The sequence below is a fragment of the Miniopterus schreibersii genome, assembly GCF_964146895.1.
Source record: "Miniopterus schreibersii genome assembly, chromosome: 1".
Classification (NCBI taxonomy): Eukaryota; Metazoa; Chordata; class Mammalia; order Chiroptera; family Miniopteridae; genus Miniopterus; species Miniopterus schreibersii.
The window spans coordinates 100148788-100437145 of NC_138101.1; the positions used below are offsets into that span (position 1 = coordinate 100148788).

General features: G+C 39.1%; 10 protein-coding genes and 3 pseudogenes across 20 annotated transcripts; 6 read left to right on the top strand and 7 right to left on the bottom strand.

The window, feature by feature from the left end:
* Positions 1–9342: 9342 nt before the first annotated feature.
* RPS29 (ribosomal protein S29) lies at positions 9343–11167 on the bottom strand. The gene is made up of 3 exons (XM_081134737.1): positions 11009–11167; positions 10681–10780; positions 9343–9442 (listed from the first exon to the last, which is right to left on the bottom strand). Exons 1-3 carry the CDS (start codon positions 11068–11070, stop codon positions 9434–9436), a joined length of 171 nt encoding a protein of 56 aa, XP_080990863.1. The 5' UTR covers positions 11071–11167; the 3' UTR covers positions 9343–9433.
* Positions 11168–20864: 9697 nt separating this feature from the next.
* On the top strand, positions 20865–35112 carry LRR1 (leucine rich repeat protein 1). Of its 3 annotated transcripts, none has more exons than XM_081134769.1 (4): positions 20865–21171; positions 25588–25689; positions 28195–28916; positions 33182–35112. In XM_081134769.1, the coding sequence occupies exons 1-4, from the start codon at positions 20959–20961 to the stop codon at positions 33420–33422; spliced, it is 1278 nt and encodes a 425-aa protein (XP_080990895.1). In that variant the 5' UTR covers positions 20865–20958; the 3' UTR covers positions 33423–35112. The 3 variants fall into 3 exon arrangements, with proteins under 3 accessions (XP_080990895.1, XP_080990894.1, XP_080990896.1); XM_081134768.1 differs by having other exon boundaries at positions 20876–21171; positions 25591–25689; XM_081134770.1 differs by lacking the exon at positions 28195–28916 and having other exon boundaries at positions 20885–21171; positions 25591–25689.
* A 2028-nt stretch (positions 35113–37140) lies between these two features.
* RPL36AL (ribosomal protein L36a like) lies at positions 37141–38357 on the bottom strand. The gene is made up of 2 exons (XM_081134793.1): positions 38278–38357; positions 37141–37563 (listed from the first exon to the last, which is right to left on the bottom strand). The coding sequence occupies exon 2, from the start codon at positions 37548–37550 to the stop codon at positions 37230–37232; it is 321 nt and encodes a 106-aa protein (XP_080990919.1). The 5' UTR covers positions 37551–37563; positions 38278–38357; the 3' UTR covers positions 37141–37229.
* Positions 38358–38443: 86 nt separating this feature from the next.
* On the top strand, positions 38444–42338 carry MGAT2 (alpha-1,6-mannosyl-glycoprotein 2-beta-N-acetylglucosaminyltransferase). Its single transcript, XM_081134752.1, has 2 exons — positions 38444–38625; positions 38916–42338. The coding sequence occupies exon 2, from the start codon at positions 38969–38971 to the stop codon at positions 40307–40309; it is 1341 nt and encodes a 446-aa protein (XP_080990878.1). The 5' UTR covers positions 38444–38625; positions 38916–38968; the 3' UTR covers positions 40310–42338.
* Positions 42339–42687: 349 nt separating this feature from the next.
* Positions 42688–51279, bottom strand: DNAAF2 (dynein axonemal assembly factor 2). Its single transcript, XM_081134813.1, has 3 exons — positions 48497–51279; positions 44301–44444; positions 42688–43552 (listed from the first exon to the last, which is right to left on the bottom strand). The coding sequence occupies exons 1-3, from the start codon at positions 50330–50332 to the stop codon at positions 43082–43084; spliced, it is 2451 nt and encodes an 816-aa protein (XP_080990939.1). The 5' UTR covers positions 50333–51279; the 3' UTR covers positions 42688–43081.
* A 1085-nt stretch (positions 51280–52364) lies between these two features.
* On the bottom strand, positions 52365–85225 carry POLE2 (DNA polymerase epsilon 2, accessory subunit). Of its 3 annotated transcripts, none has more exons than XM_081134842.1 (19): positions 85144–85225; positions 78676–78776; positions 76177–76252; positions 74127–74204; positions 73897–73990; positions 70680–70754; positions 68597–68680; positions 67941–67997; positions 67463–67511; positions 66753–66825; positions 64052–64224; positions 59952–60041; positions 59749–59803; positions 59111–59167; positions 58947–59024; positions 57380–57488; positions 56386–56562; positions 54642–54709; positions 52365–52485 (listed from the first exon to the last, which is right to left on the bottom strand). In XM_081134842.1, the coding sequence occupies exons 1-19, from the start codon at positions 85209–85211 to the stop codon at positions 52467–52469; spliced, it is 1581 nt and encodes a 526-aa protein (XP_080990968.1). In that variant the 5' UTR covers positions 85212–85225; the 3' UTR covers positions 52365–52466. The 3 variants fall into 3 exon arrangements, with proteins under 3 accessions (XP_080990968.1, XP_080990967.1, XP_080990969.1); XM_081134841.1 differs by having other exon boundaries at positions 59111–59170; XM_081134843.1 differs by lacking the exon at positions 85144–85225 and adding an exon at positions 77328–77458 and having other exon boundaries at positions 59111–59170; positions 78676–78758.
* Positions 85226–90299: 5074 nt separating this feature from the next.
* On the top strand, positions 90300–145099 carry KLHDC1 (kelch domain containing 1). 2 transcript variants are annotated; one of them, XM_081158925.1, is made up of 13 exons: positions 90300–90605; positions 99016–99086; positions 99622–99739; positions 100166–100284; positions 112467–112545; positions 114519–114602; positions 120911–120994; positions 121887–121945; positions 124693–124805; positions 126661–126733; positions 131425–131509; positions 133165–133217; positions 143006–145099. In XM_081158925.1, the coding sequence occupies exons 1-13, from the start codon at positions 90510–90512 to the stop codon at positions 143190–143192; spliced, it is 1221 nt and encodes a 406-aa protein (XP_081015051.1). In that variant the 5' UTR covers positions 90300–90509; the 3' UTR covers positions 143193–145099. The 2 variants fall into 2 exon arrangements, with proteins under 2 accessions (XP_081015051.1, XP_081015050.1); XM_081158924.1 differs by lacking the exons at positions 90300–90605; positions 99016–99086 and adding an exon at positions 99922–99984 and having other exon boundaries at positions 99672–99739.
* A 2459-nt stretch (positions 145100–147558) lies between these two features.
* KLHDC2 (kelch domain containing 2) lies at positions 147559–159207 on the top strand. Of its 3 annotated transcripts, none has more exons than XM_081128204.1 (13): positions 147559–147995; positions 150914–150993; positions 152541–152658; positions 154479–154594; positions 155120–155201; positions 155382–155465; positions 156152–156232; positions 156303–156361; positions 156748–156857; positions 157260–157332; positions 158413–158500; positions 158600–158652; positions 158900–159207. In XM_081128204.1, exons 1-13 carry the CDS (start codon positions 147843–147845, stop codon positions 159021–159023), a joined length of 1221 nt encoding a protein of 406 aa, XP_080984330.1. In that variant the 5' UTR covers positions 147559–147842; the 3' UTR covers positions 159024–159207. The 3 variants fall into 3 exon arrangements, with proteins under 3 accessions (XP_080984330.1, XP_080984329.1, XP_080984328.1); XM_081128203.1 differs by having other exon boundaries at positions 147584–147995; positions 152585–152658; XM_081128202.1 differs by lacking the exon at positions 155382–155465 and having other exon boundaries at positions 147590–147995.
* A 163-nt stretch (positions 159208–159370) lies between these two features.
* On the bottom strand, positions 159371–218583 carry NEMF (nuclear export mediator factor). Its single transcript, XM_081128190.1, has 33 exons — positions 218205–218583; positions 217239–217307; positions 217006–217108; positions 213947–214072; positions 204007–204155; positions 202820–202887; positions 201743–201829; positions 200647–200720; positions 198934–199004; positions 198778–198853; positions 198372–198434; positions 196726–196803; positions 196430–196638; positions 192980–193171; positions 192525–192588; positions 190523–190611; positions 182926–183029; positions 181500–181562; positions 176673–176785; positions 175312–175369; positions 174788–174846; positions 174584–174704; positions 173156–173435; positions 172164–172206; positions 171968–172017; positions 169765–169918; positions 164802–164879; positions 164450–164644; positions 162313–162345; positions 161166–161266; positions 161024–161067; positions 160862–160941; positions 159371–160591 (listed from the first exon to the last, which is right to left on the bottom strand). The coding sequence occupies exons 1-33, from the start codon at positions 218261–218263 to the stop codon at positions 160514–160516; spliced, it is 3231 nt and encodes a 1076-aa protein (XP_080984316.1). The 5' UTR covers positions 218264–218583; the 3' UTR covers positions 159371–160513.
* LOC308552836 (large ribosomal subunit protein uL22 pseudogene) lies at positions 169140–169684 on the top strand (annotated as a pseudogene). Its single transcript has one exon. The product of its transcript is annotated as a large ribosomal subunit protein uL22 pseudogene (transcript).
* Positions 218584–241356: 22773 nt separating the features above from the next.
* LOC308561128 (endogenous retrovirus group K member 13-1 Env polyprotein-like) lies at positions 241357–248091 on the bottom strand. The gene is made up of 2 exons (XM_081145704.1): positions 247876–248091; positions 241357–244485 (listed from the first exon to the last, which is right to left on the bottom strand). Exon 2 carries the CDS (start codon positions 244482–244484, stop codon positions 242616–242618), a length of 1869 nt encoding a protein of 622 aa, XP_081001830.1. The 5' UTR covers position 244485; positions 247876–248091; the 3' UTR covers positions 241357–242615.
* Positions 241823–248692, top strand: LOC308561135 (large ribosomal subunit protein eL21-like; annotated as a pseudogene). The gene is made up of 2 exons: positions 241823–242072; positions 248448–248692. The product of its transcript is annotated as a large ribosomal subunit protein eL21-like (transcript).
* Positions 248693–270154: 21462 nt separating this feature from the next.
* LOC308561013 (small ribosomal subunit protein eS8 pseudogene) lies at positions 270155–270784 on the bottom strand (annotated as a pseudogene). The gene has a single exon. The product of its transcript is annotated as a small ribosomal subunit protein eS8 pseudogene (transcript).
* Positions 270785–288358: the final 17574 nt, after the last annotated feature.

Here is a 288358-nt window from a genome sequence, read left to right on the forward strand (position 1 = left end):
CTACAAAATAAGCAGAAGCAATTAAGATAGCATTAGTAAGTCCTTACTTAGTAATAAGTACTCCAAATGTAAATGAATTAAATTCTCCTATCAAAAGGTAAAGAGTGGCTAAATGGATTTAAAAAGTAAGACCCAACTATATGCTGCCTACAAGAGACTCACTTCATCTTTAAGCACATGCATAGGCTCAAAGTGAAGAAATGGAAAAAAATAGTCCATGCAAGCAGAAACCAAAAGAGAGCAGGGGTAGCTATATGTATATCAGACAAAACTGACTTTAAGCCAAAAATGGTAACAAGAGACAATGAAGGTTTGGATTGTGGAGAGCTCTATCAGTCCCCAGGTTCCCATAGGAGCATTCTCTCAGGGACATGAAGGTGAACCAGCTTTTTCTCTTCAGCTCTTGTTTTCCTAGGCACCCTGCCATTGTGACAATATGGTTGGACCTTGAGGGCATTATGTTAAGTGAGATAAGTCAAACAGAGAAAGACAAATACTGTATGATATCACCTATATGTGGAAATTGAGGGAAAGCAAAGTTTTGTTACCCCAAAATATGCCCTTTGGAGGATATTGATTATTTTAAGCTAGTCATTTACAAGAAACTAAAGACTCAGGAAAAGACTTTGAACTGCTCCTTAACTGCCTAAAGGAGTTTAAATAGAGGACCTGCTCCAGAAAGAGGGGTATCATCATAGATAACAGTTTAATATAAACTAGTGTATATAGACAGAGAGGAAGCTAGCAAAGACCTCCCTGTCTTCCATTGTTAAAAATGGTTCATAAAGCCCTAGCAGGTTCTGCTCAGTGGTTAGAGCTTTGGGCTGCAGACTGAAGGGTCCCGGGTTTGATTCCAGCCAAGGGCACATACCTCGGTTGTAGACTTGATCCCTGGCCCTGGTCAGGGCTCGTGTGCAGGAGGCAACTAATCAGTGTGTCTCTCCCACATCAATGTTTCTCTGTTTCTGTTTCCATCTCCCCCCCCCCCCCCCCCGCTGTCTCTGAAAAGCAATGGAAAAAATATCCTCGGGTGAGAATTAAAAAAAAAAAATAATGGCTCATCAAACATTTATTTACCATAATACTTGCTTTCCATCTCCATGTGAATTGCCTTCCTCCCCTTTGAAGTCTCAAACCAAAACCCAACCCTCTTCTCCTTAGCTCCTTGGGCCCCATATTCTTAAAGAACCCCCATATGTACATACATAATAAATTTGGTCATTTTCTCGTGTTAATCTGTTTCATGTTAATTTAATTATTAGATCAGCCAGATGAACTTAGAAGGGTAGAAGAAAATTTATTTTCCTCTCATAAAACTAAAAAAGCTAAACTCATAGAAATAGAAAGTAGAATGGTGTTTACCAGGGGTTGGGGGCTGGAGGAATTGAGAAGATTTTGGTCAGAAGGTATTATTAGTGGAAGTGTGCCACGAGTAAAAAAATTTCCTGAGGCCCCCACAGGAGTATGGGGTTTCATGGAAAGCTTCATTGACAATGTAAAATTAAGGCAGTTACCCTCCAAGGTCTCATCTCTGTCTGTCTCACCATGAAAGAAGTCCAATCTTGTCTTCAGCAGGGCCAGAATTAAGGCCACTGTTCATAGTTTCTGCTCCATATTATTAAAGTACAGTTCAGTCCAGCATCTTGCTAGCTTAGCTTGTGTTCCCAGCTGTGGTCCACTGTGTGTAGGGTCCACACAGCCACAAGCCATGCAGCTGCTTAAGGCCACCTGGCTATGGAGAGAGAACAGGTGAGTGCACGGGCAAGTATGAGTCACAGAGTAAGAGAGAACAAGCACACAAGAGTGAACGAGAAGAGAGGGAACTCTTTGTGTGGGGATTTTAACTTTCCAAGATTTCATGCGCTTCTGATGGGGTCCACCCCCTAGCCAATCCATTGTTCCCCAGGCTTGACTGAAAGGCAAGCACCTTCCCTAGGACACCCCAATTTCACTGCATATGCACCTTTCTCCCCCTTTGTTTGATCCCTTCCTCCAGTGATCTCCAGGGAATGGACCAGTGGTTTCCTGGTGAAGCTGCCCAGATGACCATGCTTACAATGTCTAACTCTCCCTTTGCTCTCTCCTTTTATTAATATTAACTAGCTAATTATGACAATAACATTGGTACATACTTGTAGTTAGAAGATGAATAAGTTCTGAGGAGCTAATGCACAGCATTGTAATAATTATCAACAACACTGTATTATATACTTCAAAATTGCTAAGAAGCTAGATAGTAAATGTTCTCACCACAAAATGAAATGATTATGTGAAGTACTAGAGGTGTTAGCTATGATCATAATGCAATATATAAATGTATCAACATGTTGTACACCTTATATTTACATAACATTACATGCTAAATACATCTCAATTTAAAAAAAAAAAAATTTAGAATGGCCCTGGACAGTGTGTTCAGTGGTTAGAATGTTGGCCAATGCACCAAAGGGTTGCGGGTTCAATTCCCAGTCAAGGGCACATACCTGGGTTGCAGGTTTGATCCCCGGCCCCAGTAGGAGTACGTGCAGGAGGCAACCAATCTGTGTGTCTCTCTCACATCGATACTTCTATCTCTCCTCTCTCCCCTCCTTCCCTTCCTCTCTTCCTAAAAATCAATGGAAAAAATATCCTCAGGTGAGGGTTAACAAAACAACAAAAAAAAGAAATAGATTTAGAATGAATTGCAAGGACAAATGTTAATAAAAGGCAATACATGACAAATACACACACAAAAATATATTCTTGTCAACAGTTCTTTCCATAAATGTTTTCATCTACGACCCCTTGACCATTTCATTTTATTCACTTTTGTTTTTCTTCAGTGTGCTGTCCCAAGATTGAGTGGTCAATTATCTCAGTGTTTTAGTCTAAGAAATGTTACATCTCTCTACTTGCAGGCCTAACACTCCTGAGTCAGGAGCCTATATGTTATAAGGACCACTAGAGCAGAAATAGGAGCAGTGAATATAGGACACTGGTCTCCATAAAAAGTGTGACCCTTGGGATGCCCAAGGCACTCATTCCATAGTGCTTTAAGATTGTGCTCCTTGGAGCAGCAGTGCCAGAGAGCAAATGCACTCTTCAAGCGCCTAACGCTATGGTCATTCCAACTCCGGGTGACTATTTGACACATCAACACAAGTGAGATGTGTGCTCCTAGCATGTCCGACCTCATCTTGGATCCTCAGGCACCTGGAGGATGAGTTTTGCTTCAAGTCCCCAGCCTTCACTTCAAAGCTTTACACCATCCATCCAAAATCATACACAGTCACCCATCTGTGCACTTTTAAACATTAGTTCATTTGATACTTACAACACTTCAGAGGTACTATAATCATTATACTTATTTTAACAGATGAGGTTATTGCCTTCTAGAATGACCCACTTTTCATTGATACTTTATTATGAAAACAGCTATCCAATTAGTGTGTTTAAATGTAAGAGATGGAATTTTTCATTAGGACAGTAAGGGTCATTTTGGGTGATTAGATACCAGTGTAAACTAGCTATTCTCCAAGTAAATATAGATCAAAGAAAGAGAAGTTGAACCTCCAATACCAAGCAAGGTGAGATTTTGAAGAACGTTCTTGCCTGGAGGTTGCCACAGCTGGATTAGATGCTGATCTATCCTACTTTACAGACTCTCAAGAAATGAGCCTCACGAATTGTACCTCCTGACTCCTCTCTCCCTCATCTTCTGGGAGGGGTTAGCCTCAGTCTTGCCCAATCAGAGGAATTACACAACCTACTAATTCTGGGCAAGCCTAAGGATTCTCCTCTTGGCTCAAGCATCAACATGGTGAAATTTGGCTTAGGTAAGGCCTCAAAACCTAGTGTCCTATGGGATTATAAAAAGGCAGAGGCTATTCACTTAAGGGCTTATTTCTCTCAAGAAACTTTATAGCCCTGCTCAGTTTGGCACAGTGGTTAGAGTGTCAGCCTATGGACTGAAGGGTCCTGGGTTCAATTCCAGCCAGGGGTGCATACCTTGGTACAGGCTTGATCCCCAGTGTGTGCAGGAGGCAACTAATCAATGTGTCTCTGTCACATTGATGTTTCTCCCTCTCCTTTCCACTCTCTCTGAAAAGCAATGGAAAAGAATATCCTTGGGTGATTAATAAGAAAAATAAATTTTATAGACATACATTTTCCCACAGAGCACTGCATTGAGAGAGGTAGAAAATAAACATTATCCTGAAAGTGGCCTGGACTCCCAAAGCGTGACTAGTATCAGATGTGATGACAGCCTCATGGTGGATCATGCCCTTTAATTTATGGGGCTGTGCTAACTCCAGTAGTTAGTGCCAGAATTGAATTTCAGTACACCAGTTGGTGTCAGAATACTTTCAAATTATTATTACTTTTATAAGCTTTTTTTTCATTGCTTAATTAGTATATTTTTCTATTTGTGAAAATTACTTGACTATCTTGTGTTACAATGTAATACATCGTAATCTAATTCATGGAATTTTTCCTTTCATTTAACAGCTTTTAACTTAGTGGCAGGGCTTTCAGGAAAAAAATTTAAGTCATTAACAAGGGATGAGATTATTTAGAAAGCCTATTATGGAGGACTGAAGTGAGGAGGAGTCATTGTCATGATATGCTCCCTTGGTAACGAAGCTAGAATACTCAAGAATCATATAATGAAGACTCCCAACCATGTAGAAAACTTTAAAAGAAATTATGTTGGAGATTACCTATCAAAAAATCTCCCAAAAAAGTTTCAAGTATGCATTCATTTTCACAAACCCTTTTCTGTTCTGATTGACTAGACTACTGTGCTGTGTCCACACTTAATCTTCATGAATGGTAGCAGGAGTTAATTAGCACTGAAGGACGAACAGATACACAAGTGTCATCATAAAATGGGATTTGTGGGTATGTGAAGGGAATGCAAAGTAAACCAGACTCAGTCTATGAAATTAAACTAAGTAGATTGTCAAGAAAGAGATTCCATTTCTTATTTTGTGCTTTTATTGATTTGTCTGTGCTGCCATGAAATGTTTATCACTGTCAAGTAATCCTTTAATATATTCTTTTTTTTTTTAGGAAATAAAACCTCCTTTAGCATTAATATATTATTCTTTATGGGCAGCTGTTAGTTTTAGTAACCTACATATCCAGTTCCTTGGGTAAAGGCTTATTGATTTTTCTAGCCCCTGCTGTTAATGCTTGATGTTTGGCAACAGAGGCTCAGCAAGTCTACACAGGGGAGCTGTTTACACATTAAGCATAATTATTATTGTGTTTATAATGTGCATGAGGCTACTGGTACTCTCAAAGCTTTCTTAAAGTTGTTGTTTCATTGCTGCAACATCTAAAACCATAAACACACCTACAGTGATCCAGGACTTGTTTACAAATCAAATCATCTGAAGGGAATGGTTACCAGTGACATACATAATAGGCTGAATTTAACAAAAGGATTTTTTTAAACATTTTTTCCTTATTGATTTCAGAGAAAAGGAGAGGGAGAGAAAAAAACATCATTGATGAAAGAATCACAGATTGGCTGCCTCCTGTACACTCCCTACTGGGGATCGAGCCACAACCAGGGCATATGACCTGACCAGGAATTGTACAGTGACCGCCAGGTTCATGGATTGACACTCAACTATTGAGCCACAATGGCCGGGCTTAAAAAGGGAATTTTTAATTTAAAAAGCCAGTCCTGACTTGTAATATCAACAAACTGAACCTTTGATTTTCTAGATTAACCCTTAAGAAACACCTAGTACAGGGGTGGGGAATGTTCATATACGGCCCAAGACATCATTTGGTCTGGCCCTGCCAAGGAAACCGCAAGCAGGACTTGAAATTCAATAAACCTAGCTTTCTTCATAATTTTTAAGTTGATAATTTTGTATGACCCATAATGTTACAAATATCCAAATGGCCCTTGGCAGAAAAAAGGTTCCCTACCCCTGATCTAGTTCAGCCTTCTCTTCCCTTTTTCAACTCTTGTGGATATTGAGGAAATACAAACACCTTGTTACACCCTTCATCATAGCACTAGAAGAGCTTTGCTCTACATATCCCAAAGCCCTAAGACACCAATTATTAAAGATAGTTTTCTACAAGAACTATTTCCTAGGTAGAGGTTATGCAAAGCAGGCAGCTTTAAAACTGTAAAGGGCATTAGCCATGCAGGTAGCTGTGAAAGGCCATGGTCTCTGGTTTTTCTGTAACAGTGAAAGAGGGCCCATAAAAAGTAAAGTACTGATGCCCAACCAAATTAAAATCATTACCAAATCTGCTCACTTATTCATTCAAAAAATTTTACTTCATGCCTGCCCTGTGAAATGCTGTGCCAGGCACTCTCAGGATCCAGGTAGTGGAATTAATTCAGAGATCACCAAAGATGGCTCTAAATCATGTCCCATGAGGAATAGTTGAAATAATCAGGAATGGTTAACCTGAAATAAGATTATGGGAGAACATGAGAGCCCTCATGCCTAAATATTTAACCTTTTCTCTTGCAGAAAAAACATTAGACTTGTTTTGCACAGGATCATGTAGAATATCAACAGGTGGGAATCAGTGGAAGGAAATCATAGCAACACTAAGAACATACTTGCTAATAGAGCAACCTAAGAGCTATTTGGGGAGGAGCAGAAGCCTAATTAGCAATATTGGTACCCCAGACTCTGCGTTTTTATAGCCACCGCATACCATACCCCTAAATAAAACTTACCTGACTACTTCAAGTCATATCACCAGTAATTCTATTGCCTCAAAGCAATCACTGCTAACATACTAAGAGGTTTCCTTTTTCCCCTGTGCATTCTTTTAACAGTGAACTTGTACCCCATACACAATTTTCCATTTTTGAAAATTATCTCTCTAGCTTCTTTGTAGACTACCAGTATTTACCAAAGCTTTCCCTAATTGTCAGACATTTACAGTTTAATGGTAATAGCAGTTCTCAAAGCACACTACCTCATTTGAATCTCTCCGACTGTGCTGTCTGGGAAAGTTACTTATTCTTTGTGCCTCGGGTGTAAAATGAGGTTATACCTCAGAGGTGTATTATTCAAGTAAAGCAGTAACAGTGCCTAGCACAGAGCATGCACTCAAAAAATTTAACCATTATAGGTAAAAGCCTAAAAATCTGGAGAAAAATTGTGAGACTTAGACATAAACCAAGATTATTAGATGTCTTTCATGGATAATAAAGCTTTGTTTAGAACCATCTTGGGGTAGGTGGGAACTCTGAACCTTTGTCTTTGAGCTATTTTACAACTTTAAAAGTTGTACATAAATGATTCTGTCTGGTAGTTAACTTCTCTCCCTTGTAGAAAAAGTCAGTTTTACATGTACTTGTAAATTCATTTCCACATCCTTGATTCACCTATTGTGGTCCTTTGAATTCTCCTTTAAATGAATTGAAACATCTTACTGGTTTCATTAATCAATGAGCTAAATAAAATCTTTGACTGAACAAGTCCTTTAAACAGGTCCCAGTCAGCCCTAATTTAATAATCCAAGGGAACCAAGCCTAGAATATTCTCCAATGCTCTACGTTCCAATCTTTTGCCATGAACATTATCGAACTTTTACTAGGTAACTTAATTCAACTCAACAACTGAGTAACTACTATTAACATACAAGGCATCATGCTGTGTTGTTAAATATGGAAAGAAACCACAGTTCCTGCCTTCATATAATTGATCTTTAGGGATAAGAGATGGTCTTTAAACCTTACAATGTATTATGGGTATTAAGAGCATGAGCATGTCAGACAGATGTCAGATCCAAGTTCCTGTACAGTTTTGATCCCTTTCTAACTTAGGGAGACTTTGGGGAAATAACTTAATTTCTAAGCCTGTTTCCTCACCTACATAAGGTATCTATAGAAATGTATTCTGAAATTTGAAAAAGATAATACACATAAAGCACTTAGGATAATGTGTAGCATAATTAGCAAGTTATTCAACCCCTAGCAGAAAAACCAGACAACCTATCCACACCAGCCTCCCCACCCACTACCACCACATACACACAAGCCCAGGACAGGCTAGGGAGTTTTCCCTTCCACGTGTTCCCTCAGGCAATGCACAATTCTTACAGCATTTATACAGGGCCATTCTAGACCGCTCATCCAAAACTTTCATGCCCAAATCAAACATCTCAGATCCTCATTTACCTAAATCATTAGATGTGTAAATATCTCACAATATTTCACAAACTTTTACATTTGCTCAGCTGGTGAGCTTCTCACCCACCCTATCTGGAAGATCAGCTCCATTTCAATACCAAAAACTTTCCTTCAACCTCTTCTCCCAATATTCTTTCAGTCTCCTTACCCTGACTGAACCCTGGCTCTTCCCTAGACACTTCTCCAGCAATTGCAATTTACCATCACCTATTACTGGGACTCAAGGTAAGGAGCAGATGTGTATTTACTATGAAGCTCTTGAAACTTAAACTTCAGTGTCTCCAACTTCCATGAGCTCCTTCTAAGGCCCTAGAAGGTACACTAGCAATATGTGGTCCGGTTTTCCAAAATTTCGCATTGATTTAACCACAATCAGTTATGATTTTTCTTCCCACTCCATTTTCCTGACTTTCAGATGACATTACAGTAATAAATTGTATCAGAGACACACTTACAACTGATCACTTCCTAGTTTGCTTCTAGTATGCCACTTACTTGGTCCTGCTTTGATATACTTTGCTAAATCCCACCTATTCTTGAAGTAACCCAGAACAATCCTCTTTTCCATATATTTACTCCCTAGGCTTTAGGGCTTAGTTATCACCCATTCACAGGATGAGATCCCAAAATACTAGATACATTGAGGACAACCGAAGTTTTATCTCAGTCCCAAGCTCCCAAGGATTGCAGATGAATTTATACAGAGTTATTTGAGAGTTCCACAGATGTCTAATTAAAGTTTTGAACTTACTTTGTCCCAAACCGAAATATTAATCTTTCCCAAACTGAATTTTGTTCTAGCTCAATAGCAACTCTAGCCTTCCAGATGCTCAGGTGCCAAAACCCTTGAAGCTATCCTTTTTGCTTTGTTTTTCCCACATCCAACCCTTCAACAAATCCTGTTCAAGTCACTGTTTATGACTACCTCAACCACTCTCTTTTATCTCAGTCCAAGACAAGATCACTTGCCTAAACTATTCCAACAGCTTTGTTTCCCTTCCACCCTTGTCACACCAAAATCTATGTTGCCCACAACACATAAATATCTGAGAAATTTACAAGTTTTCCTGTGTGAAGTATCCCAAAAGCTAGGACTGCCACCTCTGGGCAAATGCCCAGAGCAGATTTTAGTGATAGCAGATTTCTATAATCATGTGACTATTCCATTCACACTAAAACACTTATATTTGAAGTTCTTTTTATTTTATGTACAAAGAGACAGCATTCTGCGGTAAGGTAGATGTCTTGAATGACCCATTCATGGAAGTTCACTTAGTCCAACTGAAAAAAAGCAGATAGAAAATAAATTAATTCAAATGCTTTAAATATCCACTTTACTCACACAAAAAATGGCTCATAATAGAATGTGGTTTAAACTGGAAATCTGACCCATCTGAACTAGCTGTCAAGATCTAAATAGTTTAAAATATTTACTGAATGCCTATTACAAGCTGTTCTATAAACCTCAACAATTATACTCTGAATTTCAGTACTGGTATTCTCACTTCTTCCCTCAAAGATATTTCCCACTACAGAAACACTACTATGCAAAATGATCTTCCCCAAAAGCTCAGGATGGTTAAGTAGATAATTACACAGCCATTTTGGCACTCAGTGTGTGCCAGACACTATATTAAGAGCTGTTCATCTTAGCCTCTAGGAGAAACTGAAGACATAAAGCTAGGGAGTGGGCCTGAGTTCACTAACTCTTCAGAGATATTCTACCTCCCACTGAGTTATTTAAACTTCCATATCAACACAAACACCTACTTGTTAAGTACTGGTCAAGGGTAAAAGTCTAAGCTAAGTTACTTTGTCTCTGCCACAGAGATCTCACATTAACAATTTATACTTAGTAGACTACGTCAACACAAAAACATCAATTTTAAACAAGTAGGTTCCACTCAGTATCCTAAACAAGCTACATGAATGCATCTCGGAGCCCATAAGGAATTCGTTTTCACAAAAAATAAAAATAAAAAAATCAACTCCTAGTAACTGATTATTACAAGTTAAGAAACTTCACATACATTATTTTATATATATTCACATATATTAACTAATCTTTTAAAACCTCACCGTTCATTTTTCACAGGCAGAAACATTTAAGTTACTTGACCACTGCCTGAATCTTCACAAGGTCTATCTAGCCCCAAGTCTCAAGCTCATTCCAGTATATGACACTATCGAGCATTTCAGGGCAGCGGTTAACACACATATGTATGTCTAGGCACAATTAAAGATACCTGCAATTCAGTTTCAGTGGTTCTGAAAGTTAATTTTATACAGTATAATACATGGCACCTAATACTGGCAGAGCTGGGTAAAATGGAGTTAGGGCCTTCCCCCTCCCTATTCTATTAACCTGACTGCCAAAACTCTCAAGTGTCACCGGCTGCCCTTCTAACTAAAGCAGAGGAAAACGCTGTTAGCCGACTGCTCACTAAAGAGCGACCGGCGCATTCGCCGCCCACAGAGCAGGAAGAGCACGGCAGGGCAGGGCGCCCGCGCCCGCGTACCTTAATGAAGCCGATATCCTTCGCGTACTGACGGAAACACTGGCGGCACATATTGAGGCCGTATTTCCGGATCAGACCGTGCCGGTTTGAGCAGACGCGGCTGTAAGAAGAGAGACAGCATTACGACAGGTAGCAGAAATGAAAGGATCCCGCACACTCGGGGGGGAGCCACCATCCACACCGCTGGCTTTCAGACCCAACAGAGGCCTGTAATGGCGGCAGTGACGGCTCCGATTCGGTCCCCCCACCTGCGACTTCCTCTTCTTAGATTTCAAGCACCGTCGCGCCCCAGAGCAACCCTTCCCTAAAAGGACATCCTCTCTCTCACCAAGAACGAGAACCCTGGCCGAATTTTCTCGGATGGCTCCAGTAGAGTTGCTGGTGACCCATCTTGCTCTCTCTGAAGCAACGAGGCAAAAGGAGCGAGCTAGCCCACGCATGCGTTCTTGAACTTTTGGGGACAGTTTCCCAAAATGCCGTGCTGACACACGACGCATGCGCGATGTGGCCACGCTATTTCACGTGGGTGAGTAGTCTTGGGAAATGTAGGCCACAGAGCTGATGACGTCACCAGAGCGGAGGCTCTAAGGCGGCGCGGCGCCTCCGCCCAGCGCCGGGCGCGGTGGCGCGCGCCTGTAGTCCCAGCTACTCGGGAGGCTGAGGCTGGAGGATCGCTTGAGCCCAGGAGTTCTGGGCTGTAGTGCGCTATGCCGATCGGGTGTCCGCACTAAGTTCGGCATCAATATGGTGACCTCCCGGGAGCGGGGGACCACCAGGTTGCCTAAGGAGGGGTGAACCGGCCCAGGTCGGAAACGGAGCAGGTCAAAACTCCCGTGCTGATCAGTAGTGGGATCGCGCCTGTGAATAGCCACTGCACTCCAGCCTGGGCAACATAGCGAGACCCCGTCTCTTTTGTAAAAAGTCCTCAAGAAATAATGACGTACAACTGATATTTTTCATCGCCTGAACTTAAATAACTTTTCCAAAAAATTTTTTAGTTAAAATTTTACACTTGGAAAACGAACTTTGCCTCAACTCAGCACTGACACCTACTGGAATAAGTTACAAAATAACTTAAAACCAGCTGTAATGATTACAAGTCAACAGTAGGAGCTTCTGTTTTGTAGAGTGTATTTTCAGTTGTCTTTGTAACTGACACTCCTAGAAATACACCTACACCGTTCCAGAAAAACGATGCAAGACTTAGTGTGTTTGATATTTAAATGGAGTTGGTTGAGTTTAAACAGAAACAAGTAGCCATGCAATGTATGTGGCTTTGACCACATGACTTGGTGACAAAACAACTGGTGAAAACCAAATGCCATCTAATAATCTGATAAATGTCTATATGCACATGGTCATTTAAAATATCTCTAGATAAACTTGAAACTGTATATAGCTCTGGAGTCAAAGCTTTAGATCTATAAAATGTGCAACAGGATGTAACAATCCAGGTGAACTCATATAAGAACTGAAAAACAACTTAAACGTTGCGTTTCTTCAGGATTCTGGTGGTATGCCCCTCCCAATCATTAAATTAGGCACTCATTACATAAAGAAGGAAACAAATCAGAGATTTAAAAACTAGATGTGACTTGATCCCTGCCCTTAAATCTTGCAGATGTGATGGAAACCGGATTGTCTCAAAACCCTTCCTTCCAACTTCAATTTTTGTGACTCAATGAAGTGTATACAGCTAAGTACGCAGAATATTCTGTATTCAATAATGGATGTGCTCATGGAATACAAGAGGAGCAAAGGAGAGAGAAATTACTTCTAGCTTGGTGCTTAAGGGGCCTCTGAGGTAAACCTTGAAGAGTGGGATTTCTATAGGCAGGACTTGAAGGGAATGCCTAGTGAGAGGAAGTTTGAGCCAAAGAATGGAGCTGGAAAAGACTTGGGGAAAGTAAACAACTTTGTGTAACTAACTAGAGTGGATGATAAACAAGCCTAGTGGTAGATAAGATTGAAAGGGTATTTTATTTTAAAGCCTGATGGTGGAGAGTCCAGTGTCAAGCTTCTATAGTTTTCCTGGACTTTATATCAGTCGTTGATGTTTAGTTCACAAAATCAATGTGCCTCTCAAAAGCTGATCTAACATTTGCCCATCTACACAGTACTGTATACCCTTCTCAGGCTTTACTTAGTTGGCCTCAATAAAAGATAACAATGGCTCTGAGATCAATTCCATAAATATTTTCAACACTCACATATAATCATTTGGGCCCAGAGATGTGAACTCATTTAAAAGGAAAAAAAAAAAAAAAAAAAGACAAGAATCCATTAGTTACACTTGAACAATCTCAACTATCTTAATATTCAAGTAGTTTTTAATGTTTCCTCTGGTCTTGAAAGTTGTTCTTGATGGAGCTATTACGAGACTGCAGTTGAGAAGCTGTATTTCCTCTAATTTTTAGGATAATGTAGCACCATCAAAACCAATGGAATGATTGATTTTTTTTTCAATAAGAAAGCTGAGAGTACAGCTTCAAAAGTCCATTTCAACCCAATGTTTATAAAGAGTTTATAGCTTAATCCCATAGTCTTCTTACAGGTTCCTAGTACTCTTTTGTATTTGGCTTTTAAATACTTTTTAGATACATTTTTTTCCTAATACAATACTTAATGGATTTGGTTCTTTTTTTTAACACAATGAAATGCAAAGAAAAAACAAAACAAATGTGTCATAATCTCCTTGTTCAGATAATTCCTATTGATGTTTTCTTTTTGAAAAAATAAAATACTCATAAGACTGAAACACTAGAACAGTACAGAGTATAGACATTATTTTTTAATCTAAACAAATTGGAATGATCTGCATATTAAGACAATATTATGCAAGATAACTCCTGTTTTCATTCTCAAATTATTTTCACAATCATTTGGTATTATACATGCAAAATTTCATAGCTTAAAGGCCTGCATCTCTCTTGAATTATCTTCCATTTCAGAGCCTTTAGGAATACAATCATACCTTTTCTCTAAACTTGTAAAAATCTATTTTACCATAAACAAGGTCTAAGATATATATTTTGCATGTTTGGCTATTACAATAATAATGAACACTTCAGCTTCATCAGCCAGTTCTTTCCAGCTGGTCAGAATTAAGCTGTTAATGACTTAATCATTTTTAAAGTCTAACATTTAATAGTTTGTACAGCTATACATTTCAGCAAATATTAATATTTTAATTAACTATATGCTCTAAAGTAATACATACAAACATACAAAAATACATTTTTAAAACTAAGTCTCCAGCCCAGACCTCTGTTTTCTTCAGTCTTCCTGTCCAGAACAACATGTTTGAAAGGGAATCCCTTAAAAAATATCTACCTTTCTATATACACTTACACACGAATATGTACATTTATAAGCATAAATGTGTCCAAATACATACGCATGTATTTATAATTATATATATTTATACCTTTCATTTACACAGAGGCATGCCATATCCAATGTTTTCACAAATAAGTAGATAATAAAGCATCTTAGAATATAAAAGATATAGAGAAATGTATAGCAAAAAGGGAATAAAAGTAAATTGAAACATCCTTTATTTTTGCATACTTATGTTGTATTTATATTTATATAGTATATCAATATAATAAAGTATGTCTATAAAATGAAATTCTGGAAATGATACTGCTAGGCCTAAATATGAGTTTTTACAGTTTTAGATATTACCAATTTCCTCTATACAGAAATTGTAACAATTCAAATTCATACCCATAGAAAAGTATCTTTTCCCACAATCCCCCAACAGCAAGCTTTTTTACATTTGTCCTGAATTTTGAATTTTGAGGAGACAGATCATGTTTTCCTATTGTCAACAAAAGAAATGTCCAAACATATAGAGAGTTATTATGAGTTTATTTGAGCCAAACTGACAACAGTTGTGGGGAAGCAAAATCTCAATGAACTGAGAAAATTCTTTGGAGAATGGCAGTTTTGCAGCTTATTTTATACAATTAGAATCAAATGAGGAGACATAAGGAAGGTTACATGAAATCCACTGATGGTAAATTAAGGGGGCGGGAGAAAACAAAGCAGGGAAATCTCTGGGATTAAAGAAAAACTAAAACGAAGAGACACATACTTCTTTTACATTAGTGGGTACAGGACAGTTAACACTCATAGCACAGAGAGGTGATATCCAGGCAATAAGATAGCAATGAAGGGTTCTGTGGTCTCCTTTGTCAAGGAAGCTATAGGGGTAGGACGTGACTACCCCATGACTTGCTTTGATTTAGGAATGTTTGTGTTCAGACCATCCTATGTGGTTACTTTCAGTCACTGAATTTGTAGGGCCACCATGCTGGCTTCCCCTGAGCTTGTCAGGTTTAGTATATGGAACCTTTTTTGTCTACTCTTTTATAATCCAGCCATGTATTTTTATCTGGGAATTTCTCCTTAAGTGTACAGCCCACTTTCTTAATGTGTTGCTGATCTTTAGTTCATATATTTTTAAATGCTTACCATGCAAGAAAATAAGCCTCTTGACTTTCATATTGGTTACACTGTTAGTTGATTCACCATGTTAGATAGGATAAAGGTCTCAAGGTCTGGCCTATCCTTACTAAATGCTTTTCCTGCTACACGTTAAATTATAGCATGGTATTTTGCAGATAAAGCTGTAAACAGAATGAGCTTGACAGGAACGCAACCTGATTTAAGTGTAGCCAACTGCAAAGAAGTCAATGGCTAAGCCTCCCTTCTAGGAGACAGAGCTTTGGATGTGAATCCCTTGTTTCCTTTACTTGCTGCAAATAAATAAAACTACCTAAGGATAACCACCTCTCATTCTTAAAGAGAACACCCCAAGAGTGAATCCCTTGGGTTTGGTAACAAGGGCAATCCCAGATTCTTGTTTGTTTCTGGTATATTCGTCCATAAAAAATGTTTAAATTTTAGATATTCAAATTTATCTACTTGTTACATCTTTTAGGTTTTGTGTCAAAATTCTTTAAAATTTGTTTCTTATAGTACTTTTACATTTTCAATCTTTTTTTTTATTGATTTGAGAGAGAGAGAGAGAGAGAGAGAGAGAGAGAGAGAGAAAACACACACTGATTTGTTGTTCCACTTATTTATCCATTCATTGGTTGCTTCTTGTATGTGCCCTGGCAGGAGACTGAACCCAAACCTTGGCATACTGGGAAGATGGTCTAACCAACTTACCTACCTGGCCGGGGCTTTAAATCTTGAATCCATCTAAAATTTATTTCACTGTCCCCAGGAGTAAGGGAGAAATCTAGCTTTCCTCCCTTCCAAATGGCTAGCTACTTGTTCCAACACAAGCAGTATTAATCGACTATGCACTAGTCTTTTTTTTTTTTTTTGGTAAGCGAAAGCAAAAATTTATTGAAGGAGAGACAAAAGCTCCTGCCACAGCGAGAGGGGTCTCAACTGAGCAGCCCTACACACTAGTCTTTAAGCTTGCTCTATTCTAGCACATTGCAGGCTCTCACAAATATTTGTTAAATGAATAGCATGTATTCATTCTACTTATTCTTTCTACAAATATCCATTGAGTACCTACTAAATGTGAACTCTACACTAGGTCTTGAATATAACAGTAGTGACTCAGAACTTGTCCCAGGAAGCTTGTAGTTTAGAAGAGAAGACAAGCATTAAATAGGTAGTCATATGGCACTATTTTGGGCAAGGTAATGTAAGATTCTTCTTGCCATTAACACCCAAAAGTACTAGATGAAATATCATATGTTTTAAAATTCAGAGTTGAGCTCCAGGGAATCCTAAAGAGCAGGTGCTAAGCAGGAACTGAAAACCACAGAGACTGAACTGGGGAGATTTGTCCAGCTCCGTAATAGGACCTGGATTCCAAAGGAATAAGAGAGAAGCCTTTGGGCATCCATATTTAATTAAATTGCAAAGAGTGGAAATCCATGAAAACTTTTGGGAAGAATTAAGTACAGTATATAAGACTTGAGTTCTAGTACTATTTGTTCTAACACCATCTATGAAGTCATAGGCAAATCCCTTTACTCTTTTTGGCCTCTATTCCCCTTGTGTAAACTGAGAGAATTCAATTAGAATATCTGTAAACTATGTTTCAGCTCTAAAAGTTTAGGATTCTATCATAGAAGACCTCTTTAGAAATTTATTTTGGCAGCAGTGTAGATGGTTTGTTGCATTAGCTACTGATAACTGCCCCTGGGCTTGCTCTACCTCCAAAGTAATCTCTTTACTGACCACAGTAACCTTTCTTAAACAGATCTGAATTTTATCCCCCACTTGAAAATTTTGCTTTCAATGGTTTTCAAAGGCCTAGGTTTAGCAAACAAATTGTTTTCATCATCTGGCTACTTTATACTACTCTAATGTCCTCATCTAACATTTATCCATTGTAGTATAATTGTTGATTTACTTATCTTGCCTAAACACTGTCAACTCATCTTTGCAATCTAAACATCTAGCATAGGTACTGTCACTTAGCAAGAACACCATAAATACTAAATGAATGAATAAATGCAATGAAGAAGACCTGGTAAGCTGAGGAATAGTTCTGAAGGTAAGTAATGCAGCTCTAAAGTGACATGGCACTACTAATAAACACAAGTATTAATTAGGAAATCATTGTGGAAACACAACCTATAAAACATGATCAAAGAGTGTCAACAGGCACAAGGCAGTACTATAGAATTCTAATGCTTAGATACATATTTGTTACCTATTTTAGCTTTATTTTAGATGAAGCTTACCATTGAAAAAAAAAACAAAAACCAACTCCAAGATCTGGTCTCAACATGCTAGGGCAGACAAGTCAACCACAGATTGTGTCCATTGACTGTAACCTCACTCTTTAAGAACATGATGTGACCGTGGTTTGTTTTTTTTTAATCTTCATCAGAGGATATTTTTCCATTGCTTTTCAGAGAGAGTGGAAGAGAGAGAGAACATCGATGAGAGAGAGACACATCGACTGGTTGCTTCCCACATGCACCCTAACCAGGCCAAGCCTGCAACTGAGGTACATGCCCTTGGCTGCAATTGCACCCAGGACCCTTCAGTCAGGGGCTGACGCTCTAACCACTGAGCCAAACTGGTTAGGGTGTGACTGTGATTTTACTAGCATAAACCCAAGTGAGCCACAAACCTAAGTAGGAGAAGAGTATCCTATGGGCACAAATAAAGGGAAAAGTCAGAATCAATTAATTATCTGTTGAATGCCTGGTATTCGCCACTAAGGAAAAGGTAGTTTTAAGTGCAACTGGATTTCCCCACTCCAAAAAGGAAGATCAACATGTTACAGAAAGTTTAGTGGAAACCGAAGTGGGTTTTGAAAGATTAATAGGATTAATTAGTATGAGGAAAACAGACAAAAGGGAATTAGGGTAGTATGTAGGCCCGGAAAAATAGGAAGTAAAACAAATCTAGATGTTATTTCTTTGGTTCCTTTTGTCAAAACCTATAGCCCAATAAAACATTCCTTGTGTATTTCCACATCCAGTCAGTCCACAATGCATGCTAGTGTCAACTGACGGTCCTTGGCTTCAACACTATCAGGGATCCCAAGTTTTGGAGTGGTGAAAAAGAAAATTTTATTCAGTGCAAACAGCTCAATTGTGATACAGGAGGGCTGTGAAACAGCACAGCCATTAGAAATCCCTGAGATGAGGCCCTAGGGTGAGGCAGCCCTGGAGCCAGGTCCCTCTCAGAATAGACAGTTCTGCTCTTTGCTCCACTCTAGGGCGACATATTCATTGTTTTTCAGCTCCAGCAGGAGACACTCACTCTTTAGTTGGAAGGGGAAGTGTGCACTCCCCCAATCAGAGGGGAGCTGGCTTATATAGACAGAAGTCCCTATCCCTGATCCATAATTGGTCCATCCTCATGCAAATGAGGGCTCTAATCCTCACAGCTTGATTGGTCCAAAAGATAATCTGTCCTGATTGGTCAAATGGAGCCACTCTGATTGACTGATCATGATGATGGGGATATAGCAGCTATGATTGGACAGGGAAAGTCTCAGTCCTATTGGTTAAAATGGGATTCCAGGAATTCTTTTATAAGGCCTACTTCAGGTGGTTGAAACATAGTGCAGGAAAGCAGTTCAGTATAGGAGGCAGGCAGCTTAGTTCAGGCTTCTCCCTGAAGTGGGATTTGTGAGAGGCCCCTGTGTAGAAATGGCTGCTAGGCTCTCTGTTTTTAAGTTTGAGCCAACTTAGCCACCAGAAGTGCTTCTTAGTAGGAATCATCTTTTTTCAGGGTCCACAGGATAAATTATATTGCCATAGTTGAATTGAAAATCAGTATTTCTGGATGTCATTTACATGCAATATTTAATATGAGGACATGGCTAGGGTGTGGAGAGGGAGGCACCTAGGGTGCACACTTAAGGAGTAAAGACTATGACCCTGAGAGCATCTTCTTAAAATGTGCACCCCAGGTGCCTCTCTTGTCCCATCTAGGTAGGGCCTAGTCCTTTTTTTTTGTTTTTGTTTTGTTAATCCTCACCAGAGGATATTTTTTCCATTGATTTTTAGAGAGAGTGGAAAGGAGGGTGGGGGAGAGAGCAAGAGAGAGAAAGAGAGACATCGATGGGAGAGAGAAACATTGACTGGTTGCCTTCCGCACTCGCCCTGACCAAAGTGGAGTTCGAACTTGCAACCCAGGTACATGCCCTTTACCAGGAATTGAACCCTGGAACCCTCCGTTCGCAGGCCAATGCTCTAACCACTAAGCCCACCAGCCAGGGGCTGGTTCTTCTTTAATATATGGAATTGAGGTAGGTAGTAAGAAGCTAAAAAAATTTCCTGGCAAGTAGAATGAGGAAAATGGAGACAAAATAGGCAAATGAACTGCTGAGCAATTAACAGCTAATAAATTATAAGACTCTATCCTCTTTACCAGACACAAGTAGATGGTTTACATCTCTCCTCCCCAACCAGAGTGAGTAGCTTAAATCACCCTAGCCAGGGAGATAGATAACAGAGACCCAATTAGTGCCATTAGTGGGAGCCAAACCCCAAACTGGATGAAGTCGGGGGGGAAAAATAAAAAAAAACCCAAGTAGAGCCAGACAAATCCAAGATATAGATGAAGCTGACCAGAAAATGATCCCAAACCCCACTGTACGCTCATTTTGATGCACCAGCATATTAAAAAACACACCTGAAAAGCTGATGAATTTCCCCTAAAATTCCTGCCTGCAGAAAACAGATAAAAACCCTCAAGACAAGGGACTCAGCTTGTGCTCTCCTTTGAGCATGCCCAGGCCTCCCTTTCCTCAGGTTTTAATTTTAGTCTCTTCCTCCTAAACTCTGAGGGCCCTCCCTCCTCTGCCTAACTCTTTAGAGAGCCCAAAGCAGCCCGGCCTTGGCTCACTTGTTACTGTGATCTTGCTTCTTCTATCTTAAGCCCTTCCTTTGTTTCACTGCCCCCAACTATAAAAAACACACTCTCAAAATCACCTGGACTGTCTTGAATTCCTTCCCACAAGTAGTCAAGAACTCACACATCCCAGAGGTGCTAGGGCAGATCCGCCTAGGCCAGGTCCAGTCCCTTTCCCGTGACAGAATAAGGGCTCCCAAGGGCCTCTGGGGTCTTGACTGTGAGTCTTTGCAAGTCTCACAGGCATTTAAACCAGTCATTCCATACAAACCCTGCGCAGTTGTAAAGTGGAAATTTGTTCAAGAGGTTGCAGAGTCAAGTACTGTCATAACAAGTTCGTTGTGATGTGACCGGTATTGCCTCCGGTATTGCCACCAAAACCAAAACACTGGCCCAATACGTCCAGGAAACGCCACACCCTAGCTGGCACTGGGCAACTGGTAACGTCCCAAGTGCCAAAGATAGGTAAGCAGAGATTTTCCCTTTAACAGAGGGGTACCTGCCTTCCCTCGGAAAACTCAGCGGCCCAAAGTGTGCAAGTAACGCGTTGGGTGTGCAACCGGGGAAAGGAAAGCGCCGCCTCAAACAACAAGCACAGCCACAGGTCAGCGGCAAGGACTTCGCGCCCTCCCGAATCGCGGGTTCCGGGAGGCGCCAGGTGGGTCCTCAGGCTGTCGGTGTCCGCGCTCTGCCGGCCCTCAGCCACGGTGAAAACTCGAGCCTGCGAGGGAGGGGACGCCGCTGGCCCTCGCAGGACTCAGAGAGCCGCTGTGCTGAGAAAGCCCGAGGTGTTGGCACACAGCAGACAGGCAGCTCCGCGGGCAGCCCGCTCGTCCGAGGACCCCGGCGGCGGCGCGGCCGGGCGGGAACCGGGGAGTTTCAAAGTGGAGCCGTGGAGCCCTTTGCCGCCGCTCGGGCGAGATGAGGCTGCACTGCGACGTCGAGGTGGTCAGTCGGCACTTGCCGGCCTTGGGGCTGAGGAACCGGGGCAAGGGCGTCCGCGCGGTGTTGAGCCTCTGCCAGCAGGCCCCCCAGAGTCACCCGCGGCCTCTGGCCCGGGGCGAGCGGGGCGGCCCGCAGCCCGCCTGCCTGCTGGTTTCTACCCTGAAGGACAAGCGCGGGACCCGCTATGAGGTGCGTGGAGCCAGCAGGCAGTTCCAGGGAGTCAGCACGGGCCACTTCCCCGGCCGAGAGGCGGGCCGCCCTGGGGCCTGGCGCACCCCGCCGTTCCCGAGGCTGGAGTTGGTCTTGGGGTTCGTGAGCGCCGGTGCCCGAACCCTACCCCCACTCCCGTTTCCGGGGCTCTTCCCCAGGGCCCGAAGGAGGCGAGCTTTTGAGAATAACTTTCTGGTTATTCTCTTGTTCATTTCTGCGACTTCGAATTGAGAGTAGTAATCCAGTTTGGGGGAACAGTAACATAACTGCATTTTCGTTCAATAAATTCTGTTTCTTCCACAGAATTTTCCGTAGCTTTTTTTTTTTTTTTTTTTAAGGCTTTAAGCGCCTGTCCCGCTGGCTAAGCGGTTGAGCGTGGACCTATGATCCAGGAGGTCGGTCTGAGTACATGCCGGGTTGCAGGCTCCATCCCCAGCAGGTGTCCAGGAGGCAGCCAATCAATGACTCTTTCATCATTGATGTTCTTTCTCTCTCTCCCTTCCTCTCTCTGAAATCAATAAAGGCATTTAAAAAAAATATATTATTAAACAAAAAAGGATTTAAGGGATGATGAATCGTAGCTAAGGTCTCTAGACCAGATCAGGACAGTAGTAAAGCAGTAACACTTTGCGTTGCATCTTGATATTTTTCTATTACAGTTGTTGGTTACAACATCTATCTCTTTTTTTGCTCCTTAAATGTGTAATTTCCTAAGACCTGGTTTCTTAGGACCAGGGCTTTTTCATCTGCATGGCAGTGGTAAACTCTTTAGAAGCAGCTGGAAGTTGAAATAGAATTTTTAAAGCACAGGTTTTATAAAATCTTTTCCCCTTCATTACCAGACACTGTTACTTTGACAAAATGACTGGACTACCCTGTGTCTATAAATAAACTTGAGGAGACAATTTATTGCCCACCCTTGTATCTGACTCTTTGATTGGATTTTATACAATTTCTGGGATTATTTTCCTTACAGTGTTGTACTCCACTGAATATTTAGTTGAGGAAGGGGGTATTACAGTCTCATTCAGAGACACCTAGTGTTTGGTGTAAGTAGTTAAAAGTCTAATTTCCCCCTGTTGATGTAATCATCTCATATAATTTTTCAAATCGAAAGGATTTTAGAAATCACCCAACATTTTAAAGGTTACAAAACTGTTAGGTGACAAAAGCAAACTCATAACTAGAATTGGATCTCCCCCAGACCTCTCTTTCATGCCTAGCTCAGGTACTCCCTATTTAAAAAGCATGTGATGATGTCTCTTAAAACTCCTATTGTGCCCCAGCTGGTGTGGCTCAGCTGGTTGAGCATCATCCTATACACCAAAAGGTTGCTGGTTTGATTCCTGGTCAGGACACATGCCCAGGTTGTGGGTTTGGTCCCCATTTGGGGTATGTAGATGTTTCTCCTCCCTTCCTCTCTAAAATCAATAAAACATTTAAAAAAAAAAACCTCCTATTGCACTAATAGTCAATTGCAGGTGGTAATCCTAATCAAAATTTTATTGTGAACCACTAAATGAAGACTTACTCTGCACAGGGTGCAGTGCTAGAAACTGGGAGATAAACTTGATTTAGTCACTGTCCTGAGACTAGAAAGGGAGAAACAGAAACCACTACTTACAATACAAGATGGGCTATGATAAGTGCTATAAGAAAAGTGGAAGCAACAGCATGAATTCTGGTTACTGGGGCTTGAGAATATTTTGTAGAAGAGGTACCAAAGGGCTTGGAAAATCGTGGTGCTCAGTATACATTTTATGGATGAATTAAGGTGGTTCTGGTGTTGGTCCTGGGCCTTGAAGAGTAAGTATTTGTGCTAAGTATGGGAAGTACCGTGGGCCTCTTTCTGATACCTACTTTCTGTCGCCTGACTTCAGCTACCATCTGACTGATTTCCAAATCTGTATCTATAGCTGGCCTTCTCCCTTAATTTCTTTTTTGAAATTATTGTTCTATTTTATTATTAGTTATTGTTACTCTCACTGTTCCAAATAGAGAACTTAAACTTTATCATAGGTATGCATGTATGGGAAAAAACATAGTATATATAGAGTTTGCCACTCTCTGTGGTTCCAGTTATCCACTGGGCACCTTGGAATGTATCTCCCCCTTGGGTAAGGGGGGACAGCTGTATCTTAGAATTGTATGTGTGTGTCTGTGTGTGAGATGTTTCATGCCACTGTGGCACACTTTTTTCATATCACTTCTTTTTTCACTTTAAAAAATGCTGAACAACATACAGCTTTTTTTCACAGAAATAGTCATGACTCATCTAACTTTCTAAATATGCATGATATATTGGTGGAGGGCAGCAAATTGGTGGTCATCAGAGGGAACAGATCTTAGAAGAGCAGTGAGAAACACATTTTTCATCTTATCCAGATAAATGTATAAATCTTTTAACTTCTCACTTGAATCTGCTATCTACTGGAAATCTTCACTTGGATGTGTTGCAACATTTCATCCTCAAAATACCTAAACATTAATTGTCCTTTTCACCCATAAACCTGCTTTTGTGACAGTGTTCTGCAACTCAATAAGTAGTGTTCTGCTCCATCCAGAAAACTTAAAGCCTTTGCCTCTCCACATCTAATATATTATTGAATCTTTCAATTCTACCTCCTAGATATTTTTCAAATTTTCATCCATCCCAGTTGTAGTCTAAATCATCATTATTCCTTGCCTGGCTAGTCTCTTAAAGGACCTCTCTACCTCTACTGTTGTCCTTCCCTCAGCCCCTCCCCCTGCCAAAGTTCATTCTTTGTGGTTAAAGGCAACTTTTTAAAGTGAGAGAGAGAATGATTTGTTATTCCACTTATCTGCATTCATTGGTTGATTCTTATATTTTCCCTCACTGGAGATTGATCTCACAACCTGGTGTATCAGGATGATGCTCTAACCAACTGAGCTACTGGCTAGGACCAAAATCCAAAATTCTTGCTCTGGCTGGTGTCACTCAGTGGTTAGACCTTCAACCCGAGCACCAAAGGGTCTCGGGTTTGATTCCCAGTCAAGGGCACATACCTGGGTTGCAGGTTCGATCCCAGCCCCAGTCGGGGCACATGCAGGAGGCAGCCAATTGATGTGCCTATCTCACATCAATGTTTTTCTTTCTCTCTCTCCTCTCCCTCCCTCCTTCCTACTCTCTAAAAATCAATGGAAAAAAATCCTCGAGTGAGAATTAACAAAAACGAACAACAAAAAATTCGTAACATGATTTAAAAATTTTTCAACATCTAATCTCTACCTCTTTAGGCTCACTTAGCTTTTTTCACAGGATCCTTCAGCCATACTGAACTACTTTCAGCTCTTCACAGCTGCCAAGCTCCCTTTATTTCAAGGCTTTGCACATTGCTCCCTCTTATTGGTATGCTATCTTCTCTCTCTTCTAGACATGTCCTAATCTTTTTTTTTTAATATGTTTTTATTGATTTCAGAGAGAGGAAGGGAGAGGGAGAGAGATAGAAACATCAGTGATGAGAGAGTCATTGATAGACTGCCTCCTGCACACCCTCCACTGGGGATGGAGCCGGCAACCTGGGCACGTGCCTGGCCAGGAATCAAACCACGATCTCCTGGATCGCAGGTCGATGCTCAACCGCTGAGCCTCACCAGGCAATATGTCCTAATCTTTAGTTCTGACCTTCAAGGTAACCTTCATATCCCAAGACCAGGTAAGATTTCTTTGCTATACAAGGTTTTATAGCAGCCTGTACTTCCTTTTCTTAATAGTTGTTATGCTTATAATTACTTTAATAACTGTCAGATTGGCAACTGTTTAAGTGTGATTACCATGCTGGTCTTATTCACCACTATTGTCCCAAGTGCCCTGTCATAGTTAACCTGGTACATAATGGCTTGATAAACTGTTGTTGAATTCTAAAGCAGAAGCAACTTCAGCCATTAAAATTTTTGAGCACCTATTATGTGTCAGTCATTGGCTCTGGGGATACAAGAATGAACAAAGGAGACAAGATTCATTTCTGTTTTCATGGAGTTTGTAATCTTGTAGGAGGCATACCCACCCCAGACTAATGGACTGAAATTTAAAAGGCAAGTAACTACTATCAGCAACTCACTACAGCCACATAGTTGGAATGGGAGAAGGGGAACATTCTCCCAAAACACGGGATTCTGTTCTCAGAGGAGGAAAGACTTAACTGGACAGATAGAACAATAATATCTACCTTCTGGTAGATAAGAAATGTAGCTACCCAAGTACTAAAAACGAACCCAACCAAAAAAAAAACTTTAAAACCTAAAACTGCAAAACACCCAGACTTAAGGACTGAAAGACAAACCAGAGCCTGGCAAAGTGATTGGCACATTCTACTTGTAATAACTATTAAGTAACAATACTTGATTTTATTCTTTTTTTCCATTGGTTTTAAGCAGCTGAAGGGGAACATTGAGCAATTCTTCACCAAATTTGTGGATGAGGGAAAAGCCACAGTTCGGTTAAAGGAGCCTCCTGTGGATATCTGTCTAAGTAAGGTATGATATTAAAAACAATGACTAGGTTGGTTGGCTGTATTTTCTTTAAATAAAAGGCTATTTGCCCTAGCCAATTTGGCTCAGTGGTTAGGGCGTCAGCCCATGGACTGAAGGGTCCCAGGTTCGATTTGGGCCAAGAGCACGTACCTCTGTTGCAGGCTCCATTCCCAGCCCCGGTAGGGGCGCATGCGGGAGGCAGTCAGTCAATGTGTCTCTCTCACTTAAATGTTTCTTTCTCTCCCCCCACCCCCCCACTCTCTCTGAAAAAGCAATGGAAAAAATATCCTCAGATGAGGATTAAAAATAAATAAGAGGCTATTTGAGCATCCTGGTATCTCACATTGCTGAATAGAGATGGACTCTTGCAGATGTGTTTGAAGAAGTGATGGCACTTTCCCAGGAGGGCTTATAGTGGTCTAAACGTGCAGAGTCGACCTTGTAAGGCTGCCCAGAATGGGGAGGAAAACTAAGTTTGCTTCTGTGCCCAAAGTGGAGCCTTAGGGTGTTCTTACACTGGAACTCAGTGGCATGTGGCATAGGTCTACATTTTTCCAGCTGAATTATAGGTTACAAATCTAAGTTTAGTGTAAAAGGGGGATAAAATGCAATTAGAACCTTGTTTGGCATATTTTACTATTATTATTTTTAAAACTACATAAGCCATTAGAATTAAGAAAATTGTTTCTTTGCCCTATCTCCCCTTTATTGTTTCCCCTCTTCCTAGAGGGTAGAAGCAATGTCTTCTTCAACCTTGCATTATCCTTAACCCCAAGCAAAGTGCTTTGCAAACATTAAAAGTTTAATAACTTTTTAAGGTATTTGTATTGAATGGAGTCATTTTGTCTTACTTCCTCCTGTTCTTGTGATTTTTCATTTTCTCTTGATGTTCACCCTATCCTTCCACTACTTTCTTCTACCTAAAAACAAGCTTAGGTCTTAACAATTAAAAAAATAGGATAAACAAATTTCTGGAAAGACAAGGCTAAATCCATTGCCTCCACTTTCTTGTGATCTGTTTTGACCTTTACTTTCTCTGGTGTATTCAAAACATTGCCTTGTTAGGTCATTGATCTCCTTTCTATTTGCCAATCACATTGCCAATTTTTTCTCTTTTTTTTTTTTAACTGAGGAATTTGACACTAATGTCCACTCCCTTAATAAAACTTTCCTTTCTTGGCATCTGTGAAGGGCACTGTCCTGATTTACCTTTGGTTTTTGCAGCCACTTCTTTGTCTCCTATCTCTGGCAACCTTTTTCTATTCCCCCAAATAAAAGCTTTATTCCAGTTTTCTGCCATACCTGCCTTTCATTCCCATAGCCCAACCCGAATTGTATGTAACTCCCAAGTCTGTAAATTTGTACCCTCTACTGGACCTACTTGGCCCAGGTCTCCAGATTTTCCTCACTCCATTTCACTGTGTATACTACTGCCAAAATAATACTTAGCTCTGTGTAATTCTCATGCTCAGAATGCTTCAGTAATTGCCCACGGCCTGATCATTCTGTCCTCCTTACCTTGACATCAGGCTCATCTATAATCTATTCCCATACTGTATTTCTCATCTTTTACTCTTCTACCAAGCTCCCACATTCCAACCAAATAGGATCACATACTCCATTTCCCACAATTCCTGAAAGTTCACTATTCTTCACACATAAACTTTAGGAAACTTCTAAAATATCCTGCCAAGTATTAGTTATTTTTATTGATGACTTAGTTCACATACCACTTGATTAGTGATTTCTCTGTTCAGCTGGAAGCAATTTCACTTGCCTTTGATGTTTTCTTGCACTGTTGATAGTGCCATTTAGCCCTACTTTTGACAGGGCCATGGCTTTTCACAACTCCTAATCTTTATGAATGGAACCCCTGGACATTTTACAGTGCACAGGGCTGTCTGAAGGTTTGGTTGAGTTCATCTTAAACCCAAATCTCAGATGGAATCTTTTCATGCCTTCCTATTTTATTTTATACTCTGGTTCCCCTTTGAACAGTTTTATTTAGAGTGTGTCTCTGAACACTTTAGGAAAAAAACTTTTTTTTTAATCCTCACCTGAGGATATTTTTTTCCCATTGCTTTTCAGAGAGAGTGGAAAGGAGGGAAGGTGTGTGTAGGGGGGGAGAGAGAGAGAGAGTCAGAGTCGATGTGAGAGAGACCCAGTGGTTGCCTCCCACACGTGGCCTGACCAGTGCCCGGGATGGAGCTGCAACCGAGGTACGTACCCTTGGCTGGGATCAAACCCGGGACCCTTCAGTCTGCAGGCCGATGCTCAAACCACTGAGCAAACTGGCTAGGGCTAGAAAAAAACATTTAAAGTTTTTTGTATCTATACTGAAATTTAGTTAACATGGAATACTAAAAAAATTATTTTTACAGCCATTTTCAGTAAATGATTGCATCATTTGTATATATAACTCTACAGAATTTGTTATAGGATGAATTAGCATGCATGCATTATCTAAAATGGAATTTATAATTGTACAACTTATTTTTATTTATTTAGGCCAATTCCAGCAGTTTAAAGAGTTTCCTTTCAGCTGTGAGACTGGCTCATAGAGGCTGTGATATTGAGACACCACTTTCACCCCTCACACCTGTGAAGACTTCAGAATTTGAAAAATTTAAAACTAAAATGGTTATCACATCCAAAAAGGACTATCCTCTAAGCAAGAATTTCCCATATTATCTGGAACATCTTCAGACTTCTTATTGTGGGCTTGTCCGAATTGATATGCGTATGCTTTGCTTAAAAAACCTTAAGAAATTAGACTTGAGTCACAACCACATAAAAAAGCTTCCAGCTACAATTGGAGACCTCATCTACCTTCAAGAACTTAACCTGAATGACAATCACTTGGAGTCATTTAGTGTAGCATTGTGTCAATCTACACTCCAGAAATCACTTCGGAGTTTGGATCTCAGCAAGAACAAAATTAAGGCACTTCCTGTGCAGTTTTGCCAGCTCCGAGAACTTACAGATTTAAAACTTGATGATAATGAATTGATTCGATTTCCTTTCAAGATAGGACAGTTGACAAACCTGCGATCTTTGTCAGCAGCTCGAAATAAGCTTCCATTTTTGCCTAGTGAATTTAAAAATTTATCCCTTGAGTACTTGGATCTTTTTGGAAATATTTTTGAACAGCCAAAAGTCCTTCCAGTTATAATGCTGCAAACACCATTAACTTTATTGGAATCTTCTGCACGAACCATATTATATAATAGGTAAGACTTTAGTATTCATGAAATGTGGTACTTTTGATAGCATCCTAGTGTTCTCATCATCCTTAAACTAATAGTAAGCCTTTAACCATAGCTCTGCATAATCTGACCCCTTGCTATGGTAGCCTTGCTGCTCCTTACCTCTGCTTGGAATGCTTTTCCTCCAGCAAGTTTCATAGCTCACTTTCTCACTTCAGTTGTCTGCCCAAATTGCCCCCCCCCTTTTTTTTTTTTTTTGGTCATAGGATGTATTACCTGGCATTACTTTTTTTTTTTTTTAACATTTGTTTTCTGTCAGTTTTCCCTACTAGACTGTAAGATCTATGAAGGCATGGACTTTGTCTTATTCTCCATTTCCCTAGTGTCTAAAATTTGATATCCCCTGCTGTTGCCATGTGTTAGGCACTTAATAAATACTGGAATGAATGACATTGTTTTTCAAACTATGATTCCCTGACCAGCAGCATCAGTATCAGGTAGGAACTTGTTAGAGATGCAAGTTCTTGAACTCTACTCCAGACTTACTGAATAAGAAACTCTGAAGGGGAGACCAGCTATCTGTCTATTAATAAGTCCTATGGGTAGTTCTGATGTACTCTAAAAGTTTAAGAACTCCAATCTGGCATAGTGGGAAAGTGTGGACTTTGGAGTCAGACTTGGGTTTGATTCCTGGCTTCAGCCCTTAGTATGGCTTTAGCAAATTATTTAAACTCTTTGATTCAATGTTCCCATCTCTGAAACAGGAACAGAGTTGTGAAGATAAATGAGCTAATGTAATGCTAAAGCATTTGTCACAGAGTAGGACTCAACAGCTGTTGGTTCTCTTCCCTTTGTCTTTGTACACTAACTGAAGTTGGTTTTGTGAGACACGAAACACCAGGTATTCATTTTTGTTCATGCTTCTTTCATTATTGAGTGCCTATAAAATAGCAAGACCATATTGCAAAGAAAAGATTCTTAACTTTTTTTTACTGAGGGAGAGGTTTTTAAAAAATAAAAACTGCCCCAGCTGGTGTGGCTCAGTTGGTTGGGCATTGTCCCATGCACTGACGGGTTGCTGGTTTGATTCCGGGTCAGGGCATATGCTGGGGCTGTGTGTTCGATTCCCAGTTGGCTACCCATGTTCCGCTTTCACATCAATGTTTCTCTCCCTCTCCCTTCCTCTCTCTAAAAATCAATTAAAAATATTTAAAAAATAAAAACAACTAATCAAAATTATGATCATACAACTTTCTTTTCCATATTAAATTTCTTTAAAGAAATTGGTGCTTGTTATGATCATACAACTTTGCATACAACTTTAAAATGTTCATGGGCCCTGCTGAAATCCAATCCAACCCTTCCTTCTCACAATCCATACCTTAAGAATTCTTATTTTAAAGTAGTGGTTTTCAAACTTTATTTCACATTTGGAATCACCTGAGGAACTTTTAAAAATTCTGATGATTAATTCCCACCCTAGACTTACTAAATCAGAATGTCTGAGAGTAGGACCCAGTTTTCTCTTAAAACCCCAGGTGATTCTTTGTACAGCTAGCTATGATTAAGAACCAGTACTTCACACCAGTGCTTCTCAAACTTGAATGCTCATTCAAATCATCTGGGAGTCTTGCTAGCCAATTGTTTCTGAGGTCTAGGGTGGAGTTCCTGCATATCATGCAATCTTTCTGGTGAGTCTGAGGCTACTAATCCATGAATCACACTTTGAATACTAAGTCTCTAAAAGTAACTAAGGGCTCACTGTTTTTTTTAAGATTCTTAAATTTTGAGAGTGCATCGGAATCATGCTTATTGAAATAAGTAGTTATTAAAGCTGGATTCTTTTTTTTTTAAGTTTTAAAATTGATTTTTAGAAATAGGAAGGAAAAGGGAGAGAGAGGGAAACATCAATGTGAGAGTGAAACATCTATCTGCTGCCTCTAGCACGCCCCGTACCAGGGATTGAACCCACAACTGGCAACCTTTCCGTGCACAGGAAGACACCTAACTAACTGAGCCACACCTGTCAGGGCAGATTGCTGGATTCTTATTCACTAAATTTGGAGTGGGGCTGAAGAAATTTCATCTCTAACTAGTTCTAAGGAGATGCTGATGCTGCTCGTCAGGGACCACACTTTGAGAACCACTAGTTTAAGGCATTGACCCTTAATTAGGAATTAAAAATTACCTCCTAAGTGACAATACATGTAAGTCCCTAGAACAGTACCTGGCTCATAATAGGACTCAGTAAATATTTAACATTTACATATATTTATTATAATAAATATGTGAAATTTGCCTATCTAGCAATTAAAAATTAATGTTATCATTAGCTGTAGAGGAACTTTTAAATAATAGAGATGAGAAATATAGATGCTTAGATCCTACCTCAGACCAACTAGTTCAGAGTCACCAGAGAAGGACCGCTAGTGTATGTTACATATTTTTTAAATCTCCAGAGGTGATACTGATGATTCAGAGTTAAGACCACTGATTTGAAGGAACTCTAAATGGTGTCTATTGGTAGAGTTGCTCCCCAGCTTGTTCTAGGCTTTCTCTGAGATTGTGTGTGTGTGTATTTTACTCAAATTTGAAAATTATGTCCAAATGAGAAATATTACATATAATTTCCAGTTCTGTTTGAAGATCATAACCAATTGGCTAATTGATTTTAAAAAATGCAGATTGACATCCAACATGGAAAAGTGCAGAGTTGGAAGGGAAAAACAGATGATCAAAATGCCATGTAATAGGTCAGAAAAATAATTTATTAGTGCTGAATAATTTAACATTGTAGTATTTAAATTGTTTTTTAAACTTGACCTCTATTAATATTGATTCTTGTAAAGTGACCCTAACTGTTACTAATAATATTGCATGTTATTAGCCCTTTAATAAGAATATAAACCCAAAGCTATGAGAATAATACCTATTATCTATCTGTTAAGTTGTTCTAACTACTGGGTATAAATATAAACTTAAAATCTATTAGGAAAATACGTGGAAATTTAAATTATATTAGATTGATGACATAGTTTTTAACTGTTATCTCTTTCCTTAGACTGTAACCAATAGCTTGGAAGAGATTAATGTAAATATGTGGTATACACTTCCTGACACAGTTTTTAAAAAATTCTTACTTATACAAGCAATGAATAAGTACATGTGAAAAAATGAAAAATTGCAAACAAGGCCAATTGCAAATCCCTTATGAGAAGTAAACCACTATTTTTTGTTTTATTTGTGTCTTTTTAGGTTTTTCTAAAAGAGTTTTGGTAGTTTTAAAAAATATATATCTTTATTGATTTCAGAGAGAGGAAAGGGAGAGGGAGAAAGAGAGATAGAAACATCAGTGATAAGAGAGTCGTCATTGATCGGCTGCCTCCTGCACACTCCCAACTGGGGATCGAGCCTGCAGTGGGGGCATGTGCCCTGACCAGGAATCGAACCCTGATCCCCTGGATCCTAGGTCAGTGCTCAACTGCTGAGCCATGCCCAGCAGGGCTAAAAAGGGAGTAGGTTTTATTTATTTTTTGAAAAAGATCTGAACACCTAATGTGTGCCAGCATATAGAAACAACAGTGTATAGGAGACTAAATGCCTGGAGCATGGTTGTATTTAGGGGGAAGAAGCTGGGCAGCGGGCAGGCAATCTCAAGAGACTGTCTCTTAGTTTTGTGTAGATGAGGGCAACAACTTGATTTTAATTGCATTGGGTACCACTAAAATTTTAAGCAGGAGAGTGAATAATTTAAGTGAGGTGAGGGCAGCCTTACTTGCTAAGCCAGTAAAGTAAAACTAATGCCCCAAACAACGTGTTTTAAATGTTTCACAGAGTTTAAAATTTCCTTTTGAATATTGATGCCTAGGAGAGTATGTAGTTTTATTTAAATATTTCTTTATTGGTAGAACTCCTTAATTTTCCATTACCATCATGAGAATTGTATGACAGAGCTATATATTTAACTTACCATGTTAAACTGGTCATATATAATTATATAAAGGACAGGTGACTCATTCTATTCGGGGGTTATGCTGTTAAATGGCAATGCTAAAAGATAATTTATGGAGTGGTATAGATCTTTGGTTTACAACATATCATATGCTGTTTTTTGGAATATTTTCCCCATTACCCAGTTTGTAAGAGAAAACAATATACTGTACCATTTAATTAATAGAATTTTATTTTTTCATGGTTATAATTTAATGTTCAATAATTCATATCCTAACATGAAATTCTGAATCTAGTAACATATTTTAAAATGTTTTTAAAACATTTTTTTCCAATAGGATTCCATATGGCTCTCATATCATTCCTTTCCATCTTTGCCAAGATTTGGATACTGCAAAAACCTGTGTTTGTGGAAGATTCTGTCTAAGCTCTTTTATTCAGGGAACAACTACCATGAATCTACACTCTGTTGCTCATACTGTGGTCTTAGTAGATAATATGGGTGGCACTGAAGCACCTGTTATCTCTTATTTCTGTTCTCTATCCTGTTATGTAAATTCCTGTGATATGTTAAAGTAATAGATAATATCACAAAAAGAAATTCTGTTTACTTACAGATCAGTTTGGGATACATTTATGGTTTAACAGTGTTAAATTGGAGAAAGGAAAGCTTTTTTGGTATACCCTTTTTTCAATAATTTGACTGTAAAATCTTAATTTCATTAAAAGCTAATTAATTTTATTGTGGGGTTAACTTTTATGTTTATTGCACTTGTGTTGATTTCATTCTAGTGTTTCCAGACTATACTGTGGGGTTATCTTTTTTTTTTTTTTTTTTTTTAGTAAGTCTTTATTGATTTCAGAGAGTAGGGGAGAGGGAGAGAGAGAAAGAAACATCAGTGATGAGAATCATTGATCGGCTTCCTCCTGCACGCCCCCTACTGGGGATCGAGCCTGCAACCTGGGCATGTGCCCTGACTAGGAATCGAACCTCGATCTTCTGGATCATAGGTCAGTGCTCAACCAGTGAGCCATGCCGGCCAGGCTGTGGGGTTACCTTTTAATGTTAAGCAGGCAGTGATCCCAGTCACTCTGGTCATAGAATTTTATCAACTTTGTTCTTTCATTTCAATGAAAGAAATTGAGTTCTTGTATGCAGAAAGTGTTCCTTAGAGAATTAATATGGTCTAAGTTATAGTGAAACTTATTTGGCATGAATTGCACTTTTTACCTTTTGTGTTTTTAGGTGTATTATTGTACATATGGAATTTTACATTCACTGAGCATAAAGTAGGAGTTGCTTTGGGAAAGTCTTCAGCTTTTGTAAGTTTTATAATGTTACATAATCTTTGTTGTATTTCTAAGTTTTCATTATTTTTAGGGTTTGAACAAGGTTTTGGTTGGGTAAGAGGAGCAGGAAGTGCTACTTTTTACTGACATTCTGTATTATTTGAGGGTTTTCTGTTTTTTTGTTTGTTTTGTTTTTAAATATATCTTTATTGATTTCAGAGAGAGGAAAGGAGAGGGAGAGAGAGATAGAAACATCAATGATAAGAGAGTCATTGATCATCTGCCTCCTGCACCCCGACCGGGGATCGAGCCCGCAACCCGGGCATATGCCCTGACTGGGAATCACACCCCAATCGCCTGGATCCTAGGTCGACGCTCAACTGCTGAGCCACGCCTGGCCGGGCATCTTTTTCTGTTTATTATTTTAGTCACTTAATATGTTTAAGTTTTTAAAATGTAAATAGTGGCAATACAACAGCTGAAGGATAAGAAGGTTTGAACTAGAGCAGAGAGAATAGAAAAGGAACCAACATGAAACAATCTGGAAAATGGTATCAGTAGAACTGTTTGTTCTGTTCATTCCCCTGCCCTTAGATCAGCCTCTTTCCTAGATCATTGTAATAGTCTCATAACTGGTTTCCCGGAACAAAGGAGAGTAAAGAGCAAAAGTTACTGGAGAAAATCCTCTCCAGTGTTTGTATATTATTGCTGCTTTGGGCTTGCAGTTAGAGGTGGAGTCTATATAAGATTATTTCTTTTAACTTACCTAACCTCCTTTGTCTTCCTATTTATTTGGGGTATTTTTTTTTCTGAAAATACAAATATTCTTGAGCAAATACTGTTTTAAATTTTTATTAAAACTTTATGTATATGTACTCAGAGCTGATTCTTTGAGAGACAAGGCATTGGTCCAGTAATTCTTTGGGTGACCTTAAATTTTTATTGCTATTGATTAAATTCTTCCTGCAAAATCTCTATATATTATTTCTGTGTTTTTATTTGTATTTTTATTTTTTTAATTTTTTTAAAAACATATCTTTATTGATTTCAGAGAGAGGAAAGGAGGGGGAGAGGGAGAGATAGAAACATCAATGATGAGAGAATCATTGATCAGCTGCAGCCCGCAATCCGGGCATGTGCCCTGACCGAGAATTGAACCCCCATCTCCTGGATCCTAGGTCGATGCTCAACCGCTGAGCCACGCCCGGCCGGGCTATGTTTTTATTTTTAAAAATTATATATAATGCAAACATGCCTTAAATTTAAAAAGCTGCAATTTATCTGGTACCACTTTGTTCCAGGAGTTTTATATATAGTATTTTATTTAATCCTCACAAAGCACCCTAGGAGGGTACCATGAACCCAGATCAGAGATTTTAGGCCCAAGCTTCATACTGCCTTCTAAAGTTAATTCACTTTAGTCTCTAAAACCAAGAGTTCTGTAATTAAGTATCTTAGGATTTCTCAACTCATAAATTGGTGAGTGATTGCCCATCAATATAAAACCAGATTAAAACATGGTTCTTTAGCCCTAACTGGGTGGCTCAGCTGGAGCATCATCCTGTACACCAAAAGGTGGCAGGTTTGATTCCCAGTCAGGGTACATACCTAGGTTGCTAGTTTGACCTCTGGTCAGGTTGCGTTTGGGAGACAATAGCAATGCTTCTTTCTCACTTCCTCTCTCTAAAATCAATAAAAACATGTCCTCAGGTGAGGATTTTTTAAAAAATGGTTCTTTAAGGTGATGTTTTATGGCATATTTAAAATTTGTGCATATCTGATTTTTATGTTCTTGTAGAAAAAATTTTTTCATTAACAAATGCAGATATAATAGTCAGTGTTGGGAATAAGTGCTAACCATCTGTTACTCCTGCATCTTACCCTTTGCCTGTCTTCCTCATGTACAAACCATCCCATGTAAATACTGTAGCTGACTTAAAATTCTGATACAAAAATAGAATTTCTTGTCCTCTTCTCGTAACCCTTATTCTTTCCGTTTTTCCTTTCATTTGATACTCAACTTGTTTCTAACTTGCCTTTCATAGGTAATGACTAGGCTCACTTTGAGTTTCCACCTTCCATTCTATTTTCAATCATAACTGCTTATCTTCCCAACCTACCCAACGATCAAGAAGTTATAACATTTGAGTACTTCTGAGAGTACATAGTCCGCCCTTATCTGCAGTTTTAGTTACTTGTGGTCAGTAGAGATCTGAAAATATTAAATGGAAAAGTTCCAGAAATCAGTTTTAAAATTGTGCGCCATTCCAAGTAGCATAGCTATTAATTACGAGACCATATTCACATAACTTTTATTATGGTATGCTATAAAAACAAAAGTTCACATTATCATGGACTTACAGCTTTTTTAAAAAATTAACTTCAGAATTTTAGGTAGAAGTCAATTTTCAACTCCTACCTTACATTCAACACCATGTTCTAAAACAGTGCTGTCCAAAAACTGATGGGAAATGTTCCTTATCCATGTTTTCCAGTAGTGTAGCCACTAACCATATATGGTTGAGGACTAAATGTAGCCAGTATAAATGAGGACCTGCCTACCTCTTAAATTTAAGTAACTATATGTGGCTAGTGGTCCTTATTAGTGCATTTGCAAAAACTGCTTTTTATCCCCCAACTTGGATCTTCTGCCCCGCTCAGTCTGCTATACACAGGCTTAGCTTGTCCTCTTTTTCAAAATCTGAGAGCTTTCCCAGAAGCTCACCAATCATGATTGTGAATTTACCCAACATATATTTGAAACTGATCAGGAAAAAAGTAAAGTATCAATATTTTCCCTATGTAATTTATCTGTGAAACCTAGCTGTAAAATTTGAGATGGGACTCTTGTCTTCTTTATATATAAATACAAAATTCCAATTCTTGTGGAACTAAGTTTAATAATTTGAGAAGAGGATTCACTTACAAATAATTTACTTATTTCCTTAATTTACAACCACATTAAGCATGCAGTTCTGTTTGTATTTCAAAAAAACCACAAAAGATATGAGTAAGAATATCACTGCATTTATTTTCATGCAGGTAATTTTTGTACAGCTTCAACATTTTCTTCTCAAAATAAAAGAATCCCAAAGCTTAGAACTGGATCACTTGGCCCTTTCTCTTCTTATCTCCTCCCAGTTCAAAATGCTTGCATCTCTTAATGGCCAGCATCCTCTTGGATCTGCAGTTAGGCTCAACACATTCAAGCCTCAGCACAATCTTCTTTGTGGTTTTAGCCTTCTTTCGGAAAATCGGCTTTGTCTGCCCACCGTAGCCACTCTGCTTCCTATCATAGCGCCTCTTTCCCTGGGCATACAAGGAATCCTTGCCCTTCTTATACTGGGTGACTTTGTGAGGCTGATGCTTTCCACACTTCTTACAGAAAGTCCTCCGGGTTTTAGGCACATTGACCATCTTGGCAGTAGAGCTGCGACACAATGAAAACTGTGTTAAGATATTTAAAATACAATAGATGTTAAACATTTGAAAAGTACTTTATAAGTATTTATAGGAAAATGACATTACATAAATCAGTAATGTATAAATCAGTAATGTACTCATGTAAACGCACATATAAGTGCACACCTTTTTGGAATGCTTAAATCATTGGAGCACTTCTAGAATGAGACTAAAATATAGCGAGAGCAGCAGCACAGGGTTCCGTGTATAAAGTAGGGGCTTAATTTAATGTGGTTGCTCAAAAGAAAAGCGCAATGGTGTTTAATTTCCTTCCGCAGAGAGAACCAAGGCTGGAGTTTCTTTTCGCCTGCTCCTCGCAACCCTCTACCACGTTCTAGCTCCTGGGCATGCCCGGTTCTGTGCGCTCGGGTAGCTACTGCCACGGCTCGCCCCCGTTCCTTCTCCGAAGACCGCAAGAGCCTGGTTTCACTTTTCCCCTCCGAAGTACTGTGCACCGTCACCCAACAGCAGTCCTGAAGGCTGACGTGTCCTTAACAAGTGCTTCCCGGCCCAGTAGCGCCATGCGTTAGTCCCTTTCCTGAAATAGAAGCCCGCTCTTGAACTCTATCGAGCCAAGGCAGCGAGTCTCGCCCCCCCCTTTCCTACCAGGGCCTAGTTCATCCCCCAATTCTGAACACTCGAGGCTCCCATGGGGACTCCTATGGTCCTCATCTAAGCTTACCGGAAAACTCGGCGTCCACGCTCCTCGCCCGGCTCAGCTCTCGTCTAACAGGAAATGGGGGAAAGAAGCGGAAGTAGGAAGCGAGCCTTGAGCTACAGGGCCACGGACCAATAGGCAGCGGGCAGCGACGCCCCGGCACCTCCGCAGGCGTCGTGGAAGCGCCAACCAACGGCTCAAGGGGCGGGTCGGAGGGGTGTGGGCCTGAGGCCCGCGGCGTTCCGCGGGCCAGTCTTCGGTTGTCAGAGCAGTCGCCGCTGGAGTGGGGCGCGGTTTCGTTGCTGGGTCTTGGCTGTCTGGGGCCCGCATAAGGATGAGAGCTCAGAAGACCCAGGGTCGCTGGAGGCTCAGGTAACGAAGCTGGAGTGCGGTGGGGCCGCGGCGGGGCTTTTTCGGGGACTCGTATTGAATGGAGAGGACTGAGGCGACACTGAGCTCCGGCCCCTAGCGGCGGGGTCGCTGCTCGAGCTGCAGCTGCCAGGCGAGGATGTGTGGCGCCCAGGCGGCCCGGGGAAGCTGAGAGCCTTCGGGCCCCAGGACCCCTGGGGCCCGGGATGAGTTAGCGAGGGCAGCGGCGGGGGCCAGTTCCGACTGCTACAGGCCAACGCGACGATCGCCTCCTGCCCGCCCCTTCCGTGCAGAAGCCGCTAGCTCCATTCCGCGCCGCCTGTCCGCTCTCCTGGCCCTGGAGACCATGAGGTTCCGCGTCTACAAGCGGAAGGTGCTGATCCTGACGCTCGTGGTGGCCGCCTGTGGCTTCGTCCTCTGGAGCAGCAATGGGCGACAAAGAAAGAGCGAGGCCCTCGCCCCGCCGCTGCTGGACACCGAGCCCGCTCGGGGTGCGGGTGGCCGAGGCGGGGACCATCCCGCCGTGTCCATGGGCATCCGCCGGGTCTCCAACGAGTCGGCGGCCCCGCTGGTCGCAGCGGCCCCGCAGCCCGAGGCAGACAACCTGACGCTGAGGTACCGGTCCCTGGTATACCAGCTTAACTTTGACCAGACGCTGAGGAATGTTGATAAGGCTGGCTCTTGGGCCCCCCGAGAGTTAGTGCTGGTGGTCCAGGTGCATAACCGGCCCGATTACCTCAAACTGCTGGTGGACTCGCTTCGAAAAGCCCAGGGCATTGACAACGTCCTCGTCATCTTTAGCCATGACTTCTGGTCGACAGAGATCAATCAGCTGATCGCGGGAGTGGATTTCTGCCCTGTTCTGCAGGTGTTCTTTCCTTTCAGCATTCAGTTGTACCCCAACGAGTTTCCGGGCAGTGACCCCAGAGATTGCCCCAGAGATTTGGAGAAGAATGCAGCTTTGAAGATGGGATGCATTAATGCTGAGTATCCTGACTCCTTTGGCCATTATAGGGAGGCCAAGTTCTCCCAAACCAAACACCACTGGTGGTGGAAGCTGCATTTTGTATGGGAAAGGGTCAAAGTTCTTCGAGACTATGCTGGCCTCATACTTTTCCTAGAGGAGGATCACTACTTAGCCCCAGACTTTTACCATGTTTTCAAAAAGATGTGGAAATTAAAGCAGGAAGAGTGTCCCGAGTGTGATGTTCTCTCCCTGGGAACCTATACTGCCAGTAGAAGTTTCTCTGGAATTGCTGACAAGGTAGATGTGAAAACTTGGAAATCCACAGAGCACAATATGGGTCTAGCTTTGACCCGGGATGCATATCAGAAGCTGATCCACTGCACAGATGCTTTCTGTACTTATGATGATTATAACTGGGACTGGACTCTTCAGTATTTGACTGTATCTTGTCTTCCAAAATTCTGGAAAGTGCTGGTTCCTCAGGTACCTAGGATTTTTCATGCTGGAGACTGTGGTATGCACCACAAGAAAACCTGTAAACCATCCATCCAGAGTGCCCAAATTGAGTCACTCTTAAATAGTAACAAACAGTACATGTTTCCAGAAACTCTAACTATCAGTGAGAAGTTTATGGCAGTCCTTTCCCCACCTAGGAAAAATGGAGGGTGGGGAGATATTAGAGACCATGAACTCTGTAAAAGTTATAGAAGACTGCAGTGAAAAATTACAATTACAAAAGTAAAAGTGACAGTCTTCTATTTTGATATTTGTCCCAACAGGACAGACAATTGAATAAAAGAGTTTAGGGACTGGTTTCTGCTTTAATACAAAAAAAATTGTAAAAGGTGTCCAAATATAGTAATCTTTTCCTTTTATGTCTGATTAAGATTTAAAACACAAGTTTTCATTTTGGGAGTTGGGTTTTAAATTTCAGACTGTATCTGCTAAAGGTAATCATTACTGTGAGAGAAGAGGGGAAATTTTATTTAAATTGCATCTATTAATCTTTTTACCTGGAACTTTGTACACTTTTCCACTTTCAAAACTTATTTTAAGTACAGCAAAATTTATTTAAAATTGTCATAGCAGTAAGAAGTATTACAATGAAATTGTTAAGTATTACTAGAACAAGCCCAGTTTCACTCTCCACACAGTTATTAGGAAGAGATTGCTTCACTGGTTTTATAATTCAAAAGTTATGTTGTTAAACACCCTGTCAAAACAGTCAATTTCAGTATTACAGATTCCTGTATTATTGTGTTAAGATTTGCCTGTGCTTTGGAACCTTCATAGAACACATTTTCTTTCGGAATGTATTTGATTAGTAAGAAAATTTTAACACTGATTTCACCTCAATGTAGAAAAACAGTGGTTTTGTTTCCTTTTTTCTTTTAGTGCTGCCAAAATAAAATACTCATTTTTGCATAAAAAAGTTCCTAATCATTTTGCAGAATAAATTTTGCTTACTCTTTACACCAAATTTCAGTAAAGACATTCTAGAAGTTTTAAAGTTAGCATTACATCTTCATATTTACTATTAGTGCATTATATAACTGAGTTTGAAATAAAGAAAACCCAGCTCTTGACAATGCATTCCCTTTGGAAGAAACTAGCCAGGCATAGATAATGAACAATAAAAAGCTGCTGTGCAAGTGAAATACAGTCATGCCAAAGTAAAACATGTTCTAGTGCCAACTTTAACTGAAATCATACTTTTTAAAAGGATAGCTAAAGCCCGGCTGGCGTGGCTCAGTAGTTGAGCATCAACCTATGATCCAGGAGACCGTGGCTTGATTCCTGGGCAAGGCACATGCCTGGGTTTCGGGCTCGATTCCCAGCACCGGGCGTGCAGGAGGCAGCCCATCAATAACTCTCTCATCATTGATGTTTTTGTCTCTCTCCCTCTCCCTTCCTCTCTCTGAAATCAAAGACATGTTTTTTAAAAAATAAAAGGATAAATAATATGAATCAGACTTAAAATTTACTCCATTTAACGTAGAAGTTTCCTTTAACAGTATACAATTCCATTCAACCAAAAATTACTCATAGACTCATTTCTGTGTAGATACTACAATTAGTCATTTCAGTCTAAGAAAACTGTGTATTAAGTGGACAGTTTCAAAATTATTGCATCAAATTAAGATTCATATTATGGTTGAAAAATGCATTTGGTCATCTAAGATGGGGCAAATAGTTCTCTTGTTTTATGAGCTAGCTACATTTATACTGTCCTCAACTCAGTCTGTTTCCAGACTTTATCAGAATTATAAATGTAAATCATGATGAATTGCCAGGCTTTTGATGCCCTGATCTGACCTCCCCAGTTCAAAGGACTAAAGATATTAGGTAATTTCCAGGAGTGGTAAGGCCAGAGGTTTGAATTGGTAGCTGTTTTTGGAACAAATGCATCAGCTCATGGCCTTTGGGGTCAAATATTAGGTCAACAGATATTTTCCTTTCTATTTTTTTTTCATGCTGTCCTAAACATTTTTGTGAAAAAAAATCTATTAGCATTTTCTTCTGACCTCAAATACAAATACTATTCCACAAAATTAATAACTTAGCCACAGATACATTACCTGTGGAAAGGAAATTGATTAGAAAACATTTTTGTTGTCTTCATGTAATATAATGACGATAATTTTCCTGTGGGAGCAAATTCCCAGATTTTTTTGTCCTATTCTAAATTCATAAGTGTACTTTATAAAACCGAGAGGTGTTTTGATATGTAACAGTAACTTCTAAAAAACTCTTTAAAAATATTAAATTTTCAAAGTCATTACTAAATAACCTGCATTTTATATTTATATATATACATAAATATTTTTTCTGTGACAGATGAGAACACTAAAATACAGAGTTGAAGCAAAAATACTAAATTTCATTCCGTGTATTTGTATTATAATTGTTTGAATTGTTAACATTGGTTAGTGAAGTTCTTTCATCTCTAAGAATCTCTATTTCAAGCATAAATAAATCCTACTTAGTGAAACTTCTAAACGCAGTTTTAAGATTCTGCCTTCACCCCAACACACACAACTCATATTTCTAGTTAATTACATTCTTAAGAACTGCTTTTTGTAACAGACACAACTTAGTGAATATTTTGAAATTTTATTATAGTGTAATGGTAAACAAAAGCCAAAAACAACACATAAGTAGATATATACAGGTTATATTAAAACTAAATGTTTAACTCTCAGAAAGGGTCTACATCTATCAGAGGAATCACAAAACTTATCTCCCCAATTAAGGAAACTATAAACTTAAAATGCAAAACATAAATATCTCCAGTTTCCCCATTAGAATCAAAATTGAGAATTTTAATCTCTAATATCTTCAGTTTTAGGAGGGCGAACAGAAAACCTATTTTAAACCCAAAATATACTTTCTTGAATATCTTTGGTTTTATTAAGATAGTAGTTAACAGAAATAGAATTTAAGTCTAAAAATTTTTTTCTCTTTACCTTTAAATTCTAGAATTATATAGAATTAATCCAACTCATATAGCAAAGAATTCTGAAAACTGAATGCACAATGAGTCACATGATCTTTAATAATCTGCACACTACCATCCTGCATATTGGTTTCTTTTATGCTGTCAAAACCAGGTACACTGTGGACTGTCAATTCTTTCTCTTCAGTCATTACTGGTTCTTTTAAATTATCTTTCTCCTCACTTGAGTAAACAGCACCTTTTTCCTTTACAAATTCAGGTTCCATTTTTGACTCAGGTTGCTGAGACTTAACAAATAACATTTGGGACACATCAAGAGACTCTTGTTTCAAGTTTTCAACTGAACCACAATTGTCTATTTCTAGTTCTTTAACTGCTATAGATGAATCAGAATCAGTTGCTGAGGTAGTAGGATGTTCTATATTTTCATTTTCAGTTAGATGACTTCCTTCGTTGACTCTTTCTTCCTTTTCATGAAGCTGCTCAGAGTTACTACATTCTTGCAACTATGTCAAGAGAAACAACAAATTAATAATTCTTTGAAGTAAATAGAAAATTACATTGTAGTACCATCTGGGGGGAAAAATTTTTTTTTAATTGTGAGGGAATAATCCTTGCAGACCTGCAGACAGGCTTCTTCCTCAAAGTCATCACCCAAATGCTGCCGGTCATTTATTGACAATGCAAACAATGCAAGCCTGGCATTAATTCTCTGATTAAATCCTTTCAATGACTCATCTCCCTCAGGATAAAATAATCCTGGCCTACAAACCCTTAGGCAGTTATTCTTACTAGGACATTCTTGAATGTTCTTGAATTTCTGTGATTCTTCAAAGCCACTCTTTCCCCAATTCATAAATACCAATTGTGCTAGTTAACTAAATTATTTCTGCATTTAATACTGAAGACTAAAAATAACCAAAGATTCAACTTGAAAGAATGAACAAACTTAAGACATAGTTACCATGGTTTGAAAGTCAAAAAAACTTATTTGTCCCTGGACTAACTTCCCAAATGTCAGTTTTTCTGTTCCTCATTTGACATTTATTTTGGGATTAAATGAGATAATATATATGGAAATGAATTGCAGAGTGGTTAGGACATAGTAAAATGCATGCAAAAAAGTCTTCATTCTTCTTCCCAGCCATTATGTACATTTAGCTTAAAGTTACATTAGGCTTTAAGAATTAAGCTATTCATTAGGCTTTAGCCTTGTCCTAAATCACTATTCTAATAAAGTACCAAAATCTTTACCTCTGCATGAATTTGAATCTTGCTATCAGTAATCTGAAGAACTTCAATTAATGGTGTGGTTAGGGGCGTTGTCTGCTGCAATGGAGAACTCAGGGTCTCTTCAAGAAATTCATTAACATTTTCTTCATTCACAAACCACCTTTCCTAAAATATAAAGAAAAAATATTCTGCTTTATAGGTCATACCTCACAGTTTTATATAAAAACAGTTCATAAAAGTTCTCACACAAGGATTACACTTTAAAGTGTTTAATGTTATTCCTGTGCTTCCTTGGCAAAAGAAAACAGTTTTGTACACAGCAATAATGATAGCAAGAGTACATACACTATAGAAAAATACCCTAAAAGAAAAAGTTCAATTCATTTTCTAGTTCTTTTATCTCTTCTAGATAATCTTACTTGGGAATGATACTGTCTTTTCCTTTTTTTCTCTTAATATTTTATAGGAATAACATCACCTCTAGAGCTATAAATGCAGTCCCAGGTATATAAGGTAATTCAATTTTAGAACACTTCCTAATGAGTCAGTTAAGAAATACACATGACAGGATCTATTCAAATTTTGTGTGAACAGTTTGCCTTTTAGTTCTTGTTCAGGTAAGAGCCAAGTGTAACATTTTATTTAAAAGAAGTATATTTTATTTTTAAGCAATGAGATAATCCAGCGTGACACCAGCATATAGCTATTTATAAGAATGAGGTAGTTTTCCAAACTATTAGGAAATGCAAAAATCACATTCACAAAAATCCCAAACACAAAACAATGTGTTTATATTCATGTCAAGTGAATACAGATATATAGTTAGGGCATTGAAAGAATAACCATATTCATAAAATAAGTTCATTGTTGCCCAAAATAAAAGTATTTACCTGTATACTCAGAAAGAGACAAATTTAAGGTTTTCTTGTATTAAACAGTGTCTGAAATTGGGAACACCTACCAAACAAGTGAACCTTGGGAACAGAGAAATTCTACTTTTGGAGTAAATTGCCTTGCTATTTTTTTGACGATCCAGAATAACACTGTATTATAAAAGCACCCCCATCAAAAGCATTTCTAGCCCTGGCCAGTTTGGCTCAGTGGTTAGAGCGTGGGCCCACAGACCTCAGTTGCAGACCTGATCCCAGGCCTCCTGTGTGCAGGGGGCAACCAATCAGTGTCTCTCTCTCACATTGATGTCCTCCTCTCCCTCCTTTCCACTCTCTGTAAAGCAGTGGAAAAAATATCTTCAGGTAAAAATTAAAAAAAAAAAAGCACTTCTAAGTTTTCTGTCTCTGGAAAAGACACATTAATTGTAAAAAAATACAGCAAATAGTTTAGTTTTTAGTTAATCCAAGGAAAAATAATATGTATCTATAATGGAAATAGTTATGATTGAAATACAATTTGCATAAAATTGTCTTCACATTCTGATGACTGATTTTACTATAAAAGATAACATATTTTACTATAAAAGGTATTCAGTGGTCCTGAAGCGTTAGGAAAATTCCCACTGAATATTTAAGGCTTTGCCCGGCCCGCGTGGCTCAGTGGTTGAGCATTGACCTATGATCCAGATCTTGGTATGATTCCCAGTCAGGGCACAATGCCTGGGTTGCAGGCTCCATTCCTGGTGGGGGTTGTGCAGGAGGCAGCCCATCAATGACTCTCTCATCATTGATGTTTCTATCTCAATCTCTTCCTCTCCCTTTCTCTGAAATCAATATAAGATATATTTTTAATTTTTATTTTTTATTAAATATATATTTATTTCAGAGAGAGGAAAGGAGAGGGAGAGACAGATAGAAACATCAATGATGAGAGGGTCATTGATTGAGCCCGCAACCCCGGCATGTGCCCTGACCGGGAATAGAACCTTGATAGTCTGGATCCCAGGTCGATGCTCAACCGCTGAGCCACACCCAGCCGGGCTAAGATATATTTTTTAAAAGGCTTATATAAAAGTACTTTGTACTTATTTATGTGGAAAGTAACAATTCTGAACTTGACAGCCACAAGTTCAGTCTCCTTACATTGTAATTATTTTCATACAATGCATATAATATAATCATGATATATCTATCTACCCACCAACTACTCTTGTAATTTTTATTTATTGACTTTCAGAGAAAGAGGAAGGGGGGAAGAGAGAGAGAGGGAGCAACATCTGTGTGAGAGTGAAACATCGATAGGCTGCTTCCTGCATGTCCCCTGCCTGGGATCCAGCTAAAACCTGGGCATGTGCCCTGACCAGGTATCAAACCCAAAACCTTACCATGCACTGGATGACACCCAACTAACTGAACCATACCCACCAGGGCAACTCTTGTGATTTTTTAGAATTTTACTTTAATACATAGAGCCTGGTCCAGTGACAGTGAAATGTAAAGTAAAAAACATCATTATGATTCTGTCAGCCTTAGCAAATGTGATGATTAATGAAGAAATTATAAGTCTATTTCAGGCTTCAAAGATATAATCCCATTTGGGGATTATAACTTTGAATCTAACCCCAGTTGCCATAATCCTATTTTTGTCTAGTTTCTTTGCTAAAATAATGCTGACATACTAGAAAATCAGATTAAAATATATTCTTTAATATTTTCTCAACTGCTTGGTCATATTATGAGTTATTTTCACATTTATTAAGACAATTACAGGAAAATGACTGCCCTTTCCTAAATTTCCTGCTTCTAATGACATAAACAGATAGTCAATTTCCTATTTTATATTATCACAAAGTATTTTACCTGGCCCTGGCTACTTATTTTCCACTGTTGGAGGCTTTCAAATTAACCACTTCTCACAGAAGATGCTCCTCATAAAATATAAATGTAACTTAGCAAGTTTCTAGAAAAAAAACAGTGAAGAAGTGAAAATTTCTGGCAGGTTAAAGCCCACAGTCAAAAACTTATTTAGTATGTAATCTGTGCACTTTGTGTTGTTTCTGGGAATTAAACCCTTAAATATGTTAAAACAGCTTTTAAAATTTACATGTGACACCTCAATTTTGTTTTTTAAATGGCTCCATTGATTTCAGAGCGAGGAAGGGAGAGGGGGAGAGAGAGAGAGAAACATCGGAGAGAATCACTGATCAGCTGCCTCCCGCAAAGCCCCATACTGGGAATGGAGCCCACAACCAAGGCATGCCCCCCAACGGGAAACCTAACCCGGATCTCCTGGATCACAGGTCGGTGCTCAACCCCTGAGCCACCGGGGCAGGGCTGTGACATCTCAATTTACATGATAAAAACTGCAATCAAAACCACTAATTGTTCTTTTATGAGTTTACAAAGTTCTTTAGAACTTCATATTTTAAGTAGTTTTCTTTTTCAATATTTGCCCATAGTACTGGAATATTAAATCTGAAATTCAAGAACCTCAAAAACCTAAAAAAGTATAGTAGCAACTACCACATACTGAATTATCAAAATTATAACCTAAATAAACTAGGTAATAGCCCAGTTCTAGAGTATATGGGTGCCATTCAGTTTAACGTTTATATTACACTTTGTTAAATGCCAGCCATTGTGACAAATACTAGTAGGGACTTAAAGATGATTAAAACAGATGCAAAAAAAGATGTAATTTCAATGTAACAATGCCCACCTGAGGACAACCCCACCAAGATCAGCTAAGCGACTAATATCAAGTAGCGCTCTATGGTCGAAAGGGCAAGGGGTTTACTTAGATTGATACCTCGTTTTGAATTCGTTTCCTACACAAGAAATATGGCTAACCGACTTTTGCATCTCCAGAAGTAAGTTGTTTACTTTCCAAGGTCGGACAATGTTACTTACCAACTTAAAATAGACCCTAACAGAGTACCTCAAACCTATTTGGGTCATCAGCCCCTTTGAGAATATGATAAAGCTATAGCCCATTTCCCCAGAAGAAAGCATCCTCAACTTTCTGCATACAATCGTAGAGACTTGCGGATCCCTTGGAATCCATCTCCTCAATGGACTCCAGGGAAACAAATGCATTAAGGGCAATTTTGAAGATTTGAAACTCATCCATTGGAGAGGATACATGTTTTTGTTTTCTTTTTCAATATGTATTTAATGTGCACTGACAGCTTTCAACACGCCTTACCAATTTTAAATCATTTCGAGAGAAGTTCTAATGTAAAATACTTTAGGATACACTGAGAGGATGTAATTTTAAAAAGTAGGATGAAATATTTTAAATATTAAGACTCAAGAAAGAACCGTTACCTCCAAAGAATCGTCTACACCGTAATACCACTCTCTCCAATGTCCATAGCACTCTGCAGATTTGGCCAGCTCTATTACTGCATTGTTTGAAGAAATGCTAACCACTGGTTCTTTGATACTCAGTTTATTTTCTGGAGCAAACTGCAAAAAGAAGGAATAATAAACTAAGTCTTGGGTGGAGAAGCACAATTTGTATCGGAGAGGGCTCACATCTCCTTGAAGACTTTGCGGCTGGATCCCAGGCACTTGAATCAGCAGAGTCAGGGATTCTTCATCCTGATTACACTGCAAAGGAGGACACCGAGGCCCCCCACTGTCTGTCCCGGGACCATCCATGGCTGGAACGGAAGGCTCCCTGCCCGCGTCTTCTCGGGCCACGCGGGTCTCAGGGCTGAGATCTCCGCACGCACTCCCGCTTCCTGCAGAAGACCCCTTGTCCAGGTCCCCAGACCAAGCACAGGGAGAGCCTTCGCCACCGTCCCCAGGTGCGCTCCCTGTTTCCGGGATCGGTTTCTCTTCGATGCCGGTAGTGGACACCGCTTGCCTGCTGAAGTCCCATTCCTCAGGTTCAAAGACAAGCTCCTCCCGGGCGGCGTCCGGGGCGGGGGTCCCGGCGTCTGCAGCCCCAGCTCGGCAGGGATCCGGGGCCTCGCGCCCCGCGCAAGCCCCAGCTGGACGCGTCTCTCCGTCGCGAGCGGAAGCGCAGGCGGCGCTGTCAGTTCCGGACGCGGCGGCGGGTTCTTCCGGCGCCGCCAAGGGCTCCGGGCGAGCGGCGGGCAGCGCCACGGGCAGCGTGACTACCAGCTGTCGCCGGGCCTTGTTGAACTCCGCCTTGCCTTGGCTGTCGTCCACTGGGTAGGGGAGCGAGAGCCGCAGCTGGTAGTCGGGTTTCCTCGAGTCTAGGCACAGCAGCTTTCCCGTCACCTCCAGCGCTGCCTGCTGGGCTGAGCGCAGCAGCGGCAGCTCGATGGTGACCACCAGCTCCTGGGGCACGGGGCTGGGGGCCGAGTCCCGGGAACAGCGGTAGTCCTGGAGGTCCACATGGTGGCGCTGCACCACACTGTAGCGAGGCTTGGTCGGGGCGCGCTGCGGTGCCGCCTCTGGAGTGGAGGGAACCCGAGGCCCGGGGCCTGCAGAGTTTCCGGCAGCCGAGGGGCACCGGTAGGGGTAGGGAAAATCGGGGAGCGGGCTCTCCGGCTCCCCCTCGGACCGGGCCGGGCCACCCCCGGGTAGGGGTGTGCGCAGCACCGCGGCCTCCGGAGTTCCCTTGTACTTAATCTTAAGGGTCTTTGCATTTCTGTGGTCCAGCTTCACTCCGAACTGCTGCTCCACGGCCTCAAGGGCTGTGGCGTCCAGCATCTGGAGGAAGCGTTCGTGGCGCCGGGCCAGCTCAAGCGCGTCTGGGTGGAACACCACGTCGTAGACCATGTAGCGGGCGCCGCGGGCACCCGCGTACTCGCGGCCGGGAGCCAGGCTGTACGGCAGGGACCACTGGCGACCGGCCCCTGCGCTCCCGGAGCTGGGCCGGCTGGTGGGTGCGCCTACCAGCGCGTTGCTGCACACATTCACGAAACAGCGCTGCGACCCGTCCAGGCTGGTGCGCAGCACGTGGCCAGGCTCCGGGTGCACAAATTGCACCTCCACTCCACGCTCGCGCTCCAGCGTGGTGATCTCCGCCTCGTAGCGCCGCCGGTTCTCGGGGTCCGTGAGCTCCTCTGCATACTCAGAAAACATTCGCCGGAACTCCGGGTCCTGAAAGGCGGAGGTGAGCCGCTGGACCTCCTCTCGGCTAAGGTCCAAGTCCTCCAGCGGCGACGAGGCCGCCGCCTTGGCCATGCTGCCCCTCACCCCCTAGCCCTGAGGCCAAGGGCAGTCAACCCAATACCAGAGCAGGTGGGACGCTCCGTGGAGTCGCCAGCCCAGGGCGAGTGTGGTGGCGCAGATCCGTTACTGCCAGAGAATCGCGCCTTGGACAGCGCGTGCTTGTTGCTATGGCGACACCACCAACACCAGGGAGGAGGGGCAGAAATTGGAGTGGGATGGCGGAAATGCCAGAAATAGCATTAGTTTCCTCAAACCAACTAACTACCCAACAGTCTGTGTTTTACAGATTCCTGTGCCATGGCGAAGTTACTTTTGCACTAGAATAACTATCATAATTGTCTGAATTTTCAGAATTATGGACATACTTCACATCACTTCAGGGTACAACTGATCCTGCACCTTTCTACCCATTAACTGTGTTCCTGAAAAGGTATCAAACAGCTCATCTTTATTTATGGAAGCAATTATTTGCAAATGAATGACTTAATGAATGAGGGAATACCTTGTACCCAATCTCCACCAACAACTTTCTACCCATCGTTCATATTTAGCTCTCTGGTTCTCACAACTGGACCAACCACCTTGCAGTGTCTATTTCACTACTATTTTCAAGGCCCAAATTGTAAATTTCTTCCAAGTAATCTAATAGCTTCTGAACTTATGCCTTGATTTCATCTTTAACTTCAATTTTTCCAGTCTATTTGAAATTAAAGTGAAATTTTTTTCCTCTAATATCAGGCCTCTTCTAACATTCTCCCCGAATTTGCCATGCTCAAACCACATCTCAAATTACCATTTCATCCTTAACCACTGATTCACTTACCACAGTCACATCCAATTTTCTTGTGGAAGTTTCCCTTTAATGTCATTTTTGGTTTTTTATCACTATCTTTTCCCCCAAAAGCTTGTTTTTGTTTTTTTGTTTGTTAATCCTCACCCAAGGATACTTTTTCTTTTTAGAGAGAGTGGGAGGGTGGGAGGGAGATAGAGAGGGGAAGAGAGAAACATTGATGTGAGAGAAACACATCAGTTGGTTGCCTCCCAAATGCACCCTGTCCAGGGCCAGGAATCAAACCTGCAACCCAGATATTGAACCTGCAAGTCAGGTATGTGCCCTTGACTGGGAATTGAACCCCAGACCCCTATAGTGCACTAGCTGATGCTCTAACCACTTAGCAACACTGGCCAGGGCCCAAAAGCTAATTTTCATCAAAAGAAATGTCTTCTGTGCCAAGCTCTTTGTAATATTAGGTTACTCCTAAATTTGAAACACTCTTTGTACCTCTAACAACTTCCTGTCATTGAGATTCATTTCTGGATTATTGTTCCAGCACCATAAACTGAAAGTAAGGGAACAGTGTTGAGTGATTACAGCCAATATGGTAAAACATGCTGCTTCAAAATAAACATGTCTTCTAAATGTAAAAACTATGGGGACTGTTTTTAAATTTCCATTGCCAAAAGATAATTATGTAATGAATATCACAGTAATATCTTGAAACAAAGGTTTTCACTATCATTAGAATAAATTCTGTGACTTGAAATTTACAGTCTGAAAATTGTCAGACATACTGTAAGGACTCTTATGGTAATAAAAACACAAGTTAGACTAAAATAATGATTCAAAATGTTAAATATCTGTTTTTCTTAAGCCCTAGCCGGTTTTGTTCAGTGGTTAGAACATCAGCCCTCAGACTGAAGGGTCTCAGGTTCGATTCCTGGTCAAGGGCACTTACCTCAGTTGTAGGCTCAAACCCTGACCCCGGTCACGGCACACGCGGGAGGCAACCAATCAATGTCTCTCTCTCACATCAATGTTTCTTCTACTCTCTCTGAAAAAAATGAACATTAGCATGGACTAGTATAGAAATAATGAAACTTCAGTTTTTAAGTGCAAATGTATAATTTGATTACATCTTTATATATATTTTCATATTTTTCTTAAAAGATTAGAAAATATTTTTCCTATAAAACTTTGCAAACTATACCATCACGTTAAGTTAATATCAAAATTTCATAAAATATAATTTAAACATTCTAAAGTTGGTAACATAATTTTATTGTAACCAAGTATCAAAATTACATAAAATATATAATTAAGCAGAAAATTGATGAATTTTGTTTCTTTGGATGGTCTTCAAGAATCTCAAAAACCTTGAAGTTTGCTGAAAATAGAAAATAGAAAATGAAACATTCTGAAAATTTAAGTTATTGTACATTTCTTAATATTTAGTTCTAGTTAATTCATTTAAAAAATACATACATATTGTTCCAAAACCAAAAGGTGCAGGAAAAATACATCAGTGTCACACTGTTTCTGCTCCCTAGAAGCAACTGTATATCCTTATAAAGCTGGGGTGGGGAACCTTTATTCTGCCAAGGGCTATTTGGATATTTATAACATCATTTGAGGGACATACAAAATTATCAACTTAAAAATTAGCTATGAAAAAAGCTCCTAGATTTATTGAATTTCAAGTCCCGCCTGCATTTGCCTTGGCAGGGCCAGACCTAATGATTTCGCAGGCCATATAGGGCCCTTGGGCCAGATGTTCCCCACCCCTGTATACCCTTATAAAGATTGTCTAATCATATGTATGCATCGGGGGTGGGGTGGGGGCATATGCTATAAAAACAAATACAAGTGGTAGAATACTATGAACACTAGTCTCTACCTTTTTTCTATTACTAACAAATATATTTATAATTTTTGAAACTAATCCCTTTAATGCTTTAAAATCTAAATAAATTAGAAAACTTCTAAATAAGTATATACATTTAAATGGATATACATTTAAACTGCTTATTTTGCTAGTATAAAAACTATAATAAAAACAGTTGTACTGCCCTAGCCGGTTTGGCTCAGTGGTTAGAGAGTTGGCCCACAGATTCCATTCTGGTCAAGGACACTCGGCCCCTGTAAGAGCCCTTGTGGGAGGCAACTGATCAATGTGTCTCTCTTACATCGATGTTTCTCTTTCTTTCTCTCCCCACTCTCTAAAAATCAATGGAAAAAAATAATCTCATGTGAGGATTAACAAAACAAACAAAAAAATCAAATATATGTCAAATGAGTGAATCCAAGAATAAAACGTAGACTATCTCATAAACTGAATGGACTTCAATCATCCACGAGTAAGGAGCAGAGAGAATAATGCACAGTTTTTTTTCAAGAATTAATGGGTTCAGGGTTGGGAAGCAGAGATATCGCAGGGGTATTTTACACTTTTAAGCATTGTTTGAAATTTTTATCATGATTGTGTTGATTTTAAAAAAAATAAATTTGTTAATTACAAAAATATATTAAAGACAATTTGGCTGTGTGTTCAAGATTATATTCTCTAACAAGAAATTGGAAGGCAGTTACTTGGTTATTTACTTTTTTTTTTTTAAATCCTTACCCGAGGATATGTTTCTCATTGATTTTAGAGTGAGAGGAAGGGAGCGAGGGAGAGAGACAGAAAAAAACATCTATGAGGGAGAAACATCAATCAGCTGCCTCCTGTTCCTGCCCTGACTGGTGGGTGATCGAACCTGCAACATAGGTATGTGCCCTGACCAGGAATCGAACCCACAACCTTTTGGTGTACGGGACAATGCTCCAACCAACTGAGCCACCCAGCCAGGGTTGGTTATTTGCTCTTAACAGGAAATGGGAACTTTTTAAAAATATGTTTGATTAACTGACATGTCAGGATGCCTGAATCCAAGGGATATAGTGTCAAAATGCATATTTATAGGCCGTATAATTATAGAGTGAGCCATTTGCTAAATCTGGGGTGGGATCCCAAACCTTCACATTTTAACAAGGACCCCCAGGACTGATGCAGGTGATACATAGATCGCCCTTTGAAAACTACTACCTCTCAAGTGATTATTCTCTTTTTTACCCCAAGACCTCCTTCCAACCCTAACCCCTCCCCATCACCACACTTGCACCCAGCTCCTTCCAACTTCTTTGCTACCAATTTAAGGCAGATTACCTAGGTTCTGAGAATCAACCATGTGGAGGGTAGGGCTGACCTCTCAGAATAATACAAACATCATTAGACGTCAGCCTGTGAGAAAACTGGCCCACCTCCATAGCTGGTCTGAGATTTCCCTCAGAAAACAGTGCTTGATCTATTTCATCACAAACATGCCATCAAACACATACAATTCTATGTCACACAGCATGACCACAGTAACTTCAGCCTAGAACATTTCCAATGGGTCACTACAGACATTTTTTAAAAACCCAACACACCTACAGAACATCTGATCTTCAGCAATATAACACCAAGAAACAGCTCCTTCTACCTATTTCTGTGGTCATACTTACCTGTCTTCTACTGTCTTGTTGGAAGGATAAAAAACTTTGAATGAAAATCCACTTCTTGGAAAAGAGCCCTTTGGGGAGAAAAATGCCTGTAAATGAATTACTCAACTTTTATAGAAGAATTCCTGTTTTTAAAATTAAATTCCTTGATCGTGACTTTAAAAGTCATGTGACTATAAAGTGATGAGACAGATTTATGCTTGATCTTTACAGAGAGAAGGTATTACTATCAAGTATCTCCACTTGAAACCAAAGTTGGCTAGACCGTCTTATGCTAACAGATGTGACTGGAAATGTAAGTAGGGGTGGCTTTACTTAGTATGCTAAAGATGCATATAAGACACTCAGATATTGTCAAGAAATCTTTCCTTCCCCTCTGCCCAGTGAAAATCTGGGTTTGATGCCTCTCCAATGGGTCCTCAAAGCAACTAAACTCTACTGAACTCTAGGGCAGAGACTGTCCTTTCAGTCTTCATGTCCCTGGCACTAACAATGCCATGCCCATTGCAGGCATTCATTAATGTGAATAAGTATTAAGAAGGGATGAAGCAATGTCAAAGGCAATTCTAATTCTGTTGGGCCCAAAAGGTATAAATAAGGTAAAAAAGATGTAAGTATGGTAGGGAGTGGTTTACTCAACTACAGGATGAAAAGGTGGAACAATTCAGAAATAAGGTGTTTTTCAAATAAAGCATCAAGTATGAGAATACCCAAACTGTTCAATTTAAATAAGGATATAGCCTCACTGTTAAAGAATATTGCAATGTGAATTGTCTACAAAAATCAGACAAATTTCAAACAATAAAAGCAAACCAGTTGACTATGCTTATCCTTAGAGTAGTTCTCAACCAAGGACAATTTTGTCCCCCAGGGCACGTGTCAAATATCCTCAGACATTTTTGATTGTTACAATTGGGGGCTGCTACTCGCATCCAGTGGGTTGAAGCCAGAGATCCTGCTAAACATCCTACAATGCACAGGACAGTGCTCCACAACAAGGATTTGGTCCAAAATGTCAACAGTTCTGTGGCTAAAACACCCTGTCTTGTAGGAAGCTGGGCACAATAAATGTGTGTTTGAGGAAGCAGTAACCAATAGTAAGGCATGATGTTTCTAGAAATGACCTAGATGAAGCAAAAAAGTACTAAGGTCCAAAATTCATAAGAATCAAGGAAGCACAGAGTATAAAACTTCTAGTGGAGACATTCTGATATCAACCACAATGTTTATGCAGTATTTATTTCCTAAATTTAAAGTCAATGATACTTTTGTAGAAGCAACTTTAAGATTCTGAAGCAATTTCAAGGTTCTGCATAAAAATGAAGTAGTACAATATATCCCAATAAGAATTTCCACATTTATCAGTTTTAGATTTTGGGGACTTGGGTAACTTCTAAAAATCAAAATCCTTCTCAAAGGATAAGTACCATTTATATGTTTGAAGAAAATGGATACAGGCTTTGAAAGCAATTCTGAGAAAAGAATCTTAAGGTAAGTTACTTTGAAGGGAAAAATATTTATTTGGATTTATAAGCTGTGGTTTATTTATTTTTTTTAGAAAAAGTCACATTATAGTCACATGCCATACTGAAAGTTTAAAAACTTTCTGTATTACTAAATTAATTCAATGTTTCATTAATAGTATATTTTTATTCCAACAGTAATATTAAATACATATTTTAAATTTAAAGAAGTAACACTCTAATCTTGACAAACTATAACTATATAATGTTAACTACATTCTTACTGGGTTTATGCAGAGGCATTCAGTATTGGTCAAAGTGAAAGGATCATATTTATCTGCGATGACAAGTAGATCAGGCAAAGGGTACACTCTCAGAGCATAGTCATATGCCCAGTACACTGGGCAGACAAAGAGAGGTAGAGGAGTCAGGTGTCCTTGGGATAAGATAGTCTTTACAAACTAAAAGGAAGGATACAAAACAAACTTTAGTTCATTTGAAAAAGTTAAAACAGCTAACAAATAATTTCCAATTAAATATTAATTACCAAAAGGAATTATACAATTTGAGAAACAATTAGGAGAACTTTGAATTACAGAGCTTTGGGAAACATGGATATGAAATGAGATTGACTATCCTGTAGTTTACGAAAAATCCACGAGTTTAAATTTAATATATACTATAAAAGTTACTCTCCCAGTGGTCATATTGGAGCAACTGTACTTATACCTGTATAAGAAACTCATTTACTAATTCTGTTCATCTAAAGATAATTCCATAGCTTGAGCAATGTCAAGAATAGATATTTAGCCTACGTAAGCTTTAACAATTATAAAATAAATACAGAAAATGCTCTGTATGTTCTCTTTTCATACTTCTGAAAAGGGGGTACATGTATCATGTAACCTTGAAGCTACAAGATAAACACTACACATCCTTATGTGGACATATCACAGGAAATATTTAATAAACATGAACATTTTATTAAAACAAATACACATATATTTTGAAGTACAATGTAAGATCAGTTCTAGAGCAAAACATGAAGCTTCAATGAAATTTCCTACTTGTTCTGGGCTTTCCTCCACCCATTAGGGGATACTTCAGTGACAATGTTGAGAAACACTAATTAGTGACAAATATTAACTTACTGACCAAAGTATATTCAACTTCTAACCATAATTAAAGTAAACAAAAGAGGGTAAATTATCAAGTGGCTTAACAAAATTTTATGTAATGCAACATGTAAGATAGTTTCATAAAGAAGACTGAACTTACATGATTAGGAATATCCAAACTGCTATTAGGAAAACGGACACAGTTTCTGCACATTTTATTCACTAAGTCTTCACGGAAGACAATAATTTCTTGTGTACAATACTGAATTCTGAAATAAAAATAGTAGTTGAATTTGACTTCATCAGAAAAAAATATGAGGTAATTTAAAAGGCAAATTATATTATAGTACAAAACCATTCCCACTTTCCATTGTTTACCAGAGCAAAAATTCAACCAGAATTTGTCTATTCGTCCATTCATTAGACAATAAGTTGTTGAGCTCTTAATATATGTACAGCACTATTCTAGGAATGAGTGAAAAAAACAAAATGGTCCCAGCCCTCATGCAATTTATGTTCTAATGAGAGGAGGGTGGTCAGAGAAAATAAACACGATAATTATACGGTATGATTACGTGTATGGAAAAAAAAAGGTTAACTGGGATCATTTGTGGGGAGAGAAGGCATAGAAGACTGGAGTATGAAAGAGGATGATCAGAACAAGTGTGCTCATAATGCAATTTAATTTGAGCACAGAGTTGAAGGAGGTGAGAGAGGCAGATAGAGGAAGAACACTGCAGGCAGAGGGAACAGCTAGAGCAGAGGTTCTAAGATGGAGCAGAAAAAAAGCGCTAGTGACTGAAATAAACAAGGCGAAAAAGTAGGAGAGGAAATCAGAGAGGAAATAGGAAGCATATCATGCAGGGCCCTGACTACCATTGCAAGGATATTGGGTGTTACTGAATGACATAAGGGGCTTTACACTTTAAAGGAACACTGTGACACAGTATTAAGAATAGACTACAGAAGGGCAGGGGTAGAACCTAGAGGCCAACCAGGAGGCTATTACAGTAACCCAGGCTAGAAGATGATAGAGGGACACAGACATGGAAGAGTAGACAGGCAGCCAGATTCTGGATATATTTTGAAGTCTTCCTTAAAATGTTTGAAAGATTTCCTGAAAAACTGCATGTGAGAGAAACCCCAAAGTTTTGGGCCTGAGCGACTGAAAGGATAAAGGTCCCATGAACTCTGATGAGGAAGGCCACAGAACAGGTTGGGGGCTGAGAGGGGAGGAGGAAGATCAGAGGTTCAGTTTAGAGTTGTCTATTAGGCTGGAGTTTAGGAGAAAGTTTAAGCTGGATATACAAATGTAGGAGTTGTTAAAAAAGATGTTATTTAAATCCATGGGGATGGATGAGGTCAGAGCAGGAGTGAATGTGGGCAGAAGAAGGAGAACCAAGGTCTGAGGGTATGCCCTCAGAAGAGCCTATGATCACAGTAAGTGGCACACATGGTAAACGTGTCATCTTTTCATTCTTCCACTGTCGCTTCTCTTAAAGGATGTGCATGTAATGAGAATATCTATTTTAAAATCTCCGTTAATCAAGCTTCTAAATTCATTATTACTGAATTATTTAAATATAGTTAAAATATTTTTAAAGTTTTGAGAAACTTAAACAGAAATTTTATATTTATCTCATAAGTCACACTTCAAAGACAAATTATAAGGATTAATTTTTAAATGAAAGGAAAAAATAAAAACCCAACAAAATTCTAATATTTACCTGCAAGGATTAGTAGTAAACACAGAAAATGGCACTCTTTGCCTGAATTCATTAGTAATGCTTTCAGCAAGTGGTGGCCTATGAAAACAATTTATGTGATACAATGTATATTTTAAAATTTTATAAAATTTACTTCACAGTTATAAAATCTGAATAAAACTTACCTTGGTAAGATGGAACCAAATCCAGGATCCTCTGGACCAGGTACAAACACAAAACGACTACTGTAGCAAAATTCGACATGATTCATTTAAATAAAATATTGCAACCCAATCCTATTTTCTAAAAGCAAGTTATTATCTTTGATTAAGTGCTACATTTAAGACATTTAAAAATCTCATGCATTTTAATAAGTGAACTACTAAAAGTCTCCAGACCAACACTACCCAGTAGACCTTTTGCAATGACGGCAATGTTCTGTATCTGCACTGTCCACTTACTGAGTACTTAACCTGTGGCTAGTGCAACTAAATTTTACATTTTATTTAACTTGAGACACATGTGGCCAGTGACTATCCTACTGAAGAATGCAGCTCTAGACTTAGAGTAATATCACCAAGAAATTAAAAATATGGTTGAAACTGTCACTCACCCTTTTAATACTTTTCACTATAAGTCTCTAGTACAGTGTAACATGCATTATCATGATGTAAGGATAATTTTATCTCTTAGCTGCACTAATTTCCTCAACTTTTTCTTCTATTCATTTCTTAATAATCACTGATATCAAACTTAACATTCACTTTCTATTTTTTTAAAACAAAATTGTTTAAATAAAAAATACAGCAACAGAAATCATTACCTTTGGTGAATATTGGGATATTCACATATTATGTCTGCCAAAGTTTTTAGGGAATCTAAAATTTTAAAGGGATATTAAATTTAATTTGCATATAATGAACATAAAAATCAAATTGTTTCATTAGTTCGAAACCTAGATCTTTTGAATAAAATTAAAATGTAGATCATTTCTTATTAGTTTATATAAATATAGACCCTTAATACCTTTCAAAGCTTGAACTTGGTTTTTTCCATATGGTGCAGATGAAAAATTGCCACACAGAATAAAGCAGGTTGGAGGTGCTGGTGAATAACCTTTAAAAATATGAGAATAAATACGATCATTACTTTTCTAGTCTAGATGTCAGAAATCTGCTCAAGGGGAGAGGAAACAAGATGGCGGCGTAGGAAACAGCTGTATCCCCCGCCTCCCACAACCACAACAAAATTACAACTAAAATACAGAACAACCATCACTCAGAGCCTCTTGAAATCTAGCTGAACAGAAGCCCTACAACCAGGGAACTGAAGAAGCATCGAGAGCTGTAGGAGGGCGAAGACACTGGTGGATCTGGGCTGGATTGTGGAGACGCTGACGCGGGCCCACACCAGTGCCACAGGTTAAACCCAGGAGGGTTATCTTGGTGGTGGAGGTTTCCCGGAGGAGTGAGGGATCCCAGCCCCACATCAGGCCCCCAGCCCAGGGCTACAGGGCCAGGAAGAGAAGTCCCCACAACTTTGGGCTGTGAAAACCAGCGGGGACTATCACTGAGGGTTGCGGAGGGTGCGAGAGTCCCAGGCAGCTCCTCTTAAAGGGCCTGCGCATGGACTCACTCAGACACGCTCCCTCTGAGCCCCAGTGCTGGGCAGCAGCTTGCAAGGAATCTGGGACATTTGGGGAGGAACTAACCTGCCTGAAATTGGGGCGAGAGGTGGAGGAGCAGCTTTCTCCCAGGCAGAAGAGCTGGCAGAGGCCGTTGCTCCTTTGGCGAGCCCTCCCCCAATACAGCTGGCAGGCAGGCACTGTATTTGAATCCCCAGCACCTGACTCACACCTTTAGCCCCACCCCAGTGATTCCCAGAGGCCCCACCCTTCCCTACATGCAAGCTCATCCAAGCCATTTCCAGTGGCTTTTCTGTGCAAGTGGCCTCTCTAGCCTTATGCTTAGGACTTCCCTAAAATCTCGCAAACAAGCAGCAGTGTGCCCAAGAAGGCTTGATAAGTGGCCCCAGACCTGGCACTAGTGGCAGCCTGCATTGGCTCATAGCTTGGCCTCTCCTCTAAGCCCACCACAAGTAGCAGCCAATTACAGTTTCCTGTGTAGCTCATGCTCAGTGGCCCCGGGCAAGTTCCTGGCAGAGGCTGACTTTGCACCAGAGACAGTGCACCTGGTAGTCAGACTTGACCACACTGGATTACAACCCTACCACATCCATGAGTGACACACTCAAGGGGCGCACTTGGTGAACACCAAAGCTCCACTGAAGTAAATCCTACTCCACAGAGGTGTCTCCAGCACAGCAGCAGTTTGGCTGTAGTTGCAGCTGGTTCTCACAGCCGATTGGCCTGGGGGTCAATTCCTCCCAGTGACACCAATAGCAACCAAGGCTCAACTACAATAGGACAGTGCACACAGCCCACACAGGGGAGCACCTAGAAGGCTCAGCTCAGGTAACTGGGGAGGCTGAGCCACTGGACCCTACAGGACACCTAGTACACAAAGCCACTCTACAAATTCCAGGAGACATAGCAGCTCTACCTAATACATAGAAACAAACACCTAGAAGCAGCCAAAATGTGGAGGCAAAGAAACATGTCACAAAGGAAAGAATATAAGAAATCTCTTAAAAGAGGAACTAATTGAAATCCATCCAAGCAAGCTAACAGATACAGAGTTCAGAATTTGGTTTATAAGGATGCTCAAGCATATTATTACAAAAACAACTGAGAAAATCAATGACATAATAAAGTACCAATTTGAAATGAAGGCTACAAGAACTGAAATGAATAATTTACAGGGAATCAAGTAGAGTAGAGGACGCTGAGAATCAAATCAGCAATTTGGAACATGAGGAAACAATACACACTCAACCAGAAGAGCAAAAAGAAAAAAGAATCCAGAAATATGAAGATAGCATAAGGAGCCTCTGGGACAACTTCAAGAGGCCTAACATTCATTTTATTGGGGTGCCAGAAGGAGAAGAAAGAGAGCAAGAAATTGAAAACCTATTTGAAAAAATGATTACAGAAAACTTCCCCTACCTGGGGAAAGAAACAGACTTACAAGTCCAGGAAGTACAGAGAGTCCCAAACAAGAGGAACTCAAAGAGGCCCACACCAAGACACATCGTAATTAAAATGCCAAAGGGTAACGACAAAGAATCTTAAAAGCAGCAAGAGAAAGCAATTAGTTACCTACAAGGGAGCACCCATATGACTGTCAGCTGATTTCTCATCAGAAACTTTGCAGGCCAGAAGGGAGTGGCAAGAAATATTCAAAGTGATGAAAAACATGGAACTACAACCAAGATTGCTCTACCCAGCAAACCTATAATTTTGAACTGAAGGTCAGATAAGGAGCTTCACAGATAAGAAAAAGCTAAAGCAGTTCATCACCACCAGACCAGCACTACAGGAAATGTTGAAGGGTCTTCTTTAAGAAGAAGCTAATGAACAAAAGAATCTGACGAACTAAATAGAGCCAGAGACACTGACGCATGCAACAGACGATCATATTTCAGAGGAAAGAGGTAAGGGGGGTGGAGGGTGGGAAGAGATTAAGCAAAGAAGTTATATGCATATATGCATAACCCATGTACACAGTCAATAACGGGGTGAAGGCCTGGGGAGGGGGTGGGAGCAAGGTGGAGGGGGTCAATTGGGGGGAAAAAATGGGACACCTGTAATACTTTCAACAATAAAGATAAATTAAAAAAACCAAATCTTGTCAGACTCTAAAGCCCAAGCTCTGATCCACTCTTAATACTATACTTAGGACTAATTCTTATCTACCATGAATACACACACACACACATACACACACAGTTATTTTTCAAATGTAAAAATGTAAGTCTTTAAGATGAACTCATTTAAAATATCTCACTGCTGAATCTTTTTTTAAAAGTAGACTACTCAAAAATATATTTAAGAATTTAGTTTTGCCTAGGGCAAGAGAAACAAAGAAAAAAATAAACAAATGGGACTACATCAAAACAAAAAGCTGCTGCATAGCAAAAGAAACCAGCGTCAAAATGAAAAGGGAGAATACATGCACACCTATGTTCATACCAGTGTCAAAATGGTATGGGAGAACATATTTGCCAATAATACATCTGATAAGGGGTTAATTTCCAAAATATATAAAGGACTCATACAACTCCACAAAAGGAAGAGAAACAATCCAATTTAAAAAATGGGCAAAAGACCTAAATAGACACTTCTCCAAAGAGGACATACAAATGGCCAAGAGTCATATGAAAAAATGCTCAAAGTCACTAATCATCAGAGATGCAAATTAAAATGACAAAGAGTTACCACCTCACACCTGTCAGAATGGCTACCATCAACAAATCAACAAACAAGTACTGGCAAGGATGTAGAGAAAAGGGAACCTTAGTATACTGCTGGTGGGAATGCAGACTGGTACAGCCACTATAGAAAACAATGTGGCATTTTCTCAAAAAGTTAAAATGGAACTGCCATTTGACCCAATGATTTCACTTCCATGAATATATCCTAAGAAGCCAGAAACACCAATCAGAAAGAATACATGCACCCCTATGTTCACAGCAGCATTATTTACAATAGCTAAGATCTGGAAACAGCCCAAGTGCCCATCAGTACATGAATGGATTACAAACTGTGGTAAATTTACACAATGGAATACTATACAGCTGTAAAAAAGAAGGATCTCTGACCCTTTGAGACAGCATGGTGAGACCTAAGAGTATTATGCTAAGAAAAGTACACCAGTCAGAGAAAGACAAGTATCATACGATCTCACTTATATGTGGAATCTAACGAACAAAATAAACTGACAAACAAAAAAGATCCAGAGATACTGAAGCATGCAACAGACTGACGTATTTCAGAGGGAAAGGGTGGGAGTGGGCAGGAAGAGATTAACCAATGAACTTATATGCATACATGTACAGCCAATGGACAGACAATAGTATGGAGAAGGCCTGGGGAAGGCGTCAATGGGGGGGAAAAGGAACATCTGTAATATTTTCAACAATAAAGATAAATTTAAAAAACAGAATTTAGTTTTAAAACATGACCCTTCATAATAGTTCAAAAACGAATAGAAAAAAATGAAACCTACCAGAAAACATGGTGTGAAGTTTTTCCAACACCTCTGCTTGGTCTAACCAAACATCAGATATAAACACAAACATGGCATCTTTATTTTCATCTTCTAGTTGTTTTAGTTTTGCAGAAGTTTTCACAGATGTATTAGAAGGTCCTCCAAAAAAATTAATATTGCCATAGTATGCCCTAGGTAATTATAACATAATTATTATCTTTTATATTCTGTTGGAAATATTTTTATAATTTTACAAATTAAGCTTCTTTCTGTCTAATGAGGTTCCCCCCCCCCATCAATTTATATAGTATCATGAAAATGTACTATTTGTAGCAAACAAGACTATTTAAATGTTCTAAAATGAGAAAGGAAGCCATATAGAAGCAGTAAATAAAATTCATAATAGGCTATATCTGTGCCTTTAAAACTAAAGCAGATACTAAAATAAATCATAATTTCCCCTTAGTTGAAAGTAAGAGAAATTGGTACTCAATATGAACAATATCTGACCGAAGTACTCAAAAAGAGTGCTAACCATTTGACCAAACAATTCCACTTCTAGAAATTTGTTCTAAGGAATTAAGAATATCTACAAAAGATAACCTACACTCCAGAATTGTGAAAATTTGGAGGTATACTAGAACTAGGCCTTAGGGTTTAGGGCTTAGTACACGGTGAGCACTCCAACATGGTAGCTGTTACTGTTGCCACTACCTGTACCTGGCATTTTCAAAGGTATGATCTTACAGTTATAATCTAGCAGTTATCAGAGGAATGCAGTAAACTGATACAATTATATGTTGACTTCAATTTAATATATACCCAAGCATCACAGAAAGAAATACCTATTAAACTGATTCTTCAGAAATTAAAGCTCAGAAAAGCTTTACTAACATCTTCTGTCCATGGTTCATGAAATATAAGGTGCAAGTACAGGAGCAAGAGGAAGACCTGACAGTACCTATTTCCCTAAATTGCCAAATTTGAAAAGAAATATTCTAGAAATTCTAGGAACTCTTAACACCACCATGGACTCAGAAAACACAATTCACATGCCCTATACCAGTGAAGACTGATCCAAGATGGCAATGGAGTTCTGGCAAATCTGTATTCTAATAAAAATTATATGACATACTATGCAATGATGGGATGGCACTAGGCTAGTGTAAATCCTTTTGAGACAGGACCATGTTGTAGACTTATTTGTACTTATTTGTATTCCTAAAACAGTATTTTACACATAAAAAAATACTTAATAAAATATCCACTGACTACTACCAGAATACAGACCTCTGAATTTTACTTGGAAGGTATTTTAAGAGAGAAGTAATTTATAATCCTAACAGAAATAAAATTATTTCATTTTAATGTACTTTGTGACACCTCATACTAGTATTTGGTATACTAAACACACACGAAACAGTTCAACTTGGAGAAAATGGCATAATTTAAATGGAACATTATTTGGGTCATTACGATGATCTTTTTGCTACACAGAAACAAATGGTAATACGACCAGCTTAATTATTTCTCTCATTCTCAAGTAGTAATTTTGAAGCTTGTACAAAACTAAACCACCAAGACAGCAATTTTGATTGAAATATATTTCAAAGAAAACCTACTATGTTGCAAAAAGCCACAAACTAGCATTAAAAACATTCAGCTCTCTGAAAAGAGAGCTGGCTTGATGAGGGCTTGTGTTCTCCTTAGTGTGACCAGCACTGTCCCCAAATTATTTCAAAGGAAGAGGAGCTGCCCTGCCAGTGACTCCCAGCCAGGAAACATGGCCGCTGTACCTGAGTTGATACAGGTATGTAGGACTAAAATTTTAATCCTTACACTTCTTGAAATCTTTACCATCACAATAGAATCTCAAGTTAGAAAGCAACTTTAATTCCCCCGGAAGTAGCAAACTCAAATGCTTCCAAGGCTTCAGGGAGGAAACACATATCAAAGCAGCTGCCAGCTGAGGCTGAGGAGGTATGAGCTATAGTGCACACACATAGCTGCCCAAAGTGGGCAATCACTGCAGTAGAGTTGTAGCCAGGTGAGAATTCAGGCACCATGTTCCCAGATCTGGTGACCCAAGAGAACTCAGAAATCTAGATTTTTATGAGAAATCTCCTATTTTTAAATGTTGGAACTAACTCAAAATGTGTTTAACATCTCAAAAGGTATTTTAAAAAAGGTCTGTAGACTATATTCAACCCACAGCCTACCAGCTACAACTTTTATAGCATCATTCAGCCTCTGCTCAAATAGTTTGAGTGATAGGAGTTCACTCCTCTCAGAGAAGGCCCTTTCGGAATAGCTCTAATATTATAGTGCCTTCATTTATATTAAAAAGTTACAGAATCTGCCTCTTGTGACTTTCACTCAGTAGAATACAGAAATAAGAACTTTATATTACTATGGCAATTATATTCTCCTAAGTGTTTTCCTATCTCTTATCTCAGTTGAACTTCTCATCTATCCTACAGACAAGTAAGACAGGTCGACTGGAAATCTTTCCTAGGCAAGTACAGCGATGCTTTTACAATGAATCCAATAGTTTTCAGTTACATATACTGCCCAGTCTTCTAACTCTAATTTTCCATTGCTCTGCTTTCTGACACAAAGCCAGAGGCATTGTAATAACTGAGATATGATATACTATCTTACATTCATTACTGCCAGCATTATAGAATTCCTACAGAGTTTAAGTCAAACATGTTTATACCTGGTAGTACTAGAGGGTTCAGTGGGTGGAAATCCAAAGGCATTGACATGAAACACTTGATCTTCAAACCAACCTGAAAAAACATAAGTAAAAAAAAATCACTTTCATTTGTCCAATTCTCCTTTTTGTCTGAAAGGACAAAACTATAGAACACAAAGCAGAAATGCTAGGCTGTCATCTCATCCCCTGTCCACTAACTGTAGAAGTTGCCAGTCCCACTGAGCTAGATAACAACTTCAGATCCAGAAACAGTCTCAGTTCTATTAAAAAAACACACAAAAATTCATGAAACAGAAATAGATTCAGAATTGAAACTTTTCATTTTATTCACAATACATGTGTCAGTAAAGAGAGAGAAGGTACACAGATTAGGAAATGTTTCATTTTATGACCCTATGTAAAATCTGATTTTTCAACTTCATTAAGATATAATTCACATATCATATGATCCACCTTTAAAAGTATATAATTCAGTGCTTTTTTAGTATATTCACAAGTTGTACAACCATCATCACTGATTTCAGAATACTTTCATCAACCCAAAAAGAAACTCGAGCTGATTAGCAGTCTGAAAGTCATTTAAGTTGTCAAAAGTATGCTCTTATAATCAATGTTCTCCCAAATTATACCATGTTAACATATTTTAACCAATGTAGAAATGGTTTTACTGTAGAATGTAAGGAGAACAGGAAAAAAGTATACTGACTCACCTTCTGCTAAAACAAAGCATGATTCTGTGTATAAACCACTATGGAACTGGTACACATAGTTGAGGAAAATAATTTTATTTCTATGCTTGAGGTGATGATAGTCAACATATGTTTTGGGCCCGACAGGACTTCTAAATAATAAAGATTTCACATTTGAAACTGTGAATAGATCATACTTTAAAAATTTTAGGTTTAAATGTCCCTATGTCTGATTCTAGGATGTAGCCTGGTAATATTTACAGTATAGATCATTCTTAGCATGTTATAAACTCCCTCAGTGATCTGTCTAGATTCTCCAAATAAGAGGGAATTAAAGTTTTTTTGTCTCTATTTAGGATTGTGTCTCAAAATTCCCACACCACTACCATTTCAGCTACATTTGAGAATAAGATATAATATAATACACAATTTCCCCAACTCTCAGATTTTAAAAAAAATGAAAAGGACACAGATTTAAGAAAATAAAAGTGAAGGATATAGCTTTACTAAGATCCAGTTGTACTGTTCCTGTCGGGTCTTCCAGAAAAAATTTTCCCTAAAAATAAAAGACATATGTCCACAATTATGTAAAAATGAATAAAATAACTAAAATACTGACAATTTTGATAACAGAATATAGCAGAGAGTATAATTTACTTCAAAAAAATCAACAATTCCTAGTCTAGGCTCTTCCATTTACTAATCTGGTGACCTCAGACTAACCACTTAATTGAGATGCAGACTCCTAGGTACCCAAAGAATGATGACTGAAGATCAAGAGATGGCAAGAGGGACACTGTACTGGCTGACATAGGACTCACCAGGCACCTTCACCTAAGAGAGTCAACAGTGTCTCCAAGGGACCAGGATGTGGTCTGCAGCTTTGCTTGTTCAGAAACTCAGTACTCTCAGTGCAACCAGAGGTCACTGGGGGACTAATTTCAGACTATGCAATCTGGTGGCCTGTATAAAGACATTCCTTCCTGATGTGTACCAGGAAACCAAACACAGATGAAAAGGCTACCTGGTGACTGAGGTCTGAGCATTCAATGAAGATTATGTTCCTGTACCTCTGCAGAAATGCTCTATGTAACTGACATTTCATCTATCCGAAGTGTGCACATAAAAGTTTGATGCTTATTAAGTTTAACTTACCTCTTTTAATTGTGTTATCATTCCAAGAACAATTACATCTCCAATTTTGGCTGTACTCCCCAATAGGGTTTCTATTGTTTTAAGCTAAAATAAAACAAAATAAATTCTTTAAAGATTGAAAATATATTCTTTTAAAAAACTAATCTTGCCCTTGCTGTGTAACTCAGTTGGATGGAGCGTAGTCCCGATACGCCAAGGTTGTGGGTTCAATCCCCAGTCAAGGCACATAAAAGCATCAACAAATGAATGCATAAATAAGTGGAACAACAATTCAGTGTTTCTCTCTCTCCACCCCCTTCCTTTCTCTCTAAAATCAACAAATTTTTAAAAACTTCTTTTAAAGAAACTAATCTTGCCCTGCCAGTGTGGCTCAGCAGTTGAGCACTGACCTAGGATCCAGGAGGTTCAATTCCTGGTCAGGGCACATGCCCGGGTTGCAGTCTTGATCCCCAGCAGGGGGCCTGCAGAAGGCAGCTGATAAATGACTCATCATTGATGTTTCTATCTCTCTCTCCCTCTCCCTTCCTCTGTCTGAAATCAAGAAAAACAGATTTTAAAAAAAAGAAACTAATCTTTCACAAAAAAAACTTTGAGTGCACATTTCAGTATTTATACCTACTTTACAGTAGTAAATCAAATAAAACTTAGAAAATATAATTTCAACTTAAAAAAGCTAAACAGAATTGCTAGATGAAAGGGTATATACTTTTTCATTTTTATAGGAATTACCAAGTAGAGCTTCTTTTATCTTTACCACATAATGGTTTTTATTATAAAGAATAGATGTTTACTATAGGAAAAAAAGTTTAAATATAGAGAAGAAAGAAATAAAAGGAACATGTAATCCCATCACCCCATAATTACTTTTAACATTTGGTATTGGAATTCCTCTTAAAAAACACAAACCTAAAGCAACACAGGAGTATAATGTACATTTAAAATGGTTTTTAAAAAATGAAATACTTAGGGATAAATATGAAGAAAAAGATATACTAGACCTGTATCTTAAAAACTGGGTTAGGTAAAAATTTCTTAGAAACAATGCCAAAAATATTACCTGACTAAAAAAACTTAGTTGGACTTCAACAAAATTAAGAACTTAGGTTCTTCAAAAAGACAGTTAAGAGAATAAAAATACAATTTAAAAACTGTGAAAAATGCAATTCACATAAAATCAATCACTCAATCAACTGATCAAGCAGGCGAGCAACACAGGAATACAGAGGTACAAGAAAGGGCCCCTGAGAACACAATGTCTGCAGTCTGCAAAGGGAGATCATCATACAGGCGCTGTAAGTGGTAGTTCAAACAGGGAACTTACCCCCAGGGATACAAAATTAAATCACTTGGAAAGACTGAAATGAACAATAAAATATTTAGCTAAGCTTTAAAGTTACTTTGGCAGAGAGAAGAAATATTGCTTCCAGACTGGGGGTATCTAAGTTGCCATAAGGAAACCATATATATACTTATGTGTATGTGTATATATATATATGAGAAAATAAGTAATGTAAATTTCCAAAACATACTATATATTTTTCTCTTAATAAAAGTTAAAAGCAGAAACAGTCAAATAATATAAATGTCTTGTCCTTATGGTGTTATCATCAAACATTAATTTGAGCATTATCTGGTATTATTGTTTTAGCATCTATGAGACTACTGGGCAATACAGTACATTTTAGTTGAACAGTATATGGTGGTCACTAGAGGGCTAGGCTGGGCAAGGACCAGTATTTTGGAGTGTGAGTGAAGGGGAAGGGTAATGCTGTGAGTTGGAAAGAAAGCCAGTGTAGTATATAGCAAATAGACCAGGAGGACTAGAAATCTGTCTTGGTGGTCAGAGACTATTTGGGGGCTACCACAGTCTCAGGGCCTGCCACCAAAAGGAAGTTGTTGCTTTTAAGAGAGATTTGTAGGACTTAGGACATAGGGCATGGACTTTATCAACAGTGGGCACGCAGAGGTCAGTTAAACAGTTACTAGTGGTTCACTTTCATTTAAAATACAATACATTAGAATAAGCAATAAATATTAAATTTGTATACTTAAACCCCCTAAATAACTAGTATAATGTTCTAACCTGGAATTTGCTTCCGCTTTCATCAGGGTGAGAACCTATCACTGGAGGAGTAAATAATTCATGTCTGTGGGTCCTCTACAAAAAAGAAAGATTCACATGAATTATTGAAGCAGACATTTAAAACTAAGACTCATTAAAACAGTACCCTGACAAAACACTGTCCTTAAATTAATGTTTCTATTATCTATTCTCAACAAATTTGAAAACCCACAGCTTAATGTAGAAATCTAGAAATATAATTTTAAAAACAAAATTATTCTTTTTAAATTTAAACGTCTATTGTATACCTGGCAGCAGCACACTCTGGCCTGGGGATGTGAAGACAACAAACCAAGTTGTCACCTCAGAACATGGGGCTAGTGAGAGAGAAGTGCCAACAGGTAACAACACAAAAAAGGACCTTTGGCAAAAGGGGACATTTAACAAGATCCTAAATGATAAAAAAACAAAAGAGTTTGCTAGTAAGAAACAAAGGGAGGCTGAGACAAGGCGCTTCAGGCAGAGGAAGGGGTAGGTAGAACTTGTTAGAAAGTAAAATCAATTTTAAAAACTGCTAGAAGATGGAAAGAGGTAGATGCCTTATGATATTGTGTGAGCACCTGGATCCAGCCATGCTTGAAACAGGTGGAACCCTACACTTCTCCATAATACAAGCGAACAAACTCCTCTTTTTCAGTCAATTTGAGTTTCTGTAACCTCCAATAACCCGGCAACACAGACTTTGTATGCTAAGCCAAGCTTATCCTTTTTTTTTTTTTTTGTAATCCTTTACTGGAGGATTTTTTTCCCCATTGCTTTTCAGAGAGAGTGGAAGGGGAAGAGAGAGAGAGAGAGATATCAATGTGAGAGAGACACATCAATTGGTTGGCTCCCACACACCCCCAACCAGGGCTGGGGGTCGAGCCTGCAACCAAGGTACATGCCCTTGACCAGAATCGAACCCGAGACCCTTCAGTCCCCTGGCCGATGTTCTAACCATTGAGCCAAACCAGCTAGGGCAAGAAGCTTATCTTATAGGCAATAGAAAACAAAGATTTTGAAGTAGAATAACGATAAAATCAGACTTGCTTTCAGGAAGACAATTATAATGAAAATGTGAATGGACCACAGTAAAACTCAACCTTTTTATTTCACAGATGAGAAAAAAACGAGGTTCAGAGGGTTACGTGACACAACAAAAATAGTATAGTGGGCTTTAAGACAAAATTCCAAAAAAAAAGAGAAACATGGTATTTACTAAGCATCTTCCCTGTGAAAAGCACTGTACCAAATGGGGCAGAGAAAACAAACAAGGAGTCTGCAGTTTGATGACAGGGATAAGCACCCCAAATGCAAGGTGGGGCCAACTCTAGTAAGTGATGTAGGGGAACTACTGAGTAGTCAATAGTTTAAAGCAGGCAGAGATTGAAACAAACTGGAGCTCAAGAAGGGCCTCATGAAAGAAGAGAAATTTGAGAAGAGCCTTCCAGAATTAAGAGGGTTTCAACAATAGAGATAAGAGGGAAGAGTTGTCTAGAGAGTGAGCAGTCTAAGCAAAATCACAGAACAGTGGAAGAAACAAACAATAATTCCAAACTTCAGTTTTAGCTCCTGTACTGTATGATTAGTGGGTAAGTAGAGATTAGGCCAGAAATGTGTGACAGATCTCAAACATTAAGTATAATTTGTATTTAATTCAATAGGCAGTGGGCTCGTATTGAAGAATTCTGTTCAAAGTCATGACATGATCAGAGCTCCATCTCAGGAAGATCAACCTGGCAGCACTACATAGGTGATGGAAGCAGGAGAGAACAGACGTCTTTGGTGCTCATTCCTTTCAATCTTTTCACTGCTTACGCCTGCTGCCAGTCCTCTCCTGGGAACCTTGTGCTTCTAACGCATAACACTGTCCTAGCCTGGCCCCCATCTGTCCTCTTCCCTTTTCTGTTCCTGTCTCAGGGTCCTACCTCTAAATAGTTCCATGTATTACTGCAGGCAGGGGCACCTGAAATCTCTCTCTGCCCAGATGGCTTTCTTTAGTCCAGACAGACCTTTTACCTGATGCCCCTACTGTAACCTTAACTCAAATGTTTAAAACCGAACCTGTTATCATCTTCCTCAAATATTCTCTTGTTCCTATCTGTTAACATATTACCATTATTCTATGATTCTACTCTCTCAGATTCAAAACCTTAACCATCTTTGAGTCTTCACTCTCTCCCTCCACCTTTGCATCCAACCACTCACCATGAACATGGCTTCCACTGCTCTAGTACGGTCCCCTCTGTCTACTCCACTTGCCATTTCCTTCATCCTGGTTATCTTTTATGCCAGGACTAATACCACAGACTCTGGTGAGTCTCCTCTCATACTCTAATGTGTCCTAAAAACTGCTGGTAGAGGAAGCTGTGATTGAGTCTCTCTGGTATTCCAAGGCTCCTTGTACCAAGAGAACAGAGTCCCACCTCCCAAGAGTGCCATCCAAGGCACTCCCACAATTTGGCTCCCACTTGCCTTTCCAAAGTTATTCTAGAATGTTCTTTTTCATGAACCTTTCTCTCCACACAAAGTGAAGAGTCCATTTTTTTCCTTTTGTTGTGTCTCTGTTCACAGTTACCACAACCTTTCCCCCACTGCCACAAGAGCAAAGCAATCAATGTCCATGTCAAGAGCGATAGTTTCCTTGAAGCCTTCACTGATTTTTCCACTGAATGCATTGTTTGTATCTCTTTTATAGCAAGTATAAAATTGTACTTTATATTTTATTTGTGCAAATGTCTAACTTCATAGACTACAAGCTGCTTAAAGGTAGTCTAGTATAGTAGCAAAGCAGAGTCAGACAGACTGGATTACAACCCTGCCTCTACTTACTAGATGTATCTTTGGGCAAGTTACTAAACTCTAAATCTCAGTTTCCTCACCTGTAAAATGGGAATAATAGCATTTATACATACATCGATATTATGATGATTAAATAAGGTAAATAATGTCTATAAAGTGATAAACAGTGCCTGGCATATCAAAAACATGTAATAAATGTTAGCTACTATTTTTATCATCATCATGATTGCTAAGGGGAAAGTATCTTTTCTTATTTCTGTATCCCTTACAAGGTCTCAAACATAGACAGCCCAATAACAGTCTATTGAATGATAAACTTTAGACTACAAAATTCCATCCTTTTATTTTCCCCAAGTCTTACCTAAGCTGAAATAGTCTCTTTTCCCCACCAACTTACCTGGTGCAAAATGGTGTATCGTTCACGAAACAGCTCTGCTTTATCTCTTGCTGTTCCAAATAAATTTGGTGCAGGGTGGTTGGTCATTAATAGGCTATAAAAAAAGGAATGCCTATTTATGGCTATCATAATACACAAAGGTAGGACAAAAATGAAATGTGAGACTACATACCGTCTGAAAATAATGTACATTTGGAAATTTGATTAAAATCAATACAGGGAATACTTACGGAAGAAATTTTTTTCTTTCTGAATTGTACACAAAGCGTGGAATATTGAATGCTCCTATGACATTGAAAATATGTTCTCTGAAAAACAACCCACAAAAACACAGACTTGATTTACTAAAACATAAGTATTCTAGATGAACATGAAAACTTGCATTATAATCTTATGTCATACATACATACTTTTTACAAGTCATATACATAGTTTCTTACAGTGTCAAAAATAATACTGGAGTCAAAGTTTTAGCTTATACATTTTCCTCTCTAAACACAAGAAAGCTATAAAAAAACCAAAAAAACAAAAAACACACACACACAAGAAAGCACTGCCAATATTCTCAAGCAAAGAAAAAAATTTAGTCAACTTCTAATTAAAAATGTCATGTGTTGAAAAGAACACTTATGTATAAAATAGTCATATCTGAAAAATATCTCTCCCCAGACGTACTACTTTTATGAGCTACAATATTATTAAAGAATATGAGTCATATTCAACAAATTTTATTCCAAAATATTATGCAAAAGTGTCCTAGAAAAAGAACCCCCCAAATTCTGGGCACATCCTTGACACTTACAGTAAGAGAAGGAAAATCAACAAAATAATTTTACTTCCAGATACTATTAATAACATAACCATACTTGAAAGATGTTTTTAAAAAAGTCACAGCTCTATTGCATCAATATTCTAACCAGCCCGGCCAGGCGTGGCTCAGCGGTTGAGCATCGACCTAGGATCCAGGAGATCGGGGTTCGATTCCCGGTCGGGGCACATGCCCGGGTTGCGGGCTGCAGCAGATCAATGACTCTCTCATCATTGAGGTTTCTATCTCTCTCTCCCTCTCCTTTCCTCTCTCTGAAATCAATAAAGATATATTAAAAATATATATATATATATTCCAACCAAAAAAATCTTCCTTAAAATTATGTGTTTATCTCCAAAACTAAAAATGGTCAAAAAAACATTCATGCTACCCTGGTGGTAGCACTAAGCATAGAGTAGCAGAGAATCCTGGAATTGAAGAAAACCTAGAATGCATGCTCAGCTCCACCGTTTTCTTGGCAAGTTACTGAACTCATTATGGCATTTCTCCATCTATAAAAATGAGAGCCTCTCTCATGCTATAATATGACTTTCTGACCATTGAAGTTCCAAAGACTGTGCACCACTCAGTCCCCACTAGGTTTCTACATTGGCTGACTAGGGCATATAAGCAGCTAGACAGAAATACTGGTAACTTTAATGCCTAGTTATGATTATCATCCTTACACTTTGATACAATCATTTTAAATGTTTATTGATGGCTTTAAGAACACATCGCTGTACTCTAGTATCTTAAATGATGAATTCCAGAGGATAAAGTTACAATTTCACAATTTCTCTATAGCAGTTTTGTTCTGACAGGGAACTAAAACTACTGACCAAAATAAGAGTAATGACTCTTTTCAATTATCTCCATTGCCCCAAACAGGAAAAAATTGTTAAGAGTTAAAACTGTCTTTATCCATTGTCCCAGATATTTTTCTCCCAGTTAAACCCTGTGAATTTGAAAAGAAGTATCATATTGAAAAGGAGAAAAGAAAAAGAGCCACTCAGGGAAATAAAACTCAGGAAAATGACTGCCATGTAAATTCCTACATTCTAATAGCATGAGATGGGGAAAGTCATAAAACTGAGGTTCTTCCTCATTTGCCATTCACCATATGACCCAAGTTAAGTCTCAAATTCTATGGGCTCAGTACTTTCCTAAGAGCAAAAGTCCATTATAGTTCTGAATATTCAATTCAATTTATTCATAACCTACAGAGTATAACATTGGGAAAGAGATAAAAGCAGTCATGGTACAAACATGATTACTCAAATCCTAGGGAAAAAATAGTAAAGATGAGTCATTTGATAATGAGGTTTACAATGCAGGCTATCACTTTAAAGGAAACACTAGGAAATAACCACTGTAGAAATGTTGACCACTAATTAATTTCTCCAAGAAAGTGATTTAAAATAAGCACTCAATAACACCTCCAACATGGGGAAAAGTTCATTTTTTCCACATACATAGTTTCATCTACCGACTGACTGCATTCCTGGACTGCTGCTTCCACTACTGATCGTTCGATCATGTTTGATGACACTGAAAAGAGAATTTCAAAGTCAAGTTTTAAAAACAGGCATAAAAATTAGTTCTTCCCACAGATAGCTTTTTTCCTACAAATAATCTGCAGACACTAACCCAGAGGTTCACAGAGTTTTTAGGAGGAAAACAAAGTATTAGGTCAGAACATTACAAAAGCCATAACTTAAATACTTTCATTTTCCACACTGTTCTAAATATTGCTTAGTAATACTATAAACTCCTAGGTTTAATAAGTTTACATTAGTATAACTTTTGATCACAAGTGCTATATTTCAGTAGCATGATAGTAACAATAGTAACAATAAGAGCTACCACGTATTAAGCCCCTAGTAAATGTACGTGTGGCACTATGCTCAGTACTTTACAAGCATTCTCCCACTAGAGAGATATTCTATGAAACTGAATGAAGTTCATATGCCCATATCTTACAGATGGGGAAAGTGCAACTTTGAGAAGTTGAAAAACCTGCTCAAGCACATAGCTAGAAGAGCAACACAAACCCAACCCTGATTCCAGACTGGGCATCCTTAACCACTTTGGTATGTTCTCAGGGAAAATACCATGTGCTATCTTAATTTTACAAATAGTAATTTTATAAATATAATCATTTTCTAAATTTTCAAGTATAAATAAATTTTTGAAAGCAAAATTATATTTAAAATTCTGCCTTTACAGTAAAATCCAGAACATTTCTCACAGCAATATTTTTTCTTGATATATCTCCTTGAGCAGCAGAAACAAAAAAAAAAATAAACAACTAGGATTACATCAAACTAAACAATGTCTGCACAACAAAGGAAACCATCAACGCAATGAAAAAACAACCCACTGAATGGGAGAACATACTCACCAATGAAACATCTGATAAAGGGTTAATATCCAAAATTTATAAAGAATTTATAAAACTCAACACCAAAAAAACAAACAATCCAATTAAAAAATGGGCAAAGGACTTGACTAGACACTTCTCAAAACAGGACATACAGAAGGTCAAGACACATAAAAAGTTGCTCAACATCACTAATCATCAGAGAAATGCAAATTAAAACCACAATGAGATATAACGTCACACCTGTCAGAATGGCTATCATCAATAAATCAACAAACAAGTGTTGCTGTTGATGTGGAGAAAAGGGAACCCTCATGCACTGCTGGTGGGAAGGCAGATTGGTGCAGACACTGTGGAAAGCAGTATGGAGTTACCTCAAAAAATAAAAAATGAAACTGTTTTATGACCCAGCGATTCTACTTCTGGGAACTTATCCGAAGAAACTTAAAACACTAATTCAAAAGAATATATGTACCCCTATGTTCATTGCAGCACTGTTTACAATAGCCAAGATTTGGAAGTGTCCATCAGCAGATGAGTGGATAAAAAAATTGTGGTACATTTACACCATGGACTACTACTCTGCTGTAAAAAGGAAGAAAATTTTACCCTCTGCAACAGCATGGATGGACCTGGAGAGTATTATGCTAAGTGATATAAGCCAGTCAGAAAAAAAAAAAAAGTACAATATGATTTCACTCATATGTAAAATTTAATGAACAAATTGAACTAACAAGCAAAATAGAGACAGACTCATAGATAGAGATCAAGCGGACAACTCTGGTGGCGGGATGGGAAGATGTTGGGGGGGTGGAGGGATTGAGCAAAAAAGGAAAAAAAACAGAACTCATGGATATGGACAATAGTGTGGTGATGGCAGGGTGGGGTGGGAAGGGGGATGGAGGTGGAAGAGGGCATAAAGGGGACAAATGGTGATGGAAAAAATTAAATTTAATTAAATTTAAAAATCCTGCCTTTAGAAGTGAAAATGAGATATACAGCGATTTCTCCTATGGCATAGAACATGTTTCTTCCTATATAATTGAAGAAACTGAGATCTATCCACTATGAGAGCAAGCTGCATGACTTCTTTCCTTCAGTGCTCTAAAAACGGTGGACATTTTTTTGTAGAAGAGCATTTCTCCTTTGTAGGCCCATACTTGTGGCAAAAAACTAAGTACTTAACTAAAAGATCCCTAAGAAAGACTGAAGCAAGAAGGGAGTTAATCTGGCTCACTTAACCCCCCACCACCAACATTTAGGAGTACCTAAGTTAAGGAAGACAAAGTTATAGCAGGAATGCAGCAAGACCAAAGTGACCCTAAAGGACTAGATCAAAATCAGAAGTTAAGTGCAGAAATATGGCAGTGACAGTTCTATGAGGGGGAAGAACTGCAAAAGGGTCTCTGGGGAATGTACTGAATTTCCAAAGTAACAAAAGTTACCCCTTGGGAAGAAGTGCTATCAGGGGTATGTCCCATAAGGCTGGCACATCTTAATACTGAATCCTCAACTTCTACTTAAATCTGTAAGTCTAGTTGAGGATGTAGAAGTATATTAACAATTTAAGAGCTATCAGAATATTACTTACAGGGTTGCTTTTCAACTGCATCAATTATCTTTTCCAGTGCATCTTCAAGCTCTACTTCACTGACAGACTGAAGAGCTTCTGTGAGGTACTTAATAGCTTCACTGATAAGAGATAGAAAGAGATGAGGCAGGTCATTGGTAATTAAGGCTAAAAGTTTTATGACAAAAACTCAATCTGGCATTGAAATCGAGATCTACTCACTCTTCCCTGAAAGCAGTAGTCACCTTCCCTGCACTTTCTAAACAAATTCTATATCCTGTCAACATAATCATTCTCAAATCGCATCCTTTTTTTTTCTTTTTAATCCTCACCTGAGCATATTTTTTCCATTGCTTTTCAGAGAGAGCGGAAGAGAGGAAGAGAGAAAGAGAGAGAGAGAGATAAACATCAACATGTGAGAAAACACATCGACTGGTTGCCTCCCACACATGCCCCGACAGGCTATGGATGGAGCCTGCAACTGTGGTACCTGCCCTTAGCCAGAATCGAACCTGGAACCCTTCAGACCACTGAGCCAAACCAGCTGGGGTACAAATCACATCCTTTTAAGAAACCTTTCTAGACCAGCCCTACCTGCTGCAATTTCCCCTCCTTCTGAAGTTGTTAAAAAGCTCAAAGATATATATATATATATATATGTGCACATATATATATGTGCACATACAGATATATGCACCCTAAATCTGATATATTACATTAGCCTTGTACAATTTCTTACCATACACTTAAGTCAGGACTTGATCTGCTTCAGTGTCCTGAATATAAAAGACTTACTTAAGCAACACTCATATCAAATTACATGAATCTCTCCAACCAAAAAAAGAAACCCTTAATAAAGCTGCAATTTAAAAAAATTATATGAATCTCTGATTTAATTACCAATAGTGCTCAGAATGAACACTACAAAGGAGAAATGCTCTTCTATAGAACGAACACTGTGCACGTAAACAATTAGCTAATTACATGCCATTCTGTATTTGTACCACGCAACTTTACACTTTATATCAATACTATTGCTATATGCATCACACCAATTGTTCTATATTTTGGGTTGCTTATTGTTTCATGTGTGGGTGTCACATCTCTCCAATTTATTATAGATAATACTCCTGGAGAATTGTAACTGTGACACCTTTTGGCACAGTGCTAAGCACACTAAAGGTGGCCTATAAATATTTGATATTGAGTCCCTAAAATCATAGGCATTTTGGGTGAATCTTGAGACAGCTCTTAGGATAGACCAAAGCCCATAAAACTATATAGGACCTGGTCCTGCCAAAGTCTCTAATTTTTCTGGTGCTCTCCTGTCTCGGGGTCTTAAGATGGTCATTTCCCCCAACTCTTTTCTTCACCTAGTCAAGTCCTGCTCATCCTTTTAGCACTCAGCTCAAACCAATTCTTCAATAAAGCCCTTCCTTGACTCTACAGGCATTTCTACACCTGATTATACACTATCATAGCACATCTTTCCTTGAATACTTCTCACAATTGAAGTTAAATAACTTTGAATTATTTAATATTCATGGTACACAGACTTCTAAGATGACCCCTAATAATCCATGCTTTCTGGTATTCAGATCCATGAGCAATCCCCTCCCTTTAACTGTAAGCTGCACCTAGTGACTTTCCTCTAATGACAGAATATGGTAAAGGCAGTAATAGAATATTTTACAGTAAAATTTTATAAGTGACAAGAAGTCACTTAACATGATTAGGTTACAAAAGATTGTGACTTCCATCTTAAAAGCAGAGTCTCTCTTGCTGGATTTGATGAAGCAAGCTGCCATGTTGGGGATGCCCAAATGGCGGAATTGAGGCCCTCCATCCAACAATCCTGGAGGAACTGAATACTGCCAAGCACTGAATTTGCTTGAAAGAGAGTCCTACCCAGTTGACATTTGAGATAACCCCAACTTGACCATAGCCTTGTGAAAGATCAAGAAGCTAAGGACCCAGCTAAGCCTACTTAAATTACTGACACACAGGAAAATTGACCCCCTAGCTCCACAGTGTCTTACTCTCTCTTACTCCCTTGCCCCAGCACAGTGCTTTGCAGGTAATAGATTTCAGTGTATTTCTGACTGAATTAATGAATGAATTATAGCTTAATATTCAAATTCTAAGTGAAAAGAAGAAAAATTGATCAACTGTTTATATTTTCAAACTGTAAGGGATCAACTGAACAAAATTCATTCTTTTCTCCCTGAGCATGTCCACTCTTACCCTTGTTCACCCACTAACCCAAAGACAAAGTTAAAAGTCCCATAAAACTAATCATTACCAAAACAAAAACTCTTTACAGGAAACAAGAGTAACGAAAACATGGTACAAAAAAGTATATTCCGAGATTCCAAGATGGAGGCGGAATGAGTGGAAGCTACACTGACACTCTCCGAGGACCAAACTGGAATTACAACAAACATAGAGAAAAACCATTCTGAATAATCAACTGAAGACTAGCTGGAGAGCACCCACATAACCAAGGACCTAAAGTGGAGGCTGCATAGAGACTGGAAGGAAGTGCGAAGGCATGAGAGGGCTGGCTGGGCTCCCACAGGCAGCAGCTAAAGGTCCCCAGGGACATCTCAGCTGTGCGGGGTTCCCACTGAGAACTCTGGGACCTAAACCCCAGGCAGGGCTCCCTAGTCCAGAGCACCAGAACTGAGAAAGGTGCCCACATAACATCTGGCTGTGAAAAGCAGTGGGGATTCTGTCTGCCAGGGAGAGATGGCTGGAAATGCAGACGCTCTCTGAAAGGGCCAACACACAAAGTTTCCTGTGTAGCCACTCACCTTGGGTTCCGGAGGAGGGACGGCAGAGTTGACTAGAGCAGTGAGGGAATACCTAAGGTTGTGGGGTCTGGAAATAGAGTTCAGAGGGCATCCATCTGGATTCCTGGGCTGAGTCATTCCCCCACAGAGCAGAAGACATCTTTCTCAGGCAGACATTTACCATCCAAGCAACTTTTGCCCTGGGGGGTAAGCAATTGCCTCACCCCGGTAGAAAACCTCTCCCCCGAACCCTGTGTAGTTTCTACAGCCTGAAGCTCATTAAGAGACTGAATAACAATCAGCCTCTGGGTGCTTTTGAGTGTTTTCCTGATCTGCTTCTGGACCAGGACTTGGAAAAGTAGGCCTTGGTGCACATCTGGGTCCTTTTAAAACGCACCCAGCCCCAGCAGAGGGAACCACGAGCTGTGGAGTGGGGAAAGCTTCAAACAGGGTACTCAAGGCCAGTCACAAACAGTGTCTGACACTGACCTGCACCAGACACCATCCAAAAGACTGAAAGTCCTAGCAGATCTACTGCATACATAGACACAAACCCAAAGACAAAGTTAAAATGGGGAGATAAAAAAACAAGTCCCAAATGAAAGAACAAAAGAATTCTCCAGAAGAGCTAAATGAAATGGAGATAAGCAATCTATCAGATATATAGAGTTCAGAATACTGACCATGAGGATGCTCAACAGCATGAGAAAAGATATGAAAACTGTGAAGGAAAATAAGAATGATATAGTAGAAATAAAAAATACACTGGAAGGAATAAACAGCAGATTAGGGGAAGCTGAGGATCAGATCAGTGAATTAGAAGACAGGATAGGAAAAAAAATCACTTAATCAGAGAACCAAAAAGAAAAAACAAGTAAAAAACAGGACAGCTTAAGGGAGCTGTGGGACAACATGAAACATTACAATATTCGCATATAGGAATGTGAGAAGAGGTGGAAAGTAAGCAAGGGTTAGAGAACCTGTTTGAAGAAATAATGGCAGAAAACTTCCCTAATCTGGCCAAGGAAAAAGTCACACAAGTTCAGGAGGCACACAGAGTCCCAAGCAAGAAGAACCCAAGGAGGCTCACACCCAGATACATCATAATTAAAATGCCAAAAATTCAAGACAAAGAGAGAACCTTAAAGGCAGCAAGAGAAAAGCAATCTTTACCTACAAAGGAGCTCCCATAAGGCTGTCAGCTGACTTTTCATCAGAAACTCTACAGGCCAGAAGGGAATGGCATGAAGTATTCAAGGTAATGAAAAGCAAGGATCTGAAATCAAGAATACTCTATCCAGCAAGGCTATCATTCAAAATAGATGGTGAAATAAAGAGCTTCCCAGACCAAAAAAGGCTAAAGGAGTTTATCACCACCAAACCAGCATTGCAAGAAATGTTAAAGGAACTGCTGTAATAAGAATCTGAAATAGAGAAACAAAATGGCAATAGATAAGTACCTATCATAATAACCGTAAGTATAAATGGATTAAATGTTCCATTCAAAAGACATAGGGTAGCTGAGTGGATAAGAAAACATGACCCAGCCTGGCCGGGAGTGGCTCAGCAGTTGAGCGTTGACCTAGGATCCAGGCGACTGGGGTTTGATTCCCGGTCAGGGCACATGCCCGGGTTGCAGGCTGGATCCCCAGTCGGGGGTGTGCAGGAGGCAGTGGATCAATGACTCTCTCATCATTGATGTTTCTCTCTCTCTCTCTCTCTCTCTCTCTCCTTTCCTCTCTCTGAAATCAATAAAGATATAGTTAAAAAGAAAAGAAAACATGACCCAAATATATGCTGTCTATGGGAGTCCCACCTCAGATCAAAAGATTCACACAGGCTGGAAAAACAACCACCACCACCTTCTGGAGGACTTTAAAGGAGAGTTTGACAGCAACACAGTCATAGTAGGGGACTTTAACAACCCACTGACATTACTGGATAGATATTCCAGGCAAAAAATCAACAAGGAAACAGTGATTCTAAATGACACACTAGATCAGATGGATTTGATTGACATTTAAAGAACATTTCACCCCAAAGCCGCAGAATATACATTCTCCTCAAGGGCACATGGGACATTCTCAAAGATAGACCACATGTTAGGACACAAAACAAGTTCTCTACAAGTTCAAGAAGACTGAAATCATATCAAGCATCTTCTCAGACATTTACACATGGAATACTATGCAGCTGTAAAAAAGAAGGATCCCTTACCCTTTCAGACAGCATGGATGGACCTGGAGAGTTATTATGCTAAACAAAATAAGCCCGTTAGAGAAAGACAAGTATCACATGATGTTACACACATGTGGAATCTAATGAACAAAATAAACTGATGAACAAAATAGATCTAGGACTGTTTGAAGGTGGCGAGCAAGCTCCGCCCGAGTGTCCGGTACATGAGCGGTGATCGCTCCAGCTCCACTCGAAATTTGTGTCCCTTCTCATTAACGAGTTAAATTAGAGATGTTCTTCATTAAAAAAAAAAAAAAAAAAAAAAGAGCCTGGCCCGGAGTGGCTCAGCGGTTGAGTGTCAACCTAGGATCCAGGTGATTGGGGTTCGATTCCCGGTCACGGCACATGCACGGGTTGCAGGCTCAATCCCCAATGATTCTCTCATCATTGATGTTTCTGTCTGTCTCTCTCCTTTCCTCTCTCTGAAATCAATAAAGATATATTAAAAAAAAAAAAAAAAAATCCAGAGACACAGAAGCATAGAATAGATTGATGAATCTCAGAGGGAAGGCAGCAGTGGGGTGGGTGGAGAGAGATTAACCTAAGAACTTATTTGTATATATGCATAACCCATGGACACAGACAATAGTGCGGTGACGGCCTGGGGGGGGCAGGCTGGAGGGGATCAATGGGGGGGGGATCTCTGTAATATTTTCAACAATTAAGATAAATTAAAACATAAAAAAAGAGAAAAGTATAACCCATCTGGGAAATTTTCAATCAGATATGTAAATACTGTATTCTTTTTCTTTTTTTAAAATCGGTTTTAATAAGAAAAATCTTGGAAAGGTTCATTCTGTAGGTCCTAGAAAGCACTGATAAGACCTGGAAACCTATCGGAGAAGTTTTAATGGAAATCACGAAAGGAAAAAAGCAAAGATGGAAGGAAAGAAAGAGAAAAAAGGAGAAAGGGGAGGAAAGAAGAAAAAAAAAAAAAGACCCCCTTTTTAACTCTCCAAGAACTCTCTATGATCCAAAATCGGGAAGGGTGGCAGGGCCCACAATTTCTGTAACAATATAAGTTGACAGCTACTGACATGCACATGAACTTTCCAAGGTCTCTCATTAGATGTGACTATGTCAAGCGCGCTGCTAGGATTCCCATTTTGCGGAGGCAAAGACTTGGGGGGGGGGGGGGGGTTAGCGCCAAAGTCGGAGTGCTAATAAACCGCTGCTGCGACCCAGAGCGCTGCTTCTCCGAGTCGGTTCGGTACCTGCAGGAGGGCAACCTAGTCCTACCTGACAGAAACTTTGCGACTCTGTGCCAACGTAGGAGAAACCTAAGAAGGCACTGCACTCAGACCACAGCGCCAAAAGCACTTAACTTCTTAGAGCTTTTTAAGGATCGCTGTCATTTAAGGTGAAACCCCTTCCCGGTGCGCGGAGAGCCTCGTTGCCCCGCGGGGTAGCTTGGCCCTGGCTGTCCTCTCTGCTCCCGCCAGTGGCCGGGTCTACTCACCCCCTGAGCAGCAAGCCCCGCAGCTTGAAGGCTGACACAGCCCGGCTCCGCAACCGATCGGGCGCCATGTTCACGTTTTGGCGCCACGGCCGCGGCACCGCCCCTTCCCGGCACCGCCCCTCCCCGGCACCGCCCCTTCCGGGCTGCGCTGCGCCTCCGCTCCCGGGAGCTGCGGCCCCGCGCGTGTTCTACACCGTTGCTGCCGCGGCATAGTGAGCCCCGCGGGCCCCGAGCTTGGCGGCTGCGGTCCCAAACAATGTCGGCTGAAGGAGGACAGCACCCTGAACTTTTTTGCCCTAGAATGAAGGATGAGAGCGTCCTTCCTGTGTCTGGGAATGTGCTTACCTTATCCCAAGTGCATCGTTGAGCCGCTCGCAACGCTGCCCTCGGCCTTCCGCGACTCAGGTCGGACTCACCCTGGCCCTGAGGTCCTTGTGTACTCATGCTTTCTACTTTACACAGGCCCTGGAAGTACTCTGTGTCGCCACTTGGTTTTCCCTGACATTAACTCGAAATTGCTAAAAATCACCATCATTCCCACCCGCCCGCTTTTTATTTAGAAGTTGAGGGTTTCCTATGAGCCATAAACTGTCATAGGTGCTGTAAATGTATTAATTGCGGCATGCTCATAAATTCTGGTAAGTTGTGTACTACTTTTTCAACATCATTTTACAGATGAGGAAAAGGTGGCAGATGGTTCACTCAAAATGAAAGGTTTAGGAAGTGGTGGAGTCAGGATTTGCACTCAATCTGATCCCAGCAAGTGGACTGTTAATCTGCCACATTTCAAAAGGCTTGCTCCGAGGAGTTGACTAAAACCACGGAATGCTTGCAGATGAGCATGCAGCCTCATAAAACATGAGGACGATTTTGAAGTGTACAGTAACCTCTGAGGTATATGGTTAACTTTGAAAACAAAACAAGCAAAGTATGGTAAAGGAGGGGAAATAGGCGTGCATGCATGTGTGTACTCATATGCTTGTTTTTGCATTTTAAAAAACTTCTGACACTAAAACTAGACACTAAAAACATGGTTAACCATACACGGCATGAAGGGATAAAGACTGCAGTGAGAACTTTCTTTGTAGTGCAAGTTTTAACTGTCGACCCATGATGTTTTACATATTCCAAAAAATATAAAAAAGTGAACTTAAAAGTTGAAAGTATACCCAAAGCAATATACCAAACTGTATATTAAATTGGTAACATAACATCACAGAGATAAGTGATTTTTGAACAGTTTTTTGTGTATTTTCGGTGAACTACAAGGTGTGCTCCCCCAAAATGTATATAGCTGATAGCTCAATTTTGATAATCAAATGTATTTTAATAAACACTGCCTTGATGGTTATTCAAAGTGTGTGTATACATTTTTGGGGGACACCCTATATATTATAAAGACCAAAAAAAAACTGCAAAGAAAATTTGAATTTTTATGTAAGAAAGGAGATGAAATAAAAATAAACATACAGTCAATTCTCATTATTTGAGGTAGTTTTATTCTACATAAGTATCGCCAACATTGATTTAACACATACTCATTGTTCCTAGGTTCCTATGAGCCTCTCCTCACATTTTCATTAACTGGTCAATACATAAGCTTGTTTTACATGTATTTCTCTTTAAAGACATCTTTAATATATGTTATTGATTCATGAACATTGAAGTCAGGGCCTATAGCGCTATAATTTGTACCTGAAGGAAGCCTATCTAACACTTGTATTTTCTCCCTAAGGCACATCACAGCCTTCCTGGACCTTGGAATCCTAGACAGCACGTCAGCACTATGCTTGGAAGCCATTTAATAAGATAAATCACAAAATATGTAAAATGTGGCACTAAATGTACCTCAAAAAAGACACTTTTTTTCATAGTTTAAGAGATGAAACATGAAAGCAGAATGTCACCTTGTTCAAATTCACCTGGGAACATGTGTATTGGGCAACAAATTTTTCAGTGCTCTGGGAATGTTCACAAATGATTGTGAAAGCCCCCAATATTGATTTGGGTGTTACAAGTAAATTTTAGTAAATAGGTGAATTCACAAATATAGAATGCACAAATAATGAAGATTGACTGTATCTACTTAACCACCAGAAGGATAAACAAGAAAAAAAATGGGCCCTGGCCAGGTAGCTCAGTTGATTAGAGCATCATCCTGATACTCCAAGATTTTGGGTTCAATCTTGGGTCAGCAGCACACATACAAGAAACAAGCAATGAATGCATAAAAGGGTAGAACAACAAATCGATGTTTCTCTCTCTCACACACCCCCACACACTTCCTCTCTCTCTAAAAAAAAATCATATAAAATTTTAAAAATGAGACACAAATGGTTATTATGGGCAGGAAAGTGGGAAAAAATAAGACTATAAAATGCTAAAACCATTAGGCAAAAGGGAAAAGGATATTTGCACAGTCCCAAAGTATCACCCCACAGACTACTGGCCAATACTACACAGGCAAAACTTACTTTTAAAACGAACTTTCAGAGGTTATCACCTTAAGCATCAAACTTGCATCACAAATTGTGGGCTAATTTGACATGGTTACTGTTACAATGCAGTACAACATATACAACATCACTTCTGAAGTATTCTTGCCAAAAATGTTAATCTCAATTTAATCAAATCTTGATCTAACTTCTGGTTTAAGGAAATAACTTTTAAGTATCTCTCAAATCTAACCACTTCAATCCCATGGCCAGGGACCTTACTAGGACACCAATCTTGCCATCAGAATAAACTTTCTAAAACATAATTCTTACTATGTCACTTATCTACTTAAAACACTCCAAATCTCCAATTAGGATAAAGTGAACAGGTCACCTCTGTTTCATCTGCCAGCAACACTTCCTCTTCACCTCTGTTTACCTAAACAACTTCCACTCATCCTTCAGTTCTTAGCTTAGACTTTACTTTCTCCTGAGAACATTCCCTAACTCTCCCAAATCTGAGCTGGGGACCCCCTGAGTTTCATGTCTGGGGTGATGCATCAGAGAAGAGCATTAGCATGCTTCTTGGGGGAAAATATCCATAAATCTGTAAATGGAATTTCTCCAGTAACAGTAGGAGTTTAAAGCCAGAAGTGTCTATGAGATGATAAAGCTTCTAAGAACTCACAAAAATCCTGGTGAGGGCTTTGGAATTCCACTGTAGGTGGAAAAGGGATTCCTGGGACAAAGGACCACCAGGTTACATATATTAAAAACAATGAATACTACCACTGCTACTACCATTTACTGAGCACCTGAGTGCTTATACCAGAGCTGTGCTATGTGCAATCCATCTTGCTGCCTTCAGTCCTGACTGTCCAACTATCCAAAGTAAATGTTTTAATAACGTAATCATGTTACATTATTCACTCCCTGCTTAAGATCCTTGGGCCTTAAAGTTTAGACTCAGCATGACATGCATCGCTGATTGTCCATTCCAACTTTATCCTTGGCAATATCCCACAGGCATTCTGTAGTCATACTGAACTATTTATACAGTTTGTCAGCAAAACTCAGTTGTCTCCCTTTGTGACCCTTCTTCCCCAATAGATCACATCTTTCCTTCCTGTTTTTCTCCTGTATTTTGCCCACATTTCTACTATACTTCTCAACCTATATGGCATGAATTTCTTTACGTATCTTTCCCTTTGGCTGGACTTTTAAATCCTTATGGTAGAACTATGTCTTATGCATCTAAAAATTCACTTCGTTTTTTATTCATTTAGTCAACAAATATTCCAGTCTAATAGAGCCTCAGCACCAACTATGTACAGTAAGCAGGCACTTAATAAGTGCATACTGAATAAGTGAATGAATTAACTTGTTCTGAGTGGTGGGCAGCCACAATTTCTTCGAAGACTGGCTTTGGACAAGTGCATTTACAGAAACTAGTAGAATTATTATCCTAGCCTTAGTTTTACTTCAGTAATGTTTTATAACAAGGGTTAGCTAACTTTTTTTGTAGGGGCCCAGAGAGTAACTATTTTCTGGGCTACATGATCTTTGTTGCAACTCCTTAGCTCCACCTACTCAGCTCTGTGGTTAAGGTGTAAAAGCAGTCATCTACAATACGTAAGTGAATTAGGGTGGCTGTGTGCCAATTAAACTTTATACACAGATACTAAAATTTGAATTCATATAATTTTCATGAATTACAAAATATCATTCTTGATTTTTGTTTTCATTCAAAAATGTAAAATGTTCTTTGCTTGTGGGCCCTACAAAATTAGGTGGGGGACAGGAGCTGACTCCAGGCCTAGTTTGCTGGTATTGAAAGGGGGGAGGGCACCTAAAAGAATAGGACCATAGTAGTTTAATGATTATTCACCTTACTAACTATAGATAAGAGCTTTTCTTACAGATCCTGGCAAACTGGAGGATGTGCTGCAAGAAAAAACAGCTGTAAAAAGATGAGACACCTTGGGGCCTGGATGGGTCCACTGCTCAGAAAAGAAAATGCATTTTGAGAACAAACAAAAGACAGGATGTGCTTTGATTTGGTTGCTGTGCCTAGACTCTGACCCCCTCCAGGAGTTTGCCTCAGGAATGCTGACCATTTTTGGGTCCCAGGAGCTGGCAGAGCTGGGTTTTAACATCATTGAAAATTAACTACCTTGTTGTGGGACTTCAAATCCTAGAAGGAGACAGTGACCAAGGACCCTGCAGCCACCACCACCCTTTCCCCTTGCATGCAGCTTTCTTCTTTATCCCTGTATAATCAACCAGCTAGTAGGGGAGGGGAGAGCAGAATTTTCAGGGTGATCGACTGCTCTCCCCATACTGCCAACATATTAGAATAAATGCTCATACATGATTCAACCCTGTCTCTGCTTAATTTGGCTCAAGTAGTGACAGGCAGCCTCTGACCCGCTGGGTCCAGTTTCAGTATGTTTTAGAAAATTCCTAACTAAAAAAAAAGTCTATGAAATACACACACACTATTCTTGTGGATAACCATCTTTGCTGGAGGCTGACCGGAAAAGGTAAACACAAAGTATTAATTTATTAACATGCTGATTTATGTCACAGCTGCATCAACCCCCACGGACCAAAGTCCATTTAGCCAGAAAAGAAGACACAGGCTGTACTGACAAAATAACACAATCAGCGACGCGACACGAGCGGGCGGCAGCGCGGCGCAGAAGCCCAGGCACCGCCCCCAGCACTCAGACCCGGGGCATCCCCAACCGGCGACGCCGCCGAGGCTCTGCCTCCCCGCGGCTGCGGGTCGGCGCAGTCGCACTGCTTCCGCCCTCCACCAATCTCGACCCTCGACGCTTTCCGCTCGTGCGTGGAGGAGCCGGGCGGGAGGAGAGGCCGCTCCGCGGGCAAAGGCTGCGGCGCGGGAGCGGCTGGCCGGGCGACGCGCCGATGGAGGACTCGCAGCTATTCTGCGTGGCCGAGGAGCGCAGCGGCCACTGCGCCGTGGTGGACGGAAACTTCCTCTACGTGTGGGGGGGCTACGTGGTAAGGGGAAGAGGCGGGACGGGGCGGACTCGCGCCGGGAGCCGCGGGCCCCTCGGCCCGAGCGGACGCCGAGCGCCCGCCCACACCGGCCCCGCGGCTGGGGTCGGCGGCCCGGGCAGGCGCGCCCGGCGCCCCCGCGCCTCCCCGCCGCTCCGCCGGCCGCTGTCCGGCCGCGCCGGGCTCGGCGCCTCCCGCCGTTGTTTCCGCTCTGAAAGCCTTCGAACCGGCTCTGGGGCGCTCCCTGCTCCCCCGCTCCCCCACCCGGCTGCTGTCCGATAACTCCTGTTCGCCCAGCACTAAGTCAGTTACTGCGCAATTAATGCTCTTTAAATGCTTGCGGAGATTTAAAAGCGCCCAGAGGACGCCGTGCTGTATTATTTTGTAAATATTTCTTTTTCTCCACGGCGCAATTGGAAGTAAAATACGGAAATCATCGAAGCATTTAAATACTTCTGAGCAATTTTTAGTGGCATTCCTGTACCAAGGGCATGTGCGCTCTCTAGGGCATATATACCAAGAAATGGAACTCCGGGTCACTTGGTACACATATCTCCAAATTTACTTGGAAATGTCTCTGTTGCCAGATGGGTAATTAACGATTTTGGTTTTCAGATACCAAAATAGACTCACTCATATTAACAACAATACACTAAAGAATATTATGCTTAAAATTTCTTACTACAATGGAGGTTTGAATGTATTTGTTTTGTTTCTATAATCATCTGATTATAGAATCAAGGATTCTAAAGCTGGAAAACAGGAATATATGCCAGCCCTGTAGTTTACAGATTAAAAAGAAAAAAAGGCTAGCCATTTGGAAGTTCTACTGGAAGTAGAACCCACATCTTCTGACTGTCTCCATACTATTGTGTCAGATGTAACATGCATCATTCACTGAAATAAAGTACATACTATCTATGTTAAATGATTCTCAGATCCAAGTTGGTTTTTGTTGTTTTGTTTGTGTGTTTATTTTTAATTTGGTGCAGTATCAGGATGGGAAAAGTAGAAGTAACCTTTGAGTGTCTACTATACTGGATATGTGCTAGGATCTCTCTTATCCCCAATCATATGTATTCCTTACTATACCTTGTGAGGTAAGTAATACTCCATTTTAAAAATAAGAACGATGAGTCAATGAGAATGAATAACTTGAATGGCCATTTGACCTCAAGGGGAGCAGATTCCAACTAGATGTATTGGATTTCCAAAGGCTATTTTTCTGTGATAAGTGAACATAAATTAGGTGACTGTGCTTTCTTAATATCTAATATTTCCGCCATTTGTTCTTGAAGAAAAAGTACTCTAAGACATGATGATGGTTCTATGCAAAGAAATATTTTGATTGTTTTTGAGCTCTGCCATTTGAAGATGTAGAGGTGTCAAACTTCATCTGCAATTTTGATTCTTAATATTGTAAAAGTTAAGTTAAAAAATTTCACTTAAAATAGTGGTTTGTAATATCTTATATCTGGTGACAGTATAGATTTCTTTTTGTCCCATAAATGAAATGTCTGAATTTTTATATCATTTTAATCTTGAAAATTGTGTAATTGATAAGATGCTAGGTCTTCAGGTGGTAGTCAGTGAATAAAAATACTTTCTTTCCTACTACTTATTTATCCAATGAATAATGTGCTATAAGAACCACTTTGGAAAGTACTGTACAGATTTAGACCGATACCACTATTTAAATTCCAGTGATTATCGGCAGTTAAAATATGTCTAAGGCGTAAGTGAAAGGGAAGGGGAGTAGGAGGCATAAAGGAAGACATGACAGAACATGAGAAAAAGAATTCTTCCAACACATGTTTTATTGAGGTCCTTCTGAACAGAAGATAGCTAAAAGGCCCTGGAATCTGAAGGTAATCCAAACCAGTAGTCAGTAGTTAAGAATAATGATCAAGGTGATTCCAGATTGTGTGTTCCATCACAATTTTCCATATTTGTTAAAGTTTGACATATATCCTAAAACTTTCGAATGATTAAATTACTTCTTACTCTATTGTCAAACATTTTCTGAAGGATGTTGTATCTGAGAACAGCCTTACCTCTAAAGGTGAGAGAGGCAATGCTGAAAAAAGTAAGTGGTAAATTTTAATTGGTGCCAATTCTTTTCTTTTAGTTCTCCCATATCCTTTCCACATTACTGAAATTCATACAAACTTTAGTGGTGCTATTAGGGATATTTTAAAATTGTGCATAGCTTTTCCAAATTTTGGGAGAAAAGTAGTGTTTTAGCATGTTTGCAGATGATAGGCTTTCCTCTTAAGGCTTAATCATATGAATGGTTTTACTTCTATAATACAATTGACATTAATACATTTTGCTCTAAACTTTTCCCTACAGAAAACATGTGCATAAATGTGCTTAAATACATATTTCCATTTTGAATATGGACTTAAAGGCAAGAAGGATCAATTCAGGAAATATTTGAAAAGAATAAAAGTGGGAGACTTACAGTACCAGTTATTAAAACATCACAACAATACTGTAATAATTGAATCAGTGGTCCTGTTGCAAGTTGAGAGAACATGAGGGAATGGAAAAGAAATTACATAAGCAGCCAAGCATACAGACAATTTTGTATTTAAAAGGTAGCATTTCAATTCTGGAAAAACAATCACTTAATAAATGGTCTGGGAATAGCTGGAGGAAAATGATAGTAGAGCCTTAGGACAGAAGAGTTAAATGTAGAAAAATTAAGCTATACTAAACCAGAAGAGAAGATGTGACTCTTGTAAAAACCTTGAGTTGGGAAAAGAATAACTGAATTGGGAAAAACTATAACAGAAAAATACTGGCAGATCAAACCTAAAAAATTTATATTGTGCTTTTTATTTATTTTTATTATTATTATTTTAATATATCTTTATTGATTTCAGAGAGAGGAAAGGCGAAGGAGAGAGAGAGAGAGAAACATCAATGATGAGGGAATCACTGATCGAGTCCACAACCCGGGCATGTGCCCTGACCGGGAATCGAACCCCAATCGCCTGGATCCCAGGTCTACACTCAACCGCTGAGCCACGCCCGGCTGGGCTATACTGTACTTTTTAAATAGTAACTTTTTAATGCGGTAACTCTCACTATAAAGTGAGAAGCCAAATGACAAACTGGGGAAAGTATTTGCAACATATAGGTAAAGTTCTGGTGAAAATAAAGAATATCCATTGAAAAATAAGCAAGGGATATTCACAGTTTACAAAAGAAGAAATACAAATATAATGTGAATCAAAGAAATCCAGTTGAAAACAACAGATTTTTTTCTCTAATTTGCAAATATTAAAAAGAATTTTTGAGAAGAGCATGGGGAAAAGAATTACTCATACACTGGTAGTGGGAGCATAAATTTAACCTTTTTGAGGAGAAATTTAGCAATGTTTAGCAAAGGCCTTAAGTGTATATTCTCTTTAACATAATGATTCTACTTTATATATTCCTAGGTGGTCACATAAGCCATCTATGTCATTTGGGAGACATTTATTCTTTTTAGATGCCCAATATTTGAACCTCCTTCCTCTATTTGTAGTATCTCCCACTGAGTGAGTCTTTTCGGGGTATTTATTTCAGTTGTCTGACTACCTCCCATCTACTGCCATAGGATGTAAATTGTGTAAAGATAGGGATTTTGTTCCCTGTTGTATCCCTAGTGTCTAGAATTGGGTATAGTAGGTGCCCAATTAAAAGAACCTAAATGCCAGTTATTCACTTTTCCAGCCTCACACCTAGGTTGTGGGCAAGTGGTTTGGACTCTGTTAGATGAATCTGTGCTAGATTAGGACTTCGGAGTTAAAATATAAAATTCAGGACCTGAAGAGGGTTCTTACCCAGCAACAGGGTTTGTAGGATGACCAAGGTGCCAGGCATAAAAGGCGATGCTACAAGCTGCAGTGTGATGCTCACCAGACCTGTGTTTTGGCATGGTTTCAGACCTTGCTCCTTATATACATCAGAGGCTAATTCTCCAGGCTCCCTGATTCCGTGAGCTCCTTAATCTTAATTTCTTAAGATTTTATTTTCTTAACTTTAAATTTGAAATGTATGTACAAAAGAATGTGTAAAATGAGTATCATTTAAAGGTAAACATGTTTAACTTCCAGATTAAGAAATGGGCTAGAACCAGATTAAGAAATGGGCTAGAACCAGTACCTTAGAAGATTCCTGTTTATTCTATACTGATTACAGTGTCCCTCCCCTCCCCCATAGGTGGTCACATAAGCCATCCATGTCACGTGGAAGACATTTATTCTTTTTAGATGCTCAACATTTGAACCTCGTATCTTGATTTCTTCTTGTTAATCACTCTTCGTAGTTTTAGCACATATGCATCTATTTCTAAACAATATACTCTTTGGTTTTGGGGTCATAGCATGTGTTTTATTTCATGACTTAATTCTTTTAGTCTACATTATGTTTTTAGATTCACACATTGTTCGTTTTCAGCTGGTGTGCAATTGCATGGCTATACCTGTTTTTATTTGGTGTCTGTTGTGTTTGGCCAGTGTCTGTGCTGCCCAGTTATTAAATATTTTGAAAATCATCACTGGATTCATTCATTTGATATGTATCCTGTAAAATATTCTATTATGTGAATTTACTGCATTTTATTTATCCACTCCACTACTGATGAATATTTGAATGTTTTTATTTTTTTAGTATTATAAGGAAAGGTACAGTGAGCTTTTTTAAAAAAAAATCATCTGAGGATAAACATTTCATTGATTCTAGAGAGGGAGGAAGAGAGAGAGAGAAGGGGAGAAAAAGGTGAGAGAGAAACATCAATTGGTTGCCTCCCGTATGTGCCCTGACTGGGGATTGAACATGCAACCTGGGCATGTGCCCCAACCAGAAATGGAACCTGCCACCTTCTGGTGTACAGGATGATGCTCCAACCAGCTGGGCCACTCCCGCCAGGGCTTATCTCTGGCAGTTTTAAAGCCTATTTTTTTCTTTTCTTTGATGTTATGTAGTTTTACTATGATGTGTCTAGTTATGGATTTCTAGCACTTTGTATATTTCAAGGATTGATGACTTTCAACAATTTTGCTAAACTGTGTTGTCTCTTCAAATACTGCCTCATTCTCTCTATTACATCCTAATGTAATTATGATGAGACTTAGTTTTTCTCTTTCTCCATGTCTCTTAACTTCTTATCTGTATAACCCATCCCTCTGGGCTATATTTCTGTATAAATCAGTTAGCTAAGTATCTATTTTAGTGAAACCTTGACAAGAGCAATTTTAGTGGAGTGATGGGCTCCGAAGCCAGATTATTCTGAAGTGACGAGAGAATGAGAGGTGCAACAATGGAAACATCTACCATAGTTAACTCAGTATGGAAGCTTTTTGTGAAGGGAGCAGAGAAATAAGAGTTAAGAGAGAGTTGAATTTTTTTTAATATAGGAAAGATGGGTGATATCAAGGCATGCTTGGATATCCATAGAAATAATCTAGTAGAGAAGGAAAATTTGATGTAGAAAAGAACAGATACTTTTTTTTTTATTGTCGACACTATTACAGATGTCCCCCATTTCTTCCTCCCTTTACCAACCTCTCCCCAGTCCCTGCAACCCCTCCCTCTGGCTATTACCACACTGTTGTCTGTGTCCATGGGCTATGCATATATGTTCTTCGGCTAATCTCTTCACCTTCATTCATCGAATTCCCCCCACACACCCCTCCCCTCTGACCTCTGTCAGTCTGTTCTATGTATCCAGGCCTCTGATTCTATTTTGTTCATCAGTTTATTTTTGTTCATTAGATTCCACATATAAGTAAGATCATATGGTATTTGTCTTTGTCTGGCTTATCTTGCTTAGCATAATAATCTCCAGTTCCATCCATGCTGTCACAAAAGGTAAGAGTGCATTTTTTTATAGCCGTGTAGTATTCCATGGTGTAAATGTGCCACAGCTTTTTCATCCACTCCTATACTGATGGGCACTTGGGCTGTTTCCAGATCTTAGCTATTGTAAATTGCACTGCTATGAACTTAGGGGTGCATGAGTTCTTTCTGATTGGTGTTCCAGGATTCTTAGGATATATTCCCAGAAGTGGGATCCCTGGGTCAAAAGGCAGTTTCATTTTTTATTTTTTAAGGAAACTCCATACCGTTTTCCATAGTGGCTACACCAGTCTGCATTCCCACCAACAGTGCACGAGGGTTCCCTTTTCTCCACAGGAAGAGATAATTTTGTAGCGAAATCTTCAGTTCTGTCCTTCATTTGTGTTTTTGTACCACCCTTTTTAAAGGTTAGTGAAAGGGACTTTTCTTTTTAATCAGGCTGAGGTGACTGTGCAGTCAGTTTAACAGATATTATTCACTTACCCATTCACTCAATCAGCAAATATTTCATTTGACTTTTATGTGTCCAGACACTGTGCTAGGCTCTAGGAACCAAATTATAACAATATAATCATGGTCCATGCACTCATGAAGCTTATAGGTTAGTGGTGGTGCTGGATGGGTGTGATCCAAAGGACTTCGAAGGGCAAATACAGGACTGTATGAGAACATTTAATAGGGAACTTAATCCTTCAACCTTATTCTGGGATAGTAGAGAAGGGAATTTAAGCTGTTTCCAAAGAATGAGTGAGTTAGCCATACAAGTTCTTGGAGGCATTTCAAGAAGAGAAAAGAACATAATTGAAGCCTTGTTGCAGCAAAGAACTTGTTTAGAAACTGAAGGAAGACTAGAGCATAATTAGTGAAAGACAAGATGAACTTTGGAGGGATAGCAAGTCTGTGCTAAGTAGTACAGACTCAAGAATTTTAGCCAATCCTGAGAGCACTAGGGAAGTATTGAAGGGATTTAAGCAGAGTCATGACAGAATCATTTTTGTAATATTTTTGTTACAAAGGTATACACACAAAGCTAGTGGAGCCTGATGCTATTAAACTTTAGAATCACACAACTAACTCCCCTTTTTCAAATTATTTGTTTACTTAGCTATTAAGAATGAATTCCTCAGTCAGATGTAAGTGGACGTTGCCCTGGAATTAATAAAATAATTTTATGCTGTGTGTGTGTGAGTGAGAGACGGGGTGAAAAAAGAGAGAGAGAGGGAGAGATGGGCTGGGGAGATAGCTGGTAGTCAAGATACTATTTTTAAAATTTAGTGTAGCAATGAGAAATTAGCTAACTCTTCTTAGCATGTTAATAATTTATGCACCATTCTGTATTAGAAATTCTTTTATATTTGGCTATCTTTGAATTAGTCTAAGAAATCATGACAGATTTATGTAAGGATTTGTTTCAACCCCAAAGTTTTATACTTAATATAAGTAAGATTTTTATTCTATTCTTATTTCTCTCTTCATCATAAATGTCGGAATGCACTATTCTGTTTATGTTATCAGCTTCTTTAGAGATTATTCAGATTTATCATTTGGACTAGTTAAATTTACCTTGAGCCTTATATTCTATATTTAATGAACATCTAACACTATGCCTTGCACATAGTAGGCACTAAAAAAAATGTTCAGTGAATCAAGGTAACTGATAGTTACCTTTTTTAAATTTTATTTTTCAATTACAGGTTACATTCAATATTATATTGTATTAGTTTCAGGTGTACAGCATAGTGGTTAATCATATACTTTATAAAGTGTTTCCCCCAGTATTTCCAGTACCCACCTGGCACCATACATAGTTATTACAATATTATTGACTATATTTACTATGCTATACATTACATCCCCATGACTATTTTGTAACTACCAATTTGTACTTCTTAATCCCTTCACCTTTTCCACCCACTCTCCCAACATCCCCCTCTGGCAACCATCAGTCTCTTCTTTGTAACTATGAGTCTGTTTCAATTTTGTTTGTTCATTTATTTTGTTCTTTAGATTCCACGTATAAATGAATCAAATGGTACTTGTTGTTCTCCATCTGACATATGTAACTTAGCTTAATACCCTCTAGGTCCATCCACGCTGCTGCGCGTGGTAAGATTTCATTCTTGTTCTGGTACAGGACTCTGTTATACCTGATAAAAATGTCCTTCCTTAATTCCTTCCCTTCACACAAAACATATTGCCCGTATTTGATATTCTTTTTCTTCCTGGCTTTATAGTCTTCAGTGTTCTACTCTGAATATTATTATTTTGCTATTTTCCCTTACTCAAAATCCCTTTTTAAGGTTTAATCATCCTGAGTCTTTTTCTTGAAATTCATGTACTTGTTATTTTGTATTCTAAAATAACAAGTTTGCCCATTTTCTCTTAAAAAATGTATTTTTTCCTTTTCTCTTTTGATCTAACTTAATTTATATTTAAAAAAATTTTGAGCCTGTTTTTGATTTTGTGTTTTGCAGTATTTTAATTGCAGTTTTCCCATCCTGAGGATCTGTTGAATTGTTACTATGTATTTGATAAACACAATTTATGTATTCTATGTTTTTAGTCAATTGAAGACAATGAAGTATATTTGCCTAATGATGAAATTTGGACCTATGATATTGATAGTGGGTTGTGGTAAGTAATTTTAAATTGCAGAATGTCCAGTCTTTTTTTAATGAATTTATTGGGGTGACTTTGGTTAATAAAACTATACAGGTTTCACATGTACAACTCAATAAAACATCATCTGCATACTGCATCATGTGCTCACCATATGTGTAATAAGTGTTTTCATAGAGTTGGGACTTAAAGACCGTACTTAGGACACACTGCAACATCTATTTCTCCCCTTTTTTCCAATGCTTTATTCTCTCTGACTGTTTCTTTCCTCTACTCTCTTCCTTTCTGCACTACTTGTCCTTTACCATTCCTCACAATTCTAAGGCTGTCTCTGAAGATTGTTCTGCCAAGTAATCCCCAATTCTGGTTGCACATGTAAAGTTGAAAAATCTTTGCGGTGGATCTTAGAGTTTTTACAGTATTGGCTACCATTATCTTTTAATTGTAATTGTCAGCAACAGTTTTCACTTAAAAAGGACTCATGGAGTACAAAGGGAATTTTAATTTGCCTTTCTGAAAGTTGTGAAATTTCATGTTATTCTTGCTGCAGGACAATGCACCTCATGGAAGGAGAACTCCCTACCTCCATGTCAGGAAGTTGCGGTGCTTGCATTAATGGAAAGCTGTATGTTTTTGGAGGATATGATGACAAAGGATACAGCAACCGAGTAATATTTTCTTTCAATTCAGGAGTGCAGCAAAATGTGTAATATTTAGTATATCACTTTATCTCACAAGTTTACAAATATGTTTAAAAGAAGATATATGTGGAAAATCTTGTATTTATGATATAAGGTTTCAGAGTGAAAATGTAGTACTTGTACTTTTCTTCCATGTCTTTCTGCTACAGAATTAACTACATACTTAAATGACACCTATAGGGCAAGAGAATGATGGGAAAAGATCTATTTCAGTATGTTTTATGTATCATTTTTGCTTCTAAAACATAGTCTCATTTTCATTAACACCACAGTTAGAATTTTACCTTATAAAAATAAAAAAGTAATATTATTAATTTTTGGATCACATAATCCTCAGGTATAGATTTAATTTTAAATGTGCTGACTGTTAATGCTCTTCTCCTCTTTTAAAAGCTTTATTTTGTTAATTTGCGAACCAGAGATGGAACCTACGTTTGGGAAAAAATCACCAACTTTGAAGGAAAACCACCCACACCACGTGATAAACTTTCTTGCTGGGTATATAAAGACAGGTAATGCAGCAAAATCACCTTCTTAACTACATTTACATAAGGATGATAGCTTGGCCAAAATAGGGAAAACTTGAGTCTGAATTTTTTCGTCATATAATTACAAACTTGTTTTAATGTTCATGGTAACAGTAGTTTTAAGTCCTGGGAGAGCTTAGTGATAAAAATAAACGTGAAAACAGCTATTTGTTTTTTTAAATTAATTTATTATTTAATTAAAATTTCTGAATAGTTAGTACATTCACATAGTTCAAAACCATGTTAAAAATATTACAGTGAAAGCTTTGGCTCCCACTCCTACCCCTGCTCCTCTATGCACAAGTAGCTACTTCTGTTATTATCTTTTGTATTCTTATGACAGTGGTTCCCCAAATTATCTGCCATTGTAATCACCGGGGCATCTTTTAAAAATTATGAAGCCCAGATGATACCCCAGACTAATTAAATTCTAGTCTCTGGAAGTATGATTTTTTGAAGCTCCTCAGATTGCAAGATGCAGACAAGTTTGGAAACCAGGAAACCACTGGCATCAGTGTTACTTTATGCAAATAGAAGCAAATATGTATGTATGTATGTATGTATACATTCCTCTTTATTCCCCTTCTCCTTACACAAATATCAGTGTACTCTTTGTCCACTGATCTATACCCTGCTACTTCTTTTAGTTAATAGTATAGACCTGGAGATTTTTCATCTTTCTGTATCGCTAGTTAGAAAGCTTGCTCTTGGTGGGTTTTTTCTTTTTGCAGCTGCGTAGTATTCTCTGTAAATATACAGGTTGTCCCAAAAAAATGTATACACACTTTAACAGCTGATAGCTCAATTTTGAAAATGAAATGTATTTTAATAAGCACTGCCTTTATCATTATTCAAAGTGTGTGTGTACATTTTTGGGGAACACCCAATACATACTATTGTTTATTTAATCTTTACCCTATAGATTGTTTCACCTCCTTTGCTACAAGTATGTTTTAATGAATATCTGTGTATGTGTGTGTGCGCGTGAGCACACACGTGCTTGCACCTGTGTACATATCAGATCTATTGAATAAAATTCCAGAATTAGATGGCTAGATCAAAAGGTAATACACTTATAATTTTGTAGATGTTTAGTTTGCAAAGGCTGCTGTAACAAAGTAGCACAAACTGAGTGCCTTAAACAGAAATGCACTGTCTCAGAGTTCTGGAGGCTAGAAGTGTGAGATCAAGGTGTCAAGCAGAGTTGGTTCCTTCTCTGGGTTTTGAGAAAGAATCTATTTCATACCTCTCCCCTAATTTCTGGTGATTATTGGCAATCTTTGGTGTTCCTTGACATATAGAAGCACCATTCCTATCTCTGCTTCAACTTCACAATAGTATTCTCCCTGTGTGTGCTTGTCTGTCTCCAGGGCCCACCCTAATTACCTTGTTTTAACTTGATTGGTTCTGTCAAGATCCTATTTTCAAATAAGGTCACATTCTGAGATACTGGGGATTAGAACTTCAACATGAATTTTAGGAGGACACAATTCAGCCCATAATAACAAATTCTGCCAATTTTTCCTCCATAGAAGTTGTGCTGTTTTGTATTCTCAACAGTGGAATGCTTATTTCTCCACAACCTTGCCAAGAGTTTACAGGCAAACTTAGATTTTATTTTGTTTTATATTTTTTTTGGCCAACTAAGAAGTGATGTCTCAGTTTTATTTTGATTTTCATTAAAAACATTATTTGTGAGCTTGAATGTATTTTCAAATGTTTAAGGACAATTTTCATTTTCTCTGGACAGTTTGGTCATGTCCTTTGCTAATTATTTTCTATTGTTGGAATTTATAATCTCAATTTCTAGGAGTTTTTATATTTATGTATTAAAGAGATTAGTAATTGACTTTGCTATGAAATGAATTTTTTTCATTTGTCACTGAGTTTTGATTTTGTGTAAAGTGTTTTCTGCATGCATTAAACAGGTTTTTTCTCCTTTTTAGGATACTTTTATTTTATTCTTTTAATTTTTGTATGCTAGAAGTGTTGATTTATTAAAAGTAAACATTTAAAACAGGTCACAACTTTTGTAAGCCTGTTTTGGCATTTTTTCATCTTTTTTAAAAAAAAACTTATTGGTGTGAAATTTCAGGTATACAATTCTACAATACATCATCTATATATTGCATTGTGTGTTTACCACCCCAAGTCAAGTCTCCTTTCATCACTATTTATCCCTCCTTTACCCCAGATTCTATCTCCCCCACCCTCTCCCCTCTGGCAGTCACCACACTGTTGTCTGTGTCCATGAGTCTTTCTTTTTTCTTTGCTTAATCTCTTCAACCTTCTCACCCAGCCTCGATCCTTCTCCCTTCTGACATCTGTCAGTCTGTTCTCTGTATCGATGAGTCTGTCTTCACTTTGTTAGTTTATTTTATTCATTAGATTCCACATAAAAGTGAAGTCATATGGTACTTGTCTTTCTCTGACTGGCTTATTTCACTTAGCATAATACTCTCTAGGTCCATCCATGCTGTCGCAAAAGGTAAGATTTCCTTTTTTTTTTATAGCCAAGCAGTATTTCGTGGTGTAAATGTACCACAGCTTTTTATCCACTCATCTACTGATGGACACTTGGGCTGCTTCCAGATCATGGCTATTGTAAATAATGCTACAGTGAACATAGGGGTGCATGTAATCTTTTGAATTAGTGTTTTGGGATTTTTTAGATAAATTCCCAGAAAAGTGGAATTACTGTGTCATAAGGTTGTTCCATTTTTTATTTTTTGAGGTAACTCCATACTGTTCTCCACAGTGGCTGCACTAATCTGCATTCCCACTAACAGTGCACAAGGTTCCCTTTTCTCCACATCAATGCCAACACCTGTTGTTTGTTGATTTATTGATGATAACCATTCTGATAGTTGTGAAGTGATATCTCATTGTGGTTTTAATTTTAATTTCTCTGATGATTAGTGACATTGAGCATCTTTGCATATATCTCTTAGCCATTTGAATGTTCTCTTTTGAGAAGTGTCTATTCAGGTCATTTGCTTTGCCCATTTCTTAATTGGATTGTTTGTATTTTGGTACTGAGTTTTATAAGTTCCTTATAAATTTTGGATATTAAGCCCTTATCAGATGTATGGACAAATATATTCTCTCATTCATTGAGTTGTCTTTTCATTTTGTTGATGGTTTCCTTTACTGTGCAAACTTATTAGTTTGCTATAGTCCCATTTGTCTTTTTTCTCTTTTGTTTCCCTTTCCTGAGGTGATCTATCAGAAAAAATACTGCTCCAAAAAATGTCTGAGATTTTACTGAGTATGATTTCTTCTAGGATTTCTATGGTTTCCAGTCTAACATTTAAGTCTTTAATCCATTTTTTGCTTATTCTTGTATATGGTGTAAGTAGATAGTCTAGTTTCATTTTGTTGTACGTATCTGTTCAGTTTTCCCAACACAATTTATCGAATAGACTATCTTTACCCCATTGTATGTTTTTGCCTCCTTTGTCAAATATTAATTAGTTGGCAATAAAGACACAGGTTTATTTTTGGGCTCTCTATTCTGTTCCATTGATCTATATGTCTGTTTTTATGCCAGTACCATGTTGTTTTGATTGCTATGGCCTTGTAGTATAGTTTGATATTAGGTAGCATGATTCCTTCAACTTTGTTCTTCTTTCTCAAGATTTCTGTGGCTATTTGGGGCCTTTTGTGGTTCCATATAAATTTTTGGAATATTTATTCTGGTTCTGTGAAATATGCCATTGGTATCTTGATAGGAATTGTGTTGAATCTGTAGATTACTTTGAGTAGTGTGAACATTTTAATGATGTTAATTCTTCCTATCCATGAACATAGTATGTGCTTCCATTTATTTATATCTTCTTCAATTTCTTTCTTCAGTGTCTTATTTTCTGAGTACAAGTCTTTTACACCCTTGGTTAAATTTATTCCTAGGTATTTTATTTTTCTGAAACAATTGTAAATGGGATTGTTTTCTTAGTTTCCCTTTTTGATAGTACATTATTGGTGTATAAAAATGCAACTGATTTCTGGATATTTATTTTGTATCCTGCTATTTACTGAATTCATTTATCAGTTCTAGTAATTTTTTTGTAGAATATTTAGGGTTCTCTAAATACAGTATCATGTCTTTTGCAAATAATGACAATTTTACTTCTTCCTTTAATTTAAATATCGTTTATTTCTTCTTCTTGTCTGATTGCTGTGGCTAGGACTTCCAGTACTATGTTGAATAAGAGTGGTGGAAGCGGACATCCTTATTTTGTTACTGATCTGAAGGGAAATGCTTTTAGTTTTTGCCCATTGACTATGATGTTGGCTGTAGGTTTGTCATATATGGCCTTTATTATGTTGAGGTATGTTTTCTCTAGTCCCACTTTGCTGACAGTTTTTATCATAAGTGGGTGTTGGATTTTATAAAATTCTTTTTCTGCTTCTATTGATATGATCATGTAGGCTTTTTAAAATTAAATTTATTGGTGTGACATTGGTTAATAGAGTATATTTCTATGATACAAGACCTGCATATTGCACTGTGTGCCCACCACCCTAAGTCAGATGTTCTCCTGTCAACATATATTAGGCTTCCTTTACTCCCCACCCACCCCCTTCAATCATGTAGTATTTGTTTGTTTGTTTAAGTTAACTTTAAAAAATTTTATTTTTATTGTTGAAAGGATTAGAGGTGTCCCATTTTTGCCCCCTTGATTCCCTCCATCCTGCTTCTGCCCCTTCCCCAGGCCTTATCCCTGTTATTGCCTGTGTCCAGGGGTTATGCATATATGCATATAAGTTCTTTGCTTAATCTCTTCTCACCCTCCAACCTCCTTCCCTCTTCCCTGTGAGAAAAGACAGTCTGTTGCATTCATCAGTGTCTCTGGGCCTATTTTGTTTGTCAGTTTCTTTTGTTCATTAGCTTCTTCTTAAAGAAGACCCTTCATCATTTCATGTAATACTGGTCTGGTGGTGATGAACTCCTTTAGCTTTTTCTTATCTGTGAAGCTCTTTATCTGACCTTCAGTTCTAAATGATAGCTTTGCTGGATAGAGTAATCTTGGTTGTAGGTCCTAGCTTTTCATCACTTTGAATATTTCTTGCCACTCCCTCTGGCCTGCAAAGTTTCTGTTGAGAAATCAGCTGACAGTCATATGGGTGCTCCCTTGTAGGTAACTAACTGCTTTTCTCTTGCTGCTTTTAAGATTCTTTCTTTGTCTCTAACTTTTGGCATTTTAATTATGATGTGTCTTGGTGTGAGTCTCTTTGGGTTCGTCTTGTTTGAGACTGTGTTTTCTGGACTTGTGGGCCTTTTACCTTCACCAGGTTAGGGAAGTTCTCGGTCATTTTTTCTTCAAATAGGTTCTTGATTCCTTGCTCTGTCTCTTCTCTTTCTGACATTCCTATGTTGTGATGTTGTTATGCTTCACGTTGTCCCAAAGGTCCCTTAAACTATGCTCATTCTTTTTAATTCTTTTTTTCTTCTTGCTGCTCTGATTGGATGTTTTTTCTACCTTATCTTCCAAATTGCTGATTTGATCCTGCGCTTCATCCAACCGACTTTTTATTCTTGATGTCAGATACGGTATTATTATTTTTTTGAAAAAATATTTTTATTGATTTTTTAAAGAGAGAGGAAGGGAGAGAGAGAGAAACATTGATGTGAGAGTGCAACATCAATCAACTGCCTCCTGCACACCCCCTACCAGGGATTGACCCTGTAACTGTGGCATGTCCCCTGACCAGGAATTGAACCAGCAACCTTTTGGTGCATGAGATGATGCCCAATGAACTGAATCACACTGGTCAGGGTGGTATTCTTCATTTTTTGACAGTTTTTTTTCATCGTTCCTCTGTCATTTTTCATGCGGTTGTAATTCTCACTAAGTTTCTTGGACATCCATATAACCCTTACTTTGAACTCTATATTTGATATATTGCCTGCCTTTATTTCATTTAGCTCTTTTTCTGGAGAAGTCTCTTGTTTTTTATTTGGGGCCTGCTTCTTTGTCTCCCTATTTTGGCTGTCTCTTTGTGTTTGTTTCTATATATTAGATAGATCTACTTTGATTCCCAGTCTTCGCGAGGTGGCCTTATGTAATACTTGTCTAGTGAGACTCAGTGGCACAGTCTCCTTGATCACTTGAGCTGGCTGCTGTAGGAATGTCCTTTGTGTTGATTATGTGGGCCCTCCTGTTGTAATTGCACCTTGATTGCTGTTGGCCCATTTGTATATGGGATCAACTCTCAAGTTTGCTGACTGTTAGGCTCAATCCCGACCACATGAAGCAGTGCTGATGCTGACCACATGAAGCAGAATTGCCTCAGCAAGATTTAGTGCCTACTGAGATCTCCCTTTGGATATACTGTTTATTTTTATTTTTTTGTTAATACTCACCTGAAGATATTTTTTCCATTGCTTTTTCAGGGAAAGTGAAAGGCAGGGAGGGAGAAGAGAGAGAGAGAGGGAGAGGGAGAGAGAGAGAGAGAGGGAGGGAGAGAGAGAGAGAGAGATAGATAGAAAGATGAGGAAGACACATTAACTGGCTTCCTCCCGCATGCACCCCACCTGGGGGTCAAGGAATGAACCTACAACCAAGGTATGTGCCGTTGACCAGGGAATTGAACCTGTGACCCTTCACTGCACAGGGCAATCAATGCTCTAACCACTTAGCAACTCTGTCCAGGGCTGTATATCATGTTTATTAAGCTTATTGGATCCTGCTCTGATGTTTTTTGATACTGGCCGCTTGGTGTGTTGGTTCTGGACCTCTTGTGATGGACTCTGGAGTAGGCCAATATCAGATTCTCTTTGGTCCTTGACAATCTGTTTGGAGCTACAGACGGTCCACAGTGTATAGCTAGCTGCCTTTGCTGGGCTTGTGTGCAAGCTGTGCACCAAGGCCAGCTTTTACCAGTGCTCACCTTGGGGGGAGGTTAACAAAAGTCTCAAGGCACCCCAGCAAAATCGCCTCCTCCTAGCTCTGTCTGCTGGCTGCCTGTTAGGCTCAGTCACTGAAAAGGCCTTTGGCAGAGTCAGGATGATGGGACTTTTGGATTTATTATGAACGGGAGGTGCCATTAGGCTTCAGGGAAGATGATGGGTATGATCCCTGCCCCAGAGCCACATGGCTCAGTCTGTCCTGGATTTTGCCCTGAACTCAACACAGCAGAGCCACTAGAAGTCAGGTGGGTGGAGTCTCCAGAGACTGGAGATTGGGTCTCCTGGAAGCTGGGAGGATGGTTCTATTGGACCTCCCATGAGGGGAAGCACTGGTCAGGTTCACAGGAAATTGGAAGGAGTGGCTCCAGCCTCAAAGCCACACAGCTCAATCACTGGCATCCCCTGAGTCTGCCAGGACCTCTACACCCTGGCCATGGCAGCCAACTCCTCAGCAGGACCTAAACTCTGTAGGATGGGATAAGAGGAAGTTCAGGGGGTTGGGCAGTTGCTTTCCCCCAGGCTGATGCTGCACAGAGGGGAGTACTCCACCCAAGAAAGATGGTGACCGCAGTGTCAAAGAATGACTGAGCACAGGGATCCTGGCAGCTGTCTCCCTAGCTCCCTTCTGCCACAAACCTCAGATTCTCCTCAGGTGACTAGTCAGCTCAGTCCTCCCTTTGCTGGAGCTCAGGATGAGTGGCTGTGAATGAAATTTTGTGCATTGGCCCTTTAAGAGGGTGCCTGTGTCTCTAGCTGTATCTCCCTGGTGGACATTAACTCCGCTGCTTTTCAGAGCCAGATGATATGTTGGCACCTCTTCCTGGCTCTGGTGCTCTGGGCTGGGGAGCCGGGCTTGGGGTTGAGGCCTCATGCTTCTCAGGAGGAATCCCCTGCAGCTGAGATATCCCTCCAGAACCTCAGCCACTGCCTGTGGGAGCGGGACCAGCCCTTTTTGTGTCTCTGCCCTTTCTGTCAGTCTTGATGTGGCTTTCTCTGAAAATCTTTGTTCCAAAGGCTTCTCTTCAGCTAGTCTTTAGTTGGTTATTCAGGATGATTGCTCCATAATTTAATTGTAATTCCAGTTTGGTCCTGGGAGGAGGTGAGGGTAACTTTCACTTACTCTGCTGCCATCTTGAAAATCTAAACAGCTTTTTAAAACTGTGATTTAGATAAATCTCAATAATTTATTTTGTAGCTTCTTGATTTTGAGTATTGATTGCAAAGACTTTTTCCACTCCAAGGTTATAACCTAATTCTCCCACATTTTCTTCTATTGCTTTTTTAAATTTAATTTTTACATTTAAATCATTGATTGATTTTGGGACTTATCCTATGAATGGTATGAGATATAGATACAGGTTTTACTTTTTTTGGATGTCTATCTCATCTCTAACTCAGTTATTTCAGATGCCACCTTTTTCACGTACTTACTACATTTTCTTTGTTATTTGGATCTATTTCTGGGTTTTATTCTATTTTGTTGATCTTTCTGTTAATGTACAAATACTTCACTAGTTTAGAGTTTGAAGCATTACATAACATTCTTATAGGGCTAGTACGAATCATAAGTGTACGCTGTAAATAATTATCACAAAGGGAACACAGTTATGTAATCACTACCCAAATAAAAGAACAGTATATTATCAACACTCTAGAAACCTTCATTATGTCCACTCCTAACCACAATGCTCAGACTCCTTTTAAAGGAAACCATTATCCTAATTTGTAGCATCCTGAATTTTTTATTCTTTTTTATTTTTTGTATCATATATGGAATCCTATAGAATTTATTCTTTTACTCACATATTTTTGAGATTTATCCATGATGTTTGTCTACCTATAGTTTGATTTCTATATGTTATTTTATTAAATAAAATACTACAGTATATTTATTCATTCTACTGTTGACTTGGGTTATTTTCACTTTTTAACTCTTTGGAGTAATATAATATGAACATTCTATGTATTTAGGTACATAAGTGTATACATTTTTATTGGGTATATATCTCTTCATTCTCTTAATGGTATAATCTGATTTTAATGTAGTATAATTTACTAATCTTTTCCTTATGATTAGTGCTTTCATGTCCTAGAAACTTTTCATTCCCCAAGGTCCTGAAGATATTCTAAGTTCCCCTAGTACCCTCTTCCACCTCTGTCCACCACTATACCCCCTGCAATCACCACACTGTTGTCTGTGTCCGTGAGTTCTTTCTCTCTTTTCTTGTTTGCTCAATCCCTCCACTGCCCCCCAGCCCCAGCTATCTACCAGTCTTATAATTTGCATGCTTCTCAGTGTGACAAGGTGTTCCAGGCTCATCTTGGATATATCCTATTCGAGACCAGTAATGAGCCATTTCTCCAAGGAATTCTGATTCTGTCCGATGGCAAGTGGTATTTAGAGACTTCTGTCTCAGTGCCATGCCAGATGTGCCATTGCTATGGGATGAGTTTTTATTTCTATGCTTTTTCAGAAGCCAGAGACGGGAAATTAAAAAAATTAAGATAAAGCACAAAATGCACCAGTGGAGATACTTACATTTCACATTCAGAACTAGTACATTTTTAACCCAACTTCACTGATTTTAAACATTAGTATGTTCTTTCTCCTATGTTGAAAATCCTGGCTCTCAGTGTCACCAATGTAAGTATTCATTTGCTTTATCCCATAATTCACACAACAATACTAGTAATATTACAAAAATATGATTACTAAAAAACAGTTTTAATTTGGTTGTAGTTCTTTTATTTTTATGTTCTATACCATTAGAGATGTACAGTCATATGCATCTTGTGTTTTGTAGTCACTTAAAAAAGTTCTCCTCTGTGTAATCATGCTGCCCACTAATGTGTAGATTCATTTGTTTATGCTTTTTATTTTTAGAATTTGTTTTTTTAATTTAAAATTTGTTTTTATTTATTAAAACATTTTTAGAGTGAGAGGAAGGGAGAGGGATAGAGAGAAACATCAATGAGAGAGAGACATAGACATCCATTAGCTGCCTCCTGCATGCCCCCTACTGGGGATCGAGCCCACAATCCAGGCATGTGCCCTGACTGGGAATGGAACCATGATCTCCTGGATCATAGGTCGATACTCAACCTGCCTTCTAGTTCACTGGTATTTTTCATTGCTGTGTCCACTTTCCTGTTAAGCCTGTAGTGAATTTTTTATTTCCCACATCTTATTTTCCATTTTTAGCATTTTCATTTAGTTCTTTTTCATGGTTTCATGTCTCTGCTAAAATTACCGAGTTCTTCCTGCATGTTGTCCACCATTTACAAACTAGGTTTGTAAGCATATTTATCACAGTTATTTTAAAGGCAATGTCTAATTCCAGTATCTGGGCCACCTTGGGGTCAACTTATATTAATTCTTTCCTCTCTTGATCATGGTTCACTTTTTTTGTCTTTTTGTGTATCTTTTAATTTTTCATCATATGCCAGGCATTCTCTATGAAAGAATAGTAAATATTGGAATAGATGATGTTTATCACCAAAAAAGGACGTGCCCTTCTTTTTTAAGGCCACTAGAGTGCAAGTTGAGCCAGTATAATCTGTAGTTGACTTGTGTTTGGGCTGTGTTGCAGCTTTAGTTTGATTCAGTTTTAGCACTAGTTTCAAATATTTTGAGGCAGGATCAAGACTTTCCTTTGTTAGAGCCACATGCTTGAGCACTATAGATTGCCCAGAGATTTTCAGCTGAGATTCCCAACTGTGTTTCCACCTCTCTGAACTGTGGGAGACCTTTCCCTGTTGTAAAGCCTAATCGGTGGGCCTTCCAGTCACTATGGAGCTTTCTTTGCTCCCCATTCCCACCTTATGCTTTCTGTACCTTGGGAGATCTCTTTCAGCCTTGCACCTCCTCCTTTGGCCTTTTGAGGGCAGCCACCCTGTATGCCATAATGGCTTGGCATGCTTCTAAGGTGTTTTCTTCAAATCTCCTGATCTCACATTTCAGTAGTTGAAAACTCCGATTGCCTCAAGGAGGTTTGCTCATTTCTCTTTTGCTTCCAGCTGTTGTTCACTAACTGTGAGCCTTCCCTGAATACTATGCAAAAGAGTTGTTGAGTGGGTTCAAACTCCCTCTGTGCCTGAATTTCTTAAGATTCTAATTTGCTATGCTAGTCAACATGTGGCTGTTAACATTTTGGGTCATTTCTTCTACAACCCTATCAATGTTGGATTCTTCTTCCTCTTGCTGTTACACCAGGGACGAAAGCAGCCATGACTCTCTTCTCTCCTATTAAAAACTCATTACTTCCTGGAATTAGTTCATTTAGGTCTATTTGTTCCTTTAGCACTTTGACTTTTAAAAAATATGGTTTTGTAGTTTACAGTCATGCACCACCTAATGATGGGAATACACTGAGAAATGTGTTGTTAAGCAATTTTGTCATTGTGCGAATGTCACAGAATGTATTTATGCAAACCTAGATGGTAAAGCCTACTACACACCTAGGCTGTATGATATAGCCTGCTGCTCCTAGGCTATAAGCTTGTACTGTGTGTTACTGGACAAAAAACATGAGATTAAATCAAACACAAGAGAAAATGATGCAATTAAGAGACTAGGTAAACACCAGATATATGAGGCTGCTGCCGGCATAACACTGCATACCATTTTACAACAAACTTTTTTTTAATAATTAGAAAGAGTACATTCTAAAACAGTTGTTTGCACCCAGCCCGGCGTGGCTCAGCAGTTGAGGGTCGACCTAGGATCCAGGCAATCGGGGTTCGATTCCCGGTCAGGGCACATGCCCGGGTTGCGGGCTCGATCAGTGACTCTCTCATCATTGATGTTTCTGTCTCTCTCTTTCCCTCTCCTTTCCTCTCTCTGAAATCAATAAAGATATATTTAAAAAATAAAAATAAAAAAATAAAACAGTTATTTGTTATTATTATCAAGTATTAGGTACTGTACATAATTGTATGTGCTATACTTTTGTATAACTGGCAGCACAGTAGGTTTGTTTACACCGGCATCACCACAAACGTGAGTAATACATTGCACAACAACATTATGATGGCTGCGACATCACTAGGTGATAGAAATTTTTCAGCTCCCTTATAATCTTATGGAACCACTGTCATATATGCAGTTCATTGTTGACTGAAACACCTTTATACAGTGCATGACTTTATCTGGCTTGTTTAGGTCGTTAGGGTGAGATAAATGATCTCATTCAATTGTCTATGAACAAGTGGAAGGAGAACTTCTAAAGTGTCTCCTTTTGTATTTGTTTTTCAGATTAATATATTTTGGTGGCTATGGGTGTAGGAGACACAATGAACTCCAAGACTGTTTTGATGTTCATGATGCGTCTTGGGTAAGAGAGTAATCACCATTTATATATTCCTCTAATTTAGTGTTATCTTAAAGTTTTTATAAATAATGAACCTACTCTTTCTCATTTTAATTTGCTCTAATTGACACTGTGAAAAAAATGTGTTTTCTCTCTTTCGAATTTGAATTCAATTAAAGGAAGTTCTCTCACCTTCATGGCTACTGGAGAAGTAACTTTTTTTTTTTTTTTTTAGTAATTTCTTTTATTACATAGTTAATCACTTATATCTGTTTCTGTTAGACAACTAGAGACTTTAGCACAACTGAGAAAAACTTTGTTCATAGGTAACTAGAGTGGCTACTGGTGACGTACACCTGCTTTTAGATATATGTACTAGAACTAGTCATAACTCTTACACAGAAGTTGGTAGTGATATTACCTTTACCTTTCTGGCTTATTCTTACTGGTTAGAGAATAAACTATGATTAATAAAAGAAGTCATAACTTGTAAAAATGAAATCTTTTAGAAGATAACTTTAAAAACCATTGATCTACCACCAAGATACACAGTAACTCTTCAGTTTTACCTTTTACTAGCTTACCTTATTATTGTACATTATTAATGTATATGAACAGTTTGTGTATATCTCTTTGTATATGGGTATTTAAAAAAAATTCTCCATGTATTTGCATGGGTTTTTTTTTTTTTTAGCTTTTAATAGGAAATATTTTTAAAGCTTTACTATTTACAGTATTACTGATAATTTTCAGAAATATAACTTCCCATTGTTTATATCTATTTTTACTCATCAGTGAAATCTCTCATGTTTTTCTCTCCTAGTACAGTTAGGTTAATGATTATGTCCTGAAATATTTTGTGTACAGTGGATTTTTTTTGGTTTAGATTCTAAACTAAGTAAAATTTTTAGTTTGACAAGTCCTGACAAAAGTGATGTGTTTCTGACATAAAACATAAATCTGGCATAAAGGGAAGCTGTGATAGAGCATTTTAACAACCTGGAAGATTCTAAATACAATATAACTGTCTTGCTGATAATTTTGTCTCTTAGAAGACAAAGAAGAAAGTGAGTAAAAGTTTGACCTATAAGAGCAAATTGCTTGGTGAAGTAGAAATGATTGGAACTTATTTTTAATTAAATATATTTTTATTGATTTCAGAGAGAGGAAGGGAGAGGGAGAGAGAGATAGAAACATCAACGATGAGAGAGAGTCATTGTTCAGCTGCCTCCTGCATGCCCCCTGCTGAGGATCAAGCCTGAAACCTGGGTATGTGCCCTGATGGGGAATTGAACCAAGATATCCTGGATCATAGGTGGATGCTCAACTGCTGAGCCATGCCAGCCAGGCTGGAACTTTTTTGAAAAATGAACAGTAGTCCTCCTAAAGTTTCTAGTAGCAAAGATTAGGGATTCTGAGCATGTACTTTAGAAAAACATTTCAAAATGTAAATGTCATTATGTATCTGCAATTTTATTTTTTATTTTTTTAAGATTTTTAAAATTGAATTTTAGAGAGCAAGAGAGGAAGAGTGAGAGAGAGAAAAACATCTGTGTGAGAGCATAACAAGTATTGGCTGCCTCCTGCATGCCCCCTACTGAGGATCGAGCCTGAAACCCGGGCATGTGCCCTGACCAGGAATCAAACTGACAACCTTTTGGTGCACAGGATGATGCCCAACCAACTAAGCCACACCAGCCAGGGCTGTCCTCTGCAGTTCTAAAAGAGACAATCCTTTGAGGGAATTAGAAAATTGTTAACAAGTAAATTATGACACAGTACAAACAATACTATGAGAAGAAAAGTTGCCGGTGATGCTGCTGTGGTCTGGAGACCACACTTTTTGAGTCACTGGCATATGCATTAGCTTTATGAATATGATAAGATTTGTATTTTTGCAAAGGTGTCTCTTATTTAACCAGTCATATGAAATGAAACCATAACAATAATCTAAAAGTTATAAAATCTTTAAAAAATTTTTTAAATTTCTGTTTTAGGAAGAGCAGATATTCTGGGGATGGCATAATGATGTTCACGTATTTGACACAAAGACACAGAGTTGGTTTCAACCAGAAATTAAAGTAAGTATTGTAAAAAGTTACCTTTATATTTATATATTTATTGATACATTTAAAATATATATTTTTACTAAGTTATTTGGATTTTAATAGTTGAGTTTGTAATTACATACAAAGGAGTTCTCTTGAGTACTGTCACTAATACTATTTTTTTTCAAATCACATATTTTTTCCAGGTTAGCTAAGGGTTTTCTAGAAAAATCTTGCAAAGAGGTGCCATCATCACTCTTTACCCACAACTGTGATGCCCTGATTTAAGGAAGATTCTTTTAAAAAATTATTTTGTAACCAAGTTCAGGATTTTTTAAAGCCCATGTTTCATAAACCCTTGAAACCAGGACTGCATGCAGTTGTAGCAAGGCAAAATTACATTATTAATGCTCTCATATGCTAGTGAGCAAACAGAAATCAAATTAGTTTAAGGAGCAGTGAATTCTCACAGCTGGAAAGTATATTTTAGAGGAGCTCACATGGTGAAAGAAAGCTGTGGGGACCAGGAACTCAGGAACTAGAGCAGGTTACTCAACACCAGCACTTTCATCTCTCTTTGTCTGCCCCATTTCTTATTGTGTGCTAGCTTCATTCTGTTTACTGAAGACTGGATGGCTCGTTTAGGAGGGAATATGGTCTTGGCTACACAAGCAGTTCCTTCTATTGGTGCCGTATTCTCTCAGTGTTTATATATCAATTCTAGAAAAGGACTCTGGCTCTATGTGTGCATATTCCTACTCTTCCCATCAGTCCCCATTGCCAAGGGGATGATTGGCAGGGCCTACCCCTGTGGGAGCAGGGTATTGTGACTGATAAACTCACCAGAACTGTGCAGAATAGAATGCTGAACAGGCAAAACCGAAATTGTTCACTATATGCATGCATGACTAAAATTCCTTGCAGTCCAATTTCTGCTGATGGAAGTGATTGGAGGCTCTATGCAAAATAGTGTTATAAGATAACACCCTTCTCAGCATCCTCTTTTTCCAAGCCATGAATGTCAGGTTTCCAGTGCTCTTCTATTCTCTTCACCCCATTTCTAATTTTAGAACTGATCAATTGTCAGTCATTTATACTTGTTGATTGGTTTTTCCTTCAGTCGACATTTGAATTTTAAGATTGGTGTCTTTTATTAATGAAGTAAAAGCATTTTATCACTGTTAAAATAATTTCATATCAGCCAGTAGGTAGAGAGAAATATTACTGAGACTGGATACACTGAAACTCCTCCTACTTCCTTAGAGAATAAGCAAAGGGCTGGAACTGCCAAAGGCATGTTTTTAAATGTGTTCCTATGGATAAGGAAGCTGAGGGAGCTTATAATCAGTTCTTTGGACCTCAAAAGTCATTCTCTGACTCCTTTCTCTCCTTATCTTAATCCATATCCCTCCCCTCCTCCTTCTCCAACAGAAGTACATGACTGCTGCACATGACGTCAACAGATAATGCTATTTTAGTTAGTATTTAACAATATTTTCACTGTAATTTTCCTGCTGATGTCTTCAAACAAATTCTTATAGTATTTGTACCTGGAAGTTTTTCCAGCATGGTTAAAGCTGGAATCTGTTCTCTTTATTTTTTAAGACATTCTTAATTCATTATTCCCAAACATCTGCATCATAAGGCCAAGCAACATGGTAGAGGTTAACAATTATTGGTGTTGAAGTTGAAAAAACTGAATTTGCATTTTTCCCCTTTTTATTTTATTTTATTTTATTTTGTTTTATTTTATTTTCCATCACCATTTATCCCCCATGCCCTCCTCTACCTCCACTCACCCTTCTACCTGAATATGCATTCTAATTGTGTCATGAAATACCTTGTGCTTTAGAAAAGCCCCTTAGTGTGTTATCTATAAAATGGGAGGTTGGAAGTGTTTTCCTACATGGGATTTTTACCTCTGGAAGAGCAATATACTAGTAACAGGGATCTTTGAGTTATTTTCAGTATTTCAAACAACCTAATAAACATTGTGCATTACTTGTACAGTTAGGAACACAGACTAATGCAAATGTCATTTCTTTGTTTTTGTTTGAAATTGTTTGAACTCAGTTTATTCAGAAGCTTTGGTTTGCTAATAAATGTATTTTATAAGTTAAATGGAGAAATTCGATATTTATTTCATAATAAATGTGTTTATAGTAGAATAATTATTCCAAATTTCAGATTAGAGATGAGGTAATAATGAAAATTTTGTTTTACTGGAAAGGCAGGGAACCACAACTCTAATGGTTCTCTCTCACTTATTTAAGTGTTATATAGGTAATATCTGAATTATTTCTTACCATGTTGACTTCAGCACAGTTACTAAAGTAACTTGAGAAGTCTAGGGAGTTATGGTATTAGATGGAGAGTTTAAGTTTCCTGTGTTCACATCAGTAGCCAGTGAACTGAAAATGTTGGGTTCTTTTAGAACATGGAATGAAATACACACACAAAGGCACCCACTAGGAACACATGAATATTATGCTTAACTTTTTTGCTTCAAATCTTATTCATTCGTCTACTCATTATACTCCCTCTTTTCCCACCAATCCAAAACATCTTTAAAGTAAAGAGCTGATATATTTATTCAAAGTAAAGTATAGAGAAGTGTTATCAGTTAATGTGAAGAGCTTTAATGAGAGATAAAGCACTGTTTGGCTTAAGTAAAAAATGAAATTCTTACTGTGGAATTTGAAGCACCAAGAGCTCTGGGGGGAAACCTGGGTGCGCATCTTGCTCCTTTACAAAAGTACCCAGCCCCAGCAAAGGGAACTACAAGCAGTGGAGTGCGAAAAACTTCAAACAGGGTACTTAAGGCCAGTCACAAACAGTGTCTGACACTGACCTGCACCAGACACCATCCAAAAGACTGGGAGTCCTAGCAGTTCTATCGAATATATAGAACCAAATCCAAACAGGCAGCCAAGATGGGGAGAAAAACAAGCCCCAAGTGAAAGTACAAAATAATTTTCCAGAATAAGAGCTAAATGAAATGGAGATAAGCAATCTATCAGCTATAAAGTTCAGAATATTGATCTTAAGGATACTCAGTAGCATGAGAAAAGATGTGGAAACTATGAAGGAAATTAAGAATGACATAGTAGAAATAAATACACTGGAAGGGATAAACAGCAGATTACAGGAAGCTGAGGGTTGGATCAGCAAATTAGAAGACAGGATAGAAATAAAATCACTCAATCAGAGACCGAAAAAGAAAAAACAATTAAAAAACAGGAGGACAGCTTAAGGGAGCTGTGGGACAACATGAAACATTACAATATTTGCATCATAGGAGTGCCAGAAGATGTAGAAAGTAAGCAAGAGTCAGAGAACCAGTTTGAAGAAATAATGGCAGAAAACTTCCCTAAACTGGTGAAAGAAAAAGTCACACAATTTCAGGAGGCACACAGAGTCCCAAGCAAGAAGAACCCAAAGAGGCCCACACCAGAAATATCATAATTAAAATGCCAAAAATTCAAGACAAAGAGAGAACCTTAAAGGCAGCAAGAGAAAAGCAAGTTGATCAGGGTGGTGGTTGCTGATGGTTAGGTGTCTGTGGTAATTTCTTAATATAAGACAACATTGAAGTGTGCCACATCAATTGACTCTTCGTTTTGTTAATGCTTTCTCTATAGCATTCGATGCTGATTGATTTCATCTTACCCACAGTAGAATGTCTTTCAGAATTGGAGCCAATCCTCTCAAATCCTGCTGCTTTATCAACTAAGTTTATGTAATAGTCTAAATACTTTGTTTTTTCAACAGTCTTCACAGCATCTTCACCAGGTATAGATTCTATCTCAAGAAACACATTTCTTCACTCATCCATAAGAAGCAACTTCTCATCCATTCAAGTTGTATCATAAGATTGCAGTAGTTCAATCACATTTTCAGGCTCCACTTCTAATTCTAGTTCTCTTGTTATTTCCACCACATCTGCAGTTACTTCCTCCACTGAAGTCTTGAACCCCTCAAAGTCATTCATGAGTGTTGAAATCAAATTCCTCCAAATTCCTGTTAATGTTGATATTGTGACTTTGTCTCATGAATTACTAATGTTCTTTTTTTTTTTTTTTTTTTTTAATATATCTTTATTGATTTCAGAGAGAGGAAAGGAGAGGGAGAGAGAGAGATAGAAATATCAATGATGAGAGAGTCATTGACCAGCTGCCTCCTGCATGCCCTTGACTGGGGATCTAGCCCGCAACCCGGGCATGTGCCCTGACCCAGAATTGATCCCCGATCGCCTGGATCCTAGGTCCATGTTCAACCGCTGAGCCACACCTAGCCGGGCACTAATGTTCTTAATAGCATCTAGATTGGGGAATCCTTTCCAGAAGGTTTTTAATTTACTTTGCTCAGATCCATCAGAGGAATCACAATATATGGCAGCTATAGCCTTATGAAGTATATTTCTTAAATAATTATCCCTTGATTCGTGGGCTGCAGAATGGATGCTGTGTTAGCAGGCATGAAAGCAACATTAATTTTACTGCACATCTCCATTGGAGGTGACCAGGTACACTGTCAATGAGCAGTAATATTTTGAAAGGAATCTTTTTTTTCTGAGCTGTAGGTCTCAACAGTAAAATTGGACTTAAAATATTTAGTAAGCAATGTTGTAAACAGATGTACCGTCATCCACACTTTGTTGTTCCATTTATAGAGCACAGGCAGAGTAGATTTAGCATAATTCTTAAGGGTGTTAGGATTTTCAGATAGTAAGTGAGCATTGGTTTCAACTTTAAGTCACCAACTGCATTACCTCCTAACAAGAGAATCAGCCTGTCCTTTGAAGTTTTGCATCCAGGCATTGACTTCTCTCTAGCTAGAAAAGTCCTAGATGGTATCTCCTTCCAACATAAGGCTGTTTTGTCTACATTGAAAATCTGTTGTTTAGTGTAGCCACCTTCATTAATTATCTTAGCTAGATTTTCTGGATAACTTGCTGCAACTTCTACATCAGAACTTACTGCTACACCTTGCACTTTTATGTTTTAGAGATAGCTTTTTTTCCCTTAAACCTCATAAACCAACCACTGGCAGCTTCAAACTTTTCTTCTGCAGCTTCCTCACTTCTCTCAGCCTTCACAGAATTGAAGAGTTAGGGCCTTACTCTGTATCAGGCTTTGACTTAAGGGATGTTTGGTCTGTTTTGATCCTCTAGCCAGACTACTAAAACTTCCTGCATATCAGAATAAGAATGTTTCACTTTATTATTATTGGTTTGTTTACTGGAGTAGCTCTCTTAATTTCCTTCAAGAACTTTTCCTTTGCATTCAAATTTTGATTAACTGGTGCAAGAAGCCTAGCTTTTAGCTTGTCTCAGCTTTCAATCTGTCTGAGCTTTTGATATGCCTCCTCACTAAGGTGAATCATTTGTAGCTTTTGATTTAAAGTGAGAGACATGTGACTCTTCCTTTCACTTGAACACTTAGAGGCCATTCTAGGGTTATTAATAGGCCCAATTTCAATATTGTTGTGTCTTAGGAAATAGGGAGGCCTGAGGAGAGGGACAAAGATGGGGGAATGGCTGGTCAGTGCAGCAGTCAGAACACAGACAACATTTATCTATTAAGTTTGCTATCTTACATGGGTGCATTTCATGGCACCCAAAAAACAATTACAATAGTAACATCAAAGATCACTGATCACAGATCACCATAACAAATATAATAATGAAAAGAGTTTGAAATATTGCGAGACTTACCAAAATGTGACACAGACAACGAAGTGAGCAAATGCTGTTGGAAAAGTAGCACTGATAGACTTGCTTCACACAGGGTTGCCACAATCCCTCAATTTATTAAAAACGCAATATCTGCAAAACACAATAAAATGAAGCACAATAAAACGATGTGTGCCTGTGGTATTTGTCTTTAATTATTACTATTTAGAGCAGCGATTTTCAAAGTTTTTCATCTCATGGCGCACATAAACTACTAAAATTCTGCAGCACACCAAAAAATATATTTTTTGCCAACCTGACACAAAATATAGGTATAATTTTGATTCATTCACACCGAACAGCCATTGTTGTGGTGGCTGTTGTCATTTTTTAAATTTCACAGTCTAAGGGAAGAAAGGTCAGTGGTCCTGACTAAATAGTCAGGTACTGCATGTTTAAAAATTCTTGCAGCACATCTGTATGCCTGCTGAGGCACAGCAGTTGAAAATCGCTAATTTAGAGTGAACTTTTATATTAGACTTTCTAATGTAATTACATAGATAATGGTAATTTAGCAGTCAAGTATTTCTCATACTAAGCATAAGAATGTGACGGCATTTCACGTGTTTCAAGTCTTCGCACTCTGTTTTCTGATCTCTGCTTGCAGGGTGGAGTTCCACCACAGCCACGAGCTGCACATACATGTGCAGTTCTTGGAAATAAAGGCTATATCTTTGGTGGACGCGTTTTGGTTAGTATTTTTTTTTTAATTTCTTCCTTATATATTTTTTTAAAAATTATCTTTATTGTTGAAAGTATTACAGATGCCCCTTTCTTTCCCCCATTGACCCCCTCCACCCTGCTCCCACCCCCTCCCCAGGCCTATTATGGACTATTGTCTGTGTCCATGGGTTATGCATATATGCCTATAAGTTCTTTGGTTAATATTCTACCCCCCTTTCCTCTGAGATTTGTCAGTCTGGTCCATGTTTCCATGCCTCTGGTTCTATTTTATTCACCAGTTTATTTTGTTCATTAGATTCCTTGGTCATTTATTTTTATTTTTATTTTTTAAAAATTTATCTTTACTGTTGAAAGTATTACAGATGATCCCCCCCCGCCATTGATCCTCTCCACCCTCAACCCATACCCTCCCCAGACTTTCACCACACTATTTTCTGTGTCCATGAGTTATGTATATAATAAGTTCTTTAGTTAATCTCTTCCTCCCCACGGCCCCTCCCCTTGGTTAGGATTTTGAATGGAAATAATCTTTTTATGTGTGATACTTCTTATAGAAACTTATCCTCTGTTCCCAAACGGATCATACATGAATAATCACAGATGGTTATAACTCATTTTAATGAGGAGAATTCTTCACTTTAGTGTATTATTAGGAAAGTTTAATTTCTTATCATCTAAATCCTGTTAGTTTAAACTCATTTTTTCCTTTCCCCCTTGACATATTAATTTGGTAGCTCTGTGTTAACTTTATTAATGCTCAGCATTGTTTCTCAATATATAAACTTATGATATTAAGCAAAATGGAGATCATCTATTTTTAATATAAACTATTTTAAAACCAAAATTATAGCTTATGAAAGATGTAAAACACTGACCAGTTTAACACACTTTTATTTCAGCAAACTAGGATGAATGATTTGCACTATCTAAACTTAGATACCTGGACTTGGTCTGGAAGGTAGGTATGAGATTTGTTTGTTTTTATCTATAGGTATTTCTCTCTGTGTGTGCACATGCACCATAATCCAAATTTGGATCTCTAAAACTGAACTATTATTTTTTCTTCAGATTATATGTCTAAGCAAGGAATATATAGATTTAAAGAGAGTTTGTTCTTTAACCAAACTATATAAAACATGAGAATACTAGCAGTTGAAATTGATTATGTAAAAGTACTGCTTGTATTCTTGAGAGCTGGTCAGTAGAAGAAGTAAAGGAATGGTTTAATAGGGTCACACAGGTGAACAGAAAATGGAGTGGATAAAAGTCAGATTTTGTTTATGGTTCATAATATATATTTAGCAGTAAAATAAATATATTTAGGTATCAATTCAGCTGTTCATGTAATGAGATGAACTCAGCTATATATTATTCCAAAGTATAAATGTTATCAAAAATAAAACCATAAAAGTGCAAGAAGAAAATATAACAGGTTATCTGTAAAATCTTGCCATGGAGAAGGCTTTTCTAAAAGTGATATAAACTCAAAATTCACAAATTAAAAGATAGGTTGATAAAACTACTTAAGAATTATTTCTGTGTAGAAAAATATACCACAAAAATTTAAGAGGCAAATTGGAAAATGCAAACAAAAAAATAAATTAGAAGTAATATTTCTAAAAAAATATTTTGTGTGTGTGTTTGACTTACACAGTATTTTTTATTTTGAATTTTTCTTTTAAAATATTTTTAAATTTTTAATTACAGTTTACATTTAATATTATTTTGTATCAGTTTCAGGTATTCAGCATAGTGGTGAGACAATCATATACTTTACACAATATTTATAGTATTTCTAACAGAGAGGGCTGAGATCCACAAGAACTAAGTTGGTAAGAAAAAGATAAATAGCAAATAGGAAAGTGGACAAAAACCATGAATGAGCAACTCATAAAAGAAATACAAATAGGCAAAACTATTTTAAGAAGATGTTCAACTTCATAGAGTATTAAAGAAATGGAAATAAAACTAGTTTTTACTTACCAGATAAAAGTAATTACATATGCCCAGTGTGTGCTAGATTGTAACAACATAATTAGTAGAAGTATAAGTTGGTACAGTTTTTCTGGAGGGTGTTCTGGCAATATGTTTAAAATAGAAAATGGAATTTCTACTTTGATCCAGAATTTCTCTGAAGACAATAATTGGACAGGTATATTTATGCGTGCATACACAAAAATGTTTATTGCAATCTTATTTATAAAAACAAAAACTTGCCTGGTTTTGCTCAGTGGTTAGAGCAGCGGCCCACAGACTGAATGGTCCGGATTCGATTCCGGCCAAGGGCACGTACCTCGGTTGCAGGCTTGATCCCTCGCCCCAATAGGGGCCTGTGTGGGAGGCAACCAGTCAATGTGTCTCTCTCACATTGATGTTTCTCTCTCTTTCCCTCCCCCCCCCGTCTCTCTTTTTTCCACTGTCTCTGAGAAGCAATGGAAAAAATATCCTTGGGTGAGGATTAAAAAAACAAAAACAACAAAAACTTGAGATCAACCTTCATGCCCACAAGTGGGGATTGTTAAACCATGGTATATCTGCCCAAAGGGCTGCCATGCTTCCATTACCAAAGGAGTCTACTTCATGGAAATATTCTACAACACACTGGGAGAGTGAAAAAATTACAGAATGGAAGATATCCCATTTATATATTTTTAATAAATATTTATATAGACATTAAAATCTGGAAACATATATACGGAATTATTATTTCTTATTGCTGGAAGACAGAATTATACAACTCATTAAAAATATTTTTGTGGTGGTTGAATGTTTTCTAACCAAAATGGTTCTTTTTGTTTTTTTTAAATTTATTGATTTCCAAGAGAAGAAGGGAGAGGGAGAGAGGGAGACAGAAACATCAATGATGAGAGAGGCATTGATCAGCTGCCTCCTGCATGCCCCTGACTAGGGACCGAGCCTGCAACCCGGGCATGTGCTCTGACTGGAATCGAACCACAGTCTCCTGGATCCTAGGTCGATGCTTAACCACCGAGCTGTGTCCGACCGGGCATAACCAAAATGTTTTTATAGTCAACAAAAATAATAAAAATATTTCCAGTTTGGAAAAAACAAATTACATCTTCCACAAATAATCCATGTTCTTTTGGAGCATTCCAGAATGCTGGAGAATTGTGCCTTCTCACCTCCTAAATTAGTTAAACTTGTGTGCTTATGATTTTACTTCTGTTTCTACTTTTTAAGGACTAGAACAGTATTTGTTTGAAATCTTTAGAGTTTTTTTTCTGGATCTGGAATGGCTTGCATGCTTTTATTTTGAAGCTAGAATGAAGATGATACTTTGGGAAATTCTACAACAAATACCCCAAGTAAAAACAACAACAAAATCCCAAAATATCATTGAGGAAATCTGCTGAAAACACAAAATTAAATATGAAACAACAGTTAAAACTTAGAGACATGAGAATAATTATGTTGAAACAACGAGGAAGCTTATTGATGAACCAACAAGAATGATGCTGAGCGTGCATTGTGAATTAACTTGAAATTAATTTTCAATGTGTTCTGTGAACAGGTGGAATAGATACCATGAGGAAAGATTGTTTAAGCTCATTTAAGAATTTAAGACATTAAAAAAAATTTTTAAACTAGTGAGAGCAAATTTTCCCTTTAAGATCTGAGATGACTGAAAACCACTTATTTTGACTAACACAGTACCCAGAATTTTATAGTTTCCTTTTGCCACAGGATTCCTATTAGTGGAGAAAACCCTAAACATCGATCATGGCATACTTTAACACCAATAGCGGACGATAAGCTTTTCTTATTTGGTGGATTAAGTGCGGACAATATTCCATTAAGTAAGTGAATTCATGTTAGGCCTACAATTATTGTCTTTTTTTCCTTAGTTGTAGTTTACACTTAAGGTATCTTCCCTTTTTTTCTGATTTTATGCTCTGCCTCTATTTTATCCGCAACCCTATGCTTGCATTTAGAATTAGGAGTGGATCGCTTTGCTTCTGTAGCCTTGGCTCTTGATTTTCTCCTGCTTCCTAGGGGTAGAGAAAAGGAAGGGTGGGTGAAACTAGGTGAATTAAAGCCCCTTTCAGCCATAAAACCTATGATTCTATGTCCTCCTGATTTTTTTTTAATCCTCACCCAAGGAGTGAGGATATTTTTTTCCATTAATTTTAGAGAGAGTGGAAGGGAGGTGGGGAAAGGGAAAGAGAGAGAGAAACATCAATGTGACAGAGATACATCCATTGGTTGCCTCCCACCCGCACCCCAACTGGGGGGCAAGATCCAACCTGCAACCCAGGTATGGGCCCTTGACTGGGAATCGAGCCCTGGACCCTCTCGCACGCAGGCCGACGCTCTAGCCACTGAGCCACGCTGGCAGGGCTCCTCCTTATTTAGGATCCAGATGCTTAGTTAGGTTGCAGGCTGGAAAGCAGATTAGAAGAGCAGCCTTTTCCAGAATGCTCTGGAAATATAAGGTGGGAAGGCCTGTTGCTTCTCTCTTTTTTCCCAAACTATAAAGGAAAGTGCCTAGCTAGAATTTTTTTAAACTCCTTTCACTGTTGAACCCAATGACTGTGGATTTTGAAATGCAGTTTTTCTTTTCAGCAGTACAATTATACCATCAGGATACACAAATGACCAAGAATATCCACTTCTTAGTCTGACGTACTAAATGTTTTGTATTTTTTTAACTCAAAAGTTTCCTTTGGCTAGAGATGTTTACATTAAGACAACTTATATACCATTAAGGCCATTTCTATCATCTTATATAGGATCTGGAAAAAACTTTTTTTTTTTCCCCACAAAAATTTATTGAGCGTCATCTGTATATCTGGCAGTCTTCTGGCCAACGAACTCCAGAGGTTGGCTGGAAACAGCAGTTCCTTGTAGGAGATGTTAACTATTGCAGAATATTATGTTTCTTCGACTTCTGGGGATTTTAATTAGAAGAGATTTGGAATCTAATAAAAAAGCTAACATCCATTTCACTAGAGATTGTTTAATATCATATCTTCATGAGCACTACCGTTTTTAACTCCTACTTGTTTGTTTTGGTCATTGACCTATGGGGAATTAAATGTCCTTATTCTTTAAAAAAGTTTTTTTAACTTTAACTTTTAAATTAACTTATTTTGCAGTTACAGTTGATATACACTATTATATTTGTTTCAGGTGTAGAAAAAGTGATCATCCCAATAAGTCTAGTACCATCTGGAAATGTCCTAACTCTTAGTCCAATTTCCTCCTTTATAGATTCAGCTTAGGATATGGTCATATGTGTTTTAGATAATACTAAGAAATAATTTTTAGTTTTGTTGACTGTGATAATGGCATTGTAGTTATGTGACAATGGTATTGTAGGTATGTAAAAAAATTCCATTTTTTAAGCAGTGCTTACTGACATATGTATGGGGAAAATGAGCGGAGATTTAGGATTTGCTTTAGAATAACTCAGCTACAATAATAAAAAGAAATAAATGGAGCACATGTGACAAAATCTAGGTAGTTGTTGAATCTGGGATATGTGTGGGTTTGTCATGTTCACTCTACTTTTCTATATCTCTGATTGTTTTTATGAGAAAATATGCACACACACAAGATAGTTGCATAAATGAAACTTGATAAATTTGGATAAAAATTAAAATTTTATCCCAAAGACTAAATCTTAAGTTTCAAACTGTCATAATATTACAGGTGATGGTTGGATTCATAATGTTATAACAAATTGTTGGAAACAGCTGACACATTTACCTAAAACAAGACCCAGGTAAGTCAGAAGTTGACAAATAGTAAAATAGTTAAGAATTTTTTAAGTATTAAAATATAGCACTGAATTTATAGTGTTTGCTATTAAAACCATAAATCACTAGGAGGGATGTCTTCCAAATATGCTTGATGTTACCTAAATAATTTAATTATAATTTAAGTTATATCTGATTTTTAGAAATGATCTATTCTGTTTCTACCCATATTTGCATATTTGAAACTATTCTTTTAGCTAAATGCATAATCTTGCATGATAAATATGAAAAGACTAAGGAATTGAAAGTATATAATGTTACTATTTTTAATAAGTAGACAAGAATGGGGTTGGCTTTAGTAGTACTTATTTGTTTATGGAAGAGGTTTAGAGCAATTTAATGGGGAAAGTGCTTTCATGTTCATCAAGTAGATGGCAGGTTATTATTTTTCTTTATTAACTGTATATTGTACTCATTAATGTGATTTTTTGAAAAAGAAAACATGTTAGTTTGTGGTATATTAGAGTACAATTTTCTGCAAAAAATTGTAGAAACAATATACTATTATTAGACTACAAAGAAAACCATATTAATATTGTAATTCTTATTTTTTTCTAATTTGATTGATTGGTATAATAAAAATATATTCATAAGAAATTAAAATTCAGCACATTATAATTATTATAGATAGTAATAGATTTTATTCTTTTTAATGCCATGTATTTCAGATTTTTTACTCTAGATTATTTATACTAATGTGAAGTCAAATTAATGGCATGCACTTCAGTAATTTAATATATGACAAGTAATTTACTTGAGAAAAATACTTGAAAAAATATATATCTCATTGTGTATTTCTGTATTAATATGCATAATATATTTAGAGTTCATCATAATTCTATGTATAATTCTTATATTTTCATGTATAAAAATTTATTGGAATGTATTATTTTAGCAATTCTGGATCTTTTGTAATATATATTTTAATTTAAAGAGTTTCATATTAAGATATAGGAGCCCAGAGTTCTAGTCCTTGCTCAGCTACTAGTTAGCATTTTGGCTTTGGGAAAGTCACTTAAGAAACTGAGCATCATTTTCTTCCTCTGTGAATTGAAGGACTTGGACTAGATAAGCTCTTCATTCTGCTCCAGTTGTTTGATTGTATGATGCATTAATTATAGACCAAAGTGGTAATAAGAATGTTTAATTTTTAAATTGGTATTTTATATTTCAATCTTTAATGAGTAATTAGAGCAATACAACTATGATCAATAATATACTAGTTAGAACTGAACTATGTAAAGAGATTTTTTAAATTTAGCTGATGTGTCATGTAAATAATATGCTTTATTAGAATGTTTAGGTGATAAGTTTAGAGCAGCTGTGAGAGGACATAAACTATCAGTCTGTAGAAAAAACATCAGGTTGCAAGCTAGATGTCACCAAAATCAAGGCAGGAAAGGCTTTCCAGTGTTCTTCGATGATGAAGTCGAGGCCAGAGTTTCCATAAGGCAGATAAGACAGAGGCAGATCTATCTTCAGGTATGAGGTGAGGAGGAGAACAGGTGGGATACAGTTTAGTGTAAGGAGAACATATATATGTGTATATCTACTAATTTTTTATGAAAGTGAGAATTTACTTAACATCTAAATGCATCTTGTGCAAACTTTTCCAAGCTATAATTTGAAATGTAAGCTGCCCAATTCTCCTCTTATAATTCTACAGCAGGTTTCTCAACCTGGGCACTATTGACATTTTGGACCAAATTCTTTATTGTGAGGGGCGCCCTGTGCACTGGAGGATGTTTAACAGAATCTCTGGCCTCTACCCACAAGATTCCAATAGTACTCCCCCTCCACCCAACTTGCAGTTATGATCAAAAAAATCTCCAGATATTGTCAAATGTCCTCTTGGGGGCAGAAGCGCCCCTGGTTGAGACCCACTGTTCTGCAGTGTTGCACTCTCTTCTACAGGTCTCATCTTAGATAAAACAATGCTTGGTTGAGAAGCCATCTATCTAGCTATATCTGATCATCTGTATAGGTGACTTTCAGCAAAGAACTTTCTTAAATGTCTGTAAAAGATTATCTAACAAGGTGTTGGCTCTAGAGCTTTAGATAATGTTGTATCCCATGAGCATTGCCAAGGTTATGTGACCTCTCCAGTAAATTAAGCTGTTGCTTCCCACATATGAGGACTTCATTGTATTCTGTCTCCTTTATTCTATCCCTCTTCTGGTCCCCCTCTCCAACCTCTGGGTATTACTGAAGATTTATATCAAGTTATGGTCTAACATACAAGTTGGAGAATTGGGCAGAGTATTTCCCAAAGTCTCTAATGACTCAGTTCTATCCTGGGTCCCCAATGTATTTGTCATTGAATGTGTCATGGTTGTTTGAGGAAAGGATTTGATTTAACAAATTGTGCTCAATCCCACTGTTTGCACTTGTGGAAGTTAAGTAAAAAGGATTAATATACTAAAAATAAGTTATGTGGTTAAAAAAAAGTGATAATATATAATTCTTTACAGAACCTATTGCTTCAGCAATTTTTTCTGTTAAGAGAAATAATCAAAATACTTTCAAAATCGAAGCAATGACTTTGTAACCCCTCAATTTATCTTTTAAAATTGAGAGATTTATGTGTACTTTTTTTTCTGAGAGTTTGAGCCCCAGAAATATTGAACTCTTTAGAACTATAAAAGTGTTCTTGGTAAATGATGTGAAACTGGAGATGGATATAAGCTATCAGACCATGTTCAAAAGCACATTAGATGCTCCATTCCTTTATGAAATGATTTGTTTATTTAATCACTGAATAAATTATGCTGGCATTTTGTGTTTGCTTCTGTTAATCGAAAGTTTTTGATCACCTACTGGATACAGAACACCATAATGGACATTTTTAAAGAGAAGCATAAAATTAAATTACCCAAATTCCAGTGATGTGCTGGTAAACAGTTAACACTGCTCTCCAAGAAAAACAAAACAAACAAAAGCCCTAATTTGTAGCACTTGCTGATCTCCACCATGGCCATTTCAAGCTACCAACATGATGTCACTGAGCATGGAGTTGGATGGAAATATGCACAATTGGCTTTAACTAGCCAGTAAAATGGCTTCAGCACACCACTTTGGCAATTTTTTTTATTGTTGTTAATCCTCACTGGAGAATATTTTTTCCATTGCTTTTTCAGAGAGAGGTGGAAGGGAGGGAGGAAGGGAACGGGGAAGAGAGAAAGAGAGAAACATCAATGTAGGAGAGACACATCGACTGGCTGCCTCCCACTCGTGCCCCTACGGGGGGGGGGGGGGCGCTAACCTGCAATCCAGGTACATGCTCTTGACTGGGAATCAAACCCAAGACCCTATAGTGTGAGGGCCGACACTGTAACCACGGAGTCACACCAGCCAGGGCTACTGTGGCAATTTGTTACCTTAAGGATCTTATAGTTTTTGTGGGGAGCTAAAGGCACATACATCAAGCAATTAAAGAAGTATATAGAGCAGTTTATCTTCAAGTGTAAGTTCAGTTATAAAATGAGCACATAAATGTTGAAAGATGCTGAATAGAGAGGGTGATAGAACCAGTTTGGGTGGCATTTGGGGATTTTGAGCCTTTTGTGTGTGTGTGTGTGTGTTTAAGGCCCTGAGAGAATGACTTCTCATTCTAAGACTAGGAAATGGGATGAACAAAAGCCTAGAGACAGATATAAGCTTTACTTTTAGGGGATGCAAATAAATGAAGTTGCCTGAAGTAGAAGGTTCATTTGGGCAGAGGCAAGAGTTAAGTTTTATGGGAAAAAGAAATAGATGTTGGTCATAAATATTAGGAGAAGAAAAATGGCATAGGTGCCTTCTGATCAGGAAATGTCCATGGATAAAAACAATATTTGAAAAATATTATATATCAGCTATATGTAGCTGAGAGAGATTAGAGATAGAAAAATGAGGAAAATGTATGGTATTCTGTACCCAGAGTGACAAGTAGTGTGACAATGTAAATGAAAAGAAAATGCCAAATTGGATTTGTCAGGCGACTAGGGAAGAGAGAACAGGAAAGAAAAAGTCAAAAATGATGAGTACAGAACCATGGCAGATAGTAAGAAGAAAAAATGGGAATGGTGACTATTTCTACTGAACAGTTCCTTTTATTTTTTTAAAAAAATATGTCTTTATTAATTTCAGAGAAAGGAAGGGAGAAGGAGAGAGAGACAGAAACATCAATGATGAGAGAGTCATTGATCAGCTGCCTCCTGCACGCCCCCCACTGGGGATAGAGCCCACAACCCGGGCATGTGCCCTGACTGGGAATCGAACCATGATCTCCTGGATCCTAGGTCGACGCTCAACTGATGAGCCATGCCCGGCTGGGCTGATCAGTTCCTTTTAAAATTATTTTATTTTGTGACTAAATTATTTCAATACCTATGAGATAAAAAGATTAGAAAACAATTGGGAGATATAATGGGAAAGAGTTATTGGGTGTCATCTTAATTGAAGTGATATGATTTAATGAACTCTAGAACCTAATCCTCTGGTGATTCTAGAGGAATCTTTAAAATCTGTCCTCTGAGGGTATATCAAAGGTGAAGTTCAGTCATGCCTCTTTTGAAAGAAATTACATTTTACAGTGTGCAATTGAAAACTGATTAATATGTGATATACAGTTTCTTCGTCGATAGTATTTCACTCTGTTTATACTTTTCAATCATAGGTTATGGCACACAGCCTGTTTGGGAAAAGAAAATGAAATAATGGTATTTGGTGGGAGCAAAGATGATTTACTTTCCTTGGATACAGTAAGAAAATTTCTTATCTAAATATTTCCTCTGAGTTATTGTGTTATTCATTCTAAATGGTTATTCGACAAGAATGTTAACATTCCCACATTGCAGAATACGAAAGGGCATGAAATGTCCCTCTGTGGTGTGACTAATCTTCCAAATAAGTGACTCGAGGGAAGCATTTCAGAATATCTTAGGTTTACAAGTCAAAATAGGTCTACTAACTTCATTAGTCAAATTACTAAGAAGAGCTTTTAAAGGTCAGCTTTTCCTTTTCTTTTCTCTTTGCATCCCCCCATAGTATGGGTGTTTATAATTTTATTGAATTAAAATATTTGTAAGTAATATTTGATACATAAGAATAATATATGTAATGTATATGTAAACTACTTAGTGTAATAATAACTACTCATGAAATTTGCTACCTAACAATAACTAGAACATCATCAATGCTAGCTTTTTCCCTCAAGAGGAAACTGCTTTGAAATGCTTAAAGTGTATTTTCTTTTTATTTTGTGCATCTTTCGCCACTGCTTCACCTGTTTTACATTTACATTTAAAGCATTCCAGTTTTAAAATCTGATAAAACTAAGGTCAAAGGAATAAATGAGTAGCTTTTGGAGAGTACTGTTCTTTTACTCCTAACATCTTTGGAAATTCAGAGCAGGGTGCCACCCTCCTCCTCTGTATATGGTGGGACAGGAGTCAGAACTGGTTGCTCTGGTTTGCATGGAACACGTGGGCATAGCAGGCCTGAGCCTTCAGGGCTGGGCTGGGTACCAGCCAGGGTCCAACCAAGCAGGTGTCGGCTCCCTTTCATTTCTTCAGGCATTGTTCCTACAGAGTGGCCTGGCGAACCCTGAAATAAGGCGGCTTCTCTCCAGGAAACTTGGTTTATTTCATGGTTCTGAGGCCTCCAATTTAAATGTTATATATATTGAAAGTTTCAAAACTTTATTTGGCTAAGAATTCAGTGCTTCAATAAAAAATTTAAACCATAACTTGCATTTAATTAAAAAGCTAATTTAGTAGTTTGTCTTCTTTTTCTTGGCACTAGAAGTCTTTACTTAGGATACAAATTTTATCATTAAGATAGGAATTCTCATTAAAATCATGATCATAAATTATGAAATTCTAGAGACTATTTGAAAGGATTAATTTTCTGCTGACTCTTCCACTTTAATTTTTCGATAGAGTCATATTCAGAAAATCTTCTAGTTCTGTGATTTTTAAATTAAGAATTCCTAGGAAATCCTGGGACCACCTGGAAAAGGGAGATGGAGTAAGAGAAGATTTAAAAATAAGAGTCATTTGGAAGAATAAAGTTATGCTTAAAAAACAAAAAAGCTTGAAAATCACTACTATTCTCATTTTGAACTCACTGTTCTAAGAGAAAAACATGTTTCTGATTTTTAAATTTGCAATTATATAGACTGGTTAGGTAAAAATTGAGCCACTGAAAAATGGTAACCATGTATCTAAAATTTGTGTGGACACAGATGTGTCTGAATGTGTATGTTTGTGCATGCATGTGTACATGTGTGTTCATAGATGGAGAGAGATTTCTGTTTTATATAATTTTCTTTACATTTACAAAATAAAAATACTCAATTTCTAATGTGTTGTTATTTTTATAAAAAACCTTGCTAACTCCTTTTTATGTTGATTAGGGTCACTGTAATGATTTATTGATCTTTCAAACCCAGCCTTATTCACTACTCAGGTAAGTAAATTCGTCATTTTCATACATACACTATTAATATATGATCATTTCTTCCTCAGTCTTTGGGAAGCTTTGTAATATTTTCCCCTAATAATCACCTGAGGATATGTTTTTATTGATTTTTATTTATTTATTTTTAAATCCTTACCCGAGGATATTTTTTCCATTGCTTTTCAGAGAGAGAGTGGAAAAGAGAAAGAGGGAGGAAGGGAGGGAGGGAGGGAGGCGGGCTAGAGAGAGAAACATCAATGTGAGAGAGACACATCGATTGGTTGCCTCCCGCATGTGCCCCAGCTAGGGCTAGGGATGGAACCTGCAACCGAGGTATGTGCCCTTGGCTGGAATTGATGTTTAAAGAGAGAGAAAGGGACAGATAGAAACAGAGAGGAAGGGAAAGAGAGAAACACCGATCGGTTGCTTCCCGTGTGCACTTCAACCAGGGATCAAACCTGCAACCTTTTGGTGGATGGGATGATGCTCCAGCCAACTGAACCACTTGGCCAGGGCAGCTTTATAATATTTTTCAGGTAATTTATGACTTGAATTTAAGAAAATGCTTAAATATACCAATGTTATTTTAAAGACTTAAACTATACAGGATAGTCACATTTTTGCTTTGCTTTTAAAATTGCAAATTTTAGTTCATATGGGAATATTAAACATACTGTATTTCCTTGATTCTAAGCCTGACTATTTTAACTTTTCTGAACTCAGAGTGTAAACACACATGCATGTATTTAATTCAGTAGAATTTCTTTTTTTATAATCCCAAAGTTGTTATTAAATTGGTGGTATGACTTATAGTGTCTTAGCTCATATACTTTCGCTTTAAAAGGAGTAAATACAAAGTTTAGTGGGAGGATTGTGGAAGAGTCCTCAATTCTGCCTGAGAGAGGTGCAAGGAAGTGTTTGAGTGAAGTAGAAATTGCCCAGTGAAGAAGTGTGGGTATTTTATGCATTAGGAATAACATGGGTGAAGGCATGGGGGGGTGGGGGAGAGATACGACGTGCTGTGTGTCAAGGAGTGTACTATAACTTCCAGACATTCTACAGGTTGAACCACTTGAAAACCAACGGACTAGCTTAAACTGGACCTTCCTGGAATCTTTCTTAGCTGCTCTTTCTGTTAGTGCAATGTGTCCTGCACTTGCTGGACTTTAAAACATATTGATGCCTGTGTCCCACCCCCAAAGGTTGTGGTTTCACTGGTCTGGGGTGTAGCGTGGACTTTGGAATTTTTTAAAGAACCCAAGGTAATTCTAATGTGCAGGGGAAGTTTGGAAATCACTACTGTAATGATTTCTACTACAGAATATTGTTACTTAATTTTTGTTGTGAACATAACTGCTTTCCCTAAGTAGACAGCAAATTTCTTATTTCCAGGGATCAAGAATTATAATATTCGAGTGCCTACCACAAGAAGACACAGTGTTATGAAATGAAAAGTCACAACCTTCCCCTTAAATTGCAAATAATATAGAAGGCAGGCATTCAAGCAACTATAGGAGAAAAGGGAAAAAACACAACCAAAAATACATTTTTTTAATTGTAGTTTTTAAATATATTTTTAAAAATTTATCTTTATTGTTGAAAGTATTACAGATATTTCCCCCTTTTCCCCCCCATTAATCCCCTCCACCCCACATCTGCCCCAGGCCTTTACCACACTATTGTCTGTGTCCATGGGTTATGCATATGTGCATATAAGTTCTTTGATTAATCTCTCCCCACCCACTCCTCCACCCCTGCCTTCCCACTGAGATTCATCAGTCTGTTCCATGCTTCTGTGTCTCTGAATCTATTTTGTTCCTCAGTCTATTTTTATATTAGATTCCATGTATGAGTGAGATAATACAAAACTGAATCAGGAAGAATCAGAAAACCTGAATAGGCTAATAACAACTGATGAAATAGAAGCAGCAATAAAAAAACACCCCAGCAAACAAAAGCCCTGGTCCAGACAGATTCACAGGGGACCTTTTGAATTCTTTGAGTTGTAGGGTTAGTTTACTAAAAAATTTTCTTGCTGTAGTGCTATGAACTTCCCTCTTAGGACTGCTTTCGCTGTGTCCCATAGATTTTGTGTGGTTGTGTGTTCATTTTCATTTGTGTCCAGGAAGTTTTTGATTTCTTTCTTGATCTTATTGGTAACCCATTCATTGTTTAATAACATGTTATTTGGCCTCCATGTGTTTGAATGTTTTTGAGTGTTTTTACTGTAGTTGATTTCTAATTTCATACCATTGTGATTTGAGATGCTTGATATGATGCCAGTCTTCTTGAACTTGTAGAGGCTTGTTTTTTCCTAACATGTGGTCTACCTTTGAGCATGACCCATGTGCACTTGAGAGAAATGTACATTCTGCAGCTTTGGGGTGAAATGTTCTGTAAATGTCAATTAAATCCATCTGATCTAGTGTGTCATTTAGAGTCATTGTTTCTGTGTCTGGAAGATCTATCCAGTGAAGTATGGGGTGTTAAAGTCCCCTACTATGACTGTATTGCTGTTGATCTCTCCCTTAACGTCCTTAAGGTTATTATGATAGGTCCTTATTAATTGCCATTTTAATTTTTTATGCGTATGTTTCTCTCTCTATTTCTTCTTATTATTACAGCAGTCCCTTTAACATTTCTTGCAATGCTTCTATCTCTACTTCTAATTAGAGCAGTCCCTTTAACATTTCTTACAATGCAGGTTTGATGGCGATAAACTCCTTTAGCCTTTTTTTCTCTGGGAAGCTCTTTATTTTGCCATGTATTTTGAATGATAGCCTTGCTGGATGGAGTATTCTTGGTTTTAGATCCTTGCTTTTTATTACCTTGAATACTTCATGCCATTCCCTTCTGGCCTGTAGAGTTTCTGATGAGAAGTCAGTTGACAGCCTTATGGGAGCTCCTTTGTAGGTAAAGATTGCTTTTCTCATGCTGCCTTTAAGGTTCTCTCTTTGTCTTCAATTCTTGGCATTTTATTTATGATGTGTCTGGGTGTGGACCTCTTTGGGTTCTTCTTGCTTGGGACTCTGTGTGCCTCCTGAACTTGTGTGACTTTTTCCTTGGCCAGATTAGGGAAGTTTTCTGCCATTATTTCTTCAAACAGGTTCTCTAACCCTTGCTTACTTTCTACATCTTCTGGGATTTTCTATGATGCAAATATTATTATGTTTCATGTTGTCCCACAACTCCTTTAAGCCGACCTATTCCTTACTTGTTTTTTCTTTTTGGTTCTCTGATTGAGTGAGTTTTTTTCCTACCCTGTCTTCTAATTTACTCATCCGATCCTCCGCTTCCTCTAATCTGCTGTTTATTCCTTCCAATGTATTCTTTATTTCTGCTATGTGATTCTTCATTTCTGACTGGTCATTTTTCATAGCTCCCATATCTTATTTCATGCTGTTGAGCATCCTTACAATCAGTATTCTGAACTCTATACCTGATAGATTGCTTATGTCCATTTCATTTAGCTCTCTTTCTGGAGACTCCTCTTGTTCTTTCATTGGGGGCTTGTTTTTGGGTCTCCTCATGTGGGCTGCCTATTTGAGTTTGTCCCTATGTATTACATAGGCCTGCTAAGACTCTCAGTCTTTTTGGAAGATCTCTGGTGCAGGCCAGTGTCAGATGCAGTTTGTGACTGCCCCTCAGTACCCTGTTCGGAACTATCAATAACCCATGGCTTGAGGTACCCTCTGTTGGGGCTGGGTGCTTTTGCCCCACCAAATATATGCCCACCAAAGTCTGTGTTTCCAAAGCCTGGGTCCAGAAGCAGATCAGGCAATGACTCTAAGTACTCTGAGGTCTGCCTCTGCCTGCAGGCTGGTTAATCTGATTCTCTTAATGAGCCTCAGGCTGTAGAAACTACTCTGGGTAGGGCCAGAGGTTTTCCAGCAGGGTGGGGCAGTTGCTTCCCCCTCAGGCAAAAGCTGCTTGGAAGGTAAATTTCTGCCTGAGAAAGATGTCCTCTGAAGTATGGGGGAATGATTTGGCAGTGGAATCCAGAAGCGTGCCCTCTGAGCTCTATTTCCAGAGCTCACAACCCTAGATTCTCCTCACACAAGTCCAGACCACTCCACTCCCCCCTCCCTTTGCTGGAGCCCAAGGTGAGTGGCTGCACAGGAAAGTTTGTGTGTTGGCCCTTTAAGAAGGTGCCTGCATTTCCAACCGCCTCTCCCTGGCAGACAGAGACCTGGCTGCTTTTCACAGCCAGATGTTATGTGGGCACCTTTCTCAGTTCTGGTGCTCTAGGCTGGGGCGCTCAGCCTGGGGTTTAGGCCCCAGAGTCCTCAGTGGGAACCCCCACAGCTGAGAGATCCCTGGGGACCTTCAGCTGCTGCCCATGGGAGCCCAGCCGGCCCTCTCGTGCCTCCGCACTCCCTACCAGTCTCTATGTGGTGTCCACTTTTCCTCCTTGGTTATGAGGGTGCTCTCCAGCTCGTCTTCAGTTGCGGTTGATTATTCAGGGGTTTTCCCCCCTCTATTTTAGTTGTAATTCCGGTTTGGTCCTGGGAGGGTGTCAGTGTAGCTTTCACTCAGTCTGCTGCCATCTTTAACCTCCCAAAAAATACATTTTTAAAGATTGAAGGGAAGACATACAAATTTTATTTTTCCCCATCCGTTTTTTTAATTTCAAGTATGATTTATTTGGTACATTTGTAAGAGTGACGGAATATAGGAAGAAGTGGTGATAACAAGTAGTTTTGGAAGACGTAGCAACAAAGAGTTACATAGTTAAGTTTGGCTTGTATTTTCTGTGGCATGCTAAAAGTTACTATTTGTCCCAGATTTTTCAGGGAAGAAAAATCTTATTCTAATACCTTATTACATTGTAAGTTTATTTTCTTAAAGTTCTTGGAAAATGTGATCACTGTAAGCATACTATTCATTTAATAATAAAATGAATTATTTTGGGAACCACAAATTGTGAATGGCTGACCTTTTTGAGGAGCCATCACACTTTGTTCTCAAGACCACCATTAAAAACAAAACTATAGTAGAAAAATAAAAATTGCTTTAAGAGTAATGTGTATAAAGTTCATGAGAATACTAGAGAAGAGGGCCCTCTATCCACATAGTTAAGATTGTTGCCGGGCGGTTCAGTTGGTTGGAGTGTCCTCCTGTACACCAAAAGGATGCGGCTTCGATCTCTAGTTGGGGTGCATTTGAGACAAGAATTTGCTATGAACAAGCAGTGCAGAGGTATTAGTGCCCTGAAAACTGAGTATTCCTGGGATATAATTATTAGGGGGGAGTTGTAAGATATGAGGTTGGACAAGAAAGAAATCAGAAACCATGTTTCCCAGCTGGGCGTGGCTCAGCGGTTGAGCATCGACCTAGGATCCAGGCGATCGGGGTTCGATTCCCGGTCAGGGCACATGCCCGGGTTGCGGGCTGCAGCTGATCAATGACTCTCTCATCATTGATATTTCTATCTCTCTCTCTCTTTCTCCCTTCCTCTCTCTGAAATCAATAAAAAAGACATATTAAAAAAAAAAAAGAAACTATGTGTTATCTAGCGCTTTGTCCCTCATGCAGAGCAGTTTACATTATCTTGTAGGAGATCAAGAAGCATTGAAAAATTTGGAGCAGAGGAATGAGATGATCATAATACCAGTTAGAAAATTCCTCTGGCAGAGGGTGGATAAGGGCCTGGAGGGATATGTGACCCGGTGAGGAAAGTTGGTAGAGGCTGTTGCAGTGGTCAGGCACTGAGTGAGGGTCTGATCTGGAAAATGTCAGTGGAACTGGAGAGGAGGGTGATGGGGACATTTAGTAGGTAAAATGGGCTTGGCAGGTGAATGAGTGGATGCCAAGGGAAAGAGGAGGGAAGGATTAGCAATAGAGAATCGGGGGAAGGCAGTGGATTTCATGGTGGGATGGGGTAGAAATGATAAATTTGGTTTTGGACGTATTGAGTATGAAATGCTTATGGGACCTCTAAGTGGAGCTACCCATTAAATAGTTAATATATGGAGCGAGGTCTCAGCTAGACATAATGATTTAAGAATTGTTGGAGTATAAATGGGTATAGGGTAGCTCTGCCCAGGAAGTTTCAAGAGTAAGGCTAAAGCCAACAGCTGAGCATTAGGAGCTCATGCCGTTGGAGGAGCTGGTAGAGGAAAAGGGGGCACAGAGAGTGAGCAGAGAGGCCCAAGGTGAAGCAGGAGATAATGGACACACCACTAACCCCAGGGAGGAGAGAACTCAAGACGGAGAGGTTACAGCCCTGGCCACTGTGGCTCAGTGGCAGAGCGTCAGCCCCTGTACCAAAGGGTCGCAGGTTCAATTCCTGGTCAAGGGCATGTACCTGGGTTGCAGGTTGATCCCAGGCCCCACTTGGAGTGCCTGCAGGAAGCAAAGGACTGATGTGTCCCTCTCACATCGATGTTTCTCTCTCTCTGTACCATCCCCTCCTCTTCCCCCACCCTCCCTCCATTACATTCTCTCTAAAAATGAGGGGAAAAAATATCCTCCAGAGAGGAATAACAAAACAAACAAAACACGATGGAGGGACTACTTACTGTAAAGAGGCCGCAGGGTATCTGGATCGAAAAGTGCCTTGGAGTTTGATAATATTGGAAGTTGTTAGCAAGGTGAAGCTGGGAGCCAGGGTGACTTCCAGGGACCAGCACCAAGATCAAGGCAGGAGCGAGCATGTTTGCTCACGTGCTGAGGAAGAAACGAGTGGGAGCAAACTGTTGGACACACAGTGAAGGAAAATGGGCAGAGCATGGTTTTAAGGACTTCAGCAAACAGGTCATTGAACTGCCCCTTGACTGAAGCAAGAATACTTTTAAAAAGGTGGGAAAAGAAGGAAGTATAGCTATAAAGACAGATGGATCAGTTGGGGCAGGACTCTGAGGGAGTTTTAGCTGCCGGCGAGGCCACCTGGTAAGAAAGCAGAGAGGTGAGGATGTGAACGTGAGAAGAGTGGCGAAATCTGAAATAGCTGCTGAGGTGACTGAGAAGATGCCGACTTGGGGTATGTAACATAGTGCTGAGACTCGGGGCGGCGCTGAGATAGAAGGGAATCACTATGCAGTGAGTGGGCCAGGCCGGCAGAAACAGGGTGTTCTCCAGCAGCACTGAGCAGCCAGGTGGCAGGTGCAGAAGGAGACAGGGGGCTGAACTCACCCACGGTGGCACTTTAGCCAGGATGGTATAAGAGAGGGACAGTGGGGAGCAGGATTAAAATTGTTGGCGCAAGAATGAAGTGCATGTGGACTAGGCCGGATAGGAAAGACAGTTAAAACTGGAGGGGCCTTATTATTTGGTGAACCAGCAAGAGTTGAAGGATAAGAGAGTAAGAATTAAAAGGATGCAAGGTTATGGTCCAAGAGGAGGGTATGGAACTTTAAGATTTCAGAGGCAGAGCTGCCCGAATGAGATCATAAAGAATTAAAAAAGAGGGGGTTCTACACAGATGCTAAGATCAGTCAAGAGACAAGGTCGTGGTGAGCAAGGGCCAAAGTGCTCAACATCAGGGCTCGGGGGTGCGGGTGGGGATGAGCGGCGGTTACTAGGTGGCAACACCTAAAGGTGAAATGACAGCGGCTGGAGGTGTGTGGGGAGAGAGGACACTCACACTGGCTCCTGATCGTGAAAGCGGAGGTGAGGGAAATTGTGCTCTTTTCTCAAGAGGGCTGCACATAAAGCAATTTTCTGTGATTTCCATTAAAGCTAGGACAGAAAAGCAGTGGAAACAGCGGTATTTGCAGACACAAGTGGTGTTCCAAAAAACACAAAGGAAAGGTTCGGAAGGGAATATTGTTAGTACACATAGACCTGGGAAAAGGTCCCAGGACTGAAAATCTCTGTGGGCAGAGGACAGGGAAAGACTGAAGAGTCTGGCCACTCCAGTCTGGTAATTATTGGAGTTAATTGAGAGAAACTTACTTGGGGGGCGCATCTTGGGCAGCTGTAAGATGAAGTGGATCCCCACACCACTTGGCAGGCACCACAGAATTATGTGGGATAAAGGGGTGAATAGTCCCGGCACTCATCCGGGAACGCTACCGAGTGCGGTAAATTGCTTTACGTGCTTGTCCGGCTCTAGACAATGGCCTGTGTCCAGGAACCAGTTGGTGTGACGCAGGGGAGAGGTGCTGGTTCATGTCTTAACAAACATCGATCAGGATCAGACAGTCCCCAAAGGGGGGTTTGTGGGAAACACTGTCCCCACTCTAGCCCAGGTCCAGCTCGCTGGCCAGGCAGCGGTCACATCTTGGAATAGTCTTTCCTCTACAAAGATAAACAGTGATGGGGAAGATGAACCAGTATAGAAATGAGAGAAAGCAAAAGAACACAGTGGATGGGCCTGTATTTGAGGCTGGGACTAAAGGTGACCATCAGTCAGCCTCCTTGGTATCACCCTTTGCACCTACTGCAGAGCTTCTGTGAGTGGGTACAGGCCCGTTCGATGCTGAACATATCAAAACTTGAATATATCAGGAATTCAGTGGTATTTATTGTGTGAAGCGTGTTCACCACGGCTAGTTGTCCACAGTGCAGCAAGTGTAATCATTTTATTTTAAATTCGAAGTCAGAAAGCATCTAGCACTCATTGGGGGAAAACAAAGCGGAGTTGGACATGGTTCTTCTATAATAAATCTTATTTCTCTCCCCTGGGGCTTTGTAGGTGGGGTTCCTCTACCTGGAACACCTTATTTATTTAATTTGCTGAGACTCTCAAGGCCTCAGCTTGGACCTCCCATCTGGAAACTGCCCCTGGCTTATGAAGGCTGTCTTGGTTACTCTTCCTATCTGATTTCCATAGGACCTATACCTGCTATGAGAATTTCATTTTATCCCAGTCACATCATTTATAACATTTTATTGTTAATTGTTTATTTTTTTCACTAAACTGTAATCATCTTGAAGGTTGAAATAGTTTTTCTCAGTGTTGAGTTTCCTACTCCTAAGCCAATAGCTACTACATAGTGCACACTAAAAAATATTTGTTGACTCACTGAATGGAAGGTGATAACCGAGTCCATCTCCTTGTCTGACTCTTCCCTTCCCCCCTTATGGAAGGGACACAGGAGCTACTGTGTCTCTATAGCAGTAGAGTTAAATCTACACCAGATATAAGTTTATCAGTTGAAATAGATGCTTTTTTGATGGTTCTTATCTTAATTTTCTTTTGGTTTTAAAGTATAAAAACCCTCTTCAAAGTAGCTTAAGATAAAAATGGGATTGCATTTGGAAAGACACTGCCCACTAGTGGAATTAAAGGGAAAAGATGAATACCGGGCCCCAGACCAGGAAAACCTCTGGTGGTCCCTTGGCTCTTTTGTGTCACTGCTCCATTCCCCTTCTCAAACCTGCTCTCTCTGGGTCAACTTAAGTCAAGTGTCCAGTGCAGACACTGATAGAGGGGGTCTGGGGAGGACCAGGTCACATCATGTAAAAATGGACGTTTCATCTTGGAGATGGAATAAACAGTTCTCAGAGAAGAGTAAATGGGTGTTGGGCTGCAGGGATAGTTGGAAAAGGGTCTGCTACAGACTAACCTGCTTTGAAATTAAGTCTGAATCTTTTTTATTTAAAGAACATCATGCATGGTAAATTGTAATTTCTGTTTCCATTGGATTTTGGTCAGATATAATCTCTGGGCTATAAAAATATACAATTATTGTGGTGCTCTGGGAAGAACATATATCCTCTCATGTTCCAAACAATACAATGGAAATACGTTATGTAAAAATTTTTAAATGATTTTTATTTTTAAGAAACTTACCTATATATTTTTATATTATAACTTAAAAATGAATAATTCTGTTATGTTTTGTTTACAGGTCATGTCTTGACTGCATTGGTAAAAATGCTATAATTTTAGAAAGTCAAATATCTTTATTACCTCCCAAACTTCTGCAACAAGTACTCAAAAAAATCACATTTTGGACTGCAGCTAACCACCGAGAAGAACAAAGAGCCCAAAAAGAAGAAACAGAAACTAAGTATCAGTGGATCAGTAACAATTAAGTTGTTATATACTTTATGTATTTAAGATGTTTAAAAATTTTAATCATAGTGTATATTTATTCCCCAAATTGGAGGCTTTATTTAGAAGATAAAATTTGCAGCAGAAATGCTATGTTAAAGTGATTACATGGAATGGGATATATGGGAGTGAGATGTTAATGGCAGATTAATTTATATTTCTAAAATAAATTCCTTATAAGCTGCAGAAAAAATATACTTTCTGAAAGTAAGTACAGTTGTAGGAGATTTTAACTCACTGTGTACTCATTACTGGAAAGATTATACAAATTTGAAGAGAATAAGAAGTTACCCAAGGACTTTAGAAATCTTTCAACATGATACATAGAAACACTACATATTCACTTTTAGAAAGAATAGATTCTTTCAAGTCACTTTAAAATTACCTGAAGCTTCTCATTAAATAACTCAGTTATTTAAATAACGTTTCCTACATTACTACTACAGCCGGCCAACATTATAAAATAGGCAAACACTGGTATGGTGTTAAGTGTGGAACACCTACCCTTTTACCACTCATTTAGTAAAATATTCTTAAGCATCGACATTATATCTGAAGTTTAAAATGTTAGAGCAAATATATTTCTCTCTTGAAATATATGTGTAATTTATAGTGAAAATTATAGTAGTTTGTAGTACCTCATTAAATTTTTGAGATATATTTTATATATATGTATTATATTTTCGATGTGTAAAGCTTCTATTTATGTATTGAAATAGTGTGTTTCCATTTTATTTATTATACAACCTATGTAGATTTACTATTTTCCCAGTTTTTTCAGTGTGAACTGTCATTAGAGTTGATTGTACAAACAATATTTCAGTGTAAGTTTTCATTTTTTCTTACTATTTTTAGGCTGAATAACAGATTTAGAAAATGAATATTGCAGGCAATATACATCTTAGAAGTAATTATTTTATTACAGTGAGCTTCAGTATCAGCATTTCATATTTAAGGGAAAACTATCAAAACCTATTAGATGATTATAGATGACATTGAGTGGAATGAACACTTTTTAAAATGGCTTCTGGATTATATGAATGCCTTCTCTAGCTTCTTAGAAAAGACTTCTGTTTTCAAGTGGACATTAAAAGTTGGATTAGCCCCTCAAAATACACACCAACGTTTAGGCTTCAAGAAAATGAAAATCTATTATCTATGGCACATGTAACTGGTGCTGTACTTATTTGACCTAATAGATTGTATTACTCTAAAAATTGTATGTCTTGAGGTAACCTCATAGTGGGAGTGGCAGAGAATTCTGATATTTAACTTGTTTCTATAACTTGGCTTAAACGAAGGCTCTCCTGCTATTAGGAGATACAGAAATTCTGGGAGCTGGCAAAGCCAGTTTTGAAGTTTGATAGCCAAGCTGTATTCATTCCTTACTTCTCAACAGCAGATGTCAGCTGTCAACTTTTGTGTTGTTGACCTCCACAGTATATAGGAGCCCAAGGCAATGACACTCTCATAACGTTAGCTCTGAACTGTCCCGTATGGGCTCTCTGTTTGAAAGAAGGTTCTAAAAGGTTTTATTCAGGTGGTTCATAAGATAGGTCTCCATTCTGGTTCTCAAGGAAAAAGAATTTCTGGCCACCTTTATTATGTTTCTCAGGATATTCTTCCAGTTGTCAGGAAGGGTTCTTTTTTTAGTACTATCATTTTTAGTATGACATAGTAAATAGCACATCAAAATTAGTGTACCTTTTTTTCCAAATAGTATTTTTGCACAAACATCTTTAAAAAATTATTAGCCTTTTGATAGAAGCTTAAAATATTCTTTAGAACTCCATACTGTCAGCACAGGCATAAACTGATGTTTTCACCAGTACCTTATTTATATTGTTATGTACATGTGAGAGAAAATAAACCTACTAAGACAGAGTAATTTTCAGGGTCGTATATAATGACAACTTAAAATTTTGATTGCAGAACATTTTTGAAGAAAAAGCAGTTTTAAAAGACAAATAATGCCCCCCTGTGCACCTTTTTTTGTGCCTATTTTTTCACTGTATGAATTTCGTTCTATTGGAATTTTCAGTTTGATAGTTACCATACAGCTGTAGCCACAGCAAGAACATTTTAAAAATCACCCTGTTATGGACTGAATGTTTGTGTTCCTGCCAAATTCATGTGTTGAAACCCTAATCCTCAATATGATGGCATTTGGAGGTGGGGTATTTGGGAGGTAATTAGATTTAGATAAGGACATGAGGGGAGAGATCCTATGATGGTATTATTGCCCTTGCAAGAAGAAGAAGAGAGCAGAGTTCTCACTCCCTGCCACGTGAGGATGCAATGGGATCACAGTCGTCTGCAAGCCAGAAAGAAGGCTCTCGCTAAGAACCCAATCACCTTGATCTTGGAATTCCCAGCCTCTAGAACCATGAGAATTAAATGTCTGTTGTTTAAGCCATCCATCCAGTCTATGGTATTTTGTTATAGCAACCTGAGCTAAGACACACCTAAAATCCATAGTTTACACTTGGGTTCACTCTTGATAGTGTATGTTCTATGGGTTTAGACAAATGGATAATAACATGTATCCACCATTATATTATCATATAAAGTTTCACTGCCCCCAAAATTTTGTTATTAACTATTGACTCAGTTTCTTTATTAGATATGGGGCTATTTGGGGGCGAGGGTGGAAATGGGTAAAGGGGAGGGGAAAGTGGGGACATCTATAATAGTGTAAATAATAAAAATAAAGTTAAAAAAAAGATATAGGCTTGTTTGAGTTTGGGCAGATTGTGTCTTTCAAGGAATTGGTTCATTTCACCTAGGTCATCAAATATGTGGGCATGGAGTTGTTCATGTTTGTTTATTATGCTTTGAATGTCCAGGGGATCTGTCATGATGGACCCTATTTCATTTCTGATATTAGTAATTTGTGTCTTCTCTCTTTTTGTCTTAGCCTGGCTAGAGGCTTATCAATTTTATTGATCTTTCCAAAAAAACACCTTTTGGTTTCATTGATTTTCTCTATTGGTTTCCTGCTTCAATTTCATTGATATTGCTCTAATTTTTCTTTTTTCCTGCTTGCTTTGGATTTAATTTGCTCTTCTATATCTAGTTTCCTAAAATGGAAACTTAAGATGACTGATTTTAGATCTTAATCTTTTCTAATATAAAAAGATGTCCCAAAAAAATGTACACACACTTTGAGTAATTATTAATTCCGATGGGTTAAATCTGAAAAGAAACATTGGAATTAATAATTATTCAAAGTGTGTATATATTTTTTGGGACACCCTACAGATTTCCCTCTAAGCACTGCTATCACCCATACTACAAATTTTGATAAGTTGTAAACATACAGGCAGTGGCTAGGGAAGGAGTTTCAGGCTATGAAAATTTTAGCGAGAAAAGCCCTTTGTTGTTCAAAGTATTTCTTCTAAATAGTGATTCCAGTTTGAAGATGGGAAGAGTGAGTAATAAAGCCCTCCACTCACCAAACTCACCCAAGCAGAGCCACCACTAGGTTAGGGATCTAAGGTGTGTTCTAGTCCGGCCCTGCTTCAGGTGAGGCATCAGCTTTATAGGAATTCTGAATTTGCTCTTGACCTAATTCAAATGTATCATAGAATGGAAAACTGTGTGTGAGCAGGATTCGCCTGACGGCAGCGGTGGGTTCTGAAACGCTTTTCGGGCGATTTTCCGAACTAAAGCTCTCGGCTGAGCCAGAGCGCGCGGGTGCGGGGCGCGGGGCCGCCTCCAGCAGCCTCGGGCGCCGCGATGGGCGCTCGGCAGCGGCGAGGCGCGTCCCCTCGGCCCCGAGGGAAACCCGAACCCGGGATGGCTTCCCGCAGAGGCTGAGACAGAAACACACCAGCTGGGCAATTTCACTACCCCTTTCCAGGCTGGGCAGCCTTCGAGGAGAACTCCTGGAAGAGCAAGTCCTTTTTTAAAAAGGATGTTTATTTTATTTTAATATATCTTCACGGATCTCAGCGAGAGGGAGAGAGAGAAGCATCAGTGACGAGAGAGTCGTCACTGACCGGCTGCCTCCCGCACGGCCCCGACTGGGCAGCAAGCCCGCAACCCGGGCCTGTGCCCGACCGGGAATCCCACCGCGAGCTCCAGGATCCTAGGCCGATGCTCAGCCGCGGGGCCGCGCCGGCCGGCCTCGGAAAGCGAGCCTGAGGCGGCCGGGGCCTCGCAGCGCGGGCGGGGAGGGCGCCGCGCGCGGGGAGGTCCTCGGGCGCGGCGCCAGGGCCCGGCCTCCGGCGGACGCCGAGCGCGGCGGGGGCGGGCGGACCGGCTCTGGGGCGCTGAGCGTTGGCCGCGCTTCCGGGGCCGACCGCGGCGTTAGCGGAACAGGCGGTTCCGGCCGCGGCGTAAACAAGAGCCGCGGTGGCGTGAGGAGGCTGGGGGCGGGGCGGACGGGCTGGAGCCTGGCCCCGGCCCTCGGCGGGCCCCCTTCCCGCCCCGTCCTCGCACCGCCCCGCCCGCGACCCCGGCCTCCGGGAGCCCGTCCTCGGAGGAGCTGGCCGGACGGAGCGCGGGCGGCGAGGCGGCGGCCTCGACGCCGTCCCTTTCGCCGCGGCTCATTTCTTTCTCCCGCCTCCTTTGTCTTTTCCCCGCTCTCGGCCGTGGGGATTGTGAGTGAACAAAAGTGCAGCCTCAAGATGGCTGATGGCAACGAGGATCTGCGGGCGGACGACTTGCCGGGGCCAGCCTACGAGAGCTGTGAGTCCATGGAGCTCGCCTGCCCCGCCGAGCGCAGCGGCCACGTAGCCGTCGGCGACGGGCGCCACATGTTCGTCTGGGGCGGCTACAAGGTCAGTGGTGGCCGGGCCGGCGGGCGGACCGGCGCGGCGCCTCCCGCGCCCCCACGTCGCGACTCTGCCCGCGGGTTTTGATTGTGCCCCCCCCCGTGGGAATCTCCCCAGGAGCGCCTGGACCGTCCCCGGGTCTCGCCGGCCTCCTGCTCCCGCGGCCGGCTCTCCCCGCCCCGCCCCGCCGCGCGCCCCCGCGTCTGCTTGACCTCGGGCCGTTATTTTGGGCGAAGGCACGTTGGGCGCCGCCCGAGGACCTGCCGTGTTTTTATTTAAAAGTTGGGGTGTGTGTAAGAGGCGACGGTGTGTGGAGCCGAGGTCATGGGGCCCACCGGTACCGTTGGCCACCTGCGGGGTGACAGGTGTAGGAAAACCCCTGGAAGGCCGCAAGGCCGCAGGAATCATCGCCTGGCTTAACCTTCCCGCCCGTCCCCTGATCAGCTCCACCTGTGCAGATGCCGTCCCTCTGTTGTTCGAACGTTTTAGAGCTGTTTTCCTTTTGGTTCCAGCTGAGAAACGGCTGAAAATTCTCAGAAGAAACTTCTATTAAAATTAATGGAAAAGCTCTGCTGGTAACCAAAAGTGTCAACAATTCCTCGACACCTTCAACCCCCAATGATAAATAATGTAATTAGTCACCAGTGAAGAGCCAGTTAGTTGCATTTCTTCTGTTTCTGCCTGGGGAATCCCAGCCCGCGTTAAACCTTGCCCACTAGTTCTCCTGCTCTTTAGAACTTCCCAGTAACACTCCACATTCTAGAATTGTCTCATTTCATTTGTTCAGTTGGCTCTAATGCATTCCTACCAAAAACATTCTTTTTAGTCCCTTTTGGCCTTAGCCGGGCCGGTGTGTCTCAGTTGGTTGAGCAACCTCCTGTGCACGGAAAGGTCGCTGGTTCATTCTCTGTCGTGGCACATGCCCAGGTTTCAGGTTCTGTCCCCTGTTGGGGTGCATATGGCAGGCAACCAATCCATGTTTCTCTCTTGCATGGATGTCTCTCCCTCCCCCTCTCTCCACCTTCCTCTCTAAAAATCAATAAAAACATTGGGAAAAAAAAAATGATCTCCTCCGTCTCCCATTTCCTTGAAATCTTGTCCACTACATCTGTGCCTTTGATGACTTGTTTTGTGACTCTGGCAGTACATTTCTGTTCATGATAGTTGATCTGATCATAGTTGACCGCTTTTGAGATGGGTCAAAAGATAGATGGGATAAAGTGCTGTAGCTATCCTGATTAATTAATGTAGTTTAATCACAAAAGTATTTTTTTTGCCAATCCTAACTTGTGCTTTCCTCAGCCTCCAATGAGTACGTGTTTAGAGGGTACTTGTTAAGAGGAAGGGGGTAGGTATGTGGGGACCCTTACTGAAATGTAATTCCCAAGGAGAAAAGTAAACCTGTTGATCAATCATACTTAAGTCTAAACTACTTTATTCAAAATTCTGTAAAAATCAGAAGCAGTGAGGGAATGGGACTTTCCTTTGGGTGTGTGTGTGTGGGCTTGCCAGGGTGGAAGATTTCTGATGCTGTTTTTGAGGTAGTGGATACTGAGGACTGAGGCAGGGTGGAGAGGCATGATCAGTGAACTAAGTGGGTGGTTCAAAAACAGGCTATCCACATTTTGGCGAGAGTAGGCACAGGACGCCTTTGGAGATTGTTTTGAAGGCAATAAACCCTAGCTTCTCACACAGTAGTCAGTTTCCCCCCCTAGGCCAAGTGATTTGCTCAGGGTTGGTCAGCCTGCTGTCTTCTAGCCTTTCCCTTTGAAAGTGGTGGAAGGAAAAGCAAAATGTTTACATGGCCAGGTGCTCTATTCTTGTGTAATACTCCAGCTTATTAGACTCTGACACCCATTCTCAGTGAACTGCAATTGGTTACTGTATGTTGACATTATTCAGAAAGGGGCCAGTGAGGTTCAAAGGATGGAGAGATCAGGCAGCACTTGAAGTTGCCAATTCAAGGAAAGGAAGCAAAATCCTGGTTCTACCATCACTTGCTAAGTAACCTGGGGCAAATCACCTCCCCGAAAAACCTGTTTTCTTAAAATACCAACTACTTTTAAGGGTTGTTGTGAGAGTTAAATAATCCAATCCATGGGTAGCACTCAGCTAGCTCTAGCATGTGGTATGCTCAGTCTGTTAAGAATTATTACCTGAAGGAAATAGAGCAGAACAAGGAACTTAAAATATTGCATAAGGACTTAATATTTGCATATTTGCAGTGCTACCCTCTCCGCATCTTGGTAGAGAATGAATGGGTCAAAAGAAACAACGGCTAGAAAACTATGTATCACGTGCCAATGTGGGTAAGGAATTAAAGGTAGATCTTTTTTTTTTTTTTTTTTTTAATATATCTTTATTGATTTCAGAGAGAGGAAGGGAGAGGGAGAGAGAGAGAAACGTCTGTCAATGATGAGAGTCATTGATTGGCTGCCTCCTGCAGGCCCACTACTGGGGATGGAGCCTGCAATGCAGGCGTGTTCCCTGACCAGGAATCAAACCTTGACCTCCTGGATCATAGGTCAATGCTCAACCGCTGAGCCATGCCAGCCAGGCCAAGGCAGACCTTTAATCTGCTGACCATGGCACAGGTAATCTCTCCTGAAGTCATGCAACTGACCTTTGGTGCATGGTTTCTTCAGGATAAAGTGGCCTTGGAGATTTCCTGGTGATCTCTTAACTTCCTGCACCATTACAAATGCTCTATCAAAAATATGAAATAAGAGCTGTCTATAGTAAGCATTACCTTGAGTATGTGGCATGAGGTGGGGAGGATTGTGCATTTGATGGACTTGTCAGACTGATTTAATTTTTCATTAACTCTCAGTATCTCAAATAAGATAGATATGAGAAATATACAGTAGTGCCTCTTTATAATACCAATTATTTTTTATATTTGCAATTTTCTTTTTGGTTCTTAGAGTAATCAAGTCAGAGGATTATATGACTTTTATCTGCCTAGAGAAGAACTATGGATCTACAACATGGAGACTGGAAGATGGTAACTGGATTTATAAGGGGGACTAAAACATTCAAATAATGTTGCAAACAAAAAGAAACCTATAAAATCCATTCTAATTAATAAAAAATTTTAAAGATGCTAAGCTATCTATATGTTCTGAAAGCAGTGTTGTGCTAGTTTGGCCTGGTTGTTAAGCTTAGATGCTTTTTAGCATCTCTTCAGTAGTAGCAGTAATTACTAAATGTTTTTATGACCCTTGAAGAAATTTCTGTTCAGGGCTCCATAAAGTATCATAGTGTTATTAAAATAGAAGTACAGGCTTCAGATCCTGGAATGGAAATAAAATAAAAGTTCCACGTAGTATTTTTCAAGATGTTATGTGGTATCTTGAATGCGAAAAATTATAGATTGTATGTACTAGAAATAAAGGTAGTATACTATTTTAATGAGCTCTAACATTAAAATTTCCGTGAAATAGTATGTTTTGTTTAAAAAACAAAACTAACTTAAATTTGCCTTCCAGGGATATTCTCAGAGGATCTTTTGCTAGTCTTATAACAGTGGTATTCAAGAGTATGTCAGTGGCAGGATTAATGTGATTCTCAAAAGGCTGTCTTAGCCATGTTTGAAGATTTATAAAGTAGTCTTTCCCCGTGGTCTGCATTGTGAGAACTTGTGCTTTACATATACTACATGTTATAGATCTCAGAACTGGAATAGTTCTCCCCCTTGATTTAAGAGTTAAACATAAGAGGATTATTTCTGTACATGGCTAATCAGTGTTTTCTGAGCTGTTTGCCAATCTTTTTCTAGAGAATGGGAAATTTATAATAAATTTATAGTATAATAAATTGATAATAAATTTATATATTCATTTCATATGGAATTCTACTTTTTTTTACATATATTTTTTAAATCAGCCCCATAATTTAAAAAAATAAGCCTACTAAAATGTAAAACCTTGATATAAAGTGATATTGTGAGAAGACCGTGAATGACCTATTAATATTTTGAATCTTCTATTTCTTAATTAATTTTGATTCAGCTTCATTTTTATTAGATTCAGAATGTGTTAAACATGCAAAAGCACTCGGAGCAGTGCCTGGCCTATAGTAAGTACTACTTAGGTGCCTGTAGTAGTACGTAAGGTCTGAATGAGATTCATTTGAATGGCTAAAGGTGACTGAATAAAGAACACCGATTGAATTAATCTGTCAGGACTAGGACGCTGGAAATTTTTCTGGCTCACTCAAGAACAAAAACAAAATAACCACTTATGGCCATGTAAATAAAAAAGCAAACAGTTTAGTTTAAAAAACAAAATGGTGTGCTCCTAGAATAATGTGACACTGAGGCTTTTAGAAGCTCTCATTCTGCGTATGTGCAGGACCAGCTGTCATAGCCTGTGGAATGAAGAGGAAAGAGCTCATTCTTTGAATAAATTTTAGAGCTAAATGAGATCCTAGATATGATCTCTAGTCAGCCTATTTATTTTCCCCCCTTTATTGTGGGACTAGAAGAAAAATAAAAATATTTTTGCGTTTCCCTTTTGGGAGGCTTATTTACATTGCTTTTCCCCCCCTCAGGAGAAAAATTAACACTGAAGGTGATGTTCCTCCTTCTATGTCAGGAAGCTGTGCTGTGTGTGTAGACAGGGTGCTGTACTTGTTTGGAGGACACCATTCAAGAGGCAATACAAATAAGGTTAGTGTTTCTAAGGATTACGGTTCAAGGCAGTTTTACTCTTTTTTAGACAGCTTTACACTTCTGTGGTTAGCCCACAATTATTCCTGTCCCAGTTAAAAAATATGTATACTGGATTTTGGTATTGTGCATTTCAGAATTTTGTCTACCAGTTTGTATTTACCTAAGCCTTTTATAAAATCAACTTTGGTTGGTAACCTGTGTGCAGTAACTTCCTGTGTTGTTTTTGTGTTCTTTGCAGCTAATTGTTTGTTCTTTTAGAAACCTGGAGTGTTAGATGAATAACAGTAAATTAGATGAAAACGAGGTAATCATTGAGGGGCAGGGTAAAAAATAACAGGCCACCACTCAGAAAGCCATAAGGACAAATTAACGGTGACAAAATTTTATATACTAACATTCCTATGATCTGGCACCATGAGATACTGTCATTCAAACTTTGTTCATGTTTTTCCCAAACAGGAAAAAGATGATCAGTTGTTCTCTCAGGCCAGTAGAGACAGATGAAGTCAGTCAGAAAGGAACATATGATATAGGTAGACTCTTATAAATTCATTTATTTGGCAACTTAAGAGGGCACCTTATATGCTGAGCACTTGGTTAGACATTGGAGACTCAGAGATGAATGATGCATACAGTCCTTGCGTCTTGCAGCTCATTCTAGAAGGGACACATGTAATAAGTAAATGATTTCAGTAGCTTAGGTCCAGATACACACAGAGCCTGGCTCGTAGTAATAGCTCAGTAATATTGTTGAATCTGTAGGATGAACAGAAAAAGTAGTCTTCACCCAAGAGGTGATGCTTTAATTGAATAATACAGTTAGAAGGGGTAGCCAAGATACAGGTATTGAGATGCAGAGGTGTAAGCAAATATGTTGTTCATGGAAATGCCAAGTAGCCCAGTAAGATGGAGCATATGGCTGAGGTGGTTTCAAACTGCTCCTAGCAATTCTAGGACTCCTGTGGGAGGAGCATAATGGTGTTCAGTGTTTCCAGACTGCTCCTTCTGCCACCATTTTAACAAGTGTAGCACCATTTTTGTTTTTATATGTTAAGCTTTTACTTAAAGATTTTGTTTGAAGAAAGGGTTCTGTGCCTAAAAGATCTTGTGAGGCACTGCTATAGGCTGTAGTTGAGCCATGTATTTCTCAGGGCCAAAGGGAGAAAAATAATTTTGTGCAAGGAGGAAGCTTGGGAGAGAGAAGCTGTGGCTTTTAGGGGCGGGAAGAGAAATGTTAGTCACTAAAGTAGCAAGTGGCTAGGGTTGAGTTTAAGTTTGATCAAAAGGAAGCTTAGGAGTGTTAAGTAAAAAAAAAAAAAGTATATATAGTGGTCAGATTTATTCAAGCACCTGGATGTGAACCCTTAAAGATAGACCGATACTTAATCTTTTAAGATTTGTCCTTAGCTCCTAAAGTAGACACGTGTTTGTTAAATTGAATTTGGAGGTGTAATTGCTGAGTCTGATTTTTTGGTAATATCCTGATACCCATAAATTACATCAGTACAACTTTGAGTGCCTATCTAAAGCACAGAATGTAAACCAATATACTTCTATTCCTTCTCCAAAAGTGTGGCTGTGAAAAAAAATTAGCTGAACTAAACAGGATGGTTAGTGACTTAGGTAATTTATATTCTGGCACAAGTTCCTTATCTAGACTCAGTAACAGTTTTATAGATGGGCAGCCAGTCTGTGGTCATACTTTTAGTAAGTACTGAATTAGATGACATTCTTACTATAAATCACAGCAAAATTAAATACCAAGGTTGAATTTCTTTCACATAACCAGATCTAACTGAAATCATTGCTTCTGACAGTTCTACATGCTGGATTTAAGGTGTACAGACAGAGTATTACAGTGGGAAAGAATTGATTGCCAAGGAATTCCTCCGTCATCAAAGGACAAACTTGGTGTCTGGGTGTATAAAAACAGGTAAGTTACCAGCAGCACTACAGGTTTGGGTTTTTATGTGGAAAGTGGTTGGCCTTCAAATACCTCTTTTTAAAAAAAATATTATCTTTATTGATTTCAGAGAGAGGAAGAGAGGGGTGGGGAGAGAGAGAAACATCAACGATGGGAAAGTCGTCATTGATTGGCTGCCTCCTGCACGCCCCTGACTGGGGATCCAGCCTGCAACCCAGGCTTGTGCCCTGACTGGGAATCAGACCTCGATCTCCTGGATCCTAGGTCATTGCGCAACGGCTAAGCCACACTTGGACAGGCACCTTCAAATGTCTTTAGCTGATAACCACTGTAACTGTAGAACGAATGAGGATTAAGTGAATTAATACATCAAAGCATTTAACATAGCACCTGAGACATATTTGCCATTATTATATGAGTATTTGCATATACTCAATGGTGCCTTTGCAACTCATGTAACAAAGGAGAAAAATCTCTTGTATCCTAACCTATGGATATTTGAATTTTCAGTGTCTTGTTTTTTTTATTTAATAGGTTAATATTTTTTGGAGGGTATGGATATTTACCTGAAGATAAAGTATTGGGAACTTTTGAATTTGATGAAACATCTTTTTGGGTAAGTGAAGTTTCATATTTGCATATGGCCTACTTAGTATGTTGAAATAATACATTTTGTTTGGTAGTAGTATTGTTCATTTTGCTTTGTTAATAAATCAGACCAAGGCTGTATAATTTTGCAAACACTCTTTGTAAAGTAATTGTAAAATAACTCAGAGATTCTTACTATTTTCTGTAGAATTCAAGTCATCCAAGAGGATGGAATGATCATGTACATATTTTAGACACTGAAACATTTATCTGGAGCCAGCCTATAACTACTGTGAGTTACTGAAGAATAATGGATTATGAAAGCAAGACTGTTTAGAGAAGGGAAGTTGGGAGGTGGTGTAAGATCAACAGTTCATTCTTCTTGTTTTCTGGAGAGAGCCACAGCTTTTATTCTTCAAGGACTCTAGAACTCAGAAAACTTTGATGAATGTATAGACCAACCCAGCATCCATTATCTAATAGATGTTGAGTGGTATTATTTGTAATTAAATGACCTAGCACTATATTGGAATTTAAGTTACTTAAATATCAGTTTCTTTCTCCTCTGATACAGATGTGATACAATGTCCTAGCTTTTATTTTAAAAGATAAAAATAAATCAGGTATTCTATTTATTAACTAGCCTATTCAGTGATACACCTCAAAAATATAAAATTAAAATTCTGTTTTGGTAGTCAGCCTTTAGTACTGCTGTTGACTAGAAGTCTGCACTTCAGCTCAAAAGCTCAAGTGCCTTGCATATTCTTATGTGGAAAGTGGTTTGTCATTCAAGTATCCTTAACCTAAACCATTGTTACTGTAGAACGTGTGAGGATTAAGTGAATTAATACATCAGAGCACGTAACATAGCACCTGAGACATGTTAGCCATTTTTATATGAGTATTTTTGTATACTGAAGACTCTTTTTGGTATTTATCAAAAGTTCACTTATTAAATTGTTTATATGACTTTAATAGGGTAAAGCACCTTCACCTCGTGCTGCTCATGCCTGTGCAACTGTTGGAAACAAAGGCTTTGTGTTTGGAGGCAGATATCGAGTGAGTATGTGAACAGTTTCGATGACTTGCTTTGAATTATTCAAAATGGTAATTAATTATTCTTTTTTAGGATGCTAGAATGAATGATCTTCACTATCTTAATCTGGATACATGGGAGTGGAATGAATTGTAGGTATCATGCTAGATAATTATTTAGAAAAGTTTTTCAAAAAAATTTCAATGGCTTTTTCCCTTATGTACTTGCTTAAATTTTCTGTAACTATGAATTTAAGTAAACATGATCATTGGATCCTAAAAGGAGGAATTTTACTTTATTTTTTATTTCCAGTTCCCATTAACTATGTGCCTGGCACATAGTATGTGCTCCATATTTGTTGAAAAGGTCTAAAGTTGACTGTCGAAGAAAATAGTTCATTCCAAAACATGTAGTTAATACCAAAAAGCCTTTTAAATTTAAAGTCTCTTTTTCTTTAATTCCTTTTAAGTTTTAAAAGAAAACCTCAATATTTCTCTGCTTTTAGGTGTCAGTGTTGTAACTTAGCTATTGTTTTCAGAATTCCACAAGGTATATGCCCAGTTGGCCGATCTTGGCACTCACTAACACCAGTTTCTTCAGATCATCTCTTTCTCTTTGGAGGATTTACCACTGATAAACAGCCACTAAGTAAGTCCTTTAAAAATATGATGAGAAATCATTATATATCATTCATATATAATGATATAGTTGGAAAAAATTAGTCTGTTTTAGATGTGTCAGGGCTATAGGGTTGGTCAGAAGGTTTGCTATTCATTTTGATCCTATAACATATCCCTATTAATTGTTTTCATACGATGACATACATCTATTCTGTAAAGAAATGACCTGGAACACTTAAAAGCTTTGCCAAAGGGCTGTAACACACAAGGGCTTATTTGGTTAAAAGCAGAGGAAAAAAAGGAAATATACTTTCTGTATCTACTCACAATCTTGGTTTATTATTTTTCTTGCTAAAGCTGTGCCCTTTAAATATCAATGGCACATTGGTAGAATAATGTACTTCAAAGTTCTTTTTTCTGTTTCAATCAGGTGATGCCTGGACTTACTGCATCAGTAAAAATGAATGGATACAGTTTAATCATCCCTACATTGACAAACCAAGGTATGAACTATTTAAAAAGGTAATTCTTATACTATATATATGAGGTCCATAGATGTGTACAAGACAGACAGATTGAGGAAACTTTGGCTGCATTAAATCCATCATTCTTCAAATAAATATCCTAACATTCACTAAGGTTTAACATCATACCTTTCGAAAGAAAAAAAATGTTACGTTAGTATCAGTTGCTTTCTTTTCCATCATCTCTATATGAAAAACAGGACTGGATTTTTATTTTTCCTTTTTCTTTTGTTTATCATAAAATTACTGATATAGTTAACATTTATAATCAAGCTCTTTACCCAAGTGAACTGAACTGCATCTAGGTTTGTCATTAAAAAGAAGAAAAAGGAACTGGAAAGAATTACAAAACCTTAATGTATATGGGGAAAAAAATCAAGGTCTTTCAATTAGATGTTCAGTAGCACTGCGTAACAGAGAGTAAGAAGTCAGATCATCAAATCAGAAGAGCCTATTAAACAGTTATTTTTGTTAACCTCAAAATGAAATGTTACAAAGACTGAAAAGAAAATGATAGTCAAAATAGGTGTTCAAAGCACATTTAGATCTGTCAGGCTGCATTTTTTCCTAAGCCTCTAACCTAAGTACAGTCAGGCCACTAGACTTCATTAGGCACAAGTATTCTTTCCATAGAATTATCAGGCTTTCAGATGCTTCGTTTCCTCAGGCAGACTCAGCATCCCTCAGATGATTTGTGTAAGGCTAACTGGCCCTGCCTATGAAAAGAGTAAGAGGCCATGTACCACTCATCTCCCTTAAGATTTTTATTGCTAACAGAAACCTAGAGAACAGTTATTGCCAACAGAAACCTAGAGTTTGTTCATTTCAAACCCCTTGTTGCATATTAGGTCTGGACCAGAGAAATGCTAACATCCAGATAAAATAGACATTGATTTTTCTAGCTTTGGCTACTTTTCTTTAAGATGATTGCTTCTCACTGTGATGTTTTGGTCTGAGCTAAAGAACTCTAGTCTTTATTTCATCAGTCTATTCTGTAGTGTAAGTGATCAGTTTGGTGTTTTTGGCGACTTCAGACTCAAGCTTTTTTTTAAAATGTAGATTATGGCATACAGCTTGTTCCAGTGACGAAGGAGAAGTAATTGTTTTTGGTGGGTGTGCCAATAACCTTCTTGTCCATCACAGAGCTGTAAGTATACTACCTTACGTAAAGGACACTTCATCATAATGCTGAAACTTACTTGTGAAGTACTTGATATTTAATGTGTTCTTCTAACCTATTTTTCAGGCACACAGTAATGAAGTACTCATATTTTCAGTTCAACCAAAATCTCTTGTAAGGTAACGTTTTACTTGGAACTTAAGAGTATTTCAAATTGTATTTCTTAACACTTTAAAATAGTGCTCTTGAAAAACTAGTTTTATGGACAGTTTAAGGGCACCAACAAGCTTTTTCATGTACCCAGCTAACCAGTACCTATGAAAATCTTTAAAAGAAATGGTTTCTTTTTTATTTTAATAGCTCATCAAGTAAGGGTACTTCTAAACAGTAAAGTGAAATTATTTTTCTTTTTCCTTATTCTTTCAGGCTAAGCTTGGAAGCAGTCATTTGCTTTAAGGAAATGTTAGCCAACTCGTGGAACTGCCTTCCAAAACACTTACTTCACAGTGTTCATCAGAGGTTTGGTAGTAACAACACTTCTGGGTCTTAAGGCTTCATAGATAATGCCTCGGATCACCCTGCATGGACAGCAATTCTGTGAACATCAGAGTGGCATCATTTGTATAGTTATTTGCAATGTGTAGTTTTGCAGCTTTTTGGTTTTAATGTGCATGTGAATGGCCTAGAGAACCTATTTTTGTGTCCAAAGTTTACAATAAATGTATTTAACACCAGTAATTGTTTTCTTTTAAAACAGGAAAATTAATACTTGGGCTTTTTACCCCAGGGAATGGTTATTATATTTCTTTTTGGTAACTTCAAGATATCTGTAGAAACATTATACTAATTATTCTTACCACTTAAAATGAAGTGGGTTTTTTTCCTTTTATTGAGCGTATTGGGGTGACACTGGTTAACAAAATTACAGGCTTCAGGTGCACAGTTCCACAACACATCATCTGTACACTGTATTGTGTGTGCACCACCCCAATTGACGTTATCTTTTTTTAATTAATATTATAAAGTTTTTTTAAACATGAATTTCAAATGGAAAAATTTTCTTAATAGGACTGATAAAACTGTTAAAAGGAATTTTGGAAGGACCAAAAGCTGTTTAGTACTTTAACCTTGAACACTTTGATAAAGGATCTGGAGAAAATGGTCATGCTCACTATAGGCAGCTGTTGTCTGATCATTTAAAAAATAACAGTTTTATAGCTCATAAAAGTGGAAATAAGGTATGACTTTATTCTCCATCCTGTTAGGAGACAGAAGAAAGCTGGGTTTGGAGTCTTTACTGGCAACCTTAAAAGTGCATTTCTAACATTATAGGTTAAGATGCCACCGATACTTACTAGAGGTGGAAAATAAAATGGTACAGAACTGAATGAGATTACAAGAAAGAGAGAAGGGTGAAAAGTGAGGGTGTATAAATGCATCAACACCAGTTTCTTCAAGGTGTTATTCCTTAAGCTTAGTCACGGGAATTATTTATATATTAAATCTGGTCTAATGTACTTTATAAGTAAAGGTGGAAGGAAACTTAATCCTTCAATACTTGGGGTTTTCAAGAGTTAATCCTAAATGTTTAACTGTCCCCAAACACCACCACCTCCAGAAAAAACACACCAAAAAAACCACGTGATTGGCCTGTGAGTAACAGATATATTAGACATCATATACAGTAGACTACCAAGTCAGTAGTCTAAGCAACTGAGCCACTTCACTATTCCATTTCTTTACAACACGAAATAAATACTTAATATTAACTTCCCAAATTTCAAGAAAATGTAAAATAACTACAGATGTACACAATTAGCATTTAACTGTCCAGAAATATTTTAGGAAATCCTATCACAGACAGTGTCTCCTCTCTGTAAAACTGGAATAAAACAAGAGTAACTCCTTTTGGCAAATATAGCAAGGCAATGTTTAGTTCATTTTTAAAAGCAGAAGTCTTGTTACATGGTGTTTTCATCTTTGAATTTCCAAAATGCTATAAAATTGGCTCTTCTCATATATTTTAGGATTTCATTTCAGCTATTTCTTCTTTACATTCAGAAGATTGGGTGCAGAAACTTTCACTTTGCCAGGAATGTTTCTTGATAAATCTGTGTCCTACAAAAGAGAATTGAATATCTTCACATTCTATATGGATAATCATATTTTTTATGACAATTATGTATCCTCTGCTATCAAAAGAAAGGCATTTCTAAAATTTACCTGAAATGATTTTACTTATTTTATACTGCTTCTAGGAAGCATTTTCTACCAAAAGAATGGCTACAGCTTGCATCTACTACATAAAGAACAAAAAAAATAGCAAATAACTGCTGACATTTTCAGAATGTTCTTCAATCTTCAGAAAGTTCAAGAGGAATACTTTACCTTTACGCTGCGGAATAAGTCTTTTTCTCTTGCTGTCGCTTCTTTGGAATGCATGAAACTATTCAAGGCTGTTTTTGCAGCTGTAAATAGAAATTAGAAGAATCTACTTCTGTTCAGTCAAGAAATGTTTAAAATCATAATTCAAAAAAAATTTTTAAATACCTTTTCCCTTTTTCTGAACTCCAGGAGTAAGTTTCACTTTGTATCTTTAAAAAGAAATTGTATGTGTTAGTAAACAGAGATTACAAACAATTCATAAATCACTGCTGTGCCAGCTGTTTTGGGTGAAGTGGTGATGACTTACTTATAGTTTGTCATGGTGGTGTAAGGGGCACATATTGGAACAGCAAACAGTAGTAGATCTTCAGGATGTGGCTGCCCTGTTAAAGAGTCAAAGAGATTTTCCTAAAAAGGGAAAACAAACAATTATTAAAGTAATTTACATCATCTCTAAAAAAGAAAACCTCTAAAACCTGTCAAATTAGTATCTCAACATTTTTATCCTTTTCTGACTGATGTTGCCGTAAGCTCTGCTTTATAGCTCTGGAGAGTTTAAGACCAAGGGTGTTTAAATATATATACTTTACTACTTATAATTTTTGCCTAGCAATAATGAGAAATGAGAACAATGATTTGCAAAAAGGCACTTGTAATCCAAGTAAGAGAAAGGGAGAAAAAACTTGCGGATTTCTAGAGTTGCAGAAAACTATGGATTAAAATGAAGCACAACAATGACCACAAATAGATTTAAATCCATTGCATGGAAATGGCACTGATACTTTGGCTGGACCAATGGTTCTCAAATGGGTTTTGCCCCCAGACCACACTGGGCAATGTCTGGAGACATTTTTGGTTGTCACGACTAGGGGAGAGGAGTGGGTGTGGGGCAGGAATAGAGTGCTACTGGCATCTAGTGGGTAGAGACTAAGGATGGGACAGCTACTCAGAACAAAGAATTATCCATCCCCAAATATTCATAGTGCTGAAACTGAGAACTTTTGGGATAGAATAGCCTTCCCTCTTACCTTTTCTTAAGGAGAACTCCTAGGGTTTAGAGTTTCCCATTTGGTGGCTGCCTATAAGACTGCCCATATTTATTTGACAACATGAGTCAATTTAGAGTCAAAATGCTTGGTGCTAAAGTAGTGTTACTACATGCCATGAACTTTTCTAAATGCTTTACGTATATTACCTTAGTTCTCAAAACAGCTTTCTCCTGGTAGGGACAATTATAATCCCTATTCTTCATATGAGGGAACAGGCACAAAGAATAATGTTTCCAAGGTTGCAATTATATATAGCAAAGTCGGGATTCAAACCCAGAATGTTTGACTCTAGAGCCTTGCCTTAGCCTTTTCTGTTTTAATTAGTAGTTAGGAATTGTGTCAAACGTTCTGGGAGCTGGAATGCAGTAAGAGTGTTATGGTAAGGACTCAGACACAAAATCATACCTCGTTTCCCTGTAGATCCAGATCTTGCTCTTCCTGTTCCAAACAAAATTTGAAAAGTCAGCTATAACTTAAATTGAAATTCCACACCATTAAAAACTATGAGGAGAAAAAAAATAATGATTTCACAAGACTGGCACATCTAATCCATAGGATAAGGACCCCAAGACTCTGAATTAATTTGTGTCTTACTATTTCAGAAAACAATGCCATTCAAAGAAAAAGGATTGTACTCTGATGTTTAAAGAACTTTCCCATAAAGCAGCAATTTTCAACCTTTTCCATCTCATGGCACACAAACTAATTCTGCCTGGCTGGGCGTGGCTCAGCGGTTGAGCGTCGACCTAGGATCCAGGCGATCGGGGCTCGATTCCCAGTCAGGGCACATGCCCGGGTTGCTGGCTCGATCCCTAGTCAGGGACGTGCAGGAGGCAGTCCATCAATGACTCTCATCATTGACATTTCTATCTCTCTCTCTCCCTCTCCTTTCCTCTCTCTGAAACCAATAAAGATATATTTAAAAATAAATAAATAAATAAATAAATAAATAAATAAATAATAAAATTCTGCAGCCCACCAAAAATATATATTTTGCTGATCTGATAAAAAACATAGGTATAATTTTGATTCATTCACACTGGATGGCTATTGTCGTGTTGGCTGTTCTGATTTTTTTATTTGACAATCTAAGGGAAAAGAGGTCAGTGCTCCTGACTAAATACTAAGGTATTGCATGTTTTAAAAATTCTTGCAGCACACCAGTTGAAAGTGGCTGCCACAGAGTAAATGCTAAAGGGGTGAATGTTATAAGGACAATTTAAAATGGCAAATAGCCCTGGCCTGTGTGGCTCAGTTGATTGGGTGTCATCAACCCATGCACCAAAGGGTTGCTGGTTCAATTCAGGTCAGGGCACACACCCAGCTCCGGGGCTCAATCCCAGGTAGGGGGCGTGCAGGAGACAGCCAATCGATGTCTTCCTTCCCCTCTAAAAATCAATAAAAAATCTTAAATAAAATAATTAAAATAAAAGGACAAATAACTAAGCTTGATGCACTTGCCGAAGAAAAAGAAAATGGAGAATTTTGGTGAACAGAATTTTTATATTTTAGTCTCTGTTCAACAGTTTTACGATAAATTTTCACACAGTAAGGTAGCTTAATTTTGTTTGCTTACATTTAAAAACCTATCTGGACATAACCTGTCATGAAAGAACATTTAATATTAACAACAACACTGTTCAGGGGAAAGAGAAAAGAGCAATGCATTTAGAATCCCAATGAGCATTGCCTGCACTCAACGGAACACAGTTAAAACCAAAGCTTTAACTGCCATAAATGAAAATACAGGCTGAATCAAAAATTGTTACAAGTTAAAATAAGTCATTTGCTCAGAATTTCAAGACGTACATATTCATGCAAGAAGATATACTTAGGGCTGGGCTTGTATTCATTTGATAGATCAATCAGGCAACCATCTTTTTTTAAAAAAATATATCTTTATTGATTTCAGAGAGAGGAAAGGAGAGGCGGGGAGAGAGAGAGAAATATCAATGATGAGAGAGTCATTGATCGGCTGCAGCCTGCAACCTGGGCATGTGCCCTGACCTGGAATCGAACCCCGATTGTCTGGATCCTAGGTCGACGCTCAACCGCTGAGCCACGCCCGGCTGGGCAATCAGGCAACCAACTTAACTGGAAAAAATGTTAACTTCTCACTGGTTTTCCAACCAGGGCACTTGGCACTTGAACTGTGTAGCCACTCAGCATTATATAATATAACATAGCATATATTCCTGTATAAAAACTTCGAGAAGTGCAAATTTATTTTCCACTCATTTTCAAGACAATCCCAATTATTTGTCTTATTTTTAACTGAACTCCCACCGCAATCAAAGCCTGTCTGGAAAAATGATTATTTTCTAAAGATGTGTAATGAACTTTATCAGTTATTAACACTACCATTTTTATGTTTATGTACTTGAATTTTAGTCTCACAGGTTTATTTGTAGGGTGATTTTCCATCAAGAATAGGGTTACTACTTGTCCTGTTTTTGGCACTGCTAAGTCTCATGGCCTGGGAACCCTAGGATGATTAGTCACCTCTAAGAAGCAAAAGCCCACATGTGTGTGGCAGCCTTACCTTGTCATCATGTGGATCATCTACAGCCAAGTCTTGTAACTCATGAGTTATAACCTCAAGGGATGGAGTTTCTTTCTTTATGCTGTCTGAGACTCGTCCACCTCTAGGTTTCTGGGGCTGTTTCTTCACTGGTTCATCCTTCATTTTTCCTTTCTTGCCCTTCTTCCCTTTTTCTTCTTTGTTTGAACCTGCAGACTTTAATTTATAGAGGAAAAAAGTTATTGTCAGTATTTTCAATATTGTCACTATTTTAACAAAAATGTACTGAATGCCTAGCTAGCATATATAATAGGGAGGGGTCTGGATGCCCCTTCAAAAGCAAAGGCAGAAGATGTTTTTAGATATTACTTACCCCTAGCAATTTCATAATGAGTTCACGGTCTTCTTCATCTTGGTCTTTATATTTTTCCTTCATTTTTTTCATTTTACTCTACAAAATCAAAAGATTTTGGTTGGAAAAATTCAGCAGTAAAAAAATGAGAAAAAATGTTTGTAAGGTAAAGATGCTTTTTTAGTTCTCTGTCAAAAATGCTTATTGAGCAAAACGCCATTCTAAAGATAGATAAATCATAGTCCTCACTCCTCAAGGAATTTACCATCTGCTGGGAAAAGAAGATGCATTTGAGTACGGATAAATTAATGCAACATATTCTAAATACTACAGGAGAGTTACATACAAATTATTTCCAAGATAATTTTGAGAAAGACATTTCTTTGAGCTTGAGCAAGAACTGTGAGGGAGAAATAAAGCAAAACTTGAAAGTCTTAAAGGAAATATATTTTATAGTATCTGGGAATATAGGAAAAGCAAGATTATAAGGTTAAGATAAGACAGTGATAATAGCAAGTCATTGCATTTGGTTGGAGTCAGGATATACATACAGAGGAGGAACAGGAAACAAGGCAGCAAAGCTAGGCTGGGTACTTACTATCGAAGCTCTTAAGACTTGAATTTTATCAACGGAACTAGTGAATTCTTTACTAAGCTACACATCCAAATCACCCTAGTGCTTTTTAAAACGACAGACTTCTATCTAGGCCTCACCTCCAAAGATTTTTGTCTTGATTAGTCTTAACTGGGGCCCAAATAACAAATTTCTAAATTTTTAAATATTTCTATAAACAGGACACACAAACACAAAACACTAACTATAAAAGACTGGTAAGTCATACTTCATTAAAATCAACAAATGCTAAAAAACACTATTATAAAAGTGAAAAAAATAAAGCCTCAAAATGAGGTAAGTATTTGGCCCTGGCCGGTGTGGCTCTGTTGGTTGGAGCGTCGTCCTGTGTACCGAAGGGTTGTGTGTTTGATTCCTGGTCAAGGCACATACCTAGGTTATGGGTTCTGTCCCCAGCCAGGGTATATACGGGAGGCAACCAATAGATGTTTCTCACATCGTTGTTTCTTTCTCCCCATCTCCCTTCCTCTCTCTCTAAAATCAATAAAAACATGTCCCTGGGTGAGGATTAAAAAATAATTTTAAAAAATGTGAAAAGTTTTTGTAATGCATATATCAAGGAAAGGCTTGTATTCAGGATTTCAAAGAATTCAAGAAGTGCTCAATATCATTAGTCATCAGGGACATGCAAATTAAAGCCAAAATACAATTTTAGTATATATACACTTGAGTGACCAAAAAATAACCTGACAATACCGAATGTTAGTGAGGGTATGAAGCAAATACAAAGCAACTGGAACTCTGATACACTGCTTACTGGGAAAATGGTACATGCACTCTGGAAAACTGGTATTATCTACTAATGCCAAACAACATGTACAATATAACCCAGCAATACGACTCCTCACTACAACAGAAATGCGTACTTATGGACCTCAAAGACAAATAAGAATATCTATTAACAATACTATAAATAAATTGTGACAGTCATATAATGGAATGCTACTAAGCAATGCATATGAACTACTTTTATATACAACATGCATGATACACACAATGCTGAGTGAAACATAACCAGACAAAAGAGTACACCATGTTATTGCTTTTTTACAAAGTTTAAAAACAGGCAAAATAATCTATAGTGATTAAGAATAATGTTTTTGGGTGGGACACTATTTAGAAAGGGACAAGAGTGAGCTCACTGAGCTAAACTTAAGATTTGTGCATTTTGCTATATGTGTAGTATATCTTTAAAAAATCTTGAGAATAAAGTGAATAATATTACCAATAAACTGAACCAAGAAATGGAAAACCCAATGAAAAGAACAGTTTCTTGGAAAATATAACTTAGGACAACCAACTGAAAAAACAGGAAACCTGCATGGACCTATAATCACTAAAGAAATTTAATTAGTACTTAAAAACCTAACTGCAAAGCCCTAAATATCAGGCAGTTTTATAAGCAAATATTATTAAATTTCAAGGAACAAACAACCTCTATTTTATACAAAGTTCTAGAGAGCAGAAGAGGGAAAAGTCCCAAATTTATTTTATGAAGCTGGAATAACCATACCAAAACCAGGCAAAGACAGTATGAGAAATCAGAGGACAATTTAATAGATTTTCTCAAGTAATTTACATTAACTGATTAAGGCAATAAAAATAATACATGCAGAAAAAGCATTTAATAAAACTTAACATCATTATTAAAAATAACTCTTCATAAAGGACATCTACCAACAACCCATAGGACACATTCCACAATGATAAAAACCTTAGATATAGTCCACTTAAATGTAATTAACAAAGATGCACATATTATTACCTCAATGCAACACTATACTGATGTTTGAACCAGTGCAAAAAACATGAGAAAGCAATAACAGATATTAGGATTAGAAAAGAAGGAAGAAAAGTTATCATTTGCAAGCAATATGACTGTACACAGATGAAGTATTTTAAAAATTCAGTAAAACTGCCTATTACTAGAATATGAAAATTGTCTTTCCACATACCAGCAACAAATAACTAGGAAGTGAAAGTTCGAAAAATATACCACTTATAAAAACTAAGAAAAATTATAAGTAGGAATAGATAAGATGGGTAAGGCTCTAGAGAAAAAATGAAGAATATAAACTATTCTCACATAATTATAGTCCACATTCATGGACACGAAGACTCAATGCAATAAAGATGATAGTTCTCCACAAAAAAACCAAAAAATTTAATGTATTTTAATAAACATTTCAGGATTTGCCTTGGAACTTAAACTATCTACAGAATATTTCACTGTATAAATGCACCATATTGCTTATTGTTGTTTTATATTGTTGGGTATTTAAGATTATTTTCCGTTTTCTTGCTATTACAAATATTATCTTGATGAATATCCTTAGCATATACACAATTTTTTTTTTTTTAGTATAAATTCCTAAAAGTAGAATTGCTGAGTCAAAGAGTAAATGCACTGCCAGGACTTTTTAAAAATTTTAAATATATCTTTATTGATTTCAGAGAAAGGAAGGGAGAGATAGAAACATCAATGATGAGTCATTGATCAGCTGCCCCCTGCACATCCCCTACTGGGATCGAGCCCGAAACCTGGGCATGTGGCCTGACTGGGAACTGAACCTCGATCTCCTGGATCCTAGGTCGATGCTCAACTGCTGAGCCATGCCTGGCTGGGCACACTGCCAGGACTCTTGATGGGAATTCCCATGCTGTGCACTCAAACATTTTACTGAATAAGATTGAACACACATTATCTATTAATGTGATGGATGAAAAAAATACCCCGTTTAAATAAGCATTTATTTTTATCAGATTTGCCATTTGTCTTGCAATTTTAATGATGGGTTATTTTTTCCACCTGGAATTTACTTTGGTTTTTTTTTTAAACATGACTAGCCACTAATTTTTCATATTTCATACCTTCCCAAGTAATCTGTAATATTATTTTAACACATACTAAGATTTTAAACACAATTAATGGTCCTGTATCTAGATTTTATTGTTTCACTATTCTATCTGCCTGTTCCTATTGTTAACACTATACTATTTTAAGATTTTATTACCTAGTAGGGAAATCCCCTCAATCTTCTTTTTTCAAGATTTCCTAGCTATTCTCTAGTATTTACTTTTCCCTTCCATATGTGTAGCATGTTCCTTCACTTATTTAAGGCCCACTAGAAAAAAACACAGGAAATTCTGGTACTATGGATGGAGGAAAGATCATTAAACATGATCTTTATTATGATTTTAAAGGAATTTAAAAAAAAGATACACTGGTATATTAACTGACAATCCCGTCTTTACACTGCTACAGCATTTTAAAAAGTATATCCACCACCTCTTCCTTCATCACCCACCTTTAAATAAAGTGCATGAGAACTCTAACAGAAATTGTATTAATAATTGAAAGAAAAACTACTAAGCTAAATTATCAATAAAGACCAGCACTGCCACTTTACTACCTCTGTGTCTGCAAAATCACAGTTGGCCACTCCTCTTTCACATAAAATATGATCTTCTGCCTAGATGATCTTAAAGGAACATAGAACAGTGATCTCTATATTCCTGAAAATTTACAGTATCTTTTCAACTAATTTTCAGTCAAAGGATGTCACATAGGATTTTTTTTTTTTTTTTTTTTGCCTACATCATGTTTCACTAAAACTTTAAAAAATTAAAAGGAACCTCAGAACTTCATTTGTGAAACTATACAGTACTAACTTTAACAATTCACCCCAGCTCTTTCCGTAACTGGTCTGTGATAACCTCTGAAAATGGTTGGTTGTTCATGTGACCCAGCAAACTCCACAAAATGATGCAAATCAAGAAGATCAAATCTTTGTGTTCACTTTAAGAACACTCATGAAACTGCCCAGGCCATCAAGGGTACGCATATTCAAAAAGCAACCAACAACCTGAAGGATGTCACTTTACAGAAGCAATGTGTGCCATTCGTCGTTACAGTGGTGAAGTTGGTAGGTGTGCCCAGGCCAAACGGGTTGGACACAGGGTCAGTGGCCCAAAGAGTGCTGAATTTTTGCTGCATGTGCTTAAAAATGCAGAGTAATGCTGAACTTCAGGGTTTAGATGTAGATTCTCTGGTCACTGAGCTCATCCAGGTGAACAAAGCTCCCAAGATGCTACACAGAACTTACAGAGCTCATGGGCAGACGAACCCATATATGAGCTCTCCCTGCCACACTGAGATGATCCTCACTGAAAAAGAGCAGGTTGTTCTTAAACCAGAAGAGAAGGTTGCACAGGAGAAAAAGATATCCCTGAGGGACTGAAGAAACAAAAACTTATGGCCCAGGAATAAATTCAGCATTAAATGCTTAAATAAAAAAACCACACACACAAAACACAAATGACACACAATTTACCCCAAAGTTTTATTACCTTTTGTCCTCGCTTCATTGGCTGCACAGCGGCGGCATTTTTGCTTGTGTTCTGAGGCGCTTCAAGGTGTAGAGCCTTTTCTTTTTCTTTGTCCTCTTCCTCTATCACTTCTAAATCCCCTGAGTCACTTGGAAGCTTTTTCTTCTTCAGTTCCCTAAATGTAAATGAAACGAAAACATCTAATTATTAGAATTTCAAATTCTTGGTGACCTAAAAAAATTACATGGGGAAGGGAACACGTACAACATATAAAAGATCATGGCTTCTGCTTAACTTGCTCATCACTAGGCTACAATATACAAAGAAGTACAAATCATCACACAGGAAAAAAGATTAAAATTTTTCTTTCATGGATTTAACATTCTTTCTGTCATCCAGGCTCAAGATACTGTCACCCTCGACTTATCTTTACTCAGTAGCTACTTTCAATCGCTTAATACCTTGATGGCCAGGCACTAGGGTTTGTAGTCTTTGTAATTAACATGGCCTTGGCAGATCTTAGCTATTCAATAAAATATTTGTTGACTGGCTGGCTGAATAAATGGATAGAAAATAAGCAGACTGCCCAGCCGGGCATGGCTCAGCGGTTAAGCATCGACGTAGGAGCCAGGAGATCGAGGTTCGATTCCCAGTCGGAGCACATGTCTGGGTTGTGGGCTCGATCCCCAGTTGGGGCGTGCAGGAGGCAGCTGATCAATGATGACTCTCTCATCATTGATGTCTCTCTCTCTTTCTCCCTTCCTCCCTCTGAAAACAATAGATACATTAAAAAAAAAAAGCAGATTAAGGATGAAAGGGAAATTCTATTGCTGTGATATTTTTCATGCGCAATCTCTTCTATTCCCAATGTCACTACCCTAAGCCAGATCCTCATCACTTCCCACTCTGACTTCCTCCAGTGATTTCCCCCATAATCTGTTCTACATGGACTTGTAGATTAATCATCTTAATTGATTACCTATGTCACATTCCCATTCAAAATCTTCCAAAAGTCCTCCTCACATTACTTTCAGGATAAAATCCAAAATACTTGGCCTGTCATTCTAAATTCCCCACATATGGTCCAAATTCACTTTGCCAATCTCATCTACCAGGTCACAAACATGAACTTTCTACTCCTTTCACCTCAGTCTATTTCTCATTTCCTCAAAGCACTATGCATATTGCTTCCAAATTCCCACTCCCTTTTGTTCATGCTAACTCTCCTTGATGTCTTTGTATCTTCATTTACCCAAGTGCTAATATATTTTCAAGGAATACTTCTGATAGTACTTCCCCAAGCCCCTGAACTCACAGCAATTTCTTATTCAACTACTGTATCGCTTTCAGATAACACTACACTTGACCCTTAAACAATACAGGTTTGCATTTATATGCCCCATAGAAGTGGACCCACGCAGCTCAAACCCATGTTATATAAGAGTCAATTGTATTTCAATCCATGGTGAGGAATCCACAGATGCAGAGGTACAACTGTAGTTAAACAGTATGAGGATTTTCGACTGCATGGGGGTCAGTGACCCTAACCCCACAATGTTCACGGGTCTCATGCATTTATAGATTTACAGCTATTTCCTGAATCCAGGACTTAAAAGCTTCCTGATGGCATGAACTTTATATTTTACCTCTTTGTATACTAGTTTTAGTCTTTCTCACCCACAGTAGTTGTCTCAGTTGTCCCATTCCTTCTGCCTCTACCTTTTATTTGCCTCCTGAGACCTGCTATATTTAAAAACAGGTAAGTGTGGTGATTGCAGGGGGGAGGGGAGGAGGAAGGAAGAGGAGGGTATGGGGGGATAAGTGCTGATGGAAAAAAATAAACTCATTATCTGTATCCTTAAAAAAGTCTTCTCTCTTATATAAAACTTTCCTAATTAATTTCAAGTATTCCTACTTATTCTTGTCAATATTATCCTAAAATCAGTTTGTCTATTTACTACATTGCAATCACTATTGTACATATTTATGTAATGAAAGGTCTGTCTCATGCTACATGACCTATCTCACTGATTATAGTGACAGATTAGGGTCTAAAACAGAAAAACTTATTAAAGCTGAATACTAAAAATGAAATAAAATTTATGCCAAATCTTGGTAATTTTAATAAGGGAGGTCTTTAGAACAGCAAGGTGATCTGTCATAACTGAATTGTCAATAAAAAATAATTAGATGCTTTTCAGTTAGATAATACAAAAATGTTTACCTTCTTTCCTTCGCTGACAAATGTCTCCGGCTCTGTAACTTACTGTCACTCTATTAAAATTAAAACAAAACAAGAAAAATAAGCAAATACAAGAAATAACATCACTACTATTAATTTTTCAAAACGTAAAATTAAAAAGAAAATTATTCTACTCATTGAGAAAAACATGTTATTTATAAACTCTGAAACAGCTTACCGTATTAGAGGATTCCTCTCTTGAAGTCAATTTCTGGAAGGACCTATGAAAAGAGGAGTCCACTAGCCTGTAGAAGGCATGTATTTACAAAGTCCCAAAACATTCCCGTATCATACTCTTAATTACTGACAATCCTACAAATTTTTAAATTTTGTAACATTAGGGGGAAAAAAATCAAATTACTTGTTTCCTCACACTTTTAAATATATTCTTAAATAGCTGACAAGTATTGAACACTTACTATGTGAGAGGCACTGCTAGATGCTTTACATGCATATAATCTTCACCAAAACCCAATGAATCAGGTAATATTCCATTTTTACCAAGAAGAAAATTGAAGCTTAGACATAAAGTAACTTGACCAAGGATACACCCTAAGACTCAATTCTGGTCTGTCTGACTCCTAAGCCATTCTTAATTACTCCAAAGATAATGCTTTTATAACTATGGTATTGTTTATTTGGTGATCAGTAAGACATTAAAGACCCAAACACCTTATTGTTTGCATGGAATCATCTTTCTTATTAGTATTTATAACCATTTAATTATTTTGATTTTGACCTAGTTTAGCCACTTTTTGTATTTTTCTACCCTGGGTACTGGGAATTTCTTTAGAGAGATCTTACTTCCAAATCAACTTGTTAAAAAGGTAGTAAGACCATAGAACAGGGGTGGGGAACCGTTTTTCTGCCAGGGCCATTTGGATATTTATAAGATTATTCATGGGCCATACAAAATTATCAACTTAAAAATTAGCTATGAAAAAAGCTCCTAGATGTATTGAATTTTGAGTCCAGCCTGTGGTTGCTTTGGCAGGGCCAAACCAAATGATTTCTTGGCCCGTATATAGCCTGTGAGCTGGATATTCCCCACCCTTGTCATAGAACAATGGAGGGTAAAAGTACTAAGGTCAATCTTGGTATTATCTTTTTAAGGATTAACTCTTCATCATTCCCAGCTTTCAAAATAAAACTTAATAGTTTTTAAATTACCTTTGAGACTGAAGGTGGGACAAGTCAATGGTAGTATCAGGATAATTTAATGTCTCTTCCCCTTTGTCCTTCATTTCACCAACAGATTCCTGATCTTTTACCACCTCTTCAGATTCTCCTTCGTCTTCGGAACTTTCTTCCTGCATTAGTTCTTCATTTAGCTCATCTCCACCACTCTGAATAGTAATACCCTCCTGGTCAAGCGGAGTCACAAGTTCTACTTCCACAGGAGTTTCCTGTAATTCCTCTTTATCTTCTTCACTGCTACTGTCACCTCCATCTGTAGAATTACCATCAGGAAAGTCAGAGTGCTACCAAAGCAATAAAGATAGATGATTTCCCTGAAAACTTTAAAAAATATTCTATTGACTTCCTGTTTCTCCAAAAGATCACCAAAAAATGCCTGATCATCCCCAAAGGGGTACTCCAAAAGGATGCTCTGTATCACATTGTTTGCGGGTAGTTTTTATCGCGCACTCTACCACCAGTCAACGTAAAACGTATAAATACGTTTCCCGCATACAATGTGGTATCATGAACTGGTTGGAATACATGATCTCTGAGATGCTTTATGACAATAAACTTCTTGGACATTGCAATCATTTCCAAAATAAAAACTATGACTTGTCTTTGCTAGGTATTTCCAAAATGGAGGACAACATTAGTAGTTCTACAAATTCTGCTCCTTTTATTATAACTGAAATTAGATAATATGTTATATAACTGGCAAATAGCAGGGTTCAGAATGGCAATTATAATATGGTCTAGTTGCCTCACCTATAAAATGAGACGCCACAACCCATCTGACAATGGTTGTGAGAATTCAATAAAAAATAATGTAAATAAAGCACTTTACACAGTATGAGGAACAGGGTGAAATTAAAAAAACAGAAATCTTGTAGTACAATACTCATAAATGAAACAAAGCAGTATTACTCCCAAAAAAGAATGACCCTACGAGAGAGAATAACTATAAAAATAACTTAGATATTTTCCCTAGTTCCTTCAGGTAGATAGGTAAATTTATTCTAGTAACCATGGTTGCTCTCCACTAGAAGCAAATATATTATTAAATCAAGCTATATTACCATAAAGGAAATTGTACTTGTTACAAACTCATCTTTGTATCACTTCTAATTCCTAAACCCAAAAAGTAAGTGCTCATTTGTATTTATATATTACCCATTATATACTGAAGTTTTACTATATATACTCAAATATACTCATTATGGATCCAATCACTTTATAATTCACGAGGATTATAAGCACACTTAACATTTCCAAAAACAAAACTCAGTAAAATTGATAGCAAGTTTTTTTGAAATTTCAATTATCCAAAAGAAGACATGATTTTCTAAGTAAGAATTTAGAAGCGAAACTAGACAATAGAAAACGTTATAAGCTACTTTATTAAAATTTGTAAACCACCTAGTTGTTCCATTTCTTCTGATATGAGTTCACTTGTGCAACTTGCCAGTGCCTCCATGTCTTCATCTTGCACTCTGACTTTTCGTTCACCCCGATGTCTCCAAACACAAGACTCATCTACCTATGGAAATAGTTCTTTTTCATTGATGGAACTTTAGGTGAGGCTAATGAAAGTCAGAAAAAAATAATGAAGATGAAGAGTACCTTAAAGAGGAAGCTAAACCCCAGCATTAGATATGATGGAGGAAGGAAATTCTTTTTTCCTACAAAAGATAATGTACACAAATGTTTTACAAATCTGTTTTCTTCATTTTATGCTTGCAAAGTATGTGACACCAAAGGTCACATTTGATTTGTCTTTTCTCTGTCATGAAGAACATTCCCATTTACAGAAATTATCGTTATATAAGGAACAGGAATTAAGACAGAAAAATATAATTGTTTGCTCTCATCCTTTGGGTTAGTCAGACCCTGAATAATCAACTTTTAGAAAAAAGGTCATGTTTACTTCCTTACCCTTGTAACTTTAAACTATGTGAAAGTACATTCTCATCAATAAAAATATATACGGAGACAACATGGCAAATGCTAAATTTGCCACAGCAGAGGAAATTTTCCTTATTTCATAACAGATTTCAAATGTATGAAATCAAAACAATTAGTGTCTGTTCTGAGAATATTAGCAGAGGTCCTCAATCCTGTCTCCATAACCCACTGACAATCATTACCTCTTATCATGAAGCTTCCTGTTGTCAAATATTCTCCAGTTGGTGCTGTTTTAGACACCTGAGGAACACAGTAATACATTATACTCTTAAGAAAAACTTAAAAAAAAAAATTTCACTTGAGAAAGTAGTCATATCCAAGTAAGCAGCACTATGTCCTGCAAAGTTTATAATTTAGCAAAAACTATCAACACTGATGGGAGAGATACCTCTCTTCAATGATAAAACAGACCCTCTGCTGTAACAATGAAAAAAAATAATGAAGAACATACACTACATTGATAATTTTCAAATGCCTTGGACTACAGCAAGAATGGCCCACATGGTTCCTTTAGTATGAGATATGATGAGAAGAAATAGTTTAGTAAGTTTACCATAAAACTATACTTACCAAGATAAAACCGTATTTATTAAGTAAAATCCTTTTCTGAGATACTTTTTTGGTAGTACAATAACCTTTTATTTTAGGAAATAAAAATGATAGATTTAAAATATATATTGTAACTTGTCAAAATAGGAAGTGAGCCAGATTATTCCACAATTATTAAAAATTTCATACATCTGTGAAACCTCCAAATCTGAGAGGATCTTTATTAGCCATAGTTATGCAAGGGATTAAAAGCATACTAAAAAACCTATTCATAAAAGAATTAAAGTCACTTTTATAACAAGACTGAGGCAGAAAAATCTAATCTCAGAAACGATATTAATTTCTTAAAAACCCAGTATCACAACATAGCAGAAAATAATATAACTAGATATAAAAATGAAACAAAATCTAAGGAAGGATAATGGTATTGAATTCTTTTCACCATATGCTTTTGGACTTACAAAAGTATATCATCATTAATTATAATTCTTGAAAATGTGTATCAATAGCAGTGTGAAGTCAAATATGGAATGAAGTATCATCAGATAGAATACCATTAACCATAACGAAGGACAATTACTAAAACCAGGACAATACAAAACCACTGGATATACCTACTTTTCTGGAAGGGCCAAAGAGAATTCAGAAAATTTCAATAAATATGAATAGGAGAAAGGCCTTTTAGGTCAGTCATAATTGTAACACTCTACCCTGTATAACTGCACGATCATTCTCTTCATTTTGGTTTTTGCTGCTCAAATCTTACCTTCCCAGATACCTTATTCAAAATGGCAGCCCCTATCACTCTCTATCCCCTTACTCTGCTTTAAAAAAATCTTTATAGCAACTGCTACCTAACATTATGTATTTTCCTCCACCACCAAAATGTCAGCCCCATCAAGGCAGATAAGTATGTAGCCTTGTTCACTTCTACACCCTCAAAATTTGGTACACAGTAGCTCTTAGTAAATTAAAAGACCATAACGGTTATTACCTGATGATGGTAAACCCACCAGGCACTAGTGATAACTCGGGCATCCCAAGCAGCACTGTAGCAAAGTGCCATTGTGCCAGCCTCAGTCAAGGTCCGAGGGGGAATCGGTTCTCCTGTAATAAACAATTCTACAGTGCTTCAGTACCAAAGTACAGACTTTCTACAGAGCAAGATATGGAAAACACATGCATGACAGGTTTAATCTTATATCTTAAATACCAGTAGCTCATTTTTATTTCAATATCATAAAAAGTTACTATTTTTTATTTTAAATGTATTTACAACAGGATTTTAAATGGTCTAAGTAAATAAAACAAGTTAGAGAAGAAATTTCCTCTCACCTATATCAATAATTCTAACCTTATTCCAAAATGGATAATTTAAAAAAAATCTATTGAAAGTTTGAAGACTTCCAGAATTACTATAGATTGCCTAAATTATCAAAATGAAGAGCATATTAATAACATATCCCTAGCTAGATTTCAAATATTTTTAAATTGGGATAATAATTAATATACCATAAAATTCACCCTTTTAAAATATATAGGGTGGGACAAAAGTAGGTTTACAGTTGTTCATGCGGGAAATAGTACAATAATAAATAATAATACAAGTATAAACTCTGGCCCGGCTGCCGTGGCTCAGTGGTCGAGCATCAACCTAGGACCCAGGAGATCTCTGTCCGTTTCCCAGTCAGGGCACAAGCCCAGATTGGGAGCTCAATACCCAGCAGGGGGCGTGCAGGAGGCAGCCGATCAATGACTCATCATTCATGTTTCTATCCCTCTCTCTCTCCCTTCCTCTCTCTAAAATAAATAAAAAAATTTATTTACTTATTTTAAAAAAGATAAACTGTATTCATATACAATGATAAACCTACTTCTGCCCCACCCTGTAAAATTCAATGGGTTTTAGTATATTCACAAAACTGTGCAACCATATCACTAATTCCAGGACATTTTCATAATCCCCCAAATCCTGTATCCATTAATAATAGTCACTCTCCATTTTCCCAGCCCCTAGCAATCACTAATTTACTTTCTGTTTCTATAGATTTGGAATTTCATACACACTTGATCCTTGAACAGGGGTTTGAACTGCGTGGGCCCACTTATACATGGTTTTACTTCGATGAATACTGTAAATGTATTTTCTTTTCCTTATGATCTTCTTAATAACATTTTCTTTCCTCTAGTATACTTTATTATAAGAATATAGTATATAATACATATAATGTATATAATGTAAAATAGATGTTAAGTGACTGTTTATGTTATTGGTAAGGAATCTAGCCAACAGTAGACTATTAGTGTTAAGTTTGGGGGGAGTCAAAAGCCATACGTGGATTTTCCACTGCACAAGGGTGGGGGAATGGGGAAGGGAGGAATAGTCAGCACCCCTAAGCCTCCCCTCCTCACTAGTTAAAGCGTCAACTGGAATCATGTGTCTAGCTTCTTTCACTTAGCATATTTTCAAAATTCATCCATGTTAGAGCATGTTTCAGTAATTTGTTTCATTTTAAGTTTGAACAATATTCCATTATATAGATACACCACATTTTGTTTATTCACCAACTGATGGACATATGGGTTGTTTCCATTTCTTCACTATTATAACTCTATAAATATTTGCAAATAAGTTTTATGGGAAAATATATTTTCAATTATCTTGGTTATATACTTAGAGGTAGAATTGATAAATTCTATGTTGAACCTTTAGGGAATTGCCAAACTATTTTCTACAGCAGCTCCATTATTTTCCACTCCCACCAACAGTGTATAAGGGTTTCAATCTCTCCACATTCTCACCAACACTTGTCTGTTTTTTCATTGTAACCATTCTAGTGGGTGTGAAGCAGTATATCATTGTGGCTTTGATCTGCATTTTCCTAATAATGAATGATGCTGAGCATCTTATGTGTTAGCTATTTATATATCCTTGGAAAAATGTCTATTTGAATCCATTGCTCATTTTTAAATTGGACTTTCTGCTTTTCTATTCCAATAGTTCTTTGGATATTGGTACTTTATCAGATAAATGATTTGCAAATAGTTCCTCCCAGTTTGTGGGTTGTCCTTTTCACTTTCTTGATAGTATTCTTTGAATTAAGATTTTTAATTTTGATTAAGTCCAATTTCTGTTTTTTCCCCTTTAGTTGCTTATGTTTTTGGTGTCATATCTAAGCAATAATTTCCTGATGCCGAAGATTTATGCCTTATTTTCTTCTAACAGCTTTACAGTTTCAGCTTTTAAGTTTAGGTCTTTGGTGCATTTGAATTAATTTTTGCAAATGGTGTGGTGGAGAGGGTCTACCTTCTTTTGCGCATGGATATTAGTTGTCCCAGCAGCATTTGTTAAAATGTTTATTCTATCCCCACTGAATGGTCTTGGCACCCTCACTGAAAATCAACTGAGGAATATCAACTGTTTTCACTGATCTGTCCTTAACCATGCCAACACTATACTGTTTTGATTACTGTTGCTTTGTAGGAGATTTTGAAATCAGTACGTGTGAGTCCTCCAATTTTATTTTTCACTTTCAAGAGTGATTTGGCTAATCTGGGTCCCCGGCATTTCCACATGAATTTTAGGATTAGCTTGTCCATCTCTAAATAAAGGAAGCTGGAATTTTGAGAGGGATCACACTGAATCTGTAGATTAATATGGGAAGCTGCATCAGAATGATATTAACACTTCTAGTTCATAAACACATCTTTCCAATTATTTGTTTTTCTTTCATTTCATTAGATGATTTTTTGTAGTTTGGGATATTATGTCTTGCATTTCTTTTTGGTAAATTTACTCTTAAGTATTTTATTCTTTTTAATGCTACTATAAATAGACATTTTATTAACTTCCTTTTAGTACTGTTCAATGCTAGTGTAAAGAAATACAATGGACTTTTATAAGTGATCTTGTATCCTGGACATTGCCGAACTTGTTTATTCACTAATAATTTTTGGTGGATTCCTTAAGGTTTTCAATACATTAAGATCAAGTCATCTGCAAAGAGAGATAGTTTTGTTACTTAACAACCTGGATATTTTAAATTTCTTTTTATTGTCCAATGGCCTACTTAGAATCACCATAAAATGGTGAACAGAAGCAGCTAGCACAGGCATGTTTATCTCATTCGTGATCTTAGAGGAAAGCTTTCAGTTTGTCAGCATGAAAAATGATTGTCAGCTGTGGGTTTTCCATAGATGCTCTTTACCAAGTTGAGATTACCTTCTATTCCTAGTGTGTTGAGTGCTTTTCTCACTAGTGGGTGTTGGATTATTGCCAAAGGCTTTTTCTGCATCAACTGAGATAACCAGGTGATTTCTGTCCTTTATTAATATACTTTACTACATTAATTTTCAACCATAAGACAAACCTTGAATGCCTGGAATAAACCCCACTTTGTCCTGGTGTATAATACTTTTAATATGCTGTTAGATTCAGTTTTCTAATATTTTGTTGAGGATTTCTGTGTCTATATTTATAAGTGATATTAATTTGTAGCTTTCTTGTGATATCTCTATGGTTTTGTTTTTAGGGTAAAACGGCCTTATAGAAGAGTCAGAAAGTGTTCCCATCTCTTCTATTTTTTGGAAGACTTTGTGAAGGATTGATGTTTAATCTTCTTTAAAAGTCTGGTAGAACTGACCAGTGGAGCCAGGTGGGCCTGAGATTTCTATTGTGAGTAGGTTTTTTTAAATTACTAATTCAACCTCTTTACTTGTTATAGCTTTGTTTTGATTTTCTATTTCTCCTTGGGCCAGTTTTGGTAGTTTGTGTCTTTCTAAGAATTTGCCCATTTCATCTAGGTTATCTGATCTGTTGCTATACAACTATACACAGAATACCCTCATAATCCTTTTGATTTCTGTGAAGTTGACAGTAATGTCCCCTCTTTTGTTCCTGATTTTAGGAATTTGAATCTTCTAATTTTTTTTGTTCAGTCTATGTTTACCAATTTTGTTCATCTTTTGAAAGAACCAACTTTGGTTCCATTGATTTTCTCTACTATATTTCTATTCTCTTTTCAATCATTTCCACTATATTATTTCCTTCCTCTGCTTTATTTGCTTTTGTTTGTCTAGATTTTAATGATTATAATTTTTTACTGATTTGAGATCTTTCCTCTTTTTTATTATAGGCATTACCACCATAATTTTCTCTCTAAGCACTGCTTTAGCTGCATCTCATAAGTTTTGAAACATTTTCATTTCACTCATCTCAAAGTATTTTCTAAGCCCCCTTCTCCAATGATCCATTCATCATTAATGTGTGTTAATTTCTACATTTGTAAATTTTCCAAATTTTCTTCTATTAGTGGTTTCTAATTTCACTCTATTATGATCAGAAAACTTACTTTGTATGATTTCAATAGTTTTAAATTTATTGAGACTTGTTTTATAGACTATCATAGGGTCTATTCTGGAGAATGTTCCATGTACAACTGAGAAAAATGAATATCTACTGTTACTAGGTGGAGTGTATTAGAAATGGATTAGATCTAGTTAACTTAGTGTTGTTCACACCTTCAATTTCCTTGTTGATCTTATATCTAGTTATTCTATCCATGATTGAAAGTTAAGTATTGAAGTCTTGAAATATTATTACTGAATTATCTATTTTTCCCTTCAATTCTGTCATATTTTGCTTCATGTATTCTAGGGCTCTGTTGTTGAGTGCAAATATGTTTATAATGGTTATATCTTACTGATGGATTGACTCTTTTATCATTATAAAGTGTCCTTTATTAACAATTTTTGTCTTATAGTTATACTAAAATATTTTAATAAAAGGAATTAAAGTTCTAAACAGAAAGAAATATATTACCTGATGGATTTTTAATTACACAGCTAGTAGCTCCATGAAGATCAGCATGTACGTAAATGTCCCCTTAAAAACAAGAAATGATATTCTAAATCCTGTTTTGTTTTGGTATAATTATTTATTTGCTTATTGTTTAATAGAGTCAAAATCTAAAAGGGATAGGAAGGTATATAAATTCCACCTCTTCCCCCTGGGAAATTTCTCATAGGCCTCCTTATAGGAAAGCAATGCTAATATGGTAGATTACAAAAATGATCACAATCCTCTCCCTCCCTCTATCCACACCTCTTTATTCTGTGACTGTGAAGCTTTTCCCATCAAGAGGTAGAGTCCACTTCCCCATCCCTTGAATTGGCCTACCCCACGAGAATGTGGCAGATGTGACTAAGTGCCAGTCCCCAACCTAGGCCTTGAGAGGTCTTATGTGCTTCCTCTCTCTTGGAAACTTCATGAGTTACCATGTAAGCAAGCCCAGACTAGCCTGCTGAAAGGGTGAGAGAAGAGATGCATGGAGCAGATGAGTCATCCTAGCAAGTGGAAAGGTCGTGAGAGCTATGGGCATTTGATGTGTATGAAGAGCAGTCAGGAAGCCAGACTGAGGGAAGAGTGGTATGAAAGGAGGCTGGAGAAAAAGCCAGGATCCCTGTAAGCCATGATAAGGACTTCCAGTTTTATCCTAAGTGTGTGATAGCAATGAATGAACAAAAGGAACAAAGAGATGAGTGCAGGAATAAATGGTCCGCCAGAGAAAAGGAAAATGCATGGTTCCTAACAGGTAAAATGAGCAGCCGTTGCTTGCTGTGGAACGGTCATCTAGGGTTTGAATCTCAAAGAAGAACAAAACCCATACTGTTCCATGACAGGCTCAATTCACAATGAATAGAGCTAGAGAAGACAGAGGCCAAGCACTGGATGCCATGTAACCTGATCCCTGTTGCTTTTTTCCCTGGTTGGGATCCTCAGTGGACATCAGATTAGCTCTAATATTGCTTATTGATTTCTGATACCCACACTGAGGGTTCAGGCATAGTGAGGCAGAGATTATCAGCAAACAAAAATAAATGAGAGGCCTTACACCACAGGGCTTCAGTCCTATGTCTAAATGTTAAAAAAGGTTACAAACTTCAGCCCTGGAAAAATTAAGCTTTCAAAAACTTGATCTACAATGACTTTGGAGAATTAAAAGCTATTTGTTAATGTAGTAGAGAACCAAAAGTCTAATACTGCACATTAGCTTAGCATTACTACTTTAGAAATATTCACTTAAAATGAGAATTAAGTGTCAAACCATAAACCATCAAGCATTAAACACTTTCTACCAATTGAATCTGTCAAACAAAGAAATTTAAAATGAATATCTAGACCTAATACTGAAACAACTTATCTAACCACTTAAGAAAAAATTCTTTAGAAATTTAATTATACTTACCTGGTGTTAAGTATCTTTTCACGATTATTTCATTCTGCTGCTGATCTCGTCCTCCTATAATTAGATAGTTCTCTGAGCTAATGAACCACAGAAATTTCTCAAACCTACCAAAATAAAATAAAAAGTTAACATTTCTTTTCCTTTATAGTTGCCCAAATTCATATCCTTTTTTTATACAGAAAACAAAACAGGAAGCTATCAAACTTGATGATTTGATTTTCCTTAAGGAATGAAGTTGAATTTTATTGAAAACTTGTAATATAAATTGCCCTAGGACATTCTTAAGACAGTCTGAGAAGAAAGCAACTAAATTCTATGTTTAAAAAAAATATGTTCTCTCCTTAAGTCCCTCTCATATAGACGACCTTCTTAAACATAAGGTTAACTTATAACAATGAATTATACAAAGCAAATGCATAAAATGTCTCATGGTTTAGCTTTCTTTCAGTGGGGAACTGGGTAGGCTTTGGAACTACTGGTAAGAAAGAAAAGCTGTTTTCCCATTTTGTCCTCAATTAACCGACTGACTGTTTACATATATGATATTCTTTACACTTGTTTTTATACAAACGGCCAAAGAAATATTGCCCTTAAAGTGTAAAATTTTTACTTTTCTCAAGAGACAAAGTAATCTGGGTTTTCATGATAAATATGTACCATCACAATAAAAAGTAATGAGTGCATATTTGTATGACATTTAGAAAATGACATGCAATACAATAAACATAAATATTTCCTATATTACATATGACCACCAAGATAATCTTTTTCATGATTTAATCTATAATTTAAAAACTTCTGGTTCGAGATGATAAAGGTTGGGCATAGGCATTAAATTAAACTCTCTCATATTCCCAAAAATATAACAGCAAAACAATTTTATTCTTATTTTCTAATCTGATTTTCTTACTGAGTAATATATATATATATATATATATATATATATATATATATATATATATATATATATATGTATATGTATACCCCCCCACACACACATACAAGTATGGTTCAAAAATTTTAAAAATTATATAAAAAGGTACAGTGAGAGATCTTGCATCCCTTCAGTTCCCACCACCACTCCTGTGTCATTAGCTTCCCATTTATCTCTCTCCAGAGTTTTTTAATACATACAAAAGCTAAAATAAAATGTTTATTCTAAACCCTTTTTTCCAGATACAACACACTGCTCTGCATATTTTTTTCACTTAAAAATGTACTTTCCTCCTTGCTGAATGGATGTATTAAACTTAATGTAGCTGCTTCGCTATAGATGGTAAACAAGTTTGTAAAACCCACAAGGACAAAGAAAATGAGACAGATAAATCAAGGATGTATTTGTAATTATGCTAGTAAAGGAATGTATTACTAACAGCCCCGCCCCCAAGTCAACAACCAATCAAAAGACAAAAAAGCCCCTCCCCCCAAAACAACCAAAAAACCCAGAACAAATAGAAAGCAGATAGTAAGATGGGTAGATTTAAACCTAAATATATCAGAAATTACATTAGTATAAGTGTAAATTTATAAATCCTCCAGGTAAAATGCAAAGACTGTCAGGCTGGAAAAAAAGGATACAAAATGGTTGAACTATAATGATGGAAAAAGATATACCATGCACATACTAACCAAGCGAATCTGACATAGTTTTAATATCTCACACAGAAGGAAGAAATAAATTAAAAGAACACTTCACTAATGGCAATAAATGGCTCAATTCACTAGGAAGATACAACTTCTACAATTTGTATCACCTAATTATATAACCCCATATATATAAATAAAATTGGCAGAATAAAAGGAGAAACAGAAAATCCACAATTGTGAGATATTTAACACATCTTTCTCAATTAACTGAGAAAACAATCATTAAAAAAAAATTAGTAAAGATGCCAAAGATTAGAACAGCATGGTTAATAAATATGACCTAGCTGATATTTAAAGAAATGTACTCCAAAACTGTAGAACAGACACTTTTTCCATCTATATATGAAACATTTATAGATTAAGCCGACCATTAATATGCTGGGTCATAAGGCAAGTTTAAACAACAAATCTCAAAGGACTGAGATAATTCAGAATACTATCTATGACCTTTAGGCAAATTAAGCTAGAAATCAGTAACAACAAAAAAATAACCCCGAAGACCCTTATGCTTAGAAACTAATACTTCTAAATAATGCATGGATGAAGAAATCACAATGGAAATTAGAACATACTGTGATGTGAAAGATAATGAAAATAATACAGAACAAAACTTTTTAGATTCAGTCAAAGCCATGCTTAGAGGGACCATTATTACCTTAAATATATATTAGAAAAGAGGTGGGGGGGGGGGATCAATGTACTAAGCTTCCATCCTCAACAACTCAAAAAGGGAACTGCAAATAAATCCCAAAGAAAAATAGAATGAAAAAACAGAGAGAGCGCACATATATAACAGAGGAGATCAATAGTCAAGGGCCCACGCATGAACTTACTCAGACGAGCTCCCTCTGAGCTCCAGCGCTGGGCAGCAGCTTGAAAGGAACCTGGGCCATTCAGAGAGGAACTAACTTGCCTGAAATCGGGGCGAGAGGTTGAGGGGCAGCTTTCTCCCAGACAGAAGAGGTGGCAGATGCCACTGCCCCTTAGACGAGCCCTCCCCCCACAGAGCCCGCAGGCAGGTGCCATGAATCTCCAGCACCTGACTCACACCTTTGGCCTCACCCTGGTGATACCGAGAGACGTCACCCCTCCTACTCGCAAGCTCATCCAAGCCATTTCCAGGGGCTTTTCTATGCAAGTGGCCTCTTTAGCCTCATGCTTAGGACTTTCCTAAAATCTCTCAATCAGCAGCTGGCCTCAGCGTGCCCTATACGTCTTGATAAGTGGCCCCAGGCCTGGCACTAGTGGCAGCCTGCACTGGATCATAGCTTGGCCTCTCCAAGCCCAGCGCAAGTACCAGCCAACTACAGTTTCCTATGTAGCTCATGCTGGGTGGCCCTGGGCAAGGCACAGGCAGAGGTCGACTTTGCACCTCCTGGGAGGCCCCAGAGACAGTGCATGTGGTGGTCAGACTCAACCACGCTGGATTACAACCCTACCATATCCACAAGTGAAACACTCAAGGGGAGCACTCAGTAAACACCAAAGCTCCACTGAAGAAAATTCTGCTCCATAGGGGTGTCTCCAGAACAACAGCTCTTTGGCTGTGGTTGCAGCTGGTCCTCACAGGGGACTGGCCTGGAGGTATATTCCTCCCAGTGATGCCAACAGCAACCAAGGCTCAACTACAACAGGACAGTGCACACAGCCCACAGAGGGGAGCATCTAGAAGGCCCAGCTCAGGTGACTGGGAAGGCTGAACCACTGGACCCTATAAGACACCTATTACACAAAACCACGCTACAAGTTCCAGGACACATAGCAGCTCTACCTTATACACAGAAACAAACACCTAGAAGCAGCCAAAATGTGGAAGCAAAGAAATGTCACAAAGAAAAGAGGAGAAGACATCTCCAGAAAAGGAACGAAATGAAATAGAGCCAAGCAAGCTACTAGATACAGAGTTCAGAATAATGGTTATAAGGATGCTCAAGGATCTTAGTTAGACTATTAAGGAAACTAGTGAGATCATCAATGACATAATAAAGTACCAATTAGAAATGAAGGCTACACGAACTGAAATGAAGAATAATTTACAGGGAATCAACAGTAGAGCAGAAGACACTGAGAATCAAATGAGCAATTTGGAAGATGAGGGAACAAACACCCAACCAGAAGAGCAAAAAGAAAAAATAATCCAGAAATATGAAAATAGTATAATGAGCCTCTGGGACAACTTTAAGAGGCCCAACATCCATATTATTGGGATGCCAGAAGAAGAAAGAGAGCAAGAAACTGAAAACCTATTTGAAAAAATAATTATAGAAAACTTCCCCTACCTGGGGAAAGAAACAGACTTACAAGTCCAGGAGCACAGAGAGTCCCAAACAAGAGGAACCCAAAGAGGCCCACACCAAGACACATCATAATTAAAATGCCAAAGGTTAAAGACAAAGAGAGAATCTTAAAAGCAGCAAGAGAAAAGCAGTTAGTTACCTACAAGGGAGCACCCACATGACTGTCAGCGGATTTCTCAACAGAAACTTTGCAGGCCAGAAGGGAATGGCAAGAAATATTCAAAGTGATGAAAAACATGGAACTACAACCAAGATTGTTCTACCTAGCAACGCTATCATTTTGAACTGAAGGTGAGATAAAGAGCTTCACAGATATGAAAAAGCTAAAGGAGTTCATCACCACCAGACCAGCACTACAGGAAATGTTGAAGGGTCTTCTTTAAGAAGAAGCTAATGAACAAAAGAATCTGACGAATAGATCCAGAGACACTGACGCATGCAACAGACGATCATATTTCAGAGGCAAGGGAGGTGGAGAGTGCAAAGAGATTAACCAAAGAAGTTAAATGCATATATGCATAACCCATGGACACAGTCAATAACGGGGTGAAGGCCTGAGGAAGGGGTAGGAGCGAGGTGGAGGGGGTCAATTGGGGGGGGGGGAAATGGGACACCTGTAATACTTTCAACAATAAAGATAAATTAAAAACAAACATACAAACAAAAAAAACTGGCTCTTGCCCGGCCGGTATGGCTCAGTGGTTGAGCATCAACGTATAATCCAGTATATCGAGGTTCAATTCCCGGTCAGGGCACATGCCCAGGTTGTGGGTTCGATCCCCAGCAGGGGACATGCTGGAGGTAGCCAATCAATGACTCTCTCATCACTGATGTTTCTCTCTCTCTCTCCCTCTCCCTTCCTCTCTCTGAAATCAATAAAGATATATTTTAAAAATAAATAAAAAGAAATCAATAAAGATATACTAAAAACACACACACAAAACCCCCTGATATTAATACAACTGATATTAATACAGATATTAGTAGAACTGAAAATCCTCTAGTCAGACTCTTCAAGAAAAAGAGAAGGCACAAATAACTACCATATATGAGATCATTAAATATTCTACAGGATGTTAAAAAGTTACATAGAATACTATAAACTTTTTGCCAGTACATTTCAAACTTTGGACAAAATAGGAAAAGTCTTAGAAAACTCCAGGACTACTAGGCTTCACAGGTGAATTCCATCAAATATTTAAGAACAATTGATAACGGAACCCTTCCCAATTTCCCTTGAGGTAATATAACCTTGATACCAGTACTGAACATGAACATTATAAGAAATGAAAATTACAGGTCAATTCTACTTGTCGATACAGATGTCAGAGAGTGAAGGAGAAAATCACAACAAAATTTTGAAAGCTGGATGAGTGATCAAATTCAAGAAGCTGAATCCTGAGCTGACAGTGGAAAAGTGAAGTAAATCAACATATACTATGTAACCCATAAAAAGCTAAAAAATAGCAGTACAAGGTACTGCCAGAAAAAGAGTTTAAGATGGGATTAAAAAGAGGAGGACTGGCTGGAAGTCTGATCAAGCAGCAGTTACTTCAGGTGGGAAGAAATTAACCAAAAAACTTATATGCATATATGCATAACCCATGGACACAGACAATAGTGTGGTAAAGGCCTGGGGTGGGGTGGAAAGGGTAAATGGGGGGAAAACGGGGACATCTGTAATCCTTTCAACAATAAAGATAAATAAATAATTTTTAAAAAGAAGCAGTTGCTTCCCTATATCTTCTTTCCAACTCTGAACATGGTGTAACTGTCCCTTCCACATCCTAATAGAAGGCCAGAAGTTAATTCTCTAGAAAGGATATAAAGAGGATTGATCTATGGACTAGGGAAAATGTGGCACAGTTATAAGTAGGGGTAACATATGTAAAACAAGGCAATTAAGTAAATGTATGAAAGAATGGATATTGAGACTCCCACCAATTATATCCACTGGGATCCCAAAAGTGACAACTAGGTCTTTTTATAAGCAAAAAAGAATCTTCTCTAGGAAATTAGACCAGCTGAAGAAGAAAAAAGCTAAAGACATCAAGAGTTCCACACAAAATGGCCCACACAGATCATTTTACAAGCCCAACCACCCATAGAGAACTCCCAACCAGCCTTTTAATGCTCTACTATAAAATGTGAGCAGACAACCAAGGATCACTAGACATTAGCGTCAAAGCTGGAGACAAAACCAACAAACAGAAAAAAACTTGGAGAGGACAGAAACCTGCAGGAAAAGGATACTAAATAAAATTTAATACATCCAAACTACTCTCAGTATGAAGAAACTAAAGAAGAAAGTTTTTAAAAAGTAACATTCAAAAAACCAAAACAGCTTAGATTAAAACATGATAGAAGAAATAAAAAAAATTTAAAAATCAGTGGAAGGACTGAAAGACCAAGTTGAGGAAATCCTTCAGAATATAAAACAAAATGGTAGAGTTGAAAATAGAAAATGCAAGAAAATTGGAGGACTGTCCAGGGGCTCCTGTATAAAAATAATAATAAAATAAGACTTTCAGGAAGAAAGCAAAAGAAAAAACAACCAACCACCAAAAAAAACCCAAACCAAAACAAAAAAAACCCCCAAACCAGAGAGCAGGTAGTTTTTTAAGAAATATGTCAAAAATTTTTCTCAGAAATGAAAGTTTCCAAATTAAAAAGACCCACAAAGTATCCAACATAATGGATAAAATCAATCCTCACCAACCTACATCACTGTGAAATTCTGGAAAACTGAGAAGAAGAAAAAGATCCACAAGTTTACAGAAAGAGAAAACAAGTTTCCTATAAAATATTAACTATCAAAATGACATGAGACTTCTCAAGACCAAACCTGGAAGTTAATACAATGTACAATACCTTTAAAGTCTTAGGAAAACAGTTTCAAACTAGAATATATACCCAAACTATTAATTAGGTATAAAAGTAAAATCATTTTTATACATTGGATATCTCCAAAACTTTACCTTCTAAGCACTCCTTCTCATTATGCTCCTATAGCTCATAATTTCATCAACAAAGAAAATGGAAGTTTGAGATCCAGGACACAGAATCCAACACAGAGCAGGATAAAGGAAACGTTCAGGATAACAAAAGGAGATCTTAAGATGCTTAAAATAACCAATCTAGAAAATGGTCAAAAAGCTCCAGAAGAGACTTCTGCAAGAAGATGATACTAACAGAATTCCAATGTGAGCACACTTGTAAGAGTAGAGGTGAATTAATAATATAAAAAATTTTAAAAAAGCTGTGACTACAATTTTAATATTTACAATAATGTTAATGCTGAATTGTGCTATAACTGTACTGGAAGGCTGGGTGGTGCATGTCTATGAAATTAAGCACTAGGGGAAAGAGTAAAATCTTCATCTTCCATAGTGGTAAGTCAGTAATATAGTGTAAAACAGAATAATTAAGAAGCAGCAATATAAGCATATTACTTAGAGAAATGGAGGTATATACCAAAAGAATCAGATAAAAGAGCTCAAAGTATAAAAGTTTCTTTGGGAAAGGAGGCAATAGGAGCAGGGGTAAAAAACTGGAGGGCTACTGGTTTTTGTAACAAGCTTTGCACAACTGCTTCATTTTTCTAAACAATGTGCATGTGTAAAAACTATATTTTAAAAAGGTAGAACACTTACCAATATACTTTTCTTGCTTTTTGAATAGAAGTAACTGTTTGGACTTCTTTTAAGGTTTGCTTTGTTTTCTTTTCTGCTGATTTGAATGCCTATTTATAAGAAAAGAGTTTTAAAATAATTTGTCGAGAATTTATATAAATAATATCAAGCCAGTGATAGGGCAAGAAATATATTTTTAAATATAAAAAAATAGCCCTAGCCAGTTTTTCTCAGTGGTTAGAGCACTGGCCGGTAGACGGAAGGGTTCTGGGTTCAATTCCCACCAGGGGCACATACTTCGGTTGCAGGCGATCCCGGGCATGCAGGAGGCAACCAATCGATGTGTCTCTCTCACATCGATGCTTCCCTCTGTCTGTCTCTCTCTCTCCCTTCTACTCTCTCTGAAAAGTAATGGAAAAAATATCCTTGGGTGAGGATTAAAAAAAATAATAATTTAAAAAAATTTTAAAAGAGCTTTATCTACATACACACACGAAAGTAATGAAGAAATAAAATTTTTGCCTTTAATATTAAACTAATTTAAGTCAAAGGTTTACTGTGTACATATATCTCCTCAAAACCTCCAAATTAAAAAGAGTATCATTCATTTACCAGATACTAAGTGCCTACCATACAACAGATTCTAGATTACATGCTGGGGACAAAACGGTGAACAAGACAAACTAAGTTCCCACTCCAGTGGGGTTTAGGAGAAGAGACAAATATAAAACATATAATTATTTAAATAAACATATGGTAAGTGCTTCTAAGGACGCCAAAATAAGAGAGTACAACAAGCAAACCTAATTTGTAATTGATTATGGTGAAAGAAGGTACTTCTGAGAAAATGGCATATAGGCTCGAAGCCTGAAGGATTGATGGAATTATCCAGGCAAAGAACAGAAAGAAGAGCACTATAAGCAAAAAGAAAAGGCCAGCTTGACCAGCAAGTAGTGATCACAGGGTAAAATGTCAAGAAATGAGGTTGGAGAGCTAGACAGAGGGCTAAGTCATGAGGGACACTCATTTAACAGATATTAATATGACTACGTTCCAGGCAATATTCTAGGGCTAGGACATAGCAATGAACAACACAGACAAAATCCTACTTTCATGCAATCCATATTCAAGAGAGAAGACAGCTAAATGTATGATGAGAGGGGGTGTTTTTTAAGAAGAAAAACAGAGTAAAGAGGGAGTAACTGAAGATACTATTTTCGTAAGAGTAGTCAAGAAAGGCCTCTCTGAAGTATCACATAAGTACACACATGAATGAGGAGAGGGATCAAACCACAGAAATTTTTAGGGAAGAGCATTCTTGGTAGAAAGAACAGCAAGTACAAAGGCTCTGAGAAGGCAGCTTGGATCATTGTTGCAGGAATAACTAAAATCCCACTGTAGCTAGAAAGAGTGTGCAACAGGAGAGTGTAGGTGATGAGATCAGAGGGGAGCAGATCCTATAGGATCTTATAGACCAGGAGAATGGCTTTGGATTGTCTTGAGTAACATGAAAAGCTACTGGAAGATTTTGAACAGAGAGAAATGACTTTATTATTCATTTAAAAATATCACTATGGCTGCTGTGTGACAAACAGACCATAGCAGGGAAAGGATAGGAGAGTAACCAACCCAGTAAGAGGCTACTGTTACACTCCATGAGAATACATGATGGAGACCTGGATCAATGAGAAGTGGCTAGGCTCTGGTTATACTCTAAAAGAAGAGCCAAAAAGATTTGCTGGTGGATATTTTATGGTTTAGGAGAGAAGAGTCCAGGATTATTCCAACATTTTTAATCTAAACAAAGGGAAAAATGAAGGTGCTATTTACTGAAATGGCAAAAACCAGGAAGGAGCAAGTTTGGGAAGAAAAAAAACACTGGAAATACATGTAAAGCAAAATTAAGTTTGAAAGGTATTTCTGGATTAGAAAATCTCAGTTAAACATAATAAATAAGGTCATAAAGAAAATAAGGCCAGTAGGAAAAAAACAGTTAACATTCACTCTAAGAAATACTAAGTACCTTTTCAGCAGCTTCAACAGTCTTTTGTGTTTTCTTAGCAGCATATCTCTTGTGATCATAATACCTAGAAAAACACAATTCTCTTAAATTTTAAGTAAAACCTCTATTCTTCAGTTTTCTATTTGTTATTTCTAATTTTATAGACTCTCAAATCATATAGAACAAGTTTTGTGCATTATGCCCCTTTGTTTTCTATGTTCCATATGAAAACCAAGTTGTAGAATGCACGTAAGATTTAAAAAAGAATTTGCTATTTGAAGTTTCCAGGAGAATTACTATTTTCAGAAATAGTAATTTCTGTATTCTTTCTTACAATAAATATAATTTAATACACAACCAAAAAAAGTATTTTCACCGCAAAGTATAGGCAGGCAAAATAATGATTTTTCTTACCCTTTAATACATAAGTTATTGCAGATAATATTTTACCTAAGACTTATACTTTTAAGACTCACTTTTTCGCATTGGCATATGCTGATAAGCTGAGATCAACATCAACAAGTAATGGCCTATTTTTCTGAGGCTTCTGTAGCTGTTTATTCTTTTGTTTTTTCTTTTTTCCTTTTGGTGGTTCAGTTTCATTTTTCTCAACACTGATGTCACCATCAACATCATCATCTTCCTCCTCTGATAATAAGTATGGATTTCTATTAAAAATATTCAATAGTATTTCACAAACGTCAATGACATCGCATTTTTATTTTCAATATTTTCTGAAATGAAATCATAAGTGGTTTACAGTATTTAAATAGTTTGTGTTACTTTACTATAAATTAATTTTTATCTGTATTGTAAAGGATAAATTTCCAAACAAAAGAAAAATTTTAAATGAATAGAGTGAACAATTAAATAGCAAAAAAAAAGATGAGCATTAACTGCTTAAATAAGAATTAAACTTAACTGCCCTGGCCTGTGTTTCTCAGTGGTTAGACTGTCAGCCCATGTACTGAAGGGTCGAGGGTTCAATCCCCGGCCCTGGTCCGGGCATGTTTGGGAGGTAACCAATCAATGTCTCTCTCACATCAATGTTTCTCTCTCGGTCTTCCCCTCCTTCCCTCCCTACTATTCTCCCCCCCCCCAAAAAAAAAAATCAATGGAGGATTCCAAGATGAGGCAGACTGAATGGAAGCTACATTGACACTCTCCCAGGACAAAACTGGAATTACAACTAAAATAGAGAAAAACCATCCTGAATAATGAACTGCAACTGAAGAGTACCTGGAAGACATCCTCAAAACCAAGGACAAAAAGTAGAGACTGCATAGAGACTAATAGGAAGTGCGAAAGCATGAGAGGGCTGGTCCAACTCCCACAAGTAGCAACTGAAGGGCGGGAGGGATATCTCAGCTGTGGAGGGTTCCCACTGAGAACTCTGGGGTCTAACCCCCAAGCTGGGCTTCCCAGCCCAGAGCACCAGGACTGAGAAAGGTGTCCACATAACATGTGGCTGTGAAAAGCAGAGGGGTTTCTGTCTGCCAGGGAGAGACAGCTGAAAATGCAGGCACCTTCTTAAGTGGCCAACATACAAAGTTTTGTGTGCAGCCACTCACCTAGAACTCCAGCAGAGGGAGGGGAGAGTGGACTGGAACTGTATGAGGAGAATCTAGGGTTGCAGCCTCTGGAGATATTGCTCAGAGGTAAGCCATGTGGATTCCTGTGCTGAGTCATTCCCTGAAACTGCAGAGGATATCCTTCTCAGGCAGACATTTACTTACCAAGCAGATTTTGCCAGGGGATGGGGGGGAAGCAATTGCCCCACCCTGTTGGAAAACCTCTCTCTCTAACCTGTGGAGTTTATACAGCCTGAGGCTTGTTAAGAGACTGAGTAACAATCAGCCTCTGGGTGCTTTGAGTCTTTGCCTGATTTGCTTCTGGACTCAGGACTTGGAAAAGCAGACCTTGGTGCACATCTTGGTCCTGTCCAAACACACCCAGTCCCAGCAGAGGAAACAAGCTGTGGAGTGTAGAAAGCTTCAAACACGGTACTCAGGGCCAGTCACAAACAGCATCTGACACTGGACTGCACCAGAGACCATCGAAAAGACTAGATGGGAGTCCTAGCAGGTAGCCAAACAGTAGCCAAAATGAAGAGATAAAAAAACAAGCCCTAAAGGAAAGAACAAAAGAATTCTCCAGAAGAACTAAATGAAACAGATAAGCAATTGATCAGACATAGAGTTCAGAATACTGATCATAAGGATGCTCAACAGCATGAAAAAAGAAATGGAAGCTATGAAAGATATTAAGAATGACATAGTAGAAATTAAAAAAAAACAAACATTGACAGGAATAAACAGCAGGTTGGGGAAGCTCAGGATCGGATCAGTAAATTAGAAGACAGGGTAGAAAAAAAAAATCACTCATCAGAGGACCAAAGAGAAAAAACAATTAAAAAACAGGACAGCTTAAGGGAGCTGTGGAACAACATGAAATGTAACAATATTTGCATCACAGGAATGCCAGAAGGTGAAGAAAGTGACAAGGTGCTAGAGAATCTGTTTGAAGAAATGATGTCATAAAAATTCCCTAACCTGCTAAAGGAAAAAGCCACACAAGTTCAGGAGGCACAGAGAGTCGCAAGCAAAAAGAATCCCAAAAGGCACAAGCCCAGACGCATCATAATTAAATTGCCAAAAATTTAAGACAGAGAGAGAACCTTAAAGGCAGCAAGAGAAAAGCAATCTGTTACCTACAAAGGAGCTCCCATAAGGCTGTCAGCTGATTTCTCACCAGACACTCTACAGGCCAGAAGAAAATGGCATGAAGTATTCAAGGTAATGCAAAGCAAGGATCTGAAACCAAGAATACTCTATCCAGCAAGGCTATCATTCCAAATAGATGGTGAAATAAATAGCTTCTCAGACAAAAAAATGCCAAAGGAGTTTATCACACCAAACCAGCATTGCAGGAAATGCTGTAATAAGAAGTTGAAATAGACAGAGAGGAACATAGGCATAAAGAAATAAAATGGCAATAGACAAGTACCTATCAATAATAACCTTAAATATAAATGGATTAAACACTCCAATCAAAGGACACAGGGTAGCTGAATAGATAAGAAAACAAGACCCAAATATATGCTGTCTACAGGAGACCCACCTCAGAACAAAAGACTCACACAGGCTAAAAACAAAAACAAAAAAAACTTCTGGAGGACTTTAAAGAAGAAATCAACAGCAATACAGTCACAATAGGGGACTTTAACACCCCAATGACTCACTGGATAGATCTTCCAGACAAAAGATCTACAAGGAAACAGTGATTCTAAATGACACACTAGATTGGATGGATTAAACTGACATTTACAGAACAATTCACCCCAAAGCTGCAGAATATACATTCTCCTCAAGTGCACATGGGGCATTCTCAAAGATAGGCCACGTTAGGACACAAAACAAGTCTCTATAAGTTCAAGAAGACTGAAATCATATCAAGCATCTTCTCCGACATTTACATCATTAAATACTATGCAGCTATAAAAAGAAGGATCCCTTACCCTTTGAGACAGCATGGTGGGACTTGGAGAGAATTATGCTAAATAAGCCAGTTAGAGAAAGACAAGTATCACATGATCTTACTCATATGTGGAATCTAATGAACAAAATAGATCCAGAATCTTAGAAGCATGGAACCAACCGATGAATATCAGAAGGAAGGCAGGGGTGGGTGGGGAGAGATTAACCTAAGAACTTATACGCATATATGGATAACCCATGGACACAACCATAGTGTGGTGAAGGCCTGGCAGGAGGGGCGCAGGGTGGAGGGGATCAATGGGGAAAAAGGGAACATCTGTAATACTTTCAACAATAAAGATAAATTAAAAAAAAAAAAAATCAATGGAAAAAAATATCCTAGGGTGAGGATTAACAATAACAAAAACCCCCACAAAAAATTAAATTTACCTTAGCAGCATTGTAACATGATTTGTTTGTAGTTTTAATTCTTTGATTGCATTTGCAACGGGGTCTCCTTGAGCTTGGGCTTCTTTCACAATTAACCCGATTTCTGTCCAATCTATCTGGTTGGCTAAAGCACTTCGAACAACCTGAATGGCTCTGTCAACTATTTGTAGATTCATTTCTATGAGCTCTCCTTTAAGTTTATCTATTTCCTTAAGAAATAAACCAAAAACATTTACTATAATGCCAGTTAAAGTTACCATTTTTGAAAAAGCATCTGAAAAAGCTAAACATAATACCTGAGCCTGCTGAAGAGCTTCTAATCTGTTTTCGTGATCCTTTCGAACATTATCTAATTTCTTCAATGCTTGTTTTTCCTGTTGTTGACAAAACAGATTTTTTTAAAAATTAGATTTCTTCCATCTCCCACATCTTCTCTCTCTTACCTCGTGAAACTCACTATCCTGCCCCGACTTCTGCCCTCTCAATGTTGTTATCTAGCTAGGGAGAGTTCCCCAGAGTCCACCTCCCCAGGTCTATCCTACTCCAAAGTGTTTCATACTCCAAAACTAATTCATGTCTAACTACCTCCCATTCCCTATTTGGAAGGTAATTTGCTTGCAGGTTACAATGTATGTAAAATATACTCCTAAAGCCTTTCCATTATTCAAGCAGGCAAAATTCATGGTATTTTTTTCCTATGGCAGAAAAGTAAAATTTGGGAAAATGCATTTGTCGCCAAAAGTACCAAAACTGCTTCTTATTTTATTGCTGCCTTTAATTTTCTTAGCATTATTGCTAGTATTCTACAGAATTTCTCCTAAATTAATAACACAAAGGGTCATGGTAGTTATTTGACCTTCTATCTAGCATTTTATCATACATAATTTACACTTAGATTATTGATCTGGAGGCAAATTTTCTAACAGTAGTAACAGCATCGCCAATTAATGAATGAATGCTGAATGTAGCATTAAAAATTTTGAATTATAAAATGGTGACTATTAAAAGAATGCAAACTGATTACTAAAATAATTCATGGGTATTCTAATGCACATAAAAAACATGTCACTGCTAAATACCTATTTACTAGCTAAAGTGCTGCCGGTATGTGGCAATCACACTAATTAATTTGACCCATCTGCTTTGAAATTGTGCTTTGTTAATTATTTTAAAAGTGAGGGGCAGCGGCAGATATAAGAATTCTCATAATTATAAATTTTGCACACACATTTTAACACTTTATTAATATTTCTGAAACATCACATCCCCTTCAAATCAAAAGTTATTGTGGCCAATTCCTGAAACTGTTCTTCAGCAAATGTTCCAAAAACATGGTCACATTTGCTGGGAAGTGTTCCCCTTGATATTTCCAGTACCCACCCGGCACCATGCATAGTTGTCAGAATATTACTATATTTCCTCTGCTGTACCTCCTCATGACTATTTTGTAACTACCAATTTGTACTCCTTAATCCCTTCATCTCTTCCACTAGTACCCAGCGCCCTTCTCCTCTGGCAATCATCAGTCGGGTCTCCATACAAAGCATATTAAAGGCCTAGTTTAAAAGTTCACTTTAAAGTAACAGTTTAATGATAAACAAAAATACTCATTTGTATAGAAAAAACTTTTCCCTCTCCTTTGAACCTTCTCAAAACAGTATTCCCTTAACAGTAAAATTTAGAAGATTTGGGTTGCCGTAATAAAGCAAATCATACTAGGGTATAAATAACAGACCCCATCTTCTCACTGTATTTTCCGTTTTAGAGAATACCCAATATACTGAGGGAACAAATGAAGGTATACTTTTAACACTGAGACCGCTCCTGGACCTTTATTAATAAACCAGGAGACCATGGCATTCCCACACCCTTTTGAAAGGCTACCCAGCAAACCACACTAAAGCTAGTTGGTTTAATATAAACGTTTTCAATAATACCATACCTGTTGTAAAGCTTTTAAGTCTATTTTCTGACCTTCGATCTTGGAATAAAATTCATCCACGGCCTTATTAAAACAAACAAAAACAACTAGTTGGAAAAAAAGATGATCTCTACTTCAACTTGCATAAATAGAATTTTTGAGTCCATTTGAACAGATCCCTAGTAAATGTATTCTATAGCTAAATAATCAAGAACCAAATTAAATTCACATTTTTGATCCTTTATCTTGAAGTAAAATAGCAAAAAATGTTTCCAACAGTTTGTATCTATGACTGCATTGTTCCATAATGCTGATTCATAGTGACTGTAAAGTAAAATTATTCGTAATTTCTCAATCAAAGCAAGTTGGTATTAATGCAATAACACATATTGTGCTAACTGATCAAAAAATAGAATCTGAAACCCACCTTGTCAAACGATTCAAATTCTATATATGGACATTGTGAATGTTGAGAAAACAAGAAAGGATGAAATTCCTCATACCTGTAAAACATATTTATTATATCACATTCAAGAACAGTAATAAACATCTATAACAAACTGACCCATGCCTACATGCTTACGTGAGTATGTCTTCAGTTGGTTTATCTACTTCCAGGCTTGGTTTTATTTCTCTTTTCTGAATGATATATCCCTATAAAAATCCAACATAAAACTCATTTCTATTCATAATTAACAAAGATTTACTTTTCATGACTGATATTAATTTAACTTATAAAATTTTCAAGTTATAAATTATCAACTGCATTTGTCTATTGATTGTATTACTTCTCAAAATGATTCTTTTTAGACCCAAAGTATTATCAGAAAACACTGGTTTATTCACATGCACAAGAAAAATCAGGGAATAAAGGAAATAAAAACTCATGTTTTGATAAAATGGTGGGATTAAACACCCACATTTTGCTTCTTCCCATTTTTAGATGCTGTGCAATTTAAATATGCCAAAAGCACTGCCAGCAGAAAAACTCTTAGATTCAGATTCACTTTGTTGATAGGAGATTTTAATTCATTTAAAAAACTGGGCCTGGCTGGTGTGGCTCAGCGGTTAAAGCACTGTCCCACATACCCTAAGGTCTCAGGTTCCATTCCTCGTCAAGGGCACACACCTGGGTTGCAGGTTCGATCCCTGGTCCGATCGGGAGGCAACCAATTAATGTGTCTCTCTCACATTGATGTTTCTCTCTCTCTCTCTCTCTCTCTTTCTCCCCCCTCTCCCTCTCCTTCTCCCTCTCCCTCTCTCTTCTCTCCTCCCCCTTCTCTAAAAATCAATGGGGGGAAAAAATATCTCCTTGGGTAAGAATAAAACAAAAACAAACAAAAAACACTAGGCAGGTAGTGTTTTGGACTGAATTTAGCTATAATTAATCATCACCGTCTCTGAACTTTTCTGGTAAGTTATACTTTGAATAGGGAAGGAAACCATAAGATACGAGATAATTCAGAGGATATTTAACTATTAAGGAATGTAAATCACCACATTTTTTTAAAAGTGCTAGAAAATGAAAATGTGCTTCTCTATCTAAAATTAACCTAAGGAGCCCGGACGGGCGTGGCCCAGCTGTTGAGCATCAACCTAGGATCCAGGAGGTATCAGTTCAATTTCTGGCCAGGGCACATGCCCAGGCTGTAGGCTCAATCCCCAGTTGGGGACATGCAGGAGGCAGATGATCAATGACAGCCCTTTCATCATTGGTGTTTTTCTCTCTCTCTCCCCCCCCTTCCCTCCTCTCTCTGAAATCAATAAAGATATATTAAAAAAAAAAAATTAAACCTAAGGAAAAATATTTTTAAGTTCCTCATCTTTTCTGGAGGGCTGACACTTACGTGACCTAGTACTTTCTATAAAAGGAAAAAAGCAAAAAAAAAAAAAAATTTACAAATCAACAGCAATTAAAAAAAAAAAAAAAAATTCTACCCTAGCCCTGGCCAGGTGGCTCAGCTGACTGGAGCGTTGTCCTGTGCACCAAAAGGTTGCAGGCTCGATCCCTGGTGAGGGCATGAAGGGGAGGCAACAGATCGATGTTTCTCTCACTCTCTTTTTCCCCTTCCCCTCTCTCTAAAATCAATGAAAACATATCCTCAGGTGAAGATTTTAAAAAATTAAAAGCAAAACAAAATAAAAAACTACCCTAGAATAAGCATATTACAAATCTCAAATTTCCAAACTAAAAAAAAAAAAAAAATTACAAATACTGATCTTTAATGAACACTTAAATTCTAAAAATATAAACAATAAAACCACAACAATATACAATAAGTATATGTGCTGCTACCTTTCCACTGAAGTTGGATGTTGTTTTCATATAGTCTTCTGCTTTCTGCAGACAAACAAGTACTTTTTCAATATCTAAGGAGAATAAAAAAGGAAAGGAGTGGCAATCAAGATGCAATTAACAATTATACAACTATGCAGAAAACAAGACAGTGTTTATAAAATAGGAAGTGTTCAAGAAAAGTAAATAGTTATTTCATGTTTGTTTTCAGCATATGTAAATAAGGATGTTTTGGTCAGCTTGTTGGTGCAATAGCTTTTATTAATTCCATCTTGCCCCTCATAATCTGAAAGGCACTTTGTTCATATTCTAAGTTTCCATATATATTTGGGCCTGTTTCTAAATTCTTTATACTTCCTCTATTTTTTTATTATCCTAATCTGGCAGTTAAGCTAGGTTCCCTTAAATAGTTACAAAAGCCTAACATATGTAGCCACACTATAGTACTTACAGAATTAAAATGCATGAATGCTGATATTTCTAGACACACTCCAGGTTCTGAGTCTGAGGGTAAATAACTCAACTCCTTCAAGCCTTGTACCAAAGACTATCTCAAGATCATTAACCACTTCAAAAATTTACGGGTAGAGTCCTGGCCAGTATGGCTCAGTCGGTAGGAGCAGTGTCCCGTCCACTGAAAAGTCCTGGGTTTGATTCCCAGTCAGGGCACATGCCTAAATTGTGGGTTCAGACCCAGTCCTGGTCAGGTGCGTGTGGGAGGTGGCTGATGGATGCTCCTCTCTCACATCGTTTCTCTCTCTCTCTCCCCCCCCGCTTCTCAATCTCCCTCCCCCTCTCCCTAAAAGTCAATGAAAATGTCCTCAGGTAAGGATTACAAAAAACAATTCAGGGGAAATGGAGAATATTCGAAAGTTGAAAGGCAATTAAAGTAGGTCAAGAGATTGAACTACATGTTACTAGGGATAAAACGCCATTTTAGAGTAGGAAGCCAGGAATACCACATGGATAGAACACTGACAGGTCAAATGTTTTTAAGTATAGAATTACCTGCTCACATATTACTTTCTCAGAGATAATTTTCATAGTTTTAAAAAAGGAAATAAAAATGGACAAAATTTGTACCATGCAGACATACCTTTACTTTCAAATTTTTCATCCACTTTGACATTGCCAGAGAATCCACTTTCTATAAGACAGTGTTCAATGAGAGCTGATCCATAGGCTACAAAAGCAGAGGGTATTATTTTTAGTATTTTCCTATAAAATTTAACATTCAAAATATAATACAAATTTATATCCAATATAGGTGATCTACTCAATTACAGTAGCTAGTGAAAATAACAATTAGTTTACTTATTTTGAAATGTTATTAGAAATGACAATTCAAGTACTTAATTGAAATTTGAAACTACAAAATTGTACGTCAGTGCGAAAGTTATAGGAATCTAATGAAATTTAGCTACATATAAAAAGGATTATAAACTAGGAATGTAAGGTTGGTTTAGCATCCAAAGATTGGCTAATGTAATATACCACATTAATAAAGAAAAAATTTAAAAAATCCAAACTTACAAATTTTATGCATGCTATACTAATCGTTGGAAAATTCTAAAGATAACTTTTTAATGAATTCTAATTTCGGTCATGTTAACTAATAATATGAGAAAAAGAGTTAATTTCCTAATGCTCAGTAATCACGGGTACCTGCCTGCTCATATGTCCTTTTCAGATTCCTTATTATAGGGGTAAGTAATGATTTTCTCAAGCATGAAAGTTCTTGGATTTTCTTTACCCTGTTATCAAAAGTACCTGTCATCCTGGGATGCCCTGACACCCACTAATAAAATTCAAAAACAAAAACAAAACACACAAAAAACTAAGTGGTTATTAAACCGAAGATTCACATTGGGGAAAAAAAAAGATTTCTTAGAATACTATAGTTATCACTAAAGTGCTAAATAACATACTATTAGTTAACATAACTGTACTGCTTTTAAATAAAATCTAACAGATAAAGGTCAAACTTCATGCGGTATGACAAATTTCTCTCTCCTTAAAAACAAACATCATTTACACAAAAGATCATTTTAAACTCCTTTCTACAGTTATCAAGAAGTCCTAATTTTCTACTAGAACTATAGAAGACTTAAATATATTCCTGAAAACTATACTATCTTGCAAACATTTCATTGCTCTGTGTAGGATTACTCACGAAGTAATGGGTTAAGAACTCTCTTTAGTAGTTCACCCCTAGGTGCCTTGGTTATTATTTCAGTCAGTCTGTAAAACAAAATTGACATACCTCTTACTATCTTATATTTAATAATCCTTACAGCAATATTTATATTCATAATACTTTCATACATCAATTTGCCTGATCTTCAACTATTCTATTTATTCAAGGTTGGTAAGTTGTTAAACAGCAGACTGGGACCTAAAACCAGGTGTTTTAAGAAAAATCAATATATATATTTTTTTAATCCTCACCTGAGGATATTTTCTCCATTGCTTTTTAGAGAGTGGAAGGCAGAGAGAGAGAAACACCGATGTGAGAGAGATACATCAGCTGGGTGCCTCCTGCAAGTGCCCTGACCTGGGCCAGGGATCAAGCCTACAACCAAGGTATGTGCCTTGGCCTGAATTGAATCCGGGACCCTTTAGTCCGCAGGTTGACGCTCTAACCACTGAGCCAAACCGGCTAGGGCTCAATACTTTTTCAACTAAGTCATATTGCTTATCATCAATGTGCTCATATATGATATGAAAGAGACATTTTTATATAACAGTTAAATGTTAACACCTGAAATGGCTTTACCTAATTAAGCATTTAATAAGAACTCGGATGCTGTGGGCTTTTGTAGTCCCCAGATTAGCAGTGAACTTGTTAGAAATGTAAATCCTGGGTCCCACACCAGATCCAGTGATTCAGAAATCTGTTTTATCAAGCCCTCCAAACAATTCCAATGCATGCTAAACTTTGAGAACCACTGCTATAGCCTTTGGTCAGCAAAGCCTTCAGCCAGAAGAGAATAGCTACAATTAGCCCCATACCCCATCCTGCTTCCTTTTCTTAGCTAAACCAGAATTTCTCTTTTTGTATTCTGCCCAAGATACCCATCTTTCTTAATCACAGAAAAGCTGGTAAGTCCCCTGACTTTACCAATAAATCATAAACATCTGAAATAACACCAAATTTAGATTAAAAAGACATACACCTGCTATGCTCAAGTAAGGCTTAATTGCTTACATGCACATTTATGTAGTTCAAGCAATCCAAATTCAATTGTTTTATGCAAGTAAACAAAGTATTTTCTTATGACAGTTCTTTCATATTCTTACATATGGCCTATTTTACCTTTTAATACAATATGAAATGAGTTTATAAACAAAACATGTTACCTCTCCAAGGTAAGCAACGGTTCAACAGCTCTAGCGTGATCAACTGGGTAGTGTTCACGAACAGCAAATTTAACATCATCTGATTCATCAGTTCGAAATCTTAGGATATTTAAAATTAGGTATTCATAATCTGTAAGAACAATGTTCCCCTGAAATAGAATAAAAAATAATTTAATGCTTTTCCCAAATCATTCTTGAAACTTAAAAATTGAGAAAGAAAATGTAGGCTCTTTAAAAACCTAATCTAGGCTATAGAAATGAAGTTACAGAAAGCATCTGACCTTGATGAGCGCCAGCTGAACTTACTGCTGCACTTTCATGAGGCAGGTCTACATACACTGTATCTTATTAAGAAAAACAGATACATATTTCAGAAGCCAAGCAATATCAGAGATATTGTTAATTCAGTCCCAGACCACTACAATAAAGTAGTAGAGTGAGTTGTAATCTTTTTGCTGGTGGAAGGTCTTGCTTTCAAGTTGCAAAAAAACCTGGTATCTGTGAAGTGCAACAAAACAAAGTGCTATATCAACTGCCTGTCACATGTGCCCCAACTGGGGATTGAACCTGCAACCTGGGTATGTGCCCTGACTGAAAATCAAACCCACCACCTTTTTGTTTCCAGGAGGACCCTCCAACCAAGCTACACCAGCCAGGGCGAATTGTGTCTTTTAATAGCAGTAGTTATGTGGCAATAAAGACAGTGATACCCTTCGTCCAAGTAATTTCACACTTGGTAATGTTGCCTAATGTAATAGCTCAATAAAACAAAAAACTATATGCTTAAAGGTATTCACTGCAGTTACTTACAATAAAAAAAAGAAACAGCCTAAATGTAAAAATTGGGAAAACTGTTAAATAAATTGTGATATACAACATTAGCTGTTAACTTATGAATACTGTGTTAAAAAAGTAGGAAACTATATTGTTAGGTAAAAAATAGCAAGACAAAACAATTCTGTATCCTTGGAAGTAGAAGGCAAATATAGAGAAAAATTAAAATTTATTAAAGAGTTAGAATTAAAAGGACCTTTTAAAATTTAATATTGTTACATAATCTTTCCAACCAAAAGAACCTAAAGAAAATAAAACTGCCCAAAGGATACAACCTTTCAAATTGATTACAGTGAATGCAGGCATTATTGCATAATTAAAAGAAGCATCCATGAAAATAGTCATAAATGCCTTAGCAACTAACTAGAAGTTGGTCACAGAAGATGGTAAAGTAGGCCCAATCTCTTGAGGAATAACAGTTTACAAGATAAATGGCTTCAGTAGATGGGAACACCATTCACTTGAGATAAAGATAACTAGAAGTTACTAGGTGTTGAAAGAGTGGTACATACCTACTGCTAAAGGATCTGACTTCAAAGCAACCATGCATTTTAAATTTTAAACATTTATTTAACTTAAAGAACAAAAAGTTAACTGGAGAAGGAAAGCAAAGGTCTAGGAGAGAAGTCCATACAGTGTCTTGTTCAGGAAGATGTGACTTGAAAAACAGACCTGGCTATAGAACCTAGCACATAGAAGGTGCTCAATAAATGTCTATTGAATCCAATTGTGCCGTTATCCAGAACATCTGAAAGATTCTGGCAAGGCAGTTACTTCCCTGAAAGGGTGTTCCTTAAACCAAGGTTTCCTAAAAGTGTTCTATAAGATGGTTCCCCCTACTCCCATCAAAAAAAAAAATTCAAAAAGATTTCTGGCCCAGCCAGCATGGCTCAGCTGTTGAGCATCAGCCTATGATCCAGGAGATCAAGGTTCGATTCCCGGTCAGTGCACATGCCTGGGTTGCAGGCTCAAATTTTTGACTATGGGACTCATTTTTCTAGGCACATCTATTACCTTATGGAAGTGGTGTCCAAGGAAAGTATTTTGGGAAATAACTGTGCTTGACTGAGATGTACACAATAAAGTACTTTCTGATCGCAACTTACTCTCTTCAGTCTTTTCTACTGGAACCTCCTTATTACAAATTAATAAATTAACGTTCTGAAATGAATTTGAGTAACAATAGCCTCTTTACCCAAGGCCTGGTCCATTCTAGATAAACCATACATCAAAATTCCAGACATGAAAGCTAGAAGATCAAACCCTAGTATAGACACCAGAAGAGCAATCTTCAGGATCAACTCTAACCATCAACCAACCTACCTCTCTTGGTATCACAGTGAGTATGAAAACTCCCAAGCACATATAAATACTTAATATCTATTCCAAACTCATCACCGACTGGACGATTGGAACCTAGACTGTACGAATGCCAATTGCTCAGGGACTTCAAAATAGAAAGGTCTTAAATGCAATGGGGCATCCCAAACTCAATCCTGGAACACAAAAAGGGCTTAACTAGAAAAACTGGTGAAATCCAAATAAAGTCTGTAATGTAATTAATACTAATGTACCAATGTTAATTTCTTAGTTTTGACAAATGTACCATTGTTATTGAAGATGTTAACATTAAGAACTAAATGGCCCGGCCGGGCATGGCTCAGCGGTTAAGCTTCAACCTAGGATCCAGGCGATCAGGGTTCGATTCCCGGTCAGGGCACATGCCCAGGCTGTGGGCTGCAGCTGATCAATGACTTTCTCATCATTGATGTTTCTAGCTCTCTCTCTCCCTCTCCTTTCCTCTCTCTGAAATCAATAAAGATATATTTAAAAAAAATAACAAAAAACTAAATGAAGGGTATACAGGAACTTCCTGTATTATCTTTGCAACTTTTCTATAAATCTAAAATTATTACAAGATAAAAAGGTTGTTTAGATTTTTAAAATAACAAAGATTACACAAATTTATTCATGCTATGGAAAGAATTTTTAGATATTAAGTGCTAAGTTTAATTTGAAAAAGGAAAGGCCCATGCCTGACATATAAGCCTAAACTTAGAATGCAAGCATAAGTAGTTCCCCCTTATCCGCAGGCGGTAAGTTCCAAGACTCTTAGTGGATGCCTGAAACTTCGGACAGTACTATACTCTATATTTACTGTTTTTTTCCTATACACACATACATTTTCACTTAAAGGAAGCATTTTTAAGACTTCTCTCTGGCATATGTGAATTGTCAGCAGCATCACTATTATTGTGCTTTGGGGCTATTAAGTAAAATAGGGTACTTGGACAGAAGCCCTGTGATACACGACAGTCAATCTGATAACAGAGATGGCTACATATACAGCATGAATACTTAGGACAAAGGAATGATTCACATTTGGGGGCGAGATGACAGAATGGGAAGGCACACACGATTTCATCATGCTACTTAGACTGGTGTGCAATTTAAAACTTATACATTTTTTCTGGAATTTTCCATTTAATATTTTCAGACCATGGTTGACCATGGGTAACAGAAACCAAGGAATGCAAAACAGCAGATAAGAGGTAACTACTATATTGACCTAAACCTAAGGCATGCTTGCAATTAGTTAAATTTGAAAGATTTTAACCTCAAATGAAAATTTTTTTCATTTTTTTGTTGGGGGGAATGGGGCAGGGCAGAAAAAAGGGACCATAAATAGGACACTAGACATGCTGCATTTGTATAAGGAATTGGTAGTAGTAGTAAGTAGAAGTAGTAAGACCTTCAATTTTAATTCTAAGTAATTATATACTGAGAATATATTCATGTACTACTAGATAATCCCAAACACTGTCCTACTGAGAAATAGAAAAACTGAACAAAATATACAAAGCATGCCTTTCAAATAATAAAAAAATGCAAACTAGGCAGTAAACATTTACAGGACCAAAATCTAAGAGAAGAAAACTCAGGAAGGTGAGTCCCACACTTGGGGGTACTTTCCCCCTAGGATCATTTGTCTAAATTTTTAGAGACTCACAGGACAACTAAGCTGAATAAAAATTGGAGTTCAGGGCCCAAATGAAAAGTACCACGGGTGGTGGTGGTGAAGGATATCCTGGTAAGTCCAGCTATAAGTAGTGACCTCAAAAGTAAACATCCCAGAGGAAGCAGTGAACTGGAAATATACCCACTTTCTCCAGGCCAACTTCTAATCATTTCAGTTCCTGACTGAAGCAAGGTTATCTGGGATTACTTGAGCCCTTAGCTACCTGTCAAAAGCAAACAAATATCTTCTTTAAATGAACACAACATTATTCCAGGTCTCACAGTATATTTTTCCTACTCAACGTCTGCACACAATAAAATAACCAGGCATGTCAAGAGACAAGACAATGTAATTTAAATCAAAGGAACAACAGACCATAAAAACAGATACTCAGAACGCATAGGTATAGACGACAAAATGGTGCTGACCAAAGGGGAAAGGTAGGGGGAGGGCAAAGCGGGTAAAGGAGGTCAAATAGACATGGTAATGGGAGAAAACTAGACTTTGGATGGGAAGCACGCAATAGAGTACACAAATGTTGAATTATAATCTTGTACATCTGAAAATTATATATTATTAACTAATGCTGCCCCAATAAATTTAAGAAAACAGACACTTAGAGGTGTCAGATAATAGAGCAATTCCAAATGATGCCATGTGATTCTTGTCTGATAGTAATAAATTAGTGAACTGGAAGGCAGGTCAAAAGAAAATATGGTTGAATTTCCCAAAACTGATTAAAAACACCTAGTCACAGACTCTAGAAGCACCATGCCCCAGTAAGATAATTACAAAGAAACACTCAACTAGGCACATCATAGCAAAACTGCTAAAAACCAAGGACAAAAATGTTAAAGCATCCAGACAAAAGGGCCAGGCAACCTTCAAAGCAACAATATGTATGACACTAATTTTAACAGAAACAATGGTGGCCAGAAGACAATATATTATTTTTGTAACTGTCAAAAATTTATCTAGTTAATGGCAAAACTGGTCTTAAGAGAAATGAAGTAAGTAAAGTATTTATAGTGGCTAAGAGAAGAATATTGTATAAGATTGTCAATTTAGGGTAATAAAACTGTAACCTTCGGATGTATTTTTTTCTCTGGACAGATATAATCTGAATCTCTACTGAATGAGATTTTCATTGCTATTATGTAAGAATTTACATAATAGCAATGGTATCAGTTTTGCATTGGTATCAGTTTTTTACATGTTAAAGTCTACCTTTATAGAGTTGTAAAGAGGCCTAACAATATAAATAGCAAATCAAAAATACACATCCCTAGAGGAAAAAGTAATCCTCAGGAGTGCATGCTAGACAATACCCAGCAGTATACTACAGTGACATTTTGTCTTTTTTGTCTCTTTTCAAATTTTGGATAATTTTTAACAGTCCCCTCTCATAATCATAACATCTTAAAATGATTCTTGATTACATGTATATACACACACAAGCTACTTTCATTGTTTCTTGGCTTGATTTATTTACATTGGTGCAGCAAGAAATGTTAATTAACATACATAAATCTTCTTGCACTGCAGTCAGAAAATCTAGAGCCACATGGTATTAAGCAATTACTAAAGCCATAATAATCACTGCTGCCTGGAGAATTCTAAAAATTTGGGATTTTATTTTCAAAAGTTTCTATTATTCCAGAGATTTAAAAATTATTTGCCCTCAATTCAAAGTTATGAAGCCAAACAACAAAAAAAGTATCACTACCGGTTTTGTCTCTTGCAAATGTAGCTTTAATGTAGGTAAATTCCTATAAGTGTAGGTAAACTCCTCTATTCAAGTCACTCAAACAAGCAGAAAGTGACCTTATGACCTGTAGGCTAGGATCCTACATGCCACAGAATAGGTACCAGAGCAGGTCGTCAGGAAGACTTTGTGAACAGTGGTTCTACATAAAAGTATAACCTTTATTCTTTAATGATGAGCTCATCATACCTAACTAAGATTTTATTCTCAAATATGACACTATAGGTATGACGCTGGTTGCATAATTTGCCTAATTATATCCTCGTAAAAGGACAAATTCTTATTGAATTTTCGTAAATATACATATTTCCATTAGCAGTAAAACAAAACAAACAAAAAAAATCTTAGTAAAAGGCATTTGTTCCTAAATTCTAAGCAATCAATGAGAGCAAACTACCATTTAAAGAATGTCACTTCAACTTGTAAAAATGCAGCCTATTAAATTAAAGGTCAAAGAAAAGTAAAGGGCTTTATCATATAACCACCATAAAAATAATGGCAACAATATTCTGAAACAAATAATCACAATTAGATTCTTTCTAGTTTATTCAGTCCTGGGTAATTAATCTACTTTCCTAGACCATAGGTTAGCACTCTATTTTCATGAAAGCATCTGCTTCTAGATTAAAAAGAATCTCTCAAATCCTAGTCCAGTACCCTGATACAGCCTGGCATCTGTCTAAGCAGTATCAGCTCAGACAATATGAGTCTACTGAGCAGGAGTCAGCAAACTTTTTCTGTAAAAGGCAAAAGAGTAAACTATTTTAGGGTTTGTGCAATACATATGGTCTCTGTTGCTTTTTTTTAAAGAGCCCCTTTAAAACATAAAAACCATTCTTAAGTTCAAAGGCTTTACGAAAACAGGCCACAAGCTATAGTTTATCAACTCCTGTTTAAGAGTATCTGGTATGTCCTTCCACTAAGGTTCTGAGACTGCCTTCTTTGTTGAAAATCAGTTTATAATGACAAATGACAGAGATGAAACAGATTAGTAATTGCCAGGAGAGAGGGATGGTGGCAAGAAGAGGAATGGGTGTTACAGGGGTATCACAAGGAAGAGCTCTGTGGCAATGGAAGAATTCTACATCTAGTGCTGTGGTGGTTACATGAATGTATAAATGTGGTAAAATGCATAGAACTATATGCATACATTGTTCCAACATCAATTTTCTGACTTTGATATTATACTATAATTATGTAAGATGTAACAACTGAGGGTAACTGAGTATAGGCTATACCAGAATTCTCTGTTCTATCTCTGCAACTTTCTATTATTTCAAAACTAAACTTTTTTTTTTTTAATCTTAAAAGAGGCTATCACACAAATTTTAAAAATTAACCACCACCTGAAATCACATACAAAATCAACTCCAGGTGGGCAGCAGCTCCAGCTGCCGTTGCCTGCAGGGAAACGGCAGAAAGATGGTTAAGGGAATCACTGGCAAAGAGAAGCACATAGACAGTTACACAAGTGCAAGGATCAGCAGCTGGTCTCCCTGCCCCTGTACCACACCCAGGTCAGTAATTAATACAGGTATGTTCGTTGTGTGATAGTTCACTAAACTGTACACTTATCATGTGATACCTCTAATAAAAAGCTTAAAATTACTGCGAACATGCTGTAAAAACACCCATAAAAAGAACTAAAAACACTTACCTCCACATTATTTTAAAAATAATAAAATGTTATTTTATTTTAATAATAAAATGGCATTCTATTATTTGGGTCTCCCTTAATTATTTTACCTAACTCTTATTCAAAGACATTTTGAAGTTCAAGTTTTAACTGTAATAAGCACTATGTTTCATTTGCTTATGATGAATTACCAGAAGTGAAATTCCTGGGTCAAAGGTCATGCAAATAAACATTAAAAATCATGTTACAGCCTGGCCACAGTGGCTCAGCGGTTGAGCATCGACCAATGATACAGGAAATCAAGATTTGATTCCCAGTCGGCACGTCCTGATTGTGGGTTTGATTCCCGGTAGGGGGCGTGCAGAAGGCAGTAGAGATCAATGACTCATCACTGATGCTTCTCTCTCTCCCTCTCCCTCTCCCTTCTCTCTGAAATCAATAAAGATATATTAAAAAAAAAAAATCATGTTATATACTGTCAAATAATCTTCTGAAAATGTTATCTACCCTTGTTCCTCTACATTCTTGTTAATACTGGTAACTGTCAAACTTTCTGATTGCTTATATACATATTGACTGAGAAGACAAAGGGGAAAAATACCTTGTTCTTATTTTTCAATAATTCATGAATTTAGACATGTATTCATGCTTTTATAAACCATTTATATTTATTCTCTTTTGAATTGTACAATTAAGCACTTTGTCCATCTTTCCATTTAAGGGCTTTATGAAAATGACATATTAGGGCTATGTGCATCTTATTTACGGTACAAGTTAAAATATCTTTCCCCAGTTTTTCATCTTCCAATACAGCTCACAGTGTTTTCTGCCTTACACAGTTCTAAGATTAAGTAGTCCTATTAGTATTTGTTTTTACTGTTAGAAGTCTTTTTCATGCCAAATTCAGCAATGTCAATCCATATTTTTACCTAGTACTTCTATGGCTTCACTTTTTATATTGAAAAAATTTTTTTAAATCATTGTGGTTTGGCTGAATGATGTCTGCACCCCTTCCAGGTGGTTAACAGCACTTTCCTGAAAACTTTGCTGATACATTCTACACAACAAATCTGCTAAACAGCATGAGAAAGTGACTTCTATGGTTCCTTGTTAACATACGTATGGCACTTAAGAACACAAATTTGTTCAAAGCTGTACAAGCTATGGAATTTTTCATGTTGCTCCTCTAGGCATTAACATACAAAGAAAGCTTGCTGAAGCTTGGGGCTCGAATAGTAGTCTCTATTAGTAATGTTCCCCAACCTTGACACGGAACATAAATACTTCTAAGAAAGGTTTTATATATAATTGTTCTTAGAAGACGTCTGGTTTGCATGCTCCATGAAATGTTAGTTTTAGGGAGTGAAGGGAGTAGTTATGATGGGATTCTTGGGCCCGTAGAAAGCCCTGCAATATACTCATCACTTGGTCGCCTGTCACTTCCAGTTTTCTGAAACATAAAATTGTACCTAGATATCTTATCCCTTGTAACATATTGCTTCTAACCCACTTCTCAGTAATTTCTGTCTTCTGAAATAGTAGTCCCTCAGTCTTTGTGTGTTAACAACATGTCTGTTGACTTCCATGAGCAATTAGTATTCTTTTCTGGTTGTTTTCTCTTTGTCTTTGGTGTTTGCCAGTTTCATTAAACTGGGTCTAATATTTCTATTCAAAGACCCTATTTGCATTTTTTGCTCACCACCCCACATGAGCATGACATAGAACTTAAATTAGACTCATGATCCTGAAGTTAATATGTTTACAAAAAATAAAGAAAACAATACTCTTGATATTATTTCAAGTACACATCTTTCTCCTGAAACTCTAAAGAGTTGAAAATATTATCATACAAAGGAAACATAAGAGTGGTTAGGTCTTATGCTTCATCAGTTACAATCCTGACAGTTGGGTTTTCTTTTTTTGTAATGAAAGTGTCTGACTTAAGCTTTCATTGCAGAGGCATCTACTTCAAAAAAGCATCCACTTCAAAGATGGCTATCTGGAAATAACACATTGCCAGACACAAGACTAAATCAAGAGCTAGGTCATCTCCCCACTGAGGATCCTTTGTTTTAGAGACCTTGGTTGATTTTAATAACTGACCACTGGACCACTTGTTTTCTCTCTTCCTGCATTTTAAACTTCTGCTCTTATATATTTAAATTTTGATGCATATGAAATTTATTTTGCTGTAATTACCTCATGAAACATTTCCAAGATAGAATTTGGTGATCAATGAAATAAGTGAGAGGCAAGAAGCAAGAATGGTGAAGGCATCAGTATTCTTCCTCTTAGGACTGATGACACTATAAAAACATGGCAACGTCCCTAAGTCTTAACTGCTGTCTTATTTACGACACAACTATCTATTTTCTGGTTGCACCACACTAGTCCTGAAATGTAAAGTTACAGATAATGTCTTCAATTCTTAGATCTTCATCTCCTACATTCATAATGCCATTTTAAATAGCCGAGGTCTGCCTAAATTCTTATCTCCAAATAAAATGAAGGTTATTAACTGGAAAATTATATTTAACTTGTTTGGCACTTATTATCCTAGTGTATCAATAGTAGCCTTTGATACAGAAAACAATGTTTCCCGCCCATGTGTTAAAGCTCTATTACATGAACAATTAGCAATACAATGATGAATTCTCCCTTACCCCATGCCCCAAATTTAACTTACCCTATCATAGAGCTCAATGATTAAGTGATAAGCAGCTTCATCACTTCCAAATTGAAAATCTACAATTCTATCCACACCAAGCTGTTTTGCACTGACTAATCTCCGACTCTTCAAATGTTTTCGGCACTAGCAAGAAACAGAAGAAAAATGCATTTATGTAGTAAAGTGAATTCCTAATCATTTGGTATTGGTTTATAAATAAGTTTTTTCTTTTCATTATCATCAGGAATTAAAAGTAGCAAATAAAACAGTATAAAATAAAAGCTTGCAAATAACCAGAGGAAAAACACTTTGGTTCAGACAACTCTGACTGCTAACTCTGTACCAGTATTTTATATTCAATTTTTAAGTAGACAATGATAGATCTATAGTGAAATTTACTTTGTTGCTTTATACCACTGCTAAATCCCTTGTTCTCGCCCTGATGACCTCACTCAAAGCCATAACCTTTTTTTTAAAGTCTCTTTCTACTCTAATCATTTAAGTATCCCAAATTTCCTTTTGTGTGCTTGTGTTCAAAATTAATAGTTTCCACTAATCTTCCATTTCAAATACAAATTCTGAACCACGAACTTACTGGTATTCTGTAAATTAGTTATCCAACTTACTCACATATGACTACCCTCCACTGCCACAAACTTAACTGATATAACCCAAGTAGAATTTTTCTGGTACTATCTCCAAACTTTTGATCAACCTAGCTCAAATCCAAATGTAGTAATGCCTATTAGTTACCAAATTCCCTTCCTTATACCCCTAGTCATAAAGTTCTTTTTCTTATTTTCAATTAAAATAAAATTAGCATGTTAAACCCGAATACAAATTACTTGGTAAATACCATTTGTTTTAGATTACTTGTACCATCCTTTAGCACAAATACAGTGTATGACATGGAACAGAAACAAGACTACTCTGTGGCCCCTACAAAAAACCTTACAATTGTATCTAATTTTTGAATTTGAAAGACCCTTCAGTCAGTCAAGACCAGTAAGAAAGAATGCTTTCTTTTCTTCATGACTCAAATTCAACACAAATTTTACAGAGAAGTTAATCTAAAACCACCTTAAAAAAAAAAAGAAATATACAAAGTCATTCTTAGAATGAATATCAACTCTTTCACAACTAAGAAATTCTTCTCCAGACTTTATAGTTCAAATTGACTAAAATTTTCATTTTATGTACTTATATATCCAGGCAGATAGATATAAGACTTTTCAAACTTCATAGAATAAACAACCCCCCCTCCTAAATTCAATAGCTCTGATTTAAGAGTAACCTATATGGATTTTGATTTAAATGATGACCTACATATAGGGCTATCTTTAAATCCCCCAGGGGAAAAATCACAATCAAGCTTTCCAGAGTCCAGCAATAATTTTTTTATTCAAGAAATGTAGAGTTAAAATGAAGATAAAAGGCATCCTAATGGGGAACAGAAGTCAGCACTACTGGTGAAAAACAGAAGACTATTTTTCATGAGTATGTATGGACATAGAGACATATGTATATCTTCTTTGTTTATTTCCCTATTAGCAGCTTGGTGAAAACAACCTTTCACCCACTGAGCTATAGTTGACATCCCCAAATGTGAGAGCCAGAACAAATACCGTGATTTACCACATACTGGACATAGTCCTGTGCATACCATACAACAGTAACAGCTCTAAGTTATTTATAAAGTGTTTAACATTGTCTGCTCCATTGGAGGGAATTTTTCTATACATTTAGATTGACATGTATACCTAACTCATAAAATTCTAAGTTTTTTTTAGTGTTTGACCTCCCATTGATACTATAGCCTTATTTGGGGATGTTTATACAATCCCAGTACCATATATCCTATTGTTCCTTACATCATCTGCAAAACTAAAATGGTAATATTTGTCCTTCATATCCACAGAATTGTTGACTTAAATAAAATGAAATATACATTACCCAGCTACTTTTAAAAGTGCTATACAAACATAAAGTGTCATTACTAGTAAAGATAATCTCCAAAAGAACTCTGGGTTACTATTAAATAAACTTTTAAGAATTTGATAATTTTATGACAGCCCTTGTGATCTGGGAAGCACTTACCTAACTTGCAATCCAAAACAGATTCTAAGTTGCTGGGGATAAGGCTCTTCTCTGTAAAGCCTCTAATGAAATAACACAATGCCAAAACAAATAAATTTCTGAAGGAAAGTGAGGAGGAGAGGAAGAAGGAAATTAATACATATGGATTCCTAGTATGTGTCAGGCATTGTGTTAGATGCTTTACATGTTACTTCAATTAATCCTCACCAATAACCACATGAGGAAGATACTATCCACATTTTACATTTAAAGAAACTAAGTTACAAAAGGTTAAATAACTTTTCCAAGTTATAAAATGAGTGGCAAAATCATTAATTCAAAGTTATGTATACCTGACTCCAACATTTTTCCTCTGTAGCACATGAACTTTCAGTATATCTGTTATGTCAATAACCAAGTGAGTAACATGTCCACAATGCAGAATCTCAGTTGTAATAGTACAAACAAAAGCAAGGAGAGAAGTAAAAAGTACAAAGATATAATTATTGTTACCATATTAATGTCACTGAGTATTCTAAAATACAGATTGATAGCTCAAAAGTAAGCTGTGGAAGATAAGACTAGGAAGCGGGGGAGACAGATTATGGAAAGTCAAGGATGCTAGGATATGGGATAGTCAGAAATTAGGGAATCATAAAACATGAGATAACTAATAAAAATGATGCTTTAGAAAAAATCAATTTTGGTCTAATACAGAATTGTTTTGATATGTGAAGTGGACTATAGTTGACCGTTATAAAAGCTTGAACTAAAATACTGACTGTGGGAACAGAAAGATTTGGTGCACAATTGGGTGTGAAGGGTAATAAGGAGTAGTCAATAAACATCTACTTTATTCACTCCAGTATCCATCAACTATTCTATATTTCATCTCTACTTTATCAGTTACAGTAAAGGAAAGCCAAACAGTTTAAAACTTCAATTGTTAGTGACCAATCTCAGGGCTTTAAAATTTACTTTCAAGTAAAGTTAAAATTTACCTTCATGGCAAAACTAGACGGCATCATATTCTTAGGCCACTCAAATTCTGTTGTGTGGATTCGTATGCCAGATTCAAGTAAAAGTGTTGCTTTAAAGTCTGGTCTGTAGAAGAAAAAAAGTTTTTTTTCTTTAGGGCATTTGCCAACGCTAACTCAGTGAAACAGACTAAAAGTGCAAGTAAAAAACACACACAACAATCTCATTTAATTACAAAAGATAAAACAAGCCTTACTTTTGAAGACGAATAAGGTATGTCTTATTATCCACATCATAAACGTTGTTCACTCTCATTCCTAGCAAGCTGCAAAGAGAAAGGAAACACGTTACAAATTGTGTATCATCTGAAACATAAAACTTCACGCAATTTAAAGCTGCAGGCCGAAGCAGAGCCCACGAAAGAGGGGAACTTCGGGTATCTTCGACTCTACAGGTATATGGGATATTTAGAAATTAGGGAATCCTAAAACGTGAGGAAACTAATGAAAATGATGCTTTAGAAAAAAATTAAAGTCAACTAAGGAGCAAAGTCTGAAGGCCATCAGGCTTTCAATTCAAAACTTAAGTGTAACTAAGAACAAAAGTGGTCCATCAGCCCTGGGAACACCATGCTACGCCTTGCGACTTTGAAATGACCCCCATGTGTTTTAGGAAAGGCAGTCTAGTCCACTTAACTTACTGCAAGAGAAACAAAAAAAGTAAACAAGGCCCTGGGAAATATGACAAAGCTCACACAGCTGAGTAATAAAAAACCAGACTAGAATCCAGATCTGTCACCTCCAGCTAAAAGAGGCGAGGAGTTTGGGGCGAGGAGTGTCAGAGAAACCAGGCCTCCAGTCTGGAAACCTCTGAAGCAAATGACTACTCCGGCGTCTTGGCGTCCACCTAGTGTCTCGTTTTTACTAAACGTTAGCTGCCAAACCCTGGCGACTCAGGCCGTCAAAGCGAGAGCCCCGCCACAGCCGGACTCCGGACCGGCCACCGAGCAATCCGCGAGAGCAGAGGGTGGGGCACGAGGGCGCAAGGATCCCTCAGGTACCCTGCGCGCCCCGAAGGAGGTCAAGCGCTCGCCCACCACGGCCTAGTCAGGTCCACAGCGGGGAGTAAGGGGCAGCACGGGGCTGGCCTCGTTTTAAACCGTGGGGCCCCGGCTTCTATCTCCTGCACTCCCGCTTTAGCCCCGTCACCTGTCGTACACTACCTGGCATTCAGCTCCGCGAGCACCGCACGCAGGTCAATGGTGCTAAAGCGGGTCTTCATGACGACGCGAGGTCTGAGGGTCGCTCCCACAAGTCACCCCACTGCCTGCCGGACTCGACGCCCGTACTCTTCTACGCAGGCGCACCTGGCGGAGATCTACGGCCGCGCAGAAGACCCAAACTTCCTTAGAGCGAATGTGTTTCCGTCGCTTTCGGAAAGAATTTGTTTATCAAGTCGCCTTCAACTCCCTTTTCATTGTACCAGGACAATTTGAAATAGATACAAACTGCTCTATTGAAACAACATTCCTTCCTGGAAAGCTTACGGATGAATCTGGTTACCCTGTCCCCTTGTCTTTCGGGACTCGAGCCAGCCTCCATAGTGACCCCTGCTGGTCGTAACAGTTTATGAGGGACGAGCCCTGATTTCCCCAAAGGGACCGTAGGGCTCGGCGTACAAGAGCAGTGGCTGCTTTACATTCGGTTACTTGAACGTGTAGAAATGTAAGAAGCGGAACTGTTTCATTGGCCCTGTAATTATCCTCAACAATCAAGGCGAGCCAGCCCTCAAGAGGGAGTTTCCATTGTGATAGACCTTGCTCTCAGCGATGGAGCAACTATGGTTTCATGGGGAGTTCCCTAGGGTCAGTTGACAGAGGAAGAGAAGACTCCGGACTAATGTGTAGGTAGTTCTGTATGATATCTGGGCACCACCTGAAAATGGACAGCTGCAGACTACTGCCCCTTTCTGGGACATTCCTGAAAGACTGTGGTGAAGAGAAATCATCCCAGTGGGCAGAATTCTGAGCAGTGCACCTGGTTGTTCATTTTCCTTGGAAGGAAAAATGTGATTATGTACCAATTCATGGGCTGTGGCTGGATGGCTAGGGACTTTAAAGGAACATGATTTGAGAATTGGTGATGACGAAGTCTGGTGGGGAGGTATATGGATAGACCTCTCTGAATGGGTAAAAAACAACAAGTGAATATATTTGTGTTCCATGTGAATATTCACCAAAGGGTAACCTCAATAGAGGAGGATTTTAATAATCAAGTTGATAGGATGGCAAACCTGTTCTGTGGATACCAGTCGGCCTCCTTCCTCAGCCACCTGGGTCATCATCCAACGGGCTCATGAACAAAGTGGTCGTAGTGGCTAAGAGGGATATTATGCATGGCTTCAGCAACGTCGACTCCCATTCACTAAGGCAGACCTGGCTGTAGCCCATGCTGAATGTCCAATCTGCCAACAGCAGAGACCAACACTGAGTCTTGAATATGACACATTCACCCAGAGTGATCAGCCAGCTACCTGGCGGCAGGTTGATTACATTGGATCACTTCCATCATGGAAGAGGCAGGGTTTTGTTCTTACTGCAACAGACATTTACTCTGGAAGCAGATTTGCTTTCCCTGCTGAAACTGAGACAGTCCAGTAAGCCAGGACAAGGGAATAGGGAAACTGAGATGGATTGTTAAACAGCAATTTGCAGCCACATAGCAAATCCTATCTTCCTTAAACCAAGGACATTTGAAAGTAAATGGTTTGTGTTAGATGGGCCAGATATAGAAACTCACCGGGGCAGGAAGCTCCGGATGCCTAGCAAGGGTGGAAACTGGGAAAACAAGAACTTTGTCCCCAGCCTAACCTATCCTCCCCTAGAATATCTCTGGTCATGCAGTGCTCCTCCCTAAGGATAACATCTATGCCTCGGTTGTATTTTAGCTCCAGGCCCAGATAAGCAGCGAAACCAGACAATAGTAATCTGGACTCACGTTGTGAAATTTTTCCTGCATGAAATCTAGAACCCACACACTACCAGCTGGCTGTAGGCAGACCTTCCAAGGGCCAGGTTCCCTTTCCAGTAATAAAACTATCATGCATAGACTTACAGACTGCCTTTTCATCATCATGATATTCTGCACAGCATAGCTTCTGATCAAGACTCACTTCATAGCAAATTAAATGCAGCAATGGGCTTAGGATCATGGAATTCAGTGGCTTTGCCATTTCTCTCACCATCCTGAAACAGCTAGCTTTATAGAATGTTAAAATGGTCTTTCAAAGATTCAGTTACAACACCAGCTAGGTGGCAGTACTTTGCAGGGCTGAAGCAAAGGTCTCCAGGAGGTTCTATGTGCTCTGAATCAGCATCCACTATATGGTGCTTTTTCTCCCATAACCAATATTAATGAGTCCAGAAATCAAGGGATGGAAATGAGAATGGAACCACTTACTATTACCCTTAGTGACTCACTAGCAAAAATTTTGTTTCCTGTGCCCCGGCCTTACAATCTGCTGGGCTAGAAGTCTTAGTTCTAAAGGGAGGAATGCGTCCACTCGGGGACATGATTCAGTTGAACTGGAAGTTTAGACTCCTGCCTAGTCACATTGGGCTCCTCATGGCTATGAATTAACTGCAAAGAAGGGAGTTACTGTGCTGGCTGCGTTGACTTGTTCTGATTACTAAGGAGAAATTTGACTGCTACTACACAGTGGAGGTAAGGAAGACCATGTCTGGAATATAGTAAATCTCTTAGGGCATTTCTTAGCATTACTATGCCCTGAGATTAAAGTCAATTAAAAACTACAGCTCCATCCAGACAGGAATACTAATGGCTCAGACCCTTCAGGAATGAAGGTTTGGATAACTCCATCAGTTAAAGAAACTTGAGTAGCTGAAGTGCTTCCTAAAGACAAAGGGGATACAGAATGGGTAGTGGAGGAAGGTGGTTATAAATACCAGCTATGACCACATGACCAGCTACAAAAACAAGACTATAATTGTCATGAATATTTATTCTTTATTTTTCTCTGAATATGCTTATGTGTATATTTGTGTGTATATTTTGATATGAGTATATCAAGCAAATATCTTTGTTTTCCCCCTTCTTTTATCCTCTTATGTAACATAAGATGTAACAACTTTCTATCATAGTATTTAAGTTCTGTTCATTTTACATCATGGTATTTAAGTTATGGAATATTAAGTGCAAACATCACCCAAGAACTTTGCATCCTCTTCTGGGGAAAGGGTTAATGCATTTTTGGTTGTACACAGGATAGTTGTATCATGTTCCTTGTTTGGAAATTAAATGTAGTTTAAGAAGATGCAGATGGGTGTCTAGTTGAGATGGAGTGGACTTATCATGGTTAATTTTATTTGTCAACTTGTTCCTATTATGATCAAACATTATTTTTACTGTTTGTTGTAGTTGTTGTTTATTTGTATATTGAACTAACACTTTAATTTGTTTTCTAAACTAGTATTTTCCATTTTTTATTGCAGTAAAATACACATTATAGAAAATGTACCATCTTAATTATTTTTAAGTGTACTGTGCATAATGTTGTACAATCACTACCTCCATAGCTCTTTTTATCTCGAAAACCTGAAACTCTATACCCATTAAACAATAACTCCAATTTCCCCTCCTCCAGCTCCTGGCAACCTCTAATCTACTGTCTGTCTCTATGACTTTGACTATTCTAAGTACCTCATATAAGTAGAATCATACAGTATTTGTCTTTTTGTGATGGATTTATTTCACTTAGCGCAATGTCCTCAAGGCTCATCCATGTTGTAGCATATGTCAGAATTTTCTTCCTTTTTAACGCTGAAATAATTTCATTGTATGTGTATGCCACATTTTGTTTATCCATTCATCCACCAATGGATACTTGAGTGACTTCCACATTTTAGCTATTGTGAATAATGCTGCTATGAACGTGGGTGTGCAAATATCTCTTCAATATCCTGTTTTAAAATTTTTAAGGCCTATTCCCAGAAGAGGAATTGTTGGATCATATGGCAATTTTATTTTTTAATATTTTGAGGAACCACCATACTGTTTTCTATGTGGTGGAACCAGCAGTGCATGTGTTCCAATTTCTCTACATTCTCACCATCACTTCTTTTAAATGGGTGTGAAGTGATATCTTATTTAGTTTTGATTTCTATTTCCCTAATGATCAGTGAAGCTGAGCATTTCTTCATGTGTTGATTGGACATTTGAGTATCTTCTTAGAGGAATGTCTCGTCAAGATCTTTGAAGCAGAAATTTCTAATTTTCCCCTTATATGCAGTTGCTGTGAATGTCCTAGTCTTTAATTTCTGCCTCCCAAAAGGGGAAAAGAAAAAAAATTAAGAGAGGAAAAAAGGGCTGCCAGCCCTTTTAAATCCCCTGTAAGTTACTTCAGCTGGAAGGGAGAGGGGTTTCCAACAATGGTTGGAGGTGCAACAATAATGGCCACCTGCCTCTTTGCACCTCTGTGACGAGAAGCAGCAATTTGGAAAAAAGGGTCCATTTTTGCCTAGTCTGGCTCCTGAAAGCTGTGTGGAAGCTGCTCCAGAAACAGGTACACATCTGGCTGCCACATAGCTAGGAGGTGGGGATGGGTAGCAGCTACTGTGCTAAGAGCTGAAATTTAGGAAAACTAACCACAATTAATTATCTAATCCTTTCCTAAGATGTTGCAAGCCTACAAGACTCAAGAATTCTGAAACAGGTATAGCAAACAGATCCTGCCAGTATAATTGCTGTCTAGGTAGGAAGACAGATTCCTGGTGCTTTCTACCCTACCATCTTCCCAAGATCCTCTCCTTCTGAACTCATTTTAAGTCTATTGTGTGTGGCCACTGAAGCCTCTGTTCGATTAGATTAGAGCCCACTAATGGCTTGACAGAAGTTTCCTCAGATGCTGGAACTAACCAACCATCCAACTAACCAACTGTCAACCGATGGTTATTGGTGCCAATTCAACACCAACAGGAACCCCCAATTTTGGGCACAGTGAAAAAGGAAACTTTATTTACTGCAAAATAGCTCAACTGTGATACTGCATGGCTGTGAAAACACCACAGCTGTGAGGCAGCTCTGGGGCCAGACCCCTCTCTGGCTAGACAGCTCTGCTCCATGCTGGTCTGCTTTGCATTGCACCAGTTGGCTCTGCTCTGCTCTGGCAAAACTTCTTTGGTGTTTCAGCTCATGCAGGGAGACACATTTTTCAGTCTTTTGTGGAAAGGGAAAGTGCATTCCCAGAGCCAGGGGGGAGCTGGCTTATATCAAGGACCAAATTCCTGCCCTTGGTCCTTGATGGTCTGTCCTCATGCAAATGAGGACTCCAAATCCTCCAAGTTTGATCGGTCCAAAAGGACTGTCCTTAAGGGTTAGAATAGAGCCGCTCTGGTTGATCAGAGCTGAACAGTTCTGGTTGGATGGGGAAAGCCTCAGTCCCATTGGTTGGGGATGGGTAGCAGCTACGGTGCTAAGAGCTGAAATTTGGAAAACTAACCACAATTTACCATCTAATCCTTTCCCAGGATTACAGAAACTCACTCATAAAGGGCTGGCTCAGATGGCAGAAACACAGAGCAGGCAGGCAGTTCAGTGCAGGTTTCTCCATGAAATGCAATTTGTGTGAGAGGGCTCTGTGTAGAAAGGTTTCTTTTTAAAATTTTAGCCCAGTTAGCCATGAGGAGCCCTTCTTAGCAGGTGTCATCTTTCCCAGGGTTCACAGAACCAACCAACCAAACAAACAAAAGAACTCTCCCTCTGTTTGCAGACTGGGTTATGTTGGGTCACTTCTTTAACATTAGTGTGGCAGTTTATGACTCTGCTCTAGCCTTCACTTTCTTCTTGCTCAAACCCTTAAGCTCAGCCAAATGTGAGATTTTAGGGTCTTCTGTAGTCTTTTCTGAGACTGTGTTCTGCCCTAATTGTGCGTGAGCTTCTAGATTCCCTGCAATATGCCAGAGCTTTTCATAATCTTTACTCCCCCAAGTAACTCCTTTCCCAGCTTCTTTTCTTTCCAGCTTTTTTGGTCTATTTATTGCCTTGACTATTATCTGTTGTCCCAGGTGGCAGCAGCTAACACATTTGCCTTTACTAGCTTTCAAGAAATGCTGCTCATGAATCCTCCCCATGCCCTAAAAAGCCCCTATGTAATAAAAACAAAGGCAGTTTTGGTCTGACTTCTTAGGGAGCTACCACACAGGTCAAAACACACAACTACAGTTCTTTTAGAAGTATGTCTGTACTGCTCCTTCTGTCAGCTTATTGCACCTGGAATGTGAACTGCTGTCTTCAGGGCCACTGTGGAAATGAAGAGTGGGGAATAGTCACAGGGAAGATTAAAATGCCATAGAGCTCTGGTACTTACAGTTTTTCCCGTTCATTAAACATTTCCCTGATTGTTGTAAGTTTTTTATTAGATTCTAGACTTTTGAAAAAGTTGATTCTGACAGATTTGGTCTGCTTATTCCTGAGAGGTTCAGAGCCTAGGCGTGCTCTACTCTACCATAGTCCAGTATGCCAGGTGTTTACAAGGCTCGTTTATTCACGCATTTATGTATTGAACAGCATACACTGACCCCATGCATTGCTTTGCATTGGGTATTTTAGTGTCTTATAAGCACAGCATTAAGCAAATAATGCTATTTGACCTTATCAATAGAAGTTTGGGATCTAGAATGAGAGATGAGATATTACAGTCCTATGCTTAGATGAAAAACCAGAGGTAGAATATTATGTTCTGTACTGGGGACCATACTTTCCAAGAAAGATGTATAAACCTGACATACAGAAAGGTAAGATGAGATTGAAACCAAGCAATGTGAGAAATGTTTGAGGTGCTGGTGGGTGGAAATGATGTTAAATGTTATTTGCGACCCCAAGGGTTAAAGCTAGTACTAATGAGGAGATTTCAGGAAAATGAATCAAATACCAACACAAAGAAAACTTCCTAGCAGTCAAGGTTGTTCAAAGAAGGAATAGCTATTTAGGGATGCGTACACAGGTGGCAAGACCAGAAGAAATAACAAGATAATGTCACAAAGTCAAAATAGCGGTTATGTCTAAGAGGGAGGGTTATTTTGGCATGGGCTTCCAGGATGCTAGTGAGTTCTCTTTCTAGATACCAGTTGTTCACTTGATAAATTCTTTAAACTTTTACATTTATGTCTTTCATATGTTTGACATATCTCACAAAAGTAAAACAAAGCATTAAAGTACATATGTGCTGGGGGATTAGACTAGCCTATGACAGCTTTTACTAATAAAGTACAGCAGACAAAAGTGATCCTGTGCTATTTCTTGGTCTAGCTTTTAAGAGGACTAGTAGCTTCCAACATGGTCTCTTGGAGCCTGAGTCTCTGTGTAAGAAGTCTCACAACTTGCCAGAGAGAGGACTTGAGTCTATGTGGAGAGGTAGATGGGCTTGACTGAGTGCAGTTTTACAGTCCAGTCTGAGGTATGTGAATTAAGTCATGTTGGACCCTCCAGGTTAGACTAGCAACCAACTGAATATCATCAATATTACCTGGAGCAGAACTGTCGAACAGAGCTTTGCCCAAATTTCTGACTGTCTAAATAATACGATATAATAACATAGTTGTTATTTCACACCACTAAGTTTTTGAGTAGTTTGGTATACACTGTCTTAGTACCTTCAGGCTGCTGTAATAAAAATACCATAGACTGAGATGTCCAAGGTCAAGGTGCCTACAGATTTGGTGTCTGGTGGAGGCCTGCTTTCTGGTTCATATAAAGCTGCCTTCTCAGTATGTCCCCACACGATGGAGGGGGCAAGGGAGTTCCAGTCTGGAGTGTCTAATTCCATTCATAAGGACTTCACTTTCAGGGCCTAATCATTTTCCAAAGGTCCCACTTCTAAATACCACCACATTGGCGATTAGGTTTTAACAAATACATTTTGGGGAACACAAACATTCAGTCTATAGTGTATACAATAGATAACACAAATAATAGGTAAATTTAAGCAAACATTAAAAAAAGAGCAAGGGTTTTAATATTAACATTAAACAAAGTAGAATTAAAGGCAGAAAGCATTGTTTTTGAGAGTCAGAATGTTATTTTTAAATCAGCGATGTGTGTATTCTAAAGATAAAAGAGTTGTAAATGTTAATGTGAAAATGTTTATACACTCTTGAGATGGATGAGACCCTTCAAAGAAAAACACCAAAAGCAAAAACTATAAAAGATAAGACTAATAGATTTGAATGCATAAAACTTTAAAGTCTCTGCATGTCAAAAATATTCCACCATTAACATGATTAAAGGTTTAAAAAAAGATACAGTCAACTTCATGATATACTGAACTTCTTTCATGAATGTTGTAGAAAATTGTAAAGTATAACCAAGTATTGGGTGTATGGTTGAAATAAGTATTCTTTAATGATATTGATATTGAAGTGCATTTGTAACAATGGCCTTCTGAAAACCATGTTTTAACCAAGGAGAGAGTTTTTGTTATTGGACATTTCAAGCATTCAGGCAGGAAAAATAATTAAATATATTTAGCAAGACATCATAAGAACCCTAAATCACACTTTACATGGCTCATTTAAAAATAATTGTTGCTTCCTCTCCCACAGCATACTGGAAGGTCTAAAAAGGGAATGACTTGTCTATATTATTTCTGCTTATCTACTATCAACATGGGATCTGGTAAATATTGGGCATTTAAACATTTTTAAAATGTATAGCTAAGTGGATGGATGGATGGATGGATGACTAGATGAATGGATAGATAAATGGTTGGGTAAATTGTTAAAATATTATGGCTTTAAGAAAGATACACACACACACACACACACACACACACACACACACTCACCCTAAAGGGAAAAGTATTGACCCTGAAAACTTGTTCAATATGAAAAGTTTTTTAAAAAGGTACAAGCATGTTAAAGAAGACAGCTTCTGACTTCATAGAGTTTTTTCAGGTATAGACTACCCTTGACACTTCTCATGTATTTTCTACTCCTACTGTAACAAATTACTACAAATTAAGTGGCTTAAGCAAAACAGACTTATTGTCTTACAGTTCTAATGCCCAGGAAGTTCCAAATGGGTTAGCAGGACTGCATTCTTATTGGAGGCTCTTGGAGAGAATATGTTTCCTTGCCTTTTCCAGCTTCCAGAAGCTGTCCACATTCCTTGGTTGGTGACTCTGCATGACTCCATTCTGTTTCCAGGACACATCTCCTCCTCTGACTTTGACTCTCTTACCTCCCTCTTATAAGGATCATTATAATCATATTGTGTCCACTGGGATAATCCAGGATAAATCTCCTCATTTCAAGATCCTTAATTTACTAACATCTGTAAACCCCTTTTACTGTGTAAAGTATGGTATCATAGATTCCAGACATTAGGAAGTGCACATCTTTGGGGGACAGAGGCATTATTTTGTCTAGCATACTTCTCAGGTACACAAAACTGTGTTTTCCCAAAGGTGGTGGAAAAGACTGAAGATGGGTTGAGATCCCAGGGCTAACAGAGGCAGCTTTTCACAGTCCTTACCTCCATAGCTAAGTCATTCTGGGCCAAATTCAGGGATTTGTTTAGTAAAAAACATATGAGGCATGCCAAAAGTATTTTGCCTCCTAATTTTCGGTGGGATAGGGTAAAGAGTAAAAAAAGTAAAAACATCTCCACATATATCCACTTAGGGAAATATACATAATTAGAGAGTGACTTTTAAATTCTTGGAAAGCTGTCCTGAGAATTGGAATAAGACTTGTTCCATATAGTTGTAGAGGGAAGACCCAGAAGCAACCACAGGGAAGATATCTGTTCAGTTCAAGAAGGGCCTTTAAAAAATAGTTATGTTTGTTCAAATGGAATGAGTCACCTCAGAAAAGTGGAATACAATTAGCTTTATGAAAAGCTTACTACATTTTCCCCCTTTCTCTTCATTTTACAAGTCTAAGCATAGACTCTGTGCTTAGAGTCTTTAACTTCCCAATAGACTATCAGATTAATGTCAAGAGTGATGTGAACGTGTGGTCAATTTTCACTGCCCCGAAAGTGCTTGAATTTAAAAGGAAACCTTCTAAGATAGTTCTTTCATAAAAATGGAATTACCATCACAGACCACCAAGAACTGACAATGTGAAAAAATGCTCTTCTTTTATACATGTATTTGCCTGTTTCTTTTAAAAACGAGATAGGGACACAGTACTTGCTGAATATGGCTCAGAGGAAGGCAATGAGGCTCGCCAACGCTGGGCTCAAAACCAGCCCCACCCGGTTCTCCAAGCTCCGCGCTTCAATTTCATCTTTTACATTAGCTGTTGGCAAGCAGAGACGCATTCTACCGCGCTAGCCCCTTACTTCTGCTATCACAAAGGTCGTCTGGGCTCCCCTGAAGTTGTTTTATCACCTCCTACAAGAGGGGAGTAAAACGGACCCCGGTCAGAAGGTCATCATCATTGTAAACGGGTAGAATTTAATGATTTGGGGGAAAAACTTGTTTAGCCAGACATATCTTGACGTCTGTAGCATTTAAAAGCAAAAACCTTGGCAGGCTAGTGGTGAAAGAAGGTGACATCCTGCGGGGGTAGGTGAAGAACGCAGGTCCGGTCAAACTGCGGAGCAGCAAGTGGGACCGCTGCGGGCAGAACGTGGGAATTTAGTCTCTCAGCAGGCCCTAAATAAGTGCCGCATCTTTTGGGGATGCTGTATGAAATATTAATTTCAATGCATTTTTGCATTGTTGTCCGCGTTTTCTCTTACTGGCTGTGCGTCCACGAGCATCCCCTGCTGGCTTCGGGAGTGATAACAGCTTTTCGCAGGGGCGCTTTGCCAACGATCCAGCAGGGGTTAGTGATGAGGTGGCTGGCAGTCCCCGAGTATCCTGTTATTCCAAGGGCTTTAATCGAAAATATGAGACAAATGAACATTGGGAGGAGAGGCAGTAATGAGGGTTAGTAAGGACTCCTTCGTAGGTATGAAGTATGTGTCTGGAAGGGGGCAAACTATTTTAGGGGGATAAGGGTGTTCCCCTAAAACAGGGAGGGGCAAAAGAGACGGGGTCTCGCTATGTTGCCCAGGCTGGAGTGCAGTGGCTATTCACAGGCGCGATCCCACTACTGATCAGCACGGGAGTTTTGACCTGCTCCGTTTCCGACCTGGGCCGGTTCACCCCTCCTTAGGCAACCTGGTGGTCCCCCGCTCCCGGGAGGTCACCATATTGATGCCGAACTTAGTGCGGACACCCGATCGGCATAGCGCACTACAGCCCAGAACTCCTGGGCTCAAGCGATCCTCCAGCCTCAGCCTCCCGAGTAGCTGGGACTACAGGCGCGCGCCACCGCGCCCGGCGCTGGGCGGAGGCGCCGCGCCGCCTTAGAGCCTCCGCTGCGGTGACGCCATCGGGGGCGGAGCGAGCCCTGGGTGTCGCCGGAATAAGCCCGCCCACCGGAGACGGCCCGGAGGCTGCGTAGGCGTCACGTCATCGGTTGCGAGGGTGGAACGCAGCTTCCACTGTTTCCTCCCTATTTTCTGGTATTTTGCTCTGAGCGCTGTGTTTCTGTGGAAGAGAAATGGGTCAGTGTGCGCTTAGTGCGTGTAGCAGGTGTCCCCGCGCTTACCCAGAGCAAAAGGAAGCGCAATTACCTAGTCTCCCAGCAGGCCCTAAATAAGTGCCCCATCTTTGGGGGATGGATGCTGTATGAAAGATTAAGGTCCATGGTAGCGAGCAGGGTAAATAGCCAGCTCAGATAGTGAGTAAAAATAATTGAATTTATTTAAGAAAAGCGTTTGGGGGGTGGGGATATCCAAAGGGAAGGGCTACACACACCAGTCAAAGGGTATTGGGTCTATGGTGGCAGCAAAAAATACTTGGGAGGGTGAAACAAGGAGTATAGAAGCAGCAGGAGAACCTAGGCTGGGCTGCTTTGGTTCACTGAGAAGTCAGAGAGATTAGCAGGCCTTGGAGACAAGCTCTGGGGGCAAGCAGGGAGTAACTGCTGCTGTGGCTCTCCCCAGGTTGGAAGTCTCCTGGGGTCCCCTCTGAGTGATGAAGGGCAATGGAGATGGCCTTGGCATGCCCCCTGGTGGGGAGTGCATACTGGGTCCTTTGTTCTGAGCTATTTATCTCTTTTTTATAGGTGGAAATCTTAGGGGAGGTCTCAGAGGAGGGTCTTAATAGAATATTCATCAGAATCTTCATCTTAATAGAATATTTCTGGTATGCTCTTTCAGGTTCGTGGTTTCCGCTGATTGGTCAGTGCCAGGGCTGGGATCCTTAGTCTGTGTAGTTGGTCCTGAAGCAGCGTGGCACCACTTGTCTGCTTTTGCTGCTTTTTTGGGCCTGGAGCTGAAATTCAACTGAGGCCTAGATGTTAGCTTTAGGAAGGAGACACCAGGGGGTCTAGACCACATGACCAGTGAGTAATATGCTAGGGGAGGACCAACTACCCTGGGGACAAGGTTCTTTTCCCAGTTTTGCCCCTTGATAGGCACCTGGGGCTTCCTGTCCTGGTGAGTTTCTGTACCTGGCCCATTGAACACTTTATTTACGAGGGAACCGTCTGTCCTAAATCCCTCATTGTGCCCAGCAAGCATTTACGAGGTGTCTTCACTGTATGAAGGAATATAACCCATGGTAGAGGAAGTTGGGGGTCCACAAACATACTTGCAGGCCAGCTCAGTGTTCACTACTGGAAAGAAGGGAGCCATCTCCTTTTGCCACCCTCACATGTTTGCTGTTAGTTATTGTTGGAGAAAAATCTAGTGTTGGGTAGACTGGTGCAAGAATTAGGATTTGGCAGCCTGAAGTTGTTTTTGTTACAAGCTTAGGTTAGGAAGGGGTAGAAGGGAAGAAGGAAAACAGAATTTCCAACCAAAGTAGGTCTGCAACCAGCAGACCCCCTTTTTTGGGGGGTCTTTTAACAGCAATCTTTCTTGCCCCACCTTGCTCTTAGAAACTAATTTAAACTTTCCCCTCCACCTCCACCTTTGCAGCAGATTTTTGCTCTCTTCATATATAAATTAAAGTAAAAAAATTCTTTCAACTCCTTGTTACTCTTCCTTCTCTAAATTTATCTTTACATCTCCAAGGAAGAGAAGCTCTCTGTTGTCCATTCCTATTGCAAACCAACTAGATCAAAATTTTTCCATCAATCATTTCCACACCCATCCAACCTCTCTCTTTGTAATTTCCTCCTAAACTTCTGATCTCTTGCTACACTTTGTGAGTGATCTCATCAATTATGAAGGCTCTCAAATCTATAGCTCTAATCTGATGCCTTTTCTGGAGCTCAAGGTCCACATTTTTTGGTACTTACTGAATGTAACTTGAAATTATTCAAAACTTCAAATTCAGCAGGTTCAAGCAAAACTGATCATCTTCTGAACACTTCCTCCAAGTTTGCCCAACTTCCTGTATTTTCTCTCTCTACCTATACATTTAGTTGGTTACTTCAGAACTCTTTGAGTCATTCTTGACTACTGTTTCATTCATCTAAGCTAAATATTTATTTCTTGCTTATCCAATGCCAGGCAGTGTGCTAGGTGGTAAAGATATGGTGATGAAGAAGAGACATGTGGGGGAGAAAAACAAAAACATAGAGAAAAATGTTTAATTATAATCTGTGATAAGTGTCATGAATGAAACAGAGTGCAAAAAACAATGGTGGCAAGAGGGGGAGGAGATCACCTTTATATAAGGAGTCCTTGAGGAGGTGTCATTTTAACTGGGTTCTCAAGAACAAGACATCTGTTAGGATACTTTGACTACAAGCAATCTGTCTGTAGATTGAAGCAAACAAACTCATTTTAAAAAGGAACTAAGCTAAAAGCAGGTCATGGAGGCAGGCATGAGACTAGAATCTTCCCTTATCCCCCTCCCCCATCCCTCCAAAAAGTCAATCTTTACCTTCATTGAGTCTGTCTATTTGCATCTACAATAGCATTCCTTGGCGATGTCAAGGTAACTTCCCTTTTTCCAGACTACTGCACCAGGGTGGAGACCACAAATTCTCATTGTTATTGTTATTGTGTTAATTGTTGACTGTTAACTATTTGGTACCCACCTATATAAAAGAAGTACGTGTCCATCATTTTACTTTTTATTGAATCCCAGAGGCTCCCTACTCCCTTTGCTTTCTCCCACCTCTCTAATCTATCACCAGTGGATTTCATGTAACCCACATACATTTGTCACCAATGCATTTCATGTAACCCACATGCATCTCCTCTTTTGATTGTAATGTATAAAGTAAGGTGCAAAACTGCCATTCCCTGGAGCATGATCTCAATCCATTGAAATTTTGCTTCCTGGCAATTGTCAGTTTGGCTCAAATAAACTCATAAAAATTCTCTAACCAACTGAGATACCGGGCCAGGGCTTCAGGGCTTAGGCTCACTTCTTTCCTATAATATTTTTAGGGAGCCAAAGCAGAGCCTGCCTAGGCTCTCTCCTGTTGCTTCTTCTACCCTAAGTCCTTCATTTGTTTCACTCTCCCCAGCTTTAATAAACATACCTGGACTTGTTTTGTGAAATCTTTCCTGCACAAAGTCAAGAACCCCCACATTACCAACTGGCCTGAGCCAGACCTGCTCTGGGCTGGTGACAAGATCATCAGGATTATGTTATCTGACTACTATTTGTGGACATATAATCCAGTAGGTGTCCTCCTAAACCTCTTGGAAAATAAATCTTTCTTACTTGAAATGGAAACAAACCTATACATTTTGCTCAGCTAAGCCGTTGTTAAATTGGTTATAGTGTATTTACCTAGAATTGTACAACCATTTTCATACTCATGAATATTGGTGACTGTGCTCTAAATGGTATCTTGGAATAGGAGCTACTACAGACAATTATATACTGATGGTCCAAAGGTACTGAACACCAAACACAGCTCCACTGTTTGTCCTTGATATACAGACCATGTGTACATAAGGCAAAATAAAAAAAGGCTATGGAAGAGGAAATCTCACATGAATCCACCTGGTTATGCTTTCCTAAGGAAATTTTTTCTTTACAATCCAAAGCTGAGTTTTGGATTAGGTTAGGGTATTTGTTTACAACGTTGTCAAGCTCTACTTATCAATACAATCCTATCCTTTTTTCCTTCTTTCTTTTTCTTCTATCTTCCTTTCTTCCTTCCCACTCATTTTAAAATTCATTCATTTTCTCTCTTTGCAGCAGCACTGTATGACATTAAAAGTTATTTTATTTGGTTTTAAATCCATTTTTCTTGAGATTTGGAGGATTAACTTTAAAAAAATTTCTATTGATTTTTAGAGAGAGAGAGAAACATCGATGTGAGAGCACAAATTGGCTGCCTCCTGCATGCCCACAACCAGAGATGGAGCCTGAAAGCCAGGCATGTGCCCTCACCAGGAATCAAACCAGGAACCTTTCGGTGCATGGGAGGATGCCCAACCACTTGAGTACACCTGCCAGGGCTGGAGGACTAATTTTTTTCTCTGGCTTTTGTAGCATGGAAAGTTCTTTCATCTTGCTTTCACCACCAACCTAGCCATTAGAAGGATCTCCTTGAGGAGCTGAACCTCTAAATAGCAAGTCAGGAAGTAAGGCAGATCAAATGCAGAAAACTAAAATAAAGGATAAATAATACAGAGAGCTAATACTGTATGATGCCTTAAATGCTTAAATCTATTTGTTTTTTGGAAGAGTTTGAGAAGGGTAGGTTTTCAATCTTCTTTGAGTGTTTTGTAGAATTCACTAGTGAAGCCATCTGGTCCTGGAATTTTACTTTTGGGGAGGGTTTATTAAATAATAATTTTATTTTTCAATTACAGGTGATATACAATATTATTATTAGTTTTGGGTATACAACCCAGTGATTAGACATTTATATAACTTATGAATTGGTCAATCTGGTAAATCTAGTACCATCTGACACCACACATAGTTATTTCAACATTATTGACTATATTCCCTATGCTGTACTTTACATCCCCATGACTATTCTGTAACTACTAATTTGTGCTTCTTTATTTCTCCATCTTTTTCATCTTCTCCAATCTCCTTCCTATCTGGCACCTATCAAAATGTTCTCTGTGTCTATCAGTCTATTTCAGGTCTGCTTATTCATTTATTTTGTGTTTTAGATTTCACATATGTGAAATCATATGGTATTTTTCTTTCTCTGTCTGACTTATTTCACTCAGCACAATACCCTCTAGGTCCATTCATGCTGTTGCAGATGGCAAGATTTAGTTCTCTTTTTTAATGGCTGAGTTATATTTCATTATTTATATGCACCATCTCTTTTCTATCCATTCATCTATTGATGGACACTTAGGGTTGCTTTCATATCTTGGCTATTGTAAATAATGCTGCAGTGAACATATAGATGTATATGTCTTTTCAATTTTGTGTTTGGGTTTCTTTTGATAAATTCTAGTAGTGGAATTTCTGGCTCTTTCATTGTCTCTTGTTATAACCTTTGTTTTAAAGTCTATTTTGTCTGGTATAAGTATTGCTACCTCAGCTTTTTGTTTTTGCTTTTATTTTCATGAAATACCTTTTCTGTCTCTTCACTTTCAGTCTTTGAGTGTGTTTGCATCTGAAGTGAGTCTCCTGTAGACAACATATGTAAGGGCCTTGTTTTCTTATGCACTCAGTTACCATATGCCTTTTGATTGGAGCATTTTTATCCATTTTCATTTAAAGTAATTATTGACAGATATGTATTTATTGCCATTTTAGTATTCATTACTTTGATCCTTCTTCTCCTCCTCCTCTTTCTTCTTCAAGAAGTCCCTCTAACTTTTCTTGTATACTGGTTTGGTGGTGATGAACTTCCTTTAGCTTTAATTCTAAAATGATAGCTTTACTGGGTAAAGTAATCTTGGTTGTAGATCCTTGCATTTCATCACTTTGAATATTTTTTTGCCAATTCCTTCTGGCCTGCAAAGTTTCTGTTGAGAATACAGCTGACAGTCTTATGGGAGCTCCTGCTTTTCTCTTGCTGTTTTTAAGATGATCTCTTTGTCTTTAACATTTGGCATTTTATTTTATTTTTATTATTATTATTTTATTTTTATTTTTTAAATCCTCACCTAATGATATTTTTTCTACTGATTTGCAGAGAGAGTGAAGGGGGGGGGGGAGGAAGAAACATTGATGTGAAAGAGACACATTGATTGGTTGCCTCCCAAACGTGCCCCAGACTAGGGCTGGGGGTTGAGCATGCAACCTAGGTACATGCCCTTGACCAGAATCAAACCCAAGACCCTTCAGTCTTCAGGTCAATGTTCTAACTACTGACCTTTAAGGCAACATTTGGCATTTTAATTATGATGTGTCTTGGTGTGGCCCTCTTTGAGTTCAGCTTGTTTGGGGCTCTCTCTCTTCTTGGACTTGTCTGTCTACTTCCTTCACTAGGTAAGGGACATTTTCTGTCATTATTTTTTCAAATAGGTTTTCAATTTCTTGCACTCTCTCTTCTCCTTCTGGCATCCCCATGATATGAATGTCAGTAGGCTTGAAGTTATCTCAGAGGCTCCTTACACTATCCTATTTTTTTTTTTTTTGGCTGTTCTGATTGGGTGTTTTCTGCTTCCTTATCTTCCAAATTGCTTATTTGATCCTCTGCTTCATCTATTCTAATGTTGATTCCTTGTAACAAATTTTCATTTTAGTTATTGTATTCCTCACTTCTGACTGGCTCTTCTTATGTTTTCTATCTCCATTTTTGTTTCCTATCTCTCTGATGAATTTCTCACTAAGTTCATCTACTCTTCCTCTAAGTTCATTAAGCATCCTTATAACTGATGTTTTGAACTCAGCTTCTGGTAGATTGTCTCTATCTTATTTAATTCTTTTTCTGGAGTTTTATTATATCCTTTCATTTGGAACATATTTCTTTGTCTCCTAATTTTGGTTGGCCACTGTGTTTGTTTCTATGAATTAGGTAGAGCTGCTACATCTCCTGGTCTTGGTAGAGTGGTCTTGTGTAGTAAGTGTCCTATAGGGCCCAGTGGCACAGCCTCTCTGGGTCACCTGAGCTGGGCCCACTCCAGTTGTGCCCCCAGCCCCTGCCACAGCCACGCAGGCTATGTACACTCTCCTGTTGTAGTTGAGCCTTGACAGCTGTAGGCATATTGAAGGGAGGGATTTACCTCCAGGCTGATGAACTGTGTGAACTGACCACAGCTACAGTGAAGGAGCTGCTGTGTAGGGGTTGACCTCACAGAGTAAGGCTTGCTTCAGTAGGGCTCTGGTGCCTGATGAGTCCACCCCTTGAATGTGTCCACCCCTTGAATGTGTCTCTTCTGAAGCTGGCCACTGGGTGTGCTGGCTCTGGGGCCTCTTGAGAGGTGCAGGCCAAAGTCAGGTATGGCCTGTCCCCTGCCCGGGGCCACCTGGCATGAGTTATAAAGCAATCTGAAGATGGTGGCTACTTGTCTTCAGCTTGGAGGTGCCTAGGAGAGGTCAAGCTTCCAACCAAGGTTAGCTGCTGCTACTGCTGGGCTTGGGGTCACTTAGCAAGAGGTATGGTGTACACTGAGGCCAGGTGCTGCTTACTTGAGAGATTTTAGTAATGTCTGCAGCATGAGCTAAGACAGGCCGTTTGTATGGAAACAGTACCGGACAGCTTGGGAGGGCCTGAAAATGGAATGGGATAGGGTCTCAGGGAATCACCAGGGCATGGTGAACAATTTTAGGCAGGTTGATGGAGACTCACATATGGCGCCCTCCTGCTGGCTTGGTAGGGGAAGGGCCCAGAAAAGGAACTGGCCTTGCCAGCATTGCTGTCTGGGAGAAAGCTGCCCCTCCAACTCTTGCCTGAAAGTCAGACAATTCAGTTCCTCCCAATATGTCTTTGTCACCTTTCAAGCAACTGCCCCACTGTTGGAGCTCAGAGGGAGTGAATCCATTTATGGGCCCTTTAAGAAGAGTACCTGGAACTCCAGCAGCCCTCCACACTCAGCCACAATCTCTGCTGTTTTTCACAGCTGGAAATTATGGAGTTAGAACTAAAACACTGGGTTGGGTGTCCTGGTGTGGGGCTGGATATCTCTCCAGGTTTTTAACCACCACAAGTGGGTGTGGGACTGGCCATTCTGTGTCTCTGCCCTCCTACCAGTTTTGATGTGGCTTTTTCTTTATATCCTTAGTTATAGGACTTCTGTTCAGCTAGATTTCAGTTTGTTCTCAATGATGGTTTTTTTCATAGTTTAGTTGTAATTTTGATGTGGTTATGGGAGGATGTGAGTACCGCATTTACCTATACTGCCATCTTGACCCCAATCTTTGGGGAGGTTTTTGATGGTTGTTTCAATTTCTTTACTGTTGATAGGTCTATTTAGATTTTCCAGTTCTTTATGATTCAGTCAAGGAAGGTTATATATTTCTAATAATTTATCTATTTCTTCTAGGTTATTGTATTTGGTGGCATATAGCCTTTCATAGTATTCTTGTATAGTCCTTCATATTTCTGCAGTGTCAGTTGTAACTTCTCCTCTTTCATTTCTAATTTTTTTATTTGATTCTTTTCTTGTTTCACCTTAGTGAGCCTAGGCAGAATTTTGTCAATTTTATTTGCCTTCTCAAAGAGTCACCTCTTTGTTGCATTAATTTTTTTCTATTGTCCTTTATTTTACTTAAATCTGTTCTAATTTTTATTATTTTCTTCTTTCTACTGACTTTGGGCTTCATTTGTTCTTTTACTAGTTCTTTAAAGTGAAAAGTTAGGTTGTTTACTTGAGATTTTTCTTGTTTCTTGAGGTAGGCCTATAATGCTATAAACTTGCCTTTTGCTGCAATCTTCAAATTTTGATATGTCGTATTGTTATTCTCATTTGTTTCTATGTATCTTTGGATCTCTTATTTCTTCTTTAACCCAGTAGTTGTTTGGTAGCATGGTTTTTAATCTTCACATATTTATGCATTTTCCAGCTTTCTTTTTGCAGTTGGTTTCCAGTCTCAAACTATTATGGTCAGAGAATATATTTGGTATGTTTTAAATCTTCTTATATTTGTTGAAACTAGTTTTGTGCCCAACATATGCTCTATCTATGAGAATGTTCCATGAACACTAGGGAAGAATGTGTATATATTCTGGTGTTCTAGGATAAAAAGCTCTGTAAATATTGATTATGTCCATTTGGTCTAATGTGCCATTTAAGGTTGATATTTCCTTATTGATTTTCTGTTTGGATGACCTATCTATTGCTGTCAGTGAGGTAGTTAGATCCCCTACAATAATTGTATTTTGTCAATTTCTCCCTTTAGTTCTGTTAGTAATTGCTTTATATATTTTGGTGCTCCTAGATTGGGTGTATATGTATTGAAAAGTATTATGTCTTCTTGATGTATTGTCCCCTTTCTCATTATAAAATGTCCATCTTTGTTTCTTGTTACCTTAAGATTTTTTTTATTGATTTGAGAGCGAGACAGAGAGAGAAAGGAAGGGAGAGAGAAACATCGATTTATTGTTCCACTTATTAATGCATTCATTGGTTGCTTCTTATATTACCTTGACCAGGGATCAAGCCTGCAACTTTGGTAATGACAGTCTAACCAACTGAGCTACTGAACCAGGGCTCTTGATTTTTTTTTTTTTTTTAATCTTCAAATCTATTTTTACCTGCTATGGGTATGGCTACAACTCTTTTTCTCTGGATACACTTTGAGTCTATGTTTGTCTTTACAGCTGAGATGTGTCTCCTGAAGGAATCATATAGTTGAGTTTTGGTTTTTGATTCATCCTTCTACTCTGTGCCTTTTAATTAGTGAATTCAGTCTATTTACATTTAGGGTGATTATTGATATATAAGGACTTCCTATAGCCATGTTATCTTGTTTACTTGCTGCTCTATGTATCCATTGTTTCTTTTCTCTTGTGTTCTCATCTGTCTGCTATTTTAGTTTGGTGATATTCTATATATTTTTCCTCTTTTTTAAATTTTATGGGTCTCAGTTCTAGATTTTTATTTTGTGGTTACCATTATGTCTGTGCAAAGAAAGTTTCAGATGTACAACAGTCTTTTTTCTTTTGCTTGCATGTTATCTCCATTCATTCTTTCTCCCCTTGTCTTTTATGTTTTTGTTGTTACAGATTATCCCTGTTTATGCTATGCATTCATTTCCGAATTACGCTGGCTATTGTCTTCTTTTTTTTAAAAAAATACTCTTTTACCCCTGTAACCTTTATGTCATGTTTAAGTGTTTAATACCTCATTCTGAACAAGAATTGCAATTTCCTACTTCTGTCTATTTGTCATCTTAGTCTGTTTTGTATCCTTTTGCCTTTTTATTTCAGGTAAAAGAACTCCTTTTAGCACTTCTTATAATGCAGATCTTGCGGTGATAAATTTTTTCAGCTTCTGTTTGTCTGACAAGCCTTTATTTTCCCATTGTATTGAAAATATAACTTTGGTGGATATATTATTCTTGGCTGGTGATTTCTCTTTCAATATTTTGAATATTTGCTTCTCCTTGCTCCTGGCTTCTAGGATTTCTGCTGAAAAATCTGATGATAATTATCATCAGATGATAATCAGCCTAGTGGGGTTTCCATCTTCTTTTCCCTGGTTGCCTTGAGAATTCTTTCATTGCTGTAAACTTTTGAGAGCTTTAATACCATGTACCTTGGAGAATGTCACTTTACATTGAGATAATTAAGCGTTCTGTCAGCTTCTTGGATTAGACTCTCCAACTCTTTCTATAGGTTTGGGAAGTTCTTATTGATTATTTGTTTGAATAGACTCTCTGTTGCTCTTTCTAATCATGTTAAATCTCATAGAGTTCTTTCATTTTTTTTAACTTTCAATTTGCTTTCTTTCACCTGAATCATTTCTAGATTTCTATCTTCAGTGTCACTAATTCTTACCTCCATCTGGTCTGGTTTATTTCCTAAGCTCTCTAATTCATTCTTCATTTCATTTATTAAATTCTTCAGTTCCAGAGTTTCTGTTTGGTTCTTTTTACAGGTTTAATCTCTTTGGTAAAGCCTTTCTTTTGTTCATTGACTTTATTTCTTAGCTCACTGAACTGATTTTCTGAGTTTTTTTGTATCTCGTTGAGTTTTTTCAAAATTTCAATCTTGAATTCTCTGTCATTTAAGTCAGTCTTCCATGCCTTTAAGTTTATTTTCTGGAAATTTTTCATTTTCTTTCTGAGTTACCTTGTAGCCTTGATTATTAATTATACTTGATGAATTATTATTTCTTTGCTTGAGCATTTGAGGAAATGGAATATATATAGTAGTATATATACTTAAGTACTGTCTCACATTGTATGCGGGAAACGTGTTTATACATTTTACGTTGACTGGTAGTAGAGCGCGGGATAAAAACTGCCAGCAAACAATATGTTAACTGTTTAGCAGGTTAAGAAGTAGAGAGCTTTCTTTTGTTTTCCAATAGGTGGTGCTATAGCTCAAATTTTTGTTTTCTCTTACCTGAAGTATTGGGACTTCAGGGACCTCTGTTGGTGGTGTCACATCAACTGTGGAAAATCTGTATTCTCTGAAGAGGTGAGTGTTTTCTTTATGGCCCGGTTGCCTCCATTACAGGGCACCGCCGCCATGGTGGGGTGTGGCAGGCAATGGGTCTCCAAGCCTGCGTGTTCCCAGTGCTGCTTTCTTTGAGCCAGAAGCCACTAACCACACTGGGTTCCCATCCGGGGCTGTTTTCTTCTCAATGGGTATAATTGCAATGAGTACAGACCACTTGGACTAGAAAGTTGCTTCTGCCCTTTCACTATTTGCTGAGTTAGGATTGTAATGCTGGGTGGGCCACAGGATGGTGGGCAGGTTAGATCCCAGCAGTGGTGATGGTAGCTTGACCTCTGCCACCCTTTGCAGCGCTTCTCTGCTCTGACCATGGGCGCAGCCCCAGTATGTACCAGCCACTCAGGCTGGATTGCTGCCTTTGCCCCTCCTGTCTGCCCAGTGGGCATAGCATCTTTACCCTTCACAGTTATCTTGTGGGCTGGGGCATCAGGGAGTGCTGACTGCATTTGCCACACTCATCTCTGTCCTTCCCTCCAGTAGGCCTCCTCTGCTCTCTCAGATTCACTTTCATTTATTCATTCAAATAATGACTGAACTACTGATACTTACATGCTGTCTTCTGGTCATTGGGGACATTGTGTTGACAGGGTAAAGTCTCTGCCTCCACGAGTCTTGTATTCTGGTGGCATATAAATGGAAAATGGCTTTTAAAAACAACTTTATAGCCCTTGTACAGTGCCAGTGCCAGGTAGATGCTAGTGCTTCAAGTTGCTCCTGTTTTTAATTACATCCTGCCTTCCATTAAAAGAATCCAAGCCTAGCAGATCAACCTCCCATCTACTTGGAAAAATTGGAATCTGCTCTGAGAAAACTGTTATGTAGAAATGAAACAAGATACAATACTCACTTCCATTTGCCATATATTAAAAAAATTCTTCCTCAAATATAACAATAATTACTATGATACTTTATAGTTATAAAACATTTTAAGAAAGACTGTACTTGAGCTTCAAAACAACTACATTAGGTAGTCAGGGAGACAGCATAAATTGGAGGTTAGGAGGATGAACTGTAGATCCATGATTTATTCTCAGACCTTCAAAAAATTACTAACCCTGTCTTACCCCCAGTTTCCTCATATGTGAAATATTAACAGTCACTAGCTCATATGGTAGCCGTATAGATTAAAATAAAATATTTAAAGTATTTAGTGTGGTGTTTGACATATCAGACACTCAGTAAATGTGACTGTTTTCATTAGTGATGATACCATTTTTCATCTGATTTTATGGATAAAAAATGAAGTTACACATTTTGGCTGGAACTGCCACCTTCCAGCTGGAACTGCCACCTTCCAGTAATTTGCCAAAATGACTAACACAAAGGGAAAGAGGAGAGGCACCTGCTATATATTCTTTGGGCCTTTTAGAAAACATGGAGTTGTTCCTTTGGCCATATACATGTGAATCTACAAGAAATGTGATATTGTAGACATCAAGGGAATGGGCACTGTTCAAAAAGGAATGCCCTACAGATGTTACCATGGCAAAACTGGAGGAGTCTACAGTGTCACCCAGCATGCAGTGGGCACTGTTATGAACAAACAGATTAAGGGCAAAGATTCTTGCTGCCGGAGCCAGCCGGCAGGCGAACGAGGACCTGATTGAGGGGGTGAGGATTAGAAAAGAAAGAAAAAGACAAAAGGATGGGATCGGGAGGGCCACAACCAAGGCAGAGCTAAGTTAAGCTGAGTCAGGCTGAGGCCCCGAGTTTATTGATTACAAGCCTTTTATAGTGCAACCAAACAATACCCCAAGCAGTGAAACAATGCCCCAAAGCAGTGACCTTTACATATTCCATTCCTGCATATCCGCACCTGTTTATCGAGACTTGATGTCTCCAGGTAGAGCAATAAATCTATTGTGCAAAGCTTCTACTTCCCTAAAGCAATGTTTAATCTTAAAACTAAGCTACAGGGGGTAGAGGTGCTAGCTCAACCGACCCACCCTGCGGGTCAACGTGCCAGAGATTTCTCTCTAAGGCGGCGCTAGGGTCGGCGAGCCCCTGGAGAGACTCCAGGGCAGCACCCTACCAGGGAGACTATTCATGAGGGGCAGCCAGCCGGCTCCCCACATCTCCCCCTTTCTTTTCTAAACTAAAGATTTAGGCTCTAAGGCTTTTGGGCGGGTATGCAGGTGGAGTATGTAGTCCTATTTTTAGGACTTTAATATCTCTCAGGAGTGTCTTCAGTATGCAAGGTGTAATTAAGAAGCCAAGGACAACGAGAACAGCCAGTCCGGCCATTCCAAAAATTCCATGTTTCCAATCTGTTGCTGAGAGGAAATGTCCCCTCATTCCATCCACCCAAGATTGCGCCATTACTGCAAGTGAGGTGTCTATTTTAGGTGCTTCCCTTAAGGCCAGAATTTCTTGATGAAGTTGTATTAAGTCTAGAGAGACATTACCATCATGCCAGACCCCTGCTAAATGCTTTTGCACTCTGTCCCAGGGGTAGGAGGAGCTGTTATATTCCTTACGGGTCACACAAATGTGTTTAAAATCAGCATGACAGTCTAAGTCTAGCCGTAGTTTTAAACTTTGCACTTCTCGCCCTATGATGGTAAGGGTGTCATAAAGTGCATTAAGTCTTTCTTCTATCTTTAAATCTATCGCTTCCTGGGTTCCTAGTGCCTGAGTAACATTGGCACTAAGTTGATACACCTGATGCGCTGTTTGTATACTTTGAGACAGCGACACGGCCGCGGTGACACTGGCCGCAATGACGGCCACCAGGGCTGTAATTCCTGCAATAGGGAGGCCGATAAATCTCTTGCTCCGCAGGAGGAGCTCGGTGGTCTCTTTGATTACCTGAAGACCTCTATCATTATACCATTCCCCAGAAACATTTACAGGAATCATTACAAAGGTGGGTTGATACATGACCATAAGTTGATAGTTCAGAGATACATTATACACACAATTACTGAGGGTACAATTATTACATTGGATCTGCCAATATGAGGCGTCCCGAGTGATATTCAGGGCGCCCACGAGTAGGGCATAGGGTGGTGGGACACAGGCTTGTATTTTACGGAACTGCTGTGTCCACCCCATGAGGACTGCTGTATTTCCCCGTTCGTCATTGGTATAGATGTCTCCCCCCATGGCAGCAACGAGTCGCCACAGCTGAGTTTGAAATGGCCCCTGGTTCACTGACCAAAAAGACTCAGCAAGGGCCTTCCATTCCGGGCCTGATGCAGACCAATCATGCATTGGGGACCCCCCGGTTGCATTGATTACTGTACCGAGCTTCCCTCTACAGTTCATCCAATGTGGTTGCTTTGTACGATTGGTGAGATCAGGTTCACAGATAGGCACTCCTTCCGGGGGATTGGTGGCGCTCCCTACGGCAATCGTGCTAGGATACCATAGGTCCACATACCACCGTGTCCAATCTGAAGCCGATGAAACCCAAGGTCGTTGACGACCGTCAAGAGAAAAGACCCCACTGAGTACCGGCAATAAGGACTCAGACTTAGTAATGCCAATTTTAAAGCAACCTGCTACCCCGTCGCTTTTTGAAAAGCAGATGGGCTGATTTTTGGCGTGCCCATGATAAGTAAAGTTCGAGGCCTTCACGGGCTGAATATGAATACTGGAATGTCCTCCCACTGCCCAGGTGTCATTGGTGTAAATCACCACCTCCTCATGCTGCCATGTTACAGGTTGCAGCAGTGGAGGACTGGGCAGGTAGGCCCAGTGAACTGCCGCAGAGGCTCCAGGGGCGGCCGCGACCAGGGCTATCATAGCCAGAAACACCCGTTCAGGAGTGACCTCCATTCTCTGGTTCTGCACCATCCTCCTCGCCTGGTCGGTCAGTTGCGCGAGGGTCTCCGTCACCGAGTTCTGGGGCGCTGGGTTCCGTCGAGGCGGGGCTCGGCCGTGCATGGAGAAGTTTCTCATCCGGTCCACGAGTGTTCTGGGACGCGTGTCGTACCAGCCTCTCCGGGAGCCACCTCGGCGCTTCGGCATCCTGTGGAAAAACACACACATGCCCTCGGCCCCAGATTAATACCGGATCTGGCCCATGCCAAGCCCCATCAAGCGGATCCTTCCATCTCACCAAGGCTTGGTGCTTAGATGAACTCGGCTGCCAAAGCCTTTGGGCTGCAGAGTGACCTTCAGCATCCAAAATTAAAAAATTAAGAATAAAAAGAGCATGATTTAACTGATTCTGTGGGGTTAGGGGGTACAGCTCCCCCTTTTTTATTTTAATTAATTGATTTTTGAGGGTGCTGTGCGCACGCTCGACTATGCCTTGGCCCTGTGGGTTGTAAGGGATTCCAGTCTTGCTCTGAATTCCGAGTTGGGCGCAAAACTTCTGAAAACGCTGGCTAGTGTAACCAGGGCCATTATCAGTTTTTATTATTTTAGGTTGTCCTATAATGGCCATGCAGCGTAAGCAGTGAGCAATAACTTGAGTACTGGACTCACCCGGTAAGGCCGAGGCTATTATAAAGCCTGAATATGTGTCTACTGTAACATGAATAAATTTTTGCCTACCAAAGCTAGGGATATGAGTGACATCCATTTGCCACAGATGGTTGGGCAGCAGCCCTCGGGGGTTGACTCCATAATGAGGAACAGTAGTAAGAGCAGGACATGTGGGGCAGTCTTTTACTATTTGACGAGCCGCCTCTCTGGTGATTTTGAATTGGAGTCGGAGAGTATGTGCATTTTGGTGGTGCAGGGCATGGGATGCCTGGGCGGCGGGCACTCCGACGAGATAAAGTCGGGTAGCTTCATCTGCCCGTCTATTGCCATCAGCTAAAGGCCCAGGTAAATTAGTGTGGGCGCGGATGTGCCCAAAATAACAAGAGTGACTGCGATTTAAAATGGCTGTTTGTATGGCCAGAAATAATTGTTGAACAGTGGAGTTAGTGGTGCCAATAAAGGGCACAGTTTCAATACATGAGAGCCCTCGGACTACATAGTGACTGTCAGATATGGTGTTTATAGGCTTGTGTGCAAAGTCAATAAGCACCCGACATACAGTAGCCAATTCAATCTCTTGGGCTGAAGAATAGGGGGTGGTCCATCTGACAAGTCGTTGCTCATGCACATAGGCGGCGGTGCCCGATGAAGAGCCGTCAGTAAATACTGTATCAGCGTCAGGCAAAGGCTGGTCCGTCACTATCTTAGGAAAGATAACAGAATGCCTGAGAAAAAACTGCAAAAGTTTATCTGAAGGGTAATGATTGTCTACCTGTCCTGGGAATTCAGCTAGCGCGATTCCCCAAGGTGTGCATTTCTGGAATAACCAGTTTATCTGGGCCTGAGAATAAGGCACTAAGATGGCCGCAGGCTCTCGTCCGAAATATCGGCAAGATTCTTCTCGAGCCTGTTGGATAAGAATTGCCACATGCTCGTAATAAGGGGTTAACACTCGAGCAGGTGAAGATGGGAGATGCACCCAGCGGAGTGGGCGGTCCTGCCATAGGACGGCCGTGGGGGAGTGGGTGGTGGCCAGGATGCAGGCATACCAAGGCTTGTTATAATCACAAAAGGTCGCCTGCTGTGATTTTATGGCTGTCTCGACCCTTTGTAGGGCCGCCCGTCCCGCCTGTGTGAGTTGTCTTGGGGAAGACGGGCTTGAGTCACCCTTAAGAATGTCAAATAGGGGTTTTAACTCTCCAGTGGTTAGGCCTAAATAAGGTCTGATCCAATTAATGTCTCCAAGCAGCTTTTGAAAGTCATTTAGAGTATGGAGGTCATCCACTCTGATGGACACCTTCTGACAAGAAAATAGGTCAGGCTGAAGATGAAACCCCAAGTAAGCAAATGGAGGGTGACGCTGCACCTTCTCTGGGGCAATAATCAACCCCTGCTTACTCAAGTCCTGTTTAAGGTCTGCAAAAGCCCTAAGTAAAATTCCTTCCTGACTAGCTGCAATTAATATATCATCCATATAGTGACACAAATAGACAGTGGGATAGATCCGCCGGACTCGGGACAGAGCTGCGGCTACAAATTTTTGACACAAGGTGGGGTTATTTGCCATCCCCTGCGGCAGCACTCTCCACTGGTATCGTTGCATGGGTTCTTTGAAATTTGCTGATGGGACACTAAAAGCAAATCTCTTGCAATCCTGTGGATGAAGGGGAATAGTATAAAAACAGTCTTTCAGGTCAATAATTATTTTGAAAGTATCTCGGGGGATGGCCGCAGGAGTGGGCAGTCCTGGTTGAAGAGCACCCATAATTTCCATAGTTACATTAACTTTTCTTAAATCCTGGAGCAATCTCCATTTTTCAGATTTCTTTTTAATAATAAATATGGGGGAATTCCAGGGGGAGTTAGAAGGCTCTATGTGGCCCTGCCGGAGCTGGTCCTGCACCAGGTCCCTAGCGGCAGCTATTTTTTCCTCAGACAGGGGCCATTGATCTACCCACACAGGCTGATCTGATTTCCAAGTTATCTTATCAGCGTGGGTAACAGGAATATCAAAGGCCCCACCTAAAAATACCCTAGGCCAGCGCGACTAGGGCGCGGTTGAGGCTGCAAAGGTTTTGTGATTCCAGTTCCGGCCTTTTCTGTGCTAGGGCAAGCAGGGCATGCTCTCGGGGGTCTAGTATTTTAACCCCTGCCTGTCCAGCGTGCGGCAAGGCAGTCCTCGCTGCAGCAGCACCAAAACCCGTCCCAGGGTAACTAGGGGGGTCTTGTTTAAGGTCTATCGGCGGGGGGTCATCAATACCTCCTCTCCACCCGCCAGAGTCTGGACCCTGCAAGAGATCTCTCATCTGCTGTAACATTTTCTGCATCTCCTCCGCGGTAACTGCGGAGGGGGTAGGGCCAGACCTTTTTGTGCATTCCTCTGAAAGGAGTGCAAACTCCCCATATCTCTCTCTCTCATACTCTGCGGCAGCTTCTTCAAGATCTCCCTCTTCCTTTGGTGTAAGTCTATCAGGCCGACTATTGCCCACAAGGGGCCCCGGCTCAAGCGGGGGAGCGGTGGCCACATCCTCAGAGTGTGGATCTTTTACAGAGTCAGCACGGACCTCTAGGGGAGGATTCATGCGGGTGCCTTCATGGCGTGGGTCAAGGTTGTCCCTAACCAAATTCCAAAGAGAAAAGGTTTCTACTGGCATCTTTTGGGGTCCATGGGCCTGAAAATATCCCTGCAAGCGTTCTCCTACCTTATTCCAAGTTTCTAAACTTACTGTGCCCTCTTCAGGGAACCAGGGGCACACTTCCTCCACAAACTGCAAGAATGTACGCAGTTGCGAGGTACTAACCTTGGCGCCCCTAGAGCGGAGCATTGTTTTCAAGACTTGTGCGAACAGCATTCTACTATTTTCCTGTCCCATGATTTCCTTACTCCCGATGTACTAACCGCTCTCCCTGCTACTACGGTTGCACTTACCGAGCAGCGTGGTGCACCTCCTCCGAGCGGTGTCCTCTACCGTCGTCCCAGGTTTTCAGGTCCCTGTTCGGGCGCCACTTGCCGGAGCCAGCCGGCAGGCGAACGAGGACCTGATTGAGGGGGTGAGGATTAGAAAAGAAAGAAAAAGACAAAAGGATGGGATCGGGAGGGCCACAACCAAGGCAGAGCTAAGTTAAGCTGAGTCAGGCTGAGGCCCCGAGTTTATTGATTACAAGCCTTTTATAGTGCAACCAAACAATACCCCAAGCAGTGAAACAATGCCCCAAAGCAGTGACCTTTACATATTCCATTCCTGCATATCCGCACCTGTTTATCGAGACTTGATGTCTCCAGGTAGAGCAATAAATCTATTGTGCAAAGCTTCTACTTCCCTAAAGCAATGTTTAATCTTAAAACTAAGCTACAGGGGGTAGAGGTGCTAGCTCAACCGACCCACCCTGCGGGTCAACGTGCCAGAGATTTCTCTCTAAGGCGGCGCTAGGGTCGGCGAGCCCCTGGAGAGACTCCAGGGCAGCACCCTACCAGGGAGACTATTCATGAGGGGCAGCCAGCCGGCTCCCCACATCTTGCCAAGAGAATTAATGTACCAATTGAGTATATTAATCGCTCTAAGAGTCCAGATAGCTTCCTGAAACATGTGAAGGAAAATGATCAGAAAAATAAGGAAGCCAAAGAGAAAGGTACCTGGGTTCAACTGGAGCGTCAGCATGCTCCACCCAGAGAAGCACACTCTGTGAGAACCAATGGAAAGGAGCCTGAGCTGCTGAAGCCCATTCCCTGTGAATTCGGGGCATGATAAGTGGGCGGGGGGGGGGGGGGGGGACGACGACACACACCTCCATACCAATAAAAATGTTTCTCTTAATTTAGTAGAAGTGTGGCTTCCCTCCCCCCCAACAAATAAAGAAAACTTTGTGTCCAAAAAAAGAAAAGAAAAAAATGTGAAGTTACAAAGGTTAAGACTTAGGATTCACAACTATAAGATGGAGGGGCAGCACTCTGAACCCCAATCTTCTGACTCCAAAATCTTTTTTTGGTTAATTCTCACCTGAAGACATTTTTTCCCACCGATTTTTAGAGAGAGTGAAAGGGAGGGAGAGAGGGAGATATATAGAGAGAAACATCAATGTGAGAGAGACACATTGATTGGTTGCCTCCTGCAGGCACCCAAACAAGCTGGGGATCCAACCTGCCACTCAGGTACGTGCCCTTGATTGGGAATCGAACCTGTGACCCTTCGGTGAGCAGGACGACACAGTAATCACTGAGCCACACTGGCCAGGCTCCAAATCCTTCTTTGAGGTGATAATTTGCACAAAGCACTCAGAGCTGTGTATGCTCTGTATAGACACCCAGTAAATGATGTTCAATATTATGACAGTTCTATCCCATCATGCCTGTTCTCTCTCAGTTTATGTGAGGTTGGGAATCCTCCACACCCAGGGAAAATGGAGAGAAGCCTGGCCTTCGCCCTTCTCTGACCACTGGACCCTGTGACATGGTGAGATTTGGGTCAGTCCTTATTTCCTCCAAGAAGTCTGCCAAGAAAGATGCAAGCTCTAGGAGTTTCCCCCACTATGGTCTCATTTTTCTAATTACTAATTTTTCTAATGTATTCCTCTTCCACATTTGCCCAACCCTGCACACACATTGCATATTTTATAGTATCTAAGGCATCTCACCACTGGAAGGCCCTGTGACATGGTGTTTATGAGCCTGGAACCAGGAGCCAGGCTGCTAGGGTTGGAAACCTGGCTCCACATCTTGCCAACTGTGTGACTTTGGGCAACTTACTTAACTCCTCTGAGCCTCAATTTCCTTATTCTACCTCATCCATTACTGTGATAATTGAGTGAGGTAATGCAGGTGAAGGCAGGGTACCCGATAAACATTAGCCGATGAGCAAACAGTCTCAGGAACGAGAGGAGCTCACTGGGTACTCACTCTAGACGTACCCCTGCAGAGAGGTCAGCACTTTTGTCTCTATTCAGCAGATGAGGGAACTGAGACTCATTTTACACATGTATGCAGGACTATGAAGAATTGGAGTTGGGTGGCTGACCTCCAGTGTCTGACACAAAGTCCAGAGTTTCTGCTTTGTGAGAGGAGGGTAGGAAGATGTGGGGCTTGGGGGCCCCCGGGCACAGACCTCACCTCATAGACCAGAAATAAACATTCTCACTTTTCTCTCTGCTTTGCCCCAAACCCCAGGAGACTTTCAAGAGGATAGGGTGTTAGTGGGGGCTTTCATTTGATAGCCTCCAGTATCTGTTACATTAAATGATCTTGCAGAAGAGAGTGGAAGTGAACAGCAGGGGTCGCTATGACACCGGAGGAGAGTTGCACCTTCCCTGGTGGACAGACCCAGGGCTCTGACTGCTTCTGAGGAAAGCTCAGCCCCCTTAAGAGGACAACAGGCCAGCAGCCCACCGTCCACTCAGGGATCTTTTACCTGAGAGCTGAAAACTAGAGGGCTCTCCAGAAACCACTCAGTATGGGTATTAGGAGGACTGACCTTGGGTTAGTGGACTTAGATTTGAAAGTCTGCTTAGCTCTTTCTTGATGCATGATCCTTGGGCAAGTCACTAATGCTCTTGGAGCCGCAGTGGCTTCACTGAAAAAAATTAACATCCATCTTATGAGGCTGTCAGGAGGAACAAGGTGATGATGCATGCACATTTCTTAGCATGGCATCTGGCACCTAGTGAGGGCTCAGTGAATGGCAACTATTATTATTAAGATATAAGTGATTTGTGGTGTAGTCCCAAAGAGATGAGGTCCCTGTCCTCCAAGGTGTAGAGCCTCTGTGCTGCTCTGCCCTCTTCTATGGCCCTTCAGTGAGCTTACCCTCTGGGACATTGACTTACCTGTGCCTCTTTCTGCCCAAGCAAACTACCATGCCTCAAGGGGCCTGCTTGTCAAATCCCATTCAGGCCAGCATGCTTGCTGGAGGTCAGTGGGGACTAGGAAGGCAGTGTGGTCCCTGTCCTGTTATGGACCCGTTCTTAAGTCCCTTGTCCTCTCTGGGCCTTGACTTCTCCATGTACAGCTGGAGGGGCTGCAGGAGATAAGCATTGAGGTCCCCCTCCATCTAGCATCAGCCACCTAGGAATGTGTCCCCATCCTGCAAACATATTTATGTTTTATCAAGGCCTTTTGCGACAGAACCTAAAAGTATGTTCTGAGGTAGGGAACAGATAGGCTCGCAGCTAATGCCAGCAGAAGAGAGAGCTTGTGGTGACTTCCTTCAGCAAGGAGGTGACATTAGCCCTCTTTGCTGTCCAGCTTGCCCTCCACAATGTTCCTTTACCCATGTGGTGCACACTCAGGGTTCAGGGTCCCACACTCTCTCCACACTACTGGCATGGTCTGCTCTTAGAGAAGGGTCCAATACAGTATAGTTTTCCCTAAGGTATGAATGACTGGTAGGTCTAGTGCTACCCATCCTGAGGGCATTTGAACTTGGCAGGCCTAGAGATTTTATCCAGAGAAATTAAACTCTATCTATGGAATCGCAATAAGAGGCTTTGAAGCTGGAGGGATATTTTGCCTACATTCAAATCACAGCAGCTTACATTCTCTGGCCTTGCTCTATGAGGTGGGGCTGCTAGGACAGCTAGTTCAAAAGTCCATGGTCCTGCTTGCTGTGTACCAACCAAAGAATAATAAGTTGGATTTCATCAAAATTAAAAAATTTTGTGCTTCAAAAATATCATCAAGAAAATGTTAAGACATAGGACAGAATTTGAAAATCATATATCTGATAAGTGACTTGTATCCAGAATATATAAGGAACTCTCACAACTCAACAACAAAAAGACAAATGACCCAATTAAAAAGGAGCAACTAACTTAAATAGACATTTCTCTAGAGAAGCTATACAAATAGTCAATAAGTACATGAAACTGTGCTCCACATCATTAGTTATTAGGGAAATGAAAATCAAAATCACAATGAGATACCACTTCACACCCTCTAGGATGGCTATTATAAAAAAGACAGATAGTAAAAATTGTTGGAGAGGATATGGAGAAATTGGATCCCTCATACATTGCTGGTGAGGTTTTGAAATTGTGTAGTTACTTTGGAAAAGCAGTTTGGCAGTTCCTCAAAAAGTTAAGCATGGAGTTACCACATGACTCAGCAACAACTCGGTATATATACAAAAAAATTGTAAACATACGTCCATACAAAAACTTATACACAAATGTTCATAGCAGCATTATTCATAATAGCCAAAATTAGCCATTATTCAACTGTCCATAAACTGATTAATCAATCAATAAATTGTGGTATAAACATATAATGAAATATTATTCAGCCATTCAATGGAATGAAGCACTGATACACACTACACCACAGATGAACCTTGAAAACATTATTTTAAGTGAAAAAGCCAGACACAAAAGACCACGTATTATATGATTTCATTTATATGAAACATCCAGAATAGGCAGATCCACAGAGATGGAAAGTAGATTAGTGGTTCCAGGGCTTGAGGGAGAGGAGGATGGGGAGTGACTAATGATGGGTACAAGATTTCTTTTTGGGGTGATGAAGATATTCTGGAATTAGATAGTGGTGATGGCTGCACAACTTTGTGAATGTACTAAAAACCACTGACTGTACTTTATAGTGAACTTTATAGTATGTGAATTATTTCTCAACTTTTAAAAAGTCCATGGAGAGAACTGTGGGGTCCTTGAAACCTGTGAAGGACAATAAATACCCTACTGCCATGCCGCATGCTCACCCCTCCAAGTGTGTGTGGTCACTGTATTCTTTAGGGTAATTTCTCATTGAAGGTGGGAAAGCCTTGGGGGGCACTTAAAATGTGTGTGGGTGTTTCTGGTCACAATGTTGAGGAAGTGCTGCTGGTTTTGGGAGGCCTGTGAGGACCAGGGATGATAGACATTTTGCAATGCCTGGGCCATCTCACAATGAAGGATTTTCTCTCATTCCACATGACTTTAGAATGTCTCTCAGGATGCTGATGTAGATGATTATTTGAGCTAAAAACTGAACTCTGCTTTACATAATAAGTACCAGGTATATTTGCAAGGCTTTAATATACACCGAATTTCCCAGGAATACTACTACCATGTACATTGGGAAGATTGCACAGCATGTCCAGCTTGATGTCACTAAGCTATCTCTGAAAATGAGCTGTTCTGTGAAAATGCTCCTGGAAAAATCTTTCTTTTCCTTTTATTTCTTTCTTTCCATTCTTTTCTTTCTTTCCCTTTCTTTCTTTCTTTCTTTCTTTCTTTCTTTCTTTCTTTCTTTCTTTTTCTTTTAAAAATATATCTTTATTGATTTCAGAGAGAGGAAAGGAGAGGGAGAGAGAGAGATAGAAACATCAATGATGAGAGAATCATTGATCAGCTGCAGCCCACAATCAGGGCATGTGCCCTGACTGGGAATTGAACCCTGATCGCCTGGATCCTAGGTCAACGCTCAACCGCTGAGCCACACCCGGCCGGGCTCTTTCCATTATTTTCAAAGGGGAAAAATATCTTTACATGTCAACCCCAATCCCATAACCAGTTTCCTAGATCTAACTAAAATACAATAAATGTCTTATATATGTAACACACGATCATGTTAGGTTGTGAGATGCTTAAAGCTTTGCTTCCTGGTTACCCCATAATTCATGTGAATGTTAACAACCAGTTGCTCTCTACACTGGAATCTGGCCTCTCAGTGCCAGTGACAGCCAAGAGTCACCATCCACTTTGTCACTACTTTCATGTTTTTTTCCCCAAGACAACTTGATTTGGACCTTCTACTGATTGTATTTGGAATATATTTTGATTCTTTTCCTGTACTCTGTTTTGTTAGAAAATGGGTTGAATTTTGGAAACGTACACATACATTTCCCCCTTGCTTCACGCAAATACCAGCCTAAAAGCATTGTACGGAAGATACATGTGTTCCACAAAGAACGGTCTACAGGGAGAATGCTAACTGGGGAAGTGGTCTGCAAGGAGGACCTGAACTTGATCCTCTTGATCCTCTGGTCGGAGTTTGAAGGACCTTGGAGAATGTCTACCTTCCTCAGTTCACAGGGAACAGATGAAGGGGCTCAGGGACTTGTCTAGGGTCACATAATATCAGAATTTGGCATCCAGGTGGTGGTAGCTCTGGGTGCTACACCAGGACCTCAGGCCAGCATTGGAGTTGCCAGTGAAAATACAGGCTACTAGACAGGTTTGGTGGGTCAGTCACTTTGTCTTTGAGCACGCAAACTCTAAACAAGTAATGGATCACATTGTCCCTGCCACTGGAGAGGAAGGGCCAACATTTAATTGGTAGCATGCCAACTCTCTATTTACAGAACTCAACATGGGGACCAGACTGGGCCTTCAAATATGGTCAAGTCGGGGATGTGGCAGCTGAACTGAGAGGCTGGGGACTTAGGGCCTAGCCGTCAGCAAAGCCCATCTATGCATGTGTTGCTGGAGGTGAGGAGAGTTCGGGGCAGCCCCTGCTTTAGAGAGAGCCTGTGGTCACAGTGGGAGCTCCTTCTCCGGCAGCAGGCAGCATTGTGTTGCTCTCTGCGATCTTAATCTCTCTTGGCAGGCTGTGCTGGAAAAAGCATCCAGGGGAAACCGGATCTTTCCGGAGCAAAGCCAGGACTGTCTCCCCACTGCTCCTTCAAACCACTGGGTGTGCCCTGCCAGGGAGGAACTGGTGGAGAGCTCACAAGTGCTCTGTGCTCTCTTTCCCTTGGGTTCTGCCTGCCCCAATGCTGGGCTCTGGGCCTGGGGCTTCAGTGAAGAGTCTCAGCTCACAACTCCTCTGCAAGGAGGATGATTGTAGGGAGGAGGGAAGAACTGGACTTTGAGAGCAGAGGACAGGGCTTGCATTCCTGCTCCACCAGCAGCTGCCCAGGCAGAGTAGGTCCCAGTGAAGCTGGCTGTGTAAACTCAGTGGAGTCTTCCAACCTCTGGGCCTCAGCGTGCTCATCTGTAACTTGGGTATGAGAATGCTGCTGCCTCGCATAGCTACAGTGAGCACTAAGTGAAAGGAGGTTGGGAAAGCACTCAGTGAACTGCAATTAGCCAGCCAGTTAACAGTCCTGACTTACTGCCTGACCTTGGGAAAGTCACTCCCCTCTCTGGGCCTCGGTTTCCTGATGTGTAAAGTAAAAGGGGTGGATGATTGAGCTCAAGGAAAGTCTTTTCAGTGGACAATGTGTTGTGATATGATTTTTCTATCAACTTTATTAAGCTATAACTTACATATAATAAAATGCACTCATTCTAAGTATACAATTCAATGAGGTATACCACAATCAAGTTTTTTTAAAATTTTATTTTATTGTTGACAGTATTAAGGATCTCTCCCATTTTCTCCCTTTTTGCCCCCCTCCACTGAATCCCTACCCCAGGCCTTCCCCATGCTATGTTCTGTGTCCATGGCACAATCAAGATTCATTTCAGACTCCCCAGAAAGTTCTCTTGTGCCACATCACAATCATCTGCTTTCTGTACCTATAGCTAGAATGTCATATTAGAACCTCAAAGATAAACTCTTTTGTGTATAGTTTCTTCCAGAAGTCACCCTAATGTCTGTGATATTCATTCATGCTGTTGGATATATCAGTTGTTTGTGTCTTTGTAATACTGAGGAGTATTTCATTGCATGGCTAGACCACAATTTGTTCATATGTTCACCTGTGGTTGGACATTTGGGTTGTTTTAGACTCCCACTACCCCCCTACTTTTTGGCTGTTATGAGTAAAGCTCCTATGAACATCATGTACAGGTTTTTGTGTGAACATAAGTTTTCATTTTTCTAAGGTTAATACTTGGGAAGGGATTGCCGAGTCATGTGTTAAGTATGTGTTTAACTTTGTAAGAAATTGGCAAACTGGAGAGATTCAAGATAGTGGCAGATTGAGTGGAAGCTACACTGACACTCTCCTAGGACCAAACTGGAATTACAACTAAAGTATAGTGAAACCACCCTGAATAATAAACTACATATGAAAAATAGCTGGAGAGAACCCTCATAACCAAGGATGAAAAGTGGAGACCTCACAGAGACTGATAGGAAGTGTGGAGGTACGAGAGGGCTGGCTGGGCTCCCATAGGCAGCAGAAGGTCTGGAGGCATATCTCAGCTGTGTGTGGGGGGCCCCACTGAGAACTCTGGGGCCTAAACCCCAAGCTGGGTTTCCCTTCCCAGAGCACCAAAACTGAGAAAGGTGCCCACATAACATCTGTCTGTGAGAAGCAGCAGGGTTTCTGTCTGCCAGAGAGAGATAGCTGAAAATGCGGACATCGTCTTAAAGGGCCAATGCAAAAAGTTTCGTGTGTAGTCACTCACCTTGGGCTCCAGCAGAGGGAGGGCAGAGTGGACTGGAGCTATGTGAGGAGAATCCAGGGGGGCTGACTCAGGGAATAGACCTCAGAGGGCATCCATCTGGACCCCAGTGCTGAATCATTCCCCCACACTGCAGAGAACATCTTTCTCAGGCAGACATTTACCTTCCAAGCAGCTTTTGCCTGGTGGGGAAGCAATTGTCCCACCCCGCTGAAAAACCTCTGGCCTCACCCTATGGAGTTTCTACAGCCTGAGGCTCCTTAGGAGACTAAATAACAGACTCTGGGTGCTTTGAGTCTGCCTGATTTGCTTCAGGACCCAGGGCTTGGAAAAGCAGACCTTGGTGCACATATTGGTCCTGTCCAAACACACCCATCCCCAGAAGAAGAAACCAGAAGCTGTGGAGTATGGAAAACTTCAAACAAGGTACTCAAGGCCAGTCACAAACAATGTTTGACATTGGCCTGTACCAGAGACCCTCCAAAAAGACTGGGAGTCCTAGCAGGCCTACCTAATACATAGAAACAAATCCAAACAGGCAGCCCAATGGAGAGACAAAAAACAAGTCCCAAAGGAAAGAACAAAAGAGTTCTCCAGAAGAAGAGCTAAATGAAATGGAGATAAGCAATCTATCAGATACAGAGTTCAGAATACTGATTATAAAGATGCTCAACAGCATGAAAAAAGTATAGAAACTATGAAGAAAATTAAGGATAACATAGTAGAAATAAAAAAAATTGGAAGGAAGGAACAGCAGATTATGGGAAGCTGAGGATCGGATCAGTGAATTAGAAGACAGGGTAGAAAAAAATCACTCAATTAGAGAACCAAAAAGAAAAAACAATTAAAAAACAGGAGGACAGTTTAAGGTAGCTGTGGGACAACATGAAATGTAACAATATTCACATTATAGCAGTGTCAGAAAAGGTGGAAAGTAAGCAAGGGTTAGAGAATATGTTTGAAGAAATGGCAGAAAATTTCCCTAACTTGGTGAAGGAAAGCGTCACACAAGTTCAGGAGGCACAGAAAGTCCCAAGCAAGAAGAACCCAAAGAGGCCCACACACAGACACATCATAATTAAAATGCCAAAAATCCAAGACAAAGAGAGGATCTTAAAGGCAGCAAGAGAAAAGCAATCTGTTACCTACAAAGAAGCTCCCATAAGGCTGTCAGCTGACTTCTCATTAGAAACTCTACAGGCCAGAAATGAATGGCATGAAGTATGCAAGGTAATGCAAAACAGGGATCTGAGACCAAGACTACTCTATCCAGCAAGGCTACCATTTAAAATAGATAGTGAAATAAAGAGCTTTCCAGACAAAGGAAGGCTAAAGGAATTTATCACCACCAACAAGCACTGCAAGAAATGTTAAAGGAACTGCTGTAATAACAAGTTTAAACAGAAAGAATGAGAAACAGAGGCATAAAGAAATAAAATGACAATAGATAAGTACCTATCAATAATAACCTTAAATATAAATGGATTAAATGTCCCAATCAAAAGACATAAAGTAGCTGAATGGATAAGAAAACAAGACCCAAATATATGCTGTCTACAAGAGACCCACCTCAGAACAAAAGACTCATACAGGCCGGAAAACCCCCCAAAACTTTTGGAGGACTTTAAAGGAGAGATCGACAGCAATATAGTCATAGTAGGGGACTTTAACACCCACTGACTTTACTGGATAGGTCTTCCAGACAAAAAAATCAACAAGGAACTGGTGACTGTAGATGACACACTAAATCAGATGGATGTAATTGACAGTTACAGAACATGCCACTCCAAAGCTGCAGAATAGGCATTCTCCTCAAGTGCACATGGGACATTCTTAAAGATAGATCCCATGTTAGGACACAAAACAAGTCTCTACAAGTTCAAGAAGATTGAAATCATATCAAGCATCTCTTGGAAATTTACACAATGGAAAACTATGCAGCTGTAAAAACAAAGGATCTCTTACCCTTTGAGGCAGCATGGGGACCTGGAGAGTATTATGCTAAGGGAAATAAGCCAGTCAGAGAAAGACAAGTGTCACATGATCTTACTCATATGTGTAATCTAATGAACAAAAGAAACTGATGAACAAAATAGATCCAGAGACACAGAAGCATGGAACAGACTGACAAATCTCAGAGGGAAGGCAGGGGTGGGTAGGGAGAAATTAACATAAGAATTTATATGCATATATGCATAACCCATGGATACATACAGTAGTGGGGTGAAGTCCCAGGGGGGTACAGGGTGGAGGGGATCAATGTGGGGAAAAAGGGAACATTTGTGATACTTACAAAAATAAAGATAAAAAGAAAAAGAAACTGCCAAGCTGTTTTATAGAGTGGCTAGAAGTGGATGAGGGTTCTAGTTGCTCCATATTCTCACCAGTATCTGGTATTGTCTGTCTGGGTTCTTCCTCCTGCTGATCGGTGCTCCCTGCCATTCCCTGAGACCCATGGCCTGCTGATGATCCTACCCAACCAGGCAGGATCTCCCCTCCTTTCTACCCCATTTCTCAGGCTTGGCTGAGGCCAAAAATCTGGGGCGGGGCAGAGGCAGGTCTGGGGAGACACAGAAACTTTTAGGCTCAACTTGTTTTGGAAACCTGGCCTGAGACAGAGTTTCAAATGCAGCCTTTCACTCAGCAAAGCAGATAGATTGGGACCTTTTAAAATCACTGGCTTCTGCAGGGCCAAGAATTTTGTTTTGTTCATTTTAATAGTTATTTTCCATTTATTCTGGTCCATGCTCAAATGTCACCTTCTTAGAGAAGCCATTCCTGACCCACCAGGAGCAGGCCCAAACTTTGTGGGACCTGAAGCTTATCTAATTTTTGGAGTACTCTTTAAGAAAAATAATTTGTGATTGTGGATACAGAATTTGGTAGGCAAGTGTTTAGAATGGAACAAGAAGAGACCTGGTTACACAAAGAGCCCTGAAGTTTAAGCATCATTAGCTTTGGGGAAGTCTACTTCTGCTGGCCCCATGAAATGAAACAGGTATCCTGCTCTTATCTCTCTAGTCTAGTCTTGTGCCTCAGTTTCTTTTTCTTGATGGTGTACAGTGCCACTTGATGTCACACTCAATCTCTATTTGTTCCCTGTCCATCTCCCCCATGGGAATGCATGCTCTGTGAGGGGGAAGGGTCATTGGTTCACTGCTGTATCCCCAGAACACAGAAAGTACCTGGTACATGATGAACACTCAATAAATATTGACTAAACAAAGGAGTAAATGTTTGCCAAGTGCTGCTGGTTTTCTATCTGCAAAAGTGAGATTGAGTTTTAAAAGTGAATCAGTGTATGGAAAAATATGAGGTTCATGTTGGTGGTGCATAGAAATGGCAAAGGCCACTGTGATGGAAGCAAGGGATGCTATGGGAATACAGAACAGGAAATTGACATTTATTAAGCCCCTGCTGTGGACAGGGCACTTTATATACATCGTCATATTGACAACTCTCACAGCATCCTTTGATGTGGGAGCTGTTATCCCCATTTTGCAGGAAACTGAGGCACAGTGGGGTAAAGTCACTTGACCAAGTGTCCCACTGTTAGTTAATAGGCAACTGGGATGTCCTTCCAGGTTTGTCTTTCTTTTACCTCATGGTGCCTCTCAGCAAGGCCCTTTTCTGTTTTCTGAGCCCCTCAAAGCTCTTCACTCCATGTTCCAAGGGGAGGGAGGGGTCTCTGAGTGTCAAGTACTCAGAGCTGCACCCAAGGCAAGCAGGGTCACAAGGCCTGGAGAAGAGGGAGGGTCATGTCCTCTGACTGGGCAGGGGGTAGGGAATAGGGAGGTTCTGTCCACCTTCCAAGCAACAGCCTTGCCCAGGTCAACTTGAACTAGGCCAGCCTGGAATGAAACTGTGTTTGTTGTTAAACAAGGCATGGGGATTAGGCCCCAAAGAGGGTGAGCTTTGAGTTGCTTCCAGGACTTGATTTGATTTAAAGAGACTAGGGAGAGTACCTGGAGCCCAGAAATACTTCCTGCCCCAAATGCCAGAAATTCCACCAGTTCCTGCCCCTGAGAACTTAGGTGAGCGACTGCACCTGTCTGTGTTAATGTTTCCTCCTTTCCTCCTGTAGTTTTGGGCACAAAACCACTCACTTGACAGGTTGACATGAGGATTAATTAAAGTCATGGCATATAAAAGTACTAAATCCCTGTGAATTCTCTCTCCTTCCTGATTGTTATTAAAAGATCGTGAACTTCTTGGCTAATCTTGGTCTGGTAACACTTCATTGCCTCTTCATGGAACGCTCACCTTTGTGCCAAGCTCTGCATCAGATGTTATCTTCATCCCAGTGTCATCATTTTAGTCATAAAAGCTTTTTATTTAACACCTATGATGTGCCAGGCACTGCACATCCATCATCTCACTTCTTCACCACAACTCTGCAAAGTAAAGTTTTTATTCCCATTTTGTTGAAGAAGAGACTGAGTCCCCACTGATTTTAAGCAGTGTAGCTGGGATAAGGAGCACAGATCTTGCTCCATCTCTCAGATCACTTTTTTTCCTCTCCTGTCTTTCCCCCCACTCTCTACTCCAAGCCCAGAATGCTACACAGTTTGACTTTTAAGTCATTTAATATTTATTGAGTGCCCGCTTTGTGTGGGGCAGGGTCCCAGCCCAGAAGAGAGAAGGGCCAGCCTCATCCTTGCCTTCAAGGAGCTCAGAGAGCAGCTGGGGAGACAGAAGAACAGGAAAGGATTCTATAAGAATGTGGATGTGGTCAGTGCAGACTACAGGGATGGATGCAGTGCTATGGGGCATCTGCTTCTGCTGGGGAGGCAGTGAGCTTAGAAGTGTGAGTGATCAACACAGAACCCATAATATACTGCCAGTGTCTGTGTGTGTGTGTGTGTGCATATTTGTGCACACACAAGTGTGAAGTGATTGTGACAAAGAATACTTAGATGTCGTAGCTGCCTCAACTTATGGTGGGCTTATGCAGCTCCCCCAAGTGCATCGACTCTCAACTTCCACTTAAAATGAGGCACTTTTAATTTCATCTTAAAATGAGAACTTTGATATGAGCACAGATCTATAGACTGAAGCTTCTTGATGGTAATTTGACATATATATATTTTACCAACAGGAAAATTATTTATGAGGGAAGCCCTTACTTCTGATACTTATTAAAGAAACAGACTTAAAATTATACATATATTTTTAACTTTTTTATTACAGAATTTAAAAAACATACATAAAAGTAGAGAGAATAGTATAATAAAACCTCCATGTATCCAGAACTTAACTGTGATGCTTACTAACATTCAGCCATTCCCTGAAGAAAGAGACTCTTGATGATTTAAATAAATTAGAAGTTTTCAAATATTTAATGTAATTCATTTAATGCCTATTGTTACTTTTCGCTGATAAAAGAAGTAAAAATGATTTAAAAATATTTAGTTTGTTGAAGAGGCTAATAAAGACACATCTATTTTTAACAAAACAGCAAATTGGATTCAACAATGCATTAAAAGGGTTGTATACCATGACCAAGTGGGATTTATCCCAAGGATGCAAAAATGGTTTAATCAATCAATCAATCAATCAATCAGTCAATCAATGTGATACATCACATTAACAAAATTAAGGATAAAAATCATATGATCATCTCAATAGATGCAGAAAAAGCATTTGACAAAATTCAACATTATTTTAAGATAAAAACTCTCAACAAAGTGGGTATAGAAGGAACATATTTCAACATAATAAAGGCTACATAGGACAAACCTACAGCTAATATCACACTCAATGGTGAAAAGTTGAAAGCTTTTCTTCTAAAATCAGGAACAGGATGAGGATGTCCACTCTCACCACATCTATTCAACATAGTATTGACAATTTTAGTCATAGCAATCAGAAAAAAGAAAAAGAAAAAGACATCCAAGTCAGAAAGGAAAAAATAAAATGCACTATTTGCAGATGATATGATACTATATATAGGAAACCCTAAAGACTCTGCCAAAAAAACTATTAGAACTAAAAGATAAATTCAGTAAAGTTGCTTTTATTCAGAATAAAAAAAAATCAATAAACAGGTATCTGTTGTGTTTCTATGCACCAACAATGAAGGTGACATCAAGAAAACAATCCTACTTACAAGTGCATCAAAAAGCTTAAAATATCAGAGAGATGCAAATTAAAGCCATAATGAGGTGTCACTTCACACCTGTCAGAATGGCTACCATCAACAAATCAATGAACTACAAGTGCTGGCGAGGGTGTGGAGAAAAGGGAACACTAGTACACTGCTGGTGGGAATGCAGATTGGTGCAGCCACTATGGAAAACAATATGGAGTTTCCTCAAAAGATTAAAAATTAACTTGCCATTTGACCCAGTGATCCCACTTCTAGGAATATATCCTATGGAACCCAAAACACCAATTACAAAGAACTTATGCACCCCTATGTTCATAGCACAACAGCCCAAGTGCCCATCAGTAGATGAGTGGACAAAAAAGCTGTGGCACATTTACACCATGGAATATGCAGCTGTAAAAATGAAGGATCTTTTATCCTTTGGCACAGCATGGAGGGAACTAGAAAGTATTATGCTAAGTGAAATAAGCCAGTCAGAGAAAGACAAATACCACATGATATCACTTATATGTGGGATATAATAAACAAAATAAACTGATGAACAAAATGGATCCAGAGACATAAAAGCATGGAACAGGCTGAGGGATCTCAGGGGGAAGGTGGGGAGTGGGGAGTGGGTGGGGAGAGATTAATCAAAGGGAAAAAAAAAAAGCTTAAAATACCTAGGAATAAATTTAACCAAAGAAGCAAAAGACTTGTACTCTGAAAACTATAAGACATTAAAGAAAGAAATAGAAGAGTCTGCAAATAAATGAAAAGATTTACCATGCTCATGGATTGGAAGAATTAATATTGTTAAAATGTCTTTACTACCTAAATCAATGTACGGATTCAATGCAACCCTTATTAAATTACCAATGGTAGTCATATCTAAATTAGAACAACTAAGTCTAAAATTTATATGGAACCACAAAAGACCCAAAGTATCCAAGAAACCTTGAGAAAGAACAAAGCGAGAGGTATCACAATGCCTTATTTCAAACTATACAACGCAACAACAATAATCAAAGCAGTATGGTACTGGCATAAAACCATATATATATAAATACACCCCCCCTATACACACACTCTCACACACACACACACAAACACACATATGGAATAAGAATAGAGAGCCAAGAAATAAATTCTCACTTATATGGTGAAATAATCTATGACCATGAGGGAAGGATATACAATGAGGTAAAGACAGTCTCTTAAATAAATTGTGCTGGGAAAACTGGACAGATATATGCAAAAAATTGAAATTGGACCATTTTCTTAGACCATATACAAAAATAAACTCAAAATGGATTAGGAACTTAAAATATAAGACCTGAAATCATAAGATCCTAGAAGAAAACATAGGCAGGAAACTCCTTGGTCTTAGCAATACCTTTTTGGATATGGCTTCTTGGGTAAGGGCAAAACAAAAACAAAAACAAATGGGACTACATTAAACTAAAAAGGTTTTTCACAACAAAAGAAAGAATTAACAAAATGGAAAGACAACCTAAAAGAGATTCAAGGAGATTAAAGATGGCGGTGGACTGAGTGGAAGCTACACTGACACTCTCCCAGCACTAAACTGAAATTACAACTAAAATATAAAAAGACCATCCTGAATAATCAACTGCAACTGAAGATGAGCTGGAGAGCACCCTCATAACCAAGGAGGAAAAGTGGAGACCACATAGAGACTGGTAGGAAGTGCGGAGGCACGAGATGGCTGGCTAGGGTCCTATAGGCAGCAGCTGAAGTCCTGGAGGGATAGCTCAGCTGTGGGGGTTGGTCCCCACTGAGAACTCTAGGGAGCTAAACCCCAAGCTGGGCTTCCCATCCCAGAGCACCAAAACTAGAAAGTAAGAAGGAAAAACTCTGTCTAAAATGACTGACAGCACCCCCCCCCCCCGGGGTTTCCCCTATTGCCATCCTGCTATTTTCCCGAGTGTGCCAAATCAGAAAGGGCTTTTCCCTGCCCTAAGCTAGGTAGAGCTGCCACGTAGGCGGAAGCATGTATGGTATATAACTCCTTGCCCGATTGTGCTCTGGGCTCAGACTTTGGAGTTGGACTCCTGGGGGCCCACTGGTGTAAAATAAACCTTCTGAACCCCAAGCCTCCTAGTGCCACTTGGTGTTTCTGTAAGATGAACATCTCTGGTTCCGCAACAAAAGGTGTCCACATAACATCTGGCTGTGAAAAGCAGCAGGGTTTCTGTCTGTCAGGGAGAGATGGCTGGAAATTCAGGCACCCTCTTAAAGAGCCAACACAAAGTTTTATGTGCAGCCACTCACCTTAGGCTCCAGCAGAGGGAGGGCAGAGTGGACTGGAGCTGTGTGAGGAGACTCTAGGGTTGTGTGGGCTCTGGAGATAGAGCTCAGAGGGCACCCCTCTCGATTCCTGTGCCAAGTCATTTCACCATACTCTAGAGGATATATTTCTCAGGAAGACATTTTGCTGCTTTTGCTTGGGGATGGAAGCAATTGCCCCACCCTGCTGGAAAAGCTCAAGCCCTATCCAGAGGAGTTTCTACAGCCTGAGGCTCATTAAGAGAATCAGATAAATCATCCTGTAGCCAGAAGTGGACCTCAGAGTACTCTGTGTCTTTTCCTGATCTGCTCCTGGACCCGGGCTTTGGAAAAGCAGACTTTGGTGGGCATCTTGGTCCTGTCCAACAACACTCAGCCCCAGAAAAGGAGACCTTAAGCCCAGGGTTGTTGATAGCTGCAAACACGGTACTCAGGGCCAGTCACAAACTGCATCTTACATTGGTCTACACCAGAGACCCTCCAAAAAGGAGAGTCCTAGCAGGCCTACCTAATACATAAAAACAAGCCCGAAAAGGCAGCCAAAATGAGGAGAACAAAAAACAAGTCCCAAAGGAAAGAACAAAAGAATTCTCAAGAAGAAGAGCTAAATGAAATGGAGATAAGCAAACTATCAGATATAGAGTTCAGAATATTGACTGTAAGGATGCTCAACAGCATAAAAAAAGATATGGAAACTATGAAGCAAATTAAGAATGACATAACAGAAATAAAGAATACATTGGAAGGAATGAAGAGAAGACTAGATGAAACTGAATCTGATTAGTGAATTAGAAGACAAGGTAGAAAAAAAATCACTTAATCTGAGATCCAAAAAGAAAAAAACAATTAAAAAAAAGGAGGACAGTCTAAGGGAGCTGGTGGACAACATGAAACGTAACAATATTTGCATCATAGGAGTGCCAGAGGAAGTCAAAAGTAAGCAAGGGTTAGAGAACATGTTTGAAGAAATAATGGCAGAAAACTTCCCTAATCTGGCCAAGGAAAATGTCACACAAGTTCAGGAGGCACTGAAAGTCCGAAGCAAGAAGAACCCAAAGAGCTCCATGCCCAGGCACATCATAATTAAAATGCCAAAAATTAAAGACAAAGAGAGAATCTTAAAGGCAGCAAGGGAAAAGTAATCTGTTACCTACAAAGGAGCTCCCATAAGGCTGTCAACTGACTTCTCATCAGAAACTCTACAGGCCAGAAGGGAATGGCATGAAGTATTCAAGGTAATGCAAAACAAGGATCTAAAACCAAGACTACTCTATCCAGCAAGGCTTTCATTCAAAATAGATGGTGAAATAAAGAGCTTTCCAGATAAAGAAAAGGCTAACGGAGTTTATCACCACCAAACCAGCATTGCAGGAAATGTTAAAGAGAATGCTGTAATTAAAAGTAGAAACAGAAACATTGCAAGAAATGTTAAAGGGACTGCTACAATAATAATAAGAAATACAGAGAGAAACATAGGCATAAAGATTTAAAATTGCAATAAATAAGGACCTATCAATAATAACTTTAGGGACATTAAGGGAGAGATAACAGCAATACAATCATAGTTGGGGACTTTAACACTTCACTGACTTCACTGGATAGATCTTCCAAACAAAAAGTCAACACAGAAACAATGACTCTAAGTGGCACACTAGATCAGATGGATTTATTTGACGTTTACAGAACATTTCACCCCAAAGCTGCAGAATATACATTCCTCTCAAGTGCACATGGGTCATTCTCAAAGATAGACCACATGTTAGGACACAAAACAAATCTCTACAAGTTCAAGAAGACTGAAATCATATCAAGCATCTCAGGTCACAATGGCATGAAATTAAAAATCAACTACAGTAAAAACACTCAAAAACATTCAAACACATGGAGGCTAAATAACATGCTATTAAACAATGAATGGATTACCAATAAGATCAAGAAAGAAATAAAAAACTTCTTGGAAACTAATGAAAATGAACACAGAACAACCCCAAATCTATGGGACACAGTGAAAGCGTTACAGGCCTACCTCAAAAAGCTAGAAAAATTTTTAGTAAACTATCTAACCCTACAATTTAAAGAATTCAAAAGCTCCCCTGTGAACCAGGGCTCCCCTGTGTTTGGACCAGGGCTTTTTTTTTTGCTGGGAGTTTTTATTTTATTTTATTACTGCTTTGATTTCATCCGTTGTTATTAGCCTATTCAGGTTTTCTGATTCTTCCTGATTCAGTTTTACATGATCTCATTCATATGTGGAATCTAATAAACAAAATAGACTGAAGAACAAAATAGATCCAGAGACATAGAAGGATGGAACAGACTGATGAATCTCAGTGGGAAGGCGGGGGTGGGGGAGTGTGTGGGGATAGATTAATCAAAGAACTTATATGCATAACTCATGGACACAGATAATAGTGTGATGAAGACCTGGGGGAGGAGGCAGATGGGGGTTGGAGGGGATCAATGGGGAAAAAAGGGGGATGTCTGTATTACTTTCAACAATAAAGATAAATTAAAAAAAAATAAAAGATTCAAAAGTGATACATCTGATAATAGGTTAATATCCAAAATATATAAGAAACTCATACAACTTAATGTCAAGAAAACAAACAGTCCAATTAAAAAATGGGCAGAGGAACTGAATAGACATTTCTCCAAAGAAGACATACAGATGGTCAATAGACATATGAAAAGATGCTCAGCATTACTAATTACCAGGGAAATGCAAATTAAAACTGCAATGAGATATCACCTCACACCTGTCAGAATGGCTATTATCAATAAACAACAAGTGTTGGCGAGGATGTGGAAAAAAGGGAACTCTTGTGCACAGTTGGTGGGAATCATAATTGGTGCAGCCACAGTGGAAAACAGTATGGAAGTTCCTCAAAACATTAAAAATATAGCTGTCAAACAGTCCAATTCCATTTCTAGGTATTATCTGAAGAAAGCAAAAACACTAATTTGAAAACATATATGCACCCCTGTGTTCACTGTAGTATTATTTACAATAGCTGAGATATGGAAGCAACCTAGGTGTTCACTGATAGATTAATAAATAACGAAAATGTGGTGTATATTTACATACACAATGGAATATTACTCAGCAATAAAAAAGAGTGAACTCTTGCCATTTGCAACAACATAGATGGACCTAGAGGGTATTATGCTAAATGAAATAAGTTAGACAGAAAAAGACAAATACTATATAATTTCACTTTTATGTGGAATCTAAAAAATAAAACAAATGAACAAACAAAACAGAAAGAGACCCATAGATATAGAGAACAAGGTGATGGTTCCCAAAGGGGAAGGGAGGGGAATGGGTTAAAAGAGAAGAATTAGAAATAGGATTCACTCAGATGTTGTAGGAGAAAAAAGAGGCACATCTCTTCTTTACCTATGGAACTCTAAAGGTGCATGGTAGAGAATTCAAACACATAGGCATTTGGGTAGGGAAACACCTCACCAGCCCATCTCCAGCAGACCTAACATCCTGTGGTTCTCTTACATATAGAGAGAAATAGCTCACTTAAAACTTTTCTATTCTGGGTTTAAATGTGGTGGCAAAGATTCAGGAATGTGTTTGCTTGGAGCTCATAGCCCTGGGACATTCAGTTAGAAAACAAGGCTTCCTTGTCTCATGTTCTGACTCCCAGGACACATTTTAATGATTTGCCTTCAAACCCAAATTGGCTCCAGCCAAACTCATAAGCAGCTGTGGTACTCTGGGGAAAAAGCCCAAACCTTGGGGCAGAAGAAAATAAGTCTTAGCTCTGCGTCCCTTAGCTGTGTGGTCCGTTTCCAGCTCTGAGTGACTGTGGTCTGGCCAAATGCGATGTGGTAGATGTACACACTTATGCATTTATTATTGAGGAGATGATATAGTACTAGAGGGCTTAGATGTACTTTGAAAAGTAGATAGCTTTTTTTCAAGTTTATTAGCTATTGTGCAGTGAACAAGAGTGATCCAGATGTCAGCTGGAGGTGCTTAAGACGTGGATCAGAATGTTCGGAATCCGCATTCTGAAGTCCCCTCCACCTCTCTAAATTTTGTGGATCCCTGAAAGACCCCATGCCCTCAACGTGCAGATCCACGAACAATTTCTTTCACCCCGCATGGTCCATCGCTCTATCTCCACACCCAAGAGATCCATGCACACAAAGATCCTTGAGCCTCGCCGACACTGCCACCTACCTGAGGAGGGGCCACACTGAGCACCAGCCAGCACAGGATTTAGAGTCACACACGGTCTTTCTTATTTCAGTGTTCTGACGTGCTCCTTACCCCCAGCTGCCCAACCTTCTCCCACTTACTGGTTTCTCCTTCTCCATTCCTTTCTGATACTCTCCCCTTCCCTCCCTTGGATGTCTAAATTCTTTTTCTTCTATTTGGCAGAGCAATTCAGTACTCAGCTGTTCCAATCTGCACACACCCAAACCTGCCAAGGTGCTCCCCAGGCAAAAAGACTTCCATTTAATAGGACCAACCTTCTGCAGAAAGAAGGTGTCCTCATAAAGATTAAAAAAAAGTTGACAAGGTTATAGCCCTGACACCACTTGGGCAGGACCAAGTGATGATACTACTTCTGACTCATTATGCACAAGACTGGGCCACGTGCTGTCTTTCAGACAGACCCATCCTGTGAGAGCATTTGGTAGCATTTGACACTGCTCCTTTTTCCCTGGCTGCATCCAGCCTCACTCTCCTGGTTGTCCTTCCTGTGCAATCCAGTTTCCTTCTCCTCCTCCTGGGCTGGTCCTCTGAGCCATGTGTGTGGGAAAGTGGAGGCAGTCACAAGAGTTTGGCTTTGAGTATCTGCTCAATAGGCTCCTTCTGGGTGTGGTTGGGTGAGGTTCTTTCCTACTGAAGTTCTCCCACCATGAACCCACCATGGAGCCTGGATATTTGGGCTCAATTGGCAAGTTTTCAGTGCTGGTCCTAAAGTGTGAACTTGATGCTGGGATGTGGAAGAAGGAAGTAGGGAAACAGCCACTGAAAGTGATGCAGTTTGACAAGGTGGGATAGGAGCAGTGAACTAGGAGAGAGAACTGGCCTCTCACCCTGTCTGGAGTTCTCCAGCACACTTTATCCTACATAGAAAGCTGGAAAGAATGATCAGTACTGTTGTGCAGGAGCGGGCTTCAGCTCTGAGTGGGAAATGACTTGCCTTGGTTCCCACAGAGAAGAGAACCTGGTCTTGTGCCTAGAGCTGTGGACAGAGGGGTCACAGGGGAAAACAAAGGAGTAGGGATGGGGAGAGGGGATGTGGGTATGTGTGGGCACTTGGAAATTTGTGTTTTTTTACAGAACATAGGACACTTAAAAAAATTATCTTTATTGTTGAAAGCATCACAGATGTCCCTCTTTCCCCCACCCCTATTCATCACCTCCACCCTGTATCCACCCCCCAGGCCTTTCCCATACTATTGTCTGTGTCCATGGGTTAAGCATTTATGCATGTAAGTTCTTTGGTTAATCTCCCCGCCCCCCACCTTTTATTACATGAGCTAAGATGGGAGGGAGGAGGATTTATTTGACTTTCTGGGCCTTGATTTTCCTCAGCTAGAACTCCAGCCACTTGCCCTCTAGCACACAGCCACATGCGTGGCCACACTGGCCTGGTCTTGGAGCGATGCGTGCCAGAAGCTTGCCTGCTGGAATTGCTCCTCAAGAAGACTGCTGATTTTGGCATTCTTTTTCCTTTCATCACATTTCTTCTGAACTTTCTTTGATTTTTTGCTTGTTTGTTTAAAATCTCTTCCTCCTCAGGAGTCAGCTTGGCCCCTTCCTGCAGCCCAGGGGCAGTGCCTAGTGGGACTTGTACCACTGTTAGTAAGGTGTGCTGTCAATGAGCACGATGCAGTTCTTTACTAGGGTCTTGGTACAGACCAGTTTGTAGTTGGATGTATTGTAGGCAACATTAGTAATCCTTGCTTTGTGTGTATCAACACTTGGACCCCTAGGAGAAGGTGCCCAAGTCCAGCCTCAAGGCACAGTATTTCTTGTGGCCTCCCCGCACATGGACTGTGCATATGCAATGGGGGCCAATCTTAGTGTTGGCCACAGGGGTCCCAGCTCATATTCTCACTTCCTGTGGTAAGGCTTTCTCTTATCCCCGGTCTCATGGCACTTGTGCCAGTTGTCCCTAGACACGCCCATGGCTCAGTGCTGGCTGGGAAGAACAGCAAATTCTTCAGAAATTTGTGAGTTGTGCTTTGAACATGGATACTTGTAGACTGATCCGGTTCGCCAGGTGGATCAGTGCAGGTGGAAGGGACTGAGTAAAGGAAAGTTTACTATCGGCAGAGAGAGCAAATCACATGATGAAGGCATGTCCTTGGAAAGCTGGCTTGTCTGTTGAGCCATAAACAACCCCATGAAGCTGGATTGGAAAGGTTGGTGGGGCTTTCCTGGGCTCTGTTAAAGCACTTGGGCTTTGTCTTGTAGGCCACAGTCACTGCAGCGCTTTCAGGGTCAAGTGACAATGTAGGCATACAACTTAGAAAGGTACCTTTGTCTGCTGAATGGCTCCCAGGGGCCGATGAGGTGGAGTGGGGAGGCCAGTTAGATGTCTGTTGCATCATCCAGGCAAAAATGATGGCAAGGAATTGTCAGGTGGAAAGGAGCAAATAGATCCCATAGACATCGAGTGGTAGAATTTATAAAATGTTGTGAGCAAATGTGAGAGGTAATATGTATATATCTGGTTCATTTTAACTGCTGTACAATATTCCACTTGGTGAATAAACCATATTTTTAGATCTCTATTCTCCTAATGATGGTTATTTCCACTTTCTCTCTATTACAAGCAGGACTGCAATAAACATCTTTGTTCCTGCCCCTCTGTGCATCAAAAACTCTCTTTAGAGTGGTTACTTAGAACTGTTTTTGCTGTATTGTGAGGTTTGATCATCCTTAAATCTACTAGATATTTCCAAATTTCTCCTCAAAGTGATTGTACCAACATATTCTCCTGTCAACAAGCATAGGAGTTCCCTTTTCACCATTGCTTACAAGTCTGTTATAAAACTTGCAAGATTTTGCCAATCTGATCAGTGTGAAATGGAATCTCTTTGTTGTTTCCATTTGTTTCTGATTAGTGAGATTAAGCGCACTTTTATATGATGATTTACTACCCTGTTTTCTTTTGTGAATAACCTATTCATATGCCTTGCCTAGTTCTGTTGGGTTGTTTGTCTTTATCTTACTGATTTGTTGGAGTTCTTTATATATTCTGGATACTAATCCTTTGCTGGTTTGAATTTTATCCAAAATTTTTTTATATAGCCTTCTTCATTTTATCTGTTAATATGGTAAATTACATTAGTTATTTTTTTTTCCTGAAGTTAAACCTTCCTTGCATTTCTGGGATAAACAGCACATTGCCAAGTTAGATAGTTAGGTAGGTTGGTAGGTAGGTAGATAGATTACCATATTCAATCTGCAGAAGTGTCTGGGGGTGAAGATTGTTAGGGAAAGGGTTCAGTCTTAGAAGACAGGTGCATTTATGAGAGTTGGTGCTTTCTAGGCTTGCAGAAGTCTAAAGCTCTTTCTCTTCTTGGCATTTTGTAGATTTCTCCCTGCTCCATTTACTCCATTGGGACGTCCAGCTGCAATGCCTATAGCATAGAAACATCCTGGCTCTAGCTGGCCATCTGGTCTTTCCTGTTAGACCCTCTTTGTTTGGTTCTGTCCCCCAAAGGAGCAGACTCCTTTCCCCTAATCACCTTCCCTCTTGCCTTTGGTAAACAAATCCTTCTTGCCCACTGTTAATGGAGTGCTGTTTCTCCTTATTCTCCACTCTGCAGCTAGGCAGCTTACTGTGACTTGTCTTTAGATTTTTAGTTATGTGTAAGCCTTTAAGACCCCCCCAATCTTGGGGACCCCTTAAGCCCTCTGAGTGGTCCTCCTCAAGCCTCTCTCACTTGGTTGGATGTAAAGGGGAAACACCTGCTTATGCACCCATCTCCAAAGTCATTTTCCTTTCTTCCAGCCCTCTCCAATTTGGACCCTTGTAGCAGCTGGACCCAGTAAAGGCCAGTGCTGGCAGAACCGATTTCACACAATCTTAGCTTACCTTGTGGAGGTGAGGAGGTTTGGAACATCGGTTAGGAATGGGGAACCAACCATTTGGCAACTGCATCTTTTTCTTGGTCTGTGGAGCCTCACCTAAAGCTGAGTCCCATTTTAATATCCTGTTACACACTTTTCTAGATCATTACTTGTTTTTTCTGTTTTAAAATTTATCAGCATAGACTTGGTCATAGTATTCTCTTAAGAGTTTAAAAATCTCTGCTGTATCTATAGTTTAACTTCATTTTCATTTTGAATATATGGGCCTTCTCTCTTTTTTGATCAATTTTGCTAGAGCTTTGATTACTTATTAGTTTTTAAAGAATACTAAGAATTATCTCTATTGTTTCTTTGCATTCTATTTAATTAATTTATGCTCCTATTCTCTTTTACTTTTTAATTATGAAATAAATTATACACCCAAAAGAGTGCATGTATGTATGTGTGTGCTTTAGGACTAACAATAAGACGAACAACTGTGTGTCCTCGGCGGAGTTGAAGAAACCTAGTCCCGGCATCAGGGAGGCCCCAAACACATTCCCCTTCTCACCCCAGAGCGACCGTTATCCTAAATGTTGTGTTAATCATCCATTTACTTTTTATAAATGGTTTTCACTTGTCTGTGTATCGTTAATAAATTGTTCAGTTCAGCATTTTTTAAAGGTGCCTAGGTGACCACAATTGGATAAATCAAAATCCTTGCTTCATGACATACTCTCACCTTTGGCACATGTATGACTCCCTTCTCTCTCCCTTTTCCCTCCCTCCCTTCTTTCCCTTTCTTTCTTCCTCACTTCCATTTTCTTTCTTTTAAAGTAATAAGTGCCTATGACTCCACTACTCAGCAAAAGACAGGACCTTAATCTTAGCACACATCTAACTGTAAGGTGACTTTTCCCTAATCCAAGTAACCATGATTCTGAGTTCTATGTTCATCATTTGCTTGCTTTGCGTATTATATCTTTTATTTTATTGATATGTATTCTCAAGAAGCATATTTTAAACTTTGGTTGGTTGTGTGTCATTTCTGGAAAAGTTTTTCTTTATTTAATATTATCATGACTAAATTATATCCATACTGACTTCACTGTAGTTAAATTTGTGTTTATTATGGTAAAATATACATAACATAAAATGTACCACTTTAACCATTTTTAAGTGTCCACCTCAGTGGTATTAAGCACATTTATATTGCTGTGCAGTCATCATTGCCATCCATCTCCAGAACTTTTTTCACTTCCTCAAACTGAAATGCCAGTCACCCTGATTCGACTGCTGTACATTCTGGGAACACTCCACAAGCTATTTGCTCATCCTGTTGATGAACGATAGTGGAGGTTTCCAGGGTCTTGCTACTGTGAGCAGTGCTGCTGTGACCATTCTTGCATTGCTTACTGAGGAGCGTGTGCTCGCTGCTGAGTTTTAGGTATGTGAATGTTCAACTTTAGGAAATAAAGTGAAAGCATTTACAGAGTGTGTGAGAGATGCCAGGAATCCATGTCCTCACCAACACTGGGTGTGTCAGCTTGATCTGTTGACAAATGGAGGTATGAAAGCTTTGTAAACCAGTTGCTATGTTACAAGTTGGGGAGGAGGGTCTGCTACTGCAGGCTCTTGGGGTCTCTTCGAACACTCAACTTCCATGACCCTTCTAGAGACTTTGTCCTTGAAGAGATTCCCCAAATGACATTTACTGCCTTTCCCCCAGTTATAAAAACCATACATATTATTTGTAGAAAACTTCAAAGGTACAGAAAACAATAAGTGTCATGTTAGATCTCACTCTCTGGAGGAACTGTTTTCTTCTTCTTTTTTTAAATCCTTATATGAGAATATGTTTTTCATTGGTTTTTAGAGATATGAAGTGAGAGGGGGAGGAGAGGGACAGAGAGAAACATCAGTTGGTGCCTCCTGTAGGCACTGGAACCAGGGATTGAACCTGAAACCTGGGTATATGTCCTGATGGGGAATCAAACCTGCAACCTATCAGGTGTATGGGACTATGCTTCACCCAACTGGGCTACACTGGCCAGGGATGGAGTAACTATTTTTAAAGTTGGCTTGAATAATCTTTCTTTTTACTGTACAAATTGGAGTTATATTATAGGTACTGCCTTGCAACCTTTTCCCCTCTGCTCAACAATATGCTCAAATAACATTTCTTAGTGTTCTTGAATATTCTTCTACAAAGTGATTTTTACTGAGTGTATATAATCTCATCATTTAAACGCACCATAACTTTAACCAATTGTTGGACTTTTAAAAATCTTTCATCCACAATGTATCAATAGATAGCTTTGTCCATAAATCATTGCATGCATTCATAATTATTTCTTAAGACAAATACCTAACAGTGGAATTTCTGGGGATCATGACTTTTTAAAAAGACCTCCTATCAAATAAACTTCACTTATCAAATAACTGTTAGAATGCACATTTATATTAATCAGAAACATCTGTGTTATCAAATAGAGTGTCTGGCTAACAGGAGATAATGGGTGTTACCAATGTACACCGAAAGAACGTTCTAGTTTAAAGAAAAGAAACTTGACCCTTAAATTTACCTGGAGAAATATCTTTCATCAGACTTTTTGAAACCTGATAATAGCCTGGAGATAACAGGGCCACATTTTGAGGATCCCTGGCACTATGGGATCCCACGTTTTGGAAACCTCAGCTGAGATGGCTCCTGATTCTCCCTTTCCCATAAAAATAAAATGAGGTGTCAGGAATGGTGGTGTATAAGATCTGACCTAGACATTGTGGAAAGGCAGTTGTCTTAGGTGACTTCTAGGAGAGGTCAGTGTGGTATCAGGAATGCCTCATTAGGCAGGTGAGGCTGAGGGTACTGCTGGGGTGGCGGGAATAATCTTCCATCCCTGACACCTTTGTGACCATCCTGGCTCATTGAAGTGGTCCCAGACTGTGCCTTATTTAATCTTCATGGCCTGAGAAACCGGTAGGACAGACTGTATTATCCCATTGTACAGATGAAGAGACTAACAACCAGAGATTAAGTGACATCTTTGAGGTCACACATAAGAGCCAAGTCAAAAACAGCTTTTGGACACCAATTCTAGTGCTCTTTCTACTGTCCCATGATGCCCCATGGGGACAGACTGGCTGCCAAGTCCTAGACCAGATTTTGCCATTGTACCACAAATTCCTGAAGCTGAGGGAATAGCAGGAAAGGGAGCAGAGAGTGCCTGAGACCCTTTGGAAGAAGGAAATTGAGTTCTTGGATAGTTGGCTTAGTGACCTAGGCTAGGACACAGCTGGCTCTTCAGGGGATGTTATACCAAGAGAGGGGTCAGATGACAAATTACTCACTGTGGGGCCTTAGACAAGTCTATCTCCAAGGCAAGGGTTTTCATCTTGTGAGGAGTGTTTGTCCTTCCTCCGTCTCTGTGTCCGAGGCCAATGATAATGTCTTCTGCTGCACTGGGGCTTCCATTGCAAAGTTTCTGAATTTCCTCCTCCTGCCTATGGGGAGGGGGCTTGTTAAGGTCAGCAGTGCCTGCTTTTCCTTGTCTCCATTCCCCAGGGGAAGAAGAGCCAAGTCTCACTGGAGTGGGACTGCCACCTCAGAGCTCACCCAGTAAGGACCCCCAGAAGTGTCCTAGTGAACAGACAGGGCAGAGTCAGCTCCAGGGCTGCACCCAACAGTATGCAATCCTAGGGCACCCCTGAAGACCATGGCATTGGATGGCATCACCTGGAGATGTGCAGCACAGTGGCCCTTCTATGGAACCTGAACCTGAGCCAGTCCCTGGCTGACTCAGCTCAAAATAATAAGCAGCTGGAATTTCTCTGTTTATTAAGGTAGAATGAGTGAGGGAGTGAAACAGCTAGAAATCATCCAGTCTCCACCTCCTGCGAGTGCCTTGTGCTATGCCCAGTGGATTTCAAAAGAAGTAAAAATGTTTGTTTAAACCAAATTTAGCTGGAACAGAAAATGTGTTGGCCCTGGGGTCCGGTCCATAACATTTACAACTCCAAGGAGCACAGCTGGAAAGCCACTGCTCAGCCCAGTGGGCTCAATGTGTTCTCTTTACCTCCTCATGGTCTCTCTAAGGGGTCCCCTAAGTCCTTCCCCCTGCAACTGGTAGCAGAGGAATGGGTCTTGGCCAAGACCCATACTTTTGTCTGCAAGTAACAAGATCTTACTCAAAATGGCTTAAGCACAAAGGTGAGTTGATTGGAAGAGCAGAGGGTGGGTAACAGAATGCAAGGGTGGATTGCTTCACTAGGCCTGATGTCAGTGAGAATCCCGGTAGACTCTCCCACTCCCTCTCTCTGTCCTTCTCTCCTAGTTTCTCTCTGTCTTCCTCTGATTCTGACTCTCTTTTTCTCCCATTTGGACCATATGATTTTGCCAGCATGAGGTCCCAGATACAGACTAAGGTACAGCTCAGGTACAGCTGGTTGCTGACAGGCCAAATCCCATCCAATCTCACCTCTGAGATGTGTCTTCAAGCTCTGCCTGCCTTATGGGCTCCATAATCCAGTCCAGAGACTATCAGTATTTTTCTGCAGCAGACCCATGACTGAGGAGGGCTGCTCCCCGCTGTGAGTACACTGACTCAATCCCATCCCTGCCCTGCCTATGAGGAAGAAGGAGGGAGTATATGGGATTAAGGGTGAGGACACTATAGGTATAACTTTGAATCCTCCTCAAGTTGTACAATTAAATAAATCATTCACAAACTTTGGTTTAAATTTACCTTTATTGTTGAAATAATTACAGATGTCTCCTCTTTCCCCCCATCGATTCCCTCCACCCTGCATCCATCACCTCCAGGCCTTCACCACACTATTGTCTGTGTCCATGGGTATGCATATATGCATATATCAGTTCTTTGATTAATCTCTCCCCACCCACTCTCCCACCCCTGCCTTCCCTCTGAGATTCGTCAGTCTCTTCCATGCTTCTATGACTCTGGATCTATTTTGTTCATCAGTTTATTTTGTTCATTAGATTACACATATGAATGAGATCATGTAAAACTGAATCAGGAAGTATCAGAAAACCTGAATAGGCCAACAACAACTGATGAAATCAAAGTAGTAATCAAATAACTTCCAGAAAAAAAAAAAAAAAAAAAAAAAAAGCCCTGGTCTGGATGGCTTCACAGCAGAGTTTTTACAAGGCTTTCTACTTATTACAGCAGTCTCTTTAACATTTCTTGCAATGCTGGTTTGGTGGTGATAAACTCCTTTAGCCATTTTTTGTCTGGGAAACTCTTTATTTCACCATCTATTTTGAATGATAGCCTTGACGGATAGAGCAGTCCTTGCTCTTCATTACCTTGAATACTTCATGCCATTTCCTTCTGGCCTGTAGAGTTTCTCATGAGAAGTCAGCTGATATCCTTGTGGGAGCTCCTTTGTAGGTAACAGATTGCTTTTCTCTTGCTGCCTTTAAGATTCTCTCTTTGTCTTTAATTTTTGTATTTTAATTATGATGTGTCTGGGTGTGGGCCTCTTTGGGTTCTTCTTGCTTGGGACTCTCTGTCCCTCCTGAACTTGTGTGGCTTTTTCCTTGACCAGATTAGGGAAGTTTTCTGCCATTATTTCTTCAAACATGTTCTCTAACCCTTGCTTATTTTTGACTTCCTCTGGCACTCCTATGATGCAAATATTGTTATGTTTCATGTTGTCCCACAGCTCCCTTAGACTGTCCTCTTGTTTTTTAATTGTTTTTGTTTGTTTGTTTGTTTTGGTTCTCTGATTGAGTGATTTTTTTCTATCCTGTCTTCTAATTCACTGATCTGATCCTCATCTTCTCCTAATCTGCTGTTTATACTTTCCAAATTTTTTTGGTTTTTTTTCTGCTATGTCATTCTTAATTTGCTTCATAGTTTCCATATCTTTTTTCATGTTGTTGAGCATCCTTATGATCAGTATTCTGAACTCTGTATCTGATAACTGCTTATCTCCATTTCATTTAGCCCTTCTTCTTGAGAATTCTTTTGTTTTTTCCTTTGGGGCTTGTTTTCTGTGTCCTCATTTTTGCTGTCTATTTGGGTTTGTTTCTGTATATTAGGTAGCTCTGCTAGGACTCTCATCTAATCTTTTGGAGGGTTTCTGGTGCAGGCCAATGTCAGATGCTGTTTGTGACTGGCCTTGGGTACCCCGTTTGGAGCTATCAGTGATTCACAGTTTGTAGCTCCCTCTGCTGGGGCTGGGTGCATTTAGAAAAGACCCAGATGTGCATCAAGGTCTGCTTTTCCAAGCCCTGGGTCCAGAGCAGATGAGGCAAAGATTCAGAGTACCCAGAGATCCACTTCTGCCTGCAGGCTGATTGTTATTCCTAGTCTCTTAATAAGCCTCAGGCTGTGGACCACAGCAAGATGTAAACTCCACAGGGTGGGGGAAGAGGTTTTCCAGTGGGTGGGGCAATTGCTTCTCTCAAACCCCCATGCAAAAGCTGCTTGTATGGTAAATGTCTGCCTGAGAAAGATGTCCTCTCCAGTATGGGGAAATGACTCAGCACAGGAATCCAAATGACCACCTTCTGAGCTCTATCCTCAAAGCCCCCAATCCTGGATTCTCCTCACACAGCTCTAGTCCACTCTGCCCTCCCTCTTCTGGAGCCCAAGGTGAGTGGCTGCCCACAAAATTTTGTGCGTTGGCCCTTTAAGAGAGTGCCTGCATTACTGGCTGTCTCTCCCTGGCAGACAGAAACTCTGCTGCTTTTCAAAGCCAGTTGTTATGTGGGCACCTTTCTCAGTTCTGGTGCTCTGGGCTGGGGAGCCCAGCTTGAGGTTTAGACTCCAAAGTTCTCAGTGGGAACCCCCCACAGCTGAGATATCCCTGTGGGATCACAGCCAGCTCTCTTGTGCCTCTGTACTTCCTATAAATCTCTATGTGGTCTCCACTTTTTGTCCTTGGTTATAAGGATTCTCTCCGTCTAGTTTTTAGTTGATTATTCAGAATGTTTTTTCTATATTTTAGTTGCAATTCCAGTTTGGTCCTGGCAGAGTGTCAGTTTAGCTTCCACTTCATCTGCTGCTTTCTTGGAATCTCCCATTCAGAAACTTTGACATGTTATTGTGATAACAAGTTATTTGCTCCACACGTCACAGCTGATCACTGCATAGAGGGTGGTCACAGACTGGCCTGAAATTCTTCTTCCAGGTGAATGAGGGTTTAGTACACGATGAAGGATAGGAGGGTGGGTCCTAGCATTGGCTTCTAAGTTTTGAAGATTTGTGCATTTTAAATCACACATGGATAGACCGTCTGTAGTGTGTGTGTGTGCATTTCAGGACTGTCTGGAAGAGTTTTGGTAGATCAGTCCCCTGACCTCTGGCCACTTCTTCTCTAGGTGCAGATGGAGGGCAGGTGCTGTGACTTCAGAGCAGAGGGAATCAATTATAGTCACTCCCTTCTTCTGCAAGGAAAATCGTTTTTAATTTCCTTTGTGATTATCCTACTTATTGCTAAACATAAGCTGATGGCTGGCTTCTCTTTGATTTCTCCTTTCCAAACCCCTTTCATTTTCATGGTTTTATCCCCAGACAGTTGAGCAAACATGCAATGCGTGCAGGCGTGCAAGTCTCTGCACTTGTTCTGTGTTGATTTCAGGTGCTGGGCCAGCATCCCTTGGTCTCTGAGGCAAGGGCCCCTGGAATATGAGGAAGAGACTGAAGCATCAGCAAGCTTGGCACTCATCTCAAGGTCTGGGGACAGAGCAGAGCCAGTGTTTAAATGTTTGGGTTGAATCCTTAAAAGTTTAAAGGGCCCTTCTGCTCCTGCCTCCTCCAGCCCTGCCCATTCTGCTGCAGTGACTAAAATTGCCATTTATTCACCCAACAAGTATTTATCGAGCACCTGCCAGGTGTCAGATCTGAAGTTGGTGTTTAGGATTCAGTGGTGAACAAAGCAGTCATGCCCCTGTTCTCCAGCAGTCTGACCCCCTTTTCATCGTAAAACCTTACAAAGTTGCCTGTGTTTCTTCATGACTGGATTAGTTTACTGGATCTCTGGCTGTTACAGATTTTCTGCATCAGAGCAGGACCTACGCTGGGGCAGGGACATGGCAAGATTTAATGATGGGTTTGGGGCTGGAAGGCCTGCATCACAAGAATGGAGAGCTGGGAAACCAGGAGGGAGCATCGAGTGCATGGCCCCTGGCAGGGTGTGAGTACCCACAGTTAGAGAAAAATGGGGAGAAAGGCCTTTGAGATAATTGAGTTGGTCTCTTTCACTTTCATCCTGAGGACCATCGGGTTGAGGGCAGGAATTACTGGGGAGGAGTGATAATCCCTTCTGTGCCCTGAGCACTCTGGGTCACACATTAAAGTCCCTTTCTGTCTCGTGTGGCTGACATCTTTCTTTGTTCACAGACTTCAATTATGTTCAGTCCGGTTGTTGGTAAAGCTGGGAGCAGAGAGGCAACCATATGGCAACCCTGGCTAGTGCTGACTTGATGGCCCTCCCACTCCATCTGAAGGCCTCCTGGGCTCTGGATGAGCAGAGGTGTGGACTTCTACCTGGGCTCCAGGTGCCCCCTCACTATGCTCCCAGCACTTAGATGACTAAACTTCTGGGGACAAAAGTGGCTCTAGTTGCCATGGGGAATGGTTTGATCTTGGGACTTGGCCCAGAGTGCCCTAGGAGACTGGTTCCCAGGGAGGACTCAGTGGCCTGCTAAGCACAATGAGCTATTTTTAGGGTCTTAGTCTCCTGCTGCACTCAAACCTGCCAACTGACCCTTTGCATCTGACTCTCTGAGCTATGGGCCTAAACTACTTGTCCAGCCTCTTGTTACTTCTTCCAACCCACTGCCCTAGTTCTGTCTGTTATCTCTTCCATTTTCTTCCTGTTTTGTGAGCTCTGCTGGCATCATTTATCTGGGAGCTGGAGAGACAAGGTTTTAGGAAATATCTAAGCAGCGGCTTCCTATAGGAGTGTATGAGTTTCCTAGGGCTGCTGTAACAAAGCACCACAAACTGGGCAGGCTAAAACAACAGAAATTTATTCTCTCACAGTTCTGAAAGCCAGAAGTCTGAAGTCGAGGTGTTATTTGGATGTATTTTCTCTGAAGACCTAGGCAAGACTCTGTTCCTTGCCTTTCTCTTAGGTTCTGTTGTATGATGGTGGTCCTTGGTGTTCCTTGGCCTGGGGCTACAGCACTTCAATCTTTGGCTAGGTCCTCACATGGCTGTCTTTTCCTCCCCTGTGCCTGTATCTGTGTCTCCTCCTCTCTTCTTATAAGAACACCAGTCATACTGGATTAAGGCTCCACCCTATTTCAGTATGATCTCATCTCAACAAGTCAAACATCATGAGGGGAGGCATGCAGGTTTTGGTAAGTCAGAAAGAATTGGGACTTGATGTATGAAAAGGAAACCCAGGCATAGCTGTTTCTGAGATAAAATGTTAGTCCAGACTGTCAGGTAGCTAGTGGGGGCAGGTGAGAGGGGAAAAGGCCAGGAGGGAGCAAGAGAGAATAAAAGTCCATTTAAGCTCATTCAGTGTTAGAGCTGGAAGGGAGTCTTACTTACAGCTAGATAAAATAAGGCCCAGAGAGGTAAAGTGACTTTGCTTAACGTCCTAAGAGCTTCCTTTTTGTGGAATGGCTCACTTGGGTTTCATATAGGAATTCTCCCTATGATAGCTTATGTAAAGAGATTAAAGGAAATAAAAAATGGGGTACCCCCTTGAGTGCAGTAAGAACTCTGGGCTTGGAATCTTATTTCACATTCCATTGGCAAGAACTTTGGACACATGGCCACACCTAAGTGCAAAGGAGTCTGGGAAATGTGGTCCATAGCTGGGTTACAGTGTTATTATTCTGGAGGAAAGGATTTAAAAAAAATAAAAATTAAAAAAAATATATATATATACACACACATATATATATATATATTTTAAATATATGATTTCAGGGAGAGGCAGGGAGAAGGAAGGAGAGATAGAAACATCCATGAGAGAGAAACGTGGATCAGCTGCCTCCTCCACGCCCCCTACTGGGTATGTGCCTTGATGTGGAATGGAACTGGTGACCTCCTGGTGCATGGGATGACGTTCAACCAACTGAGCCACACTGGCCAGGCAGGAAGGGGAAGGGATTTTGACTGACAGCTGGCATTCTCTGCCACAAGCTAGAAGTAGGTGTGCACAAAAAAATCTTCAGAGTTGTGATTATTAATAAGCTCTTCTAGGTTTGATTAAATTCACTATCAGATTAATGGTGATGTACTTCAGGAAACTAAAAAAAATGCAATAGTAGCAAGAAAGGGGAAAGAGTGAATCATGTGTTTATTAAGCACTTACTATGTGCCCAGCCCTGTGCCATAGAATGAAGGGCTATCCAAGTAAAATATGTCATTTTCATCCTCATCCTCAGATTAGTTTAGTTATTAATCTAAAACACACCTGGAAAATAACAAACACCTAAACCATGTGTTGCAGACCAGGAATACAACAGAAATTCTGTAGAGGAAGGGATCCTGTTGGATTGGAATAGTCAGAGAAAGGTTTCTAGTGCCTTGAACTAGGTCCTAGTGATTAATGAGTTTGGGACAGATTGAAGGCAGATCATTTCAGTATGGAATGGGAGTAGAGGAGGGGAATGGCATCTGTAGGCTCATCCTCTATGCCATTATCAAGTTGTTTCAATAAATTCTCACAGCAGCCCATGATCTCTTATCCCTGTGGCTCGATTGAGGAGCTGAGATTTAAACCCCAGTTGAACACCAGGGGCCCAGATCTCTCCCTTAAAAATATATGCAAACAAACTATTTTGGGACCAAAACTTTTGAATGCTTGTTAAATCACAAGAACTGAGCTTTCTGTTACCATCCCAGAGAAGGTCTGGGCTCATTGTAGCTTTTTTCTTAGAGGACATGACGGTGTGATGGGACAGAGATACATGTGTATATGCAGGTGTATGTAAAAGAGAGTGACAATTCCATTGACTTCCAGCTGTTTGGCTTTGGACAAGCCACATACCTTCTCTGGGACCTAATTGCAACCTGTGAATAATCAATTTAATTACTCCTGTATGTGTGGAGGTAGGGTGTTTGTGAGGGAGCTAGAAGTAGGTCATGAATGACCACACACTTTGTTGATCGTAAGGTGGGTACACACTGCCAGTTTGTTGCTTGGCCCCAAAGGCTGGTGATATGTTGACTATCATGTGTAAAGAAATGGAAAGAGCATAGAAAACATCACTTTCCAGTGTGCAAAACTGGGTTTCACTCAGGAATGCCTGGGGCAGTAGGGTGTCACATCAACTAAAAGCATGGGTCTTAAATGGGAAGTTGTGAAGGACAGCTGGAGTCACACCTGGGACCTGGCGCTGCAGCATGAGGGCATGCCCAGTCATGCAGCAAATTCCTTGAATAGTGCTCACAGCCCTGGGCTGGCTCCTGGAATGTTTGGCCTGAAGCTTGGATGGTGGTAATTGTTACAGGACTAAGTGGAAGATTTGTTTTCCATAGCAGGACAAAAACTACTGGATTTGTACAGTGTGTTATGGTTCTTTACCATTCAGCCTCTTTGATTATAAAGGACACAGGCCCCTGAAACTTCCTTCAGAAAAAGGGAGTTTATGGTGGGAACTGATAAGACTGGAAAGCTCAGGGAGTGAAGCTGATCCTTGAAATACCCCTGTGACCTATAACCTTTTATCTCCATTTTATTGAGAAAGAAACCAAGGCACAGAGATGTGAAGCAATTTTTCCAGGGCCAGTTATATGGTGGAGCACATAGTTAACATCTAATAGATGCTCTTTCGGATAACATTGTATCTGCTCTTTTATGTTCAATGGGGATTTTCCCACATGAGGAAACTGAGTACACAAGAGTTCTATCCCAGCTACCATAATTCAAGTGAATGGAGAGATCTCAGCCTGACCTTTGGATGGTGAGCACCAGTCACAAATCTTTATTCCTGTACAAGTCCTGTCCACCAAGCCCCATATGACCTAGAAGCTGTCTCTGAAGTGCTAGAGAGTGCCCTGTTTATTCACTGTGATCTTGGCCTCTGGCTCATGTTTGATTCATTTCTGGTCTCCCTTTTGTTTCTCACATGTTTGTTTGTCTGTTTTCTTTTTTTAAAAAAAGTATCTTTATTGTTGAAAGTGTCCCAAATGTTCCCCCTCCCCCCACATTGACCCCCTCCTGCCTGCTCCTGTCCCCTCCGCAGGCCTTCACTGAACTATTGTCTGTGTGCACAGGTTATGTATAGATGCAGGTAAGAAGTGGGAAGAGATTAACCACCTCCCTTTTAAATCTGAGCACCATTCCAGTCTTTCTATTTATTCCTCGAACTTGGAGGCTCAGGCAGGGTATACTTCCTTCCCATCACCTTTCAAAGAACTGCATCTTCAGACACCTGGCTTTTCACCCTTGCCTGACCCACTCCAGGTTCCAGGCATCTTGTTAGATTTAATTGGTCAGCAGGCCGTATCGCCATAAAGATCTTTGATTGAAATGAGGTTTGGAATCTGTAGTCATTTATGTGGGCTGATAAAAGGTAAATGTGTGTTCCTCTTTTTGTTTTCCAATGTAATGAGATACGTATTTAAAAAAAGAAAGTGCAAGGGCCCGGAGATGAAAACTTTGTGAAGCTGCCCAGCCCCAACTCCAGCCTTCTTTTCATCTTTATGGATCTTTAGTACAGGTTTTTAAGTCAATCACCCAGTTGGCAAGTCTTTATTAAATGCTTAGTGGCTACCACTGGGGGAACCAAGCCCCCTAAGCTGAGTCCTGGCTTCAAGGGGTCAATACTCTGGGTCCTTGAGGAAACAGAGAACAGAACAATTGACAATGCAGTTGAAGTGCTAAATTGGGTGGAGAAGAGCAGCCTGACTGGTTCAGATGAAAAAAGCCTTACCCTAGGGTCTTGACTACATAAGGGGGGGTTCATGGAATCAGCTCAGTTTGAATCTAGTCAGTTTTGGTTTTGAATTCTGACCTATTTTTTATTAGCTTTGTGACTATGAATAAGTCATTCAACCTCTCTGAGCCTTAGTTTCCTCATCTCTTTGGGGATACTCATATTTGCCTCATGAGGTTGTAATGTGACTTTAAATGAAATCATGAATGTGATAAACTTTAGTATATACATCCTTAATAAACATTAGTTCCCCCTCATTCTTTCTTATCTCAGTTACAATTAGGTTTTCCTGTGAGTGACAGATCCCTAAATATCAGTGATTTCTATAAGACAGAAGTTTATTTTTCTTTCATGTAAAAAATGGTACATGTTCCAAGGCTGGTACTCCATGGTGTCAGGGACTCAAGCTCTTTCTATTTTGTTGTTCTGCATTCATGGCCTTGAATCCCAAGATTATTTTGTGATTCATCTGGCATTTCCAGTCATCATATGTGCATTCCAGCCAGTAGAAAGGAGAGAGTTACATCTTTTCCTGTAAGGACACACTTCAGATGTTGCACATATTACTTATATCTATGACCACATCTAGCCAGCTGTAAGAGTGGCTATCAAACCAAGTCTCTAACCCAGATGGCTGCTGCAACTTGGGGTTCTATTGCTTTGTTATTGTTGTTAATCTTCACCCAAGGATATTTTTTCCATTGATTTTGATTTTTTAGAGAGAGTGGGAGGGAGGGGGAGAGACAGAAAGAGAGAAATATTGATATGAGAGAGACGTACTGGGCATTAAGCTTGCAGCGAGGCATGTGCCCTTGACCAGAATTGAATCCTCTACCCTTCAGTCGAGGGTTGATGATCTAACCACTGAGCAAAGTTGACTAGGGCCTATTACTTTAGAAACAAGAGGAATTGGATGTTGGGATATAGCTAGTAGTTGCTACCATTTTTGCTTCCCTTGGTAAATGCCTCTTGAATTGAATATGCCAGCAGAATGGTGTGCTAGTGAGAAAGAGAGAAGAACAAAAGGTGTCAGAGAGAGATCAGGACTCAAAGTCATCAATAAGTACTTACAGGAATCAAAGCAGGGCAAGATTAGTGTAAGGATGGACAAATAGGTCAATCAAGCAGAATAGAGAGTCCCAAAATAGACCCAATACTTACATAGTGAATTGACTTTTAGAGGCACCAAGTAATTCTAGGTCAATGACAGGCTTCTCAACAAATGATGCTGGAACAATTGGACATCTATAGGGGAAAATAAATCTTGACCTTCTCTATCTTGCATCATACACAAAAATTATTTTAAGATGGAATATAGACCTGAATGTAAAAACTAGAACTATAAAGCTTCTAGAAGAAAATGTGTGTGTGTGTGTGTGTGTGTGTGTGAAATCTTCACAACTTTGGGATAAAGACTACTTAGACAGGACAAAAAAATACTAACCATAAAAGAAAAAAATAAGGTGACACTTTGGACTCTATCAAAAATTAAAACTTTTGCTCTTCAAAAGACATTATTAAGAAAGTAGAAAGACAAGCTACAGATAAGGAGACAATGTTTACTTAAAGATATGGGACAAAGAACCCATACCCAAAGTATATAAAGAACACCTCTAACTCAATAATAAAATGACAAACAACCTTATTAAAAAACAGTGAGTAGCCCGGCCGGGAATGGCTCAGCGGTTGAGTGTTGACCTAGGATCCAGGAGATCGGGGTTTGATTCCCGGTCAGGGCACATGCCCAGGTTGCGGGCTTTGATCACCAATTGGGGGCGTGCCCGAGGCAGCTGATCAATGACTCTCTCATCATTGATGTTTCTATCTCTCCCTCTCCTTTCCTCTCTCTAAAATCAATAAAGATATATTTAAAAAACAAACAAACAAAACAATAACCAAAAAAACCCCCCAAAAAACAGTGGGTAAAGGACCTGCACAGACACTTCATAAAGCAAGATATACAAATGACCAGTAAGCACATTAAAAAGTGTGCATTATATTGCTAATCAGATAAATGCAAATTAAAATTATTAAAATAATTATTAAAAGATTTGACAACCCTGGTGTTGGAGAAGATGCAGAGGAATTGAAACTCATATTTTGCTGGTGTGAAATTAAGCCATTTTGGAAAACAGATTCGCAGTTTTTATAAAGTTAAACACTCACAAAACTTATGACTCAGCGATTTCACTCTTAGGTATTTATTCAAGAGAAAAGAAAATTTGTTTATAAACAGATGTGTACAGAGCCTTGGTTGGGTGGCTTGGTTGGTTGGAGTGTCATTCCATGCATCAAAAGGTTTCAGGTACGATTCCTGGTCAGGGCACATACCTAGATTGTAGGAAGCAACTGATAGACATTTCTCTTTCCTTCCTCTCTCTCTAAACATCAATTAAAAAACACACATATCCTCAGGTGAGGATTAAAAAGAATCCTTTCTTTAAAAAAAAAAAAGATGTGTACCAAACTATTCATAGCAGCTTTATTCATAATAGCCTGTACTGGGAACAACTTTTATTGCCATCGACCAGAAGATGGATTAATTGTGACACATCCATGTAATGGAATACTACTTCAGAAATAAAAAGAAATGAACTATTGACACATGCATCAACATGCATGAACCTTATAGAAATCTTGTTGAATGCAAAAGGCCAGTCACAAAAGAGTATATATTGAATGCTTTCATTTTATGCACTGTTAGAACAGATAATTAATCTATAGTGATAGAAATCAGAACAATGGGAGGAAAGATGGCAGTACTCTGATAAGAAGCAGATCGCCCTTGCTTCCAGCCATGGACTGGA

What these genes read in the sequence shown, in the direction of transcription:
- RPS29 (XM_081134737.1), bottom strand. Translation starts at nt 11,070, where the DNA reads ATGGGTCACCAGCAACTCTACTGGAGCCATCCGAGAAAATTCGGCCAG. An exon ending in GGCCAGGGTTCTCGTTCTTG is followed by an intron (nt 10,781 to 11,008) that starts GTGAGAGAGAGG and finishes CTCTTCTTACAG; the next exon opens with CCGCGTCTGCTCAAACCGGC.
- LRR1 (XM_081134769.1), top strand. Translation starts at nt 20,959, where the DNA reads ATGAGGCTGCACTGCGACGTCGAGGTGGTCAGTCGGCACTTGCCGGCC. An exon ending in AGCGCGGGACCCGCTATGAG is followed by an intron (nt 21,172 to 25,587) that starts GTGCGTGGAGCC and finishes ATTGGTTTTAAG; the next exon opens with CAGCTGAAGGGGAACATTGA. An exon ending in CGAACCATATTATATAATAG is followed by an intron (nt 28,917 to 33,181) that starts GTAAGACTTTAG and finishes TTTTTCCAATAG; the next exon opens with GATTCCATATGGCTCTCATA.
- RPL36AL (XM_081134793.1), bottom strand. Translation starts at nt 37,550, where the DNA reads ATGGTCAATGTGCCTAAAACCCGGAGGACTTTCTGTAAGAAGTGTGGA.
- MGAT2 (XM_081134752.1), top strand. Translation starts at nt 38,969, where the DNA reads ATGAGGTTCCGCGTCTACAAGCGGAAGGTGCTGATCCTGACGCTCGTG.
- DNAAF2 (XM_081134813.1), bottom strand. Translation starts at nt 50,332, where the DNA reads ATGGCCAAGGCGGCGGCCTCGTCGCCGCTGGAGGACTTGGACCTTAGC. An exon ending in GTGTAGACGATTCTTTGGAG is followed by an intron (nt 44,445 to 48,496) that starts GTAACGGTTCTT and finishes TTTATATTTTAG; the next exon opens with GAAAGGTGGTTTGTGAATGA. An exon ending in AGATTCAAATTCATGCAGAG is followed by an intron (nt 43,553 to 44,300) that starts GTAAAGATTTTG and finishes CTCTTGACATAG; the next exon opens with TTGCAAGAATGTAGTAACTC.
- POLE2 (XM_081134841.1), bottom strand. Translation starts at nt 85,211, where the DNA reads ATGGCGCCCGATCGGTTGCGGAGCCGGGCTGTGTCAGCCTTCAAGCTG. An exon ending in AAAGCGGAAGCAAATTCCAG is followed by an intron (nt 68,681 to 70,679) that starts GTTAGAACATTA and finishes GTTTTATTTTAG; the next exon opens with CTTAAAACAATAGAAACCCT. An exon ending in TTTGGTTCCATCTTACCAAG is followed by an intron (nt 59,025 to 59,110) that starts GTAAGTTTTATT and finishes TTGTTTTCATAG; the next exon opens with GCCACCACTTGCTGAAAGCA.
- KLHDC1 (XM_081158925.1), top strand. Translation starts at nt 90,510, where the DNA reads ATGGAGGACTCGCAGCTATTCTGCGTGGCCGAGGAGCGCAGCGGCCAC. An exon ending in TGCTGGGTATATAAAGACAG is followed by an intron (nt 100,285 to 112,466) that starts GTAATGCAGCAA and finishes TTTGTTTTTCAG; the next exon opens with ATTAATATATTTTGGTGGCT. An exon ending in TTACCTAAAACAAGACCCAG is followed by an intron (nt 126,734 to 131,424) that starts GTAAGTCAGAAG and finishes TTTCAATCATAG; the next exon opens with GTTATGGCACACAGCCTGTT.
- KLHDC2 (XM_081128204.1), top strand. Translation starts at nt 147,843, where the DNA reads ATGGCTGATGGCAACGAGGATCTGCGGGCGGACGACTTGCCGGGGCCA. An exon ending in TCGTCTGGGGCGGCTACAAG is followed by an intron (nt 147,996 to 150,913) that starts GTCAGTGGTGGC and finishes TTTGGTTCTTAG; the next exon opens with AGTAATCAAGTCAGAGGATT. An exon ending in CAAGAGGCAATACAAATAAG is followed by an intron (nt 152,659 to 154,478) that starts GTTAGTGTTTCT and finishes TGCTTCTGACAG; the next exon opens with TTCTACATGCTGGATTTAAG.
- NEMF (XM_081128190.1), bottom strand. Translation starts at nt 218,263, where the DNA reads ATGAAGACCCGCTTTAGCACCATTGACCTGCGTGCGGTGCTCGCGGAG. An exon ending in AAGCTCTTCAGCAGGCTCAG is followed by an intron (nt 196,639 to 196,725) that starts GTATTATGTTTA and finishes TTATTTCTTAAG; the next exon opens with GAAATAGATAAACTTAAAGG. An exon ending in CTGTTGAAGCTGCTGAAAAG is followed by an intron (nt 190,612 to 192,524) that starts GTACTTAGTATT and finishes TCTTATAAATAG; the next exon opens with GCATTCAAATCAGCAGAAAA.
- LOC308561128 (XM_081145704.1), bottom strand. Translation starts at nt 244,484, where the DNA reads ATGCCGAAGCGCCGAGGTGGCTCCCGGAGAGGCTGGTACGACACGCGT.